Source organism: Panthera onca, chromosome C1, assembly GCF_046562875.1.
Source record: "Panthera onca isolate mPanOnc1 chromosome C1, mPanOnc1 haplotype 2, whole genome shotgun sequence".
Classification (NCBI taxonomy): Eukaryota; Metazoa; Chordata; class Mammalia; order Carnivora; family Felidae; genus Panthera; species Panthera onca.
The window spans coordinates 204,257,480-204,545,837 of record NC_138346.1 but is presented as its reverse complement, the minus strand read 5'-3'; the positions used below and the strand labels follow the sequence as shown (position 1 = coordinate 204,545,837).

The following is a 288,358-nucleotide window of genomic DNA, read 5'->3' as shown; positions in this document are numbered from 1 at the left end:
GCCAAGCGGCAGCTCGCAGGGGAACTCGCGGGCCACGTGCAGCTGGAAGACGCGGCCGCGCAGGTGACGCAGCGCCAGCGTGCGGAACGCGGGGGGCACCAGCGCCTCGACGCGGGGCCCGAACTGGCGCAGGCGCAGCTCGCCCTCCGGCCCGGGGCGCACCTCGTAGAAGGTCTGGTTGGCGAAGGTGAAGTAGCCGGCGAAGGGGCGCGCGCTGGGCGGCGGGGCGGGGCTGGGCTCGGCCTCGCGTAGGGCCCTCTCCATGGCGGGCAGGAGCACGTCGTAGGCCTGCGCCACCAGGTCGCGCCCGGGTGGCCGCGGCCCCGCCAGCAGCAGCACGAGGCTCAGGCGCAGCGGCGGCACCAGGGAGAAGGTGGCGGCGTAGCCGTCCAGGTCGCCGTCCTTGCGCACCACGCGGTAGCCCCCCTGCGCGTGGAACTCCCACGGGGTGCCCGTCTCGTTGGCGAAGTAGGCGCCCGAGCAGGCCAGCAGCGGCGCCAGCAGGGCCTTGGCCGCGTCGGGCCGCAGGAGCGGGGGCCCGCCGCCCAGGAGCACCATGGCCAGCTTGGCCAGGTCTGCCGGGGTGGAGTACATCTGGCCGGACGGCCGGTACCAGCCCAGGTCGTAGAGCGGCGCCGGCCGGCCGCTGCCGTAGAAGCCAGCCGCCAGGCGGGCGCGCACTAGGGGCGTGAGGTCGAAGCCCGTGTCCTCCATGCCCAGCGGTTCCAGCACGTTCTCCAGGATCCAGCGCTGGTAGTCGCCCTGAGCAGTGTGCGCTGCGAGGACATGGGCCAGAAGCGAGAAGGCCAGAGTGCTGTAATGGCACCTGGAAGAGGAGGGGTGGAAACTGGGATGCGGCCGTGGGTGAGTATCTCCAGGCCCTGAAGAGCCGGGCCCCACCTGCTCAGACCGAGATGCCACCAGAGGTTCGTTGGAGTGGGCGCGGTTGAGAAGGAACCTGCTTCATTGCATCCCAGGTGGTCAGACCCAGCAGGCACCCCAGAGATGATTGACTACAAGGCATTATCCTACACCTGGGGAGACTAAGGACCAGAGAGGGGCAGAACTGCCCAGAGTCACACAGCAACTTGGGGAAGAGTTGGACACAGCAACACATCTGGGAAACTGGTAAAACAAATCTTTTTGGTCCTTTTTACTTTAGTATAATTGATTTTATCAAGTGGAAAACTAGAGTCCTGGGGCACCTCGCTGGCTCAGTCAGTTAGGCATGAGACTCTTGATTTCAGCTCCCGTCATGATCTCACAGCTCATGGGCTCAAGCAGCACAGATCCTGCTTGAGGTTCTTTCTCTCCCTCTCTCTCTGCCTTCCCCCTGGATGTGTGCTCTCGCTCTCTCTCTCAAAATAAATAAATGAAACTTAAAAAAAAAATAAGTTCACTGTTCACTCACAAGAATGCACACTACATGAGGAAAGGCTGCTTGTAATTGGCTCCCTGCTGTATCTCAGTAGGTAGGTGTTGTATCTCGGTTGAGTAGGTGCTCGATAAAAGTTGAGTTGGTGAATCGACAGACTACGAGGTTCACACAGAACTGAACCTGGGCCCAGCTTCCCCCTGCCTTGCAGTGCCAGCCTGTCTGGGCCTGTCTTCCCAGCTGTGGACTAGGGGATGCATTCAGGGATCCCTGCATCTCCCTTGGCTCCAGATGTCTAGGGTGAGATGACTCAGGCTCTCTCCTAGGAGGGGTGTGTCACCTCTGGAGGTTCCTAATGTCGGTGGGGCCTCAGACACACTCCTCACCTGGTTCCCGGGTCTGCCACCAGCACATCATCCTTGAGCAGGCTCAGGGCCTCCTGGGTGCTGCCCCTCCACAGCAGGGAAGTAGAACGGAGCCTTCTGGGAAGCCCTGGGGAAGAGCAGTGATCAGAACTGCTGGGCCGGCTGAAGGTGGGATAGTGGCCCCTGGGTGCACTCCCTCCCCCACCTTCCGTGGATTGAGAGATAATGACCGCAGAATCACTTCAAAAAAAAAAAAAAAAAGTCTAGCATGGACTCTAACCCTCCCTGTGTTTGGTTGGGCAAGTCACTTAGCCTCTCTGAGCCCCAGTCTTCCTATCTTCCCCAGTCTTCTCTTCCCTATCTTCCCGGGGAACACAAGGGAAATCATTTAATTTCCTATATCATAGGGCTCAGGTGAGATAAAATGCTCAGCTTGGGGCCTGGCCATAGTAACTGCTCAAAAAAAGAATTGTTATCATCAACCCACAGAAGTTTGATTCCATAAAATTCTTGAGGTCAGTACCCAAACAGGTTTTGCCAAACTGGCTTCTCCGACCACTTGGAATTTTTTGTTTATTGGATGTGACACGTATGGGAAGGATGACAGGACTGGGATTCTTTCCATCCCTCCACCCGGCAATAGTTTTCAAGCACCACGTTTTGTTCCAAGGTCTGTTCTGGGTCCTGGGCATTCAGCAGTGAACAAAATAAAGTCCTTGACCACATGGAGTTTCCATTCTAGTGGAGGGGACAGATGATAAATAAATACTCGTGCTATGGGGTAAGAAAGGAGGGATTGTTATTTGATACAAGGTGATCAGAGGAAGGCCTCACAGAGAAGGTGACCCTTGAGCAGGTGAGAGCTGGAGGAGGAGAGGGGGAGAGCCAAGCAGCAGTGCGAGGGAAGAATGTCATGCAGAGGGAAGGTGTGGAACAGCCAAGTGTGGAGGCCCTGAGGCGGGAGTGACTTAGCTTGTTTGACGACCAGTGTGGAACAGCCAGTGTGGCTGAAGAGGAGTGAGAAGGGGAAGACTTCGGAGGTGAGAAGTACTGGGGGTGCAGGCACCAGGTGTCATGGGGTGCTATAGGGTACTGGAAGGACTTGGCCTTTTCTCTGAGTCGGATGTGACCATGGCTGGGGTCGTGAGCAGAGAAGTGATGAAATCTGACGTATATTTCATCAGGGTTGCTCTGGTTGCTGTTTGAAAACAGACTTGGCGGGGGGGGGGGGGGGGGGCAGAAGCAAGGAAGCCTATAAGGAGACTTGAAAAATCCGCATTTTTTTCGTGGTGGCTGGGACTCGGGAGCCAGCTGTGGAAGTGGTGAGGACAGGTTGGGTCCTGGATCTACTTTGAGTGTGGAGCCAACGGAATTTGCTACTTGAGGGGATGTGGAAGGTATGGGGGTTGGAGGTATCAGGGGTGACTCAAAGGCTTTTGGCCTGAGCAACTGGGAGATGGAGTCCCAGGCCCCGGGTGTAAGTTCTGACTCTGGAACTTCTTGCTGTGTGGCCACAAACCATGTACCTTACCTCTCTGAGCCTCTACTTGTTCCTCTTTAAATGGGCTGCAACACCTGCTGTGGTTTCCCTAGGAAGTGTTAGAAGGCTTAACTCAGAGAATGGGTGAAAAGCTCCAGGAACAGGAGACAGCTGTAGATTACAGTGAGAGTCGATCATAAAAGACATTGAGAGCCTAGAACAGAGTTATTCAGGCAGCTGTTGCCTCAGCTGGCCCCTTGGGACTGTAGAAGACATGTAGGATATTTTAAAACTAACCAAGCACCCTGGGCTTGGTTCCCTGGGTATGGATGAAGAAGAGTCCACAATACACCCCTAGAGGGAGCCCTGGAGTCAGAGTTATAACCCAGGTGGATTGAACAGGATGCAGGAAGAGCCTAAGTAAGCCTGAAGGCTCCTTACCTGCATGGCCCCTTTCAAGTCCTATATCTAACTTGGAATTTTTAATAATGCATTCTTAAAGAGGGCCCCCATAATTACATCCTCATCAGGCCCCACTGCACCTAGGTCTAACCCTGGCTAAAATAACCAAAGCTACATTGACAAGTACCTGCTGTGTGCCAGGAGCTCTGCTAAGTGTTTTTACACTCATTATCTCATTTAATCCCCAATAATAAGACAAACCACAGTCATTTTACAGGGGAGAAAAATAAGGCTCAGAGAAGTTCAATGACTTGCCCAAGATCACCCAGCTGGGAGAAGGCAGAGCTGGAAGTTCAGTGCTCACGCCCTTAACCATCAGGCCACCCTCCCCCAAGAAGAGTGACCCTGTCCTGCCTGAGCTGCTTCAGGAGGTTCCATCCTCTTGCTGAACCTCGGGTACACCACCTGGGCTCAGGAGTGATAACCAGCCATGTCCATTGACTAAGACCTCAGGCCTTTTGAAACAATGAAATGGCATCGTTTCAAATGAAATGGCCTGGGTGGCTCAGTGGGTTAAGCGTCTGACTCTTGGTTTTGGCTCAAGGTTCATGAGTTTGAGCCCCCGTGTCTGGCTCTACACTGACAGTGTGGAGTCTGCTTGGGATCCTCTGTCTCCTCTAGGACCCTCTCCCTGCTTGTGCACTCTCTCTCTCTGTCTCTCTCGAAATAAATAAATAAACTTAAAAAAATGGCAGGCACATGTATGTCCATTTAGTTTATATAAACGTATTATAGAGTAATATGTACATTACACATTCTTATACGTATTCATTCATACACATATGTGCACTTTGTGTGTATATTATTTTATTTATTCAAAGGGTAGCATATAATATACGCTGTTTGAGCTTTTTCCCCCACTTAACACTGTATCTTATTCCATCTCAGTACATAAACAACATTATTCCCCTTTTTTCTAACGCTACATCTGATTTGATGATATAGCCGTGTTACAGTTTGTTTAGCCGCTCCCCTGCTTCTAGATATGTAGGTGTTTCCGTCTTTTGCCGTTACAAACAGCGCTGCAGTGAATGCATGCAGACCTCACACCACACATGTGTGAGTACATCTGTAAGAGAATCTCCTAGAAGGGTAATTGCTGAGCCAAAGGATCTATGCATTTTTAATTGTGGTAGATATTATCATTGTCCCCCATCCAGGTTGCACCAATGTAAATTCCCACCACTGATGCATCAGAGGGTCTAGTTCACCATAACCTCACCAACCCAGTGCACCCACCATTTTGGCCTTTGCCAAGGGAAAAATGTCTCTCCGTGGTTTTAATTTGCGTTTATGTTGTTATGAATGAGGTTGAACATCTTTTAATATGTTTTCATAGTCTTAAGGGCCATTTGTATTTCCTTTCCTGTGAACTGTCTATTCTGTTCCTATTCTTCACCCATTTTTCTGTTGGGTTGTTAGTCTTTGTATTGATTGTACGTAATCTTTGTATATTGAGGGAAATTAGGTCTTCATTGTAGATCTGTGTACAAATATTGACCTGTTCTTGACCTAATAAGCAGATCTTGACTTTCAACTTGCCAACTGATCTTGATTTGTCCCCTTGATCTAAACTCCCAGATTTCACCTCCGCTTTCACCTCACCAGATCTTTCTACCCCTGGTCCACCATCCAGGGCGGGTGAGAGGGAGGTGTGGCCGGCCTGGCTGCATGAGAACCTGCTGCTCAGTTGCCACCCCTGAAATGGTTTGGGTTGAGCTGCACAACTTCAGGGCTGCTCACCTGAGAGCTGGCTGGCCATCCTTCGGAGGGTGACGGACGAAGGCCTTGGGGCTGGGCCCACCTTCTCCAGCTCATCCGTCAAGCTCTGTTGTTCAGGGGCTGATGCCATGCCCAGCGGGTTGTTAATGGTGAAGGTGCTGGCATACCGCTCCAGAGGGTCATCTAGAGAGGCTACAGTGCCCTCCTCCCACAGCCGATACAGCATGAGGACTGGAAAGATCTTAGAGATGCTGGAGATTCTGGGAAGTGTTAAGCACACAAGGGTGCAGAGGATATACAGTTGGCCTTACAACCTCCGTCCTGCACCCCAGGTCCCACCTTTCTAATGCTCTAGGAAAGCACTGAGTCCACCCTCTTCAGTGTCTCAGACGGAAATTCAACAGTCTCTGTAGAACTGCCTTTGGGATGTTCGAGAACATAGCACAGTGGCAGGTGGACACTCTTGAGTGCCTACCCCGTGCCAGGCCTTAACCCAAGCCCTTCCCATTCTGGGATAGACGTAGGTTGGGATCATGTACCTCTGCCTCTTACTAGCCAAGTGGTCTTGGGCAAGTACTAGACCTCTCTCCGTTTCTGTTTCATTGTCCATTTCACAGGTTGTAGAAAAGATTGAGCGAGATTGGGCATGTGAAGTGCTTGGCAACATACCTGGAAGGTAGGTAGCAAGTGTTGAGTAAGTGATAGCAAATGCAGTTGTGGGCCCAGGCCTGGCACGTGGCAGGTGCAGTGTGAACGGAACCTCTGTAATCCTCACAGTGTCTCTGGGAGTGAACGTGTTCCCTTTGCATCGTCAGCTTGGAGGATCCTGCAGGCAGCACCTAGGAGGGGAGACTCTGGGTGTGCCGCAGGGGGTCCCAAGTTTCTTCCGTCTGGACCACTGCCGCCAACTAACAGCGACCCAGGGCAAGGGCCCAAGAACTGGTTACAGTTCCTTCGTGGCATATAGTAGGGTGTGGGAGTGGGACACAGGGAGCGTTTTCTAGTTAGGGAGGTTCTGGGCTAAGGGCTCTCCAGAAGAGATTCCTTCCTGACTTGTTACCCCTGTGGTGTGATGTTGGGCGCTCTCTGGTCCTCTCTGGCCCTCAGTCTCCTCATCTATAAAATTGTCAGGACTTAATAAAGGGTCCTGGCAGCTTGGACCCCCAGTCATGATTCTCTTGAGTCCCCCTACCTCCTAGGTCTCCCTTGTCCTCCCATCCCATGCCCCCCTCCACAGGACCCCAGAGGTCACCCAGCTGACCGGTACATAGTGTATTCATTGGGGGGCCCAGAGGCCGGGTCTGATCCATTCTTCCTCCCGAAGTTCCCGGTCCAGAGCACGGTGTCATTGTGGATGACAACTGCAGACATGGCAGCCAGGCCCGGGGCAGACAGTGCCTGACGCAGGATCCTGTCCACCTTGGAGGAGAAGAGCAGGAGTGCAGGCGCAGACAAACACTCCTCTGGTCCTGCTTGCCCTGCGCATTCCCACACCACACCCTGCACACAGCGCCCCCTGCCGGGACCCCCTCCATTCTCACCCCCCCACCCCCCCACCCCTGTGGCTGGAGCCTCAGACCTCAGGTTCTCAGACCCCCTGGGATTGGACCCCCACCCAGTTACAACCAGAGCAGCTCCTCTAAATTTGTTTTTATGTAGGGCTTCCTCGTAAGATTTCTGTTCAAAGAAAATTTCTTTGGGAAAATGTAAAAGGAGAGAGGGGTTAAACTACTGATGTCGTTGAACCCTTGTCTGCTGCTCTAGAAAACCTCATGAAGGCCTGGTCTGACCCCCTAATGTTGGAGGATTCACTATAGAGGCCCCTAGACCCTCTTTGAACATTTATTGAAAGGACATTGTTTTCAATAATGAAATACAGTGACAATGGTAACATCCAAAGTTACTGGACATTTGGAATGTGCCAGGCACAATATAAAGCGATTTTCATGCATTGTCTCATTTTAAAAAAATTTTTTTAATGGTTTTTTTTTTTTTTGAGAGAGAGACAGACAGAGAGACAGAGTGTGAGTGGGGGAGGGGCAGAGAGAGAGAGAGGGAGACACAGAATCCGAAGCAGGCTCCAGGCTCTGAGCTGTCAGCACACAGCCCTACACAGGGCTCGAACTCACAAGCTGTGAGATCATGACCTGAGCTGAAGTCAGACGCTTAGCTGACTGAGCCACCCAGGTACCCCATGCATTGTCTCATTTAATCCCCAACAAGCCAGTGCTAAATTTCTCCCTATGTTACAGATGAGAAGATTGAGTCTATGAGATATGAAGTGACTTGCCCAAGTGGCTAATGGTTAGTGGAGTCAGGATTAGGACCCCAGGCTAACTCCAGCCCTAGGTCCTAATTAACTGCCAGACCTCCTTGCCGAGTGATTTAGCAGGTCCAGAATTGAGTTCTGTCCATGTGTGGTTTCCACCCGGGCACTGACTTTGCTTCTGTGTGCCTCAGTTTCCTCCTCTTTAGATAGGGATTCATGAGGCATTTGTATAAAGAAGCTACCGCATACTAGGTGCCCACTAGAAGCTACGATTACTGTTGCTATTTCTTGTTTTAATTGCTATGACCCTGGAGCCTCATAGCACCGTTCTGCTCCCTCTCCTTCACTAAAGCTTTTCAGGTACTTGCAGACAGTGATGGTGTCTCTGCCCAGGCCTTCTCTTACATGGACACGTCACCTGCCTTCCTTTCAACTGTTCCTTGGATGACAGTTTCACACCCCTCCGCTGTGCTGCTGCTTGTACACTTCCAGTCGTGTTTCATTTGTCTGTGTATCTCCTAAGGTGAGTGAGCTGGCCAACAACCCCCTCTAGCGTCAGGCCATCATGCAGTGGTAAGAACTGTGTTATAAGGTGTGTGTGCTTAATTACATTGCAGTGGCCTCTGTGATACGGGCTGTGTCCTCCTCCCCCCGTCCCACCTTTCTCCCTCCCCCACCTGCAGTCCCAGCAACCTGAATTCCCTGGTGGTTCTCTGTGTGTGGCTTGCACTCATTCTGCTGCCTCTGGACCTGTGCACATGCTGGTCCCTCTATCCGGAGCACATGCTTCCCTCCCTCAGTCTCCCTTACTGTATAAATGCATATCACCTGGGTACTTCCTACTTGTTCACATCTCCGTTTAGACATCATTCCCAGGGCATCTGAGTGGCTCAGTCCACTAAGCGTCCGACTTCGGCTCAGGTCATGATCTCACTGCTCATGAGTTCAAGTCCCGTGTTGGGCTCTGTGCTGACAGCCTGCAACTCAGAGCCTGGAGCCTGCTTCCGTTTCTCTCTATCTCTCTTCCCCTCCCCTGCTTACTCTCTGTCTCTGTCTCTCTTTCTCTCTCTCAAATATAAAATAAAAAAAAAAACATTAAAAAAAAAAGTAGACACCATTCCCTCCAGAAGCCTTGCCTGACCCCAAAGCCAATTTCTTTGTGCCCCCGCAGTTCCCTAAATGTCCCCATTCCTCACTCTTACCCCTGTATTATAAATGTTACTTGTCTTGACTATGTCATCACATCCAGACTAGTAGCTTCTTGAGAGCAGGACAGTATCTTCTTACTGCCATGTCCCTGGTGCTTAGCCCAAAGTAGGTGCTCAAGGATTATATGTTGAATGCATGAGTAAATGACCCTGCCAGTGCACAGAACGTGCCCTCCCCTTCATCCCCCAGGCCTAGCACACACGCCCAGTTCCCTCTTGGGTCATCACTGACCTTTTCCAGGGCCTCCTTCAACACAGGGAGGGGGTGGGCCAGCGGCACAGGCTCAGGATGTCGGGGACACATCCTCACAGGGGCAGAGGCCACCTCTGGTCCCAAGGAACCTATAGGGAGCATCACATGGTGAGTGGGGGACAGAGCTCAGGGTAGGAGTCTAGGGATCATCCTAGAAGAGGTGGGAAGGTGGCAGCAAAGGCCAGAACCATGCCTTGGAGCTGGCCCTCCCAGCTGGCAACAGCCTCACCAGGAGACAGATAGCAGGGCACAGCGCCCACCATGGGGGCATATGCCTGAGAGGAGAAGGGACAGTCCCACACCCACCACCTGATGATTGGCCTTCAAAATACCAATTAGGCCAAGGCTCCTGGTTGGCAGCCCTTTTCTCTTGTATGACCAGCTTTCCCCCTCCATGTAGTCAGAGGAGTTAGAAAAGTTCCAGCTCCTTGGGGCAGGCTCAACCGTGTCTGTCTGTCTGTCTGCCTCTGTTTCTCTAGTACAGATTATATATTTGAGTGGAGAGGTGGACTTGGGCCCCGCTTAGGCTTCAGGCCTAAATCATAAGGCCAGTGCCTCTGTCACCAGAGCCGTGTGTCTGGAACATCAGGTCTAAGTCCCATTCTGCTTTGGTCCAGCTGTATGGCTTCCTTGGAACCTCTGGGGAGAAGGTGTGGGCCCTGGCAGGACAGGATTCAGGCTGAGAGATCATCGCACGGGCCCCAGAACTCCCCTCATCCTCAGAGAGCAGTGTAGGGTAGTGAGGGTGAAAGCGCCCAGAGGAGCTGCACGGTCCTCAAATCCTACCCAGAACTGAAAGGAGCTTCTCTGTGGGAGGCTCACTATGGCCGCAAATCCTTCCAGCTCCTCCCACCTCTTGAATCCGGCTGGCCTTGTGACTTTGTCAGGACAAATCGATTGTGCACCTTAAGGAAGGTCTCTCAACAAATCCATGACATAGGTTTAATCATTGGAGTAGGGAGGTCTTGGCCCAAACCTAAGCTTTGCTCAGCCTGGGACTCAGGTAGGGCTGGTGCCTACAGCCCTGCATTAATATGCACGTGCACGGGGGCGCGTAGGTGGCTCAGCCGTTCTAGCGTCTGACTTCGGCTTGGGTCATGATCTCACAGTTAGTGGGTTCGAGCCCTGCTCTCAGTGAGGAGCCTGCTTCAGATCCTCTGTCCCCCTCTCTCTCTGCCCCTCCCCCGCTCTCAAAAGTTCTCTCCCAAAAATGAATAAAACCTAAAAAAAAATATGCACGTGCCCAAAAAGTCATCTGGAAATATTTGAATGCATATTTGATTCAGTAGATACGGGATGGAGGCAGGGCATCCTCATTTCTAACAACCTCTCAGATGGTACCCATGCAAGGGAGAGGACTTCGATCACTGTGGACAGTGATCAACCCGGTGATGGACCCAAGCAGGTCCACGAACTGTTTGTTTCCCATTTGTGAGAAATTAAGTACAAAATTTGAGCACACACATTTAGAAACTTCTATAGCAGTTTAATGTGGTAATTTTGTGTGGAATCTTAAAACTTGAGCTTCTGTTCTATAGTATTTTTTTTTCATTTAATTTCGTTTGTACATATTTATAGTAATAACTGATCTACTTTGGATTGGTACTTTGACCGTTGGAGAAGCATGGTCCTTTAGGACAGGCTGACCTGCCTACTTGAGGACTGTTTGCTTGAGGGACTGAGAAGCCCCTGATAAAAGAATATACCCTAGAAAGAACAGGGTGGGGTGGGAGAGGAAAAAGCCAGCAAGAAAATAAAAGGAGCCATTTCTGCAGAATGTCTCTGTGGGAATTTGGGAGCCCAGGCCACCTCATCGAGCCTTGGGCATCCGTAACACAAGAGGAACGGAGAGAGACATTCTCCCCAGCGTTAGCAGAGAACTGGGATTCTGGATGGTCCAGGTTGGAGGTTTCAGGGGTTGCTATAGCAACAAAGGGCCTGGTGGCCATTGTCAGCAGCGGTGGCTCACTAGCCAAGCTTTGACCTGCCCAGGATGGAGAGGCTCCAACAAATGGCAGCTTCTGTCCACGGATACCTCGTTGTTCCTCCCAGGGTCTTAGATATAGCTGGGGGGAGATCTTTAAAGGGGTGGGGGTAGGGCCTGGAGATCCTACCATGGGGGCTGAACACCAGGCAAAAGAAACTCTGTTTTACCTATTGGGAGTCCCTGAGCTTTACAGCCAGACTGGGTGGTTTAAGGAAACTCCAGTGGCATTAGGATCCTCATTTTATACCCAAGGGCAACATGACACAGAAAGGTCCCTTGACTGGTCCAAAGATACACAGCTAGTGAGGGTTGGAGTCAGAATGAAGGCCAGAGCTTCTGAGTCCAAATCTTGTGGTCTTGCCCCTACCCCCTCAAATCAGGTGCATCAGCTCCAGGCTCCCAGGCCCCACAGGGATAGGAAGGAAGTCAAGGATGCTTGTGCACTCACTGGTGTCCAGCTTGGGGAGGTGATATTGCCACAGGAAGCAGCCAGTCATAACCACAGAGAGCAGGAAGAAGAAGCTGCAGGAAGCTGGGAAGAGCCACTTCTTTTTCAGTTTCGGCAGGCTGGGCTGCCAGCCCACCTGGGAGGGGAAGGACACAGAGCACGGCCCCCAAGGGGGTCAGCCAGAGGGAGGCAGAAGAGGGACCCCTACCATGCCTTAGGTCCACCCAGACACCACAAGAGCCCACAGCTTGGGGCAGATGTCACACCTGTAAAACCAAGGTCCTTCCCAGTGTGAGCCCTTCAACAGCTGTGCCACGTGTATCTCTGCACCTCTGGGCTTTTGCATGGCCTGCTTCCTCTGCTGGGCATGCCGTGTCTCTCTTGTGTACTTAGTGAAATAGCTAAGGCCGGCTGAAATGCCGCCTCCTCCAGGAAGCCTTCCCCAACTCTCCTCACCCAGACCCCCTCCAAGGCACTTTGGACAAGCCTCCATTGTGGTGGGAGTCCAGCTCTCTAATGCAACAGCTGTTCAACTAGTATTAGCTGGTGCTCCTGATGGAGTGTGAGTTCTCCAAGGGCACTCACCACTCAAGCTTGTTAGATCTTAACGTTTTACCCTGTTTTCCTCATATCTCTACATTTTAAAAAGTACCGCGTCAGCTCCTTGTTTGGTTTATGGTCTGTTCATCCCATCCCATTAGAAAACAGGAGTTCGTTCACTCTCCCCCCTCTTTCTCTGCCCCTGCCCTGCCTGTGCTTGTGCTCTCTCTGCCTCTCAAAATAAATAAATAAACATTAAAATGAAAGGAAGGAGGGGCGCCTGGGTGGCTCAGTCGGTTAAGCGTCCGACTTCGGCTCAGGTCATGATCTCGCGGTCCGTGAGTTCGAGCCCCACATCAGGCTCTGTGCTGACAGCTCAGAGCCTGGAGCCTGTTTCTGATTCTGTGTCTCCCTCTCTCTCTGACCCTCCCCCGTTCATGCTGTCTCTCCCTGTCTCAAAAATAAATAAACGTTAAAAAAAAATTTTTTTTAATAAAAAATAAAATAAAATAAAAGGAAGGAAGGAAGGAGGGAGGGAGGGAGGGAGAGAGGGAGGGAGGGAAGAAAGAAAGAAAAAGAAAGAAAGAGAGAAAGAAAGAAAGAGAGAAAGAAAGAAAGAAAGAAAGAAAGAAAGAAAGAAAAGAAAGAAAGAAAAAACAGGGATTCGTGATTTGTTTTACTCACCGTGGTATTCCCAGTGCCTAGAACAGTCCCTGAAACATAGCAGACCCTGATAAATAGTTGATGATGAATGAATGAATGAATGAATGAATGGACAAACATTCTGGGTGGAGGTGAAGCCCTTTTTGTACCACCTGCAGATTCCAGCCTCCTCCCCTTCTTCCCAGAAGTAGCACCCATTATGATCTTGGTGTTCATCATTACCATGCCTGTTTTCATTCATTTACTGTGTGTTCGTGCCTTCGTAAACAGCACGTAGTATCACTTTGCACATTTTTAAACTTATGTAAACTATAACCTACTGTATTATCCTCCTGAAACTTGCTTCCCCCCCCCCCCCCCACATATGGTACATGTATTCTGTATTATTTGGTTTAACTTCTGTAGAGTATCCTGCTGTGTGAATATACTTCAGAGTATACTAGTTAGAACATGGAGTCTGGGGCCAGGCTGCCTTAAAAACATGACTGTTTTATGCATTTGAGGTGAGAGCACTGTGCCTGGGAGTGAAATTTCTGGGTGGTAAGGGGTGGCCTTTTTCAGGTTCGTAGATACTATCCCATTGCTCTCCAAAGTCGTTCCAGTTAACACTCCAGCCACCTGTGACTCTAATTGCTACTTTTTTTTAAGTTTATTTATTTTGAGAGAGAGAGAACACAAGCAGGGGAGGGACAGAGAGAGCGGGAAAGAGAGAATCCCAAGCAGGCTCTGCATTGTCAGCACAGAGCCCAACGCCGGGCTTGATCCCATGAACCGTGAGATCATGACCTGAGCCAAAACCAAGAGTCAGACAGGCGCCCCTCATTGCTACTTTTAACTTGCATTTTCTTGATTACTAATAAGCTTGAATGCATTTTCCTGCGTTTACTGTATATATTTGGGTTTGCTTTTCTGTGAACGGACTGTTCTTATCCATGGCCTATTTTTTCCTATTCAACTTTCCTTGTTTATTAGAGTTCAGTATAAGTTCCAGATACTCTCGCTTGTGTTTTGTCTGTTCCCATTATGTTTATGATAACTTGTTGGAGGCAAAATCATGTAGTGGTGAATCTGTGGCCAGATTGCCTAATTCTGAATCTCAGTTCGACCATTTCCTGGCTGTGTGACCTCAAGAAAGTCACTCAACCTCTCGGTGCCTCAGTTTCTGCACCTGTAAAATGAAAGTGATAATAGTGCTTGCCTCATAAATTAGTAAGGCTTTAGTAGGCTAATATTTTTAAAGTACATTGTTTTTACACGTCGTAAGCTCTATTAGCTATTGTTGAATAGACGGATTTGGGTTTGCGTTTTGGTTGCTGCCGATCAAATTCATCCATATTGTCTTTTTTGTTTGCTGTGAGTGTGTGTGTGTGCGTGTGTGTGTGTGTGCGCGTGCATGCACGCACAGGAAATACGTTATACAGAGGTAAATGTAGATTTCCCTACTGTCACACACAAAACTATTTTGGTTATGGTGTAAAGAAGGAAAATCTCATTTTATTTTTTTCCATACAGATAATCAGTCATCTCAGCACAGATTATTAAATACTCCAGTCCTGGGGCGCCTGGGTGGCTCAGTTGGTTAATCGTCCAACTCTTGATTTTGGCTCAGGTCATGATCTCACGGCTCGTGGGTTCGAGCCCTGTGCGGAGTGTGCCTGTGACTCTCTCTGCCCCACCCCACTCACGCTCTCTCTCTCAAAATAAATAAATAAAAATTTAATTAGTTAATTCCAGCCCTGTGCCACTGACTTGTATGCCGCTGGCTCTGAAACATACTAAGTGCCTGTCCATACCAACACCTGCTCTGTAGGCTGTGTTCCGCTAGGGTCTCACTGAGTTTCGATTCCTTCTCTCTCTGTTCAATCCTACATGCTCTTCCGTGATGAAGAGAACTTATACACGGAGCACAGGCACTGTCCTACAGTAAACAGTCTGGCCAGAGAGGCTTGCTATAATCAGACCCCAGCAGATCCCATGCGGCCATTTCCTGCCTCTCCTCCGCCTCCCCTCTCCCCCTTGCATCTTTAGGCTCCCACACCCCACATCCCACTCTCCGTTGCTTTGCACCTGCCATTCCCTCTGTGAGGGAGGTTCCCTCTGCGAGGGTCTGTGAGACCCTTTCTATCCTTTTCCACCTGACAAACTTGTGTTCTTCCCTGAAAATACATGGGCATTTGCAGAGCCTTCTGATTCTCCCCCAGACAGAACTGAGGGCCTCTCCTCTCTGCTTCATGCACACCCCTTCTTGCATTGTAACAGTAACCTACACTGGTTACTGCTAGCTTCTTTGTCTGGTTCCCTACTCCGCGGCAGGTGTCTCCAGCACCAGGATCATTCCTTCTTGGCCTTTATGCCTGTAACACTTGTTACTCTGCCTGGCCCTGGCAGATGTTTCAGAAATATGTTTTGAACTTTACATTGTCCTGCAAGTTGAAAGCCTTGGGTTCAAATCTCAGCCCCACTTCCTGAGTCAGTTATAACTATGGCTGGGTCTCTTCCCCTCTCTGGACCTCTGTGTCTTCAGCTGTTAGCAGGATGGACTGACTATTTGTTGAGTTTACCTTTACACCTGGAAATCTCACTTGATTTCCAGCTCTAGAATTCGGGGTTCCCACTAAAGCCACTCTTTATTCATAATTTCCAGAGATTGGAAATAACCCAAATGTCCCTCAACTGGTGAGTGGACAAACTGTGATATATCTGTACAATTGGATACTGATCAGCAGGCGTAAAGGAACAGACTACCGACACAGGCAGTAACGCGAATGAATCTCAAATGCATTATGTAAATGAAACAAGCCAGACTCAAAAAGCCACAGTCTGTGCAACTGCATTTTTGTAACATTCTGGAAAAAAGGCAAAACTGTAGGGACAGAAGACCATTCAGTGGCTGCCTGGGGGTAGGAATGGGGGAGATGACAAAGGAACAGAAGGGACAGTGGTAGGCAATGGAACCATTGTGTATCTTGATCGTGGTCGGTCTGGACTGTGTGCATTTGTCAAAACTCAGAATTGTACACCAAAAAGAGTGACTTTTAATGCATGCAAACTATACCTCCATTTTTAAAAAATGAAGCCATTAAGGAGCCCAAGAACATTAGGATGTTTCCACTGGTGTCAGGAGTAACATCAGACACAAGACCGTGCTTCAGCCTCGAGCGGAGCGGGGGCTCTCTGGTATTGTTTATGTGGGAGGGAAGTTGGAAGGTGCTCCCTTTTGAGCACAAGCAAAGGGCCACTGGGGCAGGGCCAGTGGCACTAAGGGAGGGCAGCCTAACCTCCCTCAACAGGCACCTATAGCATGGCCAGAATATGGGCATCTCCTTTTCAAGCGAAGAATGAAACTCAGAGACCTTAAAATGACTTACCGAAGTCGTGGACAGCACATGACAGAGCTGGGATTCTAGCTCTGTGCTCTGCACCACCGCATCCCCCCTCACATGTGACTTACATGTGAACCGCACCCCCAGTCTCTAGTTCTCCTCTGAAGCCCAGCCTCATCCCATGCCTGTCTCCAATCTCAGGATTTATTCCGACAGCCCCAAAGGTGGGGTCAGTATTTAACCTCTAAGCCGCTCACCAGCTGCTCACATTTTGACTTTACAGTAGGAGGCACCAGGCATCTCTCCCCTCTCCCTTCCCAGTTGGAAAATGAGGCAGGGGTAAGGGGTGGGGGTTCAGGAAGAGCCTGGCTCCCCCAAGCCCCACCCGTAACCACAGTTCCCCACCTCCTTCCCCAGGTGGCCTACGGCCCCAAGACATTCCCCTCCTTTCTCCTCACCGCCCACTCTGGTACAACCCTCCTCATCCATTTCTTAATCCAGAATACAATTTCCAAAGGCCATCTGTGTGTTCGGCACAGTGCTATGTCCTGAGGGCACAGAGCCTGTGGCCAACATCTGTCCCCCATGGAGCCGGCAGGACAGCAGACTGGCCACACACCAGGGCTCTGGAACCAGGTGAAGCAAGACTTGATTCTGGTTCTGCCCTTACTGGCTCTGGACGAACGACTTCACCTCTTTGAGTCTCCATTTTCTTGTCTGCGTAATGGGAAGGACCATCGTTCCTACACCTCATAGAATTTAGGTGAGGGTCAATGAGATAATGCATGCAAAGCCCCTAGAACACTGTTCACTAGCTGGTCACTAGTGTAGTAATTTCTCTGGGAGAGAGATGTGAACAGAGCATGTGCATACAGCTCTTGGGTCTCTGAGGTACCCGTGAACTCAGCCTCTGGGTGGGAGGTGGGGGAAAGCTTCACTGCACAGGCAGTAGGGATGAATTGGGGGGCACTCCAGTCAGAGGCCTGGGGATGTGAAGAAGGAGAGGAGTAATTTCTGGTTTGTTTTGAGAATTCAGTGGGTTATTACAGGTAAAACACTCAAAACTGTTCCCGGCCTACAGTGCAAATTCTAGAAATGTTAGCGGTGATGATGATGAAGGTGATGAAGGTGATTTGGGTGATTTAGGCCAATATTTGAAGCAAGTTTCCATGGGCTATGCCTCACCTGGGTCATCATTCTCTCCAAGGTGTGGAAGGTTCCAGCTTCTTGAGGATTCAGGCCTGCAGTCCGGGAGACCCTGTGAGTGGGAAATCAAGTCAGAGGAGTGAAGGCAAAGAGAGGTCCTGAAGGCTGGAAAAGAGAGGAGGGGACAGAAAGGCTGGAAGACAAGGATGGGGGCTGAGGGTGGGAGGGGGCAAAGCAAACCCTCCCCTTCCTGAAGCTCTGCTTCGAAGGCAGAGGGAACTGAACTCAGAAAACCTGTGGGCTTGACCAGTTGTCCAGGTCTGTCCGGGTCTATCGTGATTTTAGCACTGAAAGTCCCAGATCTCTCAGTTCCAGGAAAATCAGACGCGATCGGGCGCGTTCAGGGTGGTATGGCCGTAGACAGTTCCAGGAAAATCAGGACACTCAGTCATTGTCCCCACCACTGCCTCCCCGTCCAGCCTCAGAAACAACCCACTCAGACCCCCAGACTCTTAGCCCTAACTCACCCTCTTCTGGAAGGCTCAGGTAGGACAGGGCAATTCAGGCTCGGCCACGGCTGGCCAGTGCCCTCCAGGAGTCCCCGTGTTCCAGGGGACGGGGATGGCTGGCTGGGCTCTGAGGTGCAGGCTTCACCCAGGCTCCCCAGGGGCTGGCAGATGTGGTGCCGATTACCCCGGCACTAATCCCTCCACGTGCCCTCCGCCATTGGGATTAGTTCCTGGGGTCCCTCAGCAACAGGGAGGGGGGCACATCTGTCAGAGAGCCTGGACAGCACCACGTGATCCAAGATGCTCCAGGCCGGAAGAGGAACGCTCTCTCCAAAAGGAGTGTCTGGCAAGCCCAGTGTGCAAGAGAGATGACCCACAGGCCTCCCAGACCTGTCCACCCCCCACACCAGCTCTTCAGCTGCCTCTGAGGAACCTCAGCCTCCAAGGAACACAGTTTGAAGACTTCCAGGGGTCAACCTAGTTGTTAAATATGCAGATAACCAGTTCTGTCACTGCCTGTGTAGCCTTGGGTAAGGCATGCCCTCTTTGTTTCTTCGTCTACAAAATGGGGATAATAATATCTTGGTTACCATGAGGATTAAATTGCAGCGTGATGGTAAAGCAGGTCGCCCCGGACCTCGCACTGAGTAAGGGCTCTGTAAAGGCCCGTTTCTTGTTATAACGTAGCTTTGTGCCACAACCTCTGCGTCAGAGATCAGATCTTTCTCAGTGAACATTCTAGAAAGTTACTGCCCAATGATTTTATTTTTTTAAGTTTATTTATTTAAACTCTTTCTCTCTTGAGAAAGAGAGAGTGGGGGAGGGGGAGAGAGAGAGAGAGAGAGAGAACGAGAGAATCCTAAGTAGGCTCCAAGCTGTTAGCGCTGAGCCTGACTCGGGGTTCAATCCCATGAACTGTGAGATCGTGACCTGAGCCAAAATCAAGAATCAGATGCTTAAATGAGACACCCAGGTGCCCCTGTCTGTTGATTTTCGTTGGCCCAAAAAGAGAAAATATATTTAGCTTCCTGACACTCGATATGGCTGCACATTGGGATTACCGGGAGAGCTTTGAAAAACCACTGGTGTTTGGGTCCCGCTCTACAGATGCCCAGGGGCGTGGCTTGGTGATTCTACCCTCTGGTCAAGGTTAAGAACCACCGCCCCAAACCAGTGTGTCTCCAACCCACTTTAAATGTGTATAGGAACAGCCTGGGGGGGGGGGGGTGGGCAAATCAAGCTGCAAGTTCTGAGTCAGTGAGTCGGAGCAGGACCCAGGATCCTGCTTCTCTAACCAGCTCCCGGGTGATGCCGATGCCAGTCCACGGACCACATTTTGAGCAGCAAGCTCGTGCTACAATTCATGGATTGCACCAACTTCCATATCACTGTCTCAGTAGGGCCCCACAGTTGCCTCCCAGCCACCCCGTCATTGACAGGGCTTGATTCTCTCCACTGTGCTGATGCTTAGGGTCTGGTATGTAAACGGATGGAGGCAGGCCTTCTGGATCTTAGTCTGTATCCCCCGTGGCCTAGAAATCTGGGCTGGCCTAGAAAATAGGCTAAATTAGGACGAGAAGAGGGCTGGGTGTGATTTTGCCCAAACTCCACATCATATGGCTGGTGAAACAGGCTCTGAGAGGGGAGGTGACTTCCCAGGGTCACACAGTAAGTTTAGTGACAGCGGTGGGGCTGGAACCCTCATCTTCTTTTCTATTATTGTACCTGGCTGCTTGGTCCATCTTTGCTGAGGCTCAAGCAGGGTGGGAAGCCTGCCTCTGGGTCACAGATTGAGTGCTGACTGTGCCAGATATAGGTGCTTAGTGCTTCCCGTGTTTTCTCCTTTGGTTTTCACAACAGTCCCACGAGGCATATTCTGTTCTACCCAGGAAGTGGCAGGAACAGGATTTGGACCCAGGAGGCCTGCTTCCCAAACACGATGTACCTCCCCTGTTGTCTCCTTTTCAGACCATGAGGTCCTCTAGGGCAAGGACCATGTCTCACTTCGGTTTGTGTCTCCAAACCAGAGCTGAATATATGAATCAGTCCACCCCGGGGTTCTAGACCTCTGTTGATAAAGATCCTCACCCCCAGGACACCAGCTACTCTCTGGCCCCGTGCCCCAAAGCAGCCACTTCTCACCAACCCAGATCAGCCTCTCCCCCTCCCAAGTGAGTGGTAATCCATAGCATGTCATACAGCAGAGTGGCCACAATGTGGCAGCAGACGCCCATGTGTAAAATCTTTAGGCCCCGCCTCAGCCTCCTCCGGAGGCTCATCTGTTCATTGAGTGCTTCCCTTACTCCAGGCATTTGTCCCAGAGCTTTCCTTGGCTGAACGAACAAAGATAATCCCCACAACAGCCCTGTGAGGGAGGAGTTATTCATCCTGTTTATACACGAGAGATCATATTAGTCCTTTGCTTAAATAACCTTCCACGGCTGCCCACTGCTCTTTGGAAAAATAAAAATCGGACGCTTGAGTCAGACTGCCAGGGTTCAAATGCCACCTCCACCGTTTACTACTTATTTAACTTTGGTTGGGTTTGTTGGCTTCTCTTGGACTTCAGTGTGCTGACCTGTAGAGAGAGTAGTAAATAAAATAGAGCCTACCCCCTTGTGGTGGGAATGAGGATTACATGAGCTAGGACACCCAAAGTGCAGTCCTGAGCTGGCACAAGTAAGTCCTCAACAAATGTGAGCCAGTGTGATGACCATCGGTCCCTCCCAGTACTCCCCGCTCATGACCCTGCTGGTCTCTTCTCTCTCTCTCTCCATCTCCTGTTTGCCTACTTTCCCCGTCTCCCCTGGCTCCCCTCCCCTGCTCTCTTCCTCCCCACCTTTCTCCCTCCAGTTCCAGAACTCATTCTAGTTGTCCTAACATTTCTTGGAGGTGTTTTCTGAGGCCTCTTCCCTGTGGACCATGTTCGGGTTTTTAGAACTCAGAGCAGGACTTGGTACACAGAGGGGCAGGAGGCTCCAGAGTTCAAGTGCACTGTGGACTTCAGAGATTCCTGCTGGGTTCCTCTTTTTGCCCCCTGTCCCGAAACTTTTCTTCTGAGGTCAACTTCTCCATTTCACATGCTCCCCACATTATTTTGAGGTCACTCTCTTGTCCCCAGATCCACTCCAGAACATCCCCAGAGAAGGAAAACAACTGTCACTATCCTCACCGTCAGGATTAGGAAGAACAAAGAAAGCACCTGAAAACATATCAAGGATAAATTAAACTTGAAAAAGGAAAATATCTCTCCCGAAGGATCTGTGAAGATACTTAGCATCTTTCCCAGTCAGGCCTGGATTGATTAATTGGTTCATGTGTTTGCACATGTATCCATTGAGTCATCCAACAGACACCTATGGAGGGTCTACCGTTCACCAAGTCTTACACTCAGGTCTAGGGGAGGACACAAGGGCAACAAGTACTCACCATCAACGGGTTTTTTTTAGGATTTATTTAAGTAAGCTCTACACCCAATGTGGGGCTCGAATTCACACCTCCAAGATCAAGAGTCGCATGCTATTCTGACTGAGCCAGCAGGGGTCCCAATACATATTTTCTTGAGCCCCTACTAAGTGCTGGGCACTGTTCGGGGTGCTTGAAGCTATCTCAGTGAACAAGACAGATAAAGATTCCCTGACCTTGTGGAGCTTACATTCCAGCAGAGGCAACAGGATCTAGATAACGTGAAGTGGCATGTTAGAAAGTGTTACGTGCTACGGAAAATAAATAGAGCAGAAGAGATGGGTGCATTATAGTATTAAACCGGGAGGTGAGGATGGCCTCACTGAGAAAGAAATGTCTAGCAAATCACCTAAAGGAAGTAAGGGAGTTGGGAATATGGCCAGCAGAGGAAGAGAATCCCTGGTAGGGGGAACATGCAAAGGGCTCTCGGACGGTGAGAGTGTGCCTGGTGCGCTGAAGGAAAAGCAGGGACACTGGAGGCTGGAGCACACTAAGTGAGGGGCAGGGGGGGAGGCCGGGTCAGAAAGGTAATGGGGGACCAGGTCGTGGAGAACTTCATAGGCTGCGGGAAGGACTTTGGTCCTCACTCCGAGTGACATGGGAGCCATTGCAGGGTTTAGAGCAGAGGAGTGGCATGACCCAACTCACATTTTTAAAGGACCACTTGGGCTTGTGTGTTGAGAGCCAACTGGAGGGCCAGGGCAGGGGTGGGGAGACCAGGCAGGAACTTGTTCAGAAGAGAGATGGTGGGGGTCTGGAAGTGGAGGCAGCTGGAGTCCCAGACTCTGGACATGCTCCAAAGGAGCCAGTAGGGCTCACTTATGAATTAGAGCAGGACATGAGGGAGAATGAGAGGACCAGGAACAGCTCCAGAGTTGGGTTGGGTTTTTTTTTTAAGTTTACTTATTTGGAAAGAGACAGAGACAGTGCAAGTGGGGGAGGGGCAGAGAGAGAGAGGGCGACAGAGAACCCCAAGCAGGCTCCATGCTGTCAGGGCAGAGCCTGATGCGGGGCTCGAACCCCCAACCCATGACCTGAGCAGAAACCAAGAGTCGGACACTCAACCAACTGTGCCAGCCTGGCACCCCAGCTCCAGAGCTTTGGGCCTAAGCAACTGGAAGGGGGAAGCCTGTGTGTGGGAGGGGTTTGGAGCAGAATTTTGAGACGTGCAAGTATCGACATAGGTAATTGGATATTTGAAATAGAAAATAATCAGAAAATAGCAGATAATATTTAAAGCCATCACCAGGGAGTGAAACAAAGAAGGGGTCTGAGGACTGAGCCCTGAGGTCCAGGAGACGTGAGTGCTGGACGACCGCAAACGCCACCAAGTCATGGAGGTTTGAGGGTCTGGGCACAGCTGGAAACATCCAGCTGGCGTATGCTTCAGAAGACCCCCCCCACACACACAGACTTACTACTCTGTTGTTTTATAGGCAGTGTGACGTCAGCCTTGTAAGTAAAGAAAAACCGGTCTGAGCTCAGGCACCAGGGAAATTGCTTGCAGTGCTGAAGCCGCCTGAAGACACCGAGGTGAGTGGAGACCATGTGGAATCATTTCAGCTTTGGGGAAGGGAGCCCCTCTGGAGCCCACCTGCTGTCATCTCACCGCTAGAACCTGGAGTGCGCTCCCAGGGTCTTCCAATAGTAATCCACATTGTTTTTTTCAAGGTCCATCCCCTGACTAGAGCTCATCAAACACGAGTCTGACCACCAGGGATAGAAATCAACAGGGTAGAAATCAGCTGGTCTCGTAATGGGATTTCCAGTGGTAGTTGGCAAAGCCAGGGGAGACGCTGTGGAAGAAAGGGAGCCTAGAGTGTTAGTCCAGAGCCCGTCGCAGAGGCCTGAGCCATGGAGTCCATGCCAGACGCGAGGACCTCTCTCCAAATCATAAAACAGTTCTGGGGTACAAAGCGCACCGCTCGATACTCTGCCAGTGGGCCTTAACACCATCTGAGCGAAGGATGGGAGCATGGTTGTGGAGGCCCAACCAACAGCTGTCGTTGGTTGTGGCCAGGGAGGAGCAATGTCCAAGCCACCGTCAGAGGGTGAGTCACTGATCAGTCTCCTCTGGCTGGGTATGGTGGGCAGGGGTAAGGGTGAGGGTATGTTCAGTACTGTGATAGGTTCGTGCCATGGGCATTGGCCTGGGCAGCTGCTAGAGGCTGTTTGAGCACTGCCTGTCCAAATCTGGAAGAGAAGGCAAGAGGATATTTAGCCCTCCATCTTGGTCTGCTTGCTTATGTTCTTGCTAGATTAGCTGCGGTCTATCATATGCCTAGATGCTCCAGATGATTTGTCCTTTCCCAGAACATTGACCCTGTAGGAACCCAGGAGTCGGCATTCTGCCTGACACATCAGGTGTGCGCCCCCTCTCTCCCCTAGGTGCCCACAGAGGATGATGCACAGCTGATGTAGCTGCACCTGGAGCGAGCCATAGCAAAGCTCCATTGGACTCACTTGGCTGCAGGTGGCGAGTGGGGAAGCGCAAGTGAATTCTGCGTTGACGAGGCCCACGACTGGGAGGCAATAGCTATAAACCGAGTTCCATTGTCACATTGTATCATATCGGGGAATTTTAGCCCACGGCCAAGGTGCTCATCAGAACCTTAGGAGTCTAGATGATACCTGCTTGGTGAAGAGAACAGCCACCCCGTGTTCTAAACCGGGTCGATGGTGGTCAGAATCCATGGCAACCAATTTGCGGGTTGTGCACTGATCAGATCCCAGAGTCATCGTGCTACACCTCGAGCCACAGGCCAGCACTTCTGGCAAGACGTACTCTGTGAGTGCCAGTGACATCATAGGTAAGTGGATTCTCCTCGGGCCACCTCAGACCTCCACGCCAGTTTTTTGTCATTGTGGTAGGTCCAGGCATGGATCTAGAACACCGAGTAGATGTGATGCCTTGTAGTTTTGATCAGTTTTTCTGTCCAGAGACTCTGTCAAGGTGCAGTGCCTTATTGTGAGCTTGTTCATTATCACATACAGATGGAGTTTGTGGCTGAATTGCTTTATCTGTTTCCACAGCAGAGGTTACCGTGTGGATATGCTCCTAACGCTCCAGTTCTGGGTGGTCCAATGGCCTGGCCATACAGCAAGGCCATCAGCAGTGGACCGGGACGCTGTGTGAAAGGGATGCTTTACAAAGGTGTGAACAGTATATATAGGGAACCCACAAAGATAGTGTGGTGCCCTGGGCTGGAAAAATGGAGGGGATGCTACCACCCTCCCCTGGCTCCAAAGGAAACCTGGAAGAAGAAGGTCCTGTAAAGAGAGCCTCCCTGAGAGGAGTGATCCTCTGTGAAGGAGCCCAGCCAGCCCTAAACCAGCCTGAGGCAAATGGTGGAGAGTGCACTTGGAGAGGCAAGGAGAAGACGTTGGACCCACAAGGAAGGGTTGTGATTTTACGTAGGGAGGTCCTGGGAGTCCTCAGTAAGAAGGAATCATTTGAGCAAAGACCTGAGGGGATGTGGTAACTCACCTAATGCTCACAACAAGCAATGAGGTTGGTAGCTCTACGCCCCCCCCCCATTTTACAGTTGAGCAAACTGAGGTACAGAGAGAATAAACAACTTAGAATTGTCCGAGATCACACAGCTGGGAGTTGATGGAGTTGGGATTTAAAGCCAGGCAGTTAGGGTCCAGAGATCCTGCTCTTAAACAAAATAGGATATAGGAGAGCCATCCTAAAAGGAAAGGGCAGAGAAAATGTCAGGACACATAAGACTGTGATCAACAATCAGAGATGCTGTTTCTTGAGCACTGACTATATACTAGCCACAGTGTTGGGTGCTGTGGGGCAATATACAGATGAACAAGATGCTGAGCTTGCCCTCAGAGAGTTTATAATGTAGTTGAAGGGTGGGGAGGGAATATGGAAATGTGCGCAAATCAGATCCCAGCAGATTGTGGTACATTGAACTGTAGACAAGATGCGGGGAGCGCACGAATGACAGAGACTACAGCTGGGTTAGGGAAGCGTCCTGCAGGCGTGGTTCAGGAAGCACTAAGGATTGTAATAGCAGAAAGGGGAAGATAAGGGATTTCAGGGGAAGAAAACAAGTGAGCAAAGATGTGGAGGCATTTGGGGGATGACCAGTCGTCTGGTTTGAGCAGAGATGATTTAGGTGGGGCTCCAACAAGACACTAAAGCCACACTAGATCCCACAGTGAGGTCGTGATTTCCTTCCCAGGGCCCCTTATGGAGACGTCTTAGCTTGGTGCTAGCATATCTCTCAAACGCTAATACCTGCTAATCTCTCTTTTTAACCCGAAGTTCCCGGGCTCAGACGCTTCAGCGGACAACCAAGCTCCAACTGGCATTTTAGTAACAGTGTTCTGTCTTCACTGTCTTTTTTTTTTGGGGGGGGGGGGGGGTATGTTCTTTTTTAAAAATTTTTTTTTAATGTTTATTTATTTTTGAGAGAGAGAGACAAAGCATGAGCTTGGGAGGGGCAGAGAGAGAGGGACACCGAAGCCGAAGCAGGCTCCAAGCCCTGAGCTGTCCGCATAGAGCCCAACACGGGGCTGGAACCCAAGAGCTGCAAGATCATGACCTGAGCCAAAGTCGGACGCTCAACCAGCTGAGCCACCCACGTGCCTCTTGACAGTTATGTTCTATTTCAGCCAAATGATAGAGCCTTTTAATGAACAGATAATAATTGTTATTTTTAGTATCACTTTCCTTCACAGATAAATTTATTTAAGGAAAAAACACTTTAAAGGGACAGTATTAGGTTAAACATTCAGGCGGTTCATGGCTCTGGCAAAAATCACAAAGGGGGTACCCCAATAACTGATGTTTAGGGTACTCTGGCACAAGGTATAAAGCATGTGAGGGAGAGTAAGGGGTAGGGGAAGCCTGGAAAGGGGGTCAGATCATGGAGGGCCTGAACAGCATGGCAAGGAGTGTGGCTTTTATTCGGTCAACCAAAGCGAGGCATAGGCTCAAAAATAGGCAGTGAACTTGCCCAGAGCTGTGCTTGGCAGGCCTTGGCTCTGGCCTCTGAGCAAAAGGGAAGGGGAAAACTGGGGGCGGGGGCAGCCATTGTAAGACTCAAGGTGAACAGGTAGAGGGCCCTGAACTAGGGTTAAGGTGGCCCAACTGAGAGGAAGAGCTGGGTTCTGGAGCCCTGTCAGGTTGTATCTTAGAATGCTGTCTGGCTGACCTAGTGAATACTGATTTCTTTTCCAAAAGTGATCAGCCTTTCAGCCTCGAAGTATGCTCTCCAGTGTGGTTTACTGAGAAAACTCACTAGTCTCTGACTGGGTTTTACTGAGTAAGGGTAACATCAGAAGAGGCCAGCCCACCCCAGTCTCTCTGACCTCATTAAGGGGAATTCGAAGTACAATCAGAGATGATGGAGAAAATTGAGTCGTGCCTCCTCAGTCTGTGTTTCCTCATGGGAAAAGTCCGCTGCCGGCTTGACCTCCTATGGTGATTCATTCTATTCCATACAGCGAACATCTGATTTTCTAAGACCTTCAGCTTCATTTCGCTGAACATAAGCCGTTCAAGGACCTTGTCCTGGAGGGCAAAGCAGGCATGTAGTCTCTCGACTTCTTTTGTGTTCATGACGCAGCTGTTGGGTTTCGCTTCAGGTGGCTTAGGTTTCTCTGCCTCTTCCTAAACTCCCCCACCATGAGAAAAGGAAACCTTAGTTAATAGTGATTTGTAAACGTCATGTTAATCAGTCCTCACAACCAGCCTGCAAGGAGAGCATCTTTGCCACACCTGGTGGGTGAGAGATTTGGGGTCTAGGGAGGAAAGGTCCCTTTCTCAGTATCATCCAACCCGCGTTTGGGAGCTCCCTGAACTCCCAAGTATGGGGACTCATACTTGCCTTTTGTTCATAGGAATAAATGTGATGGCCCAGTAATCTGCACTCACAGGGGACATAAGACACTTAACCCAGATATATCTGTTTCCAGAGCTTGTGTTTCACAGTGTGCCCTTCTGAGACTTGAGTCAGGCCTCATAAAATCACCAACTGCCAACTCTCAGTATATCTCTATAATCCTCATCTGTCCCCATGCAGTTAGTAATAAAATTTTTTTCTTTAGGGTTCAGCTACAAATCCCTCATCTTTAAAACCATTTTATTTTTTTAATGTTTTAATTTTTTTAAGTGTATTTATTTTGAGAGAGAAAGCATGAGTGGAGGGAGGGGCAGAGAGAGAGGAGAGAGCCAGAATCCCAAGAAGCCTCCACACCGGCAGCGCAGAGCCCCACGCAGGGCTCGAACTCACAACTGTGAGATCATGACCTGAGCTGAAGTCCAAGCCTTAACCACCTCTTGATTTCGGTTCAGGTCATGATCTTGCAGTCATGAGATGGAGCCCCACGTCAGGCTCCCCACTGAGTGTGGAGCTTGCTTGGGGTTCTCTCTCTCTCTCTCTCTCTCTCTCTCTCTCTCTCTCTCTCTCCCTTTCTCTCTCTGTCCTTCCCCAACTTGTGCACATATGCGTGATCTCTCAAAATAAATAAACTTAAAAAATAAATAAAAGTAAAGTTAAATATTTCAGGGATGCAAGACAAGTGACTATTACAGCAAATACCCATGTTTCCATTCCAGCTTAAGAAATAAAATATGATAAATGTAATGTGAAGTCCCCTGTGGATCCTTCTCCTAGGGTTTCCCTCCCTCCCTGAACCTCATCTCAACTGCAGTCCTGAATTCAGTATTTATTTTTTCCATACATTTCTTTATACCAGTGGTTTTCAATGGGAGGCTCTTTTGCCTCCCTACGGGACATTTGGCAGTGTTTGCAGACATTGTTGGTTGTTACGAAAAGGGGGTGAGGGATGCTATTGGCCTCTGTGGGTAGGGGCTAAAGATGCTGCTTCACATCCAACAGGGCACAAGACAGACCCTTGAAATAAAGAACTATCCAACTCAAAGTAGCAATGGTGCAGAGGTTGAGAAATCCAGCCTCAATATATCTTCATTATACATAGGCATCCATAAACAAGGCAGGGTATTGTTTTGCATATTTTTTTAAATTTTGTATAAAACATGTCATAATCTGGGTACATTTCTATTGTTTTCATTATTCTAGAGATGTGTCTATGTTACACAGGTATCTTTAGCTCATCTATTTAAAATTCTTCCACTTTAAAGTAGTTGTTATTGTTGTCAAACCATGGTGACTGACATCAAACATGAAGCAGAAGAGTCTGGGATGGTCCCTATTTTTATTCTTTATAAGTTTTCCTCTTTTCTTTTTATTGAAGTATAATTAATATACAGTGTTATATTAGTTTCGGGTGCACAATATAATGATTCGACGACTGTGTAGATTTTTCAGTGCTCATCAATGTAAGTGTACTCTTAACCCCCTTTATCTATTTCACCCCTCCCCCCACCCACCTCCCCTCCATCAATGACCAGTTCTCTGTATTTTAAGAGTTTGTTTTCTTGTTTGTCTAGGGATGGTCCCTATTTTACAGCCAAGGTAACTGAAGCCTTGTGAAGGAAGTGCTTCGTCCTCCATCACCCAGGTGGGAGCTGAAGAGCAGGGGCTTAGACCAGAGCTGTGGATTCTTCAATCTTGCCCCATTATCCTGACATCTTCCCTGTCCCCCATCCTCCAGTCTAGCTGTAAATGTCCCATCATCCTTAGCTGAAGCTAAGGCCCCTCTCGCTCACCTGCTGGGGTTCTAGGGGGGTGGGCTGGACTTCATGCTTGACCAACCAGTTGCTAAGCAACAGCAGAAGGAATAGGAACCCAAACAAGGCTGGCTTATAGCTGATCAGCCAAGCCACCAATGCTCCTATGGTGCCCGAGGAAGCAAGTGTCCCATGGAGATTCCTAAAAAGAAGCATTAGTTCCCCCAACATTATGGCTTGGAGGCACCCAGGCCCCAAGACCCTGCCTTGGTGACCCCTTTAGGACAGTTACCCTCCATGACAGGAGCTGTGGCTGCGCCCTCCTCCAAGTCATAACCAGTCCCCCTCCCAGCTGCCGCATAACAATAATATCAACTACTCCTATGTCTTAAGCAGCCACTATGTGTCAGACTTTGACAGGCAGTTTGCAAACAATATCTCATGATGTCCTCACAAGAGCCAGGTGATGTAGGCCTTAGTGATACCTCATTTATTCAACAGTACTTCTGGGCCTGGCCACTGAGAATAAAATGGCCAACAGCACAGAGCCCCTACTCTCATAGTGAGGGAGTCTGCAAAGAAAAGTTACCCAAGATCTGTAAATAAGGCAAAAAGATTACATTGAGCTTGTTCACAGTCACGCTAGAATATTGTCCAGCTGGTCTACCTGTTGGTCACCTGATGCTTTAGGGGAAGGTAACTTTGTTTGACTTACTGTTTGATATTGATTAGGGTACTGACTCTGTAAAGTCAGATGTTAACTTTTTTTTTTTTAATTTTTTTTTAACGTTTATTTATTTTTGAGACAGAGAGAGACAGAGCATGAACGGGGGAGGGGCAGAGAGAGAGGGAGACACAGAATCGGAAGCAAGCTCCAGGTTCTGAGCCATCAGCCCAGAGCCTGACGCGGGGCTCAAACTCACGGACCGCGAGATCGTGACCTGAGCCGAAGTCGGACACCTAACCGACTGAGCCACCCAGGCGCCCCAGATGTTAACTTTTTAAAAATTGGATAAGTTGCTCTAGCAATTACATTACTGGGTATATATCCAAAATAACTGAAAGCAGGGTCTTTTTTTTTTTCTTAATTTTTATTTATTTATTTTTGAGAGAGGGAGACAGTGAGCATATGTGAGCATAGGCCAGGGGTGGGGACAGAGACGTGGGAGGAAGGAGCAGAGAGTGGGGGAGAGAGAGAGCATCCCAAGGTCCGTGTTGTCAGTGCAGAGCCCAACGTGGGGCTCGATTCCACAAACTGTGAGATCATGACCTGAGCCAAAATCAGTCATTGGATGCTCAACCGACCGAGCCATCCAGCCACCCTGAAAGCAGGGTCTTGAAAAGATATTTGTACACCCATGTTCACAGCAGCATTATTCACAATAGCCAGAAGTGGAAGCAACCCCCAAATCCAACAACAGATGAATAGATAAACAAAATGCTGTATATACACATACAATGGAATTATTCAGTCTTAAAAAGGAAGGAAATTCAGAAAACTCTGTTGGTTGTTGCAGTGCTCTCCTTTCCAATCCACCATCTGTGGCGGAAGGTAGAACCACTGTCAAGAGGCACATTTTCATGAAAACCCTTAGGGGAAAGACCATCACTCTTCAGGTTGCACCATAAAATACAGTAGAAAATAAAAGCCAAGATCCAGGATAAGGAAGGAATTCTTCTTGATTAGCAGAGACCGGTCTTTGCTCGCAAGCGACTGGAAGATGGACGTATTTTGTCTGACAACTACGTTCAAAAGGAATCCAGTCTTCATCTTGTGTTGAGACGTCGTGGTGGTGCTAAGGAAGAAGTCTTCCACCACTCCCAAGAAGAAGCAGCATAAGAGAAAGAAGGTTAAGCTGGCTGTCCTGAAATACCGTAAGGTGGATGAAAATGGCAAAATCAGTCATCTTCATCGGGAGTGATGTGGCGCTGGAGTTTTTATGGCTAGCCGCTTTAACAGACATTATCGTGCCACATGCTGTCTGACCTATTGCTTCAACAGACTGGAAGACAAGTAATTATATATGTGTTGATAAAAGACATGAACTAACATTAAAAATGTTTTAAAGGAAGGAAATTCTGTAACATGCTACAACATGGATGAACTCTGAGATTATGCTAAGTGAAATAGGCCAGTCACGAAAACACAAAAGCCATTTGATTCCACTTAATATGAGATATCTCGAGCAGGCAAATCTACAGAGACACAAAGTAGAATGGTGGTTGCCAGGAGCTAGGAGGCAGGGGGAAATGATGAGTTGTGGTTTAATGGACACAGAATTTTATACGAGGAGAGTTCTGGAGATTGTATAACCGTGTGAATATAATTAACACTAATGAACTATACACTTAAAAATGGTTAAGGTGATGGGTGCCTGGGTGCCGTTGTTGGTCGGGCATCTGATTCTAGATTTCCACTCAGGTCTCACGGTTCCTGCTGATAGTGCAGACCCTGCTTGGGATTCTCTCGCTCCTCTCTCTCTGCCCCTCCCCCATGCACGCACCCTCTGTCAAAACAGATCAATAAACTTTTTTAAAAAATGTGTAAGGTGAGGGGCACCTGGGTGGCTCAGTTCATCAAGCACCCGACTCTTGATTTTGGCTCAGGTCATGATCTCACGGTTTGTGAGTTCAAGACTCACATCAGGCTCTGCACTGACAGTGCTTGGGATTCTCTCTCTATCCCTCTCTCTCTGCCCCTCCCCCCCATGCGTACTCCCTCTCTCTCAAAATAAATAAACTTAAAAAATGGTTAAGGTGATAAAGTTTATGTTATGTGTATTTTACCACAACTTTTAAAAATGAAATAAATTAGTTATTTCTAGGAAAAAATGAGTAATTGCAAATCAGTTTTTTGCAAATAGAGGCAAATGAGTTCTGTCCAATAGAAAAGATAATACCAAAGTCTAGTTTTATGGCCTTGTAAGACATTAACCATTTTTTTCTTATTCCAGAATTCTGTTTTCCACTGACTAGTGACTATAGATCAGCTTTTCATAATTTCTTTCGTTGTTGTTGTTTTAATGTTTTTTTATTTTGAGAGAGAGAGTGGGGAGGAGGGGCAGAGACAGAGGGATAGAGAATCCCAAGCAGGCTCCACACTGTCCGAGCAGAGCCAGACATGGAGCTCAATCCCATGAACTTTGAGATCGTGACCTGAGCTGAAATCAAGAATCAGACGCTCAACTGACTGAGCCACCCAGGCGTCCCTATATTTTCCTTTGAACCAGTGTTATCATCTTGCTGGTTCTCTCAATAACGCGTTAAACAGGGGCGCTTGGGTGGCTCAGTCGGTTAAACATCGGACTTCAGCTCAGATCTCATGGTTTCTGGGTTCAAGCCCCACGTAGGCCTGGGTGCTGACAGCTCAGAGCTTGGAGCCTGCTTCCAATTATGTGCCTCCCTCTCTCTCTGCCCCTCCCCAACTCATGCTCTGTTTCTCTGTCTCAAAAAAAAATAAACATAAAAACATTTTAAAAATAATGAGTTAAATAAATCTTTGACATATGCTCATTATTTTGTATGAGAGTTCTTCATGTTCAAATGTCAACTTTAATGGCTATGATATTTTAATATATTGAATTAGTGGCCACTTATTGGGCCTTTAGGTTAGTTCTTCTTTATTGTTATTATATATAACCTGAGGTAAACAGCGTTAAAGTTAAATCTTTGTACACATACTTACATCTTTTCCTAGAATGTCTTCTGTAAAGTGGAATTGCTAGGTCAAAGGATACATATATTTTAAAAATCTAATTTTAAGTTTTATAAAATTATTAAATGTGCAAACAATGTGCGTTTAAAACAGTCTTTGATCTCCTATCTCACCCCTTCCTATCCTCAAATTATATGACTCAGATAACTTGTTCCAACTTTTTAACTGTTTCTTCTGGCATTTATCTTGATATATCTAAATTGTATGCTTGTAGTGTTAATTCTTGATTTCTCATTTAACATTACATATTATCTTTTTATGATGGAAGATGAGGATTTAGCTCCCGTGCAGAACCTCTCCCATTCCCTTTTCGTCCCTGCTCTGTAAACCCCTCTCATCTCTCTCCTCCACAAATTTCCTCTTTTCTCCATTCTTTCAATATAATTCCATCACTTTGGTGAAAACGATATTCATTATGTTATTATGGCCACATCAGTGTAGTTCATAGCTGAGCCATATGTTGTACTATGACTACACCTTTTTTTCTCGCACAGCTTTTAATTTTCCTGAACTTAACTGCCTTCCTTTTTTTATTTTTGTTTGCATAGTTAAAAAAAATTCAACTTCAGTGAAGTGAAATTGACATAAAGTAAAATATAAAAATATATACAGCATAGTACAGTGAGTTTTGGCTAATGTGTACACCATCCAATCAGGATAAAAAAACATTTCCATCACCCCAGCAAATTCCCTCCTGCTGTTTTGTAGTCAACTCTCACCTTCATCCCAAGGGATCACTGACTGGATTCTAGCACTAGAGATTAGTTTTACTAGTTCTTGAACTTCATGTAAGTGGAATAATTTTTTGAAAATTACAGTTTGAAGGAGCACTTGGGTGGCTCAGTCAGAAGAGCATGTGACTCTTGATTTCACAGTCGTAAGTTGGACCCCACGCTAGGTGTAAAGATTGCTTAAAAAAAAAAAGACTAAAAAAAAAAAGAAAGAAAATTATAGTTTGAAGAGAGAGATGTGTAAAAAAGCAATTGTAGTTGTGCGTAATAAGTTGAAACAAGCTTGAAGAAGACAAGCTGTTCCAGTGTTCGGTCACTAAAGGAGTCCTGGAGGAATTGAAAAAAATAAGTCACCACCACCATCTGCAGCACTAGAAAGAATTAACCTGGAGTAGAAAGAGGTGTTATGTATGGAACACATAGGGAGTGGGAGGAGGTATGAGTGAGTGAGAGCTAATGGGAAGGAGGTAGACAGAAGAATATGAACACAGCCCTGGAGGCAACAGCAATCCAGCTTGGACTCAAACCTGGGTTTCCTAATTTCTGTCCATTTTATTACGAGGAAACTCACTTGCTCTCCCAAGATTTCCCATGTCCAAGCCGGACAATTGCGAAACAGGAAGATGAGTTACCAGTTACATTTCTTTTCTCCTCACTAGACTTGTAAGCTCTTTGAAAGCAAAAACTTCATCATTAAACCCTTGTCACGTAGTAAGCATTAATAAATATTGGTTGAGCTGACGAGTGAATGAATGAATGAATGAATGAATGAAATTATTTATGTATGCAAGTCCCTGGAGGGAATGGTCACCCGCGGAGGTGCAGTCTGGCCCCCAAGCCCTAGGAGCGAGAAGGTGCTGGGGCCAACTCCAAAGGCCAAGGCGACGCTCTAGGAAAGCATCGTGCTCCGTGCCGTGGTGCCGCTCTAGCCGCGAGGATGCCACTCTATGGCAGCGGGGGAAGGCGGGGCTGTGGGCGTCTCGGGCCTTTTTGTCCGGACGCCGCGGGAGCGCGCTCAGCGCGTGCGTACGCCGTGGCGGTTGGCAGCGAGCTACCTGCGCGAAGTGAGGCGAGGCGAGGCTGCTCCGGACTCACGGACCGACAGACAGAGCGGCCCCTTCGGCCGTCGGCGGCCAGGCGGCCCGAGATGTTGTCTGGGAAGAAGGCCGCGGCGGCGGCTGCGGCGGCAGCGGCCGCGGCGGCGGCCGGGACGGAGGCCGGCCCCGGGGCAGCGGGCGGCGCGGAGAACGGCTCTGAGGTGGCCGCGCCGCCCGCGGGCCTGTCGGGCCCTGCCGAGGCCGGCCCGGGGGTGGCGGGGGAGCGCACTCCCCGCAAGAAAGAGCCTCCGCGGGCCTCCCCTCCCGGGGGCCTGGCCGAGCCACCGGGGTCCGCCGGGCCTCAGGCCGGGCCTACCGTCGTGCCTGGATCTGCGACCCCCATGGAAACGGGAATCGCAGAGACTCCGGAGGGGCGACGGACCAGCCGGCGCAAGCGAGCGAAGGTGAGGCGCGAACCCCTCCCGCACGCCGCAGACCCCGGTTGCTTGGCTTCCTCTAGGTTGTCCGGCCCCCGGCGACCCCCACCGCCCCCTTGTCTTGGGCCTCGAGCCGCACGCCCACCCAGACCTCCCAGCCCGTCGGGTCTTCACCGCGCCTCCCCACCAGCTGGGTGGGGGGGGGTTGGGGGGGAGAGGGAGGGAGGGAGGGGAAGGGCTTCGCGGGTGTTGAAAGCAGTCTTTGTGCCGGGACCCGGGCGTCTTGGGAAGGGGGATTGGCGGGGAGGGGTGGTTTACTCCTTGCGTCTGTGCACCTTTTCATTTTCTGGCCTGGGAAACATGGCTCCCTGACGTGGAGTCCTGGTGGGCGCTGTTGGAGACGGGCATCGCCTGTTGGCCCGCGGATGTGTCTGGAGGCCTCTCGGCGGTGTTTCAAGGAGTTTCAGCTGGGCGCGCATTGGGGCTGGAGGGGCATGCTAAAGAAATGGCCTTGGCTATGGAGACCGAAAAGAAACGAACATTTTTGTTTGTTTGTTTCCAGCCCTGCTGGGCGCTAGTTTTCCTCTTTCCTTTTATTCTCTCAACGATCTTTTGACTTAGGGTTGTTTTTTTTTTTTTTTTTTTTTTTTTTTAAACCGGTGAGGAAGCTGATAATGTCAATTAGTCAAGGTGCAAATACCTAGGAAGGAAAAGACTTGTCACGGAACAGAATATACAGACGGCAGCTGCTTCACATCTCTGGGTGCCAGATGCCGTGTGTTCAGAGAGTCACTTACGTTTTATTTTTGCTCCGCAGCAGTGGGCAGGTTTTGTGAGCCCCACGTTAGGAAATGAGCAAGCTGAGGCACACAGTTTAAGCAGCTTGGCCAAAGTCACCCAGCTAAGTAAGTGGCAGAACTGGAAGCTGCGTTTCCGTTGCGAGGAGGCAGCCTCAGCCTCAGACAAAGGACCACATGGAACACCCGACGGTGCAGGGCACCAAGGCAGTACCAGGAGCAGACTTTTTAGACTTGGGTTTTTTCTGGAGATGTATCCTTTTAGAGTACATGTTTAAAATCGTGCGATTTTATAAGTTACGCATACAGCTGTAATTTTTAAATGCATGTGCCGAGTCAGTGTGAGCTTCTTGAGATGGGTTATTACCCAGACTGAGCCCTCAGATTCAGCCGCCCGCTGGAGAGATCTCTCTGCAAGAGTAAATACCCCGCGCTAGAAGGAGGAAAGGCTTTTGGCGGCTTTTACCAAAGCGTGGGTTAGAAAAGACACAGATGGGAGACTCCCAGCCCCCAGAAATGAGCTAGAGGGCAGAAGCCCGAGCGTTTTTATTTTACTATTTCAATACAAAGTATGGCTAGAAAGCATGTGGTAAAACATTTCTTAAAAACGTTTATTGAGATAGTTCATATAGGATACAATTTACCTTTTTCGGGTGGTACGACCGAATGGTTTTTAGCATGTATTCACAAAGTTTTGCAGCCGCTACCACAGTCAGTTTTAATGTTAGGACATTTTCATCACCCCCAAAAGACACTTGGACCACTGGCAGTCGTTCTTGGTTCTCCACTGCCCTAGCAGCCACTAACCTACTTTCTGTGTGGGTTTGCCTGTTCTGGGCCTTTTATGTAAACAGAATCATAGAATATGTGGTCTTTTGTGTCTGGCTTTGGTATGTTTTCAGGGTTCATCCATGTTGTATTTCCATCTGGTACTTGACACAACTCCATGGCATAATAATATCCCATTGTATGGATATACCGCATTTTGTTTATCCATTCATCATTGTGGCGGACATCTGGGTTTCCACTCTTTGGTTATGTGTGATGCTGCCGTGAACATTTATGTACAGCGTTTTGTGTGTGTGAACGTATGTTTTCAACTCTCTCGGGTATATAGTTGGAGTGGAATTGCTGCGTCATATGGTATGTCAGTGTTTTACTCTTTGAGGAGCTGCCAAACACTTTTCCACATCAGCCACACCGTTTTACGTTTCCGTCAGCAGCAGATGAAGGTTCCAGTTCCCCCATATCCTTGTCTTGAGCTCTCCTAGTGGATGTGAAGGGGTGTCTCATTGTAGTTTTCATATGCGTTACAAGGATGACTGATGATATTGAACATCTTTTCTTGTGCTTATTGGCATTTGTTGTATATCTTCTTTGATGAAATGTTGGTTCACATCCTTGGCTCACTTTAAAATTGGGTTGTCTTTATTGCTGAATAGTCAGAGTTCTTTGTGTATGGTGATTGCAGAAGTTTTTTATTTTAGTGTCCAATTTATCTTCTTTTTGTCCCTTTTGCTTCTGGTGTTTTGTTTTGTTTTTAAGTTTATTTATTTATTTTGATGGAGCATGAGCTGGGGAGGGGCAGAGAGACTGGGAAAGAGAGAATCCCAAGGAGGCTCCTTGTGGTCGGCGTGGGGCCCAGCGTGGGGCTCAAGTCCATGAACCAAGAGATCATGACCTGAGCTGAAATCAAGAGTCAACGCTTAACTGATTGAGCCACCCAGGCACCTGGGGTTAGATCCAAGCTTGAGTCACCCAAGCACCTGCTTCTGATGTTCAATCCAAGAAACCATTGCTTAATCCAGTGTCATGAAGATTTACTTCCATGTGTTCTCCTAAGAGTTTTATAGTTTTAGCTCTTGGATTTGGATCTGTGATCATTTTGGAGTTAATTTTTGTATGTGGTATGCAGTAGGAGTTCAGCTTCATTCCTATCCATGTGGATATCCACTTGTCCCAGCACAATTGAAGACTGTTCTCTCCCCCCTTTGCATGGTTGGCATCCTTGTTGGTTAGCCCTAAATATAAGGGTTTATTTCTGGACTCTCAGTTCTGTCCCACTGATCAGTATTTTTGTTCTTGTGTCTGTATCGCACTGTCCCGATCACTGTAACTTTGTGTAATAGATTTTGAAATCAGGAAGTTTGATTTTTCAACTTTGCTCCTTTTTTTCAAGATTGTTTTGGATGTTCTGAGACCCTTGCATTTCCATATGAATTTTAGGATCAGTTTATCAGTTTCTGCAAAAAAAAAAAAAAAAAAAGGCAGCTGATATTCTGATTGGGATTGTCTTGAGTATGTAGATTTCTGTCTTTGTAATTATCTTGTGTTTATTTTAATTCCCATTATACTGTTTTTTCTATTGTGATTAGCTTTGAAATTCAAGAGAAAAGTGGGTCACCTGTTTATTTGGGGGAGCAACTAAGAAGGAAGAAACTGGGGACACTGACTTATTCCTAGCCAGTCTTGGGAGCCAGAGAAAACAGACCTCAAGGGATAGAGTATCCATTAAAGGAAGAAAAATCGAGCTGAGTCCATTGTAGTAGATGGGCCTTACTTCGAGAGTTCTGAGGTATATGTAGGGGTCTTTCTGTATTTGTAGTTATAGATATAACAGACGTAGATACAGATGTATTGTATATATCATATATATATACATGTGTGTGTATATATATATATATGTATACACACACACACACACACACACACACACACACAATTATGTAACTAAAACCAGGTTCAGGGTATTGGAAGGGGTCCATGCATTTGAGGGTCCCTGAAGGTTAAGTTTTGTAAATTTCAGAATAAATTCACCCCTGAGTGTGTATGCTAACATTATGGCAAAATATTTAAGGGTTGGAATTGTTAAGTTGGGCTGGGACTTTAGAGACACTTCAGCATTCAGCTGGCCTTGAAAAGGTGCAGAATTTAGAAAAGTATTCTGAAAAGGACAGACTTTTTGGAATTGATTTTTCTTGCTATGATTCATTTTCCTTAGGAAGATAAACTCTACCTTGTAAGGCTTTTAGGTTTAGATACAATGTAAACAAAATACAGTGTCTGGCTTATAGTAAGGTGCCCAGTAATTAAGTATTACCAGTGGAGAAAGGAAGTGAAAAACACTTGGCATATTATGCGACAAGGTTTGAGAAGCAGCAGGGAGTCCAGAGTGGAAAACTGAATGTTGGGGACAACGGGCAAATGAATTGGAAATGAGGTTTTTCTAGGAGCAAGATAGGAGCCAGAGGGATCAGTAACGTTTGGGTTGTAGAGTCATGTTCAGGTTATAGACAAACACTAGATCTGTGTGTTCAGTATGGTAGCCACTAGCCCATGTGACTGGTACAACTGATGAAACTGAGTTTTTACTTTTGATTTAAACTTAAATTACCACATGGTAAGTGCTCAATAGCCACATGTGGCTGGCTAGTGCTGCCATGGTGGAAGTGCAGATGCAAAACGTTGCCATTATCATAGAAAATTGTATCAGACAGCACTACACTAGACTATGAAATGCAGACCTTAAGTGCTAGGACAGTTCAGAGAATGGAAAAAATATATTTGTAAGTTTGGAATAGTTAGGAAATAATTTGTGGAGGAGGGGCGCCTTGAATTTTAAGCATTGGATTAACAGAAAAAGCTTTTAGGAAATTTAGGGATCAGTAGAACATTGAGGACTTTTTCAATAGCGTATTAGAAAATGGCTAAAGGTGTAAGTTTGCATAGTTAGAGCCAGAAAGTTTATACCTGGTTTGAAAAAGTTGGCGTTCATCTTTTAAACTATCTGAAAATAACATGTATGGATTTGGAAAATCAGTCTGGCAGTTGTGCCCTACTGAATTAAAAGGACTAAAGATTCAAACAAAAAGACTGGGGCTTTAAGGTGATTGGGAAGTGGATGAATCATTGTAGTAAGGGTGAGGGAGAGACTAGAGATGTAAATTTGAGAGTTGTCTGTGTAAAGGTGAGAATAATTACCCTACTGACTTATATCTGTCTACTGGATATCTTTATGTCCTCGTTTGTAAGTGGTTGTAGAAGTTCCAAAGTCTTTGAGGATTTTACTTAAGGATGAGAGGTTCCCACTCCTTTGTGTTCAAAGTATCTGTTCCTTTGCTCAGGGGAATAGTTTTTATTTTTTTATTTTTGAGAATTTGTATGGTTCTTTCACTTTTTTATTAAGTTGAGAACTTTTTTTTAAGCTTATTTATCTTGAGAAAGGGAGAGAGAGTGTGTAGAGAGAAAAGAAAGCAAGTGGGGAGAGTCAGAGAGAGAGAATCCCAAAGCAGACTCTGCCTGCCAGTGCAGAGTCCATTGCAGGGCTCGAATTCACCAACCCCAAGATCGTGACCTGAGCCAAAATCAAGAGTCCATTGCTCAACCTACCGAGCCACCCAGGCACCGCCCACTAGAGAAACTTTTTTTTTGTAAGTAATCTCTACACCCATTATGGGACTCTGAACTCACGACCCCCAAGATCCAAGAGTTACACGCTCCTCCGACTGAACCAGCCAGGTGCCCCTCTTTTTTACAAAATAAAACTTTATATGCAAAATTTCAAAATAAAGTACTATTTGCCTGTCTTATATTCAGTTTAAATTTATAACCTTTATTTTAGTTGTCAGGGTTTCAGAAAATGAGGCTTTTTTTTTTTTTAATAGAGCCAAATTTGAGAATGGAGGTTAAACTTAATAGTTGTAGTCTTATTTAAGTCTCAGAACCCAATTTTATTTCTGTACTTTGTTTATGAAGCATTGTGAAGACCCAGTGCTTGATAAGTAGTACAAAAGGTTGTTTTTTAGCTTGCCTAGACATTTCAGGATGCTGCCTTGGTTGAACAGATTGCAGAAGAAATGTCATTCTTAGGTCTACCCAAAATTTACCTAAGCAGTACAAGTTCATGTGTTGTTGGTCTCCAAAGTACTAACACATATAAGTGTGTATTTAAATGAAATCCTGAAGAATTTTAGGGTTCTGTGGAACACAGATGGTTTTTTCTTGATATTATTGTTTTTAAATACTACCTTTAGATATTTTTGCTCCTACTTCTAGATATTTTTCTAATCTTCCCCCCCCCAACCCCCCAAAAACTAAGAACTCTGTATTCCTTCTTAGTAGCTACTACTTCATCAAAACGTTGGATTAAACAATGTTAAAAAGATTGTTTTTGCTGCAAAACTTCTCAGTAACTTTAATGTGCATTGTGGTTCTCCTAGAGGGGGCCTGTAAAGAATGCAGTACTTCCCAAACTTGATCATGGATTCCTTTTCCTTCAAATAGTATAGTGTCTTGTGGAACATCCTTTGGAAAGAGCTAAACTACTGCAGTAGAAAGGATCTTACATTATTGTTTCAGAATTTGCACATTGCCCAGTTCCATGGTAGGCACTTATTAAGTGATTATTGATTAAATGGATGAGATTGATGAGCAGAGGATTAAAGAGCTGAATCTTTGGGGGTAGGGAGGGGTCAAGCACTATTGAAAGCTGAAAGAAGAAAGGATACTGCATACTTTAAACATATATTACATTTTCTGACCCCTCTCCCTCTTTGAAACTTTTCCCATGCTGCTTTTTTGCCCATTGTCCTGAGGTTTGCTCCTACAGTTTATCTCAATCAAGTAGAATGAAGTTTAGTGTCTAGACTTCTGGAGGTTTTATTGTAAAATCTTTCTGTGAGATGATTTGCCTGGTAAGAACCATTAATTTGCAACTGGAATTTCAGCTTATTAAGGGCAGGAAGACTCTCATTTATAATTGTTTTCTCCATTGTGATCATGTACTCAGTGTTCCATATTTGATAGATGAATACTATTATTTGTGTGTTTAAATAAGAATCTTAGAGCATGGGTCAGAACTGTTCAATTTATCCTTAATTTTTGTTTCCATTTTCTGACACAATCCCTCTTACCTTCCCTAGCCTAGCCACCCACTCCCCTGCCCACCTGTGGTCATGTCATTTAAAAAAAAGAAAAAGACAGATATAAAAGCAGCCAGCCATATGGAACTATTTCAAAGATATTTCAAAAGTTAAAATAGATTACATTTGCTGTAATCCACAGGACTATTAATTTCAGAAATCTAATAAGTTAGGTACATTATTTGTGGAGACCATACTGTCTTTGCTCTGTCTCCATAGCTAATAAATTTTTATTTTATTCATTTTATCTTTTAATTGAATCTGAATAGAGAGCTGTTGTTTCTGTGGCTTTCTGGAATGTTTTTTAAGGGTGGGAGTCACAGTGACATTTTGCCAGTGTTCTAAGGTTTGTGACTATTTGTAATACCGTTTACATTTTGGTAAACAGGTCCATTATAATCTTCCCTATCCTAATGGCTTTACCCCTGATAAGGCTTCCTCTTTCTACTTACTACCTGGTTCTCTCCTTTACACTTAGAATATGAATTAGTAGTATGACCTGTGGTCTCCATTTCCATTTCACTTCTTAATTTGTTATATTAAGGTTTCTTTGCTCTCATTGTTCAACTCTCTTAGGTCAACAGTTATTATTTTTTAATGTTTATTTATTTTGAGGGAGTGGGGGAGGGGCAGAGAGAGGGAGGGGGAGAATCCCAAGCAGGCTCCATGGTGTCAGCGCGGAGCCTGAGGCGGAGCTTGATCACATGAACTGTGAAATCAAGTCATTGGTTATTTTTTAAGCAAATGTACCTTTTCATAGTTTCAATTTGACTGTTGCCATTTGTGGTTTTTATTACCTGCCATTTTTCCCCATTTGGTTTCTGGAATTTTGCTGTTTTCCATGGAATAGAAGTACAGGCTTGACATTTGACAGACTTGTTATTCTAGTTGATTATATTTTTATCTCAGGGTTATTTTAGTCTTTTGTTGAAACTTCTAGTGTGATTATGATGTATACATACATATGTATAGATATGCCTACAAACACACACACTCACACACACACATTTTAAAAGGTTTTAGGAGTTGTAAAAAGCCTCAGATCCACTGCTCTAAATGTCAGTACTATGATGTAAAATTGATAGGTTGGGGTAAATGTGAACCGACATGAGATTGTTTCATGAGATATTTTAGGGTTTTATTTTGTTTTATTTATTTAAGTAATCTCTGCACCTAGTGTGGGGCTTGAACTCATGACCCTGAGATCAAGAGTCCCATGCTCTTCCAACTGAGCCAGCCAGGTGTCCTGAGATTTTGTTTTTAATAACTACCTATTATGGTCTAGCTTGTTCCTTGTTATTTACTTATTTCCCTTAAAATTTGAAGTTAAAAAGCCATTCACATTCACTGATGGTTCCACATTAAGTCCCTGGTTTTAGATGTTCACTGTATTTAGCTTTCCCTGGTATAATCTCCACATAGGTAGAGTACAGAGAGATGGATGAAAGCTTGGCCAACCTCTCAGAAGATGAATATTATTCAGAAGAAGAGAGAAATGCTAAAGCAGAGAAGGAAAAGAAGCTTCCCCCACCACCTCCTCAAGCCCCACCTGAGGAAGAAAATGAAAGCGAGCCTGAAGAACCATCTGGTGAGTAATAGTAACCAACCAGTTTTGTTTTATCCTGAAAATAAGAGTAAATGAGTTAAATCCTATTCTACAGTGTTATTTATGTCTTTATCTTTGGTTTATATTCTGATATTGGCCATGTGTGTCAGTAGTGCGTGTATGTATGTGTAAATATATATGCACGCACGCATACATGCATACATACATATGTAGTTAATACTGATATTCTTTGTGTGTGTGTGTACATATATAGAAGGAAAGTAAAAGATGGGGATGGAAGGATAGTGGCAGTATAAGGCACGCGGAAAGTTGGAGAAATAAACAATTAGAGAAAACATACAGAAAACCAAATCCAAAGAACCAAACCCCTCAGATTTATCTCTGATTTAGAGTTTGTAGATAGAAGGGTTCAGAAATTACTCTGGTTAAATCACATATGTATCACATGGTTAGATACTTTCTGATTAAACCCTCAGAGTGGGGATCAGTTTTGAGAATATCCTAGTGAACAAATGTAAAAATATATTATGAGGTCAAAAAGAAAAGGCCTAAGTGCCTGTTACTGTTTAGTATTGAGCCCTCCAGTCAAAGGAATGGTAGAAGAAAAGGCTATGAAGAGATTCTAAACTCACACAGTCTTCCTATGACAGTGGAAAGATTATTGGAGACTATAGTATTGGTTTCAGAACTTCAGACATCTTTAAGGAATTCTCACTAACATCCCCTCAGATTGAATCCTACTGAGGATACCCAGAGCAAGTAGGGATACCCTTCTGGTTTGGATAAAGCAAACAAAAGTAGAGTCTTAATTTTTTGTATCTTCTGTCCTTAATGGCATTGCATTAATTCTTCTTGACTTTGAATTTTTACTAAGTTCTTCTTAAAATACATTTTATATTTCTGTAGCTCCAGGCCCATTTACCTCTTCAATTCTTGTAGTCCTGTATCTTTTAAAAATAGAATGTTTGTTTCAGATCCCATCTGCTATATCTTGCGTGACTTTCATAGGTACCCAGATACAGACATACTTAATTTGAGAAGTTTTATCTTTTGTTTTAGTTTTTTTTCCCCCTCCTCTGTAATGTTATATAAATCACCACATGTTATTTAAAATAATAGGGTTATTACTGATGTATCCTTGAGAAAATTACAAGTCAGTTGTTAAATTAATTTAGATTTAGAATTTATCAAACAGATTCTGGCCAAAACTCTCAAAAATTAAAGCTTGTAATTTTATAGCAATTATAATAAAAACACAGTTTGAGAACATTGAGAACAAGATGATTAAATTCTGGGTTCAATTTATCTTAGGAATCAGGGTTTTTCTAAGAATGGCTTTCCTAAGACTTTCTTAAAATGACCTCTTGGGCACCTATTGGGAGTGGTATATTAACTCTGGAACTAGTGTCCCTGAGGCAAATGCAGCCTTCCCTGTACCTCAGAACACCTCCTCTCTTTTTGTTGGTATTTTTTTTCTTTCTAGTCTTTTACATTTAGCTCTCTTCCTTTCTTCGTGTCGTTGCCTCCAACTCCTCCCTTGATTCTCTACTCCTTTTTCTTCTGTATTCTTTGGTTCTTGCCTTTCTTTTCTTCTACCTTTGCTGTAGACTTTCTGGTGAGGTACTGGGGAAAAGTCTTTTGATATCTGTCATAGGTCAAGAGACTACTGATTTCTTGGTTCGAAGGCTCTAAGTATTCTTCAGTAGATGTATTTTAGATGCTGCCTCACCCTCTTTTTTTGTGTGATTGTCAGTGTCTCCAGTAAACAACTGACCTAAGCAGGTACCAAGTTAGTATATACTCTGAACATTTTAAACCTGGTATTGGTGTTTTCTTTTTCATGAAAGAGGTGTTTTATTTTGTTTTTTTAATTTGTTTTTCCATAAATGTCAGGCATTGTTGCCCAAGAAGGAAATATCTTATTAAAGTGATGTAGGATTTGGGGAACTGTGTTTATGATATTATGTTCTGGCTAAATTTTTATCCAGTTGTTTAGTTTAAATAAGTTATCTTAGTATTTGGGGGGAAAGTTAAAGTTTCTTAAGTTTAGAATATCTTCAGTGCTTAGAGATGTGTTGATAATAGCCAAAACTTGCAATATATTATTTGTGATTCTGAAAATAAAATTATTTTTCCTTTAAAACAACTTGAAATTTAAAAAAATTTCTGGGGTGAATTAGGGAAGTACTTTCCCCAGTAAAGTAGTGGCAACTTACTGGCCTGTGTAATTTAGAATTAAATGGGGCCCTAATAGTGAATCATAAAATACTATCAGGTGAATTCAAGTATTTAGAAACTGTCTAGGGACTCCAGATCTCCTGTCTTATCAGAACTAGCTCTTTCACTTAAGTTTTCATTCAAAAATTGAACAGAACCATTGTCATATGGGTATCTTAAGGTCTTTTGAGAGAAGATGTGGGTCTTGTTTTTTACCAAATCTTTTCTTCACCTCAGTCATTTTAGATGAGAAATTAATTTACTCTCTTTAAATATGTAAGTAAGGTTTGAATACGTTTCATTTTTACCAGCTTTTAAGTTTGTTTAGAAAATTTTGCTTTGCTTTCCATGATGTTGAGAATAAAATATTTTGTTAGCACAAGGTTTTGCAAAATCCATTGGGTCAGATAATATTACTGGAGAAGATTCCTTTAGGAGAATTCTGAGAGGAGGCCAGAAGGGAAGGTTGGAGCCTTCATTACAAGGCTGAGAAATTTGAACTCGTCCTTTAAACACTGAGAGGATCTGGTCAGGGTAGCACTGAGATATTTTGTATTTTGAGTGAGAGGCGTTGTACAAAATACATTTTTTGGAAAAATCAATCTGATGTGCTCTATTAGAGTGAATTAAAGAGGTAAAGAGACTGGCTGGGAGAGATGATTTTGGTTGTTTTGATAATCGAGTTTAGTGAATTTTGGTCAATGGAAAAATCTCAATATCAAAGTTGAACTTTTATGGAAACGATGTTGGTTTTGTTGTTTGTTTGGATTTACATAATTGGGAAGTTCTATGTTGTGGCTTAAAAATTATTTTTATATTTGCTTTTGATGATAACTGAATGTGGCCTATAGTCCTACGGTAGTCACATGAGTAAATAATGTATTTTTCATGCTAAGTATTGCTGCTTATATTTAAAATTAAAGTTTTCCTAAATGTTTCTGTGTATTTTTACATTTATACACTTCTGAATGTATTTGTTTTAACAAATGATGGATTTATTTGGTTTCCTAGTACCTCATCTATCAAGATAAAGGTGTTTTTTAAAGTCATGCCAACTGAACCTGAAAATGTCCTTGGAATCGTGTGGTTATTAGTAATGTCAAATAATATGGGAACATCTATAAAATAGAGTAAAAATCTCGGTTGGTCTTTACTGGTTTCGATACCACTGTTAAAGTGGCCTTCTGTTAGTGAATTTTTTTTTTTTTCCTTTCTTGGCTCAGTTGTTACCCTGTGTATATTTGATTATTCCTCAAAGACGTTTTACTATATTAACTAATTTGTTAGCACTTAGCTTTTTAATTTTAATGCAAAAACACGATTTTTTTCTCCACTGCCTTTCATCAGTTGAAAATTTTCAGAAAAATCTTACTAGTAGTTTCTGAATTTAAATTTTGTGTTGGATAGCTGTTTAGGAACTCTGGTTTGGGAAGATATATTTCATTTTGGGTTAGAAATAGCTTAGTTGTATAAAGCTTAACACTTTCATGGAAGCTTGCTTTAAAACAATAAAATGAAATTTGAAATCGCTATTAAAATGCCTTTCTCAAGATGTTAAGTTAATGAATTTCTCAACAGAGATATCAGAAGTATGTTTAAAAATACATATATGTGGGGGAGCCTGGGTGGCTCAGTCGGTTAAACGACTTCAGCTCAGGTCATGATCTCACGGTCCGTGAGTTCGAGCCCCGCGTCAGGCTCTGTGCTGTCAGTTCAGAGCCTGGAGCTCGATTCGGATTCTGTGTCTCCCTCTCTCTCTGCCCCTCCCCCACTCATGCTCTGTCTATCAAAAAATGAATAAATGTTAAAAAAAAATTTTTTTTTTTTAAATACATATATGTAAAGCACATGCATATGTCTGTGTACCAGTTTTCCAGCCTCAGTGGTATGCTAATACTGTAATGAAGCTCAAAGGCTTACATCAAATTATTGGTTCATTTTGTTAGATATAGTTATTAGATATGGTTAGCTGATTGATGACAGCTCTGTATTATAATCTATTTTATTGAATGACTGTAGGAAGAATCACTTTATCTCCTTGTTTATATTCTTTTAAGAACACATAATAACTCTTACAACAATGTAAATAAAAGAAAGTACCTGCCCTCTCTTCTGTCTTACATGGTAATTTTGGGGGTGTGTGTGTGGTGTGTGTTTGAAAGAGAGGTAGGCTGTTTAACGTACAGAAATCATTGATGTGAAAGATTGGTATGACAAAAAAATTTTGTGGTTTTAATAATTTTGGGGCCCTTTTCATGTAATAGTCCTGTCGATTGAAAGAATATTTCACAAAATCACATGAAAGGAGATGCAACATAAATTAGTAAAAATACTAAATTATATAAAATATATAGAATATGTGTATGGGTAGAAAAGTTTAAAATCCAGTGAAGTTTGATCACAAATACTATTAAAATGAAAATATTTATGACAAAAGATTGATGACCAAATATTTTATGAATTGCTTACTCAGTATAGCAAAAAATCTAAAAGGTAGAATCTTTTGAACTGTCCTTTACAACTTAGTATAATAATAGAATTTGACCAGAGAAGAGCTGAAGATGGATTTCCTTACTTTAAAAGAAAAAAAAAGGGCGTCTGGTGGCTCAGTCGGTTGGGTGTCCAACTTCGTCTCAGGTCGTGATCTCGTGGCTTGTGGTTTCGAGCCCCACGTCGGGCTCTGTGCTGACTGCTCGGAGCCTGGAGCCTGCTTGGGATTCTGTGTCTCCCTCCCTCTCTCTCTCTCTCTCTCTCTCTCTCTCTCTCTCTGCCCGTCCCCCGCTCACCCTCTGTCTCTCTCTGTCTCCAAAAATGAATAAATGTTAAAAAAAAATTTTTTTTAGAGGAAAAAAAAATAAACGGTGGCCTAATACTTATGTAACAGTCCTTATATTTTCATAGTTCTTTGTTCTTAGGTGCTGTGAGGCAGTCATACTGAGGTATTCAGTCAAGTCCTGGGTTTGGCGGCATGGCTAGTTACGGTCAGAATTTGGTGAATAATTTTAGCATGCCATAATTATTTTCAAGTGGCTTATCCCAGGCTTTTCTCTCTGATTTCTCTTGCTGTACCTTCAGGTGCAATCAGAGAGCAGGTGTAACTTGCAGGTTTCCTGAAAATGGACTCGGATTACCTCCACAGGGAGAATTATAGAATTCTGTTACAACCCCATACCCAGCAGGAGACCCTCTTTTGTAGATCTACTAGAAGTTGTTGGGAAATTCATTCCTAACAGGATTGTTTATGTTGCCATTTTGGCCTGCTAGTGTCAAATAAGTGCCTGAAATCATTTTAGTTCTCCTTATATGAAATATGATGCATACACTTAGAAAGCAGACCTAGGATTTTTGTATAGCATCATTTTTTTGTATAGCATCATTTTTTTTGTATGGCATCATTTCAGTGTTCTGATTTGGAACTGTGCTTCAGAATAATTTACTGGAGGACTGAGAAAAAAGTCACAGATTAATTCAAAATTTTTATATTTTGAGAGATAACATTTGGACCAAGCTATATATATTACTATGCAATACATGGTCCCCACTCTCAGATGATTTATAGCCTAGTAGAGATACAAATGTGTACATAAATCTGTAACAGAAGGTAAAATGAGTCTGAAATATTAAATTTTAGTATAAAAATTTGGAGGAACTTGGAAAAAGAGTGGGACGAAAGTAAGTCTTCCTAAATTTTTGGCTTACTGGAAGAATTATTTTTAAAAATAGTGTGGAAGTGAAATTTTTTTTTTTTTTTAAAGATTTTATTTTTAAGCAATCTCTACACCGGTCTTGAATTGAACTCACAACCTCAAAATCGAGAGTCACCTGCTCCACCAGCTAAGCCCAATGCCCTGGAAGGGAATTTTTTTTTTTTTTTCCTTAAAGAAGACAGATGGCTCCCTTACTCTTTATTTTTATTTATTTTTTTAATTTGAGAGAGAGTGCAAGCTGGGGAGAGGGGCAGAGGGAGAGAAAAAGAATCCCAAGCAGGTTCTGCACTGACATGGGGCTCGATCTCACAAACTGAGATCATGACCTGAACTGAAATTAAGACTCGGACTTTCAATCAACTGAGCCACCCAGGCGCCCCTGGACAGGAAATTTAAAGAAAAGAAAAGAAAAAAAAAGTGGAGACATTTTCTACGCAAAGTAAGATTGCCCCAATCTTGGCAGTTCCTCATTGACTTTATTATACAACCATTAATTGTAAAACTACAGTGCTTTGTTCCTGGCATGGTGCTGGGTTCTGAGGGTGCAGCGCTGAAGACTAGGTCTTTCTGCAAAGAATTCATAGTCCTCTTTAGGGTTACAAATTTAATAACTGGCTACAATGAAGAAACAATACGATAAAAGTGTATTCAAAGTACGGTGAGAACCCAGAAGTTGTTTTTAAATGTTTTTCCCCAAATTGGATTTTGGAAGTTTTACATGAAATGTGAAGGAATTAGGCTTTTATGAAGCAGTTGAGATCCTTGATTCTTTTTTTTTTTTTAATTTTTTTTTTTTTTTAACGTTTATTTATCTTTGAGACAGAGAGAGACAGAGCATGAACGGGGGAGGGGCAGAGAGAGAGGGAGACACAGAATCGGAAGCAGGCTCCAGGCTCTGAGCCATCATCCCAGAGCCCGACGCGGGGCTCGAACTCACGGACCGCGAGATCGTGACCTGAGTTGAAGTCAGACGCTTAACCGACTGAGCCACCCAGGCTCCCCTGAGATCCTTGATTCTTAACTGTTAACTGCTTTTGGCCAAAACCACTGAATCAAATGCTACCAGTTTTAGGTTCAGTCTTTGACAGATTGAGCTGCTTTTAATGATTTCATTTCACTGATTGATTAGGGTTTTTTTTTGTTGTTTTTTTTTTTAATTAAAACAAATTAGTAATTTGTTTAGCTGAGCAACTTTAATTTTATAATTTCCTTTCTTTTTGCTACCATCCTTTTTTGGTCTGCTCATGATATAATAGAACAGATACTTTGTCTATGAGGATTTTCTCATCTGCAAAATGGGACTTGATACGAGAGATCAAAGGAGAAAATATAAATTCCACTTTTGTGTACAAACATCTTGTATCTATTAAACACAGACTTGAACTAGGAATAGGGTTAACAAATGTTAACATTTTGCAGTATTTGCTAATTACGGTGGCCTCAAACATTTGAAGATAGGGTTGTGTTTTTTTCCTTTTTTTTTTTTTTTTTTGGCATCTTCTGATGTGAAGATAGAAGAACACATACGATTAATTAATGCCTAAGAAGTCAAATCTCCCTGTAGCAGAGTGTACACTCAAATCATACTGAGGTTGGGAAGAGCCTCTGATTGTGGTCTGGGAAGATACAAGATAGCCAGCATTCTGAGAAATTTATTTGAGCAGGAAAAAGGGATTCTCTTGTTGAAATTAATTCATGGTTATCAGTTGTGAAAAGTTATTACAGTTCTTTTAATAGCAGGTCCAGGGTAAAATTCACTATTGGCCTTTTTAGAAATAGGTGAGGAATACCTACCTGGCTGGCTTGGTGAGAAGAGCATGTGACTCTTGATCTTGGAGTCCTGAATCTAAGCCCCACGTTGAGTGTAGAGATTGCTTACATACATAAACTTAAAAAAAAAAAAAAAAAAAAATAACAGGTGAATAACTAGAAAAGTAAGCTTTGTTGTTAACTACTCAAATTCACATTAAGCTTGGTAGTCGAGCAACATAACATAGCATCTAAATTGTAAACTTTATTTGGAACATTTTGAAAACTGAACTATAAGCCAAGATTTTACAACAAAATAGGTGAGGAAAATCTCTACTATGGAATGTGGAGGGAAATAGCATTTGAAAAAGTCCATTCTTTCCTTTGGCTTCTAAAAGCTTTGCTTTCCTTTTTAGCTTATAGCGCTTTTATTTTGTATAGGATTTCTGGTACTGAGGTTTCTCACTTCTGCTCCAATGTTAAAAAGTCCTCAGGTGTAGATCAGCAGTGCTACTGCTCCTCCAGTGGTAAAGGGAGAAAATTTTAGGCAGGTTCCTACCTTAAGCAGCACCCTTTTCCTGCCTTCTGGGCCTTAATGACACTATAACACTAGGATTGCTGTTCTAGTTGGAACCCATAGATTTCATTCTGGATAATTTTGTTGGAGAGTATTGATCAATGTTAGCTGTGTTAACTGCCTATGATGTGCTTCAAAGGAATGCCTGAGGCTTTCCCTTTAGGCCAGTTTCATCTATCTCAGGGAACCCAATTCACTTGCCTTTGCATTTCTTTGAACTGCTGTAGATTATTTATTCTGTCCACAATCATAGTCAAAAAGTTAGGAAAGGGATGCATTAAGAGCAGTATATTTGAGGTTATTTTTAAAGCCACCTTTCACTATGGAGAGGACTGGAAGGCAGCAGGAAGTGGTTATAGTCACCAATAACTCACTACCTTTCAATTATTTAAAAAAAATTTTTTTGTCATTTGTATTTGTTGACCAATTCCTCTTTGAAACTGTGACTTTCCTTATGAGATTAGTCATACATTTAAAACTGCTTCAAATTCTCTGAGCCTATTGTTACCCCCATGCTATTTTAAGATTTTTTTTAGGGGCGCCTAGTTGGCTCAGTTGGTTAAGCGTCCAACTTCAGCTCAGGTCATGATCTTTCTGTTTGTGAGTTCAAGCCCTGCATTGGGCTCTGTGCTGACAGCTCAGAGCCTGGAGCCTGCTTCAGATTCTGTGTCTCCCTCTGTCTCTGTTCCTCCCCAACTCATACTCTTGTCTCTCTGTCTCTGTCTCTGTCTCTCTCTCAAAAATGAATAAAAACATTAAAAAATGTTTTTTTAATATTTAAAGTGTCCCCTCTCTGTCCCTCCCTTCACCCCCTCGTGCTTTCTCTCAAAAATAAACATTAAAAAAATTTTTTTTTAAGACTTTAAAGTTTTAGTCCTAAAGTTCTAGTCTTTAATTACTTTAAAGACTGAGTAATTAAGTAAAAAATATTTCCGTTTAATTTTACCTAAATTTTTCCTAAATTTTGCATTTGGTCCACTGCATTACTACTCCTGACTTAAAAGAACTTGGAGCCATCTTGAAAGTCCCTTATCCCTTTTATCAAGTCTGTTGTAAAGTCATGTAACTTCCTGTGCATAGCTTCTTTGACTTGTTATTGTTATGCCCTATCCACTTTCATTGTCATCTTTTTATTCAAGTGAATTTCACTTGATATCTAACTTAATCGGCCTTTCAATTGGATCTCCTTTGTGTAGGTCACCTTTTTTCCTGTAATCCATCTGGTACAAAGTGACCGGATTAGTTTAATTAAAGTATCACTTGTTTTGCTGTTTTTCTGTGACAGGTCATACAGTTACCCCATTATTATTAAGATCAAGTTTAGGTTTTGTCACTGAGGGTGGCCCCTTTTACCTATCCTGCTCTCCCACTTCTGTAAGTACTGTGTCATTCTATACCATGTCTGTGTTTTTCTCCTTGCTTTTATAAGTGTTCTAGACCATATTGGTGGTTTGACTGCCTCCCAATATATCCAGACCTCTGTGGATTTATTGAGAAAAGCTTCCCTGATTCCTCATCTGTATTAGCCTCTTGTTTCCCTTTTTTTAAAAAAAAGTTTCTTGGGGCGCCTGGGTGGCTCAGTCAGTTAAGTGTCCAACTTCGGCTCAGATCATCATCTCATGGTTTGTGATTTTGAGCCCTGCATCAGGCTCTGCGCTGACAGTTCAGAGCCTGGAGTCTGCTTTGGGTTCTGTGTGTGTGTGTCTCTCTCTCTGCTCCTCCCCTGCTTGCACTCTGTCTGCCTGTCTGTCTCTCTCTCTTTCTCTCTCAAAAATAAATAAACATTAAAAAATAAAATTTTAGGGGCGCCTGGGTGGCGCAGTCGGTTAAGCGTCCGACTTCAGCCAGGTCACGATCTCCCGGTCTGTGAGTTCGAGCCCCGCGTCAGGCTCTGGGCTGACGGCTCGGAGCCTGGAGCCTGTTTCCGATTCTGTGTCTCCCTCTCTCTGCCCCTCCCCCGTTCATGCTCTGTCTCTCTCTGTACCAAAAATAAATTTAAAAAAAGTTGAAAAAAAAAATAAAATAAAATAAAATAAAATTTTAAAAAGTTTCTTTGTGGATATTTTTTTATCTTTCCCCAGGTAGATTATAAGCCCTTTGAAAATAAGTATTTAACTTGTTCCACTTTCTGTTTGTGCTTGGCAGTTTTGAGATAGGTATTTGGTAAACATTGAATTAGTGAGATTATTAAAATATAAACTGAGGTGTTAATAAGAGCAGAAACTTATGTCTTTAAAGATGGTTTAAACTTTTAAGATTTTTTCCCCCTCTGCTAATGTGTCAGGTTTGATTGAAAACAAGAGCTTGGCAGTCACTTTGTTCTGTAAATTTGGTAAATTTTTGATTAAATAAATTTTAATAAATTGTTGTAGTTTTTTTGTTTGTTTAAAAATTATTGCTTCCCAGAAGAGTTAGGAATTTCTCAAATTGTGTACAAAGTTATCAACATGAATATGATTTCAAGAAACTAAATAGTCACAGGGTGCCTGGGTGGCTCAGTGGGTTGAGCGTCTGACTTCGGCTCAGGTTGTGGTCTTGCACTCTGTGAGTTAGAGCCCCATGTCTGGCTCTGTGCTAACCACTCAGAGCCTGGAGCCTGCTTTGGATTCTGCCCCTCCCCTACTCATTCTTTGTCTCTCAAAAATAAATAAGCATTAACAAGAAACTAAATAGTCACAATGTGAATCTGTTGGTCAGTATGTACCTGAGAACAACACATCGGTGATCCTGCCCTTCTTGCTTGTCAGATAAAAAATACTTGAAAGTCATCATAGATTTCCTTTTAAGATATTGGCAGAATGGTCTCTTGGGAATCTTAATCGAGACTATAACTACAATGCTTCACTGTTCTTCAAGAATAACCTAACAGGTTTGGGGCGCCTGGGTGGCGCAGTCGGTTAAGCGTCCGACTTCAGCCAGGTCACGATCTCGAGGTCCGTGAGTTCGAGCCCCGCGTCAGGCTCTGGGCTGATGGCTCGGAGCCTGGAGCCTGTTTCCGATTCTGTGTCTCCCTCTCTCTCTGCCCCTCCCCTGTTCATGCTCTGTCTCTCTCTGTCCCAAAAATAAATAAAAAACGTTGAAAAAAAAAAAATTAAAAAAAAAAAAAAAGAATAACCTAACAGGTCTGTAGAAGGTTTATTAGAGGGCAACCGAAGAGCTGCTATGTAAGATAAATCAAAAAGATTTTATCTTCAATTTGTAGAAGATATACACGAATACAGGTCTTAAGGGTCTCTACTTTAAACTTGAGTGTGTGTGTGAGTGTGTGTGTGTGTGTGTGTGTGTGTGTGTGTGTGTCTGTGTGTGTGTATTGAGAATGAAAACAAAAGGAGGTCTCCGCAGTAGTGCCACAATCAAGGTGATAGGAAAAAGTTGTTTTTGCATATTTTCATTTTCTATTTTGAGTTTGAGCTCATGGAAGATAACAACTATACTTGCCTGCTGTTCCATGTCCTTTCGCAGCAGAGTCCTAGGACAGAAGGACCCAAAGAGCAAATGATACGGCATTTTATATGTTCTAATCAGAGACAATCCTGGATGGAAAGTTAGCTGCAAATATTTGTATGTGTGTGGTTTTTAAGAAAATGATGGAAGAATTGGTCTACAATATCACTAATAAAGATGATGCTGTTATCATCTGTCTTTGGAGAAGTAGGCACCCTCCAAATACTCATGACTGCGTTATGATTAGAAAATAGCAACCTCCTCTTCTGAACCTTCATCAAGTCAAATGATATGTTGTTCCTTTACTTAATTTTAAGCACCTATTTTGTTTTTCATGATTTCTTACATGTTTATATCGCCTGTTTGGTTTTGCTCTATTTCTTTGCTTATGCAATGCTTTGGAGTGTCTTTTTTGACTTTCTGCTGTTAAGAGACATCCCTTTAAAAAAAATCTTCCCAGGGTATTGAATATTTTTCATAATACTCCTATATATTTTTATCAACTAACAGTATATGAATTTTGTTCCTTTTTTCAAAAGCAGAAGACAAAAAAGACTTCCCTGTCTTGTTATAAAAGAGCAGTCTTGTCAACCTTTTGAGCACATAAGTCAGGCTTAAGAAATCTATGTTTCTATTAAATACCATTGACAGAAAACAGTCAAGAGCTACCTGCAGGTTAAAATAATTTAGCATTCTGTATGACATGTAGCAGGGGAAGAAGGAAAATGATAGAAATGGGAAGGATAAAATAATTCAGACTTAATGGCTAGCATGAAAGTGGTTTTTGTTTTATTTTTAGAAATGGTGAGATGCCTTTGTGACAAGAGACTGTTGCTTTTATTCTTTGCCGAGCTGGGAACATAATTTGAGAGAGAGGAGCTATATTGTTCCTAATGCTTAAATGTTTCTTGGAAACTGTATTTATTTTATTGTGTTCAGCCCGCCTCCTTGAGTCAGTCTTTTGATCTAGTGTGGTTCTGTTTGGAAGAGTTTCTTTAAAAAAACTCTGAAAGATTTTTTATGAATAAATTTAGAAGTAATTAAGAGTGAGTATTTTTTATTTAGACTTTAAAAATTTTAACGTAGGGCCTGCATTTTCAAGATGTTTGCAGATTGGATTTTGTAACTGGAGTCATCTCTTCATAATTATATGCCCTTTTTTAAAGGCTATAAACAACAAATCCTATACCTTGTGCCTTGTATGAGAACCATAACCTTCTAGAACCTAAAGGGCCTGTCAGGAGTATAGTGAGATAACTTTAGAATGAGATTCTATTCTACCTTAACAGCAGAGCGTGTACCTTCTAGCAACATATTCTAATGTCAGGAATCATTTCTATCTAAACACTTTGGTATACATGAAGATAGAGATGTCATTTTCACTTTCCTGTTCCCTTTTAATTCAAATGGTAGATAATCTTTCTTGTTGAGATTCTTTTAAAATAAACTATTTAATGAAGCTTGTCCAGTTTTAGATCACTGGAGAGTGTTTTCATATCTTCCAAAGATCATGCTGTAGTTTCCCCATAATGTACCAGGTAGACAGAAGCTTAAGAAGATCATAGCATCTGTTTTGGTGAAAGATTTTGGAAGAGTCCGGAAGATCATCTATCCTGACTTTGATTGAACTTTCAAGCTGTGATACTTTTCTTGAAGTTTTCTATATATTAGTCAATGAGGAAAATTTCTTAGGCTTACTGTGTAGCTTGAGGTAGGAGACCCCCTCCCTACCATATCTCCCCCTACCCCCCCACTGTGTGTGTCTATCTACATTACTTGGCATATGACTGCAGGGTGTCTTGTGGTACAGTTGAAAGTTTTACTAAGGAGGCCTGGCATATTCAGATCTAACACTGTCTAGCATGCTTAGTAAATGAAACTTGTTTTGGAGCTGAGTCTTTACAGTTCTTTGAAGTCAAAGGGAGAATTTTTCGTTAAAACTGTAAGTCTTGGGACACCTGGGTGGCTCAGTTGGTCAAGTGTCCAACTCTTGATCTCAGCTCAGGTCTTGATCTCAGGGTCATGAGTTCAGGCCCCACTTTGGGCTCCATGCTGGGCATGAAGCCTACTTACAAATACATAAATAAAATTGTAAGTCTTGTTATTTTATGTATATTCTTTTTGGATAGAAAGGTGAAGATAAAGAGATTGAGCAGATGCTGAATTGCTGCAGGTCTAAACCCTAGAGCCCTGCCACACCTACCACTCTTAGCATAGCAACAAGTAGTAAAAGACATTTGGAATCCTTTTTTCCCCCAATCCATGCTGGACTGACAGGAAGGATTTAGTGATTAGAAATACTATGTACTTTGTTCTCCTACTTTTCAACAAGAATCAGTGTGTACAGTTGAAATTTTCTGACCAGAATTTGGAAGACTATGATGTGATTCCCTGGGCCTGATTTGAGAAGAAGGAGCTCTCTTGAATATGGGTTTACTAGTTGGTGGTGAATTTGTGAGTCGCCAACTATTAGGCCTTTATGTCCAGATATTATCTTAATTTATGGAGTAAGGTCCCTGAGTTCTCCTCTTTCCTTCCACAGGGCAAGCAGGAGGACTTCAAGACGACAGTTCTGGAGGGTATGGAGACGGCCAAGCATCAGGTGAGGGTGGCATTAGATGCTTGCCACTTAGTAGCAAGAGCCGCCAAGTCAGGGATTGATGCTTGCAAGAGTTTTTGGCTGTGGTATCCACATTTTAGCCAGAAGCACAGGGGAAATTTAACTCGCAGGACAGAGTAGTAGAATAGGAGAGTGTAGCCAGAACAAAGGCAAGCAAAACCTTTTGAAGTCCTCAGGCCGATCTCAGCCCTCCACTCTTCATGTTTTTGAGGAGATGGCAGGTACTTTTCTCCCCAGCAGCTTTTATAGTAACAGTAAACATATAAAACAAAATCATGGGACCTTTAAAAAGAAATATAGCTGAACACACAGAGAGGAGGAGCCATAGGCCAAAAGCCTTCCAAAAAAAAAAAAAGGACGGAAAGGCATTCTAGGACTAGTCAGATGAATTATGCAGGTAAGGGACTTTTCAGAAACGGTTGTTAGATAGTATTGGGTACATTTTTTTCAGTTAACATTGCATAATTATTTTGTAGTGTAAACATTTTGTCACATGAAAATTAGTCATTTTTTTAAAAGTCTGCTCAAAATGCTCTTTCTTTTCAGACCAAACTGTGAGATTTTTACTTGTAGGAAAAAGTAAAAGGTTAAATGATTTATAGGGCCCATCTGGAGCCATTAAAGTTTGTTCCAGGAATCCAAAGTAGTATGTCTGGATTTCATCCTTTGCCCAGGATGTTTTTGTGTGGTTCAATGCTCAAAACTGACTGATACATATATATACATTATGATAGAACTGGAATAGGTGTTACTTCACTTTTGGAGTTTGTCACTTTTCAACTGTTAAGTCTACTTTAAAATTATTTGTCTTTTGCAGTTTGTGTACACCAGGTCTAGGAAATATTTGTATTTTACTCTCTTGGGTCAAAATACACTGTTAATGCAGCAATTAGTACTTAGGGGATCCAGAATGTTAGAGGTAGACTTGTTTCAATGCTGTCCCAAGGATTGGAGGTTGATAATCAGTACGTGGTTATTTTAGAGGTGTTAAAATCCTCATTCAGAGTATCTGTGGCAGATAAACCTTTGAAGAATGCTCTTTATTAAATGATGCACAATTGGATCTTCCATGGAACTGTTGAGGATCAGGGATAGCCTTTAGAGCTTTAATCTTGAAGAAATAAATTGAGTTTTCTTGTTGCTTTTTGTTTTGTGAGTAAATTTACTCTTTTGCTTTAGTAAATAATATGTTGTATTGCTGAAAGTAAAAACAGACTTTCATATAAAACTGTGGTGCTTCTGACTTACTATTTAGTAGAACATGATTTTTTTTTACAGTGTTTCCAAGAGTGGTGGTGACTATTCTAAACCCTTCAAGATCTCTCTTCAGATCTTTGCCATATTCAGAAGCATGCATTTGTAAGATGATCAGTTAGAAGCATGTGCTTGTAAGCGATCAACGTTCTTTTTTTTTTTAAATAAAGCCAAATGACCCTCATGAGTATCTTGGGACCAGGATCATATCTTGACTTTTATAAATCCACATCAAGTTGGTGTATACATCTTAAATCTTAAAAGTTAAGGGAACTTGAGGTCATTTTCTCTGACTTCCTGCAGTCAAACAGATATTGTATCCACCCGTTTTATGGATAAGGACTTGAAACAGTTAAATGGTATGACCAAGGATACACAAACACTTGGAGGAGTGAGAGAACCCAGAGATCTTCTTTCTTATGCATAGGCTAGTCCTTATATCCTCCCTCATAGAATCATTTAAAGTGTGCGTTTACCCTAAAAACAAAAAATCTAAAGCATAAGGAATTATATGATTCTCCTCTTTTTCTTTCCTCTACCCCTATTCTTTATTTTTAAACTATTATAGGACTGAATATGGTGCATCTAGAGTTTACTAATTTAAGTAGTCTTTTGTATGAGGATTCTTGTGAGACTTTTGTTTTCCCTCTTCAACTAGAAATCTAGTTAATTTATCTACCTCGTGAAAAAGAAATGAAAGCTAGTAACTTTTATGGAGGCCTTCTTTTCTTTTAAGTGTTATATCTCTGTTACCTTATTCTACTCAAGGTGCTACTTATATGTCAGAATCAGGGAGGAAATGATTTCATGGAATAGAGGGTCTATATCCTCACCTCCCTCCCGCCCCTTTCTGCTTCTCTAATCTACCTAAAAAGGTCTTTATATTCCCTTAAATATTTTATGACTTTTAACTATGTTTTCAGAGAAAGTGTGAGCCTATCAGACCATTAGAAAAGCATTTCTGCTTTAGCATGACTGCATTTTGAAAGGTGATGCTGGAATTTCCTGTGTGAAATTGAGAGAAAGGAATTGAACTGAGGGGCAAGTTTGATATGTAGGCAGCCTTGAAGCTTTAAAAAAATTAGGATAGCATCTTTGAAACATTCAAATTTCCGGAATACCAGATTCTGTTAAGAGCACACAAACACTAAGTGTAAATTAGGTCTGAATTATATGTACTACTGGTACTTTTTAATAAGGATATTATTAAAGTCAATTGTATTCTTTAAGGTTTTTCCTTCAAAAGGTGATACTTATGAGTTACATTATCCAGAGTGGTCTGTTAGTTCATTTTGGAAATATCCTATTGAAAGAGTGCTTTACTTAGCTTTCGAACAGCTTAGGTTCCAAGTTAACCTATTTTTTGATTCTTTGATAAAAGGTTAGAATTTTATGTTATACAATTTTCACTTTTATATTGATAGTGGTCTTCCTTCCTTGAAATAATAGTCTTCATCCCTAAAAACCAAGAGGAAGAAAATAATTACAGAGTAGAGACTTTTTTGTTTTTAAAAATTGACAAAGTATTTAAGAATAACCGGGTGTTTTGGATGTTATGTAGAAGAGAGAAATGGAGAAGAATATTACTCCACACATATATTAGTGTCACAACTTTTGGCTTCTTTAATTCCTTTTGGTAATCATTTGGTGTTTGATTTAAAGGCACTTTTTTTTTTTTTTTAATGTTTGTTTATTTTAGAGAGAGAGCAAGCAGGGGCAGGGCACAGAGAGGGGGAGACAGAGGATCTGAAGCAGATTCTACACTGTCAGCATAGAGCCCACTGCAGGGCTTGATCCCACGAACAATGAGATCATGACCTGAGCTGAAGTCGGACGCTTACTGACTAAGCCACCTAGGTACCCCTAAAGATACTTCTAAAACTGCCACATGACTTATGTAAATTAAAAAAAAAAATTTTATTCATTTTTGAGAGACAGAAAGTGAGTAAGGGAGGGGCAGAGAGAGAGGGAGACACAGAATCTGAAGCAGGCTCCAGGCTCTGAGCTGTCAGCACAGAGCCCCAGGTAGGGCTCAAACTCATGGAGCCACGAGATCATGACCTGAGCCAAAGTCAGATGCTTAACTAACTGAGCCACTTAGGTGCCCCTAAATTTTTTTAATTGTTACATATTCTCAAGATTCTCAAAGTTAGCCAACTGTTTTAGAGTGATTTTTGACATACAAGCACTTGGAATGAGGAGCCAAATATCATAAAATTTAGTGTTTTTCCCTATGTGGTTTTTTGACTGTCTTTGACAGTAATATTTTGCAGTAGGATTGCTGTTCAATGATGACTTAATAAGCATGTAGAAACTAGTATAGCTAAAAAAGAAAACTACCCGTTTTGGGGAGGAAGAAGTACGGTTTGTAGAGTTCGTTGGTTTTCATGTTAATCGTATACACTTATGAAGGTAACCTATTTTAAGAGATATTTGTTCTGAGTACTCAGGATTATTGTGTAGATAATGCCCATTATAATGAGACATGTTTTTGGTCTTGGTTTTAATTTTTGTTTATTTTGATTGGGTGGTAGGTGACTAGGGACATCAAAGCTATATATAGTTTTAGAAAATTTCACATTACTGAAATAACCTATATCCCTGATAGCCAGCCTTTTTTTTTCTTGCCTTAATTTCATGTTCTACCCTCAGTAGTATGGCTCTTACTGATTATTTTTTTCCTTAGGGAATAATTAATCATCCTGACAGTTTTTAAGTTAGATTCATTAAATGAGAGAATTGTTGGTTTAGTAATGTAAGTACATGTGTCCTCATTATCTACTGTCAGTGGGTAAATTTTTCTTCTCTCCCAAGAATATTGTTTCTTAATATGCAGTCCATATTAGCATTAGGCATTTTTGCTTGACCTCTTGTTAACCATTTCTAGGTAGTGTTTAATGTCTTTGTGGAAACAACACCCTAATAGCTTAGCTATAATTTTCTAAGTTACATCTTTACCTGCCTTGTTCTTTTTATTTTCTTAGTCTTACTGTGCCTTTCCTTTAATTTTGTTTCCATTATCAGTGTTTCTAACTTCTTTTTATGTGCTTTAAATGATTAAATATGGATATCTGGAGCCTATTTGATTGCATATAATTACTTCAGTGGTGTTGAATTCTGAAACTCTTTAAATCATGTCTTGATATTTCCATGATCTGGTAGTTAAGTATATCTTTTATAAGGTGATCTTAGAGATAGAGGTAAAATTCATGTAAGTATATTTGTAAGGACATCTTAGAAAGATGTACTTAACTACTACGATGTACTAACTACATATAAAAATACCCAATTTGAAGAGTTTCAAAATAATACATTTCAAAATAATACAATTTTACTTGTATAGAGGATATGTATACATTATATGTATATGTAGTATACAGTATGCAGTAGCATACTTTACTTGCAGTGTGTAGTAAAGCATTCCCAATGTTTTTGCTGGGAAAGGTAAATTCCTTGCTTTCTTCTGTGTCTTCATCGTAGTCTGCCTAACTGATCTCACTGTTTGCCGGTATTGACTTATGGAACTAATGGGTGGTACCACTGATGAGATATGCGTTCCTTACTGTTGGTTATTAAACCTTAAAGACCTCTCCATGTTCTCTGCTGTAATCTTAAAAGACAGCATATGGTTGTGTTTTCACTCTAGTTTCTTTTGCTTTTCTGTTCACATATTTTCCTCTATTCTAGTTCTTTAGTTTTAAGATTTAATGTGCACTATCAGTGATGCTAATTTTAATTAGAGTATCTTCTAGTGTTACAGAGTTATGTCGTGGATGAAGAAAATATGCTCAAGGCTTTGTTATGTTTTCTAAGGTAGATTGTGTCACTCATTACTAAACTGTAATTTTTGGAATGTTAAGCTCAAAAAAGTGAGTAAATTCTAAAGACGTTGAGCTTTTGGGCAAAATAAAAAAAAATTTTTTAAAGGAAGTAAGATCAGTCTGTGAATGAGGCAGAGCTTTACAGGGGTTCTTCAGGCAAAAAACGCAGTCTCGTTATCCCTAGTTTTGTGTTTACTTGCACGTTTCCCAGAAGTCCTTTGCTTTCTTTGCTAGGTGTGGAGGGTGCAGCTTTCCAGAGTAGACTTCCTCATGACCGGATGACTTCTCAAGAAGCAGCCTGTTTTCCAGATATTATCAGTGGACCACAGCAGACCCAGAAGGTTTTTCTGTTCATTAGAAACCGCACAGTAAGTTTTCATGTCTGCTTTTTTCCATTTGGATTATTAATAGTGCTTATTACTTTTATGGAGAATATGGGGAAAAAGAGAGGAAAGAATTATAATAAAATTATCTATAACATGTACCACTATCCAGAGGTAACCATTGTTAAAAGTTAGTTGTTTTTTTCTCTTCAGGTAGTTTTTTAGAAGTATACTTAATTTTTGTTTTTAAAAAATTGAAATGCTATTTCCATACATTCTTTGCATCCTTTTCATTCTTCATAACCTCATAAATGCAAAGAATCTTTATTTAAACTTAAAAAAATTTTTTTATTTATTTTAAATGTTTATTTTGAGAGGGAGAGAGGGACTCCCAAGAAGGCACTCTTTGTACTGTCAGAATGGAGCCCGATGTGGGGCTTGATCCCACAAATCATGAGATCATGACCTGAGCCAAAATCAGGAGTTGGATGCTCAACTGACATAACCACCCAGACATCCCTGTTATTTTAAATAAACTCCACACCACATGTGGGGCTCGAACTCACAACCCGGAGATCAAGAGTCTGGTGTTCTACTGACTGAGCCAGCCAGGTGCCCCAGACTTTTTTTTTAATGTTTATTTTTGAGGAAGAGAGAGAGAGAATGGGGGAGGGGCAGAGAAAGAGGGAGACACAGAATCTGAAGCAGGCTCCAGGCTCTGAGCTGTCAGCACAGAGCCTGATGCGGGTCTTGAGCTCATAAGCCGTGAGATCATGACCCTAGTCGAAGTTGGACACTTAACTGAGCCACCCAGGCTCTCCAAAACTTTTTTTTTTTTTTTTTTTTTTTTTTTTTAAATAATCATTTGTCTTTCCTTCTCAGGATGAAAGAAACTCTTACTCCGTTCTTGTCATCTCGTTCAACCTCCTTCTCAGGCTAAATGCTTGATTTTAATGTCTGCATAATATTTTATCTGACAGTTGAGTCATACTTTTAATTTAGGCATTTAAATGTCCGTTTGTGCTTTATTAAGCTCTGAGTAGCTTTATACATTCTTGAGTCTATCTCTGGTTATTATTTCCTAATGGTAGAGTCCTAGAAGGAAAACTACTTGGTCAAAAAATAGGAACAGTTTTGATATATATTGTCAAATTGCCTCCCAGAGAGACTGAGTCAGTCAGCACTCCCATTGCTTTGCCCTTGCTTTGGTTATCAAAATGATGATAATCTATGCTGCTGTAATAGACTAAAAATATTTCATTTCTTTTCCATGTCTTTAATTACTTAGACTGACTTCTTCACATTTATTAGCCATTTTTTCTCTGAATTTTTCTTTCATGTCCTTTATTCATCAGAAATTTTTTAGCCATAGAGTAGAAAAGGGCAGCACATATTCTTTATACTCTAAGGTGATATAAAGTAAAAGAAATTTATGTTGTAATTTTAGCTACTTTGAATATAGTTCAGGGATGTCATTTTTAGCATATCTGCTTTTTAGCTACCACTAACTTCTTTATATTGTGTATTAGACTGCAAAACCACTGCTGAATTTAGATTGCTAAATGTTATTTAGCTAGAGTAATTGGTGGGTTGTGCTGGGTTCTCGTAGTACAGAATAAAGGGATTTGGGGTGTATGAAAAAAACGGTGATTTTTTTTTTAAAAAGTGAATGGAAAATTCATACTGTATATTTCGACACTTGTTTGTCTTAGAATCAGCTTCTGTGTATAGCATATGAACGTTTGATCTGAATGGGCTTTTTCAATAAGATTGTCATTTTTTTTGTTGTTTCTTCTGAGGGAAGTTTTCATTCTTTACTTGAATTTGAGTGGTTGGTTTACAGTGATTTCTGTTTTCTCTGATTTATATTCTGTGACCAAAATCCAGATTTCGGGAAGTAAGGACTGGCCCAGGTTAGAGTTGTGGCCTCTGGCTATAAAACTGAACACAAATCATTCTCTTATGAGAATTGTGTCAGTTCTCTCATTTTTTTTTTTTTTAATTTTTTTTTTTTTTAACATTTATTTATTTTTGAGACAAGAGAGAGACAGAGCATGAACGGGGGAGGGTCAGAGAGAGGGAGACACAGAATCTGAAACAGGCTCCAGGCTCTGGGCTGTCAGCACAGAGCCCGACGAGGGGCTCGAACTCACGGATCGCGGGATCATGACCTGAGCCGAAGTCGGCCACTTAACCAACTGAGCCACCCAGGCGCCCCTCAGTTCTTTCATCTTAAACTACATCTTTTGCCTCTAGATTTTGAAACCACAACGTTAGGATTATTGAACTACGTACCATGACTTGAGCTTTATTTTATAGGACGGACAGAGGAAAACGGCTTCTGTTGAAGGGTGAGGAGCTTGGGCCTGGTGTGTATGTGAGGAAGTCCATTTTGCCTTGACCGTGGCCACCGAGAAAAGTAGAGGGTGCTTATGAATTTGGTCATATCCCTTTGTAATTGTATTTATTTATACAGAACCACATTTCTTTGTTGAACTTTGTGGAGCAGTTAACTTTTAGCTAAGACTTAAATATGGTGGTATTTAGTTGGTCTTGCATTTTTACAGATGTGTATTCAGTTTGAAGAGCATTTATGTTAGAGTCTATTGATGGTACCATAATATTTTTCATTCCCCATCTTACTGCTTTTTCAGCAGTATTTGAAATAATTGACCACTCCCTTCTTCTTAAACACACTTAGTTTAACACAGTATTCTGTTTTTTCTCCTGCCTACCTGGTTGTTTGTCTTCTCTGACAGCCTTGTAGTCTTATCTTTAAAAAAAGGCCATTTTGTGAACTGGTTGGAGTTCCTTAAGGCTCCTTACAGTCTTTTCCTGCCTCTGGTATATTTTTGCTCTAGGACCCCTCTTCTGCACATTGGCTTCATTTATCACCCATAAGCAAATGGCTCCAGACCTTAACTCTCTTAAGAACCCTAGCTCTTTATCTAGATTCTAGTCTTGTATCTCTTTTTGGTTGTCTTGAAACTAAATTCATTATCCCTTCTTTGAGTGGCCCTCGTTTAGTGAGTAACATACCAACTCATTTAGTTGTACAAGCCCCAAACTGGAATATCCTTGGCATCTCTTCCCCCCTCCCCCTGCCACCTCTGCATATCTAATTGATCATTTGATTTTGTGGATTTAAAAAAAAATTTTTTTTTCATGTTTGTTTATTTTTGAGAGAGACAGAGACAGAATGCGAGTGGGCTAGGGGCAGAGAGAGAGGGAGACACAGAATCCAAAGCAGGCTCCAGGATTTGACTGTCAGCACAGAGCCTGACGCGGGGCTCGAACTCACTAACTGTAAGATCATGACCTGAGCCAAAGTCGGACGCTCAACCGACTGAGCCACCCAGGTGCCCCTGATTTTGTGGATTTTTTTAAATGTTTGTTTATTTTTGAGAGAGCAGAAGCAGGGAGCTGGCAGTGGGGTGGGGTGGGGTGGGGACTGAAGATTCGAAGCAGGCTCTCTGCACAGACAGCAGAGAGCCAGGCTGAAACTCATGAACTGTGAGATCATGACCTGAGCTAGAGTCAGATGCTCAACCAACTGAGCCACCCAGGTGCCCCTGATTTTGTGGATTTTACCTGCTCAGTATCTCCAGAGTCCTGTAACTGAGTTGGTCCTTGTCAGCTGTATGATACTGGCAAGTTACTAGGTTTTTTTGTTTTTTTTGGTTTTTTTTTTTTTTTTTTTTTAGGCTAAATATCTTGCAGCTTCTTCGTTATATATATATAAATTGTGTGTGTGTGTTTGTGTATAATTTATTGTCAAATTGGTTTCCATACAATACCCAGTGCTCATCCCAACAGGTGCCCTCCTCAATGCCCATCACCCACTTTCCCCTCTTCCCCACCTCCCATCAACCCTCAGTTCTTAGTATTCTTAGTTCTTAGTTCCTCAGTTCTTAGGGTATTCTTAGTATTTAAGAGTCTCTCATAGTTTGCCTCCTTCCCTCTCTGTAACTTTTTTTTTTCCCCTTCCCCTCCCCTCTGGTCTTCTGTTAAGTTTCTCAGGATCCACATATGAGTGAAAACATATGGTTATCTGTCTTTCTCTGTATGACTTACTTCACTTAGCATAACACTCTGCAGTTCCATCCACATTGCTACAAATGGCCAGATTTCATTCTTTCTCATTGCCAAGTAGTATTCCATTGTATGTATAAACCACGTTCTATTTATCCATCCATCAGTTGATGGACATTTAGGCTCTTTCCATAATTTGGCTATTGTTGAAATTGCTGCTGTAAACATTGGGGTACAAGTGCCCCTATGCATCAGCACTCCTATATCCCTTGGGTAAATTCCTAGCAGTGCTATTGCTGGGTCATAGGGTAGATCTATTTTTAATTTTTTGAGGAATCTCCACACTGTTTTCCAGAGCAGCTGCACCGTTTGCATTCCCACCAACAGTGCAAGAGGGTTCCCATTTCTCCGCATCCTCTTCAGCATCTGTAGTCTCCTGATTTGTTCATTTTAGCCACTCTGACCGGCATGAGGTGGTATCTCAGTGTGGTTTTGATTTGTATTTCCCTAATGAGGGGTGACGTTGAGCATCTTTTCATGTGCCTGTTGGCCATCTGGATGTCTTCTTTAGAAAAGTGTCTATTCATGTCTTTTGCCCATTTCTTCACTGGATTGTTTTTTGGATGTGGAATTTGGTGAGTTCTTTGTAGATTTTGGATACTAGTAGCCCTTTATCCGATATGTCATTTGCAAATATCTTTTCCCATTCCGCTGGTTGCCTTTTAGTTTTGTTGATTGTTTCCTTTGCAGTGCAGAAGCTTTTTATCTTGATGAGGTCCCAATAGTTCATTTTTGCATTTAATTCCCTTGCCTTTGGAGATGTGTTGAGTAAGAAATTGCTGCGGCTGAGGTCAGAGAGGTTTTTTTCCTGCTTTCTCCCTAGGGTTTTAATGGTTTCCTGTCTCACATTCAGGGCCTTCATCCATTTTGAGTTTATTTTTGTGAATGGTGTAAGAAAGTGATCTAGTTTCATTCTTCTGCATGTTGCTGTCCAGTTCTCCCAGCACCATTTGTTAAAGAAACTTTTTTCCATTGGATATTTTTTCCTGCTTTGTCAAAGGTTAGTTGGCCATACATTTGTGGGTCCACTTCTGGAGTCTCTATTCTATTCCATTGGTCTATGTGTCTGTTTTTGTGCCATCTTCCAGCTTCTTCAATAATTCACTCATTTGACCTGGCTTTGTGTTCTATCAGTTTGTCAGGAATATAACCCTCACTGTTTCAATGAAAGGAAAGTGTATATTTGAGGCCTTAAAGTTGAAAAGATATTTTAAAGTCTATGTCTACTTGTGTAATAAAATTTCTATCATTTAAATACAGTTGCAGTTGTGGTTGGATAATCCAAAGATTCAGCTGACCTTTGAGGCCACTCTTCAACAATTAGAAGCGCCTTACAACAGTAAGTGGTGTTTTTAGTGGGACTAGTTTTGGCTCATAGTTCGCTGATAATGAGTTTTTCACTCATATTTCCATCTTTGCCTTGTGCTATGCAAAAATAAGCCTTATAGAAAACTATTATGTGTGTTTTTAATTATTAGTTTTTACATTGTAAGTTCAAGAGATTGCTAATAATTTCCCAAGGACTACATTTCAACATTAATCCACGGTGTACCTTGTTGACATTTGATTGGCTGGCTGTCTGGCTTTCTCATTTTCCACTTGCCACCAACAAAGTCTTGAAAAATTTTTGTCAAAGTAACTGATATAATACTACTTTTAAAGGGTTGGTTTTATCCTTTATTTCATCTATAGCGTATTGTCCTTTTTTAAAATAGCAAATTCTATGATATGCGTTTTGGACTACATCATAGACTAATATGCTAGGAATCACTTTTCTAAAGGAGTCACATTATCTGAGGCTCGTGGATAATATGTACTACAGAATAACTTCATGATGGAAAAACAGAAGAGTTAAAGAGCTTTCTGTTTAAGCTGCCTAAAATATAAATATGTTGTAAAATCCATTTATTCCGTAGGTGACACTGTGCTTGTCCACCGAGTTCACAGTTATTTAGAGCGTCACGGTCTTATCAACTTCGGCATCTACAAAAGGATAAAACCCCTACCAAGTAAGGACTTGGCCAGTGGACTTCGTGGTCTTAAGTTACAATTCTAGGACTCTGTTTTATTTCTAGGAGGTTTTTAGCATTTTTTTTTAAATTTCTTAGTCTAAAGAGATTTAAAGTAAAATCTCTTCATAAATGTGCATTTCTTGTAGTTTCTGGTCTGACAGGTGTACTTTAGTGAAAGATTCTGAATTTCAAATTTAAGAAAAATCAGAAAACAAAATTTGTTGGGGCGCCTGGGTGGCTCAGTCGGTTAAATGTCCGACTTCAGCTCAGGTCATGATCTCGCAACTTGTGAGTGCCGCATCGGGCTCTGTGCTGATAGCTCAGAACCTGGAGCCTGGAGCCTCCTTCGGATTCTGTGTCTCCCTCTCTCTCTGCCCCTCACCCACTCACACTCTGTCTGTCTCTCTCTCTCAAAAATAAATAAACATTAAAAAAAAAATTGTTAAAAACAAGAGAAGTCTGTTATGAAAGCAGAGATTTGAGGTTTTCTCTCATTGACCAGTTCTTTATACTGCCAGGAATCCAGGAGATAGGGATATTTTGGGAATTAACACATATATTTATTTATTTTTGATGCTTTAATAATTCTGCAAAAAGAGATACTAAGGACTGCAGAAGTACAGCTGAAAGAAAACAGCTTTAAGAATAAATTGGCTACTCAAATTGTCCTAGTATAATTGGGAAGTAAATGAAACAGATAGTCATAAGTTAACCAGTCACAGATACCAAAGCAGATGATTGAGGTGTAATGAGAAAGTTAATGTTTAAAGGATTTCATTTATAAATTTTTAACATTGAATTAAAGTTTATAAGTTTCAGATATTTGCTAATTTGTATTAGTTTCTCTATTTTGAAAATAAGTGAACTGTTTACTTGGTAAGACATCATGATATGTTAAGAACCTAGAGGTTTTCATGATTTAAAAAAATGATGAATACAAATTCTTAAACCTACGACCAAATATTGTAATTTTTGTTTTTTACTTTTAGCTAAAAAGACAGGAAAGGTAATTATCATAGGCTCTGGGGTCTCTGGCTTGGCAGCAGCTCGTCAATTACAAAGTTTCGGAATGGATGTTACACTTTTGGAAGCCAGGGTAAGAATTTTATTTTGTGTTTAGGAGCTAACCTAATAGAAATATGATAGGTATTCGTCAGTGCAATAAGAAATTATCTGTTGCAAATTAATGAATCCTACAACTTGAACGAAACCAAACTGATTTATATAGTACTCAAAGTGTTTTAGATAGTGTTACTATATTGGATAAAGCATTTTTGACAGTAAAGCTTTGAAAAGTGTTCAGTGAGTATTTAGAGTTTGTGAATGGTCCATATAGCCCTTTGACGGATATTTTCAAGTCATTGTTTCTTGCAGTTAGCTTTCAAATTTCGGGCCTTCATGGACGTACCCTGTGCAGGTGGCAGTTATTTTTAGTGTGGAACATAGTGAATTGTGTTCCCTGTTTAATAGTAAAAGAGGTGCTTCTCAGGCAGCAGCTGTCTTGAGGGCCTGATGAAGCCAGTATATTGGTTCCCTTATCATTTGTCCTAGAAAGAGAAATGGAAATTGAAGGAGGAAAGGGATGATGGCACAGAGTGGGGGAAAAAAGAACATCAAATTAGGATGCTACTATTCAGATTATTTTCATGGGTAATTTTTGATATTTAGTTATCTTCCAGTGGCTTAAAGGCCTCCCTGGGCTTACACCATTTAAAAAAGAACAATAAAACAAACACTTCTCAGGTAACCTAAAAATCTAAAATTTTATAGAAGCTTTCAAAATGTTTTGTGCAGTACAATCTAGGTTGCTTTTTAATGCTAATTTTTTAAAATATTCTTTTCAAATAGAGTATGAAGAAATCAAAATAATTTTTATGTGGTCTTACTAAAAATAATATTTTATAGGTAATTCAGGAAACTTTTGTGTGCCCTCTTGCCCTGTGTACTAGCAATACAGTGATGAATAATGGGATCATTATGATCCCTACCCATGCAGGGTCCTAATCTAGCTGACAGGTTTTTGTTTTACTTTTGTTTATTTGGAGGTTACAGAGTATTCTCATAATATCCATGATTGAAGTATCACTACAGCTCAGTAATTTTTCCCATGGAACCTCCCTGGTCAGCAGAGATAAACCAGGGCCTGTTGAGGAATGAGAGCTATTGTCAAAAGTTTATGCTCAGTAGACACCCTGCCCCTGGGCATGGGGCTGCACTGGAGAATCATTTGTTGAAGTCATCTGTCATTCCCAGCTGACTTAGGGGATGAAGGGCAAGAGTCAGAACATGGTGGTAGAAAGATGGCATTTAGTGCTACGTTACAATTTGTGAACAGATATTTTCTGTGTGTGAGTGGCCCTTGGTCAGCCTGTATAGTAAATGGTATTAGAGACAGCTGGGTAGAGAGAGAATAGTAGCTATAGTTAAATAGTATTTCTGGCTGTCAAATTGTTTTCTATCCCCTGTCACTTAATTCTGTGTCATTCATTAACCTTTCACTCCCTCAAATAGTTAAACTTTGTTTGCTCATTGTGCCCACACTGCATGCTATGTATAAACTATACCTTGTTAAATTATAAAAGAAGAGGCCTGGGATGGTACCATGCCAGGTTCTCATGGTTAAAATAGAATTGATGATTTTAGCCATTTAATTTCTGAAAACAGGATCGAGTGGGTGGACGAGTGGCTACATTTCGCAAGGGAAACTATGTAGCTGATCTTGGAGCTATGGTAGTAACAGGTCTTGGTAAGTAGTCCTTAGTCGTGTCCTGTTAAACAAGGTCTGAGACTCATTATCAAACTTCTGTTTTAAAGCCGTAAATGTGGCTTTAAGATATTTTGGTTTAGGATACTGTTCTTAGTGTTCATAAGAGGTAGATTGACAAATAGTCTTTCTGAAAAGATACATCACTATATGCAAAATTTAAATTGTACATGTTTTGACCTATTAGCAGATTCAGTTCTCGGAAATTATCCCAAGAAAATGACAAGTGAGCCATGTTGTTGGGAGCTTTTTACATGTGGCACAGCAAAACATTAGAACCCATAGTTCTGAAGATTAAATTATTATACAAAGTGAACTATACAGCCACTAAAAATTATGTAGCCTTATATTAACCTGAAATGATGGCCAGTTTATTGCTAAGTTGAAAGAAGATTACAAAACAGTACATGTGTTATGATCCTTTTGTGTGTGTATGTCTCTAATTTTATGCACACAAAATCTAGAAGGATCTATAATAAAATGTTAACTAACATGGGGTTTTTTTCCTTCTTTATGCTTATCTTACCTATTTCATATATCCTACATTTACTTTGGGCATTTTTTGATCTATACTTCACGTACCCTAAGCTTTGAGTATTTTAAATTTTTAGTAAAAATACTTTTGCTTCAATTTTTTGTTCTCTTTTCATAGTTGTGTTGAATATAATAGTTTGAGTTTTTTTTAGGAGGGAATCCCATGGCTGTGGTCAGCAAACAAGTAAATATGGAACTGGCCAAGATCAAGCAAAAATGCCCACTTTATGAAGCCAATGGACAAGCAGTAAGTTGAGGACAAACAGAACTTTTCAAAATTTATTTGGTTCAGTTGAAAACAACAATGTGGGGGAAATGTGTGGATGAACGTGCACACATACCAGTATGGGCCAAAGGTAGAAATGATGTGATATTCTTATTGTTCCTTAACTCTGAGCTATATAGGAAAGGATTATTACTGTATAAATGCAAATTTGCATGCCTATTTAGGCATTTATCTTTAGACATTTAATGAAGGCTAGGTAGACAGGTAATTTTTTTGTTTGGCTGTGGCCACCTACTCTAAGAGACCTGTGGAATTGACGCCTGATTCTTCGTTTCTTTGTATTGTGCCTTCCATCATGTGCTTTAGCTCTGTGTGCTCTTTATGACTTCAGTTTTGTGTGTGTAGGTTCAAGATTTTGTTGAGCTAATAACCAGCTGGTGATACTGAACTCAGATGCTTTGGTAGATTAAAGTATTTGTTGACCAGAGGCATAGGAGCTTCCACACTTAGCAGATAATAGTGTGGAAGTGATGTTTGCTATGGAGAGTGAGAGTAGTTTAACAACTATGTTGAGAGGCTTAGACTATAAGTGAGTCCTAATTTTGGAGGGTGGGTGAAATTCAAAAGTTTGTATTCAAAAATTTTTACTAACTCTTCCCCTATCAAGAATGAAGAAGTTTATAATTCTGGGGATATAAGCATCATTATATTTTGAGGAAGGGAAGATTCGATATGCATATAGTTTAGCTATTGTTGCTAAAAAGGGTACGGTCCCAACTCTTGAATTTAGTCTAAGTTCCATGTACATCCTCACTAAAGCCTTTAGGTTTTATGGGGTTCATATCAGAAGAAGACAGACTTTCAGGGAATGCTTTGGCTCCCGTTCACATCAGTCTGTGTTCAGATTCCTCCCAGGGCTTGTTTGCGGGGCGCAGGTTAGCCTCTGGCAGCATAAACAAAATAGAATGAGCAAGAAAAAAAGGAGGAAGTAGAGGTTAACTCAGCAATTCAGAGAAAAAAAAATTTCAGTAAACTTCTGGGGTGCCTGGGTGGCTCAGTTGAGTGTCTTACTCTTGATTTTGGCTTAGGTCATGATCTTACTTGGTCGTGAGATCAAGCCCCATGTCAGGCTCTGCACTGGGTGCAGGGACTGCTTAAGACTCTGTCTCTCCCTCTGCGCCTCCTGCGTGCGTGCACGTGTGTGCACACACGCACGCTACGCAGAGGTGTGCACTCTCCTCTCAAAACAAAACAAAAAAACCATTCAGTAAACTTTTGTTACACTGTAAAGATCTGTAAAGGCTATAGAGAGGAATAAGACAGTCTCTGGAATATAAGACCGTACAGTCTAGTGGAGCATGTACACAGATGATTTTTCCCCAGCTTTATATTATGGAAATTTTCAAACCTATACAAAAGCAGGGGCACCTGGCCGGCTCAGTCAGTGGAGCATGCTACTCTCTATCTTGGGGTTGTGAGTTCAAGCCCTAATTTGGGTGTAGAGATTATTTAAAAATAAAATGTTTAAGAAAAAAAAATAGTAGAATAGTATAATATAATAAACTTTCACTTATTCCAGTCTTGTTGCATCTGTTAAGTTCTCTGTCTCTGTCTCTGTCTCTCTCTCTCTTTTTTTTTTTTTTTTTTTTTTTTTAAGAGTGAGCTGGGGCAAGGCAGGGAAGGGGCAGAGGGAGGGAGGGAGACAGAGCCAACATGGGGCTCAATCCCATAACTCTGGGATCATGACCTGAGCCAAAATCAAGAGTTGGATGCTCAACTGACTGAGCCACCCAGGCTCCCTTAGTCTGGGGTGTTTTAAAGCAATCACAGTCAGTCAACAAGTATTTATTAAATATTTACGAAGATCTGGCATTGTTCTCAGCATTGACTATGTATTCTCTGCCCTCAAGGGTCTTAAATTCTAGTGACTCCAGATATTTTATGAACCCAAGAACATCCGGAATTGTAAGTGTCATTAAAATCTGTGCTTCCCCCTGGGCTCCTGGGTGACTCAGTTGGTTAAGTGTCTAACCTCGGCTCAGGTCATGATCTCATGGTTTTTGAGTTTGCACCCCACATCAGGCTCTGTGCTGACAGCTCAGAGCCAAGAGTCTGCTTCAGGTTCTGTGTCTCCCTTCTCTGCCCCTCCTCTACTCACTCTGTCTCTCTCTCAAACATTAAAAAAACAATGTTTTTAAAAATCTGTGCTCCCCCTCTTCCCTCACCACTGAAACAAAAAAAAAAGACCCCAACCACAAACATTACTGATACATATATGAGGAACATAAAATCAAGGCAGATTAACATAAAATCAAGGTTAGATAAAGGATAAATTGCTACAGAAGAGCCAAGGGTGGGGGTTGGTGAGAGAGAGACACTCTCTCTGAAAGTGGGAAGGGCAAGAATGGAAAGAGATTTGGAGGGAAAAAGCATTGGTGAAGATGGCTTAGAACTTACCGTGGTTGTAGAGGAAGGTTTAAGACAGGTTGGTTTCTTTCTTTTTTTTTTTTTTTAATATTTATTTATTTATTTTGAGAGAGAGCATGAGCACAAGTGAGGGAGGGGCAGAGAGAGAGGGACAGAGAGAATCCCAAGCAGGCTCCACACTATCAACATAAAGCCCAACATGGGACTCCATCCATGAACTGTGAGATCACAACCTAAAACGGAATAGAGACCTGGACACTTAACTGAGCCACCCATGTGCCCCTTTTGGTTTTTTGTTTTGTTCTTAAATGTTTACTTGGAGAGGCTTCTGAAGGAGGATGAGATTATACTGGTGAGGGTAAGATACAAAGCTGAAGTTGAGGGTGGAGGGTAGGGTGTTGCTTACTGTGCTGATTTGTAGGTTGGGACTTCAGAGGGATGAGAGCAGATAGGTGTTTTAAGTAGATAGGCAGTAATGTAGAGAAATGAATTGAAGCAAAGTCTCTGAAGCGGATATTACATTAATCCTCAAGAAGTAACGGAATCCAAACCAAAGATGATCGTTGAGACACATTGTCTTTTTCTTTAGACTCCCCTGAATGTAGAACAGGTTTATTTAGTCTTTCTAATAATAAAAAGAATTTTTTATAGTAGAAATCTCTAGAGAAATGGTTATCTCTTTTCTTGGTGTTAGAGGAACTTTAACACATTTTTAAAGACATTTGTTTCCAGATAGTATACCAGTATTCCCCTCAAGCATGGCCTAAGTCAGTTTGTTCCTATTTGGTGCAATAGCTAGAGTAGTAAGGAGGATTCTTCAGGCACTGTCAAATTTGGGAGAAAATTCTTTGCAGCTTTGAGTCCTGTTTGCCTTGAGTTAATCAAACATAAGACATGTTAATGTTTCTGTATCTTGCTGTTCCCAATAGTCTAGCTCAAAGTAGAAATGGACACTTTTTAAACAGTAGATTGGCTTTTGGCTTATGGGACAGGCACTAAGAGCTTCTAGTTCCATTAATTTTGCTTATAATTGCAAATATGTTTCTTGACTTTAGAAACTGAGGATTAAGTAGGTCAGTTACTTCATTCTCTCATTTTGCAGGGGAAGAATCTAAAGCTGAGACATGGTGTTTGCATAGGGTCATTGTAGTCAATACGTTGTAGAACCCAAGATATATTGCCTGGTGTTCCAGATCAAATTTCCTTACAGGCATACCTTGTTCTGTTGCACTTTGCTTTACTACACTTACAGATATTGCCCCCCACCCCCCACCTTTTTAACACAAATTGAAGGTTTGTGGCAACCTTGCATAGAGCAAGGGTATTGGCACCATTTTTCCAGCAGCATTTGCTAACTTTGTGTCTCTGTGTCAGGTTTTGGTAATTCTCACAGTATTTCAGAGTTTCTGATTATTATTTGTTATAGTAATCTGTGAACGGTGATTATAGCTTACTGAGAGCTTAGATGATGGTTAGCATTTTTTTTTTTTAGCAATAAAGTATTTTTGAACTAATGTGTGTACATTGTTTTGTAGACATAGTGCTGTTGCACACTTAGACTACAGTACTGTGTAAAAAAACTTTTATATGCACTGGGAAACCAAAAAATTCATTTGACTCAGTTTATTGTGGTCTGGAACTGAACGCAGTATCTCTGAGGCATGCCTGTACTTCAGAGAAGATGGGGGCTGGAATAAGTGTGTGCAACCCCAGTTGCCTGTGTGCATCAGCTGAGTCTCCTTCTCCAAGAGCTTTCTTTTATTAGTTAATACTAAGGAGGCATCAAAGCCGCCTTAGAGTGGACATTCACTCAGCCATTGATTTTCTTTAGTAAACTGTCGAATGAAATGGGATTGTCTTCATTCTTTGTGGACAGCCTCAGTGCGAAAGAAGGTGATGTGATGGTTCTGTTAGTACATAGAAATTAATTTTCATCTTACACAAAGTCAGCAGTTAACTCAGAGTGACAAATATCATTTGTAATACGGTCTTAACACATCCACCATACCTAGTCATTTTGCTGCTGTGCGAGAAAAATCACATAGCAAGTGGTTTTTGCTCTGTTAACTTGTTGTTTTAATCACAATCGTAAGAATCCCTGAAAGAGTTCACTTCTTTATTCTCTGTGGTTGTGCACTGGCAGCTAGGCTGTTGCGCTTCTGTGTTTGTTTTTGATAGAAGCTTTTTTTATGGCTCCAGATGACTAGAACAAGGGCTTTCTTATTTGGTTCTAACATAGGATATCGCAGTGAATAGAAGTGTCTTCTGAGCCTGTAAAAACAGAGCCAGTACAACAGCTGCCCTCAGATTGACTGATGATGGAGTTAAACTGTGAACTATGTTGTAACTGGATATGGAGATAGTTGGGAAACAGGGGTAATTCATATTTCAGAACTATTTTGGGAGTCACCAGTGAGGATACTGGAAACATGGATTGGTGGGGAGATGGGAGAAATACAACTGTAAATGTTTTCTGTATCTCCTATACACCAACTAGTAACTCAGGGGCTTTAAAATTGACTTTTGTTTTGGCTTTTTTGAGTAATGAAAAGGTACCTTAATTAAATTCCTTCGGTGCTGTAGCATTATGTATTCATTATAAGATCTCTGGTCTCCATGGTGGGGGGAGGGAGTTGTTTCTTCTGTTTTTTTTTTGTTTTTTTTTGTTTTTTTTTTTTTTTACAAAGTGAGGCCCAAAGACTCAGTTACTTGGAGAAACAGATCTTGATTTTCTCCTTGGGAGTGGCTCAACTGTTATGAGGAAGAAAAATATACTTGACAGGTAACAAGTACTGGGTCTTTTATAAAGGCCATCAATTGGGTGTATACTCAGTACTTACCACAGTTTACCAAGTTTTTGCCTATATTCACATACAGTGATGCTTATTAGGTTAGTCACACTTTTGACACAGAACTACTGCCCTTTTCAGTCTTCCTATTCCTTTGTGGAAATAGTTTTAGTATTTTAATGGTAGTTTCTCTTTTACATTTTATAAATCAAAAAATCTCATGCCTGCCTTTAATGTTCCTAAAGTTGTAAAACAGTTACTTTCCTTTCTAATATAGTTATAATACTGACTTTGCTTTTCCAAACTTTATTATTCATTTAATAAATTTATGGAGCACCTCTATTACTCATTTAATAAATTTATGGAGCATCTCTACTATGTGCTAGAAACTACTAGAGTGAACTCCTTAGACATGTTGTGTGTGCCTTCACACAGCTTAGTTACTGGTTTATGGAAGTCTATGACACCTCCTAAAGATTTCTTATGAGGTAAAAAATTGGAAGGAGGCAACCATCTCCATTTCTAGAATCACAATGAATCTTATTTAGATTAGGGACACACCTGTTGTTCTTATTCTCCCTTTAGGGATTATATAATGCTATATCTCCTTTCTTTTAGCTATTTGGGAATTTAAATTAAAGACTCTTCCGATGTAAATTTTTCTTCCAGGTTTTACCAAAGGTACTAATCTTAATCTTTCGTTTGATCATAATTTTAGAAGTGCATGGAAATGGTATCAGCAGAGATTTACCAAAGCCTCTGTTGGTCAAATTGGGTCACTATAGCTATTTTTCATTGTATTAACTCTTCCTGAGGATTTCTCTGGCTAAATCTCAGAACTTTGGGTGTCTAGAACCTACCTGCCCATAACTCCAGTCTGCCTTGCTGCTAGAGAACTTATGCAGACTGGAAGTCAGAGAAATAGGCAGTGTTTTGAAGACCTACTAAAGACCTCATGATGACAGTGCAACTAGAGGTAGGACTAAGGAGAGCTGCCTTCCTATGAGATGACTTCTTGCAGGATTAGGGACCTTATCCAGAAAGTCGCTTGGTTCTCCTTAAATGTATTCTACATGGGCTAGATACACAGGCTGCTCTTCCCCCAGCCTTGTTCAGGGATGCTCCATATAATTTCTACAGGATCAAAGCAATCAAGATTGTACCCATTCAGAGCCGTGAGACTCACCAGATTCTTAGTTTGAAGGAGCTGTTTGGAGCCTTTCATAGAGAAATAAATGGCTCTGAAAAGTCAGAATCGAAATCTGTTTTAAAAAAAATCTGTGTCAAGTGATACCCTTTTTGTTTGATTCTTTGCTAGAAAATGATATCAGAGGGGCGCCTGGGTGGCTCAGTCGGTTAAGCATCCGACTTCAGCTCAGGTCACAATCTCGCAGTCTGTGAGTTCGAGCCCCACGTTGGGCTGTGGGCTGACGGCTCAGAGCCTGGAGCCTGTTTCAGATTCTGTGTCTCCCTCTCTCTCTGCCCCTCCCCTGTTCATGCTCTGTCTCTCTCTGTCCCAAAAATAAATAAACGTTAAAAAAAATTTTTTTTTTTTTAAAAAGAAAATGATATCAGAGATCCTTTTCCTTCTTAATTTGTTGCTAATAGGTTCTTAATATGTTGTAATCTAGAAATCCAGCTGCCATCAACATGGTACTTGTTAGCCTTTTGCAATCATTTGCGAGGTTCTTTTCTCAGGATGCAGTATAAGAAGCTAGAATAGAATGGCCAGGTAAAATTAAAATTGTGACTTGTGTTTAAAGATGGTCAGTATTTCAGCTCCTTTCAACAACTATTCGTGGAACTAACAGTTCAAGGGTTCTCACCAAGGGGAAGATGGTAACCTGAAACAGGTACTTAAGGGCTGCTCAGGTTTGTCAGTTCTTTTCATTGTCAAGTAGAACATACCTGACCAGCTTGATTTTAGAAACAGATTCCAGATTTAAATATATCAAAAATACATTTTGGTTTTTTCCCAGTGTTGATTTCCTAATGGACAGGTATTTGCTGTTTTCCAAATATTTCTTAAATTTCAAAGTGGAATTTTAAAGTTAATGGGGAAAAACTCCAGGTTTCAGAACTATCCCTGGTCTCTCTGGCAACAGTCTTAAAAGTGCTTAACTAGGTGGAAAACAGATGGGGCCTAAGTGCTGTTTCTCTTATTCTGAAGAGCGGAGTCTCGAATTAGAGCAGTGGACCCCAGTCAGTGGACCAGAGATGCAGTCTGTCATCCTTGCTGTCAGTCAGAGGAGGCAGTAATCTTTTGGTTTGGTGTTTGTTTGTTTGTTTGTTTGTTTGATTTTGTTGTTCTCGTCACTGTTCTGTGTTTCTCCTTTTCTGTTTTATTGAGTTTTGCTTTATTCCTCACTGCTTTCTGACACCATCTCCCTTTATACCCTCACCACCCCCCACCCCCAATCCCCACCAGCTGCTTTTCTTTTGCCCATTTATATGCCTTGACTTTCCCATTTTGGTGTCTATACAGTCTGTTCCTTATTTCTCTGGTGGTTGCAGCTTCTGAGCTAACAGAATGCTTCTGTCATGCTATGTGTTTAAAGCCTTGATTTTACTGCTGTCGTACAAAACTAAACTTGACGTGGCTGTTGGGCTGTTATTTACAGTTTATTTCTCTCTCTGCTGCACTGGTTAAAAGGACACTGTCAAGGTATTTTTTTTTAATAATTTTTCAAATCATTTTCTTCACTGTTTACAATAACCCATTAAAAGCTTGAAACTTTAGATCTTTCCCTTCCAAAGATCCTCTCCATCATACATTCACACTGGTTTGTTGTTGTAGAGTTGCGCCTATATGTTGGGCTGGTGCCATTTGAGTTTTTGTCATTGAAAGCGCGTGTAAAAAGGTTTTTTTGTGGGGGGGTGTGGGTGGATTAAAGGGGAAAGTGTTATGAATCAAGTGGGCTGCTCAGCAGACAGAGGGAAGAAACAAAAGGTCAAATTTGGTCCCTCTAACCTTGACAGTGTCCCTTTAAATGTTTCTCTACCACACACCCTGGACCCCAGTTACTGAGCCTGAGTGCTGCGTACTTTTTCAGTATGAACTTCCTTATTGTGACTGTTACCCTAGCTACAAAGATTAAAGCTTGTCTGAAGCAAGCCATCCAGTTGACACTGGAAGAGCTTTAATCTGTACCATTTGCACACTTGTGTATTGGCACATTCTGCCCTATTGCAGAGGCACGTGTGATCTGGTCCCTCTTGCTTCTATAGCATCTTCTTGCTGGGCATTTTTGAAGCCACATATAGAAATATCACTATTTTGTACTCCAGGAAAAGCAGTCATGGACATTGCATCTGTGATCAGTTAAGATCTCATAACTGTATAGATTGTATATTAAAAATATAATTGTTTCCTTTTTTAAAGAAGCACCAAATTTAGAGCTTCTAGAAATGTCTTTGGTAACATCATTGTAGGAATTACACCAAGCAAAATTTCAGCATTGCTTTGAGTTGCTCTGTATATGACCCATCACATCATTGAGGAAAAGTAACTGATGAGAAAGCAGATGAAATTCCTGATAAGAGGGTTTCTTCCATCAGCTCTGATGCTGTGGAATCAGAACAAGTAGGGATGTCACTAGGAGCTCCTTTCTTTGGCCATGGAGTTGAATGGGTAGGTTAGAGATGTTGGATCCACCAAGTCTTAGGTACCACTCTGATATATAAAGGGCACCAAGCATCCAAAGCCTGATTCTCTGCCTTATTTCTCAGCATAAGCTGGAAGATTCTCAGGGATTTATATTTCTTAGGCCAAGGAGGATTCTCTAAATTCATAAAGATTTCCTGATCACTCCCATCTGTGGCCTTTTAGAATTTGATGCTTTGGAATATGACTGATTGGATAAGTAGTTATGGTGTCGTATCTACAATTCCCAAAGAGTGTTATGGTCCTTTTCCCTTTCTTGTTTTGGTTCAGATTGTACTTCCTGCTATATTCTTTTGCCACACCATGGCTCATCTTACAGAGTTACTGTGCGACTCCTCAGTAAAGGGGCAGAGACTAGTGCTTTAAAATTGTTTAATTGGAAAGGCAAACACTAAGGAGTTTCAGATGAGAGAGTCTTACTGTGATGATCTTGTCCACAAGTTACCTCTGATTAAAAGATCACTCCTCCTTGGCCTTAGTGTTTATTAGAACTTTCTTTAATGCTAACCAGTTTTAGGTTGACTGTAAAGTGAAATTCCATATATTAACTTCCATTTCCCAATTGATGCCCCGGTTTATTCTGGCAAGAGATGCTTGCTTTAGACATGCTTGCCTTAGCTATGCTTTTTCCGTCTTGCTACTACCACGAATTCAGGAGAATTGCAGATGCATTTTACTTTAGGGTTCTAAGAATTAAGCAGTAGCAGAGGGATTTGTGTCAACTAACTGATGGCATCAATAGGCAGGGGCACAGTAAGGATTAGGAACACGGTCTTGCAGCCTGATGATCTGCTTTGCAGTCTCCTCTCTTCTTGCAAAATAATGAGCCAGACCTGGTACCTCAGTCAGTCACAGTCTAAGAGCTTTGGACATTCAATTCTGAACCTAACTGGTGCCATAAAACACTGTTACTCTGCAAAAGAATGAAGGTGCTATTGTGTTCTTATTAATAGCCATGAATTTCACTTTTCTCTTCCCTACTCCCACCTGAAATTCATCTTTGAGGGGAAGGCAATACCTTGGGCTTCTTATTTTTCCATCTTGCCCTTATTCTGGAAGGTCCTCAGGTGTGTTGACATAGTTTTTGTTCTCTGAGACTTCTCCAGTGTGTCGTTTGCATGTCGGCCCAGCTTATCTCAGTGCATGTCAGTTATGTGCTCCACATAACTCCAGTTAGCACCAATTAGCACCAGTGTGAATCCTGTGGCTATTAATAGAGGTGGAGTCCCAGCTCTGATGGCACAATTGGGAGAATAGGAAAATACCAGGGCCAAAACATTTCACATGTCATTTAATGGAATTGACCACTTCATAGAAAAGAAAGTTTGAATCATTGCCCTCAAAGGTTCCCCCTTTGAGGTACATGTTTTGACCTTTTAAAAACTATAGAGCATTTGTGTTTTCATGGCTGGTTATGTTTAGTCTTTTTTGTAAGGACCAACTCTGCTATATTTCGGATTTTCAGGTTCCTAAAGAGAAAGATGAAATGGTAGAGCAAGAGTTTAACCGGTTACTGGAAGCTACATCTTACCTTAGTCATCAGCTCGACTTCAATGTCCTCAATAATAAGCCTGTGTCCCTTGGGCAGGCACTGGAAGTTGTCATTCAGTAAGTACTTTGATATTGCTTATTATATAGTGAATTACATTTAGACATTTGCTGTTTATGTTTTTGAGTTTTTCAGCAAGTGTTATTTGAGCTAGTTTTCACTTATTTTCATGTGCATTAAATCCCAAAGTAAAACCTTTTAAAGTAATTAAATTATCCTTAAGTCCCCTCTCAATTCTAAACTTCACAGCTTTTATGGTACTGAACTATATTTAACATAACCTAGAAAATAATTTGGCACCAGCTAACTTTCTTGTTCCAGAGTATTAGAAAGTTCAGTCTTGATGCCCTTGAATGGTTTTGATGGGCTCCTGTCTTGTGCTGCAAAGCTAGCTGTGTGGCCAAGGCATATATATGTAGTATCTCTTTTAGGTTACAAGAAAAGCATGTCAAAGATGAGCAAATTGAACATTGGAAGAAGATAGTGAAGACTCAGGAGGAGTTGAAAGAACTTCTTAATAAGGTGAAATTTTGTATTTTCTTAATAGCTAAAGCTGCATCAGCCGGGGGAAGTGGGGGGGGGGGGGGGAGGAGCAAAGCCTTTAGAAATTTAAAAGTTGTTTTTTTTTCCCTTAGAAAATCGTGACTAACAAAAGGCACTGTTTTTCTCTGTCAGTCTTTCAGTACAATATTATTGGTAAATTTTTGCCAGGGGAAATAGGTCTTTCCTATGTCAGGTTCCCTTTGGCTGTTGCAAAGGTAGCCCAGTGCCCTCTGCTGGATTCTGTGATAAAAGGGAGATTCGCTGTGCTGGGGTGAAGTTCCCACTGAGGAAGACAACAGATCAACAGCCAGGACCATAATTTGTTGCCATGATTACTTGGCTTGAGGTGCCAGTATGGGGATATTCCCCAGTGGTATGTCTGTTGAGGGCTCTTCTTTCCCACCACTTCCCAGAGACCCAGCTCCAGACTCCAAACCATTTGTTTCTCCTGATCCTCCTACCAGCTGCAAACACAACATCAACTTAGGAAGAAAACATGAAGTGGGACAGCCCCTGTGGGGAGCTTTTTAATGCAAAATCAGGGTGCATCTTGTGACCAGACTCTTCCCTCACTCTGTGCCTTGTTTCTTCATCCTGTCAAATGAAGAGGTCTGTGGCACAGCCTCTTCGTGGATTATGGCACGGGTGAAATGAGCAGAGAAGCTGGAGGATGGCCAGCTGGTGGGATAGCTGTGGGGCCCAATACCATCAGAAACCTGAGAAACTAACATTAGGAATGGCTTCGGATGGTCCTGTGTGGTTATTTAGCCTTTTACATAATTTAGAAAACGAGTCGTGACAATTTGTTTCCCAAAACAATAAGTTTAACTTAAATTGGTAGTGTTTTGTTTTCCCTGGAAATATAAATATATATAACATATATGTTAATTTATGTATATTAATATGTATGAATATATATAATGTATGTTATATATATATTAATGGAACACTCCTGGTTCTCCATTTGTTTTGGAAGATAGAGGTGATCTTACTTCTCTGATAATGATGTGATAACTCTGTGTTGAGCCATACAGGATTTTTTTCCCTGTCCTGAAATATGATGTATAAGAGGTATTTAAGAATTCTAAGGACCTTGCATCGTAACGTGTTTTGGTATAATAGCAGTTTAGGGGAGGAACCAAAGCCTGCGATTTGGAGACGGATTACATCACTATCTGCAATGGTAAATTTGTATTTTTCCCTCTTAGATGGTAAATTTGAAAGAGAAAATTAAAGAACTCCATCAGCAATACAAAGAAGCATCTGAGGTCAAGCCACCCAGAGATATCACTGCAGAGTTCTTAGTGAAAAGTAAACACAGGGATCTGACTGCCCTGTGCAAGGTGTGGTATACGTACATGCCTGAGTGGGTTTACTAGGAATCCTAAAAAAGAGTATAGATCTAGGAAACTTTGGAAAAGGGAGAGCAACTAGCCAATCACAGGTGCCTATGATAGGAAGGACAGGGGTTTGGTAACAGGAGCCAAGGTGACTGAATGGGTTAGTTCGGTTTGGGATCTGCATTTTCTTCAGAATTTCTACTTTGTTTTCATAATCTCACCCTTTAACTTACTTAAATCTCAGTTTAGCTCCTTGTCACAGTTTATCCCTGGCAGTTTAGAATAATGATAATGGACATGGACTTCAGTCATTTGATCTCAAACTGTCAGATTGAAATCCTTAACTTAGTCTCTCCTAGCCATGGGACCTTAGACTCCTTAATCACCTCATCGGTGATGTGGTTAATACTTCCCAGTTTTAAGGGATCTAAAATGCTTTATCCCAAGAAGATTGTGTGTGTGCACACGCACACACACACGCATATGCAACACACACACATACACACAATGGAATGCTACTCGGCGATGAAAAAGAATGAAATCTTGCCATTTGCAACAACATGGATGGAACTGGAGGATATTATGCTAAGTGAAATAAGTCAGTCAGAGAAAGACAGATATATGTTTTCACTCATATGTGGAATTTGAAAAACCTATCAGAAGATCATGGAGGAAGGAAAGGAAAAAAAATAGTTACGAACAGGGAGGCAAAGAGAGCTGATGGGGTGGGGGTAGGGGGTGGGGAAGATGGGTGATGGGCATTGAGGAGGGCACTTGTTGGGATGAGCACTGGGTGTTGTATATAAGTGATGAATCACAGGAACCTACTCCTGAAGCCAAGAGTACACTGTATACACTATATGTTAGCTAACTTGACAATAAATTATATAAAAAAATAAAATCAAATGCTTTATCCCATGCTAGGGACATGGTGAATGCACAGGAAGTGGTAGTTGCTATTCTTTTCCACTCTTATTTTGTAGCACAGTTGTATGCTATTCCTTTATATCCTTCTCCTGCCTGCCCTCTCCCTGCCCTGATCCAGCCTTAAGCTGAGGCACCCTTAGGGATAGGACCTGGACAGGGATGTGGTCCAGGCCTTACACTTTGTGGTATAAATGACGAGGTTGGTCTCTGACCCATCAAGATCAACCCAGTTCTCTTAACTTTATCAGGAATATGATGAGTTAGCTGAAACACAAGGAAAGCTAGAAGAAAAACTTCAAGAATTGGAAGCCAATCCCCCAAGGTAAGGAAAACTTGCAGATGTTCAGAGAGATGGCTTCTGCTATTCTTTCTGTTATATTTAGAAGGAAAATTATAAAGCACTCTGGGCTTTTATTTATGTCCAATGAATGGATTATAATTTTAATGTGTAAGAGTGTCCTAGATACTTAAATACATTGATTTTTTTAGAAAGAGCCTTTCTAGGGGCACCTGGGTGGCTCAGCCGGTTGAGTGTCCGACTTTGGCTCAGGTCATGATCTCACGGTCTGTGGGTTCAAGCCCCGCGTCAGGCTCTGTGCTGACAGCTCAGAGCCTGGAGACTGCTTCCGATTCTGTGTCTCCCTGTCTCTCTGCCCCTCCCCCACTCTCACTTTGTCTCACTCTGTCTCTCAAAAATAAATAAATGTTTAAAAAAAAAAAAAAAAAAAGCCTTTCTCCATGAGACCTGACATTTGAATAAAATATATTGTCTTCTTTGAGTGGGGTAGAAGGTAGTACTATCTTAAATTCCCATAATTTTGAGGACTAGGAAAGTATTGCACTGTGTTTCCATTGAATTTTTGACAGTGAATATTTGTATGCTGATACTGTAGTCCATGGTGCATTTGGCCTCCACATATATATCTACTCTCTTCTGTAATTGGGAATGCTACCCATTCTTGTTAAAAAAAAAAAAAAAAAAAAAAATCATGCTGTCAAATAAGCTTTTATAATGACAGGTGCCAATATGAAGAAGTCTTTTATTCAGACAAATGAAGCCTGATAGTAATTTGCTTTAGAAAGTGAGCTTGGCACAGTCTAGGCACCAGTAATAAAGGAATTTCTTTATAAAAGGCACAGTACCAGGCTTAGGTTCCCTCACAGATACTAAGATCATCCACATCAGCCCACTGAGAATAGTATTGATGTCCTTTTAATAACCTGTGTTCCTGGTTTCATTTTGCAGCGACGTGTATCTCTCATCAAGAGACAGACAGATACTTGATTGGCATTTTGCAAATCTTGAATTTGCTAATGCCACACCTCTCTCTACACTCTCCCTTAAACATTGGGATCAGGTAAGTTTCATTATCATTTCTTTTGTTGTGTATGTCTTTGAGAGAGCTCGTAGGAGAAGCTGTTAATTTGTATGTAGGTGTTTAAACAGCTTTATTAAGAGGTATGATTTGCGTACAGTACAATTTGCCTGTTTTAAGTGAACAGTTTGAAGTTTTGCCAAACCAGCATGGTCGTGAACCACCACCACAATCAAGATACAGAGCATGTCCATCATCCTGAAAAGTTCTCTCTTGCCTCTTTGTGGTCAGTTCCCAGCCCTCCCACTCCTGGCCCAAGACAACCCCTGGTTTGCTTTCTGTCACTATGGTTTTGCTTTTTCTAGAATTACATATAAATTGAACCATATGGTATATAATCATACAGAATATAGCCTTTGTGTATACTTAGCATTGCCAGTTTTTGAAAATTTAGCCATTCTAATGGCTATATAGTAATATTTCATTGTGGTTTTATTTCACATTTCCTGAATAATAGGTGGTGTGAAGCAACTTTTCATGTACTTATTGGCCATTCATATGTCTATTCCTTGGTGAAAAGTCTGTTCAGATCTTTTGCCCATTAAAAAAAAAAACTGGTTGTCTGACCTCTTGTTGAATTGTGTTAAGAGTTCATTATGTTCTAGGACACCTGGGTAGCTCAGTTGGTTAAGCGTCCGACTTTGGCTCAGGTCACGATCTCACGGTTTGTGGGTTTGAGCCCCACGTTGGGCTCTGTGCTGACAGCTCAGAGCCTGGAGCCTGCTTCAGATTCTGTGTCTCCTTCTCTTTCTGCCCCTCCCTCCCCTGCTCATGCTCTGCCTCTCTCTCTTTCAAAAATAAATAAATGTTGGGGCGCCTGGGTGGTTCAGTCAGTTAAGCATCCCACTTCGGCTCAGGTCATGGTCTCGTGGTTTGTGTGTTCGAGCCCCGCGTCAGGCTCTATGCTGACAGCTCAGAGCCTAGAGCTTGCTTCAGATTCTGTGTCTCCTCCTCTCTCCACCCCTCCCATGCTCATGCTCTCTCACTGTCAATAAGAAATAAATGTTAAAAAAAATTTTTTTTTAATAAATAAATGTTAAAAAAAATTTTAAGAAGTTCATTATGTTCTTTAGATTGTGGATACAATTCCTTTGTCAGATTTATGTTTTGTAAGTATTTTCTTCCAGTCCATAGCTTCCTTTTTCATTTTCTAAGTAGTACCTTTCAAAAAGCAAAACTTTTTAATTTTATGAAGTCCATATTTCTCAACTCTCTTTTATTTAGCCTATGTGCTTTTTTATCCTGAAAAATTTTTGTTTAAACTTAGATCACCAATTTTTCTCCTATTTTCTTTCTGAAGTTTTATGAACTTAGCTCTGTGATTCATTTTGGTTTTTTTGTTGTTGTTTTCTTTATGATCCATTTTAATTTTTCTGTACAATGAAAAGTGAGGTTAGGGTTCATATTTTTCCATATGGCTATCTAATTAATTCTAGCACCATCCTTTTCTTCGTTTGTCTTGGCATCTTTGTTGACCATGTGTGAGACTATTTATGGTTACTCCTTCCTGTTCATTTATTTGTCTATCCGTATGCCACTGTCATATGCTCTTAATTACTATTGTTTTATGATACATGTTGAAATTAGTGCAAGTTCTCCGACATTTTTTGTTTTCTTTCTTAAAATTATTTTGGCTCTTGTAAGTCTTCTGTATTTTCATAAAAATTTTAGAATCAGTTTATTGATTTTTATAAAAAATACCTTCTGGGATTTTGATTGGTATAGGGATTTGAACATGGTATGGTATGTCTCTCCATTTTTTAGGTTTTCTTTAATGTTTCTCAGCAATATTTTAACAGTTTTCAGTGTACAGGTTTTACACATCTTTTGTCGATTTCTTTTTTTTTTTTTTTTTTTTTTTTTTAAGTTTTTATTTATTTTGAGGGAGAGAGAGAATCCCAAGCAGGCTCCATGCTCAGCACAGAGCCCTGACATGGGGCTCCATCTCACGACAGCAAGATCACGACCTGAGCAGGTATCAAGAGTCAGACGCTCCACTACCTAAGCCCCCCAGGCGCCCCTTGTTGAATTATTCTTAAGTATTTTAAGTGTGAATTACTCTTGAACTGGTGAGAAGTCACAGGGCTTTTTGGATCCTGAATGGACTAATCAAATCTCAGACTTTGACCAGACCGAAGACTACAGAAGTCAGTATTATATTTTTACTTAGATATTTGTATTTTCATTGTACATTTTCCTAGTAAAATTAGTTTGAATTCTTAATCTTTAGGTTATACCCTTGTTATTCTTCAGTATTTGAATTATAGTGAGGATTGGACTTGCTAGTGGTAAACATCCTACAGAATTCCCAGTTTCTTTTCTTTCATGTAAATACTAAATTAGACCTTTCCTAGTCACTGATTTATCATTTGAAGTGTCAATATGTACCCATTTGTCATCTTACTAAATTTTGAATGTTTTGAACTGACTGGTACGGGGAGCAGATAAATCTGTCACTAAGTTGTGAGTTCTGCCAACCCAGTATTTTTGTCTAATTTGAAAGAATCATGCTATTTTCCCCCAGAAAGTTCATAAGATTAGAAAATACTGACTAGCCTTCAAGAATTTCTCTATATAGAAAAATTTCCAGTAAATTCAAAGAAATAGGATCATTTTGGGAATTCTTCCAGGTCAAATGTTGACTTCTTCACTATATGGATCATCTTGGGCCATTCTTTATAATCCCAGATTTTCATCTAGTTTGACCACCTTGAGTTTTGGAAGTCTTCCTCATCTTTCAAACTTGTTAAGTTTATTAAATAAAAACTGATTTTGTTCTCAGGTAAAAGAAAATGTAATTAGGATGGTGAATCTGACCTCCTACCAAATCTGTAATGTGTTCAAAAGCCAAACAGACTAATCATCTAAATGTATTGAATCATCTTTCTTCATGAGATCCCACCTCCCTTTGGACAGTCTGGATTGAGGAATGGGGTGTAGGACTGTGAGGAGAAAACTCTCTCAGATACGGCCATTAGGGACATTTTGGCATCTTGTCTTGTCTGGGGCAGCTGTAGCTGATGACTGAGTGGTAGTTTTAGTTTCTGCCTTAGAATACTGACTTCTCCACCAACTAGTGTTTTTCAGTGTTAATCTTACAGAATTCCGTATATTTGGCATAAATTAAGACAATATGGATGTATGTCCTTTTCTCTCCTTTTAGGATGATGACTTTGAGTTTACTGGCAGCCACCTAACAGTGAGGAATGGCTACTCTTGTGTGCCTGTGGCTTTAGCAGAAGGCCTAGACATTAAACTGAATACAGCGGTGCGGCAGGTTCGGTACACAGCTTCAGGTATGTCACTGCTTCGCTGATAAGACAAACCTCTTACTCTGAAACTGATCTTTTGTTGAGTTTGACCCACAGAAAAAAATGTTTCCTCATCAACTGTTGCGTAAACTAGGACTCCTGATTTTTAAAAATTTGCATTTACAAAAGGATTGAGCCCTTGTAGAGCCTCTGACATTCTGATCCCATCATTGTATAAGCTAAAAAATGGAGGCAAGTTTTAGTTTCCAATTTGTACGCGAATTACTTTGGTATTGTAACAATAGCCAGTGACTTTAGGTCTCATTTTGCTGAATGTATTCTTAAATACCAGGGTTTGGCCTCTAGACACAGTGGGCCCCACCCCTTGTGTTTCACCATCTGCGTCTTGATCTTTGGATCCATTCCTGTACATGTGGGCTAACAGCTCAGGCTGGTTTCTGATTCTAGGAGCATTCTGCTAATAAGATGACTTCAAAGCTGGAATTGCCCTGTGATTCCCATGGCGGCTCAATGCTCACTGTTGCTGGTTTCAGGGAACATTTAATGTTGAGTACAGAGAACCCGCTGTCCACCCACCTTTGGAATTAATAGTCTAGAACTCTTGATGATAGCTAGTCACCCCACTCCCCTCTCCCAGGGCCCTCATGACAAGTGGAGATGTGGCCATCAACCTTGCTTGCCCTTCATGGCCCGTTTTCTAGAACGGCAGAGTTTACCACAGATTTTTTTTTTTTTTTTTAAACAACCACTGAAACCAGTTTCCATTTAATTTTCCCTTCATATGCAGCTTCTAGCTGATGTTGAGACCTGTAGCTTTTAAATAGCCATTTGCAGGCAGATTAAGAACAGTGAGAAAGTAGACATGAATTGAGCTTTCATACCAATTTTGAGCTATTTATTTTTTGAAATTATATAAGTAGGTATCGATTGCAGAAAAAATTCAAACACAAATGAGGAAAAATAATATTAACCTATTTTCAGTGCCTTTTCTGTGGTCAACTTTGAGCTTTATTCCTGCTCTGGCGAGTTAGGCATCACAGTACGTTCTCAAGAATAGCATGCTCTGCCCCAGTCTTCTGTTCTGGTCCTTTAGTAAGCTCCTAACCACAGTGGAGAGGTACTGCTTTTACCGGTATAGCCCTTTATTCTTAACTTTGGCCTAAATTTACTTAATCTCTGATAAGTAATAATGTTCTTCTGTTAGTCCAGAAGAGCACCAGTGTCTCAGGAAGGTAAGACAGTGCAGTGGTGGTGAAGATCCAGGACTCTGAAGTTGGACTATTAGCGTTGGAGTGCTGGCACTTGGTGCCCATGTGGCCTTAGACAAATTATTTCACCACTGTCTCAGTTTTCTTCTGTCAAAAAATGAATAGGACGGATTTCATAAACTTATGGTAAGAATTAACGGAGGTAGTACGTAGATTCTGTTGTGCGCTGGACATTCAGTGTTGTCTTCATCACCAGTAAAGTCTTTTCCCTCCATCCTCTCTAGGATGTGAAGTGATAGCTGTGAATACCCGCTCCACAAGCCAAACCTTTATTTACAAATGTGATGCAGTTCTCTGTACCCTTCCCTTGGGTGTGTTGAAGCAACAGCCACCGGCTGTTCAGTTTGTGCCACCTCTTCCTGAGTGGAAGACATCCGCAGTGCAAAGGATGGGATTTGGCAACCTTAACAAGGTAACTTGCCCGAGGCACGCGCTTCTCTGCATACCCACTGTACAAATACCGGTCGTAGTGCCCTCCAGCCAGAGAGCCTAGGGCTTTGCATTTTTGTATGTTCTGCTGTGCTCTCTGCTCTGTGATATCAGGGTGAGTTGAGGCCTGTCAATTCTTTCATTTCAGTGCCTAATTCTATATAAAGTATCCACGAAGACTTAGTCTTCCGGGATCACTTCGCAAGCCTAAGCCTATAAAAAGTTCTAAATGTTGTCCCAAGTAATACGTTGATAATAGGGATTTCTAGGCTTATATTGAGAGTGGGTTAAAAGAAACTTTAATAAGGTCTGAGGAAGAAGTATTTCCTGTTGAGGCTTAGCTCTGCTTAAAGCCATGTTCTTGGAGTTGTGTCGTCAGTTCATGTGCTCCTTTTTTACGATAGGTGGTGTTGTGTTTTGACCGTGTGTTCTGGGATCCAAGTGTCAATTTGTTCGGGCATGTTGGCAGTACAACTGCCAGCAGAGGTGAACTCTTCCTCTTCTGGAACCTTTATAAAGGTAACTCCTTCCTGGTTTTAATCTTCTTTGTATCCTTATGGAAGTAAAGAATTAGGAATATTCTGGTTTTTCTCAAATACGTATGTCTTGATTTTCCATTAACTCAACCAACCAGCAATTTCTAAAAATCCTGCATAGGTACTGGGGATATGGGGGGTTTTGGAAAAAGGCTGCCTTCAAGGAGTTCAGAACCTAGTGGGAAATACAGTAAAGAGGTGAACAGTCTAGGAACAGGGCTTAGAAGTAGAGGGTCACAGTGAAAGCCCAGGGCACTGTAAAGAAAACATAAAGAATCAACCCAGCCAGGAGGCACAGAACCAGGGAAGCTTCCCAGAAGGGAAAATTGTATTTATTCCTCATTCCCAAGACTTTTGTATCTGACTGGCCCCTGCATCTTTGATCACTTCCTTTAGGATTTTGTAGCAAATTCCTACCTTCTCTGTTTTAAGTTCTCCTGTAATTGGATTGCTCTTCTCTATGGTGCTTAAAATATTTTATGTATGTGTGTGTATACATATATGTAAAATATTACCTATTTTATGTCTTCTACTTCAGGGCCTCTGTATTTACTTTGGTCTGGGCCTGGGCAGCTTTTATTTTTCTTCTCTTTGTTCCCAACATGGCATACTCTGCCCAGCCTTTCAGGTCTTGACCTAAATGCCACTGTTTGAGTCCCTTCGGGACACACGTACCTCCACTGCCTCAAATCTAAAATAAATCCCTGTAGGGATGTCTGGGTGGCTCAGTCGGTTAAGCGTCTGACTCTTGGTTTCGGCTCAGGTCATGATCTCTTGGTTTTGTGAGTTCGAGCCCCACATTGGGGATTCTCTCTCTCTCCTGGTCTCTCTGCCCCTCCTGCACTCATTCATTCTCTCTCTCTCTCTCTCTCTCTCAAAATAGATAAACTTAAAAAAATTAAACCCCTATATTATTCTTTCTGTATCCTTTTTCGTCATTGCTTTTATCAGTGCATAATTATAGGTGTGATCATTTCTGCTGATCTATGGAGCATATCATTTAGTTTATATCTTTTATATCCCAGTAATCTAGTCCTGTGCCTATCACAGAAGCCTGTTGCGTCAATACTCACCAAATGTGGGTGGGTAGAAGTGGTGATGGGCCTGGAATAGGTAAAGGGATGTAGCTCTTGCTGTGGAGCTAAGGCGGTCAGGGCTAAGGATTCTGTGCCTAAATATAGGAATACTTGGTTTTCTTAGCAAGGTCTGAAGTTCTGTCTTCAAGACTTCTGTATTAGACAGTTACAAGTGGTTAACTGCATGAGTCACACTTCACTCACCTCTGTAGTTTGCCAGCTCACTTCTAGGGATGGATTTTAAGTTCCTGTTTCAGAAACATTGCTTGTCTCCAGCCAAGTGTTGCAGGTCTGTCCATTGGTCATCAGATTTCAGGGTGCTTAGAATAATGTGGGCCCTGACAAAGCAGTTCTTGAGAAAAGTCTAAGAAAACCCTGGAATTATCCCTTCTGTTTTTCTAGCTCCGATACTATTGGCACTAGTGGCGGGAGAAGCTGCCGGCATCATGGAAAATATAAGTGATGATGTGATTGTCGGCCGATGCCTGGCCATCCTCAAAGGGATTTTTGGTAGTAGCGCGGTGCCCCAGGTAAGTAAGTGGGTAGGAGCAAGTGGGGATCAAGAGTTCACACTGAAGCAGGGTTTGACATAGTCTCTTTACGTTGGTCAGGACAGTTTCAGTCAGAATGGAGAAGTGGGTGCTGGGTTTACATGAATGCTGATGTTTGGAGTCCATGATGTAAGTGTAGGGTTCAGAAGAGCACCCCCGCCCCGTACATGGACTAGGGAATTGAGGTGGCTGTTTGCTACACATCCCTGCTTGTCTCATCCACTGTATCTATGTGTGGAGTCACACCACTGCTACCTTTTAGACAAAGTAGTCAGAGTCCCTTGGGGGCTGCCTGGGTGGCTCAGTCAGTTAAGTGTCTGAGTTCGGCTCAGGTCATGATCTCACGGTTCGTGAGTTTGAGCCCCGCGTTGGGCTCTGTGCTGACAGCTCAGAGCCTGGAGCCTGCTTCGGATTCTGTGTCTCCCTCTCTCTGCCCTCTCCCGCTCGTGCTCTCTCCTAAAAGTAAATAAACATTAAAAAAAAAAAATCTCTTGGTACTTTTTTCTATTCTTTAGGTCCATTGAAACACTTTTTAGATCCTTAGGATTCCTTTGAGAGAATGCTTATTAATGCTTCATGTGAATTAATGAGAATAAAAGTCAAGCCGTGGGTAGATGTCATAGGCAAGGCAACGGGGAAGCTTAGTCAGAAGCCATTTGCGTTGTGTGTCGTATAGCAGCAGCATTCATCACCTGGCTAGCCCATGTCTCCTGCCTCTTTACCGCTCGGTTACATCCCCACCCACCCCAGCTTTTCCACTTTTCAGAGATGATTGGTTTGTCCTTTGTCATATAATAACTACTGCTCATGCTTTTTCCTTTAGCCCAAGGAGACTGTGGTATCCCGCTGGCGTGCTGATCCCTGGGCACGGGGCTCCTATTCATATGTAGCTGCAGGATCATCTGGAAATGACTATGATTTAATGGCTCAGCCAATCACTCCTGGCCCTTCAATTCCAGGTGCCCCACAGGTGAGAAATTGGCAAACCACCAAGGCTTATTTGGGAAAAAGCCAGTATCCCGGTTAAAATTGATGCCACGGATTTGTGGATTTTTTTTTTTTTTTTTTTAGATTTTAGTCATTCTGTCCTTGGAGCCTTTCAAATACTAAGAGCAGAGGAAAAGGGAGGAAGAGTATTATTTGTGTCTGATTTCTCACATTGTGGCTCCGTAAATATAGGCAGTCCACGTTCCCAATGGAAGAGTCCACAGTATAAGCCAGTTTTTCCTTATTCAAAAGTTTGTCCCTAAAAGTTAGGACGAAAAACGTTTTTAATTGCACCCCATTTTGTAATGGCTCATAGGATTATTGCAGGTATCAGTTACTAGGTGTCTCCAGTACATGCCCCTGAGGGGTTCTTATCTAGATGATGCCAAACCCTGCTCCAGAGAGTAGTAAGCATTCCTCAGGACCCTGTGAACCTGCTCTGGAGCTGAGAGCCAAAGGTGTTCCTGAATTAGAACAAATGCTGGACGCTATGTGGTACAGAGCAGTCAGGAACCCCTCTGCCCCAGTAGGTACCGTATGAGGCAACGGAAGCTCTAGAACCGGATATCCCCCAGCATTAAATAATCCGTAAGAACAGATGCAGTTATGCATTACCCTAGGACTAAGGCTGGGCTGAATTTTGTCATATTTCTACTTTTATCAATTTTAGGATGCCTGTCAAGGGAGACCCTTTTTGGCAGGATGATGGCCTGTGATTGGCAGACCAACAGGAATTTGGCCGTTTAAGTACAGCAGAAATGCTGTTTGCAACCTACTGATTTTTCTCTCAATTTTTTTTCTTTCCTGAAATAGCCAATTCCACGACTCTTCTTTGCTGGAGAACATACAATCCGTAACTACCCAGCCACTGTCCATGGTGCTCTGCTGAGTGGGCTGCGAGAAGCCGGAAGGATTGCAGACCAGTTCCTGGGGGCCATGTACACCCTGCCTCGCCAGGCCACACCAGGCGTTCCTGCACAGCAGTCCCCAAGCATGTGAGACTGATGGGTTCGGAGGGAAGCAGCCAATGTGCGGGTCTTTTGCTGTGTAGACAGAGCTCTTGTAGCAGTACCGGATCCCACTGAGAAACTCACTCTGGCATCTGGGCTCCCAGTCAGCTGCTGGAACTCATGATGCCAGGTGGCCAAGGAGGTTGCCTCCTCTGAGTGACTTAGAGCTAGAGAGGCAGTTGTCCGTTAGTGTGGAAGTTGGTGTTCTTCCTAAAGACTGAGGTAACCAAGTGTGGGGAGGGGACATCTTAGTCTCTTGGTGTGTGGTGGTTTTTTATATTTTAAAAATAAAACTTCATATAAAATTCTTCCTATCTTCTTTTGTTGTTGTTTCCCCTTGGAGTTAATACAAGATAGGAGTACTGTGCCTTTGGAAACGGCAGTTTTATCCATGTTTAGATAGGAGGATATTTATATAAAGGAAAAAAATGGTTGGGTCAGGTCTCAAGACAGGGTTGAGGGAAGCCCCACAGAAGCAATGGGCTCCCTGATCTGTGGAACTAGAGAGTTCCTTATTGGGATTATAGGGTGACTGTATGCTAAGACTGTGAAGCTACAGGTCAAGCATATGGATATTAGGAAATTTTGAATCATTAAGACAAAACAAGGCAGAGTTTGGGTGTGTCTCTAGCAGACCATCTGGCTTTACTCCCCAGGTTCCCTCCATTGGTATGTGCTAACTTTCCACTTTTGTCCAAAGTACTGCTATAAAAGTTTAGGAAGTGTTACATTAAGAAGATCAAGGGTTTAGATGACTTACTTAGCTGGTGTGTTAGTTTCCTACTGCTGCTGTTAACAGATTACCACAGCAGGCTTTGGAGGGAAGGTTCCATTTCCTTGCTTTTTTAGCTTCTAGTGTGTTCCTTCTACATTCCTTGACTTGGGTGGCCTCTTCATCCATCGTCAAAGCACACTACTTGAGGGTTGGCTTTAGCTCAGTTGATTCGCAGTTGATTGTCAGAGCACATTACTCCAATCTCTGCTTCTCTTGTTCTCTAGTCCTATCTTCGTGCCTCCCCTCTTACAAGGATACTTATGATTTCATAAGGTAGTAAAACATTTTTATAAGAAAGGTATTACAGTAACTGTTCCTTCTCAAGCTTTCCTAACAGTGTAACTAAATGCATGTACATGATCTGTTTCTGGAAATTGGCTTTTACTAATGTTACAATTCTTCCCTGTAATTAGTCTAAATGAGGTTTTATTCTTAGTAAGATTTAGGTGACGTTACATTGGTGGTCTGAAGAGAAGACGGAGAGGGCTTTTCCCCTAGTCTTGGAACGAGTAACAGCAGTGGAGAACATCTGCGCAACAGGATCAGGGCAAGGGGTATAAAGGTGAGAACAGCATGCAGTGGGAAGCATATGGACTTTGGACCTATATTTGAATCCCAGCTCTGCCATGAATATTGTTACCTCAGGGGGGTCACAGTTATCTGATCCAGAGTTAGGTGCTTTAAAACGTGTGTTTTTTTAAATACATGGCATAGGTAGCTTGAGACTCATCATCGTTTTGTGTGTGACAACAGACAAGCCTAAAACTAAAATGTAGCAGTGAAATAGCTGCTACAATTCTAAGTCCAGTTCAGTTATGTGGGTGGTAAGTGTGTCATTTTCCAAGCCTCAGGTCTTTACAGCATCATTAATTAGTTGGCTGAGTATTTTAAGTAAATAAAATACAATGAAATATACTAGCTATACCAGTGCACGGACAACAGTTGTACTCAGGACATCAACAAAAATGGCATCACTGACTCACACAGACCACATGGAAACTAGGGAGCTTTATTGGTTACATATTGTGCTGCAGAGCCAACAGACAGCATTAGAGCCAGAGGATACATGCAGACAGGCAGCTTCCACTATACACATGCACCCAAGGAGCCCTGAGTCACTGCTCATGGCTTCGCCCTGGTTTCCAGCAACAGGGTCCGGCCTCCTTGGTCCCAGGCTTGGAGCAGGAATGTAGAAGCTGCTGCACCTAGACTCCAAGGGGCAGGGGTGAGACCAGAGCACCTGCCTGAACAAGTAGATGTGGACTGACAGATACTGATGCCCCCTCGCAAAGGGGCCTTTAATGCATTAACAGGTTTTTTTTGAGGGCTATACTTCCCTAGCCCTCCCAATCTTTAAAATACAAAAAAATAGACTTTATTCTCTTAAAAATACATTCCATTCAGTACATGTTCTGAGCTGTGAAGCAGCAGGAAAATAGGGCCCCTTTCCTATGGTCTTGGTTGTGAGGCTTTGAGGAGAACACCCTGTGGCCCACCCAGGGTAGGCAAAAGATAATCCCTAAAAGCAGCTCTTCCAAAGCAATCTCGTCAGAGTGACGACAAACCCCACATCGACAGAGGCAGCTAGGGACCCAGCCTCTGGGTCCCGGTTCCTTTACTGGAAAATGGTAGCACCTGGCACTAACCCACTAAATATAAAGCACTAAAACTGCCCCAGGATGACAGGTCCAAGATCAACATAGACCCTCCCACACCCCATGAGAGGGGAATGATTTATGTGCAGGCTTGCCTGGGGCAGAGGTTGGAGTCCTTGGCCCCACTGCAAATCCCCTTTGCCCACCATCCCTGCAGCTTTCTCTGGTTGCTTTTAGTACCAGAGTAGTGAGACGCAGCAGCAGGTGGAAGAGAGACCAGCCTCTGGCATTCAGCCAGCTCTGCTTCCTCCAACCAAGCAGCTCTGGAGTGCCAGGTTCCCTGGGCTCACTGGGAACCCTCCCACAACAAATACACCTGCCAGTAAAATCTAGAGTTGGAGCTACGCTGCAGAAGAGGCTTGTCATGTAAGTGGGTTTATTGGCTGGGACAGTGGGAATATTTGGCTTGACTGGACCAGCTACTTAATTACCAGGTCTCCCCTTTATATGGAAATTTCCTCCAGGACCCCTGGTGGTGAGGCCTGGGTCCAGATGGTCACACAGAGGTTGCTTTTCAGAAAGGTGCCTTCCAACTTTGGAATTTGAGAGCCAGCCTTGCCAGCCATTCGAAACCCAGAGGAGCTGAGCCTCCAGCCTTCATCTGCTATTACAAATGGGATCTTCTGCAATGCTGAGGACACTTAAAAATAAAATCTATTTTACAATGGTTCTAGAAAGTACGCAGATTAAGGAAACAATATCCTGAAATAATTGTTACAATCAAACCCTATTGCACTCAGATTTTAAGATAGCAGCCCCCAGCAAGAGGGCACCATAGCTGTCCCTCTTCCAGAGCATTTGGGTAGTGGCAGATGTTGGTGCTGCTGCAGTGTGGAAAGATCCAGACTTTGGCACCAGGAGCTACAGCACCAGAATCCAGGGCTCCAACGCCCAAAGAAGAGAATTAGCGGCGAAATCTTTGTAGGCATGGCTTGGCACCCTTTTGCTTCCACCAGCAGAGAAGAGCCACAGACTTGGTTTCCTATAACCTCAGTTGACCACCGCAGAGGTCTGTTTCCTAGTTTCTGGCCAGGGACCCAGGAGGAGCAGCAGGAAGAGATTTTGAAAACAGCATCTTAAAACTGAGCAGCTGAGTCAGCACTATGTAGAGGAAAGATGAGCTACACAGCAATGCCCTTAGACTGGCAGACCTCCAGAAAATGGAAGTAAGCGCAAAACATTCCTGACCCCGAAAGGAAGCTCATCAGCGTGCCCCAAGCCGCCTCCAGGATGGCCAAGTCTGAAGGCAGACACGGGCGAGATGAACACTGGTTCCCACACCAAGTGCAGGCAGGGAATATGGCCCATGAAGCACAGCAACGGGAGACAGCCAACTTGTGTCACAAAAGCCAGGGGATGCTGTGTGGCAAGTGGGCAAGGCTGGTGCCAAAAGGGCTGCAGAAGCCATCTGATCTCATCCCTTCATCTTACAAACTAGAAAAATGAGGGAGCTTCTCTGAGCTCATCCTCCTGACATTAGAACATGGAAAGAATAAGGCCCAGGAAAACAAGGCCGGGGAGGACCCATTCCCCAAAACCATCCGGATGCTACCTTCCAAAAGCAGAATCACCCCCCATAGGACAGTGTAAACAGAACAACCTCAGAATGCCAGATTTAGGACCCTTAGAGACCATTACAAAGAATTCATTTTATAGATAAGGAAACTGAGGCCCCACGAGGACAGTGACTTGCCCAAAGTCACACAGCAAGAAAGTACAAAGCCGTGAAGCAAATTCAGCTTTCCTGACTCCTAGTAATGCTCTCTTTCACTATGAAGGAACAGTGTCTGTGCCATTAAAAGTAGCCTTTGAAAAGGGAGCCCTTCTCTGAACTGAGAAAGTTACACAAAAAGCAGTGCCAAGAATATACGGTTCTTTTCAACTTCCCCATGTGACATAAGGAAACTATTCAACTTTATGTGGCTTCCTGAAAGGTTTGCTGCATTTTGTATTATATTAACCTGGGGCCCTCAGTGGGCACGTAGTACTTTTCCTCCAGTGAAGTCATCACGACAGTTTGCAGAAACCATGGGCCCACTTCTGTAGGAATGCATCAGTTCGGTAAAGTGCGATTCCTCCTCCTCCACGGGGGAATGAAGGAAGAGGAAGAAAGTCCATGCCTTTCATGGAACTATTGCTTTGTGGAGTGACTGGGGAAATGTTTCTTCCAGCCCACTTTCCCCCTTGCTGGGCACTTCCTAGAAGGCAGAGTATGCTGGGTCAGGCCCAGTTTAGTCCGGAAGTATTCCAAAGATGGAAACGACGGAGTCAGCCTGAAGTCTCCAGCCACGGGAGAGGAGCAGGCAGTGCCAGCAGCATTACGGGTGCCCAGAAAAGGAGATGCGTGAGGCTTGTGCACTTCCAGGTGCCTTTGGAAGGTGAGCATAGAGCCAGGGGAGGGGAGGGATGATGCCATTCCAATAGGTGGGTACCCGTGTGCTCTGCCCCCAGGAAACAATTGTCAGCCAGGGGGCGATGTCCGAGAAGCTTCAGCCTAAAGGTTGGTCCCGTAATCCCTTAGAGGCAGCACAGACCTCTTCTGCTGTACAAGTCTGAGGAACTCCAAAGGGGAAAGGAGTAGAAGCCCCCTAGATGGAGGTGATGGCTGCTAAGTCTTAGGGGGTACTTAGGCCCCCAGGGCAAACAAGGAGTGAACTGGATGCGGTGAGACGAAGAAATGAACCACACTGAAGGGGCTGCCCTCTGACCCACTGAGAAGCAGAGGAGAGCTTTCAGCTGTTGTGGTATGGTGAGGATACAAGGGGTTTCTAGATCTTTCCCCATTTGGGGGCCAGAGTGGCCCATCCGATCTGGGGACAGGGGCAAGGAGAGAGAACTCATGCATCAGGGAAGGCTGGGCTTGGGTGACTATGTCCAGCTTGTAGTTTCTGATCCCCTCTGGCCAACTGGCAAAATGACCCAAGCCACAGCCTGGTTTGCCACAGTCTCCCAGCCAAGGCCTGGCGTTTGCATCCTTCATAGGGCAGGAAGGCAGGAGAGCGGAGAAGCAGGAGCAGAGGAGACAGCAGACCTCACCCAGCTGGTTCAGTTGTCCTCGGCACAGGGCCTGGCTGGCCGTAACCGTTCCTCAGCCCGGGCTCGCCCGGGCTCTGGCAACCCCTGCTTCGCAGGCAGTTCAGACCGCTCCAGGGAGTTGTGCAGTCGTCTGTGGACACCGAGTGTGCAGTCGTCACCTTCCTCCTGTGCCAAAAATGACAAAAAGTGAGCTGCGAAGGACAGTAGCGAGTAACAAGACACACTCCCTCCCTCTCCCAGTGGTCTTCTTCAGCCTGGCAGAGGGAGGTACAGTGCAGACAGACAACAGCTTCACTGCAGAGATTCGCTTTGGCCTAAGGAAACCGGTAGACTACAAACTCCCAAGCTGCTGGGGCTCAGAGGGTAGACTGGCGGCTCACAACTGAGCAAGGGCGTGTGGAGGACGGGGCCTGCACCACGTGGTCCTGGAAGGAGGCCCAGAGATCCTTGAGTTTTGCGCATGCAGGCTGCATTTCCCTGCTGCGGAACAAGGGAGTATGTACTGCCGAAAAGGACACCGGAGCACGCTTTTCCTACTTTCCACTTATAAACTACCAAAAAGCCCAGGTGCCTTCCCTTTTGGGTCCTACACCTATGCCTTATCCTGTCTGTCAGCCAGAGCTTCAAGGGACTAAACACCCCTCTCTCTCTCTCCACTCTCCTACCAGAGTTCTGCCTTTTCAGCGTTGGTCCTTGAGAGAGAACGCAGATCAAAACAGAAGTATGAGAAACGTTGGCGGGGTAGAAAGAGTACTGGATTCAGAAACGGGAATCTTGCGGGCACCAGGGTGGCTCAGCAGGTTAAACTTCTGTCTCTCGATTTCGGCTCAGGTCATGATCTCGGTTTGTGAGTTCAAGTTGCACATCATCAGGCTCTGCACTGACAGCATGGAGCCTGCTTGCGATTCTGTGTCTTCCTCTCTCTTTGCCCGTGTTCTCTCTCTCAAAAATACACATTTAAAAACAAAAACAAAAAAAAAAAAAAACGGAATCTTGGATTCAAATCCTAGCTCTCATCCAATAATTCATTTGGGTGGCCTTGGGTATGACACTTTGTGTCTCTGACCATCAGTGTAAATCTAAAAAGTGGAGATAATACCTGCCCACAGGGCTCTTGGAGAAACTGTGCCAGTGGGAACGTGCTCTGTCAGATGGTGAGTACCCTATATGGACTCACAGGACATTTCAAGTGAATACACCTGCCTTTTAAAAAGAAGGAAACCACTTCCAAAACGTCTTTCATCCTCAGAGGCTCCACATCTAAAAAGACACTCCTAGGGGCTTCCCCTTTAGGTGCTGTTCTGACACTCTGACCCTCAGAGGCGGAGGTGGTTCTGGATTTATCTATCCTGTAATGAGCCGTACTGAACTAGTTCTGCCCTCAGACTGATGACAAAATGGTTTAGACAAAATAAAGTGACACGTGGACACAAAGTATATAAAGTAGGCCCAGTGGAAGCCTCACTCTCCTCCCCCATAGGCCAGCAGCTGGCAAAACTTGGCTGTGAAAACCCTCTCCCTGCCCCCCCCACCCCCGTCCTACGTGTGCTACAGAAGGGTCACCGGGTACCCTGGCATAGGGCTTCCCAGTGGCCGCAGCTGGTTCTTGGGCTTCTAGGTGCTGCTCTACAGGGTTTTAGGGGGAGGTTTTTTTTTTCGCTGTGCTGGCAAACCAAGAGAATGGAGGCTAGATCTCTCTTTTTTGTGCGACCTTCATATATAGAAGAGACAAACTGGAAAAGGGAGTTTGGGAAACTCCTGCTGCTCTCTGGCAAACACCTCCTTCAAGGTACTAAACTCTTCTTCAAGGCCAAACCTACCTTATTTTCAGTTCTCTGAGCAATCCAGCTAGCTCTCCCAGGATTTCTCAGCCGCATAATCCTGAGACACACAGGCCAGAGCAGAAGGAGCAAAGAGGAAGGTAAAAGAGTAAAGGGGGGAGGGGGGGGCAGCAGTGGGGCTCACCGCGCCTGCCGAGTGGTTCCAGGCTGCAGCCGAGGCAGTGTCTCCCACCCGATTCCGACGAGTCAGCACCTCAGACACGGTGAGGCTACTCTGGGTCCTTCTGGAGGTGAGCTCAGGGGCATCCCCTGAATTTCCTGCCCTTTGAGCACCCTGCTCACAAAGGTACAACTTGGGCTGTCCAAGGTCTGAACAGTCTGTGGAGGCCCTCTGGGTGTAGGCGTTGGTGGCTTCCACGTTTCTACCTATTCGAGTTGGGGGGTCTTCTAAGGAGTTCAAGTCTCGCCTACTCTTCCAGGCGTTCCGCACAGTAACGTGTCTGGCATCTGAAGAGCCCACTTCTGAAGGGGCACTATGGCTTTTCCACCTGATTGTCTCCGCTGGGGGGGCATGGCTGTTCCTCTCCACAGGATCTGATGGCTTGATTATAATGCTGCTCCGAGAGACCACTGTTTCTGGCTTGTTCTTCAGGGGCCCATCTCCCATTCTTTCAGCTTCTGTGAACTGCAGAGCAATGTCATGTTTGTGAATGGAGAGCTCAAAGGGGGAGCTGACGTGGTTGCTGACTGATGTGAGCTCTGCTGGCCCAACCTGGATGTTGCTGGTGGATGTGTGCCTTTCCCTCGGGGCCTCACCTGGGGCAGCTCTGGGGCTGCCGCTGTCAGAGGGGTAGATAGTTATGCTGCTTGTCACCTTGTTTGGCCCTGGTTTGGAGGTGGATTTCTGCTTCTCCATTGTGGCCTCAGTTCCAGATCCTCCCATGATTTTTTTCACATCCTTATCAATGATGACAGGTTTGATGATGGCTCTAGACCGCAACGCCTCTCTGGGGCTAAAGGGCCGCTGGCTTTTGACCCCAGCACCATTGGCGTCTGGGAATTCCGTGGCATTGGTGGAGGCTCTGACAGGTTTCACAGACTCACTTTCTGTCCCAGCATCTTTATCATTCTCAAACAGGGAGGTTCTGAGTCCCCCTCGGGATTTGGCTCTCTCTCTAGAGTTGGGTTGGTGTTTGAGCTCTGGCTCTGGAGTGATGGTGGTGTTTACCAATTTGGCAGTAACAAGAGACGTCACATCCACGTCGTCATCTGAGTCTGGCTTCTCTCTGCCACTGGGCTTGATGACCCGGCACCTCAGGGTCTCATGTTGACTGCTGTCTTCCATCACGACTGCTACGGGTTGATCAACACCTTCTTTATTTGGGGTTGAAAAGCCCTGAAGGATGTTCTCTTGGCTTCTGGAATTATAAGGATACTTTGATAAAAGTGGAGGCTTGGAATTTGGGGAAGTGGTATCAGCCTCCAGGCCACTGACAGCCTTTTTGCCCTTGGAGAGCCCTTCTGAGGAAGATCTTCGGGATGAGGCCAGAGCTCCAACTGCCTTAGGACTGCCACAGTCTGCAGCCTGGGTTACCTGACTTCCATTGCCAGGTACCTGCCCCCTTTTGCCAAAGAGGGCCTCAGAAGGGGTGTCAGAAGCCTTGTCAGCTCTACCCAGTACGTCACTGGGAACAGATCCATGGTTGGTATTATCACTAAATGTTCGTGTTGTCTTCTCCACTTTTCCCTTCAACCCACCCTCAGTACCTGGTTTGGGAGTACTCTTCCAAGCTTTACTGTGCTCCTGAGCAGCAGGTGGGTAGCGGCTAAGCACTGAAGGCTGCTCCCTGGACTTCTTCCCTTCACTCTGAGAGGAGCCAGATACAAATCGGTCTTCAGTTCTCCTTGTCTCCTGAGTCCCACTGTCTGTACCCGCCCCGATGTTGGAAGCTTTGGCTGCCCTCCTATTGGTGAAACTGGGAGAGGAAACCTGCCTATTGCCCAGAGAACAGTTTTCATTGTTGAGCGCAATATCTCTGTTTCGATGCCTCTCCCGCTTCTGCTGAGGGGACAGTTCCCGCGGTGTGTGCTTGGACACAGGTACCTCATTGCCATGGCCTCTTAACTTAGTCCTCTCATGCCTGCCTTTGCCGGACAGGAAAGCCTCTTCCCCTTCTACCTCCCCGTTCTCTAACTCTTTCTGTTTCTTGATTTGTAGCTTTATCTCCTCCAGCTGGCTGGCTAAGAGTTTGTTTTTATTTTGTTCACTTAGGTAATTATCCTGAAGATCATTATTTTTGGCCCTCATTTTCTTAAGCTCTTCTTCCAAAGATTCAAAATGTTTGATTTGTGTCTTGAGTTTCTCAATCTCTTGGTTGAGATCTTTAACTTTGTTGTCTTCTTGATTTCGGTTCTTTTCGTTTTCTGATTTGTTTCTTGTTTCATTCTCTACCTGCTTTAGATAGTCCAGAGCGCCCTTCCTTCTTGATTCTTTGCACGGCAGTGTGGAGGAGATCCCGTCCTCAATCCGCAGGTCATTCCTTTCCAGAAGATTAGAAGCGTTCCTTGAATAATCTCGGTTCATTTTTTTGTTCTGCTCCAGTTTTTGAGTGAGCTCTTTTATCAGTTTCTCATTCTCTTTCTCCTTTTCATTCAAGTATTTTCTCTCACTTACGAAGTTCAGAGTTAATGACTTCAGTTTTTCTAACTCTGACACTAAACTCTGCTCAGTTTTATCCAGGCGGTCCTCGGAAGATTCTAGTTCTTTCACTTTGACCCTGAGCATTTCCAGCTCAGCGGAGATCTTCTTTGTCAGGTTTCTCTCCTCATTCAGGCTCAGACAGAGTTGGGTACAGTCGTTCTTACTCCTGCCAAAGGCTTCCTCCAGCTTCTCCAGTTCAGCCATTCGTTTCTGAAGCCGTTCAATCTCAGATTTCAGCTCCCGGGTGAGGTTTTCTTCCTCTTCAAGCTTCTCCTTCATCAGCTGACACAGATCCTCTGCTCTCTTAATTTCCTCATCTTTGCCTTCAATTCTCAGCACTCGCTGGCGCAACACTTCAATCTCCGCCAACATGCTGGAATTGCTGCCTTCCGCCTGAATCACCTTGTCCTGGAGATCCAGGAGCTCATCCTCTGCTCTCTGGAGGTTTTTTGTGGCTTCCTCCAACTCATCGAGGCGGCGACTTAGACTTTGTAACTTAAACCGCAAGTGGCGGCTGGAGGCAGTATCCTTGTAGCTTGTAAATTCAGCCATGTCTACTGCTAGCCGGTGTGGGCTCCTAGAGGCATCCAGTTCCACTCAGGGGGCTGAGAAATGGTTACCTTTCTCTTGGCATCCACAACCTTCTTTGGCAGCTGGAGACCATTATCAGTCTATAGAAGGAAAGCAGATATACACAATGGAATATTACTCGGCAATCAAAAAGAATGAAATCTTGCCATTTGCAACTACGTGGATGGAACTAGAGGGTATTATGCTAAGTGAAATTAGAGAAAGACAGCTATCCTATGACTTCACTCATATGAGGACTTTAAGACACAACAGATGAACACAAGGGAAGGGAAGCAAGAATAATATGAAAACAGGGATGGGGACAAGACATAAGAGACTCTTTATATAGAGAACAAACAGAGGGTTGCTGGAGGGGTCGTAGGAGGGGGGGATGGGCTAAATGGGTAAGGGGCATTAAGGAATCTACCCCTGAAATCATTGTTGCACTATATGCTAACTAACTTGGATGGAAAGCAGAAAGCATGTCAGGCAGCAAATCCAATTATCTGTACTTCAGCTCCCAGTTGTTAACAGACCTCTCGTATTAATTCTTGTGCCTAGAACACAGCAGGTGTTCAAATCTGTTGAATGAATAAATTTTCATAAACCTGCAGAAAAACACTGGTTTTTCTTTATGACTGATGTTGAGGTGATACCTACTTTCATCCTAATGAAGAATGCTACCAGTGGCTGCATGGCAAAAAAACACAGAAGAATACCCCATTTCTCATGGCAAGCTCTTTACCATCTCTTTACCATCTGCCACCTACATAATGTCAGGAGAGTCATCTCAGGAGAGTAACAGCTCCAGTTTTACTTAGTTGTAAAATGGGTATAATAATCCCTACCATATCTCTCCCCATTATCATTCTGAGATAATGCATAGAGCTCTAGGTAACAAAGCAGTAAATAATCCTAAGATTATTAAGAACTACAACAGCTTCAGGGAAAGAAGTAGATTAGTGAAAAAAAGTCACCTCACTGACACCAGGGAGATAAAAGGACCTAGGCTCCGTGAGGGGAGAAACAAAAGGGTATATATCCCTAGAGAATTTATAATCTTCGGCCTGCCTTCACTTGAGTTCAGAGTTCAGATTTACCCTGCCTTGAGGGGTCTGATATCAACTTCTCCTCGCAGAGAATCTAACCAAAAATGGTCTCAGCCTGGTAAAATCCCTGGGAAACCTACCAGAGGTAAACAAAAATACTCTGGAGAGAGAGACTCTCTACCAAGGTCACGTAAGAGTCCCATAGATAAAGTCCTGCTGAACCTGAGTTTACAATTCTAAATTACAAAACACAGAAGGACCAATCTTTTACTATGACTGAACAACAGGTATTTACACCAGTAAGAACCAACGTTAGTAAGACGCACTAGAAACTGTAAGTACATTCCAGTGTTTAAAGTCATAAAAGAAGGAATCAAAACCAGGAGACAAGAAAATGGTATCAACAAAGATCAGAAGATTTTTAAATTAACCAAATAGACTCGCTTAGAAATGGAAAAAAAAGTGGCAAATTAGATGCAAATGAAAAGAATGCAGTATTTGAGAAGAGATATAAGGAGATTACAAAAGGTAGCACAAACTTAAAAATTTTGTGAAAGAAAGGTTAATAGGGGGAATAAAATACAGAGGTCCAAAAATGAAGTTTTAACAGGTGGCCCAAAAGGAGGGAACAGAGAAAATGGGGGAGAGGCAGAACTACTAGCTAAGTATTTTTCAAGAGTTGATGAAAGGGAGCCTCATATTTAGGAAACAAAGTCCCAACCAAGCAGGGTAAAAGTTAAATCTGCACCTAGACACATGATAAGGATACAGCAGAATACCACAAAGAGAAGAGAAGCAACAAGAAGGAAGAATATTCTATGAAGAAGTAACAACTGAACTGGCTTCTCAACAGAAACTTAAGTGTCAAATAGAAGACAAAAGACATGATGGGGCACCCGGCTGGCTCAGAGCGCGCAACTCTTGGTTCTCAGGGTTGTGGGTTTGAGTCCCATGCTGGATGTACAGATTACTTAAAAATCTTTTTAAAAAAACAAAACAAAACAAAAAAACTAGAGAGGTGCCTGGGTGGCTCAGTCGGTTAAACATCCTGAAGACTTCAGCTCAGGTCATGATCTTGTGGTTCACGAGTTCAAGCCCTGTGTCAGGCTCTGTGCTGACAGCTCAGAGGCTTGAGCCTACTTCGGATTCTCTCTGCCCCTCCTCTGCTCACACTCTGTCTCTCTCTCTCTCTCTCTCTCTCAAAAATAAACATTAAAGAACTTATCAAAACAGTATGAAGGTTCCTCAAAAAGTTCCTGCCCTACTAGGTGTATATCCAAGGAATACAAGTGTGCTGTTTTGACGGGGCACATGCACCCCAAGGTTTATAGCAGCGCTATCGACAATAGCCAAAGTATGGAAGGAGCCCAAATGTCCATCGGCAGATGAATGGATAAAGATGTGGTGTGTACACACACACACACACACACACAATGGAGTATTACCTGGCAATCAAAAAGAATGAAATCTTGCCATTTGCAACTACGTGGATGGAACTAGAGGGTATTATGCTAGGTAAAATAAATCAAAAAAAGACAAACATCATATGACTCCACTCATATGTGGAATTTAAGATACAAAACAAATGAATATAAGGGAAGGGAAGCAAAAATAATATAAAAACAGGGAGGGGGACAAAAAATAAGAGACTCTTAAATACAGAGAACAAGGTTGCTGGGAGGGGCTGCGGGTGGGGGATGGGCTAAATGGGTAAGGGGCATTAAGGAAGACACTTGTTGGGATGAGCGCTGGGTGTTACACATAAGGGATAAAGCACTGAAATCTACTGAAATCATTGCACTATATGCTAACTAACTTGGATATAAATTAAAAATAAATTTTAAAAATTAAAAAAAAAACAGGACACCTGGGTAGCTCAGTCGGTTAAGGGTCCCACTCTTGGTTCCAGCTCAGGTCATGATCTCATGGTTTGTACGTTCGAGCCCCAAGTCAGGCTCTGTGCTGACAGCGTGGGATTCTCTCACTCTCCACCCCGGCCCCCCACTCTCACTCAGACTTAAAAAAAAAGACAAAAGACGTAATATCTTTATGAAAGAAGGTACAATTGAAAACTTTTCAGAACACAAAGGAAAATAAAAACCTAAGTGTTTATTATTAACAGACTTTCACTGAAAAAACTATTTATGGATGTAATTCAGAATATAGATGGGGCACCTGGGTGGTTCAGTCGGTTAAGCATCTGACTCTTGATCTCAGAGTCATGAGTTCCAGCCCTGTGTTGGGCTCCACGCTGGGGGTGGAGCCTACTTAAAGGAAAAGAAAAGAATATAGAAAATGATCACTTAGGAAAGGCATGAGATGCAAGAAGAAACAGTAAGCAAAGAAATCAACCCAAACAAGCATGGGTTCAGTTAAAGAATAAACAAAAATTAACTGGGAGTGGGAAGGGGAAGGGCAGGATAAAACCAAAGTGGAACTACCTGAAATGGTAGATAATAACATGTTAAGTCCTAAAGAAGGAAATCAGAATTCAAGTGTTCTTAAAACTCTGTATTTTGAAGGAGGAGGATGGAATTACTACAACTTTAGACCTTGGTAAGAGTAGATATTAATAATATATCTGATAAGGCATCAATAAGCAGAGTATATATAAAGAACTCCTACAACCTAACAAAAAACAAACAACATGATTAAAAACTGGGCCAAGGACTTGAATAATTGATCCAAAGATGATACCCAAGTGACCTACAAGCATATGAAAAGATACTCAACATCATTCATCATTAGGGAAATGCAAATCAAAATCACAATGAGATATCACTTCACACCCATCAAGATGGCCACTATCAAAAGAACAAGTGGTGGTGAGAATATGGAGAAATTGGAACCTTGTGCACTGTTGGTGGGAAAATAAAATGGCAAAGCTAAACAGTATGGCAGCTCCTCCAAAAATTAAAAATAGAATTACCGTATGATCCAGCAATTCCACTTCTAGGCCTAACTATAAAAAAATTCAAAACAGGATCTTAAAGAGATAATTTGTACAGCTATGTTCATGACAGCACTATTGCAACCAAGTGTCTGTCTATCAATGGATGATGGAGACACAAAATGTAGTATATGCTACAGTGAAATGTTAGCCTTAAAAAGGAGACCTGGATGAACCTTGAGGACACTGTGCTAAGTGAAACAAGCCAGTCACAGAAGAGAAATAGTAGATGATTTCACTCATATGAGGTATCTAGGAATATTCAAATTCAAATAAACACAGTAGAATGGTAGTTGCCACAGGCTGGGGGAGGGGGAAATGGGAGTTACTGTTTAATGGGTATGGAATTGCAGTCATGCAAGATAAAAAAAACTGTTCCAGAGACTGGTTGCACAACAATGTGCAAATATATACTTAACCCTACTGAACTGTAAATGGTGAATATATCTTATGTTATGCATTTTTTACCACAGTTTAAAAAAAAAATTAAGGGAGGAAAGAAGTAAAAAGCACAGAGACGGTAGGGCAGATTTCCCACTTCTGGTCCAGAAATGCAAATGTAAAGAGCTTAGAAGTCATCACTCTGTGTCTTAATCTATAAAAAACTGAACAGACTGAAAATTCACAACTCTTCTTAGATCCATGAGAGAAATGAGGTCACAAAAACCACTTCCCTAAAACTTAGACAAGTGGATGCAAAGAATCAACAATTTACAAAAATAGAAATTCACCAGTAGAAACCTCCATGGGGAACCAGCAGCAGGGTAGGAAAACCTAAACTGCAATTGACAAACTGCTGGAGGCTCAGTGTGGACAACTCGGAGAGTTAAGAACAAGAGGGAATCTGTGTTAGGGGGGGATGCCCCCCATTTGGTGAGCTTTACCTCCATGAGTTGTACGAGGACTCCCCGCCCTGTGCATCCAACAGGGGAGTGTTAAACCAACCGTTTTGAAACCAGAACCTGGGGGAAGGGAAATACCCAATTCCTGCTCCCTCCAGCCATCCTGTACCACCTGAGAGGTATGGGAGGTTGGGAGGAGAAGGGGAAAAGGCTATCACTAAAGGCCTACTTACCTCAGTTTTTTTTTTACCCAGGACATCGTGTCCTGCTTTCACCAAAAAAAATTATAAGGCATACTAAAAGGCAAAAAATAGTTTGAAGAAACAGAGCAAGCATCAAAACTGGACTCAGAAATGGCAGATGTTGGAATTACCAGAAATTTAAAATATCTACTGTGATAAGGGCTCTAACGGAAAAAGTAGTCACCATACAAGAACAAATGAGTAACAGAAATGGAAGTTCTAGGAATCCACAAAATGTTACAGGCACCTGGGTGGCTCAGTAGTTTAAATATCCGACTTTGGCTCAGGTCATGATCTCGTGGTTCATGAGTTCCAGCCCCATATCCCTGCTTGGGATTCTCTCTCCCCATTTTTCCCCTCCCCAACTAGCACATGCATGCACGCTCTCCCTCTCTCTCAAAATAAATAAATGGGAAAAAAACCCACATATTTTAATTTTTAAATTTTTTTAAGTATTTATTTTTGAGAGAGAGAGCACAAGCAGGGGAGGGGCAGAGAGAGAGGGACACAAAGAATCTGAAGCAGGCTCCAAGCTGCATGCTATGAGCACAGAGCCTGATGTGGGACTCGAACTCACAAACTGTTGAGATCATGACCTGAGCCAGAGTCAGATGCTTAACCAACTGAGCCACCCAGGTGCCCCAAGACCATATATTTTTTAAAACAGAGATCAAAAATACTGTTACAGCAATGAAGACTGCCTTTGATTATCTTATCAGTAGACTAACAGAACCAGAGTAAAGACTCTCAGCTTGAGGGTATGTCAATAGAAACTTCCAAGCCTGAAAAGTAAAGAGAAAAATGACTAAAAAAAAGGGAACAGAACATCCAATAAGTATGGGACAACTACACTTGTAATGGGAATTAACAGAAGAAAAATTTGAAGCAATAATGACTGAAAATTTTCCCAAAATTAGTGTCAGACACCAAATAACACCAAGCAGGATAAATGCCATAAAGACAAAAGAAAAACAAAAACCCAATACCTAGACATACCATATTCACACTGCAGAAAATCAAGGATAAAGAAAAAAATCTTGAAGCCCAGGAAAAAAAACACCTAACCTACAGAGTAGCAAAGATAAGAATTCCATCTGACTTCTCAGAAGTCATGCAAGCAAGAAGACAGTGAAGTGAAATATTTAAAATATTGAAAGGTAAAACAAAACAAAAACCCAAAACTACAATTCTGTACCCCACAAAAAAGAAAAAAAAAATCAGTACCATTTCAAAAGTGAAGGAAAAATAAAGACTTAGACAAATAAAAATTGAGATCTGTTGCCAGTAGACCTGCCCTGCAAGAAATGTTAGAAGAGTTCTTCAGGGGCATGTGGGTGGCATCCAACTCTTGATTTCGGCTCAGGTTATGATCTCATGGTTCGTGGGACAGAGCCCTGGGTTGGGTTCTCTGCGCTGAGCACTGACAGCACAGAGCCTGCTTGGGATTCTCTCTCTCTCCCTCTCTCTGCTCCTTCCTCTCCCCCCACTCACAAGTATACCCTCTCTCTCAAAATAAATAAATTTAAAAAAAAAGAAGCTATTATACCAATTATACAATTTTCTACAAATTCTTCCAGAAGTTAGAAGCAGAGGAAATACTCCTTAGCTCATTCTGAGGCCAGCATTACCCTAACATCAAAACCAGACAAAGAAAAACAAACCCCACAGACTAAGATCTCTCATAAACATAGATGTAAAAATCTTACAAAATATTAGCAGATCTAATCCAACACTGTATAAAAAGAATTTCAGACCATGACCAAGTGGGATTTATCCTGAGTATACAAAACTGGCTCAACGTTCAAAAATCAATTAATGTAATCCAGCTTGTCAACAGACTAAAGAAGAAAAATCACATGATCTTATAAAAAGATACAGAAAAAGCATCTGACAAAACCCAATACCCATTCACAATAAAACTCAGGAAATGAGGAATAGAGGGAAACTTCCTCAACTTTATTTAAAAAAAAAAAAAAAAATCTACAGCTAGCATCATACTTAAAGGTGGAAAACTGTTCTCTGATCAAGAACAAAGCAAGAAGTCCCCTTACCACAGCTTCTCAAAACTGTACTAGAATCCTAGCTGATATGGTAAGACAAGAAGAAAAACAAAAAAAGGGGGGGAAAGAAGAAATGAAACTCTTTGTTTTGCACAGGACATGACTGTAGAAAACCCAAATGAATCAACAATAACAAAAAAAAATTCCCCAGAACTAATAAGCAACTACAGCAAGAACGCAAGATACAAAGTTAGCATTCAAAAGTCAGCTGTAGGGCACCTGCGTGACTGGAGTCAGTTAAGCGTCTGACTCTTGATTTCAGGTCATGCTCTCACAGTTCAGGAGATCAAGCCCTGCATCGGGCTCCATGTGCTGAAAACGAGGAGCCTCCTTGGGATTCTATCTCTTCTCTCTCTGTTGCTGCATGCATGCTTTCTCAAAATAAATAAGCTTAAAAAAAAAAGTCAGTCTCTTTCCTATATACCAGCAATGAACAAATGGAATTTGCAATTAAAAACATAATACCATTAGAGGCGCCTGCGTGTCTCAGTTGGTTGAGCGGCTGACTCTTGACTTAGGCTCGGGTCATGAGTTCATGGTTCGTGGGATCAAGCCCTGTACTGGGCCTGCACTGACAGCATGAAGCCTGCTTGGGATTCTCTCTCTCTCCTCTCTCTGACCCTCCCCCTCCCCCCAAATAAATAAATAAATAAACTTTTTTTTAAAAACAATACCATTAAAAAACACACACACAATACCATTTACATTAGCACCCAGCTCCAAAAAAAAAAGAATTACATAAATATAAGCCTAACAAAATATGTACAAGACCTATGTAAAGAAAACTATATAAAACTAATGGATTGGGGCGCCTAGGTGGCTCACTCAGTTAAGCGTCCGACTTCAGCTCAGGTCATGATCTCACGGTTTGTGAGTTCAAGTCCCGTGTCGGGCTCTGTGCTGACAGCTCGGGGCCTGGAACCTGCTTCTGATTCTGTGTCTCCCTCTCTTTCTGCCCCTCCCCCACTCATGCTCTGTCTCTCTCTCTCTCTCTCTCTCTCTCTCTCAATAATAAATAAACATTTTTAAAAAACTGATGAATCAAAGAAGAATTAATAAAGAGATATTCCATGTTCATGGATAGGAAGACTCAATAATGTCCAAATGTCAATTCTTCCTAACTTGAAAGAGTAAATGTAATCCCAATCAAAACCTCATGCAAATTATTTTGTGGATATCAACAAACTGATTCTAAAATTTATATGGAAAGGCAAAAGATCCGGAACAGCCAACACATATTGAAGAACAACAAAGTTGGGAGACTAACACTACCTGATCTCAAGACTTAACTATAAAACTGCAGTATTCAAGACAATGTTGTATTGGTAAAAGAATAGACAAATAAATCAAAAGAACAGAAAAGAGAGCCCAGAAATAGATCCACATAAGCATAGTTAACTGATCTTTGACAAAGAAGCAAAAGCAATACAATGAAGCGAAGATGGTCTTTTCACCAGGTAGTACTGGCACAAATGAACACCCACATTCAAAACAACGAACCCAGACACAGACCTTAAACCCTTCAAAAATACTAACTCAAACCGGGTCACAGACCTAAATGTAAAACATAAAACTATAAAGTGCAGGGGCCCTGGGGTGGCTCAGTCAGTTGAGCATCTGTCCAACTCTTGATTTGGCTCAGGTCATGATCTCACTGTTAGTAAGTTCCATCCCTGCATCAGGCTCTGCACTGATAGCGTGGATCCTGCTTGGGATTCTTCCCCTCTCTGCCCCTCACCCACTAAATAAAGAACAGACTTAACAAACTTTAAGTTAACAAACTTAAAAAGAAAAAACTATACAGTGCCTAGAAGGTAACAGACCAGAAAACTTAAGATGACCTTGGGTATGGTATGATGAGGACTTTTTAGATACAATACCAAAGGCATGATCCATAAAAGAAATAACTGGTAAGCTGGACTTCATTAAAATTAAAAACTACTCTTCAAAAGACAATGTTAAGAGACTGAAAAGATAGGCTTTACAGTGGGAAAAAATATTTGCAAAAGACATATCTGATAAAAGAGTGAGTGTAAACCTAAAATACAAAGAATCCTTAAAACTCAACAATAAGAAAATAACTTGATTAAAAAAATGGCCAGATAAGATATACAAGTGGCAAATAAGCATATGAAAAGATGCTCCACATCATGTCGTCAGGGGAACACAAAACAATGAGATATCACTATACACCTATCAGAATGGCCAAAATCTGAAACACCAACAATACCAAATGCTAGTGAGAATGTGGAACAACAGGAATTCCCAGTGCTAGTGGGAATGCAAACTGATACAACTTCTCTGGAAGACAGTTTGGTGGTTTCTTACAACTAAACAGTTTTACCCATATGATCCAGCAATAGCACTCCTTTGTATTTACCCAAAGGAGTAAAATCTGCATGTAGATATTTCTAGCACCTCTACTCATAACTGCCAATACTTGGAAGCAAACGAGATGTCCTTCGGTATTGAGTGGATAACCTGTGGTATATCCAAATAATGGAATATTATTTGGCTAAAAAGAAATGAGCTATGGGGTGCCAACCATAGCATCAAACTTCGGCTCAGGTCATGATCTCATGGTTCGTGAGTTCGAGCCCTGCACTGGACTCTGCACTGACAGTGTGGAGCCTGCTTGAGATCCTCTTTCTCTCCCTCTCTCCCTCTGTCCCTCCCCTAGTTGCACACACTCAAGTGTACTCTCTCAAAACAAACTTTAAAAAATTTGAAAGAAAGGAAGAAGTTATCAAGCCATGAAAACACAAGGAGGCAGCTTAAAAGTAAAAGCAGCCAATCTGAAAAGGCTACATACTATATGATTCCAGCTATATGACATTCTGGTAAAGTCAAATTATGGAGACAATAAAAAGATCAGGAGAGATAAACAGAGTGAATTTTCAGGGCAATAAAGCTACTCTGCATAATACTATACCAGTAAATACATCTCATTATAAATTTGTCCAAACTCAGAGAATGTACAACACCCAAGAATGAGCCATGTAAACTATGGACTCTGGGTGATAATGATGTGTCAATGTAGGTTCATCAGTTGTAATGAATGTGGATAATGAGGGAAGCTGTGCACATGTGGGGGCAGGAGGTATATGGGAAATCTCTACCTTCTGCTCAATTTTGCTGTGAACCTAAAAGTGCCCTTTAAAAAAAAGGTAATTTTCATAGACAACAAGCTTTATGGGAGGGCGGGGCGAGTGCTGAGAGGAGGCTGCAATTTTAAATAGCGCAATTAGGGTAAGCAATTAGGGTAAGCCTCAAGGTGGCGCCTACGCAGAGACTTGAAGGAAGCAAGGAAGAATGTTTAGGGAAGAACATTCCAGGCAAAGAGAAAACTGAAGACAAAGACCACAAAAAAAAGAGCATACTCAATGTATTCAAGGAATATGAACAGCGTGTCTGGGGCTGAGGGAACAAAAGGAGCGGATCAAGAGATGGGGTTGAAGGGGCGCCTGGGTGGCTCAGTCAGTTAAGCGTCCGACTTCGGCTCAGGTCATGATCTCACAGTCCATGAGTTCGAGCCCCACGTCGGGCTCTGTGCTGACAGCTCAGAGCCTGGAGCCTGCTTCAGATTCTGTGTCTCCCTCTCTCTCTGCCCCTCCCCTGTTCATGCTCTGTCTCTCTCTGTCTCAAAAATAAATAAACATTAAAAAAAAATTAAAAAAAAAAAAAAAAAAAAAGAGATGGGGTTGAAGAGGCAGTGGGGGCACCTTGCAGGCCCTGGGGAGGCCTCTGGGTTCTTATTTAAGAAGTGGAGACCCATCCAAAGGTTCTGAGCAGAGCAGTAACATATTCTGACTTGGATTTAAAAGGATCAATCTGGACTATATGGTTTCACTTTATGTGGTTGAAAAAGAGGCAAAAACTAATCCATAGCGAGAGTGGTTACCTCTGGGGAGACAGTGACTAGGAGGAGACTGCTGGGGATGTTCTATGGATGATAGATTCCTGCCATCAAGCTATAGAACTGAAGATTTGTGCACCGTATGTTATACCTCAATAACAAAAAATAAAGATGGGTGCCCTATAAAACAAGATATAGATGGACATGACTGCTGTGTTCAAAACAGACCACAGAGGATAAGAGTAAGAGCAAGAAGACCAAAAGGAGCCCAGTGCAGTAATCCAATCAAAAGGTAATTGTGGCCTGGCCCAGGACAGTGGCCACGCATATGGTAAGAAGTGGCCCAACTCTGGCCACTTGAAAGCAGAACCACAGCATTTGCTCTTGAATCGCATGTGAGGTGTGAGATAAAGGGATTAAAGAGGATTCCAAGGGTTTCGGTCCGAATTTGCAGCAGGATGGAATTGTTATCAGTTCAAACAGGGACAACTGGATGAGCAATCTGAGAAGGAAGATCAGGAGCTCGGTTTGGGACACACTATTTATGAGATGTGTATTAGTTATCCAAATGGAGATGTTAAGAGACTGTCTGAATATACAAGACTGGAATTCAGGAGAGAGAATGGGCTGAACAGATAAATCTGTGAGTCAACAAAGAATGGATGGCTTAGAAAACCATGATCTGGATGAGACTGTCAAGGAAGTGAGTAAATACAAAGAAATCAAGAGGTCAAAGGTCTGAGCCCCAAGGTGGCCAATATTTTTTACTGGTGGAAATGCAGAGTAAACAGCAAAGGACACAAAGACAAAGTCGGCAAGGTAAAGGAAAACGGGGAGAATATAGTATCATGGCAGCCCAGCAAAGAAAGCCTTTCAAGGAGAAAGGAGTGCTCAGCTCTGTCAGGTGAAGCTGATGGCTCATATAAAATGATGGCTGAGAACAGACCAGTAAATTTCACAACATGGAAGTCACCCTGACAAGAGCAGCACTGTAAAGTGATGGAAGTGAAAGTTTTATTAGAGTTTGAGGGGCGCCTGGGTGGCTCAGTTGGTTGGCCTCTGACTTCGGCGCAGGTCATGATCCCGCAGTCCGTGAGTTGGAGCACTGTGTTGGGTTCTGCTGACAGCTCAGAGCCTGGAGCCTGCTTCAGATCCTGTGTCTCCCTCTCTCTGCCCCTGCCCCACTCACACTCTGTCTCTTTCTCAATAATAAACATTTTTTTTTTAATTTTTTAAAAGAAAAAAAGAGTTTGAGAAAATAAGGTGATGAACTGGAGAGCACAAATATTAGATGACTTCTGAATTCGGTTAAAAAAAAAAAAAAAACAGAGCAAATAGGTGGGGAGGCCACTGACAGAAAAAGTGGTATCAAAGTGTTTCTTTTTAAGACAGAAGAAAAAGCATGCTGGTATACTGGAATACGATCCAGGAAAAAAGGGAAATTTTGACAAATTATGAAAGGCAGAAACCTTCTGGAGCAATGAACATTCTTGGGTAAAGGAGAGAAAATGGGGCTCTAGCATAAAGTACAAGCAGCAGTGCTAGAGAACACAGTTCATGCATGGTGACAGACAGCAAGGCAGAGGAAGACAGGTGTGGTGGCAGGAGTCTAGTAAAGTTCTCTTTAGGTGGTTTTTGCATCTTCACTGAAATAGAAAGTAAGGTCATCCTCTTAAAGTGTCAGTGGGTAAAGTATTACAGGTTTCAGATCTGGTCAGCCAGGTGAGTGGGAAATACAGAACAATCACCAGGCAACATTAAAGGCCCACTTAAAATTCATGGTTAGGATTTAAAGTGAAACCAATCAGCAAGGATTGTATTTTTACAACCAGTCTTGTTCAGCTGACCAGATGAACGCACAGAGAAGACAGAGTTGCATTGAACCAGGTTGGAACTTGATGAATTCAACAAAGCAAGAGAAGGCCACAGGAATTACAGGCATGTATAAGGGAACTTAAGCTCATTCAGTAAAGAGGAATGAGAACAAAGAACAGTGAAAATGTAATAGGACCAAATGAATGGAAAGTACCAACAAGGACAGAAGGACTGCTGGAGTTAGGGTCCTAGTGGGAGTGAGCTTGAACGACAAGAGACGGTAATCAGAGGGGGATCGATCTCCAGGAACTGAAATTACCAAGGGGTTGCAGTAACTGATGTCAAAAACTAAGGTATGAATAAGTGGAGTACAGAATTTTTAGGGCAGTGAAACTGCTCTATATGATACCACAGTGGTAGATACATGTCATTATACATTTGTCCAAACCCACTGAATGTACACCACCAAGAGTGAACCAGAACATAAACTACAGATTTGGGGCAATTATGGCGTGTGAATGGAGGTTCATCAGTTGTAACATATACCACTCTGGTGAGGGATGTTGATAATGGGAAAGGCAGGCAGGGAGTATATAAGGAATCTCTTCCCTTCCCCTTTCTTCTGTGAACCGAAAAATGCTCTAATATAAAGATTTTATTAAATTAAAGATTTAATTTTTTACAGTAATCTCTACACCCTATGTGAGGCTTAAACTTGCAAGCCCGAGATCAAGAGTTGCACACTCCACCAACTGAGCCAGCCAGGTGCCCCTAAGATAGTCTTAATAAAAAATAAAATAAAAAACCTGAAGTTTTTGGTCACAGATGAGCATGATTGTGCGAATGCTGGGGGCAGGATGGGGTTTTAAAAAGATCACTGGAGGGGCGCCTTAGTGGCTCAGTTGGTTGAGTGTCCGACTTCAGCTCAGGTCACAATCTCACAGTTTATGAGTTCAAGCCCCGCGTCAGTCTCTGTGCTAACAGCTCGGAGCCTAGAGCCTGCTTCAGATTCTGTGCCTCCCTCTCTCTCTACTCACATTCTATTCTGTCTCTGTCTCTCTCAAAAATAAACAAACATTTAAAAAATTAAAAAATAAATCATTGGAAGAGAAAAATAACTGAGAGGCAAGGACCACAGAATTGTACATTGAAAGCACCACAAATTAACAGGACCAGAGGGGCGCCTGGGTGGCTCAGTCGGTTAAGCGGCCAACTTCGGCTCAGGTCATGATCTCGCAGTTCGTGAGTTTGAGCCCCACGTCGGGCTCTGTGCTGACAGCTCAGAGCCTGGAGCCTGTTTCAGATTCTGTGTCTCCCTCTCTCTGACTCTCCCCTGTTCATGCTCTGTCTCTCCCTGTCTCAAAAATAAATAAAACATTAAAAAAAATAAATTTAACAGGACCACAGCTGGAAAAAGTGACATTAAACAAGAAGCTAAAGCCACTGAGAAATCAGAGGCAATTTGGGGAGCTGGGGGTGTAAGAAGGTGACAGCAGGACTAAGGGTGCTGGGTGTTATAGTCTGATGAGATTAGATTTAAAACTAGGGGGAAAGAGGGGAGGAACGTGGTCTGAGCCATAACAGAAAAACAGCTACCACTTGAAAGAGAATAATGGATTCATCAATGATCCCACAAGAAAACACAGGGCCAAAGGAAAGATTTGTGGAAATGACAAAAGCCACTTGTCTCCAACACCAAGATCCCTTCCACTGACTGCACTGCAAGCCTACAGCCACCAGATGGAACCCATGCACCGCCCTTAAAAATACCAAGACCTCTGAGGTTTGGGAAATACAGTCTCCCTCTCTCAGCCTCTGAGATCCTACCCTCTCCCGGATTATTTCTCCACCACTTTGCTTCCCTGGATACATCCTTCTCTAACCTCTCATCTTTGCTTCTTTTGGTCTCCCAACCTTCTCTTCCCAGTTTATATGCTTTCTCATTCTCAAAAATGGAAGGGGAGGGGTACCTGTATGGCCCAGCTAGTTAAGCGGACTTCGACTCAAATCATGAGCTCAAGCTCCGCTTCGGGCTCGCTGCTGTCAGCACAGAGCCTGCTTCAAATCCTCTGCCCACCTACCTCTCTGCCCCTCCCCAGCTCATTCTCTCTCTTGCTCTCAAAATAAATAAATAAACTTAAAAAAAAAAAAAAAAACTGGAAGGGAGAGAAAGATATCATATGTTTTCACTCATATATGGATCTTGAGAGACTTAACAGAAGACCATGGGGGAAGGGAAGGGGGGAAGAAAAGATACAGAGAGGAAGGGAGGCAAACCATAAGAGACTCTTAAATACAAAGAACAAACTGAGGGTTGATGGGGGGTGGAGAGAGGGGAAAGTGGGTGATGGGCATTGAGGAGGGCACTTGTTGGGATGAGGACTGGGTGTTGAAGCCAATTTGACAATAAATTATATTTTTAAAAAATGGAAAGGGGAAAAAAAACCCTAAATTTATATATTTATATAAGAAAAAAAAACCTTTTCCCTTATTCCCATCCACTTTTCCTACTTCAAGTGCCATTTGTTTTTGGCCTTTTGCCTAGTGGTATGGTAAAAACAAACTAACCAACAAGCAAAACCCTTACCAATCTATACACAGGGTGAAGGAAATAGAGGGCTGAACTAAATACGGGCCATAAACCAATTTTAAAAGGATCTGTACTGGCACAGTAGTTACTGGAAAACAAATGATATATGATGTGTCCACAAAGTACTTTAAATCAGCTTATCCTTGTAAATATGCTAGAAAGCCATAAAGTTATATGCTTTAAAGAGATGAACTTTATGATATATAAATTAGATCTCAATAAAGCTGTTTAAAAAAAATCCCAGCTTACCCCAAACTGAAACATTCCCCTCAGCAACTCTTAGTTATACTAGTTTATACTATAGTTTTCATAAACAAATCCCATTTTCAGAAGAGAGAAATGTTAAACTCTAATATAGTCTCATCTATAAATTGTAATTCTGAACTAGCAGAATCCACAAATCCTACTGCTTATTCATTTGGCTTTTAGTGCCAATTTTATATGTTCTGTTCAAAACTCGATATGAACCAATCAGTACACCACTAGAAATGGAAAAGCTAAGCCCAGTAACTATACAGCACATACTTACTACAGGTGTGAAGAGAAGGAGTTTCACAAACCACTACTCAAAATCCTTTCCAAGTACTTATTGCTCTCAGGATAAAGACCAAAGTCCCCAAGAAGGCATGCAAAGCCCCAAAGGATCTGGCCCTGCCTACCTAGTCAACCTTGTCTTCAAACTCCATGTGGGCTCCACACTCTTGGAGCCCACAAACTTTGCACTCTATCATCTCCAGGCCTTTACTAGCTTGACTGGTAATCCTTCTCATTTCTCCAAATGCCACCTTAGACAATACCTCCTCCTGGAATCTTCTGCAGCAACTTCCTCCCCAAAATTGCAGGGCAAAGCAGGGCTTCTCCTTCTTGCTTTTACAGTGTGTGCTGTACTGGTCCATTCACAGCACACATCACACTGTATTCAAGCTGTATTTACCCATTTTGTTTCTCCAACTTGTTTCTTATTCACCACTGTATTCTCAGTACCCAGCAGGAAGCCTAGTACATTTTTAATGCGTAAAATTTGATGAATGAATGGCTGAATGGCTGGAGCCATTATTAAATGGCTTATCGGCTCTTTGGCACTAACCATTAACACAAAACAATAAAAATGATGTCAACAAGCTACTCATGGATTACAAGGGTGAAAACAATTGGCAGATATGGCAGCACAGATACCTGGTCCTGTGGTGATGCCCTAAATGACCTCATCCCAAGCCCAGTGTCACCTGTAGAGTCTCAGTCCTGGTGCTTTTCCATTTGAACTTGCCCTTCTGGGCTTTCAGGTCTATACCATATCTTTTTCCACTCCTTAGAGTTGGATTTCAGAGCCAAAGTGTAGCTAAAAGATCATCCAGTCCACTGGTTTTCAATCTGGGCTCAGCAAATCCCCTCAGGGGTCATTCGGAGCAGGGGAGAGAACAGGGAGAAGGTTTGAGCAGACTGAGCTTCAGGCTCCTTCTCTCATTTTCATCAACCAACGCAACCGATTTCTAGCTTTTTAATATACTGGGTTTCCCCAATATGACAGTAAAGAAAGAACCCCACCACTTTCGTTTAAAATAAAACCACCTTAGGAGGCCTGGGTGGCTCAGTCAGTTAAGCGTCCAACTCCTGGTTTCCGCTCAGGTCATGATCTCGCAGTTGTGGGTGCAAGCCCCACATCAGGCTCCACGCTGATGGCAGGAAGCCTGCTTGGGATTCTCTCTCTCTCCCTCTCTCTCTGCCCCTTCCCTCCCTGCTTGTGCTCGTTCTCTCTCTCTCTCTCTCTCTCTCTCTCTCTCTCAGAATAAATAAACTTAAAAAAAAACTTACAAAATAAGACCACCTATTTGGCCCAATCCCCTTACTTTAAAAATGAAGAAACTGAGATTCAGAAGTAAATACTGTGGTTTCTCTAGCAACTCAGAAAAGGTAAGGACTTTAGTCTCCTGACTATCCAGAATTCTTCCCATTGTGTAGAAACACCTGCCTGGAAACTCTTAAGCATTTTTACAAAGTGAGGAGTTCTGATTATTCACAGACCAATAACAAAAAGGTACAGAGGACAACCACCAATGGAGCACTACTGTACTGTAGACAATATATTAAGTACTTAATTCACATGCTTTCTCTCGGAACCTCAGATCTACCCTTTACTTTTTCTTAAATCACCTAAGGCTTTCTCTTCCATACAAGTATGGTAATCCCCAGGGATGTAAAGGACTTAGCAGAATGCCTTGCCCGTAAGTCACAACAAGCAGTAGCTATTACTATTATTCTATTCAGTCTCCACAAAAATGTTATGGGATAGGAACCTTTGAACTCCTAATGTCACACAGCTGGCAAGGAGGAAAGCCAGATGTTGAACCCAAGTCTACTTCCACAGTCCATATTATTTTGAGAATGTTACTCTGTTGGCCAAATCAATAATCTCTGTGCCCCAGCGCCCTCCTCTGAGCAAATGAACAAATACCAACCTCACCTACCACACAACAACAACAACAACAACAATAACAAGTTGGCTATAAAGGGCTCTGAAAAGTCCTATGCATACCTAAGGTAAGTTTCACCAGGCAACATCCTCCTAGAAATAGCCTCTCACTAAAAGCAGCCCTTCTGCCCAGAGAAAACAAGAAATTTGATCAAAAATGGAGTTAGAGTGCCACTTTTCTCTAACCTTTTGGCCCTACGCATAGCCAGAGAAAGAAATGGCTTTGCTATCTCCAGGACCATCCAAAGGCGAGGGGCAGATGCCTCTCTTCCCAGTACCTCCCACATGCCCTAGTAACAGTATGTTTATCCAGATAAAATTCATTTGTAGACACCTATAGAACATCTAAGATGCACCTAGCATTTTGCCAAGTGCTATAAGATTATCAAGACCTAACCCTTGCCTTTAAGTCATCAGAAAGAGAGAGCTAATTATAAAACAATAATGAAGAAGCCTCCCTGACAGTCACACACAATACAACACCCATCCTTTTGCTTCCAGTCCTCTTACCATACTTTTTTCACTTAGCACATTTTACCACTTGATGTATGTTGCACTGGAAGCTCAGAAGAAGTGACTAATTGTGCCCAAGGGTGGATTCTGGGGAAAAAAATTGTTGATATTAAACCTCAGGAATCATAGGAAAGGGAAAAGAGGCAAGGGTGGTCCCATCCTTTAATGCCAACTTGCCCTCCACACCAGTGTCTAGCTGAGTTCCCATTCACATGAGAAAGATACGGCATCAATTCTCTCTCATTCAGGGCTCCTTTCTGCCAAAGTTCTTGAACCCAGTTCCAAATGGCCCTATCTAGCATTTTGGAGGCTGGCTCTTCTTCCTGTCCCACCGGACCAGGAAAGTCTGAAACAGAACATAATCAAACTTGCCCTGCCCTTTCCCCCTAACATAGCTGTCATGATTCACACTTCCTGTTCCCAACAGTCATTGAAGATAGGGGGTCGACAAACTTTGTCTTTAGAGTTTGACAGTATCCATCATCATAAGCACGGAGTAGAATTGCTGAATCAATATGTGGTACACCTGAAACTAATATCACATTGCATGTTAATTATACTTCAATCTTGAAAAGTTTGATAGTATACATAGAAGTATACAACTTAGTTTAATAGTAAATAGTTCAGGCTTCAGAAGACCCAGGTTGGAGGTCTGTCCTTGTAGCATGAAACAACCGTACACAATGTATGAACTGTGTTCCATCCAACTTTATTTACAAAAACAGGCAGTGGGCCCGTGGACCACCATTTGCCAACCCCTGATCAAATGGAAAATGGGAAGACTATTTTTAAGCAGCCCTCTCCCAACCATTTCTAGTCACCTGTCTTAAGCCCTTAGGCTATCCATGTCACACCACTTCCTCTTGAGCGCTTCTATTTCATTGCTGGGCCTAAATTATTTTTCCCAGCATCACAAATTCACACGTCTTAGATACGCAAACTTCCAAAGTTAGTAGCCCAAGGAGCACAGAGAGAGATTATCTAGGTGGGAAAGGAGTCAAAGACCGTCTGTTCCCACCTCCTAGTCAATGCAGAAGGTACCTCACAAGTAGCCACTTAGCTCCTGTTCAAATACTTCTAAAGACGGGAAGGACACTCATTTCTTCCCAAGGCAACTCACTCCACCTCTGGACAGCTCCAAGACTTTTTCTTTTTTTTTTTTAAAGCACACTTAACCACTTGATTACTGTCTCTTTTTACTAGAATTTAAGACCCATGAGGTCAGAAACATGGTTTTTCTTATCTGTAGCTGTTTTTTACTGCTGTCTCTTCAGCACTTTGAACAGTTTCTGGTACAGAAAGGGTATAAAATAATTATTTACAGAAAGCAAAGAAAGAAGGAGGGAGGAAGGGAAGAGGGGAAAGGAGGGGAGGGAGACAGAGGGAACAAAACATCACTGCATTTGGGGAACTTTAATGCAGCAGGACTGAGTGAAGAGGCAAAAGGGGAGGAACAGAGCAGGTAAGGCCAGAGTGCAGACAGGGCGCAACATAGACACCCTTGAAATCTCACAGCAAGTGCACAGGCTGAGGTGGTGGTGTTTCAGGAACAAGTTTAGGATTGCGCTTTCACCCCTATCCTCTTCCTTCCAGCCTCCTCCACCCCATTCCCATGGTGAACATCTTTCACAGCAGGACCTGTTCTCTCAAGCTTTTTCAGACAGCCCCTCCCACAACAATATGCACCCCCGTAAGCTTTGTAAATACTTCCATCACTGTACCCATGATACTTACTTGGTCATATAGCTGTATTCCTCTACTGGGCTCTAAGTTCGGAGAGCAGGGACTGTGTCATCTTTATTTTCCTGACGTGGGCACTGAATACTGTGATGGAGCAAGGCAGGAACCTTATAAATGTGTGGTAGATTAAATGAAGGTTAAGTCTGACTGTATCCTGTACTGACCAAACTACATCTAAGGAATTTTCAGATCTGGGTACCCCATTCAAGAAAGCACTTAGCCTTCTCTCTCAAAAATGAATAAACATTAAAAAAATTTTTTTTTTTTTTAAAAAGGCAGCCGGCGGGGGGGAGGGGAGCGCCTGGGTGGCTCAGTCGGTTAACCATCTGACTTTGGCTCAGGTCATGATCTCGCGGTTCGTGGGTTCGAGCCCCGCGTTGGGCTCTGTGCTGACAGTTCAGAGCCTGGAGCCTGCTTCAGATTCTGTGTCTCCCTCTCGCTCTACTCCTCCCCCACTCATGCTTTGTCTTTCTCTCAAAAATGAGTAAACATTAAAAAAAAAATTTTTTTTAAAAGAAAGTACTTAGCCTTTATGCCAGAGGTTGCAAGTGCAAATGCCAAAGAGATCAGGCCAATAATGTTAATGATGACAGGGGCCTGGTCACACAATAGCTAATGGGAGATCATGTTCTACTTTTATATGAATCTCTTATATGTAGCCAACTCATTCAAAAAGGAAATAAAACGGACGCCTGGGTGGCTCAGTTGGTTGAGCATCCGACTCTTGATTCCAGCTCAGGTCATGATCCCAGGGTGGTGGGATTGAGCCCTGCTTCCGGCTCCATGCTGACAGTGTGGAGCCTGCTTAAGATTCTCTCTCTCTCCCTCTCTCTATCTCCCTCTGCCCCCCTCCCCTGCTCATCCTCTCTCTCTAAAAACAAATTAAATAAATAAATAAAATAAATAAATAAATAAAAAGAACACCCTGTACAGACCCTCCAAAACATACTACATGCCTACAAGTGGACATGGGAAGCAAATTTGCAAGCTGCTTTGAACAAACGGATTTAAGCAAGAGAGCAACACAATCAGAACTGCATTTGTGAAAGAACATTCTGACATGACAAACTAGGGAGCTATATTACAATAGTCAAGGCAAGAGATAGAATAGGGGCCTGAACTAAGACAGTAGCAGTGGGGTAAAGGGGTGGGGGAGGATTTGAAAGATGACCTGGTTAATCCAGTTTTAATAATGAAGCTTAAGACTGCATGAGCTAATCTGGCAGTCACACTACCAGTGTGTAGTTTCCGTGATTTTTTTTTAAATAAACTGCTATTAAATCTAATTTTAATAACTTAAGTATAGAACTTATTTCTTAGATCTTTTGTAGGCAGTATGGTACAAAGATTAAAGATTACAGACACTGGAGCCAAACAAGTTCAAACCTTGATTTTGCCACTTACTAGCTATGTGTCCTTGGATAAGTTACCTGACTTCTCTATGCTTCAATACCAACCTTAAAGGGTTACTGTCAGTGTAAATGAGTTAATACGTGAAGTGCTTAGATTAGTACCCAGTTCATCTTAAGTGTTATGTAAGTTTTAGCTCAAATTATTTACTATTTTTCACACTTTAACTTGAAAGTTAGTTTCAATCAGTAGTTTCAATTGTCTAAATATTTCTACACATTCCAGCTTAGAAACATTCACTGTAAATATGATAGGCACATCTTTTCTGTATCTTCATCCAAACTTATGTTCAAGCAGTTAAACAAAATATAACCAAGAACAGCTATCCAGAATGCCACAAAAAACAGCCCCTCTTGATAAACGTTGATCCATTATTGATACTTCTACAATACGTGCATGCAAGCCAGCCCAAAATTTTGTCTTGGGATCGCATGAGAAAATGTTAAATACCTAATTTTAGCAATTAGGATGTGTTATTTTTTTAGCATATTCCTGACCACCCAGCCTAGAATCTTCTCAAAACTGGACTGTCCTGATATACATCAAAATGTTATGTAGTAATTATATAGGGGTAGTTTGAGTTTTTTCCCATTAATCTTTACTTTCTATATTTCTATAATAAACTTGTCCTGCTTTTATAGTTTAAATAAAATCAAGGCAGAGCTTAAAGAAAACAAAGAATTGTTATCAGTTAACATAACTTACTTAGTGAACACAAGTGGCTTCTAGGACACACTGTGTTCTCATCCTTTGCTCAGTCAGTTTTAGAATTTAACCAGGGATCACTGTCAAGTTTCCAATGATACCCTCAAACCCACGTGACCTAGACGTTAAGTCCAGATAAATCAAACAACTCTAGGGGCACCTGAGTGGCTTAGTCGGTTAAGCATCCGACTCTTGATTTTGGCTCAGGTCATGATCTCACAACATGTGAGTTCAAGCCCTGCATCAGACTCAGCTATCAGCACAGAGACCACTTCAGATCCTCTCTCCCCATTTCTCTGCCCCTTCCCACACTTGCACACTCTCTGAAAAATAAACTAAACAAAAACAAAAACATCTCTACAGGGAGAATTAGTTGACCATACCTTCAAAATATGTCCAAAATCCATTACTTCCTGGCTATGCACCCTACGACCCTAGTCCAAGCCATCATCCCTCCCCTAGACTATACTGATCACTGCAAAAGTGGTCTCTACGCTTTACACTGCCTACCTTTCCCCACCTTCCCCCACCCCCCAGTCTATTCTCCCACAGCAACCAGTCTAAGCCTCTCAAAAAATAAGTCAATTTGGGGCACCTGGGTGGCTCCATCAGTTGAGCATTTGACTTTGGCTCAGGTGATAATCTCACGGTTTGTGAGTTCAAGCCCTGCATTGGGCTCTCTGCTGTCAGCGTGGAGCTTGCTTGGGATTCTCTGTCCCCTTCTCTCTCTGCCCCTCTCCTGCTCATGCACTCTCTATCTCTCTCAAAAATTAAAAATTAAAAAAAAAAAAATTAAAAAAAAACTAAGTCAATTCTTGTCACTCCTCTACTCTGACTCTCCAGTGGCTCCCCCATCTCATTTAGAATAAAATGCACTCCAAAGGTCTTACACTAGCTCTGAGCACCTACCTACTCTGGGTACCGCTGCTTCTCTCCCCTGACTCCTATTACTCTTTCCCTACCACTCCACTGCAGCCCCACTGGCCTCCTTGTGAAGGACATGACAAGTCACATCATACATCGGGGCTTTTACACTTGTTGTTCCCTCTGCCTGGGATGTTTTTCTCCCAGATATCCCTGGCTGGATTCCTCACCTCTTTCAGAATGGCTTAAATTGTCACCTCATCAGAGGCCTTCCCTGATCTTACATAAAGGAGCAATGACCCCAGGCTCCCTATCACTTGACTACCTTACCCTGCTTTTATTCTTCTGGGCACATACCGCCTAGTGGACATTATTTATCTACTTACTAGTTTATTTGTATCTAGTTTCTCTCTCTCTCTTTTTTTTTTTTTTTTTTTTAATGTTTCTACCCTTCAGGATATAATCCTTGAGAACAAGGACTTTTTCTGTTTAGTGCTATATTAGCATTTTGTTTAGAGCTGGCTAGCTCTAAGAATTGTACTAAGCATGTAGTTAAGTGGTCAATTTTTACCATCAGAACACAAGCCCCAGTATATATAATAAAATACTCTATGTACAATAGGTACGTGTAATGAGTTTTGTTGAAAAAAATGATTACCCACTCTGTCAAATTCATGAAGTCTATTAGAAAACATTGCTGCTTAACTACAGAGAACAAACTTAGGCTAGCTGGAGGGGAGGTGGGCAGGGAGATGGGTTAAATGAGTGACAGGTACTAAGGAGGGCACTGTTGTAATAAGAACTGGGTGTTATATGTAAGTGATCAATTACTAAATTCTACTCCTAAAACTAATATTACACTATATGTTAACTAACTAGAATTTAAATAAAAACTTGAGACATACAAAAAAATTGGTGCTTCGATAAAGAGACTATAACACCATCAGAAAGATCAATGAACAAATGATTGTTCACACTACCCAACCAGAAATGAGTGTCATAACCCAGTTCCCTGAGGTAGGAAAAATGCCCCAGGGAAAGGAATAGAACAAGAATCCTGAACCAGTTAACAGAGTTTGCCTCAAAGTTTCCCACCCCTTTAAGAGCCTGAGCTATATCTAATGTGCCCCTTTCCCAGGAGGGGCCACCCTGACAGTGAGAGGCCTTGCTGAGATCCCTTTCCTATGTCCCACCACAACCATCCCTAGAACCCAGTTCCCAGACTCATTTTGCAGCTGCCCCATTGCTTTGCCTGTCCAGAGAACTTTTCTCTAGCTATTAACCAGCTACCACTGGTGACCAAAACCACTAGGTAAGGGCCTCTGGCCATGCACTGTGCGAGCTGCTTCTATTTCATTAGTGCTCTCCACCTTGGTCAACAACAACCAATAAAATAACTGGCACACAGAATCCAGAAAGGCTAGGAAAAGGAGCTAGTTGTCAATCAAAAGGATCTTTCATTTGTTTATTTTGCTTTGCTTTTTAAAGATTAAGTCACTGTCTCAACCAAAAAAAAAAAGTAACTTTCTCAAAAGAAACATTACAGTACAACGAAAATAACCCAGGGTTGAAATCCAGTCCTCCCATTTACTCCCTGTGTGAACTTGGAAGTTCTTTAACTTCTCCAGGTTCATTTCCTCATGGCAAAAATAACAGCACTTACCTCATAAGGCTGGTGTAAATGCTAAGGGAGATAACATATGTCAAAAAGGACCATGCCTGGCATACATATTCAATAAGTGGTAGGTGCCTGGCATACAGTAAGTATTCAATAAGTGGTAGTGAGGCCTATTTCTGAAAGTTGTTGACCAAATGCAAGGTTAGGCTGGCTGGCTGGCTGATTACATCAGAAAACACATTAAGTACTTAGCACTGTGTTTGGTTCATAATAGGTCATCAACAAATATTAACTTTTCTCCCTTTCCTGCAACGCTGCACAAATTGTAGAGACTTCAGACACCATCCAATTCTATCAGTGTGGCCAGGTTTTGCTGTACAACATACTTACCATTTAGGTAATTTAAGCTTTCCGTTAATGCTTCTGGGGGCTCTCCTGATACTTCGCTGTCTTAGAAACAGGCACTCACTATCTTTCAATGGCAGTTGCCTCTTGACCTGGACAGAATATAAACAGAAAGTAAGAGATAGGTAAAATGTGAATTGCACCAAGACCGAACTGAGGGGAGAGAAGACTTTCCTTTTCCTATCAGATGATATGGTCTCAAGGGAGACTACACAGTCTTTCTTAAATTAACACACCTATACATTTCCCAATAGTCTAAAAACTTATGACATCTTACAGCTTGAGAAGGATCTTTGAAATCAACCAGTTAGATGCCCTTGATTTATGGAAAGAAACAAACTTGGAAAGGGTGAGTCACCCAACTGTTTAGGGTAAAAGCCAGGAATCTACTAAAAATAAAATGTTCTAGAAAATGGGTAAGAAAAAAACCCCAAACATCTGTGGAGTACCTACCACACCCGAGGCAATATGTTTTATGTTGTACACAAGACAGTATTATACAGGGGCACCTTGGCGGCTCAACCAGTCAAGTGTCTGACTGGCTCAGGTCGTGATCTCGCGATTCATGGGTTCGAGTCCCACACTGGGGCTCTGTGCTGACAGCTCAGAGCCTGGAGCCTGCTTCGGACTCTGCATCTCCCTCTCTCTCTGCCCCTCCCCCTCTCGTGCTCGCTCTCTCTCTCTCTCTCTCTCTCTCAAAAAATAAACATTAAAAAAATTTTTTTGAGACAATAATACAATATTGCCCCCTAATAAAGAATCTAAATTTCAAGAAGTCAAGTGACTGGTCCAAGGTCTTACAGCTTGCAAATAAATGGTAATCAGGCCTTAAACCCACACCTGTCTAACACAAAAGCCCCTTCACCAGGCTGACTGTCACTGGGTTGCCTTCTAGATGTGGTTCTCCAAAGGGCCCCGAACCACCTAATACCAATTAGAACCAAGCATTGCATCTCTGTCTGCAAACTTACCCTCTGGTTTTGTAATGAGCATTCTACAGGAGACCCAAAAAAGTCTACTAACCCACCAAACATTACCCCTAAAATTTCAAAAGAATTACTGGAGGTGGAAGATCTGGGGCAAACTTCTGTCCATCCAAGTCCTGCCAAAGAATGGAAAGATACCTTCTAACCTGGAAGTAAAGCATCTATACCTGGTCTTATATGCAAACTATCCCCCTTATTTCTCACAACTGCCCATACCTCCCTTACACATCACACAGGCCACCATGTGACCTTCTTCCAAACTGTTGGTCCCTTTAATCTCATTTCCACACCTCCACTACCAAACCCATTACATATATATAGTAGAGTCCACCCCACCTCTATGCTCCTACAGAGCAATGCAAGACGGTTTAGAATTAAAATGGAGAGATAATCAAATGATAGGTTTTTTTTAATGGCTTTAAAAGAAAGATGAGGGCCTTGAACACTCAAGCCAGTAGACCAGAAAAGAATTAGGGACAAGCAACGAAACTAGAAAAAAAAAAAAAGTAGGAAAAAAGATCTATACCAGGGTCAGCACCCAAGGAATGGCTTGAGTGGATGTGGGAGAAGTTTTAGCTCTCCCCAAATACCCTCCCCTCACACACACTTTTTAAAAAGTATTTAATGTACTTAAACAGCTATTTTAATTATTGAAACAGCTTCAGAACTGGTGCACAGACCTTCAGCCCTGCCCCTTACCCAACAGCTGTCTCTTTTCCCCTCTCCACCCACCTTAGACACACTTTCCTCTCCACAGCCTAGAACCTCTCCTACATAAGAATTCTGAACTCCAAAAAATGCCCACATACATCTGGTCTGTCTCTACTCAGCCGTAACAATGACAGCAGCAGCCCTGCGAAAGCTACTGCCTCCCCCATCTCTTGCCACATTTCCTGGCATATTACTAAGGCCCAGGGGGCTATTCTCTTCAAAACAGGATAGTATGCTCTGCCCAAAATCAGATGAACAGGAACTCCTGATGATCCTGATTTGTTTTCAACTGTCTACATTCTGTCCTTATTTCTAAGGGATGGAAGTAAGCAGCAAATGACTTCTTTCTTTCCTTTACTTCTTGCATCCTTGGCATACTGACCCTGTGTCCCCAGAACAAGAGGATGACTGTAAATACCCTCAGGCTCTTTAGTGCTGCCCCTTCAGAGAGCTTTCCACCCTGGGAGATCCACCCACACCCCTTCCTTCTGGCACCTCTTCTGCTCCTTCTTGTTAACTTCTAGTGAAGACAGTGGTGGTAGTATGGGTATGGGTGGGTGTGTCTGTCTCTGTCTAGAAGCAGAGATGAAAGGACCCTAACAGATCATGCAGAGTCTAACTGCCTCATCTACCAGAGGAGAAAGTGAGTCTCATGGAGAAGAGACTGATCCCAGGTTGCAAAGCATGTTAAAGTGAGCATGGTTGAATTCACCATGAGCCATACTGAAAATGAGCCCATCCTTATTTGATGGCTGAAGAATGAAGCTCTCTTAAATATGTATCACTTTTGTTCCCAAAATACTTTCATAATGGATAGAAATGCAAGTAGGAAATTGTGGTTCCAGCATGATCCCCCAACAGATAACATAAACTCTGGATAAAATGCCAAAAAAAACTATCTGTCTGAAGTGAACAAAGGCTGGCAGATTTTGGAGGGAAGTCAAAAACTGGTAGAAGGGGTGGGGATGGGATGAATTCTCCATTTTTGGAGCTTTCCCCAGAGAGCTATCCAGCTACACTGCCAGTCAAAAAACAAACCCTAGACTTTCTCTCTGGAGGAACCATAAGACAGTGCCCAGAGCAGCCACAGATAATGGGAAGAAAGAAGAGAGCCAGAGAAGCAAAGTCCCAGGTGTTGAGTATGAACTCTGTCCAAATCTCTAGCTGACCCCTGCACTGTGCATGCACAGGGTGGGACCCAAGCACCTCAGTCAAGGGCAAAAGAACGACTGAGATCTGAACAGCCACCCCTGCAGGGGAGACAAACCTGGCAGTTTTGAGTCTGAGTTAATTGCCTGCTAAAATAAAAACGTCAACAGAAATCAGTGTCTCCACAGCATAACATTTACATGCATTCATGTTCAGGAGACAACCCCAAATTACATAAAGAACTAGAAAAACTACAGCCATTTGCAAGGGAAAAGACAATTAGCAGAGGGCAACTCCAAGATGACCCAAATACTGGAATTATTTGACAAGGATATTAAAACAGAAATTATAGCTAAGCAGAGAAACTGCATTTTTTTTCTGAAAGTGGAAGTTTCAGAACAGAAATTATAGCACCTGAAACAACAACAAAAATCCTCTGAATGAGCTTAAGAACAGAATGGAGATGACAGAGAAAAGAGTTCATGAAATCTACAGACAAACAGAAATTATCCAAAGTGAAAAACTCTGGGTCATCTGCAGTCTCTAGAAGAACCATCCTCAGCTCTTCACCTGAGTATACAGTGATTACTTTCTGTTACCAGAAAAACTGATACCAGAGAGACCCAGAATAACTAAGGATCACAGAGATACCATTAACCTGCAATTCTGTTGGAGCAGGCCACCCCTCATATCTACTAATTAACTTTTTGAGGTCTTCCAGATATAAGCAAAGAACAAAGTGTGAAGGTGGAAAATGAGAGGGCAGGATAAAAATTTAAACCGGAGATAACCATAATATCCGAAGTCCTAGGAGTCAAATCTGGTGCCCCATTGTATCTACTGAGAGGCAAGGAGACCATCATTTTTTCACCTGGAATTGCTGAAGCAACATTCTCAGGCAGGAGAAAAATGAGGAGGGATTTAATGTTTTTCTTCTGCCCTGTGCAATCTCTTCACCAAAAAGCCAACCTGTAAATGGGCCGATGGAAGGATGAAGTGTGACCAATCAGTGGGTTTGAGGCTGAAGAGTGCCAGCAGCTTGGTGAGAGCCAACCTGGTGCCACCCGGTTGATAAAAGCAGCTAACCCGAATGCCATACCTGACCAGCTTCCTGCACTCAGGTCATTTCATGTTGGAGTTCAAGACATTCCAGGTAAAAGCAGAGGGAAAAACATAACCTTCAGAAGAGATGTCTGAAAGCCTTGCCTTCTTCTCATCCCCCTCCCACCCATCCCACCTGCCCACGAGGGAGAAGGGTACAGAGCAAGTGAGAAACTGGTAAAAAGAAGAGGTGCCTCTTAGGGTGAAGAGCCTTGGACAGGAAGTTCAACCACTGACACCTCAGACATGACTTTTATACTCCCTGGGCCTTAGCTTCATCAGTTGAACAAAAAACTCAGACAACATGATATTTAAGGCCCTTTCCAATAACAACATGTATGAACCCTTACCCATGCTGTTTCCGTCTGCCCCTGAAAAAACCGTAATAGATCCCAAAAGGCAAAAGTGGAGACATGCCAACTCATTTGATTTATTAGAATATCTCAATTATTCAATTTGTTAAAGAATAAATTAAGAGTCTTGTTATTAATTCTTAAATTATGTTAATAACAGATTTCAATACCCATCTATGATGGAGGGCTGCTAAAATAAGGTCTAATTCTCCCAGGATATAACTTTTTTATCCGTGTAACTCTTGGGATAAGAAGGCAGATACTCTTATCCCCCCTACAACAGATGAGCAAACAGATTAAGACCTGTGACTCTTTTAGGAAGCTAATAACAGAGACAGGACTAGAATCCAGTAATCCCATCTTTGAGCTTCAGGGCTTTTTCCACCTTACCAAAGAAACCTTACTTAACAAAGAACCAAGAGTATAAACAAGATTAGAATTAGAAAGAAAGGATTTAAGAACTTTCAAACACTATGGAAGCATTTATTAATAAACAATTGATAAGACTAGTTTGCGATTAGGACATCTATTTAAAAGCAGACCCTCAAGGACTGCCACCTGTCCGCTGTTTCCTTTTCTAACAAGTAGGCTATAATTGAGACTAGGCTTCCTTGCAATTAGCCCGTGTTTGTGGGGTTTAGCAATAGAACCACATGTCTAAAATTGCTGGTTTTAGACCTGCTTTAGAAAGTTGGCTAAATCAGAAGAACATGCTGGCTCCCTTTAACCTCTGGAAGTCTATAATTAGGATACCAAGGGGCCCAAAGGATTAGACCAGGTAATGGCAAATGTAAACAGCAAAGTCACAACAACCAGTCTAAGGAGAAAGAAACTGAAAGTGCTTTTATTACCTAATTCAATCTTCATAGTAACCCTACTGGGTAAATACCATCATGATTACTTTATAAATGAGGAAGAAATAAAGGGTCAAAGTCACACAGCTGATAAGTGGATTCTCATGTAGGTATCTTGGATCCAAAATGTGCTTTCTCCTCTGCATTATACCACCCTGGAAGGAATTCTCTCAGATCTTACTCTCAAAAGAATCAGTCCTGACCCACATCCCAAATAACACAGACCGACAAAGCGGTTGATAGGTAGTTTGTGCATTCTTTCATTCATTCACGTATTCATGCAAATATTGACTGGCTACAGTGCATCAAGCTCTGAGGAAAATAGGAAGCAGAAACAGAACTGTCTTCATGCCATTTATTGTATAGCGCAACAGGAAAACACTGATTGAAGAATCATAATAGGGAGGTCTAGGAAGGCTGCCCCTAGTGGTGAGGACATTTCTAAGCAGAAGAGGGAGCATGTTGAATATGAGGAGCTAAAGTAGATCTGGCTGACCAACAAGGGAGAAGAAGTGTGACAGGAAATGAGGCTGGAGAGGTATGGAGCAAGCCACACCATACAGGCCCTTGGAGGTCCCATACCATAAGATTATGACCTGAGCTGAAGTCGGCCGCTCAACTGACTAGACCACCCAGACGCCCCATCATTTAACTCTTAAGTAGGGATAAGGTGTGCACATTTCCAGATCACTTTGGCTTCAGTATGGACAACAGATGGAAGCAAGGACAAATGGTGCCAAAAGATGGGTAAGAAGGCCAGTTCCCTGTTTCAGGAGATGGTGGCCACAGAGCTAACACTGCCAGCTGCATACAGGGCACTTACTGTGCCCCAGGCACCGTTCTAGGCACTTTATAGGAATTAACTAAATCCTTAGAACAACTCTGTGAGGGGCGCCTGGGTGGCGCAGTCGGTTAAGCGTCCGACTTCAGCCAGGTCACGATCTCGCGGTCCGTGAGTTCGAGCCCCGCGTCAGGCTCTGGGCTGATGGCTCGGAGCCTGGAGCCTGTTTCCGATTCTGTGTCTCCCTCTCTCTCTGCCCCTCCCCCGTTCATGCTCTGTCTCTCTCTGTCCCAAAAATAAATAAAAAACGTTGGAAAAAAAATAAAAATAAAAAAGAACAACTCTGTGAAACAGATACTATTATCCCCATCTTCTAAAAGAGGAGAAGAGCGCCTGGGTGGCTCAAATGGTTAAGTGTCAGACTCTTGGTTTCAGCTCAGGTCATGATCTCACAGCCTCATGGGTTTGAGACCCACATCAGGCTCTGCGCTGACAATGCAGAGTCTGCGTGGGAGTCTCTCTGTACCTCCCCTGCTCATGATCTCTCTCAGAATATACAAACATTAAAAACAAAAAAGAGAGGGAGAAGTTAAGTAATTTAATGGAATCACATGCCTCCTTTCATGTGGTCACTTCCCTTATAATCAGTTCCTTGCAAATATCTTTAATTCATTTGTCCCCCTCCCCTAATATTCAACTAGTAAAACTTCAATCTTCACTAAACCAAACTAACAACCTCTCCAGGCCTACACCAAAGCACTAAGTTATAAACTGTGTCTGTAGAGAAAATGCAACTACTGACTGGTATGATTTAAAAACAATTTTTAGGGGCGCCTGGGTGACTCAGTAGGTTGAGTGTCCGACTTCGGCTCAGGTCATGATCTCACGGTTATGGGTTCAAGCCCCACGTCGGGCTCTGTGCTGACAGTTCAGGAGCCTGCTTTGGATTCTGTGTTGCCCTCTCTTTCTGTTCCTCCCCTGCTCACACTCTTTCTCTCAAAAATAAAGATTAAAAAAAATTTTTTTTTAATAATAAAATAAAAAAATTTAAAAAAATTTTTAAACAGGCTCCACACCCAACGTGGGGCTTAAATCCACAACCCCAAGATCAATAGTTGCATGTTCTACCAACTGAGCCAGCAAGGCACCCCACATTTTAAATTTATCACCACAAAATCTCAAATATGTCCCTCAATGCTGCCAACAACCCTACTATATCTTCCCTTGCTAGGTTCACTTTCCAACTCTCCAAAACAACTCTTGCACCTCTTTTTTTTTCCTCAATAAACCTCCAACCCCCATCAGCTAAATGACTGTCCCCAAGAAGCAACACTCAGACCATCATCTCCCTAATTCCAAATCTAACCATATGTCAGCATTCTGTGTTCCCTATTGTTACAATGAAGAGGGTCTGCTGATACATAAAGTACAACTTTTCATGTCTACTATGGATCTGATTCCCTCTTATCTTCATATGCAGTGATCTCCACTCTCTTACGTCATTTTTCTCCTGTATACAGACTCTCAAATGACCCTAGCCAAACAGCATGAGATCCACAGGCCAGCACTGGCTCACAAAATCTTACGAGGGTAAGTACAGGAATAGAATAGGCACCTAGACATTTGTGAAGCAAGCAATGTTGTAGACACTGCTACAACGTGCAAGCATAGGATCTGAGGAGGATTTCTCAAACAGGGTCTAGACCAGTGAGGGTGCTGATGAATTCACACAGTGAGTCACACGTGGAGTGAGTTACAGACAAAAATCTGCATAAGAATACCACATGTAGGTCCTGGACAGACTAGAAAAAATTAATTTGTCCTGCATCACTGACAGCTTGAGAAGCCACACTCTGAAACAGTGCTTTTCAAACTTGAATGTGCACACAAATCAGCTGAGGATCTCACTGAAACACAGACACTGACTCAGTAGGTCTAGGGTGGGGCCTAAGACTGTATTTCTAACAGCTTCCCAGGTTGATCCAGAGGCCACATTTGGAAAGCAAGATTCTAGAATTTCCTATCTTAAAAAACAAAACGAGGGGCGCCTGGGTGGCTCAGTCAGTTAAGCGTCCAACTTCGACTCAGGTCAGGATCTCGCAGTTCGTGAATTCGACCCCTGCGTTGGGCTCTGTGCTGATGGCTCAGAGCCTGAAGCCTGTTTCAGATTCTGTGTCTCCCTCTCTTTGCCCCTTCCCCACTCATGCTCTGTCTCTCAAAACTGAATAAACATTTTAAAAAAATTTTAAACAAACAAAACAAAAACCAGAAATAAACTCTCCCTTGATCTCACACCTCCTTCCAGTTAGTCTAGCCCCAATGTCTCTGCTTCTCTTCTCTTCACAGCAAAACCTCTCCGAGTACTCTACACATTTTATTTCCATACCTCTAATGCTCAGTCACTCCAATCAGCCTTCTATCCTCAACGCTCCACAAAAACTGTTCATTAGGGTCAAAGGCCTCAATACTGCCAAATTCTGTGGTCACTTCCCTATCCTCCAAACGGCATTTAACGCAAATAACCACTCCTTCTCCATCAAAACACTTTCTCACTTGGTTCCAGGACATCATACTTTCCTCATCATCCTACTCCACAGGTCATCTTCAGTCTGCTCCACCTTCTCCTCTACATGACCAGAGATAGTCCCAGGACCTCTTTTCTTTATCTGCACCCTCCCTTCTTTGGGCAATCTCATCTAGTCCCATGACTCAATATCAATGACTTCCAAATTTTCATCTCCAGCACTGACAATTCCAGAAGCATTTCCGACGGCCTACCAGACATCTCTACCTGGATGTCTAATTGATATCACATATCCATATATTCCCATATTGTTGATTGTATTGACCTCCCACCCGTCTTTCTCCCAAACTCATTCCTCCTCACATCTTCCCCTATTTACACTATCACCATTCACCCAACTGACCAGGCCAAACACCTAACCATGCTGAATGTGTCTTTCCCCCACACCGAACATGAAATCCATCAGCAGGTCCTATCAACTCCAACTTCCAAATTTTCTTGAACCTGTCCCTCTGCTCTCTACATCCCCATTAAGCACCCTAGTCCAAGCTACTGGACTCTCTCTCACCCTACCTACTATAATAGCCTCCTTAAGCCTCCCTGCTATCAACTGTCCCCTATGAGTACCACTCTCCAAACAGCAGCAAATTTCTAAAAACTTAATCAGATCAAGACTCTATTCTGCTTAAAAACAACACAACAAAATACCTCTAACAGCTTTCCCTTCCACTTAGAATACTCTAAAGTCCTCACCAGAGTCTACTAGGCCCTGCATGATCTGGCCCCTTACCTACCTCTCTGACCTCATCTCCTACCAGGTCCCCTTCCTCACTTCCTGTTTCTTGCACACACTGCGTTCATTCTGGCCTTAGGGCTTTTGCACTAGCTGTTCCCTCTTCCCTTTGTACAGCTGGCTCCTTTCAGTCATTGAAGGGTCAGCTTAAGTTTTATCACCTCTGTAAAGACTTGGCCAGATAATATTAAGTAGCTCTCAACCTCTAACATATCACCCTAGTTTATGTGCACCTTAACACTTAACCCCATCTGGTATTTTGTTTACTTACTTACTGTTTATCTCCTCCTCCCCACCTCTACCCCCATCTTCTGTCTACCTCATCACTATATCCCCAGGGAATTCTGTACCCTAGAATGGTGCCTGGCTGACAATAAATAGATGGGTCTGTAGCACAGGGGAGCAATCCAGGCTGGATACATAAATTTATGAGTCATGTGCATAGAGGTGTGGTTACTAAAGCCAATGGGGTGGATGAGATCACCCAGGGAGAGTGTCTAGTATGACCAGGGAGGAGGGCCTGCAAGAGTAGTACATTTAATAGCTGCAGAACGGAGGATGAACCTGCAGAAACAGCAGAGAAGTAGAAGAACAAGACCGTGTTATATCACTTGAGCCAAGACAAGAGAGTATTTCTAGAAGGAGTGGTCAACAGCATCAACTTCACCGAGAAAATGAATTTGAAAAGTCTGTTGAATTCAGCTTCATGAAGGACATCAGTGACTTTACTGAAGTGTACAGTGAAATGACAGGGCAGAAGCCAGCCTAGGACAGGCTAAGAGGAGGGAGGCAGTAAATACAGACATCTTGTTTAGATTCGAGAGGATGCAGGGTTGAGGATGAGCTGTTTGGTCTGTTTCTGTTTAAAGGGGGCACCATCCTAGCACTGCCACATGTACAAGCGGCAGGTCCTGGCAGCCGCAAGTCACCCAAGGGCTTCAAACCTTTTTATTCAGCTAAGAATTCCGTTCCCCTTGGACCGATTCCTAAATGTCCAGAGTATCAATCTGGAAGTCTTTTTTCAAACACAGATCTCATCTTCACTACAACGGAAGATAAAAATGTACACTTTCCCTTGGTGTGTCAGGAACAGAACACGTGGCTTTTTATACCAGAGGGCCTGGGTTTAGAAGGTTTTCTCTGCCATTTTAATTCCAAGGCTCATTTTGGGGGAGTCATCATTATTTCTACCCCCAGCAAGAAGTTTCTTTCCATTTTACAGCCTCTAGAGAACTTCCCATTGTCTCTGTTCCACACTCCTTCTCCACCCTGCCTGCTGCCCAGGCAACATACCACAATGGGAGGAGTACACATGGTCTCAGAAGCCAGGGAATCTTGGTTTCCTCCATACTTCAGTCACACAGCAGTCCGGGTGATTAAACTTCACGATCTCAATTTCTTCAAGTGTACACAGAGACTATAATATCTAAACTTCATGGGACTGATGTAAAGGACTATATGGAAATACAGATTCAGTATAAGCAGATAAGGCCTGGCATAATGTGTTCTATAAATGTTAATCCAATTTTCTTCTTCTCACCATTCTGATAAAGCATTGTATCCCCTATGTGTTTTTATTTAGTTTCTCTTTCCTTCTAAGTGTACTAGGAAGACCTTGGGAAAGGAACCCTGAGAAATTTACTTGCCCAGTTCTAGCAGAAATAATTTTAAAGAAGTACCAGGAGAGGTGGGTGAGGCCAGAGGTGTTGCTGGGCAGCATGTGAAAGGGCAGGGAGGATGCCCCTGGGCAGAAGACATCAGCAGGCTCTCTGCCAGGTTCTCTGCATCTCCCCACCACCAACCCTTGTCCAAGTTCCTTCTTATAGCCCTGGACGTGCCTCTTTATCTCATCTGCTCAGAAAGTCATGCTTGCCAACAAGTCTCAAGTCAGTGTCTTCAGTATTAAAAACAAACAAAACAAACAGCACACACACTCAGAGCACACATACTGAGCAGAACACAGGGCAATGAAATCCTGAGACCCAGTCCTGTCTCTCTAATTTACTGGTTCTGTGATCCTTAATAGATATTATAATTCTCTGAGTAGAAGTTTCCTCATTTGTAAAACAGAGATAACAATACATCCAGACTCCAAGGCTGTAAGGACCAAATGAAATAATATATGTGAAAGTACTTTGTATACTATAAAACATGGTTATGGTTATATTACAGGTACACAGAGCAGCTGCAGAATCTACCTTTGGCCAGTTGAGGTGTGTTACTGAGAAAGTCCACATTCTTGGAGTAGTCTGTTCTAAGATCTAAGGCTACCTGTTTCCAACTTAAGTCCTCCCATCTCTAGCTGCTAAAAAAGTTATATTCTAATTTCACTTGATTCTCTTATCTTAGCAAGAACTCAAACTTTTCTGACTAAATGGCTCCAAGTCTCCAAATGGTAAAGACCACTGGCCCTGATGCTAAGGACCCTTTTTGACTCTAACATTCTAAGATTCTCCATCCTTTGCTCCCAAAGTACTTTGTCCATATCTCTACTTGCACAATTCCCAGTCTACTTTGCATTATAACTTTGTTTTGTATCATCCCCTAAGGAGAGAACAAAAGGCTGTCTTACCGAGTTTGATATTCTCCATAGCACTTAACATGGAGCTTTGTACACAGAGCTTTGTGCGCCAAACAATATTGGCCGATTGACTCAACGCTAATTTCTAATTTTTTGCACTTATTGTCCATCCCACACAATAACTATAAACTCTTATTCTTCTATGCTTTTTTTTGTACCTCCATAGGCCTGGCACAGTGTGAAACACATAATTTTTTTTAAGACCAGTGACTGGTTTATTTCTTGGTCAAGGTGAAAAAGCCCAATCAACCTATCCTACCTATGATTTTTAACAACTGGCTCTGGTTATTGACATATACAAACATGACATTTATCAGAGTGTCACAAAAGGAAACTGCATAATAGAGTTATTACACAGATGGAGGGAAATGAAATGTGCGAGTTGAGGGGCCTTGTTCTCCCCAGTGGCACCAAAAATATGGTAAAAAGGCAAATATATTGATAGCAGACCTGGACTCTAGAGTTTATCTCTAGAAGATGGGCAGTCTTCTAAAATGGCTCCCAAAGATCTCCACCCCCTAGTGTCCATGTTCTATGTGGGCTCTTCCCCTTGAGTTTGGTCTGGGCCTCAAGACTGGCATCTAACAGTGAGAACATAGGCAAGAATTATGAGATGTCATTTCTGAGATTGGCTTATAAAAGACTGAATTCTTTCTTACTGGCTCTTTCTCTCTTTTGCCATCTCTTGCTTGCTTTGATGAAGCTAGCTGCTGTGCTACAGAAGCCCATATGGCAAGGAACTAAAGGTGGCCTCCATCTACCAACCAGTAAGGAATGGAGGCCCTCAGTCTAACTGCCCACAAGGACCTGAATCCTGCCAACAACTGAGTGAACTTCAAGCCCTTCTTCGGTCACACCTTGATGGCTGACATCTTGATTACAGCTAAGAGCCTGAAGCAGGAGACCCAGCTAAAGCCATGCCTGGCTTCCTATCCCACAGAAACTGTGATATAATAAATGTATATTGTTTTATGCTGCTAAATTCTGTTATGCAGCAACATATAACTACCATACCCTGTATGTTTAAAAAAAAAAAAAAGAAAAAGAGGGGATATGGAGAGATTATAAGATTAAAAGATTCTTAAAAAAAATATAACCAGGGGCGCCTGGGTGGCTCAATCGGTTGAGCATCCAACTTCAGCTCAGGTCATGAACTCACCTTCTGTGAGTTCAGGTCCCACGTCAGGCTCTGTACTGACAGCTAAGAGCCTGGAGCCTGTTTCAGATTCTGTGTCTCCCTCTCTCTCTGCCCCTCCCCTGTTCATGCTCTGTCTCTCTGCCTCTGAAAAATGAATAAACCTTAAAAAAAAAAAATTAAAAAAAAAAAAGATAAAACCAACCAGCCACAATGTATGGATCTTAACTGGATCCTAATTCAAACTAACTGTAAGAAACAAAACAGAATCATTGATGAGAAAATGAAAATCTGACTGACTGGATATTTGATGGTATTAAAGAATTCTTGTTTTTTATGTGATATTAAAATTATGGTTTTTTTAATTGTAAGAAGTCCTTAACTTTTAGAGATACATAATGAAATGCTTACAACAGATGAAATGATATAATGTCTGGAATTTGCTTCAAAATAATACAGAATGGGGTTAAGTGGGTAGGGTATAGATGAAACAAGATTGGCCATGATTTCATAACTACTGAAACTGGGAGTGGATACATGGGAGCCCATCATGAAGTTTCCTTTTGTATACATTTTAAATTTTCTCTAACAAAAAAAAACTAAGAAAGGGAAGAAGGGTAGGTAGAATCCTAAAGTCCAAGGGCCCCTCTAGTTCTCACAATCTAACTACACTACAGCCACTCTGACCTTCCCTAGGTTTTCTGCACTGGATATACCATTTCAGTCCATGCCAGTGACCAACATTACCAACTCTCCCACAAAAATTCTGTCGAGCACTTAGATCTGATAAGTTACTTAAAGTAAGATTATTTAGACAATTTGGCCCTTATAGGTAAAGAGGGTAGAGTGAAATGGTAGCTAATTGCTAGAAGGTGCTTGGCACAAACTAGAAGGAATCACCATAGGTCTTCCTGGTGTGGGAAACCATCCCCTATTGCACTTTATTGTGGCCTGCCTTTGGACACCCCAGCCTCCCACCTTGATAGGTATTTTAACATTTCCTCCCTATGCTGTGTACAGACTTAATTTCTTACCTCTTAAAGTTTTCTTTAATTAAGCCTTAAGTATCTTAATTGCTGTGAATGATCTATTTTCCAATTTCCCACTGTGTTCAGCTAATTAAAAAACAAAAAAAACAAACAAACACACACACAAAACTCATGGTCAACAGTTCTGCAAGAAAGTAACTTCAACAGGAAAGAAATCATATCTGCTTTTTCTTGTCAGAGTCTCTGATTCTTAGATTAGAGAATCAACCTTTGAAGTTCCTACTAAACAAGAAAATTCACACAACAAAGTGAAACTGGGATAGACAAAAGAGAACTTCGTGACTAGTTCCCACACTCTTTCTCTGGGTACACCACCACTGCTACTACCATATCCCAGTTCTATTGTACAAGAGGTCCACGCTCTAATCTGTTATGATAGCTTCAATCACCCATACTATATTTATATTCTAGCCCCTACCTTTCACCCTCTCTTTAAAAGAACAGTCCTAAGATTTACACTCCTGGAGGTTTTCAACGCTAATTATTGGAAAAACCTAGGAGCTTTCAAAAATATCATTTATCTGATAAATGACTGAATTTCTACAATGAGTCAATGATATGAAAAAAGTGGGAGCAGGGGAAGGACTTGAAATACAAAGAAACTTAGGAAACATAACAACTTAATGTACTGTATGGGTTCTGGTCAGATCCTTACCCTAACAAAGTAACCGCAAAGACATTTTTTAGACAATCAAGGAAATCTGATTATGATCCTATCTAGATGTTATTAAGGTTTTGTTAATTTTCTTAAATTTGATAATAGCATTATGGTTATGTGAGAAAATGTATTTAAAGATGCATAAAAAAGTGTGTAGGTATAAAATGATATGATTTCTGGGATTTGGTTTAAAATTCTTCAACACATTAAAAAGAACTGAAGGAAATGTAGCAAAATCTTGAAAACTACTGAATATAAATACATGTAGGTTCACTGTATTAGCCTCTCTCCTTTTGTGAATGTTTGAATTTTTTTTTTTTTTAACTTATTTTTGAGACGGAGCATGAATGAGGGAGGGGCGGAGAGAGAGGGAGACACAGAATCTGAAACAGGCTCCAGGCTCTGAGCTGTCAGCCCAGAGCCCGACGCGGGGCTCGAACTCATGGACCGTGAGATCATGACCTGAGCCAAAGTCGGACGCTTAACCAACTGAGCCACTCAGGCGCCCCAAAATTTTTCATAATAAAAAAAATTTGAATACTACCACCTAGTACAACCAAACTCTAGCAATATCTACCAGAGCTAAACATATGACCCAGAATCTTATTCCTAGGTATACACCCAAGAGAAATGAGTGCATATGTTCACCAAAAGATATACATAAGACTAAGAGTGTCCATGGCAGCTTTGTCATATAGCCAAAACTGGTAAGATCCCAAATGTCCATCAACAGTAGAATAAATAACTGCGATACATCCAAACAATGAACCATTACATACTGCTACATACAACATGGATGACAAAAGCAGCCAGACCCAAAATAGTTCATGCAGTCTGAGGCTATTTATGTTCTATTACATGAAACTCAAAAATAGACAAAACTTATCAATGGAGATAGAAGTCAGAATAACTAGTTACTTGGGTAGCCAGTACCGATGAGGAAGAAGCACGAGGGAGCCTTCTGGAATTCTGGAAATGTTCTCTATCTTGACCTGATGCATATCTTGATGTGAGTAGTCTTTACATGACAGCATACATACATAAAAATTCATTGAGTATTTTACTGAAAAATCTGTATAATTTACTGTAGCTATATCTCAATAATGAACAAATAATGGGAGTAAAAATCAGAATCCTAGGTATCAGTATTTTATAAAAGCTCTGTAAGCAATTCTAATGTGCAGCCAATACAAAGAACCATTCTACCTCAGCAAGCTCAAAGTTAAGCCTCCCAAGTCTTCCTACTTCCAGTTCAATAGTACCTGTGAGATAAGGTAATAAGAACTGAAGCTTGAAAAGATGGTGGAGCAGAGAGGAGGGAGAGAGTTATCCCTTTGAAAAGAGTAGGAATCTACGGCAAGGGAGGAAAAGTTGAGGTCAGTGCTGATGGAGCTAAGAACAAAGCTGCAAAAGACTGAATATGACAACTCATTTTAATTCCAGCTTTACCACCAACGAGCTATGGGGTATGACCTTAGGCAAACTGCTTTATCTCTCCAGGCCTCCCTATGATCTCGTACAGCTTTTAAACAAAGTCTGGAGAAGAAGGTGAGAGGAATCAAGTAAGAACAGGCCCTTTTAAAAGACCGTAGGTTTCCCTCTAACACAGACAGCACTTACCATCCTGTATTGTAATTATCTACTTCTTTATATCCCCCCACCAAACTGTGAGCTCTTAAAAGGCCAAGATTATGTATTTCATCTCCAAATCCAAGGACATGCATAGAACTTGGCACATAGTAATAGTTCGGTAAATGTTCAATGGCTACATAGCTGAACACTATGAGGAGTGCTTCTATTTATATTCTAATAAGTATAGGTATGTATACATAAAAAAGAACAATTCATCTCCCACATGTATACCTTTAAATAACATTGAGTAATATTATTTTCTTTACTAACACCAACTAAAAGAAGTCCAGATTCCAGGATGCCCAAAATCATCAGAAAGGCTCCCCAAAGATGTCCTGCCAGAGGCCTCAAAAGTCCATGCCTCCTCCTCCCTAAATAATATAATGAATAATAATATCTAATGCTTACACATTATTTCATACTTCAAATCACTTTCACTCCCATCCACTCAATTCTCACAACTCTATGAGGAGATACTATCAAACCCATTTTAAAATGTGAGGAAACGGAGGCTCGTATTTTAAATAATTTGCTACTCTAAGGCAAGCTGAAAGCTTCTAAAGAAAGGCTTTTGTAGGCGGCCCCTTTCTTCAGCACCCAGGAGAAACATCACCAGTTCTATTCCCCCAGCCTCCCCAAATAAGATGGATCCATCAGTTCACTAGCTGCTTTTATTAAGCTAACTACCTCTTAGGTTTTCCTTGTACCCATGAGACTCAGTTACACAGATTACTTTTATTATGTTTTAAGCAAAAAATAAGACCAGCACAGGAAGAAAAATCCCAAGACTACAGAAACCCACACTCAAAAGTTGCTGTCTAACCTCTTTGTGTATAAAGCTAAAAAGAAACAAGACTAAAACTTGCTCCAACAAGCAAGCTCTAAACCCTACTTACTGACCAGAGAACTCTGCAGCACTCAGGGTATTCGTTATGCACAGATGATTCAGTCTGTACTTGCTTCAATATTTTCTTCAATAATTTGTACTATCATTTTCTCCACACCACTGTAAATTCTTACAAAGGCAAAGGTCATATCTTCCAGTTAGGAAGGTCCAGCTCCTATAAATAAGTACATAGTACCCCAAATCACACCACTAAACATGTTTTTCTGTCCTAGTAATTGATATAAAGTCTTTCCCAAAATTAAAAATTAAAATACTTTAATTAATTAACAAGTTGATATTCTTCAACAGAACAACACATAGAGAATCTAGAGTCTCTAAGAAACAAAGATCAAAGGGCACTTGGCACCACAGTAATGCCAGGCACACATTTTAGTGGAAACTAAATCAAAGTGTGCTGAATAATGTTAACTAGGAGCTTAAAATTCATTAAAACTCAAGGACCAAGGACCAAGAAAGATGGGCACAGAACACAGAGTTAATTGGAAAAATAGCAAATCAGATTCTAAGGCAGTTCCACCCAAGGTCATGCTGGGGTCCCACAAGGGAACACTCTGGATTTAAGCACCAGAGACCTAGAGCCCCAGTGCATGCATCAGAACAGGGGCCTAGCACACAGGTTCTTTCGCCTTGAGGAGCATCTCGAACAGCAGCAGCTGGCCCCCTCCCCCCAATTACCCTCCACTCACATGCCCTGAGGCCCTGCAGGCCATAGGACTGCTGGAGTTAAGCCAGACAGAACTAAAAGTTGGAGGAAATTAGCATGTCACCTGACACTTTTCTGGCATAGCCTAAACTGATTAAAGTTACAAACATGACTGCAAGATTCCACTATGCTGGTGAGACTACTCTTTTTCTGCAACTAAAAATAACCTATTTATCAAATAGGGAGCATTCCTCAAGTTTTTTCTGCCCTGTCAGCAACCCAAACTTCCATTTCCTCAACTCCTTCATCTTCATCTAGAGTGTTTTCTTGGATCAAGTCTCCTCACCTCTCCGACCTTCCCAACTCCTCACCCTAATCCCGTGAACACAGCATAAGAGACCTAAACTCCTTTCTCCTAACTCAAACTTTTAGTTTCTTTCCAGTTACAAACATTTACAAAGGTTAGAGGTTCCTGCCTTGTGTAAAGCCACAACTAGAAGATGGGTTGAGCTGCAGCAAATAATAATGAAAAGCAAAGAAAAAATGAAGGACAAGACAGGGCATGATCAGGAAGTCAGCTAAAGGCTTTTCATTCAGGCAGGAATGGAGGGAACCCCACCCACTGAGAAGAATAAAGCACGAAGGTGAATGGTTTCCAGTAAAAAGCCAGACTGTATCTGGCCTTATCTCCTTACAACACAGCCATCAAGCCTGCTCTGGGACAGAATCATACCCAATGAGTTCTGAGTAACCTACAAGAATCGTTAAGCTGTCCTGGGGTTGCAGTGACATTTTCAGGGGGAACAAACTCCCATCATTTAAGCCAAACAAGCCAAGCTTCAAGTGCAGATTTTCTGGTCCCACAGAGCTGAGAGAGGGGCTCAAATCTTTCCACCAGGAGTGGGAGTTCTAAGGAAGCTAGAAACCGTGTCCTCAGTAGCTCTCCCACCTGTTGGGTCCTGAGGTAAGCAGGCACACCTTTTCCAAAGGTGGAAACTATGTGGACTTTGAACTTCCTTATAGCCCCTTGTTCTCTGCAACAGCATCAAGAGAATGCCACAATACTATGCCACCTTACACAGACTGAACAAAGCATCTGCTATTCTACAAGTTACTTGGGATACACATTAATATATTCTCCACAGATCCAACTTTAAAGTCTTCTTTCACTCTTATTTTTAACCTTTCACATTCTCTTTAAAAATAAAAACAAAAACAAAACTCACTTATCTATAGAATCCAGACTCTCAGAAATATTCCTCCTGAAAAAAATTAGCCTGAGACTACCCAAGGTACACTGTGGTAAAGTTCCAATGCAGCATCTATACTGTGTCAGAACAAACTGCAAGCTGTGGCCCTTCATCAGAGCATCAGAACCTTTCAGGATTCATGAAATCAAAGAATATCAGAGCTAAAAAGATCTTTGAGGATCAATAATCCAGCCTTTCATTTTAAAGATGGGGAAAATAAGGTCCAAAGAGAGGAAAATGGAGGCTTGGAGCAAAACTGGACCTAAAAGCTAGGTGTCCAGAATCCCAACTCAAACCTCTTAAGCCACACCATTCCTCTTCATAAGACTGAGTTTATGGAAGTCCAGCAGTTAAAGAAAGGGAGGGAAAGGAAAGTAAATACATGGTTCCAAGCAGAGATCAACTCTGTGAACTCTCCTCCTCCTCTGTTGCTTTGTAGTGTGCCTCAGGGACTGTTTCTGTTCCTCCATATGCCTTAATTTTAGGAGCTTTTCTATTTTATTTTGAGTGAGAGAGAGAGAGAGAGAGAGAGAAAGAGAGAGAGAGAGTACAGAGGAGGGACTGAGGGAGAGAATCTCAAGAAGCCTCCATGCCCAGGCAGAGTCTGACACGGTGCTGGATCTCACGACCATGAGATCATGACCTGAGCCAAAATCAAGAGTAGGATGCTTAACCGACTGAGCAACCCAGGTGCCCCTCAAAAGCTTTTCTCTTGAACATTACATAATTTTTACTATGAAGCAAGATATAAATTCCCACTCACACCTTAACCAGGCCTCCCAATCACGGGTCAGGCAAAGTCAAAAACAACCAACTGCTAAGATAAAATGACTACAAGAACCCTTAAGCAGAAAGATAACAACCCTTGGGGGAAGGGACATGTTTTAAAAAGATGACTCAATTGGATGACCCTAATGAAGGAAACTACATTACTAGACTTCATATTCTAGTGTCTAGTATCTAGGTCTTGGAGAAAATCTCAATTATCTGAATCTTGGTTTAATGGTAAAATAAAAAAATAAAGACTTTCATTCATTCTAAGGCCCTTTCAAGTTCTAAAAGGCTCAACCTCTTTGCAAGAGGCCCCTAATAAAGGAAGACACTAGCCATGATAGTACCCAAAAGGCAAGGTACAAAAGTCGTAAGTTTGGCCACCAGCCTGGCCCTGGCAAATAGGCTTCCTAGCTACTCTAGCCTTCCCATAACCTGACAGTGAACATCAATGGTACCACTAAAATTAAACATGGGGGAAAGAGTGCATACTGTCTTTAACAGTGTGCCCACTAGAATGTTGGCTGTGACGCCTTTAAGGATCTGGTCTGACCATCTACAGATGGTTTAAATCTGCCACTACTGATTGTTTCCATCCTCTCCAGTGAAATCAAACTGAATATTTATTGTCTACCACTAAATATACTAAACACTTTCTCATTATCTTCATTCTCTATTTTTTCTTTGATTTAGCATTTTGCATGTTAAAAGACCTATTAAAAAATTTAAAAATCTAGTCACAAGTAAATAACTAGACGTTTCAATTAGTAGAAAACCAAAAAAAAAAAGAAAAAACCAATTGAGCATAAGCAAGCTTTTTCTACAGCACCTAAGTTTACATAGCCAATGCCACATTCTTTCAGAGACCGCTCCTTCCCAGAGATGTGGCTGATGGTGAAAATGCCATATAATATAAGCAGAGAAGACCAGAATTTGGTTTCTGCTGGCTCATCAACAACACATCTTAATATAAAGGCTACAGTATATCAGAGATTAAAGACAACAACTGAACTGATGCAAAAGGAAATGCAAGCTCCAATGTAAATTATGAAAAGTAATGAATTTTAAATAAGCAAGTACTTGCCTGCCCGACCCACTAAGCCTGGGATAAAGACGATTTCTATCAACAAGATTACAAACAGTAATTTTCAAACCTCATTATGGATATGGAATTACTTGTTAAAACTGCAGATTCCCAGGCACCATCCTTGAATATTCTCATTAACTGGATCTGTTGTGGAGTCCATAGATTTGCATTTGTATTCTGATACAGAAGGTTCAAAGACTATGCTTCTTAAAAAACCATGATGAAAAAGGACATTGTTAGGTCTCCAGGACACCTAAATGTACATTTTCTGGGTGGTGTAACCTACAGTATGTGTTCCAAAGATGCCAGGTCAATTTTCAACAGTACCAGACTCACTCCCTCCCATACTGAGAATCAATATGGGCTGATTTCAAGCACTTTACTTTTTTTTTTTTTAATGTTTTTATTTATTTTTGAGACAGAGAGAGACAGAGCATGAACAGGGGAAGGGCAGAGAGAGAGGGAGACACAGAATCCGAAGCAGGCTCCAGGTTCTGAGCTGTCAGCACAGAGCCTGACGCGGGGCTCAAACTCACGGACTGTGAGATCATGACCTGAGCTGAAGTTGGACGCCCAACCGACTGAGCCACCCAGGCGCCCCCCCCCTTTTTTTTTTTTTTTTTTTTTAATGTTTTTCAAGCACTTTAAACCAGGTAATCCTCCCTTCCACCTCCTAAAGCAACTTTTTTTTTAACAATGCTTTTTTTTTTTAATCTTTTTTTTTTTTTTTTTAATTTACATCCAAATTAGTTAGCTTTTAGTGCAACAATGATTTCAGGACTGGATTCCTCAGTGCCCCTTACCCATTTAGCCCATCCCCCCTCCCACATCCCCTCCAGTAACCCTCAGTTTGTTCTCCATATTTATGAGTTTCTTCTGTTTTGTCCCCCTCCCTGTTTTTATATTATTTTTGTTTCCCTTCCCTTATGTTCATCTGTTTTGTCTCTTAAAGTCCTCATATGAGTGAAGTCATATGATTTTTGTCTTTCTCTGACTAATTTCACTTAGCATAATACCCTCCAGTTCCATCCACGTAGTTGCAAATGGCAAGATTACATTCTTTTTGATTGCCGAGTAATACTCCATTGTGTGTATGTGTGTGTGTGTGTGTGTGTGTGTGTGTGTGTGTGTGTGTGTGTATATCTGTATATATATATATATATGTATATATATATATATCTCCCACATCTTCTTTATCCATTCATCTGTCGATGGACATTTGGGCTCTTTCCGTACTTTGGCTATTGTTGATAGTGCGGCTATAAACATGGGGGTGCATGTGTCCCTTCAAAACAGCACACCTGTATCCCGTGGATAAATCCCTAGTAGTGCAATTGCTGGGTAGCAGGGTAGTTCTATTTTTAGTTTTTCGAGGAACCTCCAGACTGTTTTCCAGAGTGGCTGCACCAGCTTGCATTCCCATAAAGCAACTTTTGAAGTCAGTGCTACCTCCACTCCTCATACCAAAGACTCTTCTAAAGGTTAGTCAAACACACTGGTTGGGCTCCTTTTCTTGCATGGTCACTCAGTGGTTTCATTCTGGGCTGTGTTTTTATTATGTCTCAGAAAAGTCTTCCATTCCATCCTATGTAAAGTGAGATCCTCTCTAAAAATAAGCACCCCTTCCTTAACTTAGTTCTTGCTTCTCCTGATTTATTTCTCTTCATGGTACTGAACATTACCTGAGATTCATTATATTTTATATTTACTTACACTCTCCCCTACTAGAACATGAGCTCTATTATAAAAGGGGCTTTCCTGGGACACCTGGGTCATTCAGTTTAAGCGTCTGACTTCGGCTCAGGTCATGATCTCACGGTCGGTGGGTTCAAGCCTCACACTGGGCTCTGTGCTGACAGCTCAGAGCCTGGAGCCTGCTTCAGATTCTGTGTCTCCCTCTTTCTCTGCTTCTCCCCCAATTGTGCTCTGTCTCTCTTTCTCTCTCTCAAAAATAAGCAAACACTGAAAAATAATTTTTAAAAATGGGGGGGAGGGGACTTCCCAACACTAACACTGTATTCCTAGCACCCAGAACATATCTGGTACATAGTAGGTGCTTAATAAATGTTTACAAATTAATAAAGCACCATTTCAGAAAAATTCAAAATAAGTTCTCAGTCTTTCATTCCATTCAGTTTGCCTAGCATATGCACTGTCACCAGTGTCATCCTTTAGATGACTACATCATTCAGGAAGCTGAATCTAGGTGCCAACTCAGAGAGGTTCCCTACCACATGATTTTGACTCCCCTATGATAACATGAGATTTTTTTTCCCCCTAACTGAACTGCAATACAGGTTTAAAGGTCCAGCCCACAGATGTTTCCAAATGACTTATACTCCACAGGAATGACTTGGCTTCTACTATGTGAGAAGTTAAATGCAATGCTGGCAAACACCAGTGTGAGAGCTGCAAGTTTCAACAAAAGCAGAACATACTACATTGGCAGCCAAAAATCCCTTCACTCGATTCTGCATTAGGTCAGCCAAACACTTCCTGTCAAGACGCAGCTAACTCTCACCACATACATCTGTCAATTCATTCGCTTAGGGGCAATGACTTATAAAACACATACTATACTAAGTGCTTCATATACATCACCCTAATCTTTAAAACAATCCTACAAAATAGGTATTATTATCCCCATTTTATAGATTAGGAATCTGAAGCTCCAAGGAGTTAAATAATTTGCAACTAATAAATACATAGCACACTGGGATCTGAATTCAGGTCTACCTGACTTCAAATTCTTGCTCTTTTTTCATTTTAACACTTTCATTCCTAAGGCTCTCCCCATCTCCCATCCCCTGCACTAAGCCTGGCACAACATTTGATAAATGTTTCCTGAATTCATAATAGTTAAATAGGCTATGTTAACTCAAACTCAAGAAGCTGCCTAAGATCAAATTCTTCAGTCCAACTTTAGTGTAAAAAAAAAAAAAAAAAAAAAAAAAGTTCATTCAACTCCCTTTGAATAATAAGTAATGGAAAACATAGCTTTTCCAGTTTAAAAAATTTTTGAGGTTATTCCAAAATGGAACCTATCAAAACATAATTCATTACTATGGAAATCTGGATATAAAGCAAGTGAAATCACAGAAGCAGTGTTGTTTAGTACATTAGGAGGACATGAAGTAAAATCTGAGTTTAAGTTTCAGCTATAAAAGAGCCACCCAACAGTGGTGCACTAAAATTTGAATGTGATAATGCTTATAAAAATACTTCATAAAGTATAAAGCATTATACAGAGATAATTATTAGTGTAATGTGAACCTTGATAGCAGAATAAAAATCTGATATAAGATGCCATCTATAAGTCCAGCATTATTAAAAGTTCCACTACGTGTGGGAGCACTAAACTCCAACTAGTCTTAAACTTTAAGAAAAGAAGGATATGACCTAGAGAGTACTATGCTAAGTAAGTCAGAGAAAGACAAATACCATGTGATTTCACTTATATATGGAATCCAAAAAATAAAACAAACAACAAAAAGTGAAACAGATTCATAAATACAGACAACAAACTAGTGATTGGTTAACAGAGGGGAGAAGGGTGGGAAAATAGGTGAAGTTATAAAATAAATAAACTTCCTCCAAAATCTATAAAGAACCTATCAAACTCAACACCCAAAAAACAATAATCCAGTGAAGAAACGGGCAAAAGACATGAATAGACACTTCTCCAAAGACAACATCCAGATGGCCAACCGACACATGAAAAAACGCTCAACATCACTCATCATCAGGGAAATACAAATCAAAACCACCATGAGATACCACCTTACACCTGTCAGAATGGCTAACATTAACAACTCAGGCAACAACAGATATTGGCTGAGGATGCAGAGAAAGAGGATTTCCTTTGCACTGCTGATGGGAATGCAAACTGGTGCAGCCACTCTGGAAAACAGTATGGAGGTTCCTCAAAAAAATTAAAAATAAAACTACCCTATGACCCAGCAATTACACTACTAGGTATCCTATCCAAGGGATTCTGGTGTGCTGTTTCAAAGGGGCATATGCACCCCAATGTTTACAGCAGCACTATCAATAATAGCCAAAGTATGGAAAGAGTGCAAATGTCTATCGACGGAAGAATGGATAAAGAAGATGTGGTGTGTGTATACACACACACACACACACAATGAAGTAGTATTCGGCAGTCAGAAAGAATGAAATCTTGCCATTTGCAGTTACAAGGATGGAACTAGAGGGTATTATGCTAAGCGAAGTTAGAGAAAGACCAATATCATATGACTTTACTCATTTGAGGAATTTAAGACACAAAACAGATGAACATAAGGGAAGGGAAGCAAAAATAATATAAAAACAGGGGAGGGGGACAAAAACATAAGAGACTCTTAAATACAGAGAACAAACAGAAGGTTATAGGAGGGGTTGTGGGAGGGGAGATGGGCTAAATAGGTAAAGGGCATTAAGGAATCTACTCCTGAAATCACTGTTGCACAATATGCTAACTAACTTGGATGGAAATTAAAAAATAAATAATTTTTTTAAAAAAAGGAAAGGATGTGGCTTACCCATTATTAATCTTTTTATGTATTAAGTCCTATTTCTCCAACTGCATTATTAAGTCTCTCAATGGCAGAGAACTGGGATATAAACATCAATATGTTGTTTTGTTTTGAGAAGAACCATGAATGATCCCACCATAAGGTATAGAGGGGAGAGGGAAGGGAAGCCTGGGTTCCTCTATATCCAGATAATTGCTTCCTTTCGTGCTAAGGCACTTACCCATTCGGATAAGTCAGATCTATAAACCAGGGTGATTAAAACAAGAATCCAGATGATTTCTTCCAGCTATAAAAGCTCTGACTCTTAGGGACAGCCAATAAACACTATCAGCATAAACCTATGTGGCTTAGTCCTCCATAAGCTAAATAGAAAATAAGCAGAATGCAGAAAAAACTCTCAATAATCTTAAATAAAAGACTACATGACATGAGTCCTAATTAACACAATAAAGTATTTATCAATAACATTGATAAGATTGTAAGAAATGATCAAATCTTTCTTAAACCAGTGTGGTTTGGGTAGGTGAAACAGAGAGTGAGTTAATTAGTTAAGGAGCTACTGGGATTGTTATGTGTAGGTAGTTGCATTTTAAGTAATGATCAAAATAAGAAAACCTCACCAGTAAAGCTCACATTCTCTTATTTTCAACCTTTAAACATAAGTGCCCACTGCCTTATCAAAATCCAGATTATAAAGATGACGAGATTTAGAATCTTGCAACACATTCTAAATCAGCATAGCCTTTCTTATAGTTTCAACATTTTCCCCCAATCCATCTCTCTATAACAAAATCCTCCAACTACTCAGTGCCTACTAGTGATACAACTCCCACCCCATCAAACTTTCCCAAGGAAGGAAGATCACTTAGAAGAATTTGGGGGCGCCTGGATGGCGCAGTCGGTTAAGCGTCCGACTTCAGCCAGGTCACGATCTCGCGGTCCGTGAGTTCGAGCCCCGCGTCAGGCTCTGGGCTGATGGCTCGGAGCCTGGAGCCTGTTTCCGATTCTGTGTCTCCCTCTCTCTCTGCCCCTCCCCTGTTCATGCTCTGTCTCTCTCTGTCCCAAAAATAAATTAAAAAACGTTGAAAAAAAAAAAATTTAAAAAAAAAAAAAAAAAAAAAGAAGAATTTGTTTTCAGGACACCTGGGTGGCTCAGTCAGTTAAGCATCCAACTCTTGATTTTGGTTTCAGGTCATAATCTCATGATTTGTGAGATCAAGCCCCTCATCAGGCTCTGTGCCGACAGCACGGGGCCTGCTTGGGATTCTCTCTCTCCCTCTGTCTCTGCCCTTCCACCGTTCATGCTCGCTCTCTCCCTCTCCCTCTTTCTCAAAATTAAATAAATAAACTTAAAGAAAAAAAAAATGTGTTTTCCTTGTCCACTGTTTTCTGCATGTTTCTGTATCTGCATACAAACCATGTGCCAGAATCACAATTTCACATCTGCAAGTGATCAATGCTGTTAGAATTTCAAAGAATACAATGCACATAATAGCAATAAGTATTAGTTGATTAACAGATTCAGAATACCAGAGACAAATGCACAAATAAGAATATAAGAGGAGCACCCATTACAACTACAGACTAAAGTCTAAATTCCTCAGATTGTCACTCAAGGCCCAGGCACGTCAGCCATTATCTTTTTCTTTCCCTGGACAGACAGACCTACTCATTATTTCCTGAGGACAAATTCCTTCATGCAATACCTTTGCCTGGACATCTCCCTGCCCGGAATGGCTGCCATCTCTTCCATCTCATCAAATCTGTTCAAGAAACAATTCAATGTCATGTCCTCTTCAATGGAACTCTTCCATACCCACTACTCATTAATTCTTCCCCTCTTCGGGTGCCTGGGTGGCTCAGTCAGTTAAGTGTCTGACTCTTGATTTCGGCTCAGGTCATGATCTCACAGTTTGTGAGTCGAAACCCTGCATCAGGCTCTGCACTGATAGCATGGAGCCTGCTTGGGATTCTTTCTCTCTCTCTCTCTCTCTCTATCTCTCTCTCTCTCCCTCTCCCTCTCTCTCTGCCCCCTCTCTCTCTCAAAAATAAACATTAAAAAAAAAAAGTCTTCCCTTCTTGAACTGCCATCTAGCATATAAGCATGTACTACCAAGATGGAGGTACTGTTCTCTTATCCAATACACTCATTTTTTTGTGTTTAGACGATATTACTCCAACTATTATGTAAAAGTCTTTAAGGTTAGTATAGATTTGTCTTTCCTTTATACTCCCACCAGTACTATGTTATGAATATAACAGTTATTCAATAAAGACCTGTTTAAGGAAAAAAGCAAGAGGAAAGGAGAGGGGAGTAGCCTCAGGATACACCAAGTTATAGTTAAAACTGAGCTCTTTACCAATGATCTGAATCCTTCAGATATTTGATGGAGTACAGTTTGTATTTCTCAATGGTTTCCAATCACTTAAAATAAATAAAAACCTTACACAACTTGGTCACTGCCTTCCTGTCCTGCTTCATCTCCTGTCATATTCTTCTGCCATTCTCTCTGATCCTTCTCACTCTGCTCCTCCATACATACTGGCCTCCTTAAGTCCTCACAATAGCCAGCTCATCAAAACCTTAGGATCTGTGGGGGTGCCTGGGTGACTCAGTCAGTTGAGCACCCAAATTCAGCTCAGGTCATGATCTCACAGCTCGTGAGTTCGAGCCCCACGTCAGGCTCTGTGCTGACAGCTCGGAGCCTGGAGCCTCCTTCAGATTCTGTGTCTCCCTCTCTCTCTGCCCCTAGCCCACTTGCATTCTGTCTCCGTCTGTCTCAAAAATAAATAAACATTTAAAAAAAAAACTTTTTTTTTAATAAACCTTAGGATCTCTGTACTTGTAGTTTCCTCTGCCTTCCCCCAGATCTTCCCATAGCTATTATCTCCTCACGACTTGTCAAGTTCAGTGTCACTTCCTCACAAATGCTTCCCCTGACAATGCTAGCTAAAGCTATACTCTTCACCTCCTATTACTACCTACTGTATCAAACTTCTATTTTCTCTATCTGAAATCATTCTGTTGATATGCTGATATGTGGTCTCTCTTGACTAGCATGTAAGCTCCATGCAGGCAAGAATTTTGTCAGTGTTGTTGAGCACTGTATCCCAATGCCGAGAATACTACCCGGCATACAGAAAATAGTCCATAAATATTACCCCAAAAAAGTGTTTGTTTCCTCTCACCTAATACTATAGTCCTCCACAAGAGCATAAATACTGTTTCCTATTTCATCTCCCACAACACCTAACAGACTAAATATACTGAAATGCACTGAAATCAATGTTCAGTTATAATCTTCTGACACACACTTCCAATTACAACTTTAATTAAATCAACAAATATTAAGTAGCTACTATAAGCCAGGCACTAGGCTAGGCATCATTCTAATTTCTTATGTTTTCAATTTATCATGTGCATGGATATTCTGAAAGTTCCAACACTCCACTATAAGCTAAAGAAGCCCTGAACCTCCTCCCCTACAATCAGATGACTTAATTTTGTTGACCAATGAAATGCAACTAAGTGCAGCTACCTGCAGAGCACCATATAAACTTATAGTTATTTCTGTATCACAAACCACTGTTTCACTGCTCACTTCACTGCTTCACTGCTCAACTGTATGTCCATCTCTCATCTATTACCATTCTTCAAGAGAGTATTTCTGAAAAAACTATAAAAGACAATCTTGAGAAATCTGGAAACATGTCAATATGAACTGATATATTAGGAACATAATTTTTTCAGGTGTGATATAACGATATGGTAGTTATCTAGTAGATTGCCTTTATTCTAGGGGGTTACATATCTGCAAGTTTTCAAACAGTTAAGAAAAAATGGATACGTATATATAGATATACATATAAACTACGTAAGTACAATAAGGCAGAAAGTTCACAATTACTGAATCCAGCTAAAAGGTGTTTTAGTTTTCTTCAGTAAGTTTCAAAATTTTTCATAAGAAGGTAGTAGGGGAAATGTTCCTCTTAAAAAATTAAATACATACATTTTTCTAAGCTGTAACTACTTGGTTTTCAGCACAGCCTTTAACATATAATTAGGCAAAAATTGATCCAGACAATACTATAGGATCCACAAATTGAAACAGTAAAGTAGAAGAAATATTGACAACACGGGTAAGGAACAGGTAAAACTAGCCATGGTAAAGACGACTTCCAGTCCAGAATAGGCCAGGTCCCTTCTTAAGCAGACTTGGGCTCAGAAGAAGACACCATATTTTGGAACCCTGCTTCTAGAGGGCAGCTGTTCAGTACAACACATGCAGACCCAATCTTTCAGCCTCACACTCCCAGGGAGAGAGTCTACAATGGGAAACTAAACTACAGAGCACAGTAACAATATATATTAATAGGGCTTTCTAAATAAGCTCAGGAGTACTATTCTAAAAATATAATTTGTTTTTTTATTGCTATTGTTAAGTAGATGTTAAGAACTATACCAACACCACCAATGTAATAACTGATTCAGGCAAGGATCATCAGTGTATGCTAAAAAAACATCTGGTAGGAGAATAAGATATTCACAATGTCTCAAACTCACCCCACAGATTACTTACAAAGGGGAATAAGTACCTTTTTAATGAAAAGGTGAAATTTTGCCATCAACAATAATGCAGCAGACTAACATCATGTCTCTCAATATGATACAAGGAGAACTTCACAGCGTTTACCCTATATCTAAGCATGAGAGAACAATTAGACAAATCCAACTTATAGGACATTACAACTGGCCTAGACTCTTCAAAAGAGAAAGTGTTATTAAAGACACGCACATACACAAAAGAGTAGAGATTTTCTAGGTAAGGGATCTTCAAACTAAAGTTTTACTGGAGTACAGCCATACCCATTCATTTACACACTATCTATGGGTGCTTTCCTCTTAAAGAAATAGTATGGCCCACAAAGCCAAAAAATATTTACTATGTGGTCCTTTACAGAAAACAATTTGCCAATCCCTGCTCTAGATTAAAAGGGACACGTGGACCAAATGTAACAAGAAATCCTTGAAGTGGATTCTAAAGGGGAGGGGAAGCTATAAAGAACACTTCTGAAACAACTGGGATATCTGAACATGAACTAACATTAAACACTGGTGTATCAATGTTGAATGCAGAATTATATAGGGGATACAGATTATGATGTTTGCAACTTGCTTTCAAAAGTTTCAGAAAAACAAATTAAACAAATGGAAAAAGCAAATATGACTTAAATATTAATCATGAACCTGGGCCAGTAGTTCTCAAACTTTTTGATCTCAGGACTCCTTTGCACTCTTAAAAATTACTGAAAGGGAGGCCTAGGTGGCTCAGTCTGTTGAGCATCTGACTCTTGATTGTGGCTTGAATCATGATCCCAAGGTTGTGAGACTGAGCCCCGCACTGGGCTCCATGCTCAGCATGGGATTCTCTCTCTCCCTCTGCCCCTCTCCCTTGCTCTCTCTTGTGCTCTCTCCAAAATAAAAATAAAAATAAAAAAATTACTGAAGACCCCCAAAGGGCTTTTGTGTGTATGAGTTATATCTATCTGTATTCGCCATATAAGAAAACAGAGAAAATTTTAAAATGTATTAATTTTCAAATTATATAAACTCATTATAGGTTACCCTAAGTAACATATTTTTATGAAAAGTAATTCTCCAAGACCAAAAACTTTAATGAGAAGAGCGGCATTGGTTTTTGCACTTTGGCAAATCTCTTTAACATCTGTTGTTGCAGTACCATACCTGCTTCTGCGTCCGTGCATTATAACATCGTATTTTGTTTGAAGTATGAGAAGAAAATACAACTTTACACAATATGCACTTGAAAAAGGAGTGCCTTAATAGCCTTTTAAGAGGATTAGAGATATTCTTATATGATACCATATAAGATACCATGACACCATAACTTGACAAGTAGTAGTTTCTCACAGGCCAGTTGTAAGGTGGAATCTGAAACCACATCAATTTTTCATACTCTGTTATATTAAAATCCATTGGTCTATTTTGCACTGTGAATAGATCTTTTACCCAAGTGTGATTTTATAAAATCATGCCTTGATAATTTGGCAAATACTAGTTCACTAAGTTAACAGGCAGATCTTCTTAAATACTGACACATTCCATTATATAATCTCAAAAATTCACTATCATTACTATTGCCACCAAACTCCAAACTCGTCAAAAAAGACTTGAGCATTGGGAAGTTGACAAGCTCATAGTGAAAGATGTAAGTAACACAAAATTCTAACTTTTGCTTTAAAGTCTGAGTTTTATCACTGGCAATAGATATTGTCAGTTGTTTTCCCTGAAGTGACAAACTTAATTTCATTCATTTCCAAAAAATGTCTCCCAAATACCCAAAACTGAGTAACCAGTGTGTCACTCATTCTTTCAAGTAAAAATGATGTCATGAAAGAAGAGGTTAGTTTAGTTGCAACTCAAACAATAAACCAGTGTTTATCCTCAAATAAACGCTATATCCTGATATGCAGAAATATTTCATAGAACTCCCCATTTCATCAAATGGAACACTAAAAAGATGTGTATTCAAGAATCAAAGTTTAATAAAATTAGTAACTTTTACTGCTTCAAGGACTTTTTTTTTTTTTAAGATTTTATTTTTCACTAATCTCTGCACCCAACATGGAGCTCAAACTTACAATTCTGAGATCAAGAGTCGCATTTCTACTGACTGAACCAGCCAGGTGCCCCAAGGACATTCTCAAATGAAACTAGAAATTTTGTTTTACTGCAAGTGTGCTGCAAACATAATTATTACTAATACAGTTTGATACCACTACCTTGATTTGTGCTAAGACACCAACAGCACCATTGACTGCTTTTGCATCATCAATACAAACGTCTTCACGGTGAAATAGGCAAATGATAACTTAGAATTATTATTATGAAAATAGTTCTAACCTTGCAGATTCCCTTAAAAGGTCTTGGGGACCCCCAGGGATATATAAATAACCCTTTGAGAACCACCGATGTAGTGAAAGGTATATGAGTGTTCATAATACTATTCACACAATCATTTAGTAGGTTTACAAATTTTCAAAAACAGTAATTGAAGAGAAAAAGAAAGAAACCATAAAGAATTCTTTTTTTTTTTTTAACGTTTATTTATTTTTGAGACAGAGAGAGACAGAGCATGAATGGGGGAGGGGCAGAGAGAAAGGGAGACAGAATCCGAAGCAGGCTCCAGGCTCTGAGCCATCAGCCCAGAGCCCGACGTGGGGCTCGAACTCACGGACCGTGAGATCGTGACCTGAGCTGAAGTCGGACACTTAACCAACTGAGCCACCCAGGCGCCCCAATTCTCAACTCTTTTAAAGAGCGAGAGAAAACTCCTTCCCCAATATTAATAAAGGGGTGGCACAGCAATGTCCTTTTGAAAAACAAAGAACAGTATGGAAATCAGCTGTCCAATGAAGGCCCAATACAAAAACTCAACTCCCTTGGGTTTATCTCAACAAGAGTCCATGTAACAAGGAACTATCAACAACAAAACAAATACAGATCCATAGCCCCTTGTTTTCAGCTAAATATATTTTGGAAGTCATAATTTTTTTTTTTAATTTGGAAAGATAATAGGGACTAGGACAATACCCAGTAGGCAAACACATCAATTATTTCCACAATTTAAAGACAAAAATAATCATGGGGTGCCTGGCTGGCTCAGTTAGTACACCATGTGACTCTTGATCTCAGGGTTGTGAGTTTAAGCCCCACACTGGGCATTACGGGTAGAGTTTACTTTAAAAAAAAAAAAACATATACTGGGGCACCTGGGTGGCTCAGTCGGTTAAGCATCCAACTCTTGGTTTCGGCTAAGGTCATGATCTCACAGTTCATGAATTCAAGCCCCTCTGTGTTGACAGCACAGAGCCTGCTTGGGATTCTCTCTCTCCTCTCTGCCCCTTCCCCATCCTCAAAATACATAAACATACACTCCCCCCCAACACACACACATTATAAATAGCCTCACTTTAGGGGCGCCTGGGTGGCTCAGTTAAGTGTCCAACTTCAGCTCAGGTCATGATCTTGCGGTTTGTGGGTTCGAGCCCCGCATCGGGCTCTGTGCTGACAGCTCGGAGCCTGGAGCCTGCTTCAGATTCTGTGTCTCCCCCTCTCTCTGCCACCACCCCCATGCTCATGCTCTGTCTCTCTCCATCTCTCAATAATAAATAAACGTTACCAAAAAATTAAGCCTTTAAAAAAAAGTCTCACTTAAATTCAGGTCAGATTTTGCTATGAAGTGAATCAGGTTTTTCTTTTTTTTAAGTTTATTAGAGAGAGAGAGAGAGAGAGAGAGAGAGAGAAAGACAGCACACAAGCGCAAGAGAATCGGGGGAGGGGCAGAGGGAGGGAGGGAGGGAGAGAGAGAGAGGGAGGGAGAGAGAGAGAGAGAGAGAGAGAGAGAGAGAGAGAGAATGAGAATCCCAAGCAGGCTCCACTCAGTCAGCGTGCAGAGCTGGGTGTGGGGCTCAAACTCACAAACCTGTGAGATCATGACCTGAGCCCAAATAGTCAGATGCTTAAGCAACTGAGCCACATAAGCACCCCTTTGTTTTTCATTTTTAAGTGTTTTCTAGGTTTTGATATTGCACATAAATAACTGCAGACTCCTTGGGAATACACTATCCTCCTATTCAAATAGTTCCATTAGTCCACACAGTACCTATTTATGGGGCAAGGTTAGAGACTTTTGAGATTTTTTAAGAGAATCCAATGAAGTTGCATATTCTACTGAAGAAATTAGAAAAACCACATTAACAGAGAAGTGGTTAAGAATAGGCACAGTGCCAGTATAAATCAGGAGTCAGTGACCAGGGAGACCATGGGCTGAGTCAGTGCAATATCACTGGTGTTATAATAAATCACAGGTAGCCAACTGGAAAACTTAGAGCCATATATAACTTTCTAAGGCTGAAAATTGGTCCCTGAAGGAAAGAGAAATGATTAAAAATTAAAACTATCCATCAATTTATACCTAAAATATGTAACAGATATGTCAATTCCACTTGGAGGCAAATTATTGCAACCCTTCATTGAAACACTGGCAAATTCCTGATACTACTTCTTAACCAGACTCTAAGTAACCCATGGCAAAATGGTATACTGGAAATAGTGAACTGAGAGTACAGGACACCTCAGTTCTCACCTCAATTCTGCCACTAACTACACAGCCTAAGTAAGGAACACAGCAGACACTAAGCAAATGCACTGTTAAATCAATGACCTTAAATTTTGTATGCCTCTAATTAATCACTTGTAATAGCGAACACTTGATTAGAACATCCTTAAAGGTCTCTTTTATGTATAAATTATTTTTTCTTTATTTTTTTAACATTTTTATTTTTGAGAGAGAGAGAGACAGAGCATGCGTGTGCTGTCAGCACAGAGCCCGACATGGGGCTCGAACTGATGAGCTACAAGATCATAACCTGAGTGAAAGTCAGACGCTTAACCGACTGACCACCCAGGCGACCATATAGCTATAAATTCTTTAATAAAAATCCAGGTTTATTCATATGACTGGAGCTGGTCAGAATTTATTATGACTAGTTTTAAAGAAAGCCAGGGTTGGAGAGAAAAAAATAAAAAGTTTTCTAGCAAAAGTAGCAGCATGCACAAGAGTTCTATTGTTAACAACAAATGAGATGGGGTATAATCTGACCTATAATATATGTGTCTCCAAGGACCTTATCAACTCGAACAACGTTAGTGGAGACCTTAAATACTACCTAGTTCAAATCATTCACTTTTATAGGGGAGAAAACGGAGACCCTGAAGTTACATTATATACCCAAGGTCATACTATCTAGCTGTGGCAATGCTAGGACTAAAACTCAAACTTCTCTAGTCCCCAGTCAAATGCTCACTATCTTTCTTGTAACCCAAGACCTCTAGAACAGTGCTACCTGTAGTATGGCAGTTCCTTCAATCAACATATGCTCTTTCAGGACCTCTAGTTCTACTGTATCATATTGATGTATGAGGTAGGCAATGAATTATAGGCAATAGATCCAAAAACTCAGAGAATCATCTATCTGATGAGAGACTAATATCCAAAATATACAGAGAACTCTTATAATTAAAATATAAAGAGACAAATAACCAATTTTTAAAATGGCAAAGGATTTATATAGGCATTTCTCCAAAGAAACATACACCAATGGCCAATAAGCACATGAAAAGATGCTCCATCATCATTAGTCATTAGGGAAATGCAAATCAAAACCACAATGCGATACCACTTAACACCCACCAGGTATGGCTATAAACCAAAAGGACAGTAACAAGTGTTATGAGGATATGGAGAAACTGGAACCCACCTACACTGCTGGTAGGTGCAGATGTTCTGAAAAAAAATCTGGTAGTTACTCAAAAAGTTAAACGTTACATTATCATAGGACGTAGCAATTCCATTCTAGGAATACACCTAAAAGAAATGAGAACTTGTGCCTACACATGAACTTCTATGGCAATCTTTATTCGCAACAGCCCAAAAGTGGAAACAACCCAAGCGTCTTTCAACCAATGAATAAACAAAATGTGGTATATCCATACAGTGGGGTAAAATTCAGCCCTAAAAATGAAGGACTGATAACAATGCTACAACGCAGATGAACCTTGCAAATACTACGGTAAGTCAAAGAAGCCAGACACGATAGTCTACATATTGTATGATTCCATTTATATAAAATGTCTAGGATAGGCAAATCCACAGAGAGACAGAAAATGGATTATGACTGCCAGGAACTGGAGATAGGGGAGAATGGAGAGTGACTGCTAATGCTATGGGGTTTCCTTATGGGGTAATAAAAACGTTCTGAAATTAAATAATGATGATAGTTGTGAATTTTATGGTATGTAAATTATATATATATATATATATATATATATTTTTTTTTTTTTTTAACATTTATTCACCTTTGAGAGACAGAGAGACATAGCACAAGTGGGGGAGGGGCAGAGAGAGAGAGAGAGAGAGACACAGAACCCAAAGCAAGCTCCAGGCTCTGAGCTGTCAGCACAGAGCCTGATGCAGGGCTCGAACCCACGAACCGTGAGATCATGACCTGAGCTGAAGTGGGACACTTAAATGACTGAGCCACCCAGGCACCCCTTTGTTTGTTTATTTTAAAACACATGCAGAGACACCAAAGTGAACTTCTCACTCAAGTCCTTCTGGGGTTGGAAAAAGAAAAATACCAACACAAGGTTGATGTATCGAACTCTCAATGTATTACATGGTGAGCCAGGCATGTGCTATAAAATAGGAATACAGAGAACAAAATACTCTGTTCTTATGATAGTCACAGTTCATTATAAGTAGACAAAAGTGTAACAATGTGCTAAGTGCAACAAGTGCTACAGAAGATGTACAATAACAGAAGTACAGAAGAGACTTGATGTATGAGTTAGGAAAGGTTTCATGGAAGACATCTAAACAAGATTTTAAGAAGGAATGGAATATGGGGCACCTGGGTGGCTCAGTCAGTTAAGCGTCCGACTCTTGGCTTCAGCTCCAGTCATGATCTCACGGTTCATGAGTTCAAGCCCCACACTGGGCTCTGAGCTAACAATGCAGAGACTGCTTGGGATTCTCTCTCTCTCCTTCTCTGTCTGCCCCTCCCCTGCTTGTGCACTGTCTCAAAATAAATAACCTAAAAAAAAAAAAAAAAATCTTTAAGAAGGAATACAACTTCAGCCAGATAATGGGAGCAAAAATATTATGTATAAGTCCATGCTAAGTGTCATAATGGCATTTAGAAGTGAGACAAATCATTTCTGTGGAGTGACTTATAAGAGCTCCATGGTAGAATTTAAGCTCATCTTTCAGAATGAGTAGAACATGATTATGCATAAAAAAGAAAGGCCTGGACCTTGAGATAAACTGAGGAAATAATGAATCACCGGCAAAATACAACTGGAAATGCACATATTTAGCTCAGCACAGCAAGAGTAACACAAAGAGACTGCTGAAATAGCACTGGCTAGTTGCTGGTATGATTTGGGTAGTATTTCAATTTGTTTCTTCAAAAGAAATATTGCCTCAAGTATTCCAGTTGTCCCAGTTCTTTATTGCACATGTAACATCTACATGCCAGCTACCTATCTACTCTCATTTTATCTTTTTTTGAAAATGTTTACTTATTTTGAGACAGAGAGAGAGAGAGCAAGCATGAGAGCAGGGGAAGGGCAGAGAAAGAGAGGGAGAGAGAGAATCTCAAGCAGGCTCTACAATTAGTGCAGAGCCCGATGTGGGACTTGAGCTCACAAACCATGAGGTCATGACCTGAGCCAAAATCAAGAGCTGACCACTCAACCGAGCCACCCAGGCATCCCTCTACTCTCACTTCATCTTTACAACAAGGCTGAACTAAGTACTAATATCCCAATTTTAACGAGGAACCCCATCAACTTCAGGAAGGTTAGCAAACATTTCACAGCACTATATCATGCGTTCTGTTCAGGGTTATCAATTTATTCTCTCAAACCTTAAAACAATCCTAAGAACTAGGTTTTATAGATGAGAAAATCGAGATTCGGGAAAGGTAAGCAATTTGACCAGGGTCACATTGGGAATAAAAGGCAGAACTGGGAATTAAATCAAGGTCTGCATGATTCTAAAACTCCCTTGATATATTATTGCCTCACCTATCCTTAATCATTATTCACTCTAATGCAATATGCTTCAATTTTTATACTCTGCATTTCCAGTGACTACTAGTAGTCTCTTGCATGGACAGGTACAATATACATTTGCTGAAGACACTGTTCCTATGTTTTAGAGCTAAGGGAAAGCTAACAGCCGTTAGCTGCGGAAATCCTAGCCAAGAGAAACCCCAACACAAGGTCACGTCTCAAAATAGAAACGCTTTTTAGGTTTTTCCAAGGAGTAGGGAAGAGCCTCCAATGCCTCAGCAAACTAGCCTGAAAAGAGATGCAAAGAAATCTTTCGTCAAAGAGATGGAACGGCAAGTCTTACCAAGATCTGGTTACAGCAATGCAGAGAGCATGCAGAACATACTGCAGCAAAATCGAGTGCTGACAGCTGAGATGTATCAAGCCGCATAAAACCGGTTTAAAAAAAAAAAAGCTAGAAGCATTTTAAATCCTAAAAATGCCTCTAAACAACTGCAGAAAACTGACACACGACACAAGATTGGGATTCAGTTGAAGCAGGTCAAGAGTTAAATCCATAAAACTCACATGACAGCATCAGCTCATACTAGCAGTTCACGTCTCCCATTCGTTTTACCTTTTCTTCCACATAGAAAAGGTACACTGTTTTTTCTCAGTTCCCAGCCAATCTGATACCCTTCAAATGTTGTTTCTCAGCTTGCTAGATGGTTACACCAGGACATAGGAATGACGCAGCAACATCCCCCTCTAAGAGCGGAAGTGAATCAAGGACTGGAACAAGAAATGAGTAGCTAGGAATGATCTTCCTTCCCATTCCAAACACCACAGACTTGTCCTACTTATACAAGAGAGGTGACTATTACACGACACTCATCCCAAGCCATTTGTTTTCTCTTTCAGACCAGGGTTAAATAACCTTTTAAATTTTATTCCATTTAATTCTGATCTGGTGTCCTTAAGACAACTTGCTTCATGGAATTCTCATTTGTAAAATGGGTCTAAATATGCTAGACCCTAGGGGGGCCTGGGTGGCTCAGGGGGTTGAGCATCTGACTCGATTTTCAGCTCAGGTCATGATCTCACCATTCGTGAAAGCAAGCCCCACATCTGGCTCTGCACTCACAACATGGAGCCTGCTTGGGATTCTCTCTCTCCCTTTCTCTCTGCCCCTTCCCTGCTCACACAAACATGTGCTCACACTCTCAAAATAAATAAATACATTTAAAATAAATAAATGAAATAAATAGGCTAGACTCTAGGCCCTACCTCTCACATAGGAATGTCATTTGAGGGGTGCCTGGGTGTTGCAGTTGGTTAAGCATCTGACTCTTGATCTCAGCTTATGTCATAATCTAATAGTTCGTGGGTTTGAGCCCCACATCAGGCTCTGCACTGATGGCATGCAGCCTGCTTAAGATTCTGTCTCTCCCTCTCTCTGCCCCTCCCGGGCTTGTGCACAGGTGCGCTAGCTCTCTCTCAAAATAAACTTAAAAAAAAAAAAAAAAGAGGAATGTTATTTGAAGGAAATGGTATTTAAGGTACTTGGAAAAGTTAAAAGCTTAACAGCCAACATTTACTACATGTTTACTTCCTGTCATTCTAAGCCCTTTGCATCAACTCATTTATTTCTCACAACACTAGGAGGCAGGTATTACTAACTCCATTTTTCAAATGAGTAAATTGAGGCACAAAGAGGTAGAGTTCCTTTCCCAAGTTTACACAAAAATCATGTGGTAGGGCTGGAATTCAACCCAAGCCATATAGTCAGTAAATGTGAGTGAATATTACTAAAATAATATAATTGTAACATGTAATGAAAATTATGTTAAGATATTATAACACATGGCTTAAGGAAGCAAACACAATAACCTAGTCAAACATTGAATATATGAATTATACTTTGTTTCCACCACTATATACCTTCATGTGTATGCACTCTTGATGTTAACATGTAACAGATACGTGTATGTGGAACAGAGACTCTGGAGTCACACAAACCTAGTCATACAATATGTCACTTAATAGCCGTATGGACAAGCTGCTTAACTGTGCTTCAGTGTCCTCATGTGTAAAATGGGGATAGTAACTACCAGACAGAATTATTTAAGGACTCAATGCGTTATAAAATCATCTGAGAATAGTGGCTGGCATAGAGTAAGTGCTAACCAAATGTCATTAGCTACTATTAATATTATCTCACTCTGCCATTTTACCTGTTTTCCATATGATTTCACATTTTAGGATCTCCATAGTTCAGTCATGTTCTCTAGTAAATTTTTTTAAATTTATTTTTGAAAGAGAGAAAGCACGTGAGCAGAGGAGGGGCAGAGACAGGGAGAGAGAGAATCTCAAGCAGACTCCATGCTGACATGGGGCTCAAACTCACAAACCATGAGATCATGACCTGAGCCGAAATCAAGAGTCAGACACATAACCGACTGAGCCAGGCACCGCTCTAGTAAATTTATAATCCATTTAACACTGCTGCTGATGTGAGCATCTATTCTACCATTTTGAAGTTATAGCTCCACTGTATTTCTTATGTGTCAAACGACATACTGTAAACTCTTATCTCTTAATACAAATTGTCACAAACTTATCAGTACAAATTATCACATTTCTAATTGGTAAATTGACTTTGAGAGTCATTGTGAATGGATTTTTATCAAAACATCTCAAATTAAAATGGTAGTTATCTTTTCAGAAATTATTTACTTCATCTTCTCATTTGACAAATATGAAGCCCAAAGAGTAAAGTGACTTGCTCAAGTCTATATATAGCTAAATAATGACAAAAACTGAACCAGAACCTCCAGACTCAGTCCAAAGCTCTTTATCATCTCTCTAGGCTGAATAATTCCATTTCCTGTACAGGAAGGTGATAAACATCTAAGAACAGAGAATGACTCAAATCTCTAAGGATAAAAAAAATTTCGGGATACAAGCCTTCAATGATCATTTAACACAGCAAAACAACAACAAAAAGTGGCATTACTCAATACTGTTTCCTTCTCAAAAAAATCATGTCATCTCAAAAATTTGCTCTACTAAATTTCTATTAGCCTAACCCACATTTGCTCATGCCAGTACTTCTCAGCTATCTCTACAACTTTCTGAAACTGTCTTGGCAAATTCAGGTCAAAATCCTAACTCCAAACTCCAGGGAACTGTAACAGTACAGTGTTATTATAGCAAATACCCCTAAAAATACATGGGGCTTAGAAATTCTATTATACTGAGATTTCAGTGTAATTATTTTTGCTGTGATAGAATCTGTTTTTCCCCCCAGAAATAGCCTTCCATGAAAATACTAAAATAAAAGAGAAGGCATAAAAATTTTCTCATTAAGGCCACTACTTGATATTCATTAAACTTTCCCAAGTTTTCTGGAGCATTTCAAATCTCACATGAGTTTACCAAAGAACTTAATTCATATCATTCTTTCCCAAAGTCTGCTCTATAAAAAGACATGTCTGGGGCACATGGGTGGCTCAGCTGGTTGAGCATCCAACTCTTGATTTCATCTCAGGTCATGATCCCAGGGTTTGTGAGATCAAGCCCCGCAATGGGCTCTGCTCTGACAGTGGGAAGCCTGCTTAGGATTCTTGCTCTCCCTCTCTTTCTGCCCCTCCCCCGCTCACACTCGCTCTCCTTTCAAAATAAACATTTAAAAATTAAATAAAAAAGACATGTCTGCTTTTATATACTATAGTATATAACCAGAGTCAAGAGCAGAAGTGGGCAATCCATTTTACAAACAAGCCATGCAGGATTAGGGAGAGAGGATGAGAGAGAACAGGAAGACTAGCAAGTCAAATAAATTATTTACTTAAAAGTCCACAGGGTACAGAGCACTATGAGATGCACAGTGCCAACCAGCTCCACCCCTTCTCTGCTAGTCAGTACAGGTCCCAAGATGAACATCAGAGTCAAACAACCAGCCAAGTTCCACGTAAAATGGCCTTACCAGGCTAGATGGGGCCAAACACAAATATTTTTAACTCCTAGTCAAAGAACAGAGGTCCAAGGAAGATGATGATCAATAGCTCCAATACTGAAGAGAGATTAAGGAAGACAAAGGCTATGAAAATGACGGAATATATGGACACTGGGTGTTTTGAAAGGGCACATACGGTAAAGTATTGGGAGCAGAAACAAGACAGGAAAGATATTAAAAAACCAGTGTAAATGAAAAGGCAGTATATAGAATACTCTTTTTTTAGATGTTTGAGAGTAAAAGAGAAAAAAATATGGCAATAACTCTAAAAGAAACCAGAGGGTTTTCTTTATTTAAGATAGAAAAGACTTCAGTGTATTCCAATTCTCAAAGGAAGGACTCAATAAAGAGAGTTAAGGATGAGACAGTAATTGACAAAACTGAGGTACTAGACAAAGTACGTACTAGGAAATGGGATGGGGAAGAAAAGTGATCCATGTGCATCCTGAAAGTCACCAAACACAATTAAAACAGAGGAGAGCAGATGGCAGGAACTTTGAAAAATCAGAAGCCATGCAAAAATGGCAAAACAATGATCTAGAAGTGACAGTGAAGGACTAGAAATACATTAATTGTTCCCACTGTCCAAGGAGTGGCAAAGTATTCAACCAACAAAACTACAAATAATAGCATTCATCAGAGGAAAAAAACTTGTTTTCAGTTATGGGTTATGAGATGGAGGAAATGTTGAGAGAAAAAATTAAGAACCTAGGACTTTGCTCACATTTGTGCACAGGTTCTACTAGCCCCAATACAAGCAGCTGGTAAAGGAACATCAGGAATGAGGTGGAGAGAGGGGGGGCTGAGCTCTCTTTATAATACTGAAGAGAGAGAACGTTGAAGAAATTATCACCAGCACACATGAAGAAAAGCTAAAAACTTTTATGGGTGTGGATGATAGGGAGAATGAAGAGAGGAACATCCCCCAAAATAGTGCTATGTATCAATGACGGCTAGTGTCCAGCACTAACTACATTTTCAAGGGGAATGACCTTCAATCCCACTTTCCCAGAAGCTGGACCCTGAAACTTCCTTAGATTTCATTTGCCAGGCCAGCAATTTGCAGAACTGTCAATAATTGTTTTATTTTCTGAATTGGACATTTTTATAAAGGGTTTATTGAAAGCTGTACAAAAGGCTTTGAGAGACATTATCCAAAAGATAAGTGAATGTCCTTGACTAGAACTATGGCTAGATCATATTTGGTCTTTTACACCATCCCCACTCCCACCCCTGCACATGCAGACAGGGTGGAAAAGGCCAGATAACACCAGTTAATATTTGGGTAGCACTTCACTGATTTGAATTACTGTCTAATCTGGGTAATCTATCTTACCCTCCTCTCCTTATTCCTATTCTTATGACACCTAATCCAAGAACAGAGAAGGAGAAAGAACATAGATTCTGTGTCACAGAGATCTTGAATCCTAACTCTACTTCTCCCCCAGGGACATTTCTCAAACCCTCTCTGAGCTTCAGTTTCCTCATCTATAAAGTAGGAGTAACAATACCTATTTCATGCGGTAGTTTTAAACATTAAATAGTAGACATCAGATCCTGATATATAGTAGATGTTAATGAAATGATAATATTAATCTGTTAATATATAGAGGACAAATTCTGCTAAATGAAAACATTCTAAAGTAACAAAAATTCCAAAAATCCCTCTGCACCTGATAATCTAACAATGGTATTTATTAGGGTACAATTTCCATAACTAAGAACTTATACAATGTTTAGTGGTTTGAAATATACTATACATATTTCCTCTAAATGAGTGTTTCCAAAATAAAGGAAACCTTTTAACTTCCAGTTCAATCCCAAGGGAATTTTAGAGAATCTCAATATATCTCAAATAAATGATGTCAAAAAAGCATGTGGATATAGAGTAACACAGCAGAGAATCTGAGGCAAAAAGGCTAACCCCTTAGGTCCTCCCCAACTTTAGTTAACTAATATCACAAATGCCACCAGCTCTACCAATCTCATAACCTTAGAGCTTACTTTCTTTCTCCATAACATCATTAACTCCTAACTCTCCCTTCTTCAAAACTTCTAATATACTTTTTTTTTTAACTCCTAAATTCAGGTCTTGATAGACAGAAAACCACACCTGAATTTCTACAAAAGTCCTTAACTGGCTTCCTTTCCAATAATTTATATAACACCTCCTGATTAATCAGTCTACAATTCCTAATTTATCAGTGCCTTACCTTCAGTGGTTCCTAAGTGGTAGCAAGAGCAAGTCCAAATTCCTCAGTATAATGTTCAAGACTGTTCATAATCTGAGCATTACCACACTAATCTTATCTCCTCCTAGTCCATAATCTAAACTCTATTCTTGGAGCAGGCAAGTATTCTTTTTTTTTCCACAGTCCACAGAAAGTGGTTTATTGTTTTTAGAATGAAAGAAGATGCTTTCAGAACTTTCAGTAGTGAATAAAAACTGTTAGAACTTGAAAACTTTTCTAAAACATTATTTTTTCAGCTGAAGTAAACACTTCAACAGAAAACTTCCAATTTGCAACTGTGTGGATCCCGAGGTGTCCAACTAGATACAGCTAACCGCTTAGCAACTAGATAAAGCTAACCCCTTAGAAGCGGGGCTTGCGCCTGCGGCCAGTGTACTGAGTGTAAGGTCTGACCTCCTTGCCCTGATGCCTGCAGAGCTCCTTCTTCCCCAGCACTCACTTACAGCTCTCCCTCACCACCCCACGCCTCACAATCCCGTACGGGACCCCACAGAGGAGACACGGTTCTGAGTGGATGGATGGATGGAACAGCCTGGCTGGCATCCAAGCTAATCCAGGCAGAGAAAAATGGTGATCCTCCCTGAGTTAAGTGGCCTGGGAGGCCTCTTTTACAACAGAAGTCCCCACTCTTGGACACCCTCTCCTCCCCTGGTGATATTCCCTGGCACCAAAGCAGTTGTTTAGCAGGAGAGCAGGTGAGAAGGCCTACCTCCTCACAGGCATCTTTGTGGTAGATGACTACCTGTTTAGGTGTGTTTACTTGTTAGGTGCTGTCTATGGGGCAGGCAGGGGGCCAAGCTACTTTGGGAGCAACACAGGCCAGGATCAGCTCATGAGAGACTAACACTATCCAAGGAGAGCCCGAGGCCCCACCCCCACTGCCATTTCAGATCCTAGTCTGGCTGTGGGGTTGGCATGCCTGCTATATAGACCAAGTGGGGGCTCCCAGCAACTACAGATGTCTGAAGGAGGAAAACAGGGCTGCCAGGTCAAGGCTGCCCCAACAGTGATCCTCAAGGGTGGAGTAGACAAGTATTCTTGGGTCCAGTCAATAATATAAGTTTATCCCAACCTCAGTATCTTTGTTCTTGTGTTGCCCTGGCCTGGAAAACCATCCCTCTCCTTTCTGTCTATTCATATCCTATCATTGTAAAACTCTAGTCTGACTCCATGAAGACCTCACAGACCACTTCAGCCCAGACTAATCTCACTAAACTATTACCTATCATCTTGACACAAGTCTGTACCATAACAACAGACCTCCTAGAGCATTTACCACTGTGCCATAGATTGTGACATTTTCACCAAAGAATACTAGATTTTCCATACGGCTAAATTACTCAATATAAAAACTTTCATCTGAGACTATGCCCTTTCACTTAACTGTTTTAAAATGTTCCATCCTTTATGAAACAGTGGTAATTAGACAAAAAGTTAGTTTTTCAATTTTGTGTCCTTACTTAGAAAACAAAAAGTTCTTTTGAAATATGACTGGTTTATGAAATCCAGGCTCTGGAATCAACAGTCAGTATCACCCATTTTGGCATTTACATATGATCCAATATTGTCATGGAACTGTTTGTTTTTTTTTTTTTTTAATGTCTATTTATTTTTGAGAGACAGCATGAGCAGGGGAAGGGCAGAGAAAGAAGACACAGAATCCGAAGCAGGCTCCAGGCTCTGAGGTGTCAGCACAGAGCTTGACACAGGGCTCAATCTCACGAACTGCAAGATCAGGACCTGAGACAAAGTCGGATGCTTAACCGACTAAGCCACCCAGGCGCCCCTGCCATAGAACTGTTTCAAAAACCAGGTACTGTCTCCCCAATTAGAATTTTAAATTCCTTAGAAACAAAGGCTATATATACAGCACTTTTTTGGTCTTTTTGTTTTGTCCACATTAATTAGCCCTGAGTTGAATATAAAACAGGTACTATAAATTGAATAGACTAAATTATTGGCTTTTAAATTTGATGTGAAACTGACCAAAAATGTAAATGAAGCCAGTGTTCCTTGTCTCCTCTCTACCTCTCTTCCATAAAGATTCTCTGCACTCTTCTGGATTATACCCACTTAATGAACAGCCACCTACCTCCCCTATTCCTGCTCTAATCCCGCTCTTCTTGGCTTTTATGATCTGAAATTTTATCCCTCCTACCTTATATTTCTCCCTGCTCTATTAACTGCCTCACTACCAACCCAACTATTTTTCATCAGACTTCTTTACGATTCTGATAGTCTCTTTCAAATCACTTCTGGATCAAGTTTTAAAACAAGCCTAACATAATCATCAGTCCTCAAATTCCTACAAAAAAAAAATTTAGTTGGAAAGTATATCATTTTATAAAATTATATTAAGAATATCTCCTATCATACTCCAGTACAGGTGTGGCAGAAAGCATAAAAACTGCTATTCCTGATATAAACCTACCAGCAACCATTTCTTTGTCACACAAACAACCTAAACTACCTTTGTACTATCTTTAATACTCATTCAGTTTCTGTGTATCTGGAGCAGTCTTCCATTTTAAAGATATTTAATACATCTTTAAGTTTATCAAGATCTAAAAATGATATTCTTCCTATGCTAGGGAACATAAGCCAATGTTGACCTCTTTTACTCAGGGAATAGTGATCTTAAACGCACATAGTTCATAAAATCGTCATGTGCTCATGGTAACATTCAACAGCAAACTCAGGAGTCAAATCCTAGCTTGGCATTCACCAGTTGTGTTGACTTTAGGCAAACTGATCTCTTATCTTAAGGATTTTTCATCTATTAAACGGGGATAATAATAGTACCTACCCCAAGGGATTGTTGAGAGTAAGATTAAATAAAGATATAAAAAGCACTTAAATACAGTGGCTGGCACATAGTCCATAAATGTTAGGTTTTATTATTATTCCTCAATGACTAAGAATCCTTAGAAAATTTTCAATTATAATTCTGCTTATTCACTGATACTAGACACAAATCACTAAGATGGCCTAAATAAGATAAATACCCCCAGGTAATTGGGAAGACAGCACATTTGTGATAAAGCTATTCCAAGGTTTAAAGAGCCAAAAATTAACTACATTTATCTTGCTCAGCATTTAACTTACCCAGTAAACTTGAAACTAGATAAAACCAGAGATTTCTTTATTTTTAGAAACAGGAAACGTTATCAGAGCAAGGTAAATGATACCATTTTTCTATCTGAACTCTTTCAGTCTTACAGAAAGTCTACACACATAATGCCTGGGTAAGTGGGTCAAGAAAATATATTTCACCTTTTAATCATAATGAAGTTCAAATCTGTTCCTATATATATTTGCCTCTCAGCAGACTGTTTTCTTTTTTAAAATACTTACTTTTTAGACAGAAAAAGAGAGACCAATTTTTTTTAAGTTTATTTATTTTTGAGAGAAAGAGACTCTGAACAGGGGAGGGGCAGAGAGAGAGAGAGAGAGAGAGAGAGAGAGAGACAGAATCCCAACCAGGCTCCACACTGTCAGCACAAAGCCCAACACGGGGCTCGATCTCAGGAACCATGAGATCATGACCTGAGCAGAGATCAAGAGTAGGCATTTAACTGACTGAGACACCCAGGTGCCCCAAAAGAAACTAATTTTTAAAGGCTATATGTAAAATATTGATATTAATACAAGATAATGCTTTCATTATAGAGAATTTCAATTCAATCAAGAATACATTAAGCAAGTTATATTCAAACAATGATTTCTATTTATACAGGTTCAAAATCAGTGCTGTTATTTAAGTCATCTTGGGAAGCAAGACTCATCCTACAATGCCACCAAGGCTCAAAACCTTCTTATAATTCTATTTGCAGATGCTCAAAGACAAGCCTTACACACGAAAATCCTAGTGTCCACCTCTTAGAATTACATCTCATGTATTATCAAAAACCATAACTGATTACTCACTTCATTCACCAGACTTGCTTATCTTCAAAAGTTAAATATAACTCTCCCAAAATGAAGACTTGTCAGGATTGAATGTGCAATATGCTCTAAAGGCAAATCCAAAAGAAGTACACCAAACATTTCAGTTTGGAAGTCTCATTAAAATAAATATACAATTGCTTCTTTTTGGAAACTTCTGATACTGGTTTTCAAAAAGCAGTCATATTACCTTATAGATACCCCTCAGAGACAACCATAAAACTACAGCTAACAAAACTGAAAATCTGAAAAGCAGTTCTATGTAAAAATCAGCAAAGTTGATACTGTGGATAATAACTGAGGTTGTTTAATTTGAACAATTCAACTATCATGCTTCCATAACACTGGCTCCCAGAGTGCCTCTGAAGCAACAGTATTTAACACAGTTATTTACATCCATTCTTCTTGAAAATTTACATTTGGTTCAGGCTAGTTTGGGTAAATTGGAATTCTCCAAATGAAGGAACTTCAAAGTTGTCTTTTGTTCTTTTGTTGGTTTTTGTTTTGAGATGGATTTGGGGAAAGAGAGGAAATTATCCTAGCTTAGCTTACCTAGCCTAACACATCCTGCTCTAAGTACTTTGACTGTAACCTATTTACCACATACTTCAAAATTTGATTAATATCCTTCTCCTAGGGGCACCTGAGTGGCTCAGTCGATTAAGCATCTGACTCTTAATTTCGGTTCAGGTTACGATCTCACAGTGAGATCAAGCCGCTCATCCTCAGGCTCTGTACTGGCAGTGTGGAGCCTGCCTGGGATTCTCCCTCTCCCTCTCTCCTGTGTGTGAGCGTGAGTGTGTGTGTGTGCGCACGCCCTAATATATATGTATTTCCTTCTTCTAAAATGGCACCTAGCTGGCTCAGTTGGTGGAACATGTGATTCTTGATCTCCAGGTTATGAGTTCAAGCCCTACACCGGGTATAGAGATTATTTAAAAATAAAATCTTAAAAAAAATACATATATAGGGGCACCTGGGTGGTCAGTCAGTCTTGATCTCAGCTCAGGTCTTGATGTCACGGTGGTGAGTTCAAGCCCTGCACTGAGCTCTGTGCTGGCCTTGAAGCCTATTTTATAAAGTTATATAGATATATATATATGCTTCTAAAGAAAAAAATCTGACATAGAAGTAACTTATGCCTAGATTTTAGCAACTGTCATTCAAAATTTTTTAAAAATGCCAAATCTGACCCTGGACGATTTTGTGACACTGGACAAAATACAAAGCTTCTCTGTGCCCCAATTCCTCATCTGTGAAATGGGGCTAAAATAATAAACAATATACCTATTTCATGGGTGTGGTAAGGATTAAATAAGATTATGTGCCTGACACATGGCGGGCACTCAATAAATATTTATTAAATGAACGAGTAAATGAAATAATGTACATAAAATGCTTAAGATAGTACCTGACAGGGGCGCCTGGGTGGCCCAGTCAGTTAAGCGGCCGACTTCGGCTCAGGTCATGATCTCTCGGTCAGTGAGTTCAAGCCCGGCGTCGAGCTCTGTGCTGAAAGCTCAGAGCCTAGAGCCTATTTCAGATTCTGTGTCTCCCTCTCTCTGACTCTCCCCCATTCATGCTGTCTCTCTCTGTCTAAAAAATAAACGTTAAAAAGAAATTTTAAAAAAAAAGATACTACCTGACAAATATCATAAATAATGTTATAAAATCATTTGTGATCTGTACTTAGAATAAGCAAAAGTAAATGGCTAACAATATAAGTATCACTATCCAAAAATTCCGTAACCAGATTTTTAAATAATTCTTATTTTATAATTTTTAAAAATTATTTTTAAATAATTTTCAAAAGAAAAATAAATAATTTTCAACAACTACAATGGTTTGAAATATTCTCATATATTATCTCACCACTAGTCTCAATTTCCAGTTGTAGGGTCTATCTTTAAGTGATGAAGAACTGACTAAAACATCCAGAAATTGTCTCTCCCTTGTACCAATTATAACCACATAGCCAATATTTGGGCTAAGGGTGAGTCATTCAAGGAAAATAGATTAATAAAGGAAATTAAACTAGTCACTGATGGGCACCTGGGTGGTTCAGTCATTCGACCTTCCGATTCTTGATTTTGGCTCAGGTCAAGATCCCAGGGTCAAGGGATGGAGACCTGCCATGGGCTCTGCCCTGGGTGCAGAGCCTGCTTGAGATTCTCTCTCACTCTGCCCCTCTTTCCCATATGCTCGCTCTCTCTCTCAAATGAATAAACAAACTAGTCACTGAGAAAGCTACTTAGCTTCAACAGAAATTAGTAAAGTTAAGGGTCACCTGAGTGGCTCAGTAGGTTAAGTGTCCCACTCCTGATATTGGCACAGGTTGTGATATGGAGCCTCGTGTCAGTGTGGAGCCTACTTAGGATTCTCTCCCTCCCTTTCTCAAAATAAATAAATAAACATTAAAAAAATTAGTAAAGTTAAAATTAAGCTTTTAAAAATTCTTGAGTTTTTTTTAACGTTTATTTACTTTTAAGAGACAGAGAGAGACAGAGCATGAGCAGGAGAGGGGCAGAGAGAGAGGGAGACACAGAATCCGAAGCAGGCTCCAGGCTCTGAGCTGTCAGCACAGAGCCTGACGTGGGGCTCAAACTCACAAATGCCAAGATCATGACCTGAGCCAAGGTCAGATGCTTAACAGACTGAGCCATCCAGGCGCCCCAAAAATTCTTGAGTGTTTTCTTGTCTGCCCAGTATATAAAGAGGTTATCTGACTTTAGACTAAATCACATTAATTTTAAAAATAATGAAAAGAGGAAATTTTTCTTTTCTTTGGGTAAACAAAAATGTAAAACTGAAACGACTAATAGTTACTGTGTACCGGGCATTATGACCTAAATGCTTCTGTACATTAAATTACTTAATCCTCACAACCACTCTCCCCATTATAAAGATGGAAAAAATGAGGCTTTGAGGCTGCAGAACTGGAATCATATAGTTTTAAATAATCTCAAAAGGTAAAGCACTATCTAATCAAAATCATGAAACTAAGACACAAATAGATAACCAATTGTCAAAGAATCAGAACACAACAAACCACACTTAATAAAAGTTTACTTGACTAAAAGTGAATGATTCAGAAACATACTCTAAGATCTCGTGATGCCTAGAAGCCAATGTTACAACCAATTCTGCTGTGAATTTCTAAGAGATTGGGTTGTGTACACACTACCTTTGTAATCCACTCTGAAAGTCACTTCTTATAATGAATTCCCATAGTTTATCACTTGTCTCCTCACATTTCAAAAGAAAACTTTTAGTTAATGAAGTCCAGTGGTGCTCTAAAGTATGGATAAATGTAAATGCACTTTAATTATACTTCTTATTTTGACCTAGTTGGAGCAAAAAGGGTAAAAAGCAAATAGACTGGTTTTATAAAACATTTATAAAGTAAGTTAGAGACAAAAATAACAGTAAGAAGACTCTGAACAAAATTACTCCAACATCTCTCAGAAATTTAAGTACCTCTGGGGGCGCCTGGGTGGCGCAGTCGGCTAAGCGTCCGACTTCAGCTCAGGTCACGATCTCGCGGTCCGTGAGTTCGAGCCCCGCGTCGGGCTCTGGGCTGATGGCTCAGAGCCTGGAGCCTGCTTCCGATTCTGTGTCTCCCTCTCTCTCTGCCCCTCCCCTGTTCATGCTCTGTCTCTCTCTAACTCAAAAAATAAATAAACGTTAAAAAAAAATTTTTTTTTAAAGAAATTTAAGTACCTCTGCTCCAATGTTTCCATAAAAACAACTACTAAATTACCCCACAATCTTCTGATATAATTCCACCAGAAAAGTCAAAATGGGGCACCTGGCTGGTTCAGTCAGTAGAGCATGCAACTCTTGATCCCTGGATCATGAGTTCAAGCCCCATGCTGGGTGCAGAGTTTACTTAAATTAAAAAAAAAAAAGTCAAGGGGCACCTGGGTGGTTCAGTCAGTTAAGCGTCAGACTCTTGGTTTTGGCTCAGGTCATGATCTCACAGTTCGTGGGTTGGAGCCCCTCGTTGGGCTCCATGCTGGCAGTACAGAGCCTGCTTGGGATTCTCTCCCTTCCTTATTTGCAAGAGTGCAGGCTCTAGCTCTCTAAGTGAATAAATAAACTTTTTAAAAAAAAGTCAAAATAATCATTAAAATACATATTAGGCACCTCTTTAAAATATTTTACATTTGGGGCACCTGGGTGGCTCAGTTGGTCAGCATTTGACTTCGGCTCAGGTCATGAGCTCACAGTCCGTGGGTTCGAGCCCCGCATCAGGCTCTATGCTGACAGCTCAGAGCCTGGAGCCTGCTTCAGATTCTGCATCTCCTTCTCTCTCTGACCCTCCTCCACTCACACTGTCTCTCTCTCTCAAAAAAGTAAATAAACATTAAAAAAATTTTTTTTAAATTTACATTTATCACCCAATTGTACCACATGTATATTAAGTTAAATCATCCCAGTTACTACTAATTTAAATTTGCATTTAAATTGGTTTAAAGTAAGTATATACAATATTAGTACATATATTCTTCTGCCTTTAGTACAAAAGGAAGAAGGACTACTGAGACAGCTTAGTGGCCCAAGTCAGAGAAGGTAGTTTTAAACAGAGTTAATTGGATTGGAATTTTCATTGTTGACATCAAAATAAAATGTTATTCAACAAAATAGTTCAAGTGAGGTACTACCTCATATCTCATTTCAGTTAATAACTCCAATCTGAGAGCATTACACAAGCACTGATTAAGCATCTTTCCAAGAAGGAACGGTGCATAGTTACTTCTTTGCTAGTCACAGATTCCAAAGGAGTATGTGCTTTGTGGCAACAGGACTGGACTCCTGTACTTTCACACCCTAATAATTGTTATAACTCCTGAAGCAGTTGGGGCACTCCCAACCTCTGGATTAGAGAAAACACTAAGCTAAATTCTAATAAAAGGAGTCCACGTAAATAAGCCTGAAAAATTAAAATTGCTACCTCTACATAAGCATCATTATGATCAATCATCAAAAAGTCTACTGAGGGCCTACTATGTGCAAAGCTCAGTGAAAGGAACTGAGGGGAGTACTGGCTAAAACAACTTAGCTTCTGATGAAGAAGCTCTGATCCAATCAGGTAAAGATACAGACTAGTGAAATTAACTAAGAACATAAAAGGTATTGGCATTACAAGTGGCAAGATTTTTTTTGGTGGGGGGGGGGGGGAAGCTTTTGACCCACCAAGGTAGATAAGATACATGCCAGTATACCTTCCCAAGAACACGAGGGTTATCAGCAACAAATGTCAAAATGTTGAGAAGATTTACTTTTGCAAAGTAAATTTATGAAGTCAGCATAGACTTCATAGAGGGGAATTGAGCTGAGCCTTGAAGGATGGAAAAGTTTAAATAGTTAAACAGCATAAGAAAAGAAAAGGACAAATGATAATGGGAACAAAGGTGCTGAATGGGAATGTGATCATTAAATATTTATTAAATACCTACTATATGCCAGTCACTGTTTCAGGTACTAGGTATACACTAATGAACAAAACAGATGAGTTCCCTACTCTTGTGAAGTCTCGTGAGGAAGGCGGATAACAATTATGCAAGCAGATATATATCATTATAAATTATGATAGGTGCTGTGAAGGGAGGCAACAGATGCTAGTAACAGGAATAACGGAAAAGGACTAGCAAAATAAGATGATGAGGGAAAGTATTTCTGATACATCTGCTGAGGCTTGAGGAAGGCAGCCAGGCAAAGAACAGGGAAAAAGAGTGTTCAAGGAAGAGAGAGCCATATGTACAAAGGCCCTGTGGTAGCAAAGAGCTTATCAAGGATAAATAAGAAGCTGATATGATTGAAGACTGGCAGAAGGTGAAGCTGGAATAGCAGGCAGGGGCCAGATTATACAAGACATCATATGCCAAGATAAAGAGTTTGAATCTGATTTTTATTCCAAGCTCTAAAAAACTTTTAAAAGTTTTTGCTACTCACAAACATATTGTTGAATAAAAGGAACCAGACTCAAAACAGTATGCACTGTATGAGTCCAGTTTACAAAAGTACAAAACAGGCAAAACTAATATACACTGTTAGAAGTCACCCAGGGAGGTGAAAGGGAGGCAGGAACTGGAAAGGAACTCAGCAGGGACTTCTGGGTACCAGTTCTTGACCTAGGTGCCAGTTACATAGATACATTCAGTTTGTGGAAAAAAAAAAAAAAAAAAATGATCAAATTGTACATGTGTATTTTTCTAAACATATATATTATATATCTTATATATAACTTAAATAACAAGATATGATTTTTAAAATTTTTAATGCAAGTTTTTAATAATGTTTTAAAAATATTACTCTGTTCAGATAAAATGGGAACAGAGGAGCACACCCAAATATGTTATGATTGACAGATTAACCTGATGGAAACTCTTAGATTCATATAAAATAGGGAAAGGGGTAAGTCAAATAGCCAGCGAATACAAAGTACCATGTTCATAAAGAATAAACACAGGACTTGGGAAGGGAGTTAAGCAATAAAAAATGAGCTATAAATAGGGGCGCCTGGGTGGCTCAGTCGGTTGAGCGACCGACTTCAGCTCAGGTCATGATCTTGCAATCTGTGAGTTTGAGCCCCGTGTCGGGCTCTGTGCTGACAGCTCAGAGCCTGGAGCCTGCTTCGGATTCTGTCTCCCTCTCTCTGACCCTCCCCCACTCATGCTCTGTCTCTCTCTCTGTCAAAAATAAACATTAAAAAAAAAATGAGCTATAAATGCCTTAGAATGAAAGGAAGAATCTCTAGAAATTAAGAAAGGAATAGCTAAAGACACCAATGCCTAAAAGATTAACAATGCTTGTTATCTTTTGGCTTATATTTTAATATGGTTATTTCCAAGCTCTTCCCTTGACCCCTCAACCCTAATACACAAAGAGTATAATGAAAATGATCCCAAACTTGAGCAACCATTCACATATGAGCTCAAATGAATGGCCTCCACCCCTTACTATCTCTGGCAGTAACTGCTCTGAGCTCAGCTTCCTCACGTAAGAAGAGGATAATAACTACCAATAGAGTTATTACTTTCTCCCTATCACCACCCAAAATATTGAGCTGTAAACTGGTATTTTAATTATTATTTCCTAATGATATACTGAGAGCCCATGGTTGCTGAGTTTCCATTCTCAAGACTGACAAGTGGAAAAGAAGGATTATAGAACGGTCAACGTGTAGAAACAGAATGGATAAGGAGAAACCAGGGGTAAGATAAAATGGGGCTGCTTCTAGAAGCCTGGTAACAGAGTTGTTAAACCTTTTCTAAGACAGACTTGAGCTACAGCTCAAGACAGACTGGGAGTGGTCCAGTGACCTGAGAAATTATGAGAAGGAAAAAATAATTTTATGTCTTCCCAAAAAGACACAATTTCTACCTGATGTATTCCTTTTGCGGAATAGTAGCTAAAAGAAGTTAGACACAAACACTAAGGATATTCTGTCATAGGTGGAAGGGCAAGGCCTTCAATTATTTTATAGCATCCTCACCCTTAAGAATTACTTGAACTATAATGTGTAAAGCACTTCTTAAGTAGAGCCAAAGATGTTAAGTTTTATATTTTAGGTGGTAGCATTTCAAAAAGAAAACAAAAATAAAAGTTCTACTCCTTAATCAATCTTTGGGTAATTTTCCCCCCACAACATATATCCCATTGTCCTAAAATGAAACCTGATTCCTCATGAATTTCTTTCCCCTGATATAACCAGGGTTCCTATCTCTACCAGTCTTTCTCTTCTCATACACCTCACCAATAAATAACTATGATGTCCCTGTTTCCTACAAAGTTGGCACACTGACTCTCTAGTACTCACTCTGATCTCATCAGTTTGAATCAGAACACAGAAACTTCACAGCATTCCCAAGGATCACTCTGCTAACCAATATCTTAAAAACAACATGCAGTTTAAACAATGATGGCAGTCATAGTGATTACACAATTGGATACATTTGTCAAAGCTCATCAAACTGTACACTTAAAACTGATGAATTTCACTGTATGTAAGTTAGACCTTGACAAAGCTGATTTTTCTTTTTTATTTTAGAGAATGAGAGCACGAGCAGGGGAGAGGGACAAAGGAGAAAGAGAATCTTAAGCAGGATCCAGACTCAGAGCAGAGCCTGGAGTGGGGCTCGATCCCACAAACCTGGGATCATGACCTGAGCCTAAATCAAGAGTCAGACGCTCAACCAACTAAACCACCCAGGCGCCCCAATAAAGCTGATTCTTAAAAAATGAATGCATGTACATCTTCAGCAAATATTTACTGAGCATCTATTATGTGCATCAAAGTTTAGACCACATCTTTCAGCTTGACTATCTGGGTCCTACCTGTTAAGTAATATGCTTTACTCACCAGCTGACGCTGTCCCAAAAAGTCATGTTACATGAAAGAAAAATGGTTCAGCTTCAGACCATGAATGTTACCCTAACAGTCACGCCTCTACAGTGGAAGGACCATTAGCTACCCATCACCTTCCATTACATAAACCGTATCTAGGATCACACTGGCACTCTGTATTTCAATACAAATGCTTCCTTCGTTTTAAAAAAAAAAAAAAAAGATTAAGTACCTACTATATGGAGAACACACAACTAGCACAGCCTTATATGTTTGTCTTTCTACCAAAAAACAAAAACATCTCAAAAGCATACAGACAACATTGCTGGAAGAAAAGAAGGTAACACTATTGGGGAACAGACTTAACGGACTTGAGTCTACAGTCCAAGGTGACCCAGTGGCTCAGTCAAAGGCCTAGAAACTAATGCACTATGCATGACGGACAGATCCGTGGAACTCAGAAACAGACTTGGGTTTGCATTCCAGCTCTGCTTCTTACCAGCTGTATTTGTAAACTGAGGAAAGTCACTTTACCTTCTGACCCTCAGTTTGCCCATCTGTGAACCAGGGATGCCAACTAGCACCTCGCAGCATTGTTGTGAAGACTATATGAGAGATATGCCACCTAGCACAATTCCTGGGCACAGAGCAAGCAACTCAACAATATCATTGGTTCCTTTTCTTGCTCTTAAATTACTTAAGAGTAAGAAAATACCTGTGAATCAAGGTAATCCACAATCGCCGTTAGTAATCACAGAACAGAGAACCCGTATTTGCTGCCTTGTTCATACTCGAATCAACTCCTTCCCCTTCCCACTACTTCCAGTTTTTCAGACTTTAGTTACTATGTTTAGAAAAGTGATTTAATTTTAGAAACTTGGAAAATTCTTCTGAGTAAATCAAGCAAAACCTTCGTCTGCCCCAAGGGGAATCCTGAGCAAAATAATTATTTCTGACAAAAGCATTCTCTATGGGACTTATTTAATCTAGCCACACGAATGCCACCGAAGCTGCACACAAAGTGACAGAAAATAATCCGGAACATACTCCGAAGAGACATATCCTCCTAAAAACCCAAACGTCTCCCTCCCTAATCTGAGCTAATAAAATTACTAAGTGATCTGAATTCCCCCAACTCGGACACCAGCCCAGCGCCTGGGGCCGGAACTGCAGCAGTCGGTAAAATGCCCTCAACAAACCCCACCTCTCAAAATATCCCCAAAAGGCAGGGAGGTCCAGAGAGTGTTTTCTCCTCAACCGCCAGATAAGGCACCGGGAGCTCAGAAGCGCAATTCTTTCCCCAAGGTCATTCAAGTCAGTGAAGGTGTGACGGCGAATCTGCAAGCAGTGTCCGGTTTTCCGGAGATTGCACTGCAGGGTTTTTTGAGTTTGTGTGTTGTTTTTTTTTTTTGTTTTTTTTTTTTTTTTGGGGGGTGGGGGGGCGGTTGCCTATTCTCTTCCCTTCTCCCACCCTCAAGTGTGAGCACTGGTCTCGGCATTTCCGAAACAAGCCACAACAAGCTCTGCAGTGTTAGGAAAGGGGCTGACGCGAAGAAACAGATGCTCCAAAGCAAGATGGTCTTTCTCGGCTCACAGAGCCTCCTCCAAGGTTATTAAGAGAAACCGCAGGCACCTCTGAGAGCTCCAGCACCGGCTCCGAATCCCCAGCCCGGCCGCTCCGGGACGCCGGGTTCCCCGCAGGCAGCCTCCGCAGCCAGAGGCCACGGGCCCCAGAAACCGCACTTCATTCCTGCGCTTCGGGAAGCCATGGCTCCTTCCCGGCCCGGGCAGGGGCGGGGGTGCGCAGGGAGGCGGGCCGCGCGCGCTGCGGAAAGTTCGCCGCGGCGGCGGGCGGGGGGCGGCCCCGGCCCGGCTCGCCCGCGTCCCCCTGCAGATTCCACCATTAATTAGTCCTAAGGACTGTCTACTGGCAACTTAAACAAAGCGAATGCCTTGAATTCCTTCCCGGCCCAGCGGTCTGGCTGCGAGGCCAGCATCGGCCGGGACGCGGGGCCGGCGCGGCGGGCCGACAGCTGCGGCGGCGGCGGCGGCGGCGGGACCCCTCCCCAGCCCGCCCGCGCCCCCCGCAGCCCCGTCCCGCAGCCCGGCCCGAGCGCTCCCAAACCGCCCTCCTCCTCCTCCTCCTCCTCCTCCTCCTCCTCCTCGGGAGCTCCCGGGCTCTTCCTGTAAGATCACTTCCTTCCTCCCCGGGTGCCCGCGGGCCCCGCGCAGCCCCCTCCCCGGCGGTCCCGACCCCCCGCCCGGCCCGCCGCCGCTCCCCGCCCCCACCGCGTCCCGCGCGCCCTCCCCCCCAAAAGCCCAAACTCGGCCCGAAACTCTCCTCCGCCGCCCGAAAATGCCCCCTCGGCTCTCTGCCCCAAACATTTCTCCTCAGATTCTCGCTCCCACCAGAAGTCTCTCAGAACCTTCCCTCCCCCTCCAAAAGGAAAATTTCCAACTCCAAAAAAATTCTCAAGGTCTCGCCCCAAAAGATGACCCCCTTCCGAGTCCTTTCTCCAAAATTCCGCTCAAACTGCCCCCCACCTCAACTCCACACCCCCCACAACCCTCCCCGGGGTGCGCCCGCCGATTCTGCCCAGTCGCCCCCGGGTGCCCCGACCCCTCGCCGGGGCAGGCCGCCCCCTCCGGCCGCCCTCCGCCGCCCCCACCCGCCCGCCTCAGCCTCCCGCGCCGCGCGCCCGCCGCCTCCCCGCACACCCTTCACCTCAGGGACTCCGGCCCGCGCTCCCGCCCGCCGAAGGGTCCGGCGCTCAGCTCCCGGCGTCCGGCGCCTCCTCCGGCTCCCCGGGACTGACAATGAGGGGCGGGGCCATGTGGTGGCGTCAGCACCTTGTGGGCGGGGGCCTGTGGTGGTGGGCGGGGCTTCCGGCTAGTCCCGCCCCCTTCGTTCTTTTCCCCCTTCCCAGGACTTGGACTTTGCCAAGTTTTCATTGCGTGCCTAGCTAGGTGCCCAGAGCCTGTGCTAGATGCGATGGGAAATCGAAATGGAAGACAAGGCGTCCTGCTTTCAAGAGGGGCACTCCCCAGGGAGTTGTGAGGATTAAATGAGATAATCTATGTAAAGGTGGTTAACCCAGGGCCTGGTATGGAGTAATCACTCAACAAATACTATTTCTATTACTCAGCAAATGTGGAAAAGGCACTCAGCTTGGAGACATGGGTTCCAGTCCCCAGCTCTGCTATTAATTCATTGTGTGACCCTAGACAAGTCTTTGTCCATCTGTGTTCCTCACTTTTACCTTAAGATGGGAAGGAGTGATGACCAGATGATCTCAAAAGTCCCTCCAATAATTCTGTGACACATTTCCTGTGGAGCTACTATGTGCAAGGTACCTGGGGGCCCAGAGAAATAGGGAGGGGGACCTTTGAAGGGAGCCCAAAACCCACAGCCAACGTGGTACAGGACACAGACACAGGCACACTCTCCCCCACAGATGCCCTCCCACGTGCTGGCACAGGGCTGAATTCACAAGCCAGGACACAGATGCACTGAAGGCTGCTTCCTCTCTGACTGCAGCAGCATAGCTGGTCTCTTGAGACATCTCTTGTGTAAGCTCCTTATTGCCTACGGAATAAAGGCCAAAGCCCTGGCCTGGTCTGGTCTCTTTCTACCTTATACACACACACAGACATACACACACTGTAAAGTTTATCCAAACTTCCACTCGCACACCCACTGCTTTCCCACATCTGTCCCATTGCTCATGCTCTTCCCTTGCTGTCTCATCTCCACTTAGAGCTCCTCCTAGCTTCCCCCATCCAGAAGCCAACTCTCCCTGCCTGAATACCCGAATACCTGTGTATTGTGTTTAACTCTCATGTGGGCATGAACACATTTTAATTTGTATCCAATTGACCTCCTGTGTGTTCCTTAGCACTCCCTCACTTCCTTTAGGTCAGCAACCACACATGTTTGTTGGGGCCAGAAAACCCTGGGATTATATACCCACGTTCGGGCTCTCTTTGAGCCTCATTCTTCTCCTGTGTAAAATGGGGATATTAATATAGTCCTTGTTTGTTCTGAAATTACATAAAACACTGTGTGGAAAGCACCAGGCACAATGTTCCAGAAAGGATGTAGTTGTCATTCTTATTTTCATTATTATCATCAAAATTATTTCCAGCTCCAAACACCACAGAGCACCCCTAGTGATAATCATTTCATAGTGGTTAGACATCTGAGGTCCCGAGAGAGGAAGAGGCTCCCTAAAAGTGGCCCTACAGAGCATTGCCATTGGAACAAGAGCCCACACTCCAGTTTCTAGACCCCAGGGGGAATCTGTGGAGTCACATCTGATGCCCCCAAGGATCAGTCAGCACCCCTCCAAGTAGGGGACAGCTTCGAGTTGAGTTCTCTCTGCAAGTTATTTGCAGCAGAGCTGACCCGTTTCTCCCTTATGCCTTTCTGCTCTCGGTTCCCTTACAAAAAGATAGATCTGTGTTCAACTGCCCTTGGCATCTCTGCAGTCCTGGACAAGAGCTGCAGCAAGGCACTGGGCGTTTCCAGAGTGCTGGCCTGTGGGAAAAGGGAAAGGGCTTTGGGATTCTGATTAATTTCCTGAGCTGCAGACAGGCAAAAATGGCTGTCCTGAAATGCTGGGCTGGTTCTCAAGGGCCCCTAACAAATTGCAGCTTATTTTTAGAAGAGGAGATTCAAAAATGCCACTTCCATGAAAAGTAAGCATGGCCACAGGATTGCTGCAGGCAAAGAAAGGGCTTTTACTGAGTCCCTCCTATGTGGGGATGCTGATTCCAAGCATTGCAAACCATTGGCAGAGAGAACCCAGGACATACAGGGGAGGTTCTGAAGACAGAACTTTCTCCCCAAGACCCATGAGTCTATCAATCACTTGTTAGTTCATTCACAGCAAAAGTTTTGGCACAGAAAAGATCAGGATTCAAATCTTAGCTCCACCACTTACCAGTTGTGTGACCTTGGACTTTCAAGTCCCTCAGCCTCTCATCTGAAAAATGGAAATAATAATAGTACCTATCTCATACAGTGGCTGTGAGAATTAAATGCAATAACGTGCAAGAGTTTAGTTCTTAGGTGGTAGCACCTCATGCATATGCCACTATATGGTGGCTACTGTTAATATGTCAACATGTCCTCCCAGAAAGGCCTATCCTGTGTTGCCCTCTGGGTCAGAAGTAGGGCTAATGGATAGTCCTGACCTCAAGAATCTCAGTCTGTAAAAGGAATGGGGTAGATTTTTGGTTCTAGGTACTTTCGACTAAGTACCTATGCTGCAAGCAATTTCGCTGCAAACATTTTCACTGCAAACATTTTCACCATATAACCCATTGGACTTAAGACAATTTTACCATAAAAGAGCAAAATAAATTGGTTGACAGTTTGTTGATAGTTTGGTTTCATCAAACTGGTAGACCGTTTGGTTTCATTTCTCCATTGACTCGGTACTCCTCTATTTTTATATTATATAAATCCTAGCCATCATAACGGTCTGTGCTGTGGCACACAGTTTTGAACCCATATTTCCCAGAGAACTTTGGAGCATTAATCAATGGACATGTGACAATATTCCAAAACCAGACAACAGCATAGAAGACTTTCACAACGCAATAGAAAGCTCAGTTACAAATATGCATCCTATTATTTAGAGACTGACACCTCTCTTAATAAAGGAAGATATTTTAGTGAAAAAAGAAAAAGTCGCTCAGGTAGGGCACCTGCCTGGCTCAGTAGATAGAGCATGTGACTCTTGATCTTGGCGATGTGAGTCTGAGCCCCACATTGCATGTAGTGACTACTTAAAAATAAATCTTGGGGCACCTGGGTGGCTCAGTCGGTTAAGCGTCCAACTTCGGCTCAGGTCATGATCTCATGGTCTGTGGTTTCGAGCCCCGCATTGGGCCCTGTGCTGATAGCTCAGAGCCTGGAGCCTGCTTCAGATTCTGTGTCTCCCTCTCTCTCTGCCCCTCCCCCACTCATATTTTTTCTCTCTCTCTCTCTCTCTCTCTCTCTCTCTCAAAAATAAACACTTAAAAAAATAATAAATAAATAAAATAAAATCTTTTTTAAAAAAGTCTGATGCCAAATAAGGAGAGGAATTAACAAACAAACAAACAAACAAACAAAAAGTATGACACTATAAATGAAAAGCTTTGAACACAAGTGCTTAGGTACAATCCACAAAATAAAAGCAGTTTTTGTGCAGTATTACAGTATTGCCATGAGTCCACATACATTTTAAATGTATTCAAATATTTTGTATTTCGCAATAAAAGTTTTTTAACTTTGTTTTTCATTTTTCATTTTTAAAAATTTTTTAAATGTTTATTCTTGAGGGAGAGAGAGAGAGAAAGAGAGAGATAGAGCATGAGCAAGGGAGGGGCAGAGCGAGAGAGAGGGACGCAGAATCCAAAGCAGGCTCCAGGCTCTGAGCAGTCAGCATAGAGCCCGATGCAGGACTCAAACTCACGAACCCTGAGATCATAACCTGAGCTGAAGTCAGACGCTCAACCGACTGAGCACCCAGGAGCCCTGTTTTTCATTTTTCATGTTTCACTCTATCCTTTTTAAGGAAGGTCCCTCTTTCATTTTTCATGATTTTATCTTTTATGGCAAAAACTGCCTTATGGCCAATTAGCTCGGCAGCAAAAAATGTCTGCAGCAAACATGCTTGTGACAAAGATATCTAGGAAGAAAATACCAGATGAGAGATTTTCACATATAGGCAAAAAAGGGGTTGAGGGGCTATTGTTAAATGAAAAGGGTAAGAGTAGAGGCCCCTGGGTGGTTCAGTTGGAGGAGCACGCAGCTGTTGAGTTCAAGCCCCACATCGGGGGTAGAGATTGCTTAAATAAATAAACTTTAAAAAAAGAAAAGGGATAAGACTAAGGTGCAGAATTATAGGTATAGTGGGTTATAACTTATATGCTCAGTACATACCTAAAAAATGGAGAATACAGAGAATGAAATAGGAGGCTTTCACCTTTTTTCTTTCTTTATGATTTGCTTTTTCTATGTGTGTGTGTGGGGGGGGGGGTGTGGGTGTGTGTAGCAGGAACTTTCAAAAAAGACTCTACTATATTCTGAGAGAGAGGAAAGGGGATGAAAACACAGCTACAGGGGTGACTGGCTGGCTCAACCAGTACAGCATGTGACCCTTGATCTCCAAGTTGTGAGTTCAAGCCCCACAATGGGTGTGGAGCCTACTTAAAATAAAAAATTGTTTAAATATACTTTAAAAAAGAAAAGAAAAGAAAACACAACTACAAGGCCATTGGCAGTGGGCATCTGAACTAACTGTGCACACTGCCATAGAAAGTTCCACATGGGCACCTGGGTGGCTCAGTCAGTTGAGCGGCCAGCTTCGCTCAAGTCAAGATCTCACAGCTTGTGAATTCAAGCCCCACATAGGCTCACTGCTGTCAGTGCAGCTTCAGATCCTCTGTCCCCCTCTCTCTACCCCCCCCCCTCAAAAATAAAAATTTAATTAGTTAATTAATTAATTAAAAAACAAAATTCCGTAAGTTCCATCTCATTCCAGGGAAGGCCCCTGCCCAGACAATTCTCACCTTCTCCCCACTCTCCAGCCCTTAGCTGCACATGAACTTTCAGTCCCACAACCAAAGGCAAGCCTCCTAACAAAACCTCCAGAAACCACAGCAGGGCCAGGAGAAAAGACTTTCAAGTCGGAAGAATTTCTTGCTGCCTGTCCTGTGCCCCTCACAAAGAATAACAATTTGCTGGCATTTTGTGTCTATGGTGCCTAAACTTGCAGTTTCATCTTTCCTCATATCTTTATGCAATTTCAATTTTTTTATGAGGAGCATACATTATTTGGTCACCAGAAAAAATGCAGTAAAGATAGGTATAAAAAGAAAGCTAACCAAGCTGGTGTTGGTTCACTTTTGTTGGTAGCAAACAATAAATTACAACATTGTGGTTGAGGCCAGTGCTAAGTCTCTTAAGAATCATAGAAAGTGAGAGTGGGAAGGGATAAACTTGCCCTCAATTTCTCCTACTCTCCCCCACATGGCATGATTTTCAGTCCCTTCACATTGCAGGCCACCCACCAATATCTGCATTTCATTCATCCATTCCACAAACACTTATGGATCCTTTACTATAAACCAAGGATCATACTGGGCACTTCACAGGAATTATCTGATACAGGTTATAGAGGTCATTATTCCTACCTTGTAGATTAGGAAAACAAGGCTCAGAGGAGGTAAGGTAACTCGCCCAAATTCTCACATCTAGTGGGATCTAAATCAAGACCTTCACAACATCAAAGCCCATTTCCTAAAGAATGTGGGCTGAATTCCAAAGCTAATGACTTATGTCCTTGAGCAGCCATTATTTCGTGGATGGCCTTGGGCAAGTCACTGAACTCTCCTCAGCAGCGGTGTCCCCATCTCTGTGGGATGAGGCTTTACCCAGATATTTTATCAGTTAAGTACTTTGTAAGTTATAATACATAATGCAGAGGGAAGTAAGTGTTTCCATCAACTCTGGAGAGACTAAGTCTCACTCATCTTTAGATCTCTTGGTGCTTTCCTCATTAGTGTTTCTCCCCCTTGGTGTTTATTCCTATTAGTGTTTATCCCCCATTAGCACGTTTAGGACAATCCTACTTCCAGGAACTCTATCCTTACCCCACTAGCCTGGGACCTCCTTCAGGACAGAAATGATACTTACTCCTTTCTGATCCCTTTCTGCCCCCGCTGCAGCATCTGGCATGTAGCCCTCCAGATTCCCTCCCTCTTTTATTTATTTCATAACAAATGTCTGAGAGCCTAACATGTGCCAGGCACTGCACATACTATAAGAGAGCAAAGGGCCCTGCCTTCCTGGAGGGAAGGGGGGATGGGGTAGAGAGACAAAATAACATTAAACACAATTAGTTACTTAAAAACAATTGCATTAAGCACCACAGAGCATCAGGTTTGGGAAATGTGGGGTGGGAATCTAACTGAATCCAGGACAGAGGGAAGGCTTCCTAGAGGAGGTGGCCTTGAAGCTCAGAAAGGCTAAGAAATTAGCTCAAGATCACACAGCTGCTAAGCACAAAAGCTGGGATTTTAACCTAGAAATGCCTGACTCCGAAGTCCATGCTGTGCCTCCTGGAGAACACTGCCTTTTATCTCCTTCATCGTATTCTTCCCTGTTTAACACTGGATGCTCTAAAGTGATGGTTTTCCCAGGTTTGGGGATCAGACATTCCTTTGACATCTATGAAACCTCTCCCAGGAATTACATGTATACTACAGACCCACAATATCTTGCCTACAATTTCAAAAGGTTCATAGGCATCCTGAGGCCCAGATTTAGAACTCACACCATGGAGGACCATAGGACTTTACAGTGAGAATCTCAGAACCTCCCAAAGAGACACCACCAGGGGTCCATAGGGACCTCAAATCCCCAGACTGACCCCAGAAACTCTATGGAAATATTTTCAAGATCCAGAAGAAAAATCCTGGGATCCTGTAGAAAACCCAAGTCTCTCCAGGGTAGCTGCAGGACACTGCAGAGATATTCTCAAGATGCTATAGGCTGTAGAGGAACCTCCAGTCCTCATAAAGCTGGAGTCCCTGAGGAGGAACCCGGAGCCTTAGAAAGCTATGGGTCTTAACCCTTTTTGGGTCACTGGCACCTTTAAAACTCTGAGCAAAAATGCAATACACAGCATGTTACACACAAAAGCAAGAGGTTCACAGACCTCCGGGAGTCCCCGGATTCAGATCTCCTGTTCCTGAGCTTCCATTAGAACCTGAACCCCTCAAGAGCCTGGCCCAGGACCACAGACTGAAGGCACCCACTTCAGAGTCCCAGCAGGTCGCGGGTCAAAGCCGGTCTTGCCGTTTGCCAACCATGACCTTGGACCACTCACCTACAAACCCTCAGGCCTCAGCGACCTCTCCTCCCCAGCCCAGCGCCAGCGGCGTGGGCTCCGAGCCGGGCCGGGCGGCGGTGTCGAGGAATCGGAATCTGCGGGTTCGCTGCACCGGGAGTGCGGACGGCGGGGGAGGCGGCGCGCTTGCCGCAGTGACAGCTCCGCGCGCGGCCGCGAGCCTGGGAAGCCGGCAGTGCGGGGCGCGCTCGCGGCCTTTCCCACCCACCGGGCAGGGCGTGCCCGCCAGCCGGCTTCCTGCAGTCGAGGGCCGGGGAGGAGGGAAGGCGCAGAGGGGCCCGGGGCCTGGCAGGCCTGGTTCCTGGCTTTCTCTGCACGTTTCCTGAGCAGGACCGCCGGGGGATGGGACCCAGCACAAACCTCCTTCCCGGGGAACGCGGCCAGGAAATCGCGTCCTTGCTAACTCAGGTTCCTCCTCTCTGCCGGAAGGTGCTGATTGCCATCCACAATCTTTCAGTCCTTACGAACTGGGTGTGATGTGACCCACTTACACCAGGAAGCACCGGAGAGACGACGACATGGCAGACCGCAGACCCCACAACACAGCAAAACTCCAGCCCTGTGGTGTACGTTCAATGAACTCCATCCTACGGATGAGAAAGCTGAGGCTTAACAATTGGAATGACCTACGCAAGGTCATCCTTAAAGTACTGCTAGGCATAAAATAAAGTGCTTACTGCATACCACTGTGCTACGAATGTCCTAGATATAATTGTGCCATTGAACCCTCAGAATCTATGAAGATAACATTGTCCCTATTTTACAAATGAGAAAACTGAGAACCAGAAGCCAAGTGGCTTCTCCAGTGTCACACAGCTAAAAGCAAGAGTTAAAAAGTAGACTCCAGTCTCCTGTTTTCGGGGCTCAGACCATTCTGCTATCCTGCTTCCCAGATATCCTGCATCAACACATTAGAGCCTGGTAACCTGAGGGCCAGAACCTTGTCTCATTTGTTTTTGGGCCCCGAAAACCCCTCCTGGAGCTTGGCACAAAATAGGTATTCTGAGATTACTATAGAGCCCAGCACAGAAGCTCAAAATTAGAAGGACTAGTAGGAGGCATCTAGCTTGTCTCCTTCTAGAACCTTCAGCCAAGTGAAAATTCAGCCACTGCTTGAATACTTCTATCATGATGAACTCTCTCTCTCCATTCCAGCCCATTCTCCTGTTGGACAATTAATTATGTTTGGTCCAAAATGCAAATACTGCATTTTGCTCAGGGTTCCCTATAAACAAAGGAAGACCATTTCCTTCCTCATGGCCACAATATATATTGCACGGTATTCTTAGCCATTTGGTAAGAACTGATGATTCAGAAATGTTAAGTTCCTTGTGAACTGGGACAGTGTCAGCTGTTCACCAGAGATGTTTGCCTTCCATGGGTAGAGTTGTTTCAAAGTCAAGAGCCCAGACTACATTTTCCAGCACCCGCTTGTATTTAAGCACGTGACTGGTTTTCACCAATGGGATGTGGGCAGAGACAATGTGTGCCATGTCTAGGGCAAATCCAAATGAAGAGGTATGTGTGCTTTCTCAAAGCTCGACCTTTTCTCTGTCATCTGCCAAACGTTGGATGCCAACACCAGAAGATGCTCAAAAGAGAACCATCTAGCACCAACTGTCTCTGTTCATGTAACTGATGCATTACGTCCTGCCTATTCCCAAAAGAGTTTTGAGGTAGTTTCCATTGCAGTCTGAAGCCTATCTGATGGATAATTAAACAGCAAGAATCAACGAATAATGAAAGCCTGGACGAAAGGCCAGTGGGGAGGAAGAAAGATGAAAAATTGACTAATTATAGCAGAAATACTAGGTTAAGTGTCCTAAAGATAGCACTGTGACAGAGTAAAAACCACAGCTCTGAGTTGCCTGGCAGTCAAAGCAAAGAGGGAAATTACATGAGCTACAAATTATATGGGAAGTAGCAAACATGTGGTCAAGCACACACAAAACCTGAGGCCAGACCGTTGTTGTGAAGTCCAATTCCACTACGTACTAGTCATGTGACCTTAGTTATTGGATTTCCCTGTGCTTCTGTTTCTTCATCTGAAAAATGGGAATGATACAATAATAAAACCCCTCTCTTTGGGTCATGGGGAGGATTAAATGAGTTCAAGTATATACAGTTCTTCTAACGGGCCTGTCATATGGCAAATTCTATATAGGAATTAGCTATTACTCTACCTGATGGGAAGAATTAGTTTCATAATTTGGGAGAGACAAATTTTTCTCCACACTAAACTCTCAGAGGAATGTATTATACAAGGGACACCTTCCCTACCCCCGCCCAATGCAATGGACTGTGCCTCAATCAGGGTTTTATGACAACTGTTGGACTGTGGGTCACATGGTCGTTTCTCTTATTGGCTTTTGGATGAGACAAGCTTTGGCATCCCACTCACCGGAGAATTCTGGGGACAGGCTGCTTGGGGGTAAGCGGCAGCCCTAGGTCTCTTTCTGCTGTCCGTAGGAAGGGAAGTGTCATAGTGAGGAGCAAAGGGTGGTGTTAAACAGACCCAGATACATCTATTAACCTCTTTAAGCCGGTTTCTTTATTCATACAGTGGAGACAATAGCAATCAGGATCTACCTAAGAAAGTTGCCACAAAGATTATATGAAAGAATTCTGCAAAACACTTCCCATAATAGCAAGACTGCAGTGCATAAGCACCCACAAAATAAGGAAGAATCTGAGAAAATAAAATAAGAACTCTTGCCTGAGACCCCTGGAGTAAGGAGAATAACTTTTTTTTTTAAGTTTTATTTATTTATTTTGAGAGAGAGAATGGGGTAAGGGCAGAGAGAGAGAGGGAGAGAATCCCAAGCAGGCTCCATGCTATCAGCAGGGAGCCGGATGCGGGACTTGATCACACAAACTGTGAACTCATGATCTGAGCCGAAATCAAGAGTTGGACGCTTAACCTACTGAGCCACCCAGGGACCCCTTAGGAGAATATTTTTTAATGCTTCAAAAAATAGTACAGAAGTGGTACATTTCCCTCAGAATGTGGTCCTGGGCTGTCAAAACATCATTTCCATCACTCCTCTCTACTTCTGGCTGGAATTCCCTTAGCTCAAGGCCGTGTGGTGTACAGCCCAGGCTGGTCCATTTTTGGAGCCACCCTGGCCTGGAAAGGTGCCACAGAGCCGGAATGACCACCATGTCATGGCAACAGACTCTGTGTTTGAGGGGAATTGAGGACCTGAAGCTCCCCCTTGGGCTTCCACGTTATAGGTGGAGAGCACTGTGCTGAGCTTTACACACATTGCCTTGTCCGGCCCCCACAACAGCTTCATGGGATGAACTCTATTCATAATCGCACACTTGTGGATAAAGAAACCAAGGATCAAAAGCAGCAAAATGACCTGTCTATGGTCACACAGCTAAGAAGTGGCAGAGCTGGGACATAAAAGATGTATCTGACACTGTTATGTATCTTTAACCGTTAGACCACACTGCCTCTCCCATCCAGCCTGACCCAGGATCTTGTTTCTCTCGTTAGCCAAACTCTCTCTTCCCAGGCTGTTTTCATCAAGGATCTAGGAAACAGCTGCTGCTGGGACCACCTATGCCTCCTGCCTGGCCCCAGGGTACCCCTGACCCTGTGTGAACTAGCTCATGGGCAAGACTGACAAGTTTCATTGGGGCACTTCGAGTTGATCAGAAGCTCTGAGTGGATGGAAAATCAGCCATCATTGCCATCACCTGAGTTCAGCCTGCAGCTCTTATTTCTCAGCCTCCTGTCTGGTCTCTCTGCCTCCAGGCTCCCCCACCTCCATTCCTCCTTTTGCACACAGCCAGAGTGATTGCTCTTAACATTTATCTAACCAAGTCATTCCCCTGATGAATAATCTTCAGTAGTTGCCGTTGTTCCCAGTTTAAAGTTCAAAGTCAATAGCTTGGTTTAGATCCCAAGGCCCAGCCTACATACCTCCAACCTTCTCCTTCCTCTCAGGCATCCTTGGCCCCAAACACTCATGGTTGCCAGCCTCAGAGACTTCACACATAGTGTCCTTGTGATACGAGACGGACAAATGTGTGGATGAGCTGCCAGGCTTAAGCTGAGCTGTGAGGCTGTCAGATGACATAAACCTCATTTTCTCCAGGTGGCAGCAATGACTTCCTGCCATTGGACGGAGACTTCCCTGCTGGGGAGGGAGTGGCCCACCATCCACCCGGGAAAAGGACCCGTCAGGGAGAGACTATCAGCAACTCCGACTCTGTGTAGATCCCTGGGAAACAACGGCCTTATCTTGCACCCACTCTATGTGACAGAGGTTAGGTGTCAGGGAGGTGTCATGATAAAGCAGCACAGGGGAGCTAGATTTCCTGCAAGTCTATGTGGTACCTATGTCCAAGCTTTTAACAACTTAGAACTTGCATTGTATTCATTCTCATTCATTCATCAAAAAATTTACTGGGTGTCTTCTGGGTGCCCAGGGGTCTCAGTGATGGGGATACAGTGGCCAAGTGGTCAACTAGAACTTAGCTCCTCCTGGAGCTCTGAGCTACATGCAGGAAAGGCTGACTCAGAAACAGATGATTACAATTGCATTTGGAAAGCCCATCTTGGTTGCCTTGGGTGGCAGTTGTTCTTTGACATTTCTTTGCTTGAGGCAGAATTCACTCTGTATATGTTTATAATATACACAGTTGCTGGAGTCCCCTCCCAGAGCGGGCATAGGCTTCCCACCTCACCATTCCCATTAGCAAAGGAAAATCCGCTCTGAATGAGGAAGGTACCCACCCACCTTTGATTTCCGCGCCTCTCTAGTGCCCCTTTGCCACCTGGTGGTCATATCTGGAATAGACCAGGATTTCTGACCAAAACTCTGAGGAAAGAGACCTAGTGTGGGTCCACTTAACAGCAACATTCCAAAGGGTGGCGTTTTCACCCAACTCTACATCCCTCTCCCCAGGGCTTACCTGTACCTGAGGTTCTGAGAAAGGCAGAAGTATATTTTGTCTCACTGTGGAATCTTGGATCTGTTACTGCCCTTCTCTGGGCTCAGCTTCCTCATCTATAAAAAAAAGGGCGGGAGATTGGGCCTTACTAGCTCTGATATTCTAGGATCTATGTCTAAAGTTCACCAAGTGACCTGTGACTCTGCCTCCTTCCTTAGCTCAGTGGGCAGATGTATATTCAGGAAGGGCTGAAAAGTTGCTGACTTGTTCACTCTCTACCCAAGCACTTTAATTTATTTTTTTAATCTTTATTTATTTTTGAGAGAGAGAAGGAGAGAGACAGTGCAAGTGGGGGAGGAACAGAGACAGAGGGAGACACAGAATTTGAAGCAGGCTCCAGGCTCTGAGCTGTCAGCACAGAGCCTGACGTGGGGCTGGAACCCACGAACCACAAGATCATGACCTGAGCTGAAGTCAGACACTTAACCGACTGAGCCACCCAGGCGCCCCTCTACCCAAGTGCTTTATACATGGAAGATGTTTTATTGGGTTTAGGGCTGCATTAATAGAAGAACTGTATGTTCAGTGAGGGAGGTGATAGTCATTCTGCCCATGTTTGGAGTCCTGTGCTCCATCTGAGATTAGAATTTTGAATGGGACATGGAGAAATTGTGACGTATCCATAGAAGAAGGAACAAAATAATGGCTGAGGGGAGACCACAAAGCCACATTTTATGGGGAACAATGGAAGGAGCCAGAATATTGGCTCTGTTATAAAAAAAAAAAAAGACTCAAGGGGTATAAGCATCTGCACTCAAATATCTGAAGAGGGAATCTGGGGAAGAGGACTGGGAGAGTTAGGAATTAGGGGCTACTACTTCAAGGGACAGATGTTTCTACCCCCAAAACTAAGAGAAGCTTTTAGTCTGAGCTAGCTAAAGGACAGAACCACATTTGAATCTCAGTCTGGTGTCCCTAACTAGTTTGTAACCTTTGGCAAGTTCCTTCATCACGTGAAAATGTATAAAACGGGTATAATATGGAGCATGCAGGACCAATGACAAGGGAACGATATAAAACGTTTTTTAAATGCCTAGTGCAGGGGTGTTTGGGTGGCTCAGTTGGTTAAGTGTTTGACTTTTGATTTTGGCTCAGGTCCTGATCTCCCAGTTCATGAGTTTGAGCCCTTGGGTGGGGCTGTTCAGCGTGGAGCCTGCTTGAGATTGTCTCTTTCTCTCCTTCTCTCTCTGTCCCTCCCTCCCTCTCTAAACAAACAAACAAACAAACTTTAAATAAAATAAATTGCCCAGTGCAAGGCCTCGCGCCTGGTTAGTGCTCGGTGAGTGTAACTATGGTTAATAAAATAGAAAGATAGTGAGCTCCCTGTCACTGGACGTGTGAGCAGAGAGGCTCGAGGATACTTGGTAGAAGTGGTGAGGAGTCAAGAGTGTGGCTTAGGATGGAAGTGTGGGCTGATAGCTAGCAGCACTGGCTCTTGGGTCACACTGACTAGATATGAATCTCAGCTCTGCTATTGATAATCCTGAACCCTTCCAAGCCTCAGTCTCCCCATCTGCAAAATAGGGTAATAGTAGGTCCCACTTCACCTAGTAGTTGGGGGATCAGGGAAGTAAAGCCATCAAAATGTGTGAGCTACTGCTCTGACATTAGTGATCTGATTGGGGTAGTCCCAGGTGACCTTGAAGGTCCTCTTCCAGAATATCTTGGGTGCCCCGGTAGAGCAGGTAAATCCACTATTCTTTTTTTTTTTTTTCAAAAAATTTTTATTAGTTTATTTATTTTTTGAGAGAGAGAGAGAGAGATAGAGAGAACAGGGGAGGGGCAGGGAGAGAGGGAGGGAGGGAATCCCAAGCGGGCTCCCTGTGCTGTCAGCACAGAGCCCAATGCAGGGCTTGAACTCATGCACCACGAGATCATAACTTGAGCCGAAATCAAGAGTCGGATGCTCAGCCGACTGAGCCACCCGGGCGCCCCCAGTAAATCCACTATTCTAAGACTCCCAGGTGCAGAGGACTGCTTCCATCTGCTCCTTGCCAGCGGCAGTGTAAACAGGGCACTGTCCCTTCCCCTCCCCCACAAGCCAGCCCTTCCTGTGACAGGAAGGTGACTAGAATGGCACCTGAGGAAGCTGTGGGGGCGGGGCACAGGATGGGGTACAGGACAGGCACGGTGGAGCACAGGCTGTCTGGCTTTCTAATCTGCTTATGCACTTTGGTCTCTAGATAAACTCTGAGCTCCGTGAGGGAACCAACGGCCATACAGGGCAAAGAAATTAGCCAATAGTGTGGAAGATCAGAGGTTGCCAACTGGTGGCCCAGAGGCCAAACCTGGCTCACAGGTTTGTTTTGCGGTTGGCATAGTAGCACAGTGGTTCGGGTTTGTTTTTAATTATCTGTCAACATTAAAAATAAGGGGACTGCATAGAAAATCCAGATTCCTCACTCTGTTAAAAATCAACAGCACTAGCACATCTCTGCACGACATGAGTCAGTTGTTGATGAGTAGTGGCCGCCACCTTAAGATAGGACATGTGAGTTCCAGGTCACCAGAGTTCCCGTATCTCCCTATTGTGTCACAGCTAGTTTGCTTTACTCACTTATGAAGGCCCCCAAAGTCTCCTGAGTTTGTGATTCCTGGGGTAGAAGTGAGAGCACTTTGCAAATGTATCGGGACAATGGGTGGCCCCACCCTGGTTATGGCACTCATGAGTGCTCCCAACTCCCTTTCCCCATCTGCAAAAGGGGGATGAGGACTTGGATTCCTCCTAGGGCTGATCTGAAGATTAAATAAGAAAAGGTCTGTAAAGTACCTGGAATGTAGTAGGTGCCCAAACAAAAATTCCTCCTGAGTAAACTGTGGTCCGGTCTCACTCAAGAATGTCCCCTGTCTTTGAATGTCACAGTGCTGGGCACAGTGCCAAGCCGCCACCACCCTAGGAGGCTGACATTACTGTTATCCACATTGGTTAGAGGAGCAGGATGAGGCACAGAGCCTCATAAAGCATAAAGCAAGGCATAAGGGCATCCAGGCATAAAGCAAGTAAATAGAAGAGTTGAGGTAGGTAGCCCCAGCTGTGTGATTCCTAAATCTGTGCTTTTTCTCACTGCCTCACAACCACATGCTGTTTTGGCCGTGGCCACATCCACAGCCTGGGGTTAAGACTGTGGATTCTGGGGGCATAACTGTATGGCTCGAATTTGGCCCCACCGCTTACTAGATGCATGACACTGGGCACATTATTTACTTTCTTGGGACTTTCAGTTCTTTATCTGGAGGATAATAAAAGGACTAGCTCTATGTGGGTTAAGAGAGTTTATGCTCATAAAATGCTTAGGGCAGTACCTGGGTACACAGTAAGAGCTCAATAAATGCCAGCTATTATTATCATTAATTTAGCACTGGCTGTGTGCCAGGTACTAAGAGTACAAAGATCAAGGAGAATCCCTGTGAGGCTCAGAGTTGGCTGAGAGATCATAGGTCAGAGTGACATGTGCTGTAAGGAGCCTGGCTGTGAGAGTGAGAGGGGAGTGATGGTTAATTTTATGTGTCAGTTTGTCGGGGCCACCATCCCCAGATACTTGGTCAAATGATTCTGAACATTTCTGCATTCAGAAGGGTATTTTTGGATGAATGTACATTTAGGTCAGTGGACTTTGAGTAAAGCAGATTGTCCTCCATAGGGTGGGTGGGCCTCATCCGCTCAGCTGAAAGCTTGAATAGAACAAAAGGCTGACCTCCTCTGAGCAAGAGGGAATTCTGCAGAAGATGGCCTTTGGACTTCATCTGCAACATTGGCTCTCCCTGGTTCTGTAACAGCCTGCCTTTGGACTCAAAGTGCAACTTATTTTCTGAATCTCCAGCCTATTGGCCTCCCCATCAAATTTTGGATTCACCAAGCCTCCACAACTGTGTGAGCCAGTTCCTTGAAATGAATCTCTTTCTGTACATATGCACATCGTGTTGGTTCTATTTGTCTGAAAAACTCTCATACAGGGTTGGGGGGAAGAATCAATGCCTCTGCCAGAGCAGACATCCTCATCTTGTGTTTGGCAGTGCTAGCTTGGAGGAGGTGGTCCAAGGGCTTTGTCCCTGTCCCCAGTGAATAGAACAGTTCTTTAATGATTGGGTTGCATTTACTTACAAGGATCCCACAAGGCTGGGACGGCCAGCACATATAGAGGCTGCAGAATCAGGATTCAAAAACTACTTAATCTGCAGAATGAAATGTAGGAAGCTGCAAGGAGAAATGTAGCATAGATCGTGGAAAAGTCCTGCCCTTGGTCCAGTTGCGCAGATACAGAATCAGGGGCCGGGGGTGGAAGAGTGCAGCCAGCTTAAAAGCACTAGATAGGTCCAAGATTTAGTGCTTTTAGGCGCCTGGCAGGCTCAGTTGGTAGAGCGTATGACTCTTGATCTTTGGGTCCTGAGTTCAAGCCCCAAGTTGGGTGTGGAGCCTACTTAAAAAAAAAAAAAAAAAAAAAAGATTAGTGCTTTTAGTTTGACTGCCAGTGAAATATGGGCCAATTCTTTCCTCATTTATGTTAAGAGAAGAAAAGCTGATGTGAGACTGATCAGCCTGAGGAGGCACAGTCCTGGCCTCCAGGTTTCAGAAAAGAAGGATCAGGACGTGCACATAGAAAGAAGTTACTAGAAATCGGGGCACCTGGGTGGCTCAGTCAGTTAAGCATCCGACGTCAGCTCAGGTCATGATCTCATAGTCTGTGAGTTCGAGCCCCGCACCAGGCTCTGTGCTGACAGCTCGGAGCCTGGAGCCTGCTTTGGATTCTGTGTCTCCCTCTCTCTCTGCCCATCCCCTGCTCATGCTCTCTCTCTGCCTCAAAAATAAATAAAAACATTAAAAAAAAATTTTTTTTTTAAAAAGAAATTACTAGAAATCAGATTTGGCCCCATTGGGAAAGCATTCAGGGCTGGCTGACCAATGATGGACTGGGTGTCTCAGGGGAACTAGATTTCCCTGTCACCAAGAATGTCCCAGGAGATATCCCTTCTTGGTGGTGTAACCAAGAGAGTGCTGTGAAGAGAAAGAGCATGAGCTTTGGTTGGGACAGACTGAGATTCAAACTAGTTGGTGTGGCCTCAGATGAGTCACCCTCTCTGAGTCTCCATTTCCTCTGCTGCCACGGGAGCCTGCAGACCTCGCTGGACCACTTGCGCCACACTGGAAATCCCTGGGTCACCTCTCAAAGCAGCCAGTGAACATAAGCTGTTTGTCAGACTGGCTGTCCCCACTTCCCTTCCCCAAGCCCCAAGCCTGTGCTAACCCGAGAGTGCCCCATGCCGCCCAGCCCTGTTGCCATCCAACCCACGGAAGGGGCAAGGTAGCAAGACTGAGGTGTCAGGACGTGTTCAGCATCGAGTAGCAGAAAAATCCAGCCAACAGTATTTAAACCGTAAGGCTTGTTACTGCTCACTTATCCCAGGGATGCTTCAGTGACTCAGTGATGTGGTCAAGGAACTGGTTTTGGTCTTTCCCCTCCGTCATCCTCAGGGCATCAGTGACATTTTCCTACAGAATCACAGAATGGCTGGGGGTATAACAGTCCCTTGGATTCTCCCAGGGCTGATCTGAAGATTAAATAAGAAAATATCTGTAAAGTACCAAGCTTCCCATCCTCACAGGACTACTCCCAAGCAGGAGGAACTTTTCCTCCTTTCCTGTCTCTCTTTTCCTGCAAGAGGCATCTTTCCCAAAGCCCCCAGCCGGTTTCCCCTTACATCTTGCATGACCAACTTGTTCTGGTTTGCCTGGTACTTTTGTGGCTTGTACTGAAATTTGCAAGTCCTGGGAACCCCCTTAGTCCTGGGCGAAACCGACTGGTTGGTCTTCCTACTTACATCTCATTGCAAGTACTACCTCACATGTCTATCCCTTGACCAATCCCTAGCAAAGGGAATGGAAATACCCCAACTGCTTAAACCAATGAGGATTCACCTCCTGGGGGCTGGGTACTTTCCCATTGGAAGTGATTCGGGGTTCTGCGAGGAAGCAGGATCAGCTGTTGGGTGGGCACCGGCCCCACTTGCTTCAATCAGAAATGAGCAGAGTCCCCTCCTAGCCAAGGCTCGGCTCTCCCCCAGCATCATCACTATCATGTTAGATGTGTGTTTGTGACTAAGTGTGAAAGAATTAGGAGCATGACAGGGATGTTGGGGGAGGGAGAGGAGTGGAGGAGAAAGGCCTCAAATACAGGTTTCCGGTATGGTCATGGGAAGCAAGTTTATTTTTATTTTGACCTTCATGTGGCCTAACTAGTGTGCAGTTCTCCAGGCATGATACCCAAAAGGGCAGCTTTCAGGTAAAAATAAGGAAGGTCAGAAAACAGCTGATCTTTCTCCTATGCTGGCCTGTCCTTTGACTGTAACTGTGTAGAGACTCTGGAGGAAGGGTTATCTGAACAAAAGGACAGAGGGGCCGGGCTGAATGCAGGCTAGGGGTCAGCCCTAGCCGTGGCTCCTTGGAGACACTGGGGTCACCCGGCCTCCTCACTCACCTCTTGCATCAGCTACACTCAGGACAGAACTGCTCTGAGTCTGACCTAGGTCTGCCTGACACCAAATCTCATGACTTGTGAGGTTCCAGCCCCAGGGCCAGTCACTTTCTCTTAAAATGTTATCAATTTTTAAAAATGTTTATTTATTTATTTTGAGAGAAAGCAAGAAAGGGAGAGAGAGAGAGAGAGTGACAGGCAGAGTACGTACTGAGGAGGGGCAGAAGGAGAGAGACAGAGAGAGAGTCCTAATCAGGCTCTGCGCTGTCAGCTCAGAGCCTGATGTGGGGCTCAATCCCACGAACCCTGAGATCATGACCTGAGCTGAAATCAAGAGTCAGACGCTCGACTGACTGAGCCACCCAAGCACTCCATCCTTCTCTTAAAATTTTAAAGATGAAGACTTTGAGTATAATTCATTTGTAAACCTGGAAATGGTGTTCCATTCATTCATTCATTCATTCATTCATTCACTCATTCACTCATTCAAACAAATGTTTATTGAGTATGTATTTTGTGCCAGGCACTATGAGGTACCGAGGATCAAACAGTGAATATGACAAATAAGATCCCCATCCTGAAGAAGCTGATACTCTCGAGGTGCCAGACAGAAAATAAGCAAGAACTACCATATACACGTCATCATTAGTAGGAAGTATAATTAAAAAAACAAAGCCAGGGGGGCGCCTGGGTGGCTCAGTGGGTTAAGTGCCCAACTTCGGCTCAGGTCGCGATTTCGCGGTTTGTGAGTTCGAGCCCCGCATCCGGCTCTGTGCTGACAGCTCAGGGCCTGGAGCCTGCTTCAGATTCTGTGTGTCCCTCTTTCTCTGCCCCTCCCCCGCTCATGCTCTGTCTCTTTCTCTGAAAAATAAGCAAACATTACAAAATTAAAAAACAAACAAACAAACAACAAAGCCAGAGAAGGGGTTGGAGAATGACCAAGTTGATGCTGGGAAAGGTGTCTGCTCTTTTTTTAGGTCTGCAAACTACAGCCTGTTAGCAGGCATCTATTTTAGTAAATAAAATTGCATTGAATACAGCCAAGCTTGCCTACTTACATATCGCCTGTGGCTGCCTTCATGCCACAATGGCAGAGATGAGTAATTGCAACAGAGATGATATGAACTGCAAAGATGAAACTACTATCTGGCCCTTAAAGAGTTTGCCTTCCCAATGAGCTGTCACTTCACACCCACTAGGATGACTATCATCAGAAAGATGGACCATCCCAAGTACCAGTAGGATGTGGACAAATTGCAGCCTCAGGCTAATGGGAATGTAAAACGGTGCGACCACTTTGGAAAACAGTCGGGCAGTTCCTCAAAAGGGCGAACACGGAGTTACCATAGGACCCAGCAATCCTAGCCCGGGGTGTGTGCCCAAGAGAAATGAAAGCCCGTCTCCACACAAAAATCTGTACAAGAATATTCATAGCAGCATTGATCATAATGGAAAAAGGGAGAAACAACTCACATGCTCATCAATGGATGAATGAATAGATAAAATTTGCCATAGCCATACAATCGAATATTAGCTGACAATAAAAAGAAATGTAACAGTGACACATACTACAACATGGGTGAGCTGTGAAAAAACACTACAGCAAATGAAAGATGCCGGCCACAGGGGTGCCTGGGTGGCTCAGTCGGTTAAGTGTCCGGCTGTGGCTCAGGTCATGATCTTGCAGTTCGTGAGTTCGAGCCCTGCTTCGGGCTCCATGCTGACAGCTCAGAGCCTGGAGCCTGCTTCGGATTCTGTGTCTCCCTCTGTCTCTGCCCCTCCCCCACTCATGCTCTGTTTAGCTGTCTCTCAAAAGCAAACAAACAAAAAGCCACTCATGAAAGAGCACAGATTGTGTGATTCCCCGTGTGTGACATGTGCAGAAGAGGCCATCTATAGAGAGAGACAACGGGTTAGTGATTGTCTCGGGCCAGGGAGGCCAGGGAGTGTTGGCTAAAGGGTACAGGGTTTCTTTGGGGTGTAATGAATTGTGGCGTTGATGGTTCTAGAACTCTGTGAATATACTAAAGGTCATTGGATTGCATACTTTCATTGGGTGCATTATTTGGTGTATGAGTTATGTCTCAATAAAGCCATGTTTTAGAAGGTTTATCAAACTTCTGTTCTAGATAGTCAGGGAAGGCCTCTGAGTAGGTGGCTTTTCAGCTTTGTTGGTAATTGGCTCAAAGCTCTCAAACAGTAATAGATGACATTTTACTGAGCATTTATGTACCAGACACTGTGCAGAGCATTTTTTTTTTTTTTGAGAGAGAGAGAGGATGAGAAACAGGGTGTGAACAGGGGAAGGGAAGGGAGGGAGAGAGAGAGAGAGGGAGAGAGAGAATCCCAAGCAGCTTCCACACTGTCAGTGCAGAGCCCGACACAGGGCTCCATCTCACACACTGTGAGATCATGACCTGAGCCAAAATCAAGAGTTGGACTCTTAACCAACTGAGCCACCAAGGTGCCCCTGTGCAAAGCATTTTATAATTATCACCTCGTTTAATCCCCACAAAAACCTTGTGGCTTAGATACTGACAACCCCACTTGATAGATGAACAAACTGGAACACAGAGAGGTTAGGTGACTTGCCCTAGATCACACAGCTGATAAACGGCAGAACTAGGATTCAATGCTGGCTGTTTCTGACTTCAAGGCTATGTCCACTGAGCTGAAATACTGAGCTATACTTCCTGTTCAGTCTCTGAATTCCTGATGTTTCCCAGATCAGGAAGATGGCCCAATGTAAGATGGAGGAGATGGGAAAGAGCAGAGCCTTAAAGGAAGGTAGGGGAGGACATGCTAGGTGTAGAGGAGAGCTAACGGGGTGTTTCTGGGCTCAGGGAGGATCCTCACAGGGGAAGCAATATGCTAACATAGTGGTTCCCAAACGTTAGAGAGATAGAAACCATCTACTGCAAGAAGTGAACAAGAGGCTTATTTAAAATGCAGATTCCTAGGCCTCACTGCCAGAGATCTGATTTAATGGGTCTAAGTTGGGGGCCAGGAACCCAGTGTTAACAAGCTCCCTGTATAGAATGCAGAGGGTCCAGGGAGCACATTGTGAGGTGTCCAGCAAGAACTTTCAAGGGCAGCACAAGACTTCTCTGTGTGCTTCCCCCACCCCATTTTGGCATCCTTCTTTTCCCTCCTTCCTGATATCCCGTATCCCTGGCTCTCATTCTTCTCTCTGAGCCCAGAGACTCCATTGAGCAGGACAGACCTCCCGTTTTTGTTCTTGTTCTTTCCTCCACTTGGTGTGACCGTCCTACCTTCCTTTGCTCTATCTCTCCCAAGAGGCCTCATCACATCTCCCCTTCCTTAGCCTCCTATTCCACAAGGGCCCATCTTTTGGGAGTCTGCTGAAGTGTCCTCTCTTTATGAAATCTTCTCTAACAACATGAACATTTCTTTACTGCATCTATAAAATGGAGCTGAAGCGCAAACAAGAAAATGTGCACAAAGGGCATTGTAGGCACTCAATAAATTGTGCCTATTATTTTTATACAGTAACGTGCCTATTCTGATTCCCATTTTACAGTTGAGGAAAGTGAGGCAAAGAAGGATTAAGAAACTTGTCCAAGGCCACCTTGCTAGAAATTGGTAGTACTTGGATTTGAACTGAGGCATCAGACCCTCAGCTTTAATCATCATGTGAGACTGGCTCTCATTGTGATGAGGCTCTACTGAGATAACAGATGCCAGGATTTTGGCACAGGGCCTGGCCTGTGGTAGGTGCTCAATAAATACGGGAGACTGAAGTGAACTGAAAGGCTTCTCCATCCAGGGAGAGGGGGGAGATTACCCAAAGACTTTACTGACCATGACGTCTCATGCTTTTTATTCGACAAGACTCAACATCTTAAGATCTCTGATGAGAACAGGATGTAAAAAAATAATTCAGAAAACAAAATTCAGAATGGTGTCCCACTCAAAGCTTGGTGGGTCCAAAGCCTGTCGATCTACTTCACAGAGGGTGATTGTGGTCTTTAACTTTTCAGAACATTAAGGTGGTACAGAGATACTGGGGAAGGAGGAAGGATACATGGCAGTTGATCTGGGTGTTATTTTCCAATCAAGGCTCCATATGGAATGGAGACCCCTCCATCCTGACTCCCAATTCTCTTTCGGCTCAGGTCATTCACCTCATCTACCCTACATTGAGCTCCATACAAAACTTAGGTAAACCAGAAAGCCTCCCATTTGTACCTGGGATCTTTCTACAGAGTCAGACAGCTTCCCCTCTGAACCGAATCAACGGGGAATCCTGTGGGTCGCATTTCTTCCAACATGGAGGAGCTGTGAAAATATTGGAATAATAAGTGGAATCTCCGGTCTTGTCCCCCTTCACAAAGCTTTTGGTGGCACCGAAGTCAAGAAGACAACAGGAGGAAGAGAACGCCGAACAATTCTATTGATGGAACCAAAACCCAAGAGCCCAGGATTGGCCCAAATCTCTGGAGAAACAAACAAGACAATTCCAGTTGGGTTACAGGTCACAAAAGATAACAAGAGTCACCACCAAATAAGACTAGGAGGCTTTCCGGAAATGGACCACTTTCTGAAATGCTTGCCGAAACTCTTTGTTAAACGCAGTATATATTATCGGATTGATGAGGGAGTTTAAATACCCTAGCCAGGTGAAGAAGTCAAAGAGCGCTGGGTGGAGCCAGCAGGAGTCCCGGCAGATGGGAAGGACCAGAGATGCAACAAAGAAGGGCAGCCAGCAGATGATAAAGGCCCCCAGAATGATCCCCAGGGTTTTGGTGGCTTTCCTCTCTCGAGCGGCGTTAATCCTCTTCCGCTCCAGGACACTATCAGCCAGCTTGATTTTCACGTGGTTGAAAAAGAGAGGGGGGCCAGCCGCATGGGAATGCCCCTCATGGAGGCTGGAGCTGAGGGAGCAGAGCGAGGACCCCGCAGAGCCCGTGATGAGATGGGCCGTGGTGAAGCGCTTCCCATAGAGTGAAGGCGGATTCAGGATGCGGTTCCGGGCGGCCACGTAGATGCGGCCATAGAGGATGATGAGCAACACAGAAGGGATGTAGAAGGCCCCACACGTGGAGTAGATGGTGTAGGAGAGCTGAGACGTGTTCACCAGGCAGTCTGACATCTCCTCGTGAGTTTTGGCCTGCCGCCAGAAGAGTGGCGGGATGGAGATACAGATGGAGATGACCCAGACGGTGGCAATCATGGCGGCCGCGCGGCCCGCTGTCCGGCGTTTACTATACTGCAGGGCGTCAGTGATGGCCCAGTACCTGTCCAGAGCAATGGCACAGAGATGCAGGATGGAGGCCGTGCAGCACGTGATATCAGAAGACAGCCAGATGTCACACAGGATCTGGCCAAAGCTCCAGGTGTGGGTGATGGTATAGGCGATGCTGACGGGCATGACCAAGATGGAGACTAAGAGGTCCGTCATGGCCAAGGAGCCGATGAGATAGTTAGCTGGGGTGTGGAGCTTCCTGGTGAGGAAGATGGTGGTAAGCACAAAGGCGTTGGAAAGGACCGTGGCCAGTGTGATGATGGAAAGGAGCAGAGCAAGAGAGATCTTGAGGGCCCGGAGTGTCCCTGGACCCCAAGTCTCTGGGGTTTCTGTAGCATTCAGGGATCTGTTAGAGGCCTCCTGGAGAAGGTCGTTCAGTGGCTGGTTTGGCAGGGACATTCTAGGTGGCTCTCTCTTCCCACAGACTTTGACACCCCCAGCTCCTTTCACAGTTGTCCTGCTTACAGAGCAAGGTCATCCTTCTGTTGCACGCTGGTGGGAACCTTCCATCAGAACAGACCACAGTGATAGGACCTTGAGAAGACTCGACTATTTGAAGAACATTGAGACGACAGCTGGTAGTTAAAGGTCTTTCCTAAATGGGATGAACCCCAAGATGTCTCACTATTCTGAAAGTTTGTCCAGCAAACGGTCAAGCCCAGGGGACATGTGCTGAATTTGTTAGACATTTATCAGAATATCATACACCAGTGTGGGCAATGCTTTGGGACTCTTGCTTTTGGCATTTTGGCTCCTTCCAAAGCTTGAGGGATAAATGTGTTTAATGAAAACTTCAGAATTTCCCCCATCCTATTCTGAGAAGAGTCTGGGTTTCAGGTTTCCTCTGGGGAGCTTTTAAAACTTTTAAAAGAAGTACCAGCAGATTCAGAAAAGCAGTCCAGTCAACAGCTCACCGTTTCCCCAGGTTCATCTTGACACATCATGTGGCACTTAACATCGGTTCCTGTCCCAGTGATCGGTTTGAGCCTGAATAGACAAAACATTCTGGTTACCAAGACCTGAAGTGTGCATGAGCTGGGAGAAGGCAAAACACACAGATCACTGTGGGTTCATCGACAGGGGCACATGTTCAGAGCTCTAGGGCTTAAAAAAGAAAAAGAGGAAAGAGGTTTTAGAAGGGCAATGTAGACACTTGAGATTAACCGTAAGTTTAAAAGCATACTGCTTAGTGCTGGCAATGGTGCAGTGACACTGGCATTGTCAGAAGTGTAGGGAGAATACGGGAGAGGGCAATGTGCCCCACCCCCACAATTCCCAGAGGGGACAGAGCTGTTGGAAGCATCACAGGCTTGTTACAAATACATGAAATCAGCTTTGTAAATTATGAATCTGAAAAGTAAACAAAATAACTCCACACACAGGAAGAGAAAAGAAAAGAAAAGAAAAGAAAAGAAAAGAAAAGAAAAGAAAAGAAAAGAAAAAAGGGTCACCAGGAAAGATACCACATTTTTACAATGTTTTTCTCTAGGAATTGGGGAGGGGGAGGTGACCTTTCTTCTATTCATAAAAATTTTCCAAATTTCCTAGAATGAGCATGCATGATGCTTTTTTTCTTAAATGTTTGTTTATTTTTGAGACAGAGAGAGACAGAGCATGAGGAGGGGAGGGGCAGAAAGAAAGGGAGACAGAGAATCTGAAGCAGGCTCCAGGCTCCGGAGCTGTCAGCACAGAGCCTGACGTGGGGCTCGAACTCAACTACGAGATCATGACCTGAGCTGAAGTCAGACGCTCAACCAACTGAGCCACCCAGGCACCCCTGAGCATGCATGATTCTTAAAGCAAACAAAAAAAGCAAAAACAGAAACACCTTTTGGTTAGTGAAGAGGTTAACTGCAAAAAAAAAAAAAAAAAAAAATTAAAACCTTAAGCATTTTTTCACGGTGAAAGTTCAAATCCAGAAAATGTAGTCAGCTTTCTAAATGGAAACTGGCAGTTTGGCCACAAAAAACCTTAAAGACTCATTTTCTCCTCTGTGCCCCTCTGGGCTTGAATCTGAGTTTCAGTTTTTAGAGATGTGGGGTTCTTGGAAGTTGGGACCCCAAATCAGTGATCAGGGTGAGAGAAACCAGAGCCCGCTCTCTACAAGGCCCATCTCTGGCATGAGCCCAGCTGAAGTCTGTGGGGCCCATGGGTAGCCCCTGATATACAGGGTTACCAAGAACAGTACCGGGGCACCTGGGTGGGTCAGTCGGTTGAGTGTCCGACTTCGGCTCAGGTCATGATCTCACCGTCCGTGAGTTCAAGCCCCACGTCGGGCTCTGTGGTGACAGCTCAGAGCCTGGAGCCTGCTTCGGATTCTGTGTCTCCCTCTCTCTCTGCCTCTCCCCTGTATGCACTCTGTCTCTCTCTCTCTTTCAAAATAACAAATATTAAAAAAAATTTTTTTTTTAAATATCTTCATAGAGGTGGGGAGACAGTCTCAATTTAAGAAAACCAATCTTAAACCACCTGCTCAAAAACATTCCCAAAGTTTGAAGGGTATTATTATTGTGTCTTCCATAGAGCTCTTGCTATGTTCCAGGCATGGAGCTGGCCCTGGGGCCAAGAGTCACCCCTGTGACGTGGGCAGTGTGGCCCCCACCTTACAAATGAGCTGACCACACTCACAGAGGTGACATAACTGCCCAAGGTCACTCAGGTGGAAGTGGAAAAACTGGGTCCCACTCTTGAAATTTCCATCCTTCTTCACGCTGCCTTGATCAGGAAGAAAAAGCCTTAAGGCACATGTGCTTCCAGGAGTGAAACTGGTTTGGGGCCTCACGATGATAGGTGAAAATGATGGCCTCTCCTGACCCCTCTCACTCTGTGCTCCACCTCAAAAGCCTCTGGTTTTTCTCCCACTTTGGTTCACATGGAAAATGTGAAGTTGGGTTGGATTCTTTGGAATCTTCTCCTTTCCAGACAGACTCGGTGCAGTCTTTTCTCACGAAAGACTGTATGCTTGCCCCCACAAACCCATGCAGTCACTCCTTGCGTTTCAGGCATTCCAATGACCTCATTCAGTGAAAGGCGTGGGCTCAGAAAGGCCTGGGAGGCTGGTGGGTGACATCTTGGGAAGGGCAGGGTGGCTTACCTTGGTTAGGAATTCTGGGCTGGAATTCTGAGGGAAGCCACACGATTCTGAGGCTGCCTCCCTCCTCTCCTGCCCGCTGCCCTTCCCTACCCTAGACAAAGTTGGGGGCATTTCCCATAACCCAGCCACCTTTGGAGACAAAGACTGTAGCTCTATAAACAACTACCTCTCCTATCGCACTGCAAATAATAGATGTGCTTCCAGGAGTGAAACTGGTTAAAACAAATTAAAGCAAATTAAGACAACAGTGAGGGGGCACTTGGGTGGCTCAGTTGGTTAAGTGTCTGACTCTTGATTTTGGCTCAGGTCACCATCCCACTGTTCGTGAGTTCAAGCCCTGAGTCAGGCTCTGTGCTGACAGTGCGGAGCCTGGTTGGGATTCTCTCTCTCTCCCTCTCTCTCTGCCCCTCCCCTGCTTATGCTCTCTCAAAATAAAGACATAAACTTAAAAAACAAAAAACAAAAACAGTGAGATACCATATCCACCTAGCCAATAGGTAAAACATTTTGAATCCGTCATGTCACGTCATTTGGTGAGGGTGTGGACCAACAGGAATTGTCACCTACCACTAGTAGAGCGTGAAGTGGAGGAACCTCGTTAGCAAACAATCTGATATTATCTCATAAGGCAAAAGATGCAACGATTACCTCACCACCCAGTAATTTACACACAGCAGAGAAACTGTTCTCTGTGTTCACCAGCAGAGAGGAACAAGAATGGTCACGGTGGCGTTGATTAGAACGAACAACTAGAAACCGCCCAACGTCCATCCACAGCAGAGTGGTAGAACGTGGTGTTTTCCTCTGAAAGTACCACGGAGAAGCAAACCTGAGTAAACCAAAGCTGCATACGTCAAAGTGGGTGCGTCTCACCAACACTTAGTGCCAAAGCCAAAGACACGTAAGAAGAAACACACTGTCTAGAGATACAAATATATGTGGCAAAGCCATAAGGAAAAGCAAGGAAATATTAAATATAAAATCCAGGACGGTGGTCACCCCTGGAGGGGAGAAAATGCAGGAATATGATGGTGGAGGGTTTTTAAAGGTATCAATGATGTTCTATTTCTTGAGGTGGTGGTAGGTACATAGATGTTTGTTATTATTCTTTGAGCTGTATGTATATTTTAGATATACTCTTTTGTAGGGAATGATAGATTTGTAATTTTTCTTAATCAGTTTTGTACCTTGTAAAAAAACCAAAAAGAACCCTACTACCAAGAGTAGCACTGATATATTTTGATACATTAATACCTGTTGATACATTTGAATCCAGAAGTTCTGGGTTCTGGTCCCAGCTCTGCCACCCACCAGCAGGTAACCAAGGGCAAGTCACGACTTGTCTTTGACCCTCAATTTCTTCCTTGGTAAAATGGGAACATAAGCATGGCTATGCTGCCCCAAAGGGTGTTTAGTACTTCCAATAAGATCATGTACATGATGTGCATTAAATTGTGGAGACCTGAACAAATGTAATGAGGGTAACAAAGATGGCAGGCAATGGCTAAAAGCATACATTTTAAGTCAGGCAGGATCGGGTTCCAATTCCTGCTGTCCATTTTCTTGCTATGGCCACTGGACAAGTCACTTAAGCTCTCTGGGCCTGCATAGCCTCAGTGATGGAGATGATAATCCATTCCTCAAAGGAGCTTGGGGAGAACTGATAAGATCATGGATCCAAATGCCCGACATAGTGAATGACGAGTTCTCTGGTTTCTCTATGATGCGTCCGAGTACATTCAGGTCTGCAGGCAACAAGGTGTCTTCTGTCCACTGTCCAACAAGTCACCAATATCCATTTTGGTGAGTGATGTCTGCCATTGTCGGAACTACCAGCCACACTAGGGAGCTTCTCTCCTGCCCACCCCCGGGAGCCATCATGGCAGCAGCGAGGACTCCCCTCAGCCCAGTAGCATCTCCCCGAAATCAAGTTACACAGACCCCAGCTACACCGTACACCCCCAGCTCTAATGTCTCTGCTGTGAGAAGGGGGGGGGGGGGGAGGGGCGGGGGCGGTGGTGGAAACCAGAGTCTCATTCTCAACTTGCTCCACAGACCACCTCTACCCACAGCTGATTGGACCAGGGTGACATGGGACCCCAAATGAACCAATCAGATTCTCTCCTGGGAATTCAGCAAAGAGACCGTGAGCAGGTTAATGGATTGATGATGGAAGGGGAACAAACTTCAAGCTAAGGATCCTGAGGCTGATGTCTGGCCACTGTCATGACTGAGGCCAAGGCAGGTTTGGGGGCCGCAGAAAAGCGGTGGTAAATAAGAAAAGAGGTCTGCAGAGAGAGGCAGAAGGGAGGGAACAGAGAAAAGAGCAGAGAAAGGAGAACCACCTACCTCAAGAGAGGAGAAAGGAAGCTTCCAGACCCAATGGCACTCCTTCCTATTCTTGGATGTCCATGAGTAACCTCTGTACCCAGGAAACCTTGTTTGTACCAGCTCATTCTTTTCCTAGTTGAGCCAGTTCAAATGGACTGAGAAACAGTCCAACAGGCCCCCAGCAGGATTTCTGGGTTCCTTCTTCTCCAAACAATCCCAACTGTGAAATGGAGGCCAGTCATTTCACCTCCTGGGATTTCTTCTTCATCTGTAAATTGGGGTAATAGCACCTTTCTCCCAGAACTGCTCTGTGGATTCAGTGGGAAGGGTACAAGCCCAGACAGTGGCTGGTCCCCAGCAGGGCCTCTTTGGAGCCGTCTTAACAAGGGTTTCCTACCCAGGGCTCATTCAGTTTGCAGAAGATCAGTCACCTCCCCTTTCTGAAGGATCTTTATCTTAACGGAGTCATAAAACCTTGCCAGAAACCAAGAGGATATGTGGGTTTAATGTAGCCTCAGAAGCCAGGCTCATCCTTTTGTAAGGAAAAACAAAACAAAACAAAACAGGGTTCTGTGATAAAGATTTGTTGCAGCAGGAAAAATACCCCCCAGAGAAATTGTTGTCTGATCTTTCTCTAAAAGCCGTGCGGTATGGCTGCATGAGCCCTGGATGGGGAAATCATTCTCCACAAATCTGAAGAGTGTTTTACATTTTATTTTTTTTAATGTTTATTTATTTTTGAGAGAGAGAGAGAGAGAGAGAGAAACACAGAATCTAAGGCAGGCTCCAGGCTCTGAGCTGTCAGCACAGAGCCCAATGTGGGGCTCGAACCCATGAAACGTGAGATCATGACCTGAACCGAAGTCGGACACTTGATCGACTGACCCACCCAGGCACCCCAGAGTGCTTTATATTTTACAAAGCGCATCCACATTTGTTATATCGTCTCCTTCTCTCTATGGCATGGGACCTCCCTCAGCCTCAGTTTCCTTCCCTGTAAAATCACAGTATCAACTTTACCTCCTGGGGGGCATCAGGAGCATGAAATAATGTAGGTGGGTGAGACTAGAAAAGTGTTAACAGGGGTATGTACGTGCGTGTGTATCTGTCTACATCTGAGTGCAAGTTTTGACTTCTAATTAGTATCTTGAGCGAGTCAATCTTTCACCCGTTTCTCTAATTATAAAATCTGGAAAATGTAGAAGATAAAACATAGCTAAACCGCTGACCAAAAACCTCCACTCCCAGCTCTAGAACTAACAAAAACATGCATGTACATCCGCCTAAACACTTGTGTAAGAATTGCTCACATAGGCACTATTTAACGGCCATAAACTGAAAACTACCCAAACAGACAGCAGTGGAAGAAGGGACAAATGATTGTGGCATATCCATCCAGCAGAATATCACACATCAGTGAGAAGGAATGCCAACTGCCCCCTACACACAACCATGCAGAAGAAGCTTCTTATGCTCAACACTGTGATACCACATGTGATTCAAATTTCATAAAGTTCAAGAACAGGCAAAACTCACCTACACGGATGGAAGTCATGTGAGAGTGTTGCCCTTGAGGCAAGGGGATGCAGCGACTGGGAGGGAGCACGAGAGGGCTTCTGGGTGAATGAAGGTCATGTTCTACTTCTCCAGCTGGGTGTGTTCCTCTTTGAAAGTTCATCAGGCTGTACACGTGTGTTTGGGGCACTTCTGTTTTTGTAAAACGTTTACCCCAAAAAAGTAGTGGTTAAGTGCCTAAGTGCCTAAGAACCTTAGCCACCAGTTCTACGGGTCAAAAGGAGACCCTGGGCTTGTCACTTAACTTCTCTGAGCTGTTTCTTCAGGTGGAAAATGGGGACAAGGTGCGCCTGGCTGGTTCCATCGGTGGAGTGTGCGACTCTTGATCTCGGGGTTGGGTACAGAGCCCTACGCTGGGTATAGGGATTACTTAAGAATAAAATCTTTTAAAGGAAAGAAGGGAGGGAGAAAGGAAGAAAGAAAATGGGGATAATAACAATACGAACCTCAAACTGCTGTTATGTATTAGTGAGCTGAACAGAAAGCCCAGCCATATAGTAAATGCTCCATTAATTACAGTTAGTTATAATTAACAGTCCCCCTCCGGCAAACATGATTTAAATTTTTTTCAATGTTTATTTATTTTTGACAGAGGGAGAGACAGAGTATGAGTAGGGGAGGGGCAGAGAGAGAGGGAGACACAGAATTTGAAGCAGGCTCCAGGCTCCGAGCTGTCAGCACAGAGCCCGACGCGGGGCTCGAACTCATGGACTGCGAGATCACGACCTGAGCCAAAGTCGGACACTCAACTGACTGAGACACCCAGGTGCCCCACTGGCAAACATGATTTAGAAGGAACATTTTATTTTTATTATTTTGTTTTAAACTGTAAATGTTTATTCATTTGAGAGAGACAGAGCATGAGTGGGGAAGGGGTAGAGGGACAGAGGGACACAGAATCTGAAGCAGGCTCCAGGCAGGCTCGGAGCTTTCAGCACAGAGCTCGACGTGGGGCTCAAACTCACAGACCTGAGAGATCATGACCTGAGTCGAGGTTGGATGCTTAACCAACTGAGCCACCCAGGCACCCTAGAAGGAACATTTTAAATGATGCAATCCAATCTAATCAGCTGAGATTGCTGATGCCCAGAGAGGCAGGTGCCTTGTCCAGGACCACATAGCGAGGGTTGGCACCCCTCGCAGCTCAGCTCAGTGTTTCTACTACCCTGTGCTGCCTCCACCTTCCCCTGTCAAAAGGAGGGGTATATTTCCTTGTCCCTCAAGTCCGAATTCAGCATGGACTAGCTATAGTCAACAGCATGAGGCAGAAATGACAATGAGCCAGTTTCAGATTTAGTCTTGAAGAGGCTGTGCATGTTGCCACTTGCACTCTGCCATTGCCATGAGAACGTGTACGGGCGAGCCCACTGGTCCCGAGAGGAGGCGAAGACACATGAAGCAGGGCCACTTCAGCCAACTGCCCCAGCCAAAGCCAGCCTAGAACAGAGCCCCCCAACTGACCAACAGATGCATGTGTGAGCCCAGCTAAACCGGTAGAAATGCCCAGCCAATTTCAGATTAAATCAGCCAATCTCCAGATGCATGACTCGTAGTAATAAATGTCCTTTTAATCCACTCAGTTTGGGGATGGTTTGTTACACAGCAATAGCTGACTGATATAGTCCCCTCATTTGCTGAATAACTAAATTCTAATGCATAAACCTAACTCTGCCTTGGCTCTTTTCTCCCTTCTCTGCCCTTGCCACCACTCTCCTGTTTCAGGCCACCATCTTCTTTGGCTTAAATGGTCTCCCTGCTGCCACTCCTGGCCCCTCTCTATTCGCTTACCATATCACATCCAGAATCTTCCTTTTAACTAAAAGTCTGACCACGTCACTCTTTTACAATCCTCTATTGGCTCCCAAGGCACCTGGGATTCAGTCCCAGCTTCACAGCTTGGTCTAAGAGACCCTTTATGAATTGGTCTTTATTTATATTTCTAGCCCCATCTCCTGACCCAGCTGGCTGTGACCTTTGTACTCTGGTGGCACAGATTTGGTAGTTTTCATGGCACAGGGTGCCCAGTGCTGTTTCCTGCTCTGAACCTCTGTCCCTGTTGTGTCCTCTGCCTGGAAAGTATCCCCTCTGCTTGCCTAACCCAAATCACACTTCAGGACTAAGCTCTGGTATCTCCCCAGCAGGCCTTCCCTAACCTCCCCCCAGCCCAGCTTGGGTTAGATATCTTGCTTCTGGTTGACCACCACATAGTGCTTACCATGCTGGACTGTCTCCATCACCTGACCTTGAGTGCAGGGACCATGTCTTATTTAACCCCTACAGCCCTGACACCTGACCCAGAGCAAGAGATCAATACCTGTTTATGAAAGTCTCCCTGAACTGGTGAGGAATGGACTCTGCGAACAGAGCCTGGCTTGAGAGGTGGGAGCCCTGAGCTTTTGCTTGGCTCTGTCATGAACTCTCTGTGACCTCAGATAAGTGAGTCCCTGCTCTGGGCCTCAGTTTCTCCATCTTGAAAATGCGAGGGTTGGACCAGATCAGAGATTCTCTGGCTGTGCATTAGAATCTCCTAGGGGAGCTTTAAAAACATACAAATACTGTTAAAAAAATATATATACAAATGTCCAGTCCTTAACCCACCTAGAGCCCAGGCACTGTAATTTTTTCAAGCTCCCTAAATGTTTCGAGGAGATTGAGAACCTCTGGCCTGGGTGATCGCTGGTTATCTTTAAAAAGTCCAAGGCAGGTGAAGCCTGTTTTCCAGGCCTTTGCAATAGCCAGGGAAGTATGAGAACTCAGCCTCTTCCTACTTTCAGCTTGGCACTGGGTTATTACCAGCTTTCAGCAGGGAAGGGGCCACCTTGGAAGACTAAGTGTGTTACATAAAGGCTCTTGCCTTTGTGGTTGGTTGACAACTCACTAGATTCTCCCATGCTTGTGCGAAAGTGGGCAAATGGGGTTTTAAACTCTCATCATCTGCCTCTAACTACCCCTTGGGGCAGAGTTAGTATGCCCATTTTACAGATGAGAAAACTGAGGTCTAGAGAAGTGAAAATGACTGGCCTAAGGCCACACAGGTAGTATGTGACACAGCTGGGATTGAGAGCCAGTGCTGAGAAACTCTAGAATAGCCAATCCTGGCCACACATGGCCACTGAGTGCTTTAAAGGTGGCCACTGAGATGTGCTGTAGTGTAAAACACACTGAGTGTCATTTTCCTTTTCTTTTTTAATGTTTATTGACTTATTTTGAGAGAAACAGAGAGAGACAGAGAGAGAGAAAGAGGGAGAGATAGAGAGAATGAATCCCAAGCAGGCTCACGCTGTCAGCACAGAACCCTATATGGGCTCTCAACAAACTCTGAGATCATGACCTGAGCCAAAATCAAGAGCTGGTCACTTACCCTATTGAGCCACCCAGGCACCCCAAAACACACTGAGTTTCAAAGAGTTAAAAAAAAAAGAATAAAATATCTCACTAACAATTTTTTATATCAGTTGCATGATAATATTTTGGACCTATTGAGTAAATAAAATATGACTGAAATTAATTTCACTTTTTTCTTCTTTTAACACAGCTACCTCTAAATTTTCTAAATCTAAAATGAACTTTGTGGCTTTCTTTTTTTTTTTAATATAATATATTGTCAAGTTGGCTAACATACAATGTATACAGTGTGCTCTTGGTTTTGGGGGTTAGGATCCCATGATTCATCGCTTACATACAACACCCTGTGCTCATCCCAACAGGTGCCCTCCTCCATGCCCATCACCCATTTCCCCCGCCCCCTACACCCCCCATCAACCCTCAGTTTGTTCTCTGTATTTAAGAGTCTCTTATGGTTTGCCTCCCTACCTCTATTCTTCCCCTTCCCTTCCTCAATGGTCTTCTAAGATTCTCAAGTTCCACATATAAATGAAAACATATATCTGTCTTTCTCTGACTTATTTCACTTAGCATAATACCCTCCAATTCCATCCACGTTGCTGCAAATGGCAGGATTTCATGCTTTCTCATTGCCAAGTGGTATTGCATTTTATGGAAGAGCCTAAATGTCCATCCACTGATGAATGGATAAAGAAGATGTGGTTTATATATACAATCTGGCTTGCTTTCTATTTCTATTGGCTGGCAGTGCTCTAGAACCAGGGGTTCTCAACCGGGGTGATATCGCCCCCTAGGGGTCATTTCGGATCTCGGTCCTCTGGGAACTCCGCACAATCCAGGGGCAGGGTTGGGGCGGAACAGGCGGCTGTGGGGGCGGGGGCGAGACCGGTAGTAGTAGTAAAGTGATGGCCAGTGTTATCAAGAGCTTGTTATATGCCAGGCACTGTTTTAAGCACTTCTCCTTTATCAACTCATTTAAGGCCTACCACAACCTCTGAAGTCAGTCTTACTGGTATTATTCCCATTTCCCAGGGCAGAGAACTGCAGCTCCGAGACATGGCTGGTCTGAGACTGCAGATCTAGGATAGGAGTCCAGCTTGCTGTCTCCATGCTCCCCCGCTCAGGAAAGGTGAAAGAGTCAGTTCCACTCCCTCCTTCGTTGCACAAAACCCGCCCCCCCACACACACACACGCCTGTACACACTCACAAACTCTTTGTTGGGGACGTGTTCTATGCCAGGCTCCATCACTCCCACCTGAATGAGCTCTGCCGTCAGCCCTCAGCACGTACCTCTCCGCCTGCACAGATCAGAGAGAGGGCAGAAACAGCCACTGCAGCACATCTCACGCTGGAAGGAGCACACGCACTCCCTGGGGACTGTATGGAAAGTGCAGGCCCTGACTCCATGGGACCAGAGCGGGACCTGAGATCCGGCATTTCTGACAAGGCGATGCTGTTGCTTCCTGCACCACAATGAGTTGTGCAAGGGATGAGAGCGACGTCAGCTCTAGGGTTTAAGAAGGATCTGAGCGTCAGAGTGGGAAAGACTCGGGAATCCTCTAGTCCAACTCCCTCATGGTGCTGACAGGGAGAGAGGCCCAGAGAGAGTAAGACACTTGCCCAAGGGCACACAGTGAGTCACAGGCAGAGATCAAGTCTTCAGATTCCCGTCAGAGCTCCTTCCATTGCCTCCCATTTGCAGCAGGAACTTGAGACTCAGGACAGAAGTATCTAGTGGCTCTCGTGGCCGTTTCACACCATATGCTTTTGGCATCCTCAAATCTCCCAGTCATCTCAATCTGAGTTTCCATACTAGGGGAGTAATTCTCAGAGCAGACTGGCGGGGCAGACCACACTCTACCAGAAACCTTTAGGGCTGCACCCCAGGGTCCTGGAGCTCAACCTGCCACTCCCCCATGCTGCACATCTGGGTCCCCAGAGAACACCTGAGCTGATGGGGTGAAACCATTTTCAGGACAAACGAGAGGCTGTCTTCTCCAGACTGGATAAACAAGATATGAACAACAGGAATTCAGTTCCTAGAAATCAAACACTGAATTTGTTAGTGCTTACAGGATCCAAACCTGCTATTCACCATCTGTTCGCCCTGCTGGGAGGCACAATACAGCTGTGTTGGGAGCACAAGCTTCAGAGTCAGGTAGACTGGATTTGCTCCCCAGCTCTGCCACTTACTAGCTCTGTGACTTTGGGCAAGTTTTTCTGAGCCTGTTTCCTCATCCATTTAATAGCTATCTATTTAAAGCCCGCCACGTGTTGGCATAAGCAACATATGTGGACCCTGGGAAGACTTGCGGTGGCCCCAGGAACACCCTGCTGGAGCCTGGGATGACATGACGGAGATGACATCGGAGCATGAAGAGAGCCACGGGGAAAGTAGGAGGGACAGATAACCTGCCACAACTCTGAGAGCCCCTCTGAAAGTGGCTATGGAGCTGAGCACTGGAGGACAGATGCAGTCAGCAAGTGACACCTGCTCCACAGGACTGAGAGAACCTTGCCCTCCCTGCATCCTGACTCCTTTTTATTCACGTCCTGTTGCTCTCCCATCCAGAATCCAGCCCTTCCTCTCCTCCTCTTATTCACCTGCACTCAGCAGAACACCCCATCTCTGCGTGGCTGGGAACCTCTTCCTGCAAAAACACTGTGGTTCTCACTCTTCTGAGCCTTTGTCCAGGCTATTCCCTCTACCTGGAATGCCCTTTCTCCCATCTCCTCCGCGCTCTCTGGAGATTTCTCTGGACCCAAGAGATGGAACTGGTCACTCCCTCCTCCCCACCCCACTGGGCTCACTTGCTGACTGCCTGTCTCCCTGCAGGACTTGAGTTCAGGAAGGGGGTGAGTGGTATATATGTGTCAGGAAGCCCAGTGCCCTCTGTGTGGGGTACCCCTCACCTACTCATCAACTGTACCTTCACTCCCGGGATAAAATTCAACACTTTCCTTTTGCTGAAACTTGTCCACTCCTTCCACCACTCATGGGAGTTTGAGAGGTGCCAAACTCAATACAGTCACCTTCTTTCTCATCCACACCAGCCCCTTCTGTTTCCTCCTTGGTAGCCGTTATACTGTTCCCATCCACCCATCCCCAGCACTTGGCATCCTCCCTCTCCCTTCTCTTCCCTCATACTTCCCTTTCAAGTATGAGCCCGTTGAGGCTAAGAAAGGTAATGCAATCAGCTCAAGGTCACACAGTGCTTAAGTGGCCAGACCCAGGATCTTGCTCTGAGCAGCCCAGACTTCCTCCCTCGCCTCACCTCTTACTCTCCTACAGGTCCTGTCTCCACTCCCTTGACTTCCCCCCACACATTTGGAGCCACTTGGTTCAGGCTGATTGCCCTCTGCACTCTTGCCTTCATGCATGCCTAATGTAATCTGCTCTCTGTTCTCTGAGGCCCTTCTCAAAAGCCGCTTCCTCCAGGAAGCCTTTTCTGATGAAGCAGAAGCAAAATCTCCCTCCTTTAAACCCTCTCCTGACTCCAGGTTTGTCTGTGCCTCTCACTCCTGGGCTAGAAGCCCCTTGAAGGGCTACCTATTCCCTCCGCACTCCAGTGACTGTGGCACAGTAGGCTTGCAATCAATACAGAACTCCTTTGTGAGGCCCACCTGAGCCCAGAAATCACAGCAGCCCCTCTCTGCAGTCTGAAACTCTCCAACGGCTCCCATCTCAGAACAAAATCCGAAATCCTCACCGTGGCCTACAAGGCCCTATGTTGCCTGCCCCCCAAGCCACCTCTCTGACTTCATCTCTTACCGGCTGCCCGCCCCACACTTAAGTATCACCTCTTTGGCAAAGCTTTGACCAGCCAATATCAAGTAGTTCTCCTCCTCTATCACATCACCCTGTTTGATGCTCATTTTAGCACTTGAACCTATCTGGCATTTTCTGCTCATCTGTTACTTGTCTCCCCCCTCCACCCCCACCAACTCCCAAAACATACCTTCTGTCTAGCTCATCGCTATGTCCCCAGGGTCTAGAACACTGTGAGGCTGATAAGACCTAAATGGGTCTACAGCCTGAGGAGAGATCTGAGCTGGAGACAAACTTTTATGAGTCACAGGCACAGAGGTGGTAACTAAAGCCAATGGGGTGGATGAGATCACCCAGGGAGAGTGTCTAGTATGAGCAGAGCAGAGGGCCTGGGGGAGCAGAGCAGCTAATTGCTGTAGAAAGGAAGACAAACCTGCAAAAACAAGAGATGAAGAAGGGCAAGTATGACAGTGTTAAATTGCAGGAGCCAGAAGAGAGGGTGTCCAGAGGAAAGGTGCGGTCGGCAGGGTCATCTGCTGCTGAGAAAGTTGAAGACTGAACGGCGTCTGCAGAATTCAGCTTTGCTGGAGGATACTGGTGACCTTGGCAGACCCCTGCCCCTCTGTGTGCCTCAGACAGGAGCTGTCTGCAATGAGAGGGACCTCTCAGGTCCCAGGAACTCCCAGCTCTGAGGATCTGTATTTCCGCTTATAGTCACATCACTTCATCAAGAACTGTCATCCATCTGGGGCCTTGGGGAAAAGGGACCACCCTGTAAATTTACCCTCATTATTTACCCATCATGTAACTGACAAACTCTAAGAAAGCACGCTGTATTTCCAGGCCTGTACTAGGCACCATGGGGAGGAGAGGAGGCCGTGTGCCCTGCCCAGTCATGTCCAGCTGGCCAGCCCCTCCCTCCTATGTCACCCTCTAGCCAGCATCCTAGCTGGATACCAGTTTTCTCTCCACTTGGACAGGACCAAAGGCTGGAGAAGGCCCAGCTGCTCAAGAGGCCTTGCTTGCTGCTGTTGGTAAAGCGTCCCTCCATGTCGTTGTGAGGAAGGCTGAGACCCCGGCCAGTGGCTGTGCAGTCCAGAGGGCAGCACAGACTGGTGATGTGTGCTCAATTAGAAAACACTGGAGGCTGATTCCAAGGAAGAGACTGAGAGATGACTTTGACCAGAGCAATTATTGCCACTAATGACTGAGCTGTTGCTTGTGGCCAGGTACTGTGCTGAGCAAAGACCACATTTGATTTGCACGGCGAGCCTGGAAGGCTGCATTCTTAACCCATTTCACATGGAAGAAAACCGCGCTCAGAGAGGTTCAGGGCTTCCCCAAGGTCAGGCAGCTAGTAAATAACCAAGCCAGGTTTGCTAATACAGACAATCTGATGGAGAGCACCTGCTCTTAACTTCGACCTTCCCCAGAGCTGGTGAGGCAGGGGACTTTAGTCTTATATCCTCTTCCAAGCAATGCGACCTTGGGCAAGATTTATTCTCCACTCTCCCCATCTGCAGCAAAGCAGATTTCTTTGCGCCCTTCCAGTTCCGACATTACATGATTAGCTAGGATTTGTATAGAACTTTACAGTTTATAAAAAGGCATCCTTATAGCATCTCATTTATTCCCACGGATCCTGCAGGGTGGGAGAAGATGCGCAGATGTGCAAACTTAAGTTCGAAGAGAGGCAGTGACCTGCCCAAGGTCACAAAGCAAGTCAGGGCCTGCCGGGCTTCGGGTCTGGCAACCGAGGCTCCACACTGGACGCTCGCTCATTCAACTCCCCCTCCAGAAAGAACCGGCCCCGCGCTGCGTCGCACGCCGCCCTGGCCGGCAGGGGGCAGCGCCCGGCTTCCCTCCGCCTCCCGGGGCCACGCGGGGGCGTCGCAGCCCCCGACCCCGGGGCGCGCCCCCCACCCCAACCCGTCTCTTCCCGGCGCGGGGCACCCCGAACGCGCGCCTGCACCCCGCAGCCGCCTCCGGGCGCTGTCTCGGCGCCCCCCCCCCCCCCCCCCCGCGTCCCGGGGCCCCGGACGGCGCCCCCCAGACGCTCCCCGCGGGTCGGACTCGTCCTCTGGGACCACCTGCCCCGCGCGCGCGCTTCCCGTCCGAAGGCGCCAAGAAGGGGGCCGCGCGGGGTCACCGAGACCCCGAGGCGCGGCGCCCTCTCCCCGCCCCAGCGCCCTCGGGACGGCCGCCGCGGCCGGACTGGCTGCCTCGAGGGCCCCGGTGCGCCCCTCCCCGGGCGGCACTCGGCTCCGAGCGCTTACCCGCTCCCGGCCGCGCAGGTGCGGACCCCGGGCTCGCCCGCCCGGGTCCTGCTTCCTCGCTTCGCGCCGCGTCTCTCCGCCGGCGGCCGCCGCATCTCCGCCGCGACCCCAGCCGAGCTCCCGGCGCCGCCCGCCCCGCCGCCCCCGGGGGCTCGGTCCGGCCCGCGCCCTCGCGGCCCCACCTCCCTCCGCCCCGGCCGGCGCCCTGCGGCTCGCGCTCCGCGCTCCGCTAACCGCGCCCGCCGCTCCTCCTCGCTCCCCTCCCCCAGCTCCTCCCCCGCGAGGCTCGCTCCCCACTCTGCCCCCCGCCCGCGGCCCGCAGGCTCTGCCCCTTCCAGTCCCGGCCGGGCGGGGAGCTCCGAGCCCCCGCCGCAGGGGTGGGTGGGCGCCGGCCCCGCCCCTGACTCCCCGCGCCGCACCTGTAGGAGAGCGGGCGGACTGGGTCCGCAGGGGCGGGTGGGAGGTGGGCCACGCCCAGAGACCCCCAGCCGTACCTCTCTTGCGCCTTCATCCCTGGTGGGATTTTTTTTTTTTTTCTTCATTTAACAAATAGTGATCTGTGTGTCAGGCATGTTCTAGGCACGGGGGACATAGTGCACAAAACAGATGTGGGCCCAATGGAGCTTACATGCATGTAATAAGTAAAACATATAAAAATGTAGAATAAAAGGCACGGCAGAAAATAAAGCAGGCAAGGGAGAGAGAGATGAGGTCGCTTCGCTGGGAGAGTGGCGTCTGAGCAGAGGCAGGAGGCGGGGAGCGGACCCTGCAGAAATGCGGGGAACCGGCATTCCCAGGCAGCGACCCGAGGCAAGGACCTCGGGAGGGACTAAAGGAATCGCAGTTGAGGTCGGAGAGGCAGGGGCCGCTCCCGCCTCTTGTGCCGAGATGAATCCGCCCGGTCCCAGACAACCAGGGCTGAGAGAAGACTTGAGAGCAAGGAGAACTGTCCACTGAAGAAGCACAGCCTGGACACGTCTCCTGTCCCGGTTTCACACGGCCCGGCTGGAGCTGACCTTCCAAATCTTCTGGGCTTTTTCGTCTATTTGTTCTTCTCGTATTTTGAATCCTTGTTATTAGGTAATCCATCCACCATTAGGATTGTCATGTCTTCTTGAATTGACCCTTTTATTATGATGAATGACCTCTGTCCTTGGCAACAGTTTTTGTCCCCAAGTCTCCTTAGGGGGGTATAGGGAGCGGTCAGCAGTGCTGCCTCTGGGTTATTTGCAGCCCACACAACCGTTCGGCATCTGGCCCATCGAACCATCAGCAGTTCCTCTGGACTTTCTAGTGTCCTTCTCTGTCCTCCTGTCTGCACACCTGGCCCTCCCCTGCTTTGTCCACACCTCACCCTCCTGGTTTACCATTTGGTCATTGGCCAGGGACCTCCATCTCTCTCAATCTCTCTCTTTTTTGGAAGGCTGTAATCAATGATTGTTAATAATGCAAAAGTTCTTTTTGTCTTAGTGCAGATCCCAGGCAAGTAAATCACTGGCAAATAGAAGTTATCGGCAGCCACACCTCAGACTCCCTTTACTCTGCTCAGATCCTGGGCTCTTTTCCCAAATAGAAAATAGGAAGAAGGAACAATGCCAAATGTAGGCATTTCCCAAAATAGGTGCTGCTGCTGCTGCCCCAAGTCAAAGCGTCCTAGAAGAGGAAGGGGTCCTGTCTACACAGCAGAAATAACTGGGCTGCCGCCAGGGTCCCAGCCTGAGGTCCTACAGTCGGGAAATCCACACGGAGTAAATACACCTGGTGAGGGTCCTCAATGAAAAGCCCCCCGGCAGCCCCAGAAGTTGCCCTGACCAGGGATGAGAACCAGAGGGAAGAGAGACAGGCAAATCTTGTGGGACATCTCAGCATGCTCTAACAAACCGACAGCATTTAACAACAAAAGCAGCCTAATGGTAAATGACTTTGGAAAGTTGGTTTAAGGAAAAGGCTGGGTTGGGGCGCCTACGTGGCTCAGTCGATTGGGCGTACCACTTTGGCTTGACTCATGATCTCACGGTTCTTGAGTTCGAGCCCCTTGTTGGGCTCTGTGCTAATGGCTGGGAGCCTGGAGCCTGCTTCAGATTCTGTGTCTCCCTCTCTCTGCCCCTCCTCCACTTGCTCTCTGTCTCTCTCAAAAATAAATAAACATAAATTAATTTTTTTAAATTTTTTAAAAAAGGAAAAGGCTGGGTCTACTGGGGAGAGTTCCCTTCAGCCTCTCAGCCCTTACCCTGGGCCAGCGGATGTGTTAAGTAAACTCAATCTCCACTCTCAGGAAGCTTACAGTCCAGGAGAGAAAACCCACATGCCGTTATACACAGCACTGTATGGGAGAAGGGAGAGAGGTTGGAGGGGGAAGGGCAACCCCTGCAGTGAGCCTGAAGGGTGAGCAGCAGGCATCTGAACAAAGAAGGGGGAAGGAGAGCAGAGAAGTTTCCTGGTGGGAAGAACAGCGCTTGTAAAGGCATAGACTCTACGAAAAGAATTTGGTTAGGGAAACTGCACGTCAGTAGATATTGCTAGAGTTGGGAGAAGTGGTCAAGATGAGACTGGAGGGGCAGGAAGGAGACAGCTCTTGAAGAGCTTTGAATGGTAGGTGAAGGGCCCCAGGCTTTATCCTGAGAGCCACGGGAGCCAGGGAAGGGCTGAGTCAGGGAGTGGCATGGTTGGACAGCGGCAGACCGGCAGCCTCCGCGACCCTGAATTCTGATACCCAGATGGGCATCATCAACAACTCTGTCACAGTCCCCATCCCTGCTCCTGCGTTGAGAAAACCTGCGGCAATTCCGTGAACAGCTTCCTGCCCCCTGCAAACCATTGTCCATGCTGCACTAGAGAGGGCTTTCCGAAACACGTGGATTCCTTGTGGACGCCTCAAGCACCTCCCACCCCCCCTGAAGACTCCCAGTCCTGACATTCTGAGCTCTTCCCAGTCTGTTCCCAGTCTGTCTGTCCTGCCTTCTGTAACCTGCCTCATGCTTTTCCTTCCACATGCAGAGTTTTGATCCTCATTTCCGCGGGTCAGAATCCCTCTTGTTTCCAGAATTTTTCATACCTCCTTGACTTACCATGACTCATCCCCTCAAGCCCCAGCTCTGAAACGTCTTCCCTGCAGAGTCCCTCCCATTCTTCTTCTTCTTCCTCTTTTTTAATGTTTATTTTTGAAAGAGAGAGAGAGAACAAGCAGGGGAGGGGTACAGGGAGAGACACACACAAAGTCCAAAGTAGGCTCCAGGCTCTGAGCTGTCAGCACAGAGCCCGACACGGGACTCGAACTCACAGACGGTGAGATCATGACCTGAGCCGAAGTCAGACGCCCAGCCAACTGAACCACCCAGGCGCCCCCCCCCCCATTCTTCTTGAACGAAAGTGGTCCTCCCCCCTTGCAGGTCTGATGGCAGAGTGGGTGTTAGAAGTGTTGACTCAGTGATCAGACTGAGTTTAAATCCTGATTTCCCGGCTCAGTAGCTGTGCAGCCCTGGACAAGTTACCTCAATTCCATGAGACCGTTGGCTCATGTGAAGGATGCAGTGCGGTGCCCGGCACACGGTAACCCTCCCTGAGTGTTCCCTTATGGCTATAATTGCAGTTGGGATGCAATAACTTTCAGAATTATGTTGTGTCCCTCTTCCCAACATTATGAGTTTTGGAAGGGGAGGGCTTATTCACCTAGGTATGTCCCATGCCTAGACATTCAGGGGTGGGTGGATGGATGGATGGATGGATAAATTAATGAAAGAAGTCACCCAGCTCCCGTGGAGTCTCCTCTGCTTGAGAGGTGGGAGACTCTGTGGGAGCCAGGCTTGCCCTTTTTTGAACAGGATTGAGTGAAACATGTGTCAGGGGCTAGCGTCTGGGGCAAGCTTTGTCATCAGACAGTCTGTGGTTTGTAATTTCTTCAGGGGAGATCTGTCTAGACAGAGGGGACATCTGCGCCAGGGAGGATCAGGCACTGCATGGGAATCAGAATCCAGACGAGCGCTTTTCAGGGAACCAGAAACCCAACTTTCTCCCTGCTTTCTTCCTTCCTCACCACTCCCAAGTTGGCTGACCAAGTTTGCTGCCTGCTCTGAGCAATGGAGATTAATTCACAGCTTTGGCCTGGGGACAACAAAGAGGGCCCTTCAGCTAGTGACAAGGGCAAAGGGAAGGATGGAGAATCCATCCAGGAAAGGAAGCAATATTTATTGAGTAGTTTTTATGTGCCAAGCACTATACGAAGTGCTCAACATGCATTACCCTCTCCACAACCCTGTGAGGAAAGACTACTGTGTATTGCCATTAGATGAAGAAACAGACACAGAAGTGAAGTGACTCTCTCTTGCAAGCATAGTGACGGGCTGGGACTTCGGTTATATCTAACTCCACAAGCCCTGCTTCTCACCATGAATCACGTGTCTCGTGAACAAATATTTTGAGCACTTTCTCTTTGCACAGTGCTGTGGTAAGTGGTGCGGGGCCAGCAAGGATAATCAAGATGTGATTTCTACTCTCAAGGAGTTTATAACCTGAGGACAGAGGTGAAGCCTTTCTTATCTTTGTGTTCCCAGACCAGTGCCTGGCAATATAGTGAATGCTGAACACAGCACGGATTGTCAGAGCTGGAAGGGCCTTTGAAGTTCAAGTATATTGATCCTGTCAACTTACAGATGAGACTTACAAGGAGGAACTGACTGGAGACGATGATCAGGAGCTTTGGGCTGTGTAGACAGACCACCTGGTTTGAATCTCAGCTCTACCACTGACCAGCTACGTGACTTTGGGTCAATCACTTAACCTCTCTGTTCCCCCATTTTCTATGAGAAAGGGGGATAACATTGTGAGAATTAAGTAAGATCATTCATGTGTGGGGTTTCACATAACACTTAACTTGTAATCCCACAACACATTTTGCTCTGATTATGATCAACTAGTCACAAAGTGAGTTGATAACAGATCTGGGCTAGACCTTGTACTTTCTGACTCGTAGTTTAGCGCTCTGTCCAGCTTCCCATGGTTCCTTGTGTGTATTAGAATGTGGTCAGGGGAGAATGGGAGTCACCTAGGAAGGGGGGGTACATCTGATCAGGTGTCTGCTGCCCTTGGGGACAAGTGCCCAGATGTCCCTGAGCCCGAATCTCAGTGCCTCTCACTACTCTTCGGCCCTGTCTTTGCCGCCTTCCACTCCCATGGTCCCCCTCACTCCTAACTGGAACACAGCACCGAGACTCCTGATAACATCCTCCCACCTCCCTTCACAATTTCCTCTGGAAGCAGCCAACAGGAAATTCCCCAGCAGTGGGGGAACGGATGTCCCAAGGGCGGCTAGTGATACTATCTCTAGCATTAAACCTCTGAGCAGGGAGAAGACAGGTCCCACAGGAGAGGTTTCTCTGTTTTCCTCAGGCTTGACTTCTAACCAGAGAATTTAATTAAAAGCTGGATTGCTTCGCCCAGGGACTAGAAATCCAAGGGGACAGCAGGGCTGTCCTAATACTGTACTGTACTAATAAATTAGTAATTTATTTATTACTAATAAATCCTGGTGGCCTCCAAGGAGGGAGGGAGGCGCCTCTCTTGGTTCAGGTCTGTGAAGGGTTTAAGCGGCACCAGAGATGTTCAGCTCCCAGGGGACATTTGGTCTGACCCCCAAGGCAAGAATCTTTCCTTACAGGAGCTTGAGAAGTTTTAGATTCTGTGGTAGAAATCGAAAGAAATTTAAACCAGCCAAGGAAGTGGGCAGAGTTTGATATTCCAGGTTGCTCCCACCTGTCACCTCTCCCACTGTCTTCCTGGCACTGCTGCGGATCAGTGGCAAGTCCGTGGGCCTGAGTTCAAATTCTGACACTTTACCTCCCTGAGCCTCAGATTCCTCCTCTGTAAAACAGGGACAACTCCACGGACTCATTCACTTAATCCACCTGTAAAATGAGAATAATATCTTTTCTGCAGAGTTGGGGGCGGGAATAAAAGAGGCAGGATGTGGAAAATAGATGGGAGACAACGCATCAGGAAGAACACGGCCTGGGCTTGAGGTTTGGCCTGGGGGAACATTCTAGCTCTTGCCGCTCCCTGGCTGGTAAACTTGGGCAGGTGGAGCTCTTCTCTGAGCCAGAGTTTTGTCTGTAAAATGGGGACGTTGGTGCCTGCACTGTGTCATAGTGAGGACAAAACGGAACAAGGTAAGGAAATGCCTCGCGCTTCGCCTGGCCGGCTGGGTGCTCTTGAAATGATCGCTGACAGTGAACACCCCTCACCCCCTCCGTCACCACCAGATCCGCAGGTTCTTTCATGGGAGGAAGTGGATTCTGGGGAGGGACTGTCTGTGGTCTGGCATCACTTCTCACCCCTCCGCTCTCTGAGACGTGGAGAGGCTGGGCAGGAGAGTGGGTCATTTGTGAAGAGGAGGATACATTTTCATCAGCAGGGCCCACAAAGACTGGAGCTGGGGCCAGACGAATCATCTTCACAAAATCCACTCATCAGTTCTGTTAAAAAATTATTTTATTTTATTTTTATTTAAAAAAATTTTTTTAACATTTATTTATTTTTGAGACAGAGAGAGACAGAGCATGAACGGGGGAGGGTCAGAGAGAGAGGGAGACACAGAATCCGAAACAGGCTCCAGGCTCTGAACTGTCAGCACGGAGCCCGATGGGGGCTCGAACTCTCAGACTGTGAGATCATGACCTGAGCTGAAGTCGGATGCTCAACCGACTGAGCCACCCAGGCGCCCCTAAAAAATTTTTTTAAAAAGCAAGTAGGGCACCTGGCTGGCTCAGTCAGAAGAGCATGTGACTCTTGATCTCAGGGTTATGAGTTCGATCCCCACGTTGGGTGTAGCGATTACTAATAAACAACAACAACAAAACCCAAACCTTAAAAAAAAAAAAAAAAAAGTAATATTCAACTTAGCTCTGATCAGTCCTTTCAGCTGGAAGGATCCATGATTTGTGAATGGGAGTATGCCGCTCCCTCCAGGAATTGATTTTTCTGGTATCTCCGTTTAACTCAGGACAAAGCCATCTGAGAAGTCTTGATGTTTCTGCCCCCCAGGAGGCCAGGAGGAAGCGTCTAACTCGATACCCGGTTCTGGGCAGTCTTAGGAATCTCTTTGGGGCAACTGAGGCAGGGAGAAATGGAGAAAAGAGCACGGACCCGGATTCGAGCTCTGTTCACCCAGCCTCTTAGTTCTTGCCAGGTGCCTGGGGCCAGGACCCATCACCTCTCGGGCCCTGTTTCCTGTCTCTCTCTTCTCACTCTCCCCTAGCTGCTCCTTCTCCAGGAGGGCTTCCCCAGAATCCCCTCTTGCTCGTGCTCCAGCCCCCGCCCTGTGGTACTCATTTTTTCTTAACACTTACCTGATTTTACATTTTTATTTTCCATCCACTTCCTCCACTGTTGTCTATCCTGGTTGCCACTCTACCCCTGGACCTAGATCCACGCCAACACAAGCTAGGCACACGGTAGGTATTTCTCGAATGAATGAAATAATGTAAAACGAGGCTATCACTTACCTTCAAGGACCCTGGTGAGGGATTCAGTGTGTTTACACTGCTGCTCCTTCACTTACCACCTCTGTGAAGTTCCATGGGTTATTTCCTTGCTCATCTGTAAAATGGGCACAGCAAAGTATCTGCCTGTGTTGTGAGGAGCACATGAGGGGATGCCTATAAAGTATCTAGCAGAGGGCTGGGGGCATAGGAAGTGCTCAGTAAAAATCAAGGATTTAACAGACGATGGTTGAATTGAAAGGTTCACCCCATATTTGGTTTATATGTGGAGAAAATTCCAGAACTAGTGCATAGGATGGATGAAGATGAGCTTCTGCAGAGGGAGAGACCAGACAGGAGCTGTGGGGAAGGTGAGGGGAGGAAAATTAGGGCTGTTTCTAAGAGGCACGTTCGGTTCTCGGTGGACCGATCGCAGACTCAGAGGGGGACACAGACAGCACCCTCAGTCAGCCCTGCCGTCCTCCACAGGCTTGTCGTTCCTGTCCTCTGAGCTAACAGAGCATTCCAGGACAGCACTCCTCTGAACATTTCAATCAATAAGAGAAGTGGCTGAAGCCAGAGAAGCAGATGCGGCCAGGCTGGTGACGAGGCACAAGGCAGGTGCTTAAATAACTCCTTAACTTTCACGACAGCCTTTGAGGAGGGAATCATCATCCCCATTTTATGGATGGACATTGTGAGGCTGCGAGGGCTGAGCTAACTCCCCAGGTCTCCCTGGGGAAAGCTGGGGGGCTGGGGGGTGGGGAAAGAGCCACCCGCCTGCGGCTTACTGGATGTCAGGCGCTGTCCTGAGGGGCACTTTCCATACAGTAGCTCCCAACTGATCCACGAGGTCTGTACTTTCTTATTCCCACTTTACAGGTGGGGAAGCAGCATTGAGACGGCAGTAATCTGCCCAAGGTCTCGCCGCTAATAAATGACAGAGCAGCGATTCCAAGGGAGGCTGGGGCCCATGCCCCTCGACTCAGCCTGAGTATTTCTCTGGCTATGAGCTAGCACTCAGAACATCTCCTCTTACAGACTGAGGGGGACAAATGCGATCGGAATTCACAGGGAAGGTGAGGAAAGGTATGGAGTGTGGCGTGAGACATTGCTATTCCAGAACCGAGACTAAGGACACAAGAGCGAGAGCGGCCAGCACTGTGTGAGGCCCTGCTGATGGCTCCCTCCACAGAGTGGCTCCCCGGTCTCTGAAATTCAAAGGAACTTTCTGGCATGCATAATGAATTGACAGACACACCTGAGATTCCTAAGCATTCTTTTAAAACCTCAGGTGTTCCCATGGAGTGTCTGGCTGGCTCAGTCCGTGGAGCTTGGGCCTCTTGATCTCCGGGTCGTGAGTTTGAGCCCCACTCTGGGTGTAGAGATTACTTAAAAGTAAAAACCTCAGGTGTAACTTTCAAAACATAAAGAGCCTCCAAATTCCGTGTAGAAATCAACTTTCATTCCCAAAAGACAATTTTGGGAAATTAGAGCCGATTTTCACCCCTCCAGCTGGAGAAATCTGAACAGGTTAGTCATACCCAGCATCAACGAGGGTGTGGGGACACGGGGCTCCTGGGGGAAGCACGGCTGGGACTTATTTGGAACTTATTTGGAACAAGTTGACAGCAACCATCCAAAGTCGAAGTGAGCATGCCTTCTGACAATGCCGTTGCTAAATATCATCTTACAAAAGAACTCTCCCACATGCACACGGATGTGTGTTTATCATGGTGGGGGGAAAAATAAAGATGACCTAAATGCCTTTGCATTTCTTTTGGTTAAACCAATGGTATTATATCTACATGATGAGCTTCTATAAAACAGTTAAAAATAACTTGATAGATCTTGGGTGCCTGGTGACTCAGTGGGTTAAACATCTGACTTCAGCTCAGGTCCTGATCTCACAGTTCGAGAGTTTGAATCCTACATCAGGTGAGCTTGAGCCCCGCTTCAGGTGAACTCTGCTCCTCTCTCTCTCTCTCTCTCTGTCCTTCACTCACTTGCTCGCTCTCTCTCCCACCCCCACCCCCCCACACACTTGGCTGGGGCGCCTGGGCGGTCGGTTAAGCGTCTCAGGTCATGATCTTGCAGTCCTTGGGTTTGCAGCCCATGTTGGGCTTTGGGATGACAGTTCAGAGCCTGGAACCTGCTTTGGATTCTGTGTCCCCCTTCTCGCTCTTCCCCTCCCCTGCTCACGTTCTGTCTCAAAAATAAATAAATGTTAAAAAAAATTTAAAACAACTTGATCTCTGTGTATTGATACGATAAACTCTCTGGGTGAAAAAAGCTTATGTGAAAAAAGCAGGTTATGGAAGAGTCTCTGTGGTGTGATCCATTCATGTGCCTCAAACTACATTTGTGTATATTTGCAACCATAAAAATGCACGTAAATGCCAGAAAAGCAGCCGGGAAGGAATCACACCAAGCTGTTCACAGTGGTCAGCTGGGCAGGGAGAGGATGTCATGAGTGCGAAAGCCTTTTATCTTGTACTCTCTTACATATAATATATTGGTGGCATTTGTAACTTATGTGACTTTACATATATAAAATACATTTATGTGTAACATAAATATATTAAATAAAAGAGGAAAAAATGAATATGAGGCTTTCGAGCAAGCTACTTCTTTACATCGACAAACCTCATGCTCCACATTGTGTAAGAGAGGTTACTAAGGTAACTTCTGGCTCTAAAATTCCACAAATACTTAAAAAAAAAAAAAAGCACTTTCAGTAAAGCAGAATACCTTTTTTTTTAAGTCTATTTATTTTGAGAGACAGAGAGAGCAGAGGAGGGGCAGAGAGAGAGGGAGAGAAAGAATCCAAAGCAGGCTCCGTGCTGTCAGCATGGAGCCCAACGTGAGGCTTAAACTCACCAATCGTGAGATCATGACCTGAGCAGAAATCAAGAGTCAGACGCTTAACCGACTGAACCACCCAGGTGCCCAAAACAAAGAATCCTTCTAAACCAAAGCTTTCCCAGCCTGGCTTGAGTCAGGAGCATCTGTGAATCTGGTCAAGCATCTCCAGGGAGTCTGAATCTGTAAGGCTCCTCTCCCAACTACCGATGAGTTATTTTATGTTTATTTTTTATTCATTTATTCATTTATTTAACAAACGTGGTAACTGAAGGCTCAGAAAGGGAAAGAGACCTTCTCAAAGTCACAAAGCAAGTACTCCCCCCGCCCCCGACGTTTCCTCCCCTCCTGCCCCAGGCTAGAAGCAAAAAAAAAAAAAAAAAAAAAAAAAAGCTTTCCCTTCCCCCCCCCTTCCCAGAACCCCCATATTGGACCAGCTGTCAGCGACACAGAGTTAAATTTCAGACATTCTAAAGCAGCTCCAAAGACATGTCCTCCGTGGAGGAAGAGTGTCCTCTGAGGAAGATGCTAAATTGCCTTAATTATGATTCTTTCGAAAGCACACCGTGCCCATCTGCTTTCGTGGTGGGGGGTGTGGACGCATGTTCAGCACAAAAACAAATCAACCCAAATGCAAACACAATTAGCAGGTCCATGCAGCCCTGTAATCTACAGAAAGGGGGGGAGTGGTGCCCACAGTTGGGCAGCAGATCAGCTGAGCTCCAGGGGTTCCTCTAGAAGCGGGGTTCCAGGTGGAGTATGCAGAGGCCACAGCCGGTATGGACTCTCGACAGCGGGCGTGGGATGCGGGTGGAGGTCACAGTGCAGTTCTAGGGATGGGCTGCAGGAGTGGGGGCCCCCGGCTGGGGCAGTGCTGACTCCATGTCACTTAATAAGTGTGAAAAGCAGAAGGGACTCTGGGAAGGCAGCATGGAAAGAGCACACGGTACAGAATCAGACAGCTCTGGATTCAAAGCTTGGCCCTGCCACTTACTGGCTATGTGACCTTGGACAAGATAGGTAGCCCTCTCTGGGGCTTCCCCTTCGGTGAGACGGAGGCAGTAACAGCTCTGTCGTAGTCGGAGGGGAGGAGGAGCGGGGTGACTTATGCAGCTTGGAACATGAAGCCAGATATGGTTAAGTGCTTAGGAGTTAGTGCTTCTCTTCTCATTATTCTTCACCCACCCTTTCCTGAAAGGCCTAGGGTCGACGCCCTCATTCTTTCTCAGGCAGGAAGGGCGCAGAGAGGAGATGAAACAATTTCTAGAAGGGACAGCAACTTAACCTGTGTTCCTGAGGGAAATCTTCACAACCTTGGAGGAAGTCCCTTCACCCCCTTCGGACTCAGCTTTCCCAGTTAGAACACAGTTGTTTTGTTTTTATTTTTTTTTAAGTAAGCTCCACCCCCAACGTGGGGCACAAACTCATGACCCCAAGATCAAGAGTTGCATTTGCTCTGCGGACTGAACCACCCAGGCGCTCCTGTAACACGAAGTCTGAAGGACATTTCTGCTCTGACCACCTTTGATCTGATGATACATGATGACAGCCCCAGGCTGCCTCCAGAGTTCTTCCGGATGGGATGACCTCGGGGGAGTAGAAATCCCCAGACACTTGCTCATCACTGGAAGAGTCTGACCAGGACTATTAAGGGGTGGGCTGAGGACAGTTCTGGGGCAAAGAAAGGACAACTTGTCCAGTTTTGTTTTTTTTTTTTTTCCATATAGAAGTTGATGGGGTTGTTGATAACAGCAGCTTCTGTTTTTTGAAACCTATTCTGCGCCAGGCACTATGTTGGGCATTTTACATATACACCATCTTTCACCCTTGTTATACTGCTGGAAAGAAATGACCCCATTTCAAGGATGAGGAAACAGATTTCGAGATCTGTTTAGAGATTTAAGATCAAGGCAGACATGGGATTTGAACCCAGGAAGCTTGGTCATCAAATTTCCGTGCTTCACGCCGCACGACCAGCTGGGAACCGCTTGAAATGAGGAAAGAAACGTGCAGATTTCCTCCTACATGTTAAGTAGCAGGCTAGACACTGTGTGTATTTCACTTAAACATTACAATAATCTTGTAACATAGCCATTGATCTTCCTGTCTTAGAGATGGACAGACTGAAGTTCATCGAGGCGAAGAAACTGGGTTCAGGGTGTAGTAACACAAAAGGGCTAGCTTAGGGGCTCCCAACCGGTTTCTGTGCCGTGGCCCCTTTGGCAATCTGGTGAAACCTATGGACTCCTCCTCAGAACATGTTTTCAATGCATAAAATAAAACATATAGTGTTGCAAAGGAAACCAATTATAATGAAATACAGTTGTCACAATGTATTTTCTTAAAACCATGACACAAGAAAAGTGCTTCTTTATTAACACATTAAATAACAAGTATCTGGCGGCTGGTCTAATAACTATCCTCATTCCAAAGTCGTGATGATCATGAGCAATATTTCAAGATATCTGCAATAACCATAATATGATACCAAAATATCCATGATTTTTTATTGGAGACAAAGCCACAGGAATTGCTAGTAATATGTGGTTTATTGCCTTCATTCATAACGGAAGTGATGCTAACTTTCAGATAGAAGATAGTGAAAACACAGATGTGATTTTCCCCTATTCAAGTCCGTGTTCTGCCTGAATTCTGTCCACGGAGCTCTTGGGAGGGTGGGGGTGGGGCTATAGACCCAAGTTAACAGCCACTGCTTAGATTATAACTGTGGTCACTAGAGCTGTATGGGAAATCAGACATTGTTGTGCTTTGGTAATATACCAATGGCTAATTTCACTGGAGACCAAATGTTCGACCAAGTGGGTGATGCTGTCTAACTTCATTGTGCACACCTGGGGGAAAATGCCTTTTGTTTGACCCATTCAAGGCAATAGGACCACCGAGAGATACATGATACTGATGCAGGGAGGTCCCACCTGGGCCAGACCTGTCCTTGCTGGTTCTTGGCGGCTTCACTGGGTGGCTTGAGTGCGTGAAAAATGTGCAACCTCGAATTTTTCACACCATCTTAGGCTCTTTATCTCAGTCCCGGCTCTGTTTCCAATAGATAAGATTTCTTCTCTCTTCAATTGAAGACTTCATTCAATAGAGATTAAGACCTACCATATGCCAAGGAGTATAGCAAGCACTGAGAATGCATTCATTCATTCGATTCGTATTTACTGAGTGTATTGTTAGTCAAGACTCTTTTGAGACTAGCACCCCTTCAGGTATAGCTGGATCCAGGCTCTGTTTTCCACTCTATCAGATTCACTCTCACACAGGCTCTCCATGAGTGTAGTAAAGCAGCCACCAGCAACTTCAGATGACTGTCTCCCCTGTTTAGCTACCTCAGTAGAAAGAAAATTACTCTTTCTCAATAGCTCCAGAAAAAAGTTTTGAAAGCGGCTCTCAGTGGATCAAGCCGGGTCACGTATCTGTGAAGCAACTACTGAGGCAAAATGGGTGGGATATGCCTGAGTTATGGCTGGAGCCGGTCCTACCTGAACCACAAGGCTTGGGGAGGGGGTGCCCCAAGGGAAAACCAGGTCACTGACATGGATGCTGATGGGAAAGGACAACAGAGGCCCTCTGTTTTGATTGCCTCCTATTCACCTGCTTGATGAGGGAGGAACCCTGCCCTGAACAGTACGAGATGGCTAAACACACGTGACCCTGACACAGCACAGATGAACTCAAACAAGAAGCTATTAATCAAACATACTCCTAGCCCTGGAGGAGGACACAGCCTGCCCCTCAAGGCCACATGGGTGTCGCACTCAGGGACAGGGTGAACCAGCAGGGGCTGTGGGAGGTACGCTTTGTAGTAAACCAGAAGGTGGGGTGACACCTGGTTTCCTGGGGAGGATGTGATTAGCTTCTTTGAATAATTCCTCAGGCTGGCAGGGAGTTGAATTCAGTTAGGTTGAAGACAGGTGGGCAGCTGGCCCGACGGATAGGGGAACTAGCGGGGTGGGGAGCCATTCCCGCTGGGTGACTGGCATATCTGGAGCAGGGGAAGCCGTCTCTGAGGCCCTCTGAGGCTCAAAGATGTCAGGGCAGCACAGGACACCTTAGACCTTCTAACACGCCCTCTGAAGGGCCTACTATATGCCAGGTGTGCTCGCTTTTCGGCTTGGGAGCTACTGGGATGGAGATGTCTCAGACATTTGCTGCTCCTGACTTTGATCTGCCTCCATTAGGTCTATCCTGGATCCAACTCTCTAAAGCTCTTCCTACTTGGCTGCCCTCCACTTGAATACGTCTGCGAAATCTTGACCCACTGTCAGACATTTAGAACTTGCTTCCTCAGGGCGCCTGGGCGACTCAGTCAGTTGAGCATCCGACTTCAGCTCAGGTAGTGATCTCACGGTTCCTGATTTCAAGCCCCGCTTCAGGCTCCGTGCTGACAGCTCAGAGCCTGGAGCCTGCTTCAGATTCTGTCTCCCTCCCTCTTTCTGCCCCTCCCCTTCTCGTACTCTGTCTCTCAAAAATAAACATTAAAAAAAATTTTAGGTCTATGCAAAAAAAAAACCCAATCTTTAGAAAAAAGAAATTGCTTCCTCATATGGAGTTATCCTTGTTTTGCCCTAAGTTCAATTTAAAAAACACTTACCCACTGAGTGACTCACAGAGTCTAAAATATTTACTATCTGGCTCTTTACGGAAAAAGTGTGCCAATCCCTGGTCTAGCTTAGCAGATCTCAGTCAAGAGGATGCCAACACAGTCAGTAAGGCTGAGTTCAAATCCAGACCTAGCCGTGTGGTCTTGGCAAGGTTATATCACCTCCTTGAGTCTGTTTCCTTGTCTGGAAAATGGAGATGAGAACAGTACTTACCACAGGTTTCTTTTTGGGGTTAAAAGTGTTCTGGATTTAAATACTGGTGATGGTTATCCACCTTTGTGAATGTACTAAAAATCAGGGAATTGTACACTTCAAAAAGTTTTTTTTAATGTTTATTATTTTTGAGAGACAGAGTGCAAGCAGGGGAGAGGCAGAGAGAGAGGGAGACACAGAATCCCAAGCAGGCTCCAGGCTCTGAGCTGTCAGCACAGAGCCTGAAGCGGGGCTCGAACTTCCAGATCGCGAGATCATGACCTGAGCTAAAGTCAGCCGCTTAACCCACTGAGCCACCCAGGAGTCCCAGGGAGTTGTACACTTTAAAGGAGTAAAGTTTATGATCTATGAATTACATTTCAATAAAAAAAGGAAGCAGTGCCTGGGTGGCTCAGTGCCTGGGTGGCTCGGAAAAATAGCATCCGACTTTGGCTCAGGTCACGATCTCGAGGTTCATGAGTTCAAGCCCCGCATCAGGCTCTGTGCTGTCAGCTCAGAGCCTGGAGCCTGCTTCGGATTCTGTGTCTCCCTCTCTCTCTGCCCCTCCCCTGCTCTCAGTCTGTCTGTCTCTCTCTCTCTCAAAAATAAATAATAAACATTACAAAAAAATTTAAGGAAAAAACCCTATTTCCAAAAGCTGTCATAGGGATTAAACGAGATAAGGTAGAGTATAGCACCTGACCCAGAGTAGGTGATTTTTATCACCACCACCCCTGCCACCATCATCATCTGGAGATGGGGAGTCTCCTCATTTGAAACAAAGCAGTGTAAAAAGATCTGATGAATTGACTTCTGCTATTTTCCCTTTCACAATACCTAGAACAGTAAAGCATCTGGCAGGCAAGCAAAATCAGCATTCACACTGAAATTACATTATCCAAATTTACAATGTTTATCTTTTAAGATAAAAATAAACGTCTTTTCCTTAAAATATTGTCAAGTTTGACAGATTTGACTATACACACAAAAAATAAACTTTTCTCTACGGCACATGATACTATAGACAAAGTCAAAATAACAAATTAGGGGGAAATACTTCTACATAAAACAAAGGATTGATACCTAAGAAGTAACTAGGAAGAAGACAAAAACACTCACTGAAAAATAGGCTAAGAACACAGACAAGTCATAGAAGTTGGCTGCAAATGGCCAACTTATGAAAAGATACTCAGCCTCACAGAGAAGTCAGGGGAACACACATTCAGAACCAGAAGATGCTATTTTCTCCCATCAGATTGGCAAAAATGTCAGAAATTAATAAGATAATAAGAGTAACATAAAATAAAAATTTTATGAAGAAGTAACTAGGAAGAAGACAAAAACACTCACTGAAAAATAGGCTAAGAACACAGACAAGTCATAGAAGTTGGCTGCAAATGGCCAAAAGGCTTATGAAAAGATACTCAGCCTCACAGAGAAGTCAGGGGAACACACATTCAGAACCAGAAGATGCTATTTTCTCCCATCGGATTGGCAAAAATGTCAGAAATTAATAAAATAATAAGAGTAACATAAAATAAAAATAAGTGTGGGCCCACAAACTGCCACAACCTTTGGGGAAATAATCTGGCACGATTTATTAAAATTTAAAGCAGACACACCTTTTGACCCGGCCATTCCGCCTCTAGGAATCTGCCAGATGGCAGTAAAGCATGACCACCTAAAGATGGGCATGCAGGAGACTCACTGACGTACTCTTCATCACAGCAGAAAGCAAAAAGTTGGAAGCCACCTAAAGGTCCATCGGGGAGAAAAGGGCCGAGTACATCAGTCCACCTTCTCACCACAGACCCTCCTTGACCACAACAAAGAATGAAAATGTTGCATATGGATAGGAATAACCTCTAGACATGGATTAAGTTTAAAAAAAGCAAGATGCGGAACTGTATATATTATATGGTTTGTACACATAATAATACATTGTTACATAAAATGGGAGGGACAATATTGCCTAGACACGTTTGCCTGTCCCTGCTTCACATAGCTCTGCTCTGGCGGGCACACAAGAAAGGGGAACCCTGGTGGCTTCTGGGGAGCCGACCGGGTGCCTGGAGGAGAGGGGTGGGAGGGAAACTCATCTTTGAATGCAATTGTGTATGTTTGGAATTTTGACCAATGGGAATTTTTAGTTATTAACATTAAAAAAAAATTTTTAATGTTTATTTATTTTTGATAGAGAGAAAGAGACAGAGCACGAGTAGGGGAGGGGCAGAGAGAGAGGGAGACACAGAATCCGAAGCAGGCTCCAGGCTCTGAGCTGTCAGCACAGAGCCCGACGCGGGGCTCGAACTCACAAACCGCAGGTTCATGACCTGAGCCGAAGTCGGACGCTCAACCGACTGAGCCACCCAGGCGCCCCAGTTATTAACATTTTAATTAAAAGAATACACGGATCTAAATATATTGGAGAGGTGTCCGTAATACATTGTTAAATGAAAAAGTATGGGGGCGCCTGGGGCACATCTGACTCTTGATTTTGGCTCAGGTCCTGATCTCACCGTGGTCGTGAGATCCAGCCCCGAGTGGGGCTCCATGCTGCTGAGAGGGCTTAAGATTCTCTCTCTCCTTCTCCCTCTGTCCCTCCCCCTCTTGCTGTCTCATGTTCTCTCTCTCTCAAAAATAAATAAATAAAATTTTAAAAAATTGAAAAAGTATATTCCAGAACAATAAAGAATTATTATTAAATTTTTTTTTTTGTAGAAAAAGAAAGAAGAGGGAGGAAGGGTTGGAGGGAGAGAGGAAGGGAGGGAGGAGGGAAGGAAGGAAGGGAGAAAAGAAGGAAGGGAGGAAGGCACGGAGGTCTCTAACACTATACACACATACATGCATATGTATTTGTTTAGGGATTAAAAAGAAAATTTTTTTTTTTTTACGCATAACCATGCATAGCTTTTCTAATAAAAAAAAATCGCCATTGCTTTGACTTGTTTTGTTTTTTAGTCACAATGCTTAATTTACTTTGAGCTGAGGTGCCTGATCTGGAAGATTTCCATGCAAACTCCTGGTTGTCTGAGCCTCGGCGGGAAGGGCTTCTCTCTGCTGGTTGAGTCTATTCCAGTAGGACACGCATTGCTTTCTTCGTCCTCAGGAGTTTCAGGTTCTCTGTTTTTAACCCAGCAGGCTTGGCCCTCTCCCTTGCCCAGCATAAGAAACATGCATTCCCCCTATGTTAATGGGTTTTGGGGGGGCGTGTTCAGGAAACAGAACAGGGGAGACACAAGCAGGGTGAGGAGCAGAGGGACCCTGTTCTGGGATGCTGTCAGCCTCTGCCCTCAAGGAGGTTGGCTGGGCTGAGTTTCTTCCAGCTGCCCAGGGCTGTCGACGTGTATAGTCCCCGGAGAGCTGTTCCGGCTCCCCGAGAGTCACATTTTCATTATTTCTGGAAGAGTTAGTTGGTGACTTTGTTCCCCAGTGACATCCCTACGGCACTTTGCTCTCACAGTGTGAAGGGCTGGGCTGAATCTCAAATGGCTAGTCCCAGTGGGCTTTCCAGCCAGCCTGGTTTCCACGGACCTGCTGGCTCTCCCAGATTAATTTACTGGGTAAGAGCTCCAGGGTCCGACAGACCCGGTCTTCAAGTTTACTTCCACCACCCACCACCTATGGGATTCTGGGCGGGTGATTCACCCTGTCTAAGACTCAGTGTCCCCGTCTGCAAAATGGGGGTGAGGTGACAAAGCTCCTCTCCATGAGGACGCCGTGGGGGGAAATGAAGCTGCCAGCCCGGCATGTGGTCGATAGGACAGCTAAGTCACTGGCCTTTGGCACAGTGGGGTTACAGCACGGGGCTGTGATGCTGTGGGGTTATATCAAGAAGGGTGACACTGGAGAGTTGCAATGAGAGGGGGACACTATGAGGTTGCAGTAAGGGGGTGACGCTGTGGGGTTATAGCAAGTGGGAGTGGCAATGTAGAGCTATAGCAAGAGAGGGGTGACGTTGTGGGGTTCAGTAAGGGGGTGACACTGTGGGGTTATATCGAGGGGGGGTGACACTGTGAGGTTACAGCAAGGGAGGGTGACACTGTGGGGTTATATCAAGGGGGGTGACACTGTGGGGTTACAGCAAGGGAGGGTGACACTGTGGGGTTATATCAAGGAGGGTGACACTGTGGGGTTACATCGAGGGGGGTGACACTGTGAGGTTACAGCAAGGGAGGGTGACACTGTGGGGTTATATCAAGGGGGGTGACACTGTGGGGTTATATTGAGGAGGGGTGACACTGTGGGGTTACATTGAGGGGGGTGACACTGTGGGGTTATATCAAGAAGGGTGACACTGGAGAGTTACAATGAGAGGGGGACACTACGAGGTTGCAGTAAGGGGGTGACACTGTGGGGTTACAGCAAGGGAGGGTGACACTGTGGGGTGACATCGAGGGGGGTGACACTGTGGGGTTACAGCAGGGTGGGGGGAGATACTATGGAAGGAAGGGGATACAGCCTGCCTCTGGCTCTAATTGTACTGTGACCCATAGTGTGACCTCATGGGTGTAGGTGGCCAGGGACAGTGCACAAGTGCTTTTGTGGGGGTTTGTGGGCCTGAGCATGAGGGAAAGGGTGTCTAGAGTTGTCCCTCTGCGGGGGCTTAACGCCACTGGCTGGTTGGGCCAGAACTGCAGGCTGACTGTGTGCCATCTTGAAGCCCACACAGCTGGAAGGGAGGGGCTGTCTCAGCAAAGGCTCTGAGGCCCAGTTGATAAAAATAACCCTCCAAGTCCCTCATGGGGCACAGGCAGCACCCCCCGCCCCTGCTCCTCACACCTCAAGTGAGATTAGACAAGCACCGTCATTAATTATTTCAGAAATAACCGAGGCAGCACTTGCTACCCCAACAGCTGAGGCTCCAGATGCCCAGTTGGCTCTAATTATTTTTCAGGGAAATAGTTGCATCCATCAGTCACAGACCCGTTCGGCTGAGTGCTCAGTGGTAGGCTGGGCTGGGTGAGGGGACGGTGCCTAATTCCGGCCTCTGCTCTGGGGCGCTGACTCAGTGGCAGGACGGGGCCTTTGGGCCTGGGAAGGACTGCGGCAGCTGGGGCAGAGAGCCAGGATTTGCATCCAGGCCCCTCACATCTTAGCCATGTGACCTTGAGCAAGGTCATACCTCTTGATTCTATTTCCTCATCGTAGACTATTGGTCAGGAGTTTGGAAACACCATCCTGTGGAAACAGTGGGACCATCTGGAACAAGGTCCGGGGAAGCACAATGGCTGCCTGGGGCCAGCCAGTGGTCACTGGCAAATGGGACTCTCGAGGGTCCCAACCCAGGGGTGTCACCTGTATCTCTGCCCTCCTTCCCAGAGCTTCCTATGGTTCTCTCCTTTTCTGCGCCCATCTCCAGGGGCTACATGTGTTTGGTGGCCGCGCTCTTCCCGCCATCCTGGAGCTAAGCCTTCCACCTGCCCAGCCGACCAGCCATCTCCATGAGACTTTTGCCCCTCCAACACTTTAGGCTCCGTAACTAACCACTCCCTGCTTGTCCACACTGCCAGAGCAGGCCAGATGGTGACACAACTGAACAATGAGCAGGTGTACTAGATGAACCCCAACATCGGGGAATGGAAGGATTCTCTTTTTATGCCGGAGCCCCTCTGAATTCTGGGAGCTTCTGCTTGGAATTTTGGCCATTCCCAACACTTCCGTAGTATGACGTTTCCAAATTCCTAACCAATAGCCATGTCTAAAGCAGGTTCAAATAGAGGCGCCCCCATTCTGATTGGCAGCAGTGGCCTGGTAGCTGGGCTCAGATCCCCAACCCACCGCTTACAAGTTGTGTGACCTTGAGTAAGTTGCTTCACCAACCTGTGACTCAGTTTCTCCATATGAAAAGTGGAGATAATGCTGTATCAATATAATGGGGTTGTAGGTGTGAAGTTTAACTGAGATAATGTAAGTCAGTGCTTGCCTCTTGCCAGGCCCATTATAAGCGCTCAGTGACGGTCAGCTAAAAGGAGAACCACAATAGGTCATTACCACATACCACGTATCTGTCCCCCTACTTAGAGTGCAAGCTTGTTGAGAACAAGGATGGTGTCTATGTTATATCCTGTTCATGAAGGATACTAAAAAGAATGAAATCTGTTGAATTCAGAAATGTGAGTAGGATTCTAATTCTTTTTTTTTTTAATTTTTTTTAACGTTTTATTTATTTTTGAGACAGAGAGAGGCAGAGCATGAACAGGGGAGGGGCAGAGAGAGAGGGAGACACAGAATCTGAAACAGGCTCCAGGCTCTGAGCTGTCAGCACAGAGCCCGACGCGGGGCTCGAACTCACGGACTGTGATATCATGACCTGAGCCGAAGTCGGATGCTTAACCGACTGAGCCACCCAGGTGCCCCTCTAATTCTTTTTTTTAATGTTTATTTATTCATTAGAGGAGGGGAGGGACAGAGAGAGAGGGAGACACAGAATCCGAAGCAGGCTCCAGGCTCCGAGCTGTCAGCACAGAGTCCGACATGGGGCTTGAACCCACAAACTGTGAGATCATGACCTGAACCAAGATGGAGAGTCAGAGGCTTAACCAACTGAGCCACCCAGGTGCCCCAAGAATTCTAATTCTTGATGTTCATGCTTTGGAGTTTTGGGATTCGTGTTCTGAATGAGTGATATTTTAGTGCTTGATTTTAGGCTCATACTTCTCAGATTCTTCTCACACCGAATTGCACATTGTTGGACTTGTCCTTTTTAGCATTTAATTATGTAAATTTGCATCGAATGTTTGCCTCTCTTGCTAGGCTATAAAATCCATGAGGGAGGGGCCCTGTTTACTTTGATTTTCTCCAGCTACCCATAGGCGCAGGGCCTGGCTCTCATTAGACACTCAGTGAATATCTGTCAAATGGCAGATGATTCACAATCTTAGCAGAAGGTGTGTTCAGTGAATAGAGAAGCCTTGCTTTTTACTTTTTATTTTTTAAAGATTTTATTTTTAAATAATCTCCACACCCAACGTGGAGCTTGAACTCGTAACCCCAAGACCAAGAGTTGCACACTCTACTGACTGAGCCAGCCTGAGAGCCCTGAGAAGCCTTGCTTTTATTTATTTATTTATTTATTTATTTATTTATTTATTTATTTATGTTGAGAGAGAGAGAGCATGCGCACGTGAAGCAAGTGGGGGAGGGATAGAGAGAGAAAGAGAGAGAGAATCTCAAGCAGGCTCCACGCTCTGTGTGGAGCCCCATGCAGGGCTGGATCACACAACCAGAAGATCATGACCTGAGCTGAAATCAAGAGTTGGCTCTCAACAAACTGAGCCACCCGGGCGTCCCAAGAAGTCTTGCTTTTTAAAAAGACCAATGCAACACTAGCAAAATGTTAATGTTCTATATAATACCATATTAAAATATACATACACAGTTAGAGGAAGCATTAGTTTAATACAAGTAGCCAAGGATCATTAGTTCTTCACTGTTATTTATTATCTCTAGGCTTAACCTTGGCTTAGGGCTAGAAGAGAAAATATCTTCAACTCACTTTTCATCTCTTACCTGTCTAAAACTTCCTGGGGCGTATGTCTAAACGTCTCTGTGGGGCTTAAAAACCCCTTAACGAGAGCCCTGATGTAGTTTTGTTACTGGCCAGTGGTGTCCTCATTGCCATAAACACTCTATACTTTTAGTTGGGAGTACTAATTAGCTTTACTGTTTTCCCTTTTTTCTTTACTCCTATTCCCCCTGTTCCCCCCCACCAGCCATCTCAATCTGCACACCGAAGAAAAAACAAGAAAAGAAAGAAAGCCCCAAGTTACGCAGTCTCTGCCCTCACCAGACAGACCATGACCCTTCTAACCTGTCTTTTTTCCTGAGCAGAAAAAGACTTCTCTTCATTCTGTTAGCCCTTCTTTAGTTTAGTTTTTTTTTTTTTTCCTGCCTGTCTCTCTCTTCTTTTTTGGAGGAAACTGCTCCTAGAGTGTCCCCTTCCCTCCTGACCAATTACTTAGCTGGGCATACCATAAAATAAAGTTTACATTAAATCGTTTCCATGGCAACCTCCCACACTGGCTCTCTGGCTCTAAAGCAATCATATCCCCTTTCCAGTTGCAAATTCAAGCTTGCCAAAAAAGTAACGTTTCCTTTAAAAGACACAGAACTTAGCAAGGTTTGTAAAGAGAGATGAAGTGGTTGTACAAGACTGAGGTCCCTGGATGGAGAGCATGAGATGAATTTCTGAAAAAAATCCTCTGCAAATCATGGCTATTTACATTGTGCTAAAACCATTTTAAGTCTGCATAAGAAAGCTTGTTGAATTATAAATATCAGGGAGAGCTCTCATTTTCGGAGCACCACCCGCTACGTGCTAGACGTTGGAGTAAGTGCTTTGCATACATGAATTGCCTCCTTCAATTTACCCTTGTTACATCCTGCAGAGATTTTTGCCCACAGATTGTCATTAGAGCCACCAGGCATCTACTCCCATGGAAATTGTTTCGGCCCCCAAATTAACTACTTGGAATGGAAGCTTTCATACACGTACTTCCTAATAAGAATAACAGCGGCCATTTACTGTGCCATGATCATTGCCAGGAGACTTGGCCACATCCTCTCAGTTAACCATTAGATTGAGTAGGTGGTGTTATCCCTCTGTGATAGGTGGGGAAACTGAGGCTCGGGAAGGGAAAGCAACTCGTCCATACAGCTAGGACGAGACAAAGTTGGGATTTAAACCCAGGTGGGCTTAGTCCCAAGGCACGTGCTCTTGTCACACGGCCTCTCGGAAAGGCTTTCAGCCAGCGAGAACATCACTCCCCAGAAGCCGCAGCCTTTCAGGTTGGTATGAATATCCTGTGAAGATTCTGTACCAGGGGTGGGCACCTCCAGGGCATGGGCTGTGGGAGGGAGGAAGGGGAAGCAGTCACTCCTCCCCATTCCTGAAAATTGCTGTGCTTTCATTGGTTCCTACCAACTGAAATGATGTCTTCTTCCCCCACCCCCTCACTTTCTCCCCTGGCCATCTCCTAACTCACCCTCCAAATCTCAATTAAAAAACTGCCTCCTCTGTGAAGCCACCCTGATTTCTCAGGCGCATTTCAGTCTGACAGATCTGGCTCAGAGCTGCGGAGCCTTGCAGATTGCTTTACCTATTTTTACCTCAATTTGCTCATCTGTGAAATGGGGGCCTCACAGGGTCATCATGAGGTTTCAGTGTAATAATGTATATAATAAGAGGTGCCTGGATGGCTCAGTTGGTTAAGCATCTGACTTCAGCCCAGGCCATGATCTTACGGTTCATGGGTTTGAGCCCCACGTCGGGGTCTGTGCTGACAGCACAGAGCCTGGAGACTGCTTCAGATTCTGTGTGTGTGTGTGTGTGTGTGTGTGTGTGTGTGTGTGTGTCTGCCCCTTCCCTGCTTGTGCTCTGTCTCTGTCTCTCTCAAAAATAAATAAACATTTAAAAAAATTTTAAATAATGTATATAATAAAGCACATAGCAGAGCTCCTGGCCATAATAAGTGCTCAGTAAATGTCACTGCCTCCTATATCCTATGGTATTTTGTTCCCATTTCCAATATTGCAGTGATGTTATTTCTAATTTGTATGTCTCCCTAATTGTTGGTTAGGCTTTGAAGGCAGGACTCTCACTCGCTCCTCTGTATCCCTGACCCTGGCACCAGTGAATATTTGCTGACTGAATGTACGAAAGATTGTCTTGTGCCACCTTCCAGAATACAGGGCTCTTGGAAACTATGGCCTGTGAGAACTAGGGTGCTGGGGCTTCCCAGCATTTGCTTTTCAAATGCAAACACCCCTGAGAAAGGTCATTGACCAGTCAACCTTCAGCTGGGTTTGGGTGATGTGCAGCTGAGAAGGGCCGCAATCTAGGGGTCTGGGGCAGGAACGTATATGTCCTCGGGGCAAGAAGATGGAAACACAACTTTGCCAAGTACCAGCTTAGATTAGGTCACTCTGAACAACCTCACAGTACTTCAAATCTATTTTTGGAAGAAAGGAGAGTATATAAAAATAAATAAAATAACAGAAACCGCCTTTTTTTTTTAAGAATTAAGAAAAAATTTTTTAAAGTAATCTCTACATCCAATGTGGGGCTTGAACTCACAGCCCCGAGATCAAGAGTCACATGCTGTACTGACTGAACCAGCCAGGCTCCCTAACAGAAATCTTCTTATAGGCTATACAGGTCATGTGTGTTCCTGGTTCTCCATCCATTGAAGTAAGTTCCAAGACTGGTCATCAAGGCAGAAAGAAAAAAAAGGAGAGCAGCCTGTGTGCAAAAGCGTGTGTAGGGGGGAGGTGGGCGGGAGTGTGGGAGGGAGAGATGGTTCAGTGACAGCAGACTCAAGGCTGTCCTGCAAAGCTTCAGGCCCTTTTGGCCCAGCCCCCCTCCTCCGGTGCTACCCACCACCACGGTCACCCAATGGAATTGAGGGAACCGCCCCTTCCAGCCTCTGACCTGCCCCAGGCTCATGACAGCTTTCAGACGGTGGTTCTACGGAGAGCATCCAAAAGGGTGGCTGAGGGGCGCCTGGGTGGCTCAGTCGGTTGAGCATCCGACTTTGGCTCAGGCCACAATCTCGTGGTTCGTGAGTTCGAGCCCCGCATCAACGTTCTGTGCTGACAACTCACTCAGAGCCTGGAGCCTGCTTCGGATTCTGTGTCTCCTTCTCTGTCTGCCCCTCCCCTGCTTATGCTCTCTCTCTCTTTCTCAAAAATAAATAAATAACCTTCAAACAAACAAACAAAGGGGTGGCTGAGCCTGAAAAGAGAAACAGGAAGCAGAACCATTTCTGGGAAGAACTGGGGCCACAGATGAAGTGCTCAGCTGTGCTCCCTGCCAGACCCCGAGTTTGGATGCACTCAGATCACTCTTCACCATAGCTCTGCCTGGCCTCTCCTGCCCAACTGGTCACTGGCATGAAACTGGAAAATACAGAGAACTGGAAAGAACTTGGAAATCACCTGGTTCTGATCAGCATTTCCACAAGTGCTCACTGTGTGCCAGACCCTGAGGATACAAAGGATGTTGACGATCATCAGTATTAAGTGTGTGCTTACCTCACACCGGGTGCCGTTCTAAGCGCTTCACAGATATAAAATAGTGGCTTTAATTGTCAGTCATGCTAGATGATAGATGCAATTATTATTATTGCCATTTTACAGATGAGGAAACCGAGGCTCAGCAGTGTTAAGGAACATGCCCAAAGCCACCCAGACAGTAAATGGCAGAGTCTAGGTTTGACGCCACCACGTTGGTCACTGTGACTGTCCTTGTAAAGTGCCCACAATCCGGTGCATTTGTGGGGATGATAGTTAAGGAAACCGGTCATTTCAAAGATGCAGAAAGGGGCTGCTAGCCTCACCCTAGTCGCTAAGAAAAGGCTTTCTAGAAGAGATGCATAAGCTGAGATTTGGGATAGAGGAGAGAGGGTGGAAAGGAGATCCAAGCAGAGAGAACAGCATGAGCAAAGACACGTAGACAGGAGTGAGGGTCACAGAAGAGCCGTATCTTGCTCAAGGTCCTCTGGAGAGCCGATCGCACAGGCAGGCCTTGAAACCAGGTCCCAGGCCCTCAACCTACGCCGCCCTGTCCATGAGGGTGCTCAGAAGCAGCAAGCCCAGCCCAAGAGGATTGTAATACTGTCGCACGTCCCATGGGCCTTGGGAGAACAGAGTGTGGACACTTGAGCTGGGAGTGTCCCAGAGATTCGTACAGACTCACTAATGACGGCAGGCAAGGCGGTAGAGGGCAAGTGTTAGACATCCTGGCGCACACGAGGGTCCTACAATGAGAACCCATGGCATCGCACGCACACACACACACACACACACACACACACACACACACCCCTTTCGTTTGTTTCCCTGTCTTGACCCTCTTACCCTGTGGCAGGTTGCTAATACTCCCAAAATTATGTCCCTGTCCTAATTCCCAGAACCTCTGCACGTAACCTCGCTTTGAAAGAGGGTATTTGCAGATGTAATTAAGTTTAGGATTTTGAGGCTGACAAGATTATCCTGGATTATCCCGGTGGGCCCTAAATGCAGTCACAAGTGACCTCCAGGAGGAAGGCAGATTCGCGGTGTTACGCACAGTAGCTAAAACACGGAAACGACACAAGTGTCCACAGACGGAGGCATGGATAAGCAAAAGGTGGTGCATGCATACAGTGGAATGTTATTTATTCAGCCTTAAAACAGAAGGAAATTCTGACACCGGCTGCAACACGGAAGAAACTCGAGGACAGACAGCATGCTCAGTGAGAGGGGCCGGTCACCAAAAGATAAATAGTGTGGCTGGCTCCGCTCATATGAGGTACTTCGAGGCATCGGCGTAACAGAGACAGAAGGTAGAATGGGGGTTTCCGGGGTAAATGGAAGTTATTATTTAACGCGTCGAGTTTCAGTTTTGGAAGGCGACGAGTGATGGGGCGCCTGGGTGGCTCAGTTAGTTGAGCCTCTGACTCTTGATTTCCACTCGGGTCATGATCCCACGGTCACGAAATCGAGCCCATTCTTTCTCTCTCTCCCCCCGCCCCTCTCCCTGTGCTCTCTCTCTCTCCGTAGTTCGTTTTTTTTTTAATTGTTTTTTTTAACGTTTTATTTATTTTTGAGACACAGAAAGACAGAGCATGAGCGGGGGAGGGGCAGAGAGAGAGGGAGACACAGAATCGGAAGCAGGCTCCAGGCTCCGAGCCATCAGCCCAGAGCCCGACGCGGGGCTCGAACTCACGGACCACGAGATCGTGACCTGAGCTGAAGTCGGCCGCTTAACTGACTGAGCCACCCAGGCGCCCCAGTTCGTTTTAATACTATAAAAAAAAAGAAGAAGAAGATGAAGAGTGGTGGAGATGGCTGGTGGTGTTGGCTGCACATCTTTATGAATGTATTTCATACCACCGAACTGCACGCTTACAAATGGTCATGGTTTCTGTTATGTGTATTTTGCCACAATTTAAAAACTCGGTGTGTGGGGGGGAGGGAAGGATCCATAGGCAAAAGACACAGCAATGGAATTAACAACCAAGTCGGAAGGGGTGCCTGTGCCTGGCTGGCTCCGTCTGTAGAGCGTGTGACTCTTGGTCTCAGGATTGTGACTTCAAGCGCCATGTTGGATGCCAACATTACTCTGAAGGACAAACAAAAAGGCCATAAAATCCCAAATGGCCAGTAACAGTGTAAATAGAGAGACGAGGGGCGATTAGACACACAGAGGAGAAGGCGAGGTGAAATGGAGCGGAGAGGTAGCCACCAGCCCAGGAAGGAAGCTGGAGGAGGCAAGCGACATTGTCTCCTGGAGCTTCCTGAGGGCCCACAGCCCTGTGCCACCTCTGGCGTCTAGAACCGCGAGAGACTGAGCTTCTGCTGTTGTTTGCCACCAAGTCTGTGGCACTTGCTACGGCAGTCACAGGAAACGAACTCATCACTCCTTTTCCTGGTCTTTCTCCTCCAGGAAGTGAGGAGACCAGGGGATAAGAGGCTTTCCTGAGTGACACGATGGGACATCTCCACCCTGGAGATCTCCTGTCCTCCTTGGGAGTCAGAAGCAGTTGGATCATCTAAAGTCTCTTCTCCTGCTCTTTGCCAGCCCTCCCTATCGTTATCCGTGTCACTGGACGTGTCCCGGCCACAACCTGAGAAGGCACTCAACCTCTCATTTACAGATGGGACTTGGCCCAGAGAGGGGCTGCACCTTGCCTGAGGTCACCCAGTGAATTGGTGACAGCTCCGGGGCAAAGACAGGTGTGTCCCACCTGACCGTACAGCTTCTGTCTCCTACTGTGTGTTCCCACCTGCTCCTAGCACAGAGCTGGGCACACAGCGACCCTCGGGTGACTTACCCAGAGAGGCAATACGGCGTGCTGGTGAACAGCGTGGGCTTTGAAAACACAAAAACCTGGGATTGAATCCTGGCTCAGTTACTCACATGCCAGGCGGCCTTCAGTAAGTGACCTCACCTCTGTGAGCCTCAGTTTCATTAGCCATAAAATAGAAATAATAATAGCACTTCTCTCAGAATGGTCCTAGACAATACAGATAGAGCACAGAAGGCAAGGGCATGGGCTCTGGGGCCAAATGATTGATTCAGATCCCGGCTCCATTAGACATTAACTGTTTGACTCTGGCAACTGTGCCTCAGTTTCTCCACCTGTAATATGAGGACGATATAGTGCCTACCTTATAGAGTTGTAAGGATTGAAAGGCATTTTACGTCAAATGCCTAGGAGAGGTTAGAGTGGGAGAGAGCCAAAGCATAAGAGACTCTTAAAAACTGAGAACAAACTGAGGGCTGATGGGGGGTGGGAGGGAGGGGAGGGTGGGTGATGGGTATTGAGGAGGGCATCTTTTGGGATGAGCACTGGGGGTTGTATGGAAACCAATTTGACAATAAATTTCATATATTGAAAAAAACAACAAATGCCTAGGAGAGAGCCTAACATACATGAAAGGCTCAATGAATAATATCCCTCATTAGAGACTATCACCATAGGGTTGTCAGCAGCGCGACGGGGGATAATTCACAAAAGCATTCGGTGTCGTGCCGGGGTGCGGTAAGTGTCCTATAAGTGGCACGTGTTGTCTCTGCTGTCACTTCCTGCTGAGTGGCTGTGGACGACAGGGCTGCTGTTTCTGGACCCCACGGTTCCCCTGGCCAGGCTGACAATCTCCTCACCGTGTGTAAGCCCCTCACTTCACTCCCTGAGAGCCCAACTTCCCAGAGCAGCATCTGACGCCCATTATAGATTTAGTTCTCCTAAGCCACTCAGATGCCTTTACCAGTTGTCAGCCGCTTATCAGCAATTAAGCTTCCATTTTAGATGTCAAAGACAGAAATGCATTTTGCTGCCGAGCGGGGAGGCGTTCAGACGGGCTGTCAGACTCGAGTTCTTAACGTTCTTTTTGGTTTGGCAGAGACTTTTCATAGACTTTCAGACACAGTTAAAACCGGAAGGGACCCTAGAGAGGTCCATTTTACATAGTGGAAACTGAGGCCCAGGAGACTCTGGCTAATCAAGGGCAGAGACGAGGGAGAACCATGTTGTATATTTGTTTTTCAAACTTAAAAAAAAAAATAGCAAAATACGCCATACACACAAAGCAAGAGTACACAATGGGTCTCACTGGTTAAAGAATCGTAATGAAATCCCTGAACCCTCCATGCAGTTTCAGAGATAGAATTAATACCAATACCTGTGAAGCCCCTAGCACTGCATCTATTTATACGGGGTGGGGGGTGGGGGTTCTGCAAAGGAGTCTACTGCCCATAGAACACAGGGGGGTGCTTCCGCTGCAGGCTGACTGTCTAGTGTGATAGGTTATGTGAAAGCAAACTCCCCTCCACCATGGAGCCGGGCTCCTCCTGGAGATCACGCCTCTCTCATCTCAATGAGAAGTTGGTATTCTCCTCTCCCCCTGGTTTCCAGCCTGCTCGCTGTGAAACCATAATTCTGCTCTCGCTCTTATTATGCCACAGGTGCCTTTCCCCCTCCTTGCTTCAAATCGCACTACCCGGAATCCCTGCATCAGGAAACACGAGAGGGGACCCTGCCCAAGCTTCTCCCCTCACCTGGAGGGGAGAAAGGAGATGTTCTAGTTCCCCTTGTTCAGGCTGCCTTCCTCCGGGCATGGTCTCCCACGCACAAAGCTATGGTGAAGCTTTTTATTTAGTCCTTGCTGCACTCAGGATGAATGAAGCAGGGAACCCCAAAACACTTTGCCCCTAACCTGTGTCCCCCTGCAGGAGGTGGCTGAGCAAGGTCAGAAACATTGGAAGCCACAGCCCCTCTCTCTTGAGGGAAGCTCACAGTGAATTCGGAAGGACAACACGTGAAAGGTTTGGCACACCTCTGACTTCTACCAACAGGTGCAAGTTAACCTAAATCCCAAGTCGCTGCCAGAGCCACAGTCCAGATGGAAATGATGTACTTGGCATAGTTAAGGAGGTGATACCTCCTTGATCTGCACATTCGGAGTTGCCCAGATGGGAAATTATCCAGATAATTCAATCTTCTTTCTTTTTTTTTTTTTTCCCTCCTATTCAAAAAAATTGTGGGGGCGCCTCGGTGGCTCAGTCAGTTAAGCATCTGACTTCAGCTCAGTTCATGATTTCAAGTTTCATGGGTTCAAGCCCTGCGTCGGGCTCTGTGCTAACAACTCAGAGCCAGGAGCCTGCTTCGGATTCTGTGTCTCCCTCTCTCTCTGCCCCTCCCCTGCTCGTGCTCATGCTCTGTCTCTGTATCTCTCTCTTAAAAAATAAACATTAAAAAGATAGTTTAAAAAATTATGTTGAAAAAAAATTGTGGTAAAATACGCATGACATAAAATGTATCATCCTAACCATTTTTAAGCGTACAGTTCAGTGCAATTAGATACATTGATAATGTTGTTCTACCATCATCACCATTCATCTCCATCTCGTAAAACTGAGACTCTGTCCTCATTAAACAATCCCCTGGCGCCCCCCTCTCCCCAGCCTCTGGCAAAGCCCATTCTGCTTTCTGTCTCCATGATTCCAACTACTCTAAGTATCTCATAAAAGTGGAATCTTACGGGGCGCCTGGTGGCTTAGTCGGTTGAGTGTCTGACTTCGGCTCAGGTCATGATCCCGCGGTCTATGAGTTCGAGCCCCGCATCGGGCTCTGTGCTGATGGCTCAGAGCCTGGAGCCTGATTCGGATTCTGTGTCTCCCTCTCTGACCCTCTCCCGCTCATGCTCTGTCTCTCTCTCTCTCTCTGTCAAAAATAAATAAAACATTAAAAAAAATTAAAAAAAAAAGTGGAATCTTAGAATATTTATCTTTGGGCTTGGCTTATTTCACTTAGTATAATGTGCCTAGCTTCCCTCCCTGTCACAGCAGATGTCAGAATTTCCTGCCTTTTTAAGGCTGAATAATATTCAAGTGTATGTATACACCACATTTTGTTTATCCATTCATCCACTGATGGCCACAGAGTTGCTTCCAGGCAGATAACGTCAAATTCTTTAAAACAATTTCCATTTTATTTTTGTTATTGTTTTTTTAGAGTATCTGTTTCTTTCTTTCTTCCTTTAAGTTTATTTTGAGAAAGAGAGAGCATGCGTGAGCAGGGGAGGGGCAGAGAGAGAGGAGAGAGGAGAGAGGAGAGAGGAGAGAGAGAGAGAGAGAGAGAGAGAGAATCTTCAGACGCGAGGCTCAATCTCACGACCCAGGGATCATGACCTGGGCCAAAATCAAGAGTTGGACGCTCAGCCGACTGAGCCACCCAGGTGCCCCTGAAAATCTTTCTTAAAGGTTCGCATGACCCAGCACTACTGAAAGAGGACACAGCTGGCTGTGGAGGGGCACATTCTAGAATTTTAGGCTTTGAGCTAAGAATCAGAAGTCCCAAATTCAAATCGTAGCTTTGCTGTCAAGACAATGCAGTTTTAACCTTTTTAGGCCTCAATTTTCTCATTTTTTTTTTTTTTTAATTTTTTTTTTTTTTTCAACGTTTTGTATTTATTTTGGGACAGAGAGAGACAGAGCATGAACGGGGGAGGGGCAGAGAGAGAGGGAGACACAGAATCGGAAACAGGCTCCAGGCTCCGAGCCATCAGCCCAGAGCCTGACGCGGGGCTCGAACTCACGGACCGCGAGATCGTGACCTGGCTGAAGTCGGACGCTTAACCGACTGCGCCACCCAGGCGCCCCACAATTTTCTCATTTTCAAAGTGACATTTAAAGTAATCATAAAATTCAGGTGTTTATATTTTATCCCATCCACCCACCTTGCACACTTATCATGGGCGTGGCACCATAATTCTAAAATTCAGATTTGGGAGGTGCCTGGGTGGATCAGTTGGTTAAAAACCCAACTCTTGGGGGCGCCTGGGTGGCTCAGTCAGTTAAGTGGCCGACTTCGGCTCAGGTCATGATCTCGCAGTCCGTGAGTTCGAGACCCGCGTCGGGCTCTGGGCTGACAGCTCGGAGCCTGGAGCCTGTTTCTGTGTCTCCCTCTCTCTCTGCCCCTCCCCCATTCACACTCTGTCTCTCTCTGCCTTTCAAAAATGAATAAATGTTAAAAAAAATTAAAAAAAAATCCAACTCTTGATTTCAGCTCAGGTCATGATCTCACGATTTGTGAGAGGGAACCCTGTGTCGTGCCTGGGATTCTCTCTTTCCCTCTCTCTTAGCAACACCCCTCCCCCCCGCCGCCATGCGTGTGCTCTCAAAATAAATATTTAAAAAATAATAACGAAATTCTGATTTGGAACTAAGTCCTCTCCTTATCACTTACTTGATCCTCCCCAAACCTCCCTCTCTGATTCTCTTTCTTTATCTGCCAAACGGGCTGAAAGAATCAGAACGAGGTGATGGGCGAGAGCCTGACATGTCAACGGAAAGAGGAAGAAATGCAAGCAGTTATGTTCATCCCGAGTTCATGCACCGTGCATGGCGCTGCTGTGGGTCTCCGCTTGCTGGGGGGAGAGCATGGCCTGAGGCACAGAGGCTGGGGAGCCAGACTTTTGCAGAGACACAGGAAAGAGGTGACCAGGTGTGGGAAGAGCAGAAGGGATTTAAGACTCTTCAGAGAAAGGATCCAAGCTGGGGGCAGATTTGATGTTGAGGGGGTGAAGTGTGGTGGAGAGATAGCTGTCAAGCTGGGCCGGGATGGAAGGGGAAGTCCCTCTCCCTCTTCCCTGCCCCTCCCCCTGGTAGCTTCCCTTTCCACCTCCGCCCAGGGTTCTGGAATTTTCCACAGTCATAGTTGATGGTGAGAGTTGCTCTACCTGCTAATCCTACCGGCATGAGGGCTTTCTGGCTTTCACATGCCAGCATCTTCATGTAGGGGAGGCTACTCCAGGATCTCCCAATACAGGACATCTGCTTTCATTCTGGAAACATCAGGCAATCGTCTAGTTCCAGTCCTACTGGCTCTTTTCCCTTTTCAACACTCAAGTCTCAAACTATATCGTTGAGATCATTTGGGGAACACATTTAAAAGGAACACGCTCAAAAACCTGGATGGCCTGCTTTCACTCACTCACTCACTCACTCGGCATTCACTGGGCCAGGGATTCTCAGACTGCACTGTTAACGTTCTCGGAAATTCTTTGGTGTGGGGGCTGTGCTATGCATCAAAGGATGTTTAGCAGCATCCTGGGCTCAGTAGCACCCCCCCCCCCCCGTCTTGACCACCAAAAATGTTTCCAGACATTGTCAAATGTCCCCTGGGGGCAAAATTGTCCCTGTTGTTGAAAGCCACAGAGCCAGGCATTAAAACTGTGGAGATGAGGGGCGCCTGGGTGGCGCAGTCGGTTAAGCGTCCGACTTCAGCCAGGTCACGATCTCGCGGTCTGTGAGTTCGAGCCCCGCGTCAGGCTCTGGGCTGATGGCTCGGAGCCTGGAGCCTGTTTCCGATTCTGTGTCTCCCTCTCTCTCTGCCCCTCCCCCGTTCATGCTCTGTCTCTCTCTGTCCCAAAAATAAATAAAAAACGTTGAAAAAAAAAAAATTAAAAAAAAAAAACTGTGGAGATGAGGGGCGCCTGGGTGGCTTAGTCAGTTAAGTGGCCGACTTCGGCTCAGGTCATGATCTCGCGGTCCGTGAGTTCAAACCCCATGTCGGGCTCTGTGCTGATAGCTCAGAGCCTGGAGCCTGCTTCTGTTTCTGTGTCTTCCTCTCTCTCTGCCCCTCCCCCATTCGCGCTCTGTCTCTGCCTTTCAAAAATGAATAAATGTTAAAAAAAAATTTTTTTTTAAATTGTTAATGTTTATTTACTTTTGAAAGAGAGAGAGATACAGAGCATGAGCGGGGGGAGGGGCAGAGAGAGAGGGAGACACAGAATCGGAAGCAGGCTCCAGGCTCTGAGCTGTCAGCACAGAGCCCGATGCGGGGCTTGAACTCATGAACCATGAGATCATGACCTGAGTCGAAGTCTGACACTCAACCGACTGAGCTACCCAGGCGCCCCCCCAAAAATTTTTTTTTAAAAAACTGTGTTGATGAGCAGAAGGAGCCCAGTCCCAGCCCTCAAGAAGCTTGCAGTCTAGTTAGGGAAGCGGATATTAATTCAACAACCGCAGAGATCAATGTAAAGTTATAATGGTGGTAAGTGCCAAAAGGAGAGGTGTGTTGCGTAACAGGAGGAGCATGTCACGGGGGAATTGATCTCCTCAGGCTCAGGGGGGTCAGGGAAGAGCTAAGACCTTGCGGAGTAGGAATTAATGAAGTAAAGAACCAGGGGACTTTAATGAGAGTGAGGAAAAGCTTTCCGGGAAGAAAGAATAGCATATGCAAAAGCCCTGTGGTTTGTGGGGGAGCACAGGCTCGAGAGCAGGCCAGAGAAGAGTGTGGGGCCGGGCCAGGCAGGGCTTCATACGCCAAAGTAAGAAGTTTTACCTTTGACCTAAGCAGCAATGGGAAACCACTGTTTTAAGTGGGGTATGTGATTTCTTTGTTTTCCGCCCAATGCCAACGACTTCTCTCCCAGTGTCTACAGTCTGGGAGAACTCCACTTTGGCTACAGTGGCAGAGGCACAGGGTCTTGGACGGCGAGATCCGAAAGGATCTTCAAGATCATCTAAAACAACCCCCTTTTTTCACATCTTTGGAAACAAAGGCCAAGACAGGGGCCCAAGTGGATTGGGATTCATGAGCCTTGAAGCACATAGAATTTGGAGGGCCCTATTTAAGTAGTAAAGAATACAAAATCACAAATACAGAATTAGGTACAGGGTCGTGAACAGTCTGTACAGAGGAGGGTCCTGAAGATGAACCTTCGTGAACTTTCGGGGTGTCTGCTTCTGGAAGGGGCGCTCACGTGCCGAAATCTACCTAACAAGTAGGCGGTAGAACGCAGACGAGGACCTAGGGTCTTATCACAGTAATCAGCCTGGGGAATCCTGACGGCTATAGATGCTGCTTTTGACAAAGACCCCGCAATGTCCAGTCTTTGGCTCTTTCATTCATTCTTTCAAATGTTTCTGACGCAAGGCACAGGGGCAGGTGTTAGGAGTATGGGTGGGAGGGCGGCATTTAGGATCAACCTCCGCTCTCCAGGAAAGGTCCCTGCTCCTCTTGGAGTTTTCTGGTCAGGCAAGTAAAGTCAGATATGGTGGGTGTGCTTTGGGAGAGGATAATTGTGGCGTGAATTAGACTTCGGGCGCCTTAACGTACGGTGTTCATTCGGCTGGTGTGCGAAGGGGTGAGCCCGCTGCAGAGAACACGTCGTTGCGAGGAACCCCACTAGCTGAAGCTCAAAACGGAGATGTTGGGGGTCACTTGCCCCAGCTGTGGAAAGAGCAGGGCTAAACGGGCTGAGCCTCAGTGCCAGCAGGCTCTTGTATTTCTGCCCACTTTTGTTGCTAACATTTTGGCTTTATTCTATCCTATCCCATGATGACTTTTTCCACGTATTAGGGACAATGGCCACAAACAACTCCAACTCCACCCTTCTAGCCAGGAGAAAGAAAAACTTCTCTTCCAAGCTCCAGTTTGAAAAGAAACCTGGGAGAGGGACGCTGACGGACCTGGTCTGCCACTGTGGCCAGGGGTGCAGTAATGAGTGGCCTAGCTTGGGTTACAAGCTGACTCTTAGGATGGCAGCGGGGGTAGGGGACCTGTTTGGGGGGAAAAAGGAGGCCTCACCGTCAGGGGTGCCAGGGAGAAGTGAAATGGGGGTGCCCATGCCCCAGTATGTATCTACTATAAGAGACAATAGAGACAAACATGAAAGGCCACTTTTTAAAGACCACAAGGAATAGGCAGCTTCTGAGTGATAAGGAAGGATTCAGGTTATATAGCACAGTGCAGGGGCTGAGGGGGATCAATGACAAAGTGGGAAAGAAAGCGATCCAGAGTGTGAATGGAAAGGAACCTTGGAGGTCATCTAGCCCAAACTCCCATAGAACACATCAACCCCATCTTCAGTGTCATCCAGAGCTTGTACGGTCTCTGCTTGAACACTGTGTGTGACGGGGAGCTCATTACCTCACATCGATTGAGGCTGCTGTGCAACAGCTTTGAGGTTAAAGTCTTTCCCCGAAGTTTCTGTGCAACTGCCACCCACTGGGGTTAGTACGGGCTTCGGAGGCACTCGGATAAGGCAAGTCATTTCTCCCCATGGCAGTCACTTCATCAGTCAACTACATTTTATAATAGTGGCACCTGCCTAGGGACACCATGAGGACTAAATAATAAGGACTCAGTAAACGTCACCAAAGATTATTGCCATTTGAAAACAGCATTCTTGCGCCCCATCAACCTCAGTTGTTACCTTCACTGATGGTAATATTTATGGATCGATATTTATTTTCTTGCCATGCGAGAGGCCCGGGACCACGTAGTTCTCAAGACAGCTCTGTAAGTAATTTGTATTACGCCCACCTTACAGAAGAAATGGGGTCAGGGAAATTAATGTCACTTGTCCAAGATCACATGACGGCAGAACTAGGGCGGGCACTAGGCTGTCTGACTCCAGAAGCCATCTGCTAGGGGTGCCTTGGGTGGCTCAGTTGGTTAAGCGTCCGACTCTTGATCTCAGTTCAGGTCATGATCTCACGGTTCGTGAAATCGAGCCCTGCCTCGGGCTCTGTGCTGACAGCATGGAGCCTGCTTTGGATTCTGTGTCTCCCTATCTCTCTGCCCCTCCGCTGCTTGTGCTCTCTCTCTCTCTCAAAAATAAATAAACATTTAAAAAAACTCAAAGGCTACCTGCTTTGCTACCATGCGGAATGCTTCCTTATATAGCCTCATCTTTTGTGCACTTGGGTCCCCAGACCATTACTATTGACCTGTGGATAGGTTTTGGGTCTGTACATGGCTCTCTGTGTGATTCCTTGTGCAGGTATTGGCTATAAGACTACCTTGGTGATCCCGAAAAGCAGAAGGATTTCTGAGACATCTCTGGAAGCTTTGGAAACTTCGGGACCAACGCAGGGGCTGGGCAGAGCCTGGTTCCGGAGGGGCTAGGCCGGGGCCTCACTCATCTTTGCAACCCTCACTGAATAGCTCATGGTGAAGGATCATTTTCCCAAAATGGGTAAAATCGTGATCTGCACTCAGAGATAAAATGAACATGTGTTCAAGATTTTATTTAAGGGGAGCTTGGGTGGCTCAGTCAGTTAAGCGTCTGACTCTTGATTTCGGCTCAAGTCATGATCTCACAGTTCGTGAGTTCAAGCCCCACGTCGGGCTCTGCACTGACAGCACGGAGCCCGCTTGGGATTCTCTCTCTCACCCTCTCTCTCTGCCCTTCCCCAACTTGTGCTCTCTCTCTTTCTCTCTCTCTCAAAACAAATAAACTTAAAAGAAAGAGTTTACTTAATTCATTTTTCATAAGGGAACAGGTAGGATGTTAAAATCAGTTCAAAGGAGAATTCAAAGAATAGACATTTATTAATCAGAAATACTGATATCAGTATGCAAAGCAAGCAAACCTGGCTTCTTCCGCAGCTGGGCAGTAAAGTCAACGGAACCTCTGCCAGACAGAACGTACATGTCAGCAGACAAGCATTATTCTACTTTTCAATCGGTTTTCTACAATTTACAGAATTCCAAAATAGCTCCAAGGCCAAGAAGAGCAAGATTCGGACAGAGCGGAAGGGTGTGTGCTAGACCAGGGCTCTCATACTGACTGTGGGTGGTCAGGTCGTGGGCCATGTTTTCTTTTTCATCTGTTCAACTCTGTCCTTTGGGTGTGAACATAGCCATCGACAATACATAAATGAGCATGGCTGCATCCAAAAAAAAAAAAAAAAACAACTTTATAGGCACAAAATTTGAATTTTCTATAATTTTCACATGTCACAAAATATTCTTCTTCTTTTAGTTTTTGGCAACCCTTTGAAAATGTGAAATCCACTCATAGGAATACAAAACCCAGTGGCTCCTGTATGTGCTCCAGATGCAGTAATTTGCCAATCCTACTCTAGACAATATAGTTCTCTACTGCAGCACAAAGCTTCTCCTATGGTCTCTCCTTGAGGTAGGCAGAGTAATGACCCCCCTGCCCAAATATGTCCCCCCACATATGTCCCTGGAACCTGTGAATAAATATGTCGCGCTACATGGCGGGGGGGGGGGGGGAATGCAGGCGGTTAAACACATGACTTTGAGATGGAAAATCACTCTGGATTATGTGGGTGGGCCCCATGTGATCCCATGTGGTTCTTAAACGGGGAAGAGGTACACAAGGGTCAGAATAGAGAGGGGGCGGGCATCAGAAAGACTCAACAGCCATTCCTGGCTTTGAAGATGGAAGGGGGCCTGAGCCAAGGGATGCAGGCAGCCTCTAGAACCTGGTGAAGACAAGGAAATGCTTTCTCCTGTAGAGTCTCCAGAAGGAACACAGCCCTGCTGACACAATTTTAGCTCAGCAAGACCCGATTTTGACTTCTGATCTCCAAAATTGAAGGTAATAAATTTATGGTGTTTTCAGCTTCCAAGTTTGTGATAATTTGTTACAGCAGCAATAGGAAACTAATATACTCCCTTTTATCAAAAAATAATCTCGGGGCGCCTGGGTGGCTCAGTCGGTTGAGCGTCCGACTTTGGCTCGGGTCATGATCTCGCAGTTTGTGAGTTCGAGCCCTGCGTCGGGCTCTGCCTGACAGCTCAGAGCCTGCTTCAGATTCTGTGTCTCCCTCTCTCCCTGCCCCTTCCCTGCTCGTGCTCTGTCTCTCTCTGTCTCAAAAATAAATAAAAACTTAAAAAATAATAATAATCTCAGGCTGCCTGGGTGGCTCAGTCGGTTAAGGTCCAACTTCGGCTCAGGTCATGATCTCAGGGTTCGTGGGTTCAGGCCCCGCCTCAGGTTCTGTGCTGACAGCATGGAAGCTACTTGGGATTCTCTCTCTCTCTGCCCCTCCTCACCCCCACCCCACTCTCTCTCAAAATAAACAAATAAACATAAAATAAAAGAGTTCTGGAAATCCTAACTTGGCCCACTGGTACGGTCTGAAAGCTGTTTAAGTGAGGACACCAAAAGCCTGTACCTAAGAGACTACTGTTTAAAGTGTCAACAGTTTGAAGTACCCGATTACAGTTCTTTTCTGCTGGGTGGGAAGGGGAGACTCTGAGACAGATGGTCCTTCTCTGCTGAAGTCATAAACTCTTGGCTGGTAGCTGATGGCTGAACCCTCAGAGTAAACTAAAATCTATCCGTAGATGACCTCATGGTCATACTCATAGATCATACTTGTATTTGTTCTAAGAGTGAGAAAATCACACTCTTCTTTAATTGCAAGGTTATGGGAAAAAATGAAGTTAATCGGGTAGACCTCAGATCCATGGATACATTTCTGGACCCTCTGAATTTGTACCTGATATTGGATGTGCATTTTGCAGAGAAGTGGTTCATAGCTTTCATCAGGCTCTCCAAGGTGGCTGTGTCCTCACAGAGGCTACGAACAGCTGAACTGGATGGGTTTTAAGATTCTTGCCAGCACTGACAGTCTGATGTTATGAGTGGCCGTCACCCCTCCTGCTACACCCATGTGCCACCCCCACGGCTCCAGGGCTGATGTCACCTACACAAGCCGCACTCCTGTCTTTTCTCTAGTAAGGACACAGCTATGCTCACCCTCTAGACTAAAACTCTTCTGATCGCTGTTGAATGGCTGTGCTATTTTTCTTTAACACGCTTCAGCATATGGGGTATTTTTATTACTGTAAAATGACCAAAGTGAATTTTATTTTTAAAAATTAAAAAAAAATGTTTATTTATTTTTGAGAGAGAGAGTGGGGGGGGGAGGGGCAGAGAGAGAGGGGACAGAGGGTTCGAAGCAGGCTCTGTGCTGACTGCACAGAGCCCGATGTGCGGCACAAACTCACAAACTGTGAGATCATGACCTGAGCTGAAATCAGATGCTTAACCCACTGAGCCACTAAGGTACCCCCAAAGTGATTTTTCTTACCCAATTATTTCCACCTTCCAGTAACCCAAATTCTACCTTTTCAGTTTGGACCCATTTCTTCTTTAAAAACCTTAACTGGGTGGGGGGGGCGGTGCCTGGGTGGCTCAGTCAGTTAAGCGTCCAACTCTTGATCTTGGCTCAGATCATGATCTCACAGTTTGTGAGTTCAGGCCCCACATGGGCCTTTGCACTGGCAGCGTGGAGCCTGCTTGGGATTCTCTCTCTCTCTCTCTCTGCTTGTCCCAAAATAAATCAATAAACTTAAAAAATAACGTTAAGAACCCTAACTAGGGGCTATGGTTTATGTGAAATTGTTTTCAAAGGCAAAGGGCTGGCCAGAAATCTGGGACCATGTGAGCACTAAAATAATGAATTATAGTAATGGATCAGAAACCACTGAATCAAGTAAGAATCTGTAAGTCCACACTGACATAAATGAATAGAGGAGAAGGGAATGTTCTTTGTTACAGTAGATTAACAACTAATAAATACAAAAGGATTATGCTAAAATCAGTAAATGAAACTTTGATGAGGAATGTAGTCCCAAGGGATATCCCCACAAATTACTTATGAATTTCAAAGGGAGAAACAGTAACTCCACAGTGGAGAAATCTGCAGAAACCATCTTAACCAAATGATTAAAGCTAACATCAGCAATATTGGGACAAACCAACAAATATGCCTCCTGATACAATGCACCAAAGATACGAGATCACTTCTGTGCTATTTCTGCTAAATATGCCCATATAACCCAGATCTAATCACAAGGAAACATCAGAACCATCCCAAATTGAGGGATAATCTATAAAACAACTGGCTTGTACCCTTCAAAAACAACACACACAAAAAAGGCTGGAGAACATTTTCAAATCAAAGGAGACAAATTACTAAATATAATGTGTGATCCTGGCTTGGATCCAAGAGTGGGGAAAAAATAGCTGTAATGGGCAATATTGGGCCTGTTGATGAAATCTGAAAATGGGTTGTGTATTAGATAATAGTATTCTATCAATGTTCAACTTCCTGACTTCAATAATTGTACTGTGGTTAAGCAAGAAAATGTCTTTGCTCTTGAAAGATACACATGAAATATTTATGGGTATAGGGACACACTGTCTCCAATTAACTCTCAAGTTGCAGAAACATACACACACACAGAATGATAAAGCAGATGGGGCAAAGGCAATTGATGAATCTGGGTGGATGTTACAGGGAGTTCCTTGCATTATTTTTGCAACTTTTCTGTAAGTTTGAAATTATATAAAAATAAATAACAAAAATAGTTGGTTAACTTAACGTAGCTAAGTTTCCCACACAATCAAAACTTACTCCTCTAAACCATTCTTGCAGCAAATATGTGGGAGCCTCATATATTCCAGACACATTCTAGGTGTTTGGTGAACCAAAGAGACAAAGCTCCCCGCCCTTGGGGAGTTCATGTTCTAGCTGAGGGGCACAGACAACAGACAATGGATGTAATGAATAAGTAAGTCATACATTATGGGTTCAAAGATGATGAGTGCTGCAGCAAGGATAGAGCAGGGTAAGGGGGATCAGAAGCACAAGGGCAGGGGAAGTCAGGCCAGGCCACCGTTCCATATATATTTTTTAAGTTTTTATTTATTTATTTTGAGACAGCGTGCGAGAGAGAGCGAGCAAGCACAAGTGCCCAAGTGGGGGAGGGGCAGAGAGAGAAAGAGAGAGAGAGAGGGAGAGAGAGAGAATCCCAAGCAGGCTCCTTTGTACTGTCGGTGCAGAGCCCAATGCGGGCTCGAACCCACAAACCCTGAGATCATGACCTGAGCCGAAACTAAAAGTCAGACACTTAACTGACTGAGCCACCCAGTCATTTTAAACGGGGCAGTCAGGAGAGACTTATCGTGCAGAAGCTTGAAAGCGGTGAGAAGTGAGCTTTCCAGATATCTGTGGAGAGAGCTGTCCAGGCAGAAGCAGCAGCCACGGTAAAAGCCCTGAGGTAGGAGTCACCCAGTTGCTGGCTGCGGTGGAGTGAGGGAGTCCTATTTCTCTCAAAAATTCTTGCAACAGCCTTGAAGGTCCTATAGACCTTATCCTTGTTACCTTTTTGACTTCATGTCCTACCTGCACCTTTAAGTTCATGAACAGCTTTATTTTTTTTTTTTTTAATGTTTTTTAAGTTTATTTTTGAGAGAAACAGCATGAGCAGGGGAGGGACAGAAAGAGAGGGAGACAGAATCTGAAGCAGGCTCGAAACTGTGAACTTTCAGCACAGAGCCTCACATGGGGCCCAAACCCATGAACTGCAGGATCATGAGCTGAGCAAAATTGGATGCTTAACTGACTGAGCTACCCAGGTGCCCCTGAATAGTTTTAACAACACCGGAACAAAAATATCTTCTGAAAAATGCATTATAATCTTCTCAAATGCAAGCATTACATTTTGTGGGCCACAAGTTACTAATTATACTGTTCTGTGATGGCACTAGTCACAGCCTAGCCTGAGTACTGCATCTAGATCAAAATGCTAGGGACTGTCAAAGCATAATGTGTGAATGTGTGAGTTGCATGAAAGAAAGACACAGTAAAGACCAGGTTTGTGTGCACAGCCTTTCCCCCTCACTACCGGTTTCTCATTTCCAGGGTTTTCCCCAACACAATGTGTAGGCACCGTCTGTTTCAGAGAATCACACACCAGATTACCTCTGAGGTCCCTTTCAGCTCTAGACTGACACCCCATTTTCCAGAATAGACACCTGCAACTCAATAAGTGACTTGTCTAAGGGACACACCAGGGTTGTCTAACCACCAGAAACTTTCTCCCTACCCCCAGCTTTCTCACTCAGCAGCTCATCACTGTCTCCCAGGAGCTCCCCAGAGGACAAAAGCACAGAAGTTCCCTCATCTAAGAATAAAACATCTTACCCTATTATTCTCCAGGGACAATTATGGAGTGTTTCAGGTTGTGTCACTGATTACTCGCTTCCATATTGCATCTCCAAATAACTAGGTTCCCATAGCAACATACTCTGCTCTGGAAGCTGACATTGTTCCCTAATCCATGTGGGAAGGAATAAGAACTTCTCCCAGAAGACTCACAGCAGGTGGGAGAAGACGTGTCCTGGAGAGTTAAGGGTGAAGGTGGTTATTAAGGACTTTTGTCCTGCCAAAGACAATGAACCTAACGTGGACACCACTGAATAACTGACCAACCCTTGACCATCTTGAATGGGCTCCAAGGAGGGATCCCTGCCAAGAAGGAATCTTTAGGTATGGCTGGCTGGCTCAGTTGGTAGAGCATGCAACTCTTGATCTTGGGGTCATGAATGCGAGCCCCATGTTGGGTGTAGAAATTACTTAAATAAATAAAACTTTAAAAAAAAAGTCTTTATATTGCAAGAAACATTATGATGGTTGGCCAAACGAAGGCAAGAAATTAAGACCTTAAGCGAAAGAAACTTCCGCTAAACTTCACTAAAGTACACAGTACGTTGCAAATGCATAAAATTTATGTTGGCAGATAGACTGAAAGGCCTAGCATATGCTGAATTACTTGAGAGGTTGCATACAGACGTTTGCAACTTTGAAATGGGTCACAGAAATAAGATGAACTGGGGCGCCTGGATGGCTCAGTCAGTTAAGTGTCAGACTTTGGCTCAGGTCATGCTCTCACGGTATGTAAATTCCAGCCCCACATCAGGCTCTGTGCTGACAGCTTGCTCAGAGCCTGGAGCCTGCTTCAGATTCTGTGTCTCACCCTCTCTCAGCCCCTCCCATGCTCATGCTCTTTCTCTCTCTGTTTCTCAATAATAAAAAAAGAAAAAGAAAGAAAGAAAGAAAGAAAGAAAGAAAGAAAGAAAGAAAGAAAGAAAGAAAGAAAGAGACAGCAAGCAAAGCAAAAAGATGAACTGGGGTGCCTGGGTGGCTCAGTTGGTTAAAGCATCTGACTTCAGCTCAGGTCATGATCTCATGGTCTGCGGGCTCAAGCCCCATGTTGGGCTCTGCTCTGACAGTACAGAGCCTGCTTAGGATTCTCTCTCCCTCTCTCTCTGCCTCTCCCCCATTCATGCTTTCTCTCTGAAAATAAAATAGACTTAAAAAAAATAAGATCAACCGATTGATGGAAGGATGCATAGACTTGTATAAAGCATGTATAGTCACACAATTGTAGAATTGGGGTAGTTGGTATAGGGGTAGTCACTAAATTCTTTCCACTTTTCCTGAAGCTTGAAATTTTCATAATCGATTGTTGGGAGTAAACTTATAGGCATATCACGTGATGAGAGAACAAGGAAGAGAAAAAAAGGGATAAAAAAAGGAAGAAAAGGGATAAAAAGGGAAGAGAGGCAGAAGAGAATAGTATCTTTAGTGCTATTCCTAAGTTGATTCCTTTTCTCACCTCTGTCCTTGAGAGCTGCTTAAAACAGAAGATTTTGATTGAACTGGGTTGAAATTATTGAAATATACCTTGGTGTCAAAGGGAACCCAAAAGAACTTCTCAAAAACACCAAATTACTGATGTCACTTGATGTTTTGGAATTGGCTGTGGTTGTCCTAACAGGTGCTTGTGTAAAACAAGCATCTATGAAGGGCAGCGTACAATTAAGCAACCGTCTTTTAGCCAGGAAGTCCAAAACGGAAGCTAGAGCTGAGAGTTTTGAATGCGAGGGCTTCTCATTCAAATCCTGGGACTAGTGGTATATGGAGTTGGCAAAGTTCAAGGCTGATGCTTATTCTTTTACACACAAAGTTCAAAACAGTGTCGAGGTAGAAACAAAACAACACAAATCTTTGAAATCTCAAGACAAAAATACTCCGTGAGCTACTGACAATTTCATACCCTCACGCGGAAGTAGCGCTAATCTAGAAAGCAGTCAAGACCCTGGTACCTGTGAAAATAGTGCCACCTGGCGGTCAGAGCAGGGAATAGTCTGGCAATGTCTTTGGAGAAGATGGTCTATTCTTTATTTTTTCCGCTGTTTTTAGTTATTCAACAAACATGTATAAAGAACCTCTGGAATACTAGAAAGCAAGAACATGCAGACAGAAGAACCTGTTGCCCTAACTTTGTTTATATCCTTTCTTTTCCTAGTATTATTTTTGAACCTAAATTCTTGCAGGGGCTTGCTCATTCTTAGAAGGCCCAGAAAATGCTAATTATGCGATGTGATGGAGTTAACTACTAACCGATGATGGTAACCATTTTGCAATATATATGTGGATCAAATCGGCACGTTGTATTCCTTAAACCTACACAGTATATGTTAATTATATCTCAATAAAGCCGGGGAGTGGTTGTTCTATACTTAACTATCATCAGACTTTGTAACTGTTCTCTCCACCACTCATCAGGGTGGCCTTTCATTGTGGTTTGGAAAGCTATTTCCCAGATTACAAATGAAGTTGAACACTTTCCTATGATCAGTAATCACTGGAACATCTTTTAGGGTGTGCTGATTCAGGATCCAAGTCTTTGGCCCAGTTTTCTATTTCTTTTCTTTCTACTCTGTGCCTCACAAGGGGCTCTAGATATGGTCCAAACAGCACAGAGCAGAGGGCAGGTACCAAAACTTATTCTTTGTGTGTAATACTCATAGTACTAGCCAGAGCTGGCCGCACACTGGAGCTTAATTAACGGGTGCTGATTGATTGGCACGGGTCCATAATTCTTACTGGCAAGCCCCAAACCCAAAAGGTTAGGGAAACCAATTTTTTTTTTCAGTTTACTACAAAATTCACATGGAGGCAAAACCTGAACTGATATGAAGCTATCCGTTTTTATCATGTTTCTCTGCAGAAATATTTTTTTTAATTTAGCAAATGGGCTTTTTTAAATTTTTTCCCTTTTTTAGAGAGAGAGAGAGAGAGACAAGAGTACGGGGGTGGGGGGGAAGGGGCAGAGGGAGAATCTTAAGCAGGCTCTATGCTCAGCACAAAGCTGATGTGGAGCTTGATCCCATGACCCGGGATCATGGCCTGAGCCTAAATCCAGAGTCGGATGCGCAATTGACTGAGCCACCCAGGCGCCCCTCCCTGCAGAAACATTAATGTTTGCCTGTGGGATGCTATGGTTTGGGACTATAATCTGGGAGGCTACCCAGACCCAGCTGGAAGAGAACAATATTCAAGTACCTATGCCCCAGGGTAGCTTCCTAAAATCAGAAAATTTCTGAATTCTTGAACACATCCTGCCACAAGAAGACTGGTATGGGATTCTGGACCTATCATTTATTGAATTCTTACAGTGTTTCTAGCGCTCCTGAGGGTTGTACACACACAACAGACTTGCTGTGAAGATTAAATACAGTAGGTATCAGCCCTTTCACATTTTTGTAGAGACACCAGAGGCTCAGACAGGTTAAATAATTTGCCTAGTCACACAGCACAGCTCAGGTTAATGTTTCTGGAAATGGGTAGATCTTGCAAAATGCATACGTGGCACGTCAGAACATACACGACACGACAGAGTAATTTAAAGGTCATCAGTTATCACGGAAACATACTTAAGAGCAGTGAGCCAAACTGGAGGCCCGCAACACATTCATGGGGAAATGTGATCGAGCTGGATTAATTACAATAACAAGGAGCACCTAGTACACTGTGGTTTCTAGAGACTGTTGAGGTCCAGAGAGGGCAAGGGGCACGCCCCAGGCCTCCCAGTCAGTCTGATGAGCTTGAAGACACTGATTTTAGCTGTAACAAGGCTTTTTGGCAGGTTACCAACAATACTACATTCCTCTTTCTACGGACTTTTAGGCAAAATGGAACCATTATTTCTGAAAATTTCATGACTTAAAGCAAACAAATTTCAAATATGGCAAAGTCTCAAATCTCCCCTTCTCATCTTACAAACATATATTCTTACCTTCAGTGTCAGAGGATGCGACGTTTTTTTGTCCAAGGTCCTGTTCCATCAGGGCCTCCCACCGTATGCACCCCCACCTTCTCTGGGGCCTTGGGGTAGCGGTCATCATCCCCTTCCTCACTTTTCGCCCTTCTTGTTCTCAATAGGCCCTCCCAATCTTTTTTTTTTTTTTTAATGTTTAAATATTGTTGAGAGAGAGAGAGAGTACAAGGGAAGGAGGGGCAGAGAGAGAGGGAGATACAGAATCAGAAGCAGACTCCAGGCTTTGAGCTGTCAGCACAGAGCCTAAGGCAGGCTCGAACCCACTAACCGTGAGATCATGACCTGAGCCGAAGTCAGATGCCCAACCGACTGAGCCACCCAGGTGCCCCTAGGCCCTCCCAATCTTACAACAACAAAACCCCTCATCCCTCCATTCCCTTCTAGCTATCCTGTTTCCCCCCACTCCCTCCTCTTTCAGCAAGCTTAAGTACTCCTCACTACACTTTCTCACCTCGCACTTACCGAACACCCAGCAGTTTGTTCTTTCCTCACTGTTCTGACATCATTTTGCCCATTTCTGCGGACGCATCTCCATCATCTTTCCCACATTCTCTGCTGTGTTTGGCCCTGTTGACCTTCCGCTCCTTTAAACTCCTCTTCTTGGGCTGAGTGTTGCTCCTGTTCCCTAATTCCTCTGGAGGTTTATCTACAGCCTTGAACCCTCGAGCATCAGACTACACGTTGACAAACTTCCAGAATCAAGTTTCTGGTACCTCCGTCAAGCTAACACCCATCAAACTAATTGCGATCAAATTCCTTAGTCACCCTCTCTTGAGCCCAGGCATGCTGGGTATTCCCCATCTCAGTAAATAGCTACAGCCTACTTAGATAATCTAACTAGAAACCTAGTAGTCACAGCTGAGCCCCCATCCCTCCAAATCAATTCCTAATTCTTGCCTTTACCTAATCAAATAAGCATGTGGGGGGAAAAAAATTCTCCCTCTTGTCAGATGATCAGAGTACCTTATGTACACTTAAAATGCACCTCAGCGTAGATATTACGCAGCCTATGGATCTTACAAAAATGTCTGCCAACCCAGTTGTTCAACATACTAAATGTTTACATTTAGGTCAAAAGAGTTTTGGAGAAGTAACTGTAGAGTATTAAGATGTACTAGGAGTCATTGACAGGCATTTCTAAGTTTGCATGTCAAGGGCCAGCTTTATAAACTTGTTCTAATGGAACAGCAAATAGCCTCAAATCCATCCCAAGTTGTGGCAGCCAGTCCCCAAGATGGCCCCGGTGATTCTCACCTCCCGGTACTCTTTTCTGTAGTCCCCTCTCATAATGAATGGGGTTGACCTGTATGATCGGTGGGATACTGTGAAAGTGGAGGAGGCTTGCTACATTATTCATGGGTGAATAGGGGTGAGGGGTGGGTGCCAGCTCTGCATGTCATGAGAACACTCAATCAGTCCAATGACGAGGTCCACTTGGCTGAGAATTGCACTAATTGCCAGGCATGTGAGTGAGCCACACTGGAAGCAACATCTCCAACCCATCAAGCCTTCAGATGATTGCAACCTCCTGAAACCCAGAGCCAGATCATTCAGCCAAGCCACTCTTGGCTTCTTGACCCACTGTAACTGTATGCAATAATAAATGTTTGTTTTGAACTAAGTTTTGGCACTTCTATAAGGAATGGAGAAAATCCTACAGTACAAGCATGGTTACTGAGCAAATGATGGTAAAATACTTAATGTGATGACTGTGGGAAAGCCTTGAATGTTCTCTCAATTTTTAAAAAAATATTTATTTACTTTGTGAGAGAGAGAGAAAAAGAATCCCAGGCAGACTCCACGCTGTCAGCAGAGAGACTGACATGGGGCTCAAGTTCACAAACTGAGATCATGACCTGAGCCAAAATCCAGAGTCGGATGCTTAACCAACTGAGCCACCTGGGCGCCCCTGTTCTCTCAATTTCTAAGGAACAGGAGAATTCATTCTGGAGAAAAAGTCCTACTGAATGTCAGCAGTATTGGAAAGTCTTCCATTTTTCCACCCTCTTTAGGGAAACTGTGAGAACTCACACTGCAAGTTAACTTACAAATGTAAAGAATAAGGGAAAGCTTTTAATGGAGCCACTTACCTTACAAAAACTAGGAAAATTCTCCCTGAATACAAAACCTAGGAGGGTATTAATTCTGAAAAATCTTTCAGTGATTCCTGTCTCTACTGACGTGCAAGAACTCATACTGGAGGGAAATCCTAGGAAGCTAATAAATAGGAGGATGCCTCAGCCTCAGCTCTGCACTGAACGGCCACAAGATAGTTTACACTGGCATCAAAAAGTATAAATGTTAGGAGTACGTTATCTTTATCAATACTCTTCCTTTGACTGGGGTTACTCGTGAATTAATTTTTAGATTTTCTGAACTGATGTCTATAGCTATCCCCTAAAACTAACCTTAAGTTACATTCCAATAAACAAACAAGCTGCTAAATTTTGGGGGTTGTCTGTAATGCGGCAATAGAGAACACACAAGAATCCCCAAGACGTGTGAAAACCTATTCAACACAATTCATTATCTACTGGAATGGAGAAAGCAATCAAAGACTCTTGGTTGTAAACAGCCAAGAGGTTGAAGTATCTGCCAAAGTAAGTTATTTTGAAAAGTACCCCGTTAATCGATCTTTGTGAGATAGCTCACAACTTCTAACTATGGGGTGTAGAAGTTGAGTCCTAGAGTATACTAGGTAATTCACTTAAAAAAACAAAAACAAAAACAAAAAGCTGACGACCAGACCAAGTACCCTGCATCCCCACTAAAGCCATCAATTTTTTTATAGGCGAGAGCCACACAGGCACCAAAGAACCCCAAACCCAGACTCCTGTCTCCCCTTACTCCTAGTCACATGCTCAGACTCTTGGACCACTTCTTCAAAGCAGAAGGCAATAAATGACATCCCAATTTATTTTTACACCCATATTTCCTACTCCTTTCACTTCAGGCACCATTGAGTCAGCTAAACAGAATGGCTAGTCCCCAGAATTATGCCTTTCTAAAACTACTTCTGCACATCTTAACACTATTTTTATACAGATCACATTGTATTACGCTTGAAATCTACGTGATCACTTAGTATGAGCAGAGGTCTTGTTTTGTTCCTTTCTAGCATACCCAAGGCTTAGCACAGCACTTGGTTGGGCACACGGTAGCTGTTCAATAAAAGGTAGCTGGTAAATATGCTACCGTTTAGGACCTCAATATTTTAGCTCCTTCTGCTGCATCATCTTAGAATACACCTTTCTCATACACCTCCAGTTCTAAAATCCTGGCTTCGAGCGTCACCTCCAAGAAACCTAATTTCTACCACCTCCTATCCCCAGCGTCACCCCACCTCACACAAAAGGGAGGTAATCTCTACCTCATCTGAATCCCCACAGATCTTTAAACTATACTTCACTCTCTTTCTGGCATTGTTACTTGCTTTACGCCCACCTACCAAACTGTGAGCCACAGCCCAGAATCCAAATCTTTAACAAGTGAAATCTTAGTTGTGTGAATAAAGGAATCGAGGAGTCCCCAGTCTCCTAAGTCTTGAGTCTGCCCTCCTTTGATCTATCCTAATGTTCACTAGAATGTATAAAATTATTTATGTGTATTTTTCCATCACTATACCTTTCTTTCCCTAAAGGTATCTAGACAAGATCAAAACATCTCATGGAACTCAATGGAATGTGCTCTTTTCATTCATCTATTTCCCCCCAGATGTTGTCATCAGCATATTGAAAAGCCACCCAGAAATTTTGTAGAACTCTATCGAAGATCTTAAAAATATTTTGCCAATTATATGGTCATTCTCAACTTAGAGCTGCCTTTAAAAAGGAATATTCTCTTCCCTCTTAGAGATTAGATATACCCATCCACATGAAGAGTTCAAAGGCTAGATGAGTAAGCCCAGGTGCAGTGAGACTGATGTTAGGACAAATGAGGAAATGAGGCACAGAGCCCCGTGGAAGCCAAAACACCATCTTTGCCGCTGGCCAGTCATTGCCAGTTGAACGAAGTTCATGTTCCTAATTGTTTACTTGATAGGTGCCCACATGTAATCTAGAGCCTGCAATTCAGCACCACCAAGAAGCTTACCAGAAATGCACTCTCCAATGGTACGGAGAACAGTTTAGCAGCTCTTCAAGATTTTAAAGTGACCATATGGCTGAGACGCACTGAAGTTTACAATACTGCAGCGTGCACTGAAAAATTTAAGAGGGTTGGAGCACCTGGCTGACTCGATTGGTAAAGCAGGTGACTTGATCTCGGGGTTGTGAGTTTGAGCCCCATGCTGGGTGCAGAGATTACTTTAAAAAAAAAATCTTAAAAAAATTTAAGGGGTACATCTCATGTTGTGTCCTTACCATGTATTTTTTTAAGTTACCACATGACCAACAATTCTACTCCTATAGGTCTAGTTCTTACAGAAACAAAAACACACGTCCACACAAAATCTTGTACACCTATGTTCACAGCAGCAGGATCCATGAGAGCCAGAAGGTAGGCACAACCCAAATGTCCGTCAACTGATGAATAAACAAAATGTGGTACATCCGTGCACTGTAGTATTATTCAGCCATAAAAGGCATGATGTACTTGATACATCTTACCTGGACGAACCCTGAACACACACTATATGAAAGAAGCCAGTTTCAGAAGTCCACGTAACATATGGTTCCATTTATACGAAATGTAAATAGAGACAGAAAGCTATCAGTGGTTGCCAGAGACTTGGCGGCAGATGTGGCAATGAAGAGGGGTGGCTGCTAATGGGTACAGGGTTTGTATTTTATGATGAAAATGGCCCAGCATTAAGACAGTGGTGACAGTTGCATAACTCTGCATGCTTTAAAAACAACCAAATTGTACATTTTTGAAGAGTGGATTTTATATGGATTTTATTTCAACAAAACTTTTTTGAGAGAAAAGAAATGCAGATTCTCAGACTGACCCCAGACCTACTGAATCAAAATCTGCACTTTAACAATATCCACAGGTGATTCACATACACGTTAGTGTGAGAAGCACTGATTTAGGAGAAATAGGATCAAACTTGTTTCTCTGGATAATTTCATTAATCATGTTATAATTAATGTGATTTCACCAGGGTAGGTGTTTCTTGTCAACACTGCTTCATTTATTCAACCACTGTTCACATTCATTTTATAACATCTGGTTTCCCCTCCAAAAATCTGCCAAGTTTTAGTACTGGGTGGCATGTGCATTGAGCTAAGAGCAAAACCTTGGCACATAGGTTTTTAAACTCTCAGGAGGACTAGGTAAATAGTAGCTCTCACTTTAATTATTAGCCACCGATTATGAAAAGGGGTGGCTCTAACATACAGTGGGTGACAAAAGGAGATACACAGCCAAATGGGAAATGAGACCAAAAAACCACTCACTTCAGAAAACAGTTTATTAATGGTCAAATGAGATTTACAGGAGTGTAAAACAGCAGGGGGCAGAGGCGCAGAAGCTCCAAATAAACCAGCACACAACAGGAAGTAAAGTACCTACCTGGGGTTCTCAGAGTGGTTTTTTACTTCTGCACCGGAGCCTAATCTATTTGCCTAAGAATCCTAGGCAAAGTCTCGGCAGTCATATTTTCTCATGATTTAGCAGCTAAAGAAAATGTCCACATTCCAGAAAGAATAAAACCTAGGGACAACAGGTACTGAGTATAACTGATAAGCTCCGCTTCTCTGGTCCAGTTCTTTGGATTTTGTCTGCACACACTCTTCTGGGGGAGAGGGAAATGCTATTAGAACTTTCCTTTTCAAAAATTTCATTAAGAATTTGGGATACTTTGGGGCACCTGGCTGGCTCAGTTGGTAGAGCATGCGACTCTTGTTTGAGCCCCGTGTTGGACACAGAAATTACTTAAAAAAAAAAAAAAAAAAAAAAAAAAAAAAAGAATCTGGAATGTTCTATGGGTACTCACAGCCAGGTACTGCATACACTCCATTTAAGAGTGCAAGCTCTGTAATCTGCCTGTCTGGGTTCAAATACTGGTCCTAGATCGTAGCTGTGTAAACTCAGACAAGTTAATTCACTCCTCTGCCTTAATGACTTAGTAAATAGGCTGTAATAGCAGCACTCATCTTGTAGGATAGTTGTGAGGATTAAAAAAAAAAATCTATGTAAAGAACTTAGAACAATACCTAACACATAGGAAGTGTTTTGCAAATGTCTCTCTCTCTCTCACACACACCCACACACGTGCACAGGATCTTTCAAGTACAATCTGTCATATTCAGATTCACAAGCTAGTTAGAATGGATTGTTGGTGGGGAAACGAAATTAGCCTCATTTTGTTAGATTTTGATTTCCTAAACTAGAATTCTATCTGTATCACAGCAATAAAAACGAGCTTCTAAAGACATGAACTGTGTGGTAGTCCATCTTGTGTGTTCCAGGGTCTGGCACAGTGCCTAGTATACAGATGTGTAATGAATGTGGAACAACTGAATCCTAGTAATTTAAAAATTATCTGTAAGACCCATATAGGTGGATTAGCTAATAGAGACCTATAAAAACCCATAATTTTACTCTTAATTCCACGGCACACAATGCAAATGTAGCTCTGGTAGGAACTCTGAAGCACTTAAAAAGCTTTTCTATAGAGAGGGAGAACATTCCAAGTATAAAACAATTCAAGAAAGAATTTGAGCACAAAACAGAAGTCAGCACTCTGTACATTTCAATGCAAGTTCCAGCTTCACTGCTGAGAAGTAGAGGAAAAGCTCCATGTTGGCCAGAAAACCCGCCTTCCCCACAATATTGAGAACCAAACCAAATGGGAGCAAGACTTTTTGAAGCTCAGAATAAAGAAGTTGTCTATCTTTACTAACATGGAATGATTAGCTTAAAAATACCTAATAGAGTCTTTCTTCAAAAATGACATCTCACTTACCTTTTCAGAATATTTCCTAAAAACATTAAAGAAGATGTAAGGCTTAGCTGGTAATTTCCATGAACTCAGTTCTTTTCCTCTGACAGTAGTGGAGTTGACACGACAAAGCAGGTTTGGGAATGCTAGAAATGAATTCCTACTTCCCTTTGCATTCTTCAGGTTCATTTTCCCCCAAATTTCTGCATTGGCTGGCTTCCATTTCAGCATCAGTCACGAAATCTTGAAGGTCAGACACAGTAAACAGGGAAGGACATAAAATTAAGTGATTCGGGCGTAGTTTTGAGTCTCACAACTTCAAAAGGGATGAGTCATACCTTAAAGTATGTGGAAATGAATTACATGTTCTAGTCTTTAATGAAATTCAGCTTAGGCTAAAAGGGATTAGCTTGCTACAGCCTAAAATTATGTTTGCTCCTTTAATAAATGTTGAGTGAAAAAAGACAGAATTATCCTACGAAGGGACGCCTGGCTGGCTCAGTTGGTGGAGCATGCGACTCTTGATCTTGGGTTATGGGTGCAAGCCCCATGTTGGGGATAGAGCTTACTTAAAAAATAAATTTAAAAAAGACATAATGCTCATTAAGACCAAATATAAGTTGATCAATTTAGTATGAGTCTGCATCCTTGATTTATTCTGCAGTGTAAATGCAAAGGAAAAACAATTCTAACAAAGGGAGTAAAAAATAATGCCAAATTGTTCTAAGTGATTTTCTAATTTGCCAATCAAATTTGAAATTGGTATTTACGTACCACTTAAGTCAGAAAAAAGGTGAACTTTCTCTGATTATCATTAGTACAAACTTTAAATGAAAGGCTTATTCCATTCAATTGCTTTGTTATAGGAAATGAGCATTAGAATTAACTAGGTAAGAGGAGAAAAGTATTGAATAATTCATGTGGAATTAACAAGCAGGAAAGGTCTTTATGCTATGCAAAATCATAAACTGAAAATCAAAACTTTCTACACTTCAAGTAGTTAGCAAACAAAAAATTTTTTATTTGCTTCCTATAAATCATTAAATACATTTGCTATACTCACACACTGAAACTTCAACCCCAAAATGACAGAACTAGGTCACTACTTTGGGAATGGAAATGAGAAGAGCTAGATTAGGGGAACTCAGGCCAACAAAACTTGCTTTTTAGGGGAATGGAAGAGAAAGCCATCGGTATGCCATAAGAGTTTGAACATTCTGACCATATATCAGGCAGTTATTCTTGCTGAATGGTCCTGGATTCCAAATGACACATTCTTCCTCAATGTACTCATTCCATCACTGGCTCAGTAGTCGGCACTGGAGACCATTTAAAAAGGTGCACTTTGCAATAATCATTATCTATCTTAGCAGCTAGAAAGGCAAAACAAAAGTTAGCGTATAAAACTACCTTTAGGGACTAGGGCAGAATACTAATTCACAAATGATAAGCATAATAAGCAATTAAAAAAAAAAGTTTACTGAACACATCTGGTCCTCTAGAATTACGTTTGTTTTTAAGGAAAACAAACCTCCAAATGTGTTTATCAAATAATGATCAAAGTACCCTCTTTCCTCTCCACTTCTATTTTTGGACTAGCATTCCAGAAGTGTATTATTCCAGAACTGTATATTCCTTAGAGTATCAAATGGTTTAGTGTTCACTAGACAGGAAGAGCCATTGAACTTGCTTATGGTGCCTTGTTAGATAATAAACACTGGACCTGATAAGCTTTCCATCCCAGAAAAATCAATGGATAAGAATCAAACATGGCAACAACTGCTCCGGATGTTGAATTCCAGTAGCAAAGCAGAAGAGGTACTCATGTTTTCACTTTATAAAGAAAAACAAAAGGCAAAATTCAGTTTAAGGAAAAAAAAAAAAAAAGGGGTATCACCATTTTGAATAACCTGAGAAATTAAGTAGAACAGTTTGAGAGCAAGCAGCGAATGCTGGTTTGTAGTTAATAAACATTCAAAGGGAAGACAAAATGTGCATGTAAGTTTCTGAAGCAAGATACTGTTCAAAGCTACTCAACAGTGGCAAAGCACCAGTGTTGAATTCCTATCTGGAAATAAGGCAAAAATAAAATTGTTTGCTGTAGGGCTAAGATGCACC

At 43.6% G+C, this 288,358-nt stretch overlaps 5 protein-coding genes, 1 long non-coding RNA gene and 1 pseudogene across 14 annotated transcripts in view; 2 read left to right on the top strand and 5 right to left on the bottom strand.

Moving 5' to 3' along the window:
- Window positions 1-17,895, bottom strand: part of LACTBL1 (lactamase beta like 1) — a 19,738-nt gene extending 1,843 nt beyond the window's left edge. The window contains exons 1-8 of the mRNA XM_060625481.3: window positions 17,769-17,895; window positions 17,281-17,353; window positions 11,570-11,705; window positions 9,114-9,223; window positions 6,666-6,823; window positions 5,426-5,664; window positions 1,762-1,867; window positions 1-826 (exon numbers count right to left, since the gene is read on the bottom strand). The exon at window positions 1-826 is cut by the window's left edge and continues 1,843 nt beyond it. Of these exons, the coding sequence (XP_060481464.2) occupies window positions 1-826; window positions 1,762-1,867; window positions 5,426-5,664; window positions 6,666-6,823; window positions 9,114-9,223; window positions 11,570-11,705; window positions 17,281-17,292 (1,587 nt within the window). The 5' untranslated portion in view covers window positions 17,293-17,353; window positions 17,769-17,895. The remainder of the gene's footprint in view (window positions 827-1,761; window positions 1,868-5,425; window positions 5,665-6,665; window positions 6,824-9,113; window positions 9,224-11,569; window positions 11,706-17,280; window positions 17,354-17,768) is intronic.
- An 8,546-nt stretch (window positions 17,896-26,441) lies between these two features.
- Window positions 26,442-29,116, bottom strand: TEX46 (testis expressed 46). Its single transcript, XM_060625024.2, has 2 exons — window positions 28,870-29,116; window positions 26,442-26,847 (listed from the first exon to the last, which is right to left on the bottom strand). The coding sequence occupies exons 1-2, from the start codon at window positions 29,059-29,061 to the stop codon at window positions 26,551-26,553; spliced, it is 489 nt and encodes a 162-aa protein (XP_060481007.2). The 5' UTR covers window positions 29,062-29,116; the 3' UTR covers window positions 26,442-26,550.
- A 522-nt stretch (window positions 29,117-29,638) lies between these two features.
- On the top strand, window positions 29,639-32,515 carry LOC132672720 (ubiquitin-ribosomal protein eS31 fusion protein pseudogene; annotated as a pseudogene).
- A 1,750-nt stretch (window positions 32,516-34,265) lies between these two features.
- Window positions 34,266-96,427, top strand: KDM1A (lysine demethylase 1A). 2 transcript variants are annotated; one of them, XM_078452225.2, is made up of 20 exons: window positions 34,266-34,777; window positions 42,891-43,056; window positions 57,272-57,331; window positions 62,659-62,792; window positions 68,100-68,178; window positions 68,756-68,848; window positions 69,841-69,947; window positions 71,516-71,597; window positions 72,302-72,396; window positions 82,721-82,863; window positions 83,236-83,326; window positions 84,556-84,690; window positions 85,863-85,936; window positions 86,861-86,972; window positions 90,154-90,286; window positions 91,755-91,942; window positions 92,364-92,478; window positions 93,974-94,101; window positions 94,946-95,092; window positions 95,923-96,427. In XM_078452225.2, the coding sequence occupies exons 1-20, from the start codon at window positions 34,424-34,426 to the stop codon at window positions 96,106-96,108; spliced, it is 2,622 nt and encodes an 873-aa protein (XP_078308351.1). In that variant the 5' UTR covers window positions 34,266-34,423; the 3' UTR covers window positions 96,109-96,427. The 2 variants fall into 2 exon arrangements, with proteins under 2 accessions (XP_078308351.1, XP_078308352.1); XM_078452226.2 differs by lacking the exon at window positions 57,272-57,331.
- On the bottom strand, window positions 49,295-62,702 carry LOC144617289 (uncharacterized). The gene is made up of 3 exons (XR_013557687.2): window positions 62,621-62,702; window positions 50,754-50,847; window positions 49,295-49,526 (listed from the first exon to the last, which is right to left on the bottom strand). It is a non-coding gene; the product is annotated as an uncharacterized LOC144617289 (long non-coding RNA).
- A 5,095-nt stretch (window positions 96,428-101,522) lies between the features above and the next one.
- LUZP1 (leucine zipper protein 1) lies at window positions 101,523-198,951 on the bottom strand. Of its 7 annotated transcripts, none has more exons than XM_060626665.3 (5): window positions 198,868-198,951; window positions 131,752-131,858; window positions 126,759-126,848; window positions 103,551-106,738; window positions 101,523-101,750 (listed from the first exon to the last, which is right to left on the bottom strand). In XM_060626665.3, exons 4-5 carry the CDS (start codon window positions 106,617-106,619, stop codon window positions 101,595-101,597), a joined length of 3,225 nt encoding a protein of 1,074 aa, XP_060482648.2. In that variant the 5' UTR covers window positions 106,620-106,738; window positions 126,759-126,848; window positions 131,752-131,858; window positions 198,868-198,951; the 3' UTR covers window positions 101,523-101,594. The 7 variants fall into 7 exon arrangements, with proteins under 7 accessions (XP_060482648.2, XP_060482644.2, XP_060482642.2 ...); XM_060626661.2 differs by lacking the exon at window positions 198,868-198,951 and adding an exon at window positions 198,356-198,569; XM_060626659.3 differs by lacking the exon at window positions 198,868-198,951 and adding an exon at window positions 191,197-191,287.
- Window positions 198,952-213,630: 14,679 nt separating this feature from the next.
- HTR1D (5-hydroxytryptamine receptor 1D) lies at window positions 213,631-231,648 on the bottom strand. Of its 2 annotated transcripts, none has more exons than XM_060625513.3 (2): window positions 231,469-231,648; window positions 213,631-216,181 (listed from the first exon to the last, which is right to left on the bottom strand). In XM_060625513.3, the coding sequence occupies exon 2, from the start codon at window positions 215,474-215,476 to the stop codon at window positions 214,343-214,345; it is 1,134 nt and encodes a 377-aa protein (XP_060481496.2). In that variant the 5' UTR covers window positions 215,477-216,181; window positions 231,469-231,648; the 3' UTR covers window positions 213,631-214,342. The 2 variants fall into 2 exon arrangements, with proteins under 2 accessions (XP_060481496.2, XP_060481497.2); XM_060625514.3 differs by having other exon boundaries at window positions 213,631-216,064.
- Between the last annotated feature and the right edge of the window lie 56,710 nt (window positions 231,649-288,358).

Coding starts and splice junctions, on each gene's coding strand:
- TEX46 (XM_060625024.2), bottom strand. CDS start 29,061: ATGTTGGGGGAACTAATGCTTCTTTTTAGGAATCTCCATGGGACACTT. Junction 26,848..28,869: donor CCCCCCTAGAACCCCAGCAG/GTGAGCGAGAGG, acceptor GGGGGAGTTTAG/GAAGAGGCAGAGAAACCTAA.
- KDM1A (XM_078452225.2), top strand. CDS start 34,424: ATGTTGTCTGGGAAGAAGGCCGCGGCGGCGGCTGCGGCGGCAGCGGCC. Junction 34,778..42,890: donor GCCGGCGCAAGCGAGCGAAG/GTGAGGCGCGAA, acceptor ATCTCCACATAG/GTAGAGTACAGAGAGATGGA. Junction 94,102..94,945: donor GTAGTAGCGCGGTGCCCCAG/GTAAGTAAGTGG, acceptor TTTTTCCTTTAG/CCCAAGGAGACTGTGGTATC.
- LUZP1 (XM_060626665.3), bottom strand. CDS start 106,619: ATGGCTGAATTTACAAGCTACAAGGATACTGCCTCCAGCCGCCACTTG. Junction 101,751..103,550: donor GGAACCACTCGGCAGGCGCG/GTGAGCCCCACT, acceptor TTTTTGGCACAG/GAGGAAGGTGACGACTGCAC.
- HTR1D (XM_060625513.3), bottom strand. CDS start 215,476: ATGTCCCTGCCAAACCAGCCACTGAACGACCTTCTCCAGGAGGCCTCT.